Here is a 219,712-nt window from a genome sequence, read left to right on the forward strand (position 1 = left end):
CCCTATAACACAGCTGCTCCCTGGGCAGCTGCTAAACGTCTCCAGTCTTCCATCCCTCTGTGTGCCCCCAGAGGCACTGAGTGGCCGCCCGGGATGGCCACGATCCTCCCGCGCTCTTTCTTCCTGAGTGGTGGAGCGCTCCAGCCCCAACTCTTGTGCGGGCACCACTGGCATTTGTGGTTCCGAAACTGGGAGCCCCTGTGAGCCGTCCTCAGGAGCCTGTGTGGGGTTTCCACACACATCATCACTGTTCGCCAGGGGTTCCTTACACACCTGAAGCTGTGTAGAATTGCACTTACAGGGTTCTAGGCAGAGGTCAAACCCTGCAGCTCCTCAGCCCCGCTGAGTGTCCGTCCACACAGGTACCGCTCCCAGTCTTGGTCGCTCAGTTTCTCTCTGTTGTCTGAGACAGGCTTTCCTGTAACCCCAGATCTTCCTCCTCAAGTTCCCTCTTGATGCCAGGGTGACATAACACCTCACAGCTAGCCATCCCCTGCCTCAACGCCAACCCAGGAGGACAGCGCTTGTCCACACACAGTGACCCAAACACAGACGGGCTGGTATTGTGCCCACGCTGGCAGCGGCCCAGGCCTATCAGCAGGCATGCTGAGCAAGCCACACATGTCAGCCTGGAGCTGGACAGGACCAGTGCCCGCCCAGCAGGAGCCCTGTGCCTTGTCCTGCAGAAGGCGGCCCCGACTTCTCAGAATTGGCACAGGCTGCAGCAAGACCTGAAAGGTTCATCAGAACAAGATGTGCCTCTGCTTCCCCTCCGCCGTGTGGCCGCTGTGGTCCTGTGTGGAGGTGTCACCATGCTCACATCAGCACGGTCTGGAAGTCCCTGCAGCCCTGTCCCCATTGTCCTGCTCAGGCTGTCCCTCAGCTGGGAAGAGGGCAAGCTGCCCTGTAGGTTTCTCTTAGATTTTTGAGACAAAATCTCACTATATTGCCCTGGCCGTCCTGGAACTAACCATGTGTCCCAGGCTGGCCTCAAACTCAGAGAGCCACCTGCTTCTGCCTCCTGAGTGCTGAGATTAAAGGTGTGCACCGCCCTGCGGCTCAGCTATGGCTGTTCTAGTCGGCTGTTCTGTCTGTCATTTGTAAGTAAATGTCTTCAGCTTGAGATTGCCATGGGCACACTCAGCCTCTCCACCCCTCACTCCCTGTCGGCCTGACAGTCGGGGCTAGAATGGGGGCGAGGGCTGCTGTGGGCTCCGCCCTGCACGGAGCACTGCAGAAAGAACCAGTGGAGGATCTGGTGTGGTCACTGCAGGCTCCTCCTGTTCCCTGGCTGCTTCCTTGCGGTGTCCCTGTCCCAGAACAGAAGCCCCGGGCTATTTTTACCATTCTGACTCCAGGCGCCACTTGCTGTGACCATGAGGAGGCCTGTGCTACTCCTGGGACTCCCCTGAGAGCCGGTGTCTAGCCACGGGGACGGGACAGCTGGACGTCTGTGGGAAGGGCCTTGAGGCGGTCTAGGCTGTTCTGATGTGCTGTCACGGTGGCCCCTCCAGCCCGGTCTTGTACCCCATTCTCTCTGTGGGAAGGAAGCTCAGACCGGCATCTGCCCTACCCTTCACCTTTCCCATCAGGACCTGCACCCTGAGGACGGCCCGGCCCCTGGGGGCACCCGAGGCTCTGGTCCAGGCCTGATTGCTTTGTTAAGTGGCTGCCCTGTGCAGGGGAGCTCTCGCTGTGTGTGGCTTCAGAGTGAGGCCAAGGCAGGCTGGCGTCCTGGCTCCCCCAGGCCACCCTCAGCTGCAGTTGGCGAGTTTGTTTGTTTGGTGTCGGTATCGGTGTGGGGTGCACACACAGAGAACCCGGGGACAAAGTGTGGTGTCCCCGTCCTGTCACTTTCCTCCTGTGTGCTCCCCACCGCGCTGGCCGTGCGGGCCGAGGCTGCCGCACTGCGGCTGGTACGGGTCCTGGAACTGGGCGCGGGCCCCCGGGCCTCGCAGCAGGTGCTCTTCCTGCGTGCTCTCCGCCCCGTCTGGCCGTAGACGGTCCCACGGCAGCCCCAGGCTCAGCGCTTCCACCTCAGCCTCCAAGTGCCCGGCAGCAGGCCTGGCCCACACCTGCGGGGTTGCTTTCCTGCCTGGAGCTGGTCACTGAGGCCGCCCACCAACCCCCCTTCATTGTCTTTGGGATCCGGGGTGCCTGGCCGGGGCCTCACCTCCCCTGTCTCCCCAGGAAGCAGGTCCTGGGGACCAAGGTGGACGCGGAGCGTGATGGCGTGAAGGTGCCCACCACGCTGGCTGAGTACTGCGTGAAGACCAAGGCGCCGGCGCCCGACGAGGGCTCGGACCTCTTCTACGATGACTACTATGAGGATGGCGAGGTGGAGGAGGCCGACAGCTGCTTTGGGGACGAGGAGGACGACTCTGGCACCGAGGAGTCCTGACCGCGCCCCGAAATAAACTTACAGATTTTACCTCAGCAGGACCGTGTGGGCCTCGGGCGACAGACTACCTCACTGAGGTTCCCTGTGGGCTCCCGTCCTGCAACCCTTAGGTCCTCTTACCCCGTGGTGCCTGGCAGACACCCCACCCGGCTCACAGATGGTGACAAGTCTGGGAGGCTGGGGACCGCCTGGTGGGAGGCAGAGACTCCATCCCAGTCCGCCCGCAGGGCATTGGTGTGTGTGAAATCCAAATAAAATGGCTTTCGGAGAAGCTGGGAGACGCAGCCAGGACGGTAGGATGGGCAGGAAACACTGCTAACGTTCTGTTCATCGTGCTCAGTGGTCGGCAGGGGCCCCAGGCCCAGGAGCAGCCCCCTGCTGCCTGCAGATCATGCTGGCCTGCATCCGGCAGTGCGGCTGCACCTTCGGCCTGCGCCCACCTCAAGCCTGCAGTCAGGAGGCCTGGGCCTGGGGTCTGTGTCTCTGGAAAGTCCTGGATGCTGAGGCGTGTGGAGGCCCGTATCCCAGCAGTTCTTGGGGTCCAGGTACTTCCTCGGCTCTGGAAACTCCAGTGCCTGCCTGAGGAGCCCCTGTGGCCGGGCACTGCGATGCAGCCTCGTGACTCCCCAGAGAAGGGCCAGCGGGGTGAGTCTCACTCTAACAGACTGAAGTAATCCTGTGCTGAGATGACAGACCTGCCCTGCCGCTTACCATGTGCTGGGGTCGAACCCAGGACTTTAAACCACTGATGGTGTGTGTGTGCCATGTAAAGAAGGGAAAAGACGCCAGGCAGAGGCAGGCGCGTCTCTGAGTTCTACAGATTGAGTTCCAGGACAGCCAGGGTGGTTACACAGAAACCAAAAGTGAAACACTGTCACTTCCCCAGAAGTGGGCCTGTTACTCCAGAGTTGAGTCTCTGGAACATAGCCATACTCTATTGAACTGGACTTCAAGGGACCTCTGCCAGTCGTCGCCGGTCACAGGAGGAGGTTAGGGAGTGGGGACAGCACGGGCCTGGTGCCCGGCCATGGCATTGCACTTCCTGCCGCTGTTACCAGTTAAGATGGTAAGAAAGCAAGGCACAAGGGGTGGTGGCGCACGACTCCAGTGCCAGCACTCTGGGGCAGAGGCAGGCTAATAATCTTGATGAGTTCAAACCCAGCCTGGTATACAAAGTGAGTTCCAGGACAACCAGAGCTATGTAGACCTGCCTCAAAAAAAAAAGCACCCTCAGGCTATCCTGTGCTGCATACAATTTGAAGCCAGCCTGGTAACCTGGTCTACACAGAGTTCAGGCCAGCAACAGGGCTCTGGGTGAAGGCTTGCCACCACTGGGCACAGTGCCAGTCCAGGGCCTGCGTGGTGGAAGGAGAGGACGCACCCCTGCAAGTTGTCTTCTGTTGGGGTTGGGTTGTCAGCCAGCCAGGCCGGGGGTTCACCCCAGTGCTCAAGGAAGCAAAAATTCCTAAAAACACCAGGAAAACGGTCACTGGGGACCGATCACTGGACTCCACTGCAGCCCCAGAGACGGTGGCTTTGTCTGACTTCAAAGACACTTTCTAAAACCACCCAGAGCAGGGTGTGAAGGAGGAGCTGGCACTTGTGCTGGGTGGGCGGGTCTCAGAAGGCCACCCCTCCTCACAGGAAGAGAGTGGGGAGCCACCCCCCCACACACCCCGGGTCCACAAGTCCTGAAACAGCATGGCGGTCCACCAGTCCCTGCTGCTCTTGCTGGCCCTGGAGACACTGTGGGCAGGTGAGCATGAAGGGGAAACAGGCCTAGAACCCGGTTCTCGGGGGTCTGGATGGGAGAGGTGGGTTTGTGTACTGGGAAATTAGATAATCCAGATCTCTGAGGATTGGTGTCTGTGAAAGAGCATACACTGAGTAAACCTAAACCCTGAGCTCAGAAGTGAGTGAGGCAAGATCACCATGGTTCAGTTAGAGTGAGACTTTATCTCAAAAAACAAAAGTGGGTTCAGGGTATATCTAAGTTGGTGGGCCATGTGCCTGGTATACGCCAAGCCTGGGTTCCATCCTGCAAAACCCAGGCATGGTGGAGCATGCCTGTCATCCCAGCGCAGGAGGTGGAGACCAGAGGACCAGACGCTTAAAGCCAACCTCCGCTCTGCTGGGTAGAGGCCAGCTGGGTCTCATGCCCTGCTTTGGAAAAGAAGGGAAGGGGTACACAGCATGGTGGTACATGCCTTTAATCCCAGAACTCGGAGACAGGTGAATCCCTTGTGAGTTCAGGCCAATCAGGGCTACATGATGAGACCTTGAAAGCTGGGCAGTGGTGGCGCACGCCTTCAATCCCAGCACTCGGGAGGCAGAGGCAGGTGGATCTCTGAGTTTGAGGACAGCCTGCCTGGTCTGTAGATCGAGTTCAGGACAGCCAGGGCTGTCTATCTCCAGGGGAAAAAACAAAACAATAGGTATGCCTCGAGCCCAGCACTAGGGCAGGAGACAGGATCCCTGGGGCTCAAGCTGAATCATTGCACTCCAAGCTTGAGACCTTGTCTCAAACAGTTAAAGTATAGAGTGATGTGGAAGACACAAGACTTGATGTCTGGCCGCCATACACACACACACACACACACACACACACACACACACACACACACACACATTTATTTTTGAGACAAGGTCTCAAGATTTTAGTCCTGGCTGACCTGGAACTCACAGAGGTCTGTTTGCCTCTGCCTCCTAAGTGCTAGGATTAGAGGTGTGTGCCACCACCCTCCTAATTTTTTTGGTTTTTTGAGACAGGGTTTCTCTGTGTAGCTTTGACGCCTTTCCTGGAACTCATTCTGTAGCCCAGGCTGGCCTCGAACTCACAGAGATCCTGCCTGCCTCTGCCTCCGAGTGCTGGGATTAAATGTGTACGCCACCACTGCCAGCTTCACCCTCTAAGTTTTTAACACTCACAATTGGTTAGAACCTTCTCAAAAGATCAAGGAGGAGAGAGGAAATTGACATTTTGCAACTATAACAACTCTCTAACTTAAGTTGTGGACTGCCCACTCTCAGACAACACAGTAACTTTTTGTCTTGAGAGTTGGTGGAGACACAATGTAGCCAAGGCTGAGGTTAGACTCCTTGAGATCTTGCCTTGGTCTCCCAATGTGATTTTAAAGTACGGAGAGGGGCTGGGTCTGCGCCTCAGTGGGCCGAGCACTCTCTCGCCTAGCATGTTCCACCAGGCATAGTGGCACATTCCTGGCCTTGCAGTCCTGGGGAGGTGGAAGCAGGAGGATTGGGAGTTCGGGGCCATCCTCAGCTACATGGGTCCAGGCCAGCCTGGGCTACATGAGACACTGTCTGAAAATAAAGTTTTTTGGTTTTTGTGGTTTTTTTTTTTTGTTTTTTGGTTTTTTGAGACAGGGTTTCTCTGTGTAGCTTTGCGCCTCTCCTGGGACTCACTTGGTAGTCCAGGTTGGCCTCGAACTCACAGAGATCTACCTGGCTCTGCCTCCCGAGTGCTGGGATTAAAGGCGGGCGCCGCCGCCGCCGCCGCCGCCGCCCCGGCTAATAAAGTTTTTTTTTACAGGGGAAGAAAAGCACACACGGGTGAGAAACTTCCTTGGGTGGTGGAAAGCTACTGAGTTATGGGTGCTGGCTGCTGCACAGCTCTGCAGATACAGGTTAGCCTGGGAGTGTGTGAGCTGACTCCCATGGAGCCACAGAGCTTTCTCTTTCATTTACACTTGGTTTAGGTTTCTTCATTTTTTTTTTAAGCTTCAAGGATTGAGCTGGGTGGTAGTGTGCACACCCAGGTGGATCTCTGAGTTCCAGGCCAGCCTGGTCTACAGAGTGAGTTCCAGGGCTACACAGACACCTTGTGTCAAAGTAAAGCTTCAAGAATCATACAGAGCAGAGAACTCAACTCGGCCATGTATTAAAGCCCTTGGATGGGAACCAGCCCAAGGAAGCAGTGGTTGGGTGTCCCGGGGCTGGTCATGGAGCACCGCCATGGTGGAGGTGCGCCCGTGGCGGTCACCGGCAGCGGGTGGGGGTGGATGGGGTCCCTTACCCAAATTCGCCACAGCTCCCCTGAATGCAGCAAAGTTCAAACAAGTGGCCCTGCGGCTCATCTCAGCCACAGAGGCACTTCCACTCAGCTTTCCCTTCCAGGTCTGGGAGGAAACCCAGCCTCAGCCAGTCACAGCTGCTGCACCCCTGGCTGTTAGGTTATGGGGAACATTGGAAATCCTTGCACCTCCTCCCTTCCGCTAGGTGCTTCTCTAACACTAGCTTGAAGGAGAGCCGAAGGAGGTTTTTGCATCAGGGCAATTATGGGCGACTGTCACTCTGATAAAGAACCCCCCAGGTGAATCTTAATTCTGCCCCTATAGAAGGAAGATGCCCCTGAGAAGGAGAGACCTGAAGAGCCTCCAGGTTTTGTATACAGTGTTCTGTCTGCACATAGGGCACCAGATCTCATTACAGATGGTTGGGAGCCACCATGTGGTTGCTGGGAATTGAACTCCGGATCTTTGGAAGAGCAAACAGTGCTCTTAACCACTGAGTCATCTCTCCAGTTTTTAAGAAAGAGAAATTACTAAGTCTCTCAAGCCCTTCAGTTCCTCCCTTGACTCATCCCAAGGCTTTTGTTCCTTAAACTCCGGCAGAGCAGAGTGGAGGGCTTTGTTTTTTGAAGATTCCCTACACCACCACCACCCCCCACCCCCCCCACCCCCCCCCCCCCCCCCCCCACCCCGCCGCCGCCACTCAGTATTCAGATGTAAACTGTCCCAAATTAGTGCCCACAGGCCAAAAGCTTCCACTGGAATCTTCGGCCCATGTTCCTCATGATATTGTTGGATTGACTCTAATTCTCCCCCATGAATCTTCGTCCAGAGTCCCACAGTCGGAAAAGCAAGGACACAGCTCGTCTACAAACTCCAAGAGCCCCTGTACTTGTTGGTGTTCTACCTTAACTCCCTAGTTTCCAAACTCTCACAAGCGAGTATACAAACACCAGCGTACTGTCTCCCTGCCCATAGCGGCTTCTCTCTGACTGCTAAGGCCGCAGGGGCTGCTCATTCCCGGATGCTGTTTCCTGTGTGCCAGGTCCAGCACTAGGGAAATTCTCTTACCCTAAGTTCCTTCCTATTAAACCTGCACAATATCCATATACTTAACCCTATATGTTTACCTAATTTTATAGATAGAAATTGAGAGAGAGAGAGAGAGAAGAGAAACCTAGACAGAGATATACTTGCTGCAGCCTAACTTTTATTACTTGCTTCATCTATATACAGTTTTTGCTCCAGAAGAATAAAATGCCACCGCCTTAACCATAATACAAGACCAGACATGTCCAGCTGCTCCGCGGTGGCCCTCCCCACTCACTTCCTCTGCACCCAAGCCCCGAGTTCTGGCGCCATCTGTGGGGGCCAGCCCCCACCTTTTAAAAGGGTTTTTATGAGGAGAGAGAAATAAGAAACTTCTGGATAGAAAGATAGCGAAGAGGAGAGAGTCAGAAACACAGGATAGCTTTGGGAAGACCTGGATCAAAACCCAATGTCCCTTCTGGCTCTTCAAAAGGGCTTTTATAACAATGCCAAAGGACGGGGCCAAGACCTCTCCCTTGCTAGATCAAAGCACACGGCACAGCCAAGGGTAGACCCTTCCAAACACCTGGTAACCACGCCCGCCCTGGTCAAATCATCCCTTTATGCAGTCCTGCTGGATCAAGAAGCTCATATTCTCGGACCCTGGGTACGTTCTCACTAGGAAACCTTGTGGGTCTCTGCAGTATGGCCTCAAAGGCTGCCTGGGGTAGGTGTAGACTGGCCATGTGGCCCAGAGTGAGGCAGGATCTTTAAGGAATGATGGGAAATCAAGATATTTTGAGTTGGTTCACATTAAATTCATTTATTTTAAATTTTGGATTTTTTTTTTTTAATGACAGGGTTTCTCTGTAGCCCTGGCTGTCCTGGAACTCACTCTGTGGACCAAGCTGGCCTATTTTAAAATTTTAATCCTGATCCTGATTCCACCTTTCCAGGGCTGGGATGACAGGCATGCACAACTAGACATTGTTTCTGTGGTGTGTGTGTGGTGGGGGGTGTTTCTGTGGTGTGGGTGGGGACGACGGACGGACATGGGACTGGAACCCAGGGCTTTGTGTGCAGTGGACAAGTGCTCTACTTATCAATATGGCAGTGAAGTTTACAGAGAAATAATTCACACACTGCTCAGCTCACTGAAGTTCAGAAGCCACACAAAAATATAGGCACAAGCCAGACGGTGGTGGCGCACGTCTTTAATCCCAGCACTCAGGAGGCAGAGGCAGGCGGATCTCTGTGAGTTCGAGCCAGCCTGGTCTACAGAGCGAGATCCAGGACAGCCAGGGCTATACAGAGAAACCCTGTCTGGAAAATCAAAAAAAAAAAAAAAAAAAAGAAAAAGAAAGAAAGAAAGAAAAGAAAAAAGGAGTGTAGGCACCCCCACAGCCCCAAGAACACTCACCCCACACCCTGGTGCCCACAAATCCACTTCCTGTTGTGGAGTTTCACACTGTGTGGCCTTTTGTGTGTGATTTCCCCCCAGCACCATTTCCTGGAGGCCTGTCCATTGTTACAGCGTCAGAACCTACTCCTGGCTAGTGTGTGCGCAGAGCCACAGTCACGCATACATGCGCACCCTCCCCTGTGGCTGCCACAGGGGAGACTTCCTCTCATTCTACGTTTTATTTTGTAATTACCTTTTTGAAGTTTGGGATGGTGGTGAGTGTAGTGCCCTCAGAGGCTTCAGAAGGGAGCGTCAGCTCCCCTAGAGCTGAGTCACCTGCAGTGCATGCTGGAAACTGAACTCAGGTACCGGTACCGGTACCGTGTGAGATCAGCCCGAGGTTCCCTTACCCTCTGAGCCGTCTCCACCCTTCACTCACATTTTAGGCCTGGCTCTGACAGCTGAGAGCATCTGATCAGTTGGGCCTAGTGGGATCTGGGACAGCTCAGTAGGGATTTCAGACAGCAGATCTGCCCGATTCAGGGCTTCCAGGCTTAGAGGAAGGTTGGGTGCAGCCCCCCTAACCTGCTTCTCTGTCTCACTTTTCAGCAGGCAACACATTTGAGACCCACATCATTGGGGGTCGAGAGGCTGCCCCACACTCTCGCCCATACATGGCCTCTCTACAGAAAGCTGGGTCTCATGTGTGGGGGGAGTCCTTGTGCATCCGAAGTGGGTGTTGACGGCTGCCCACTGCCTGTCTGAGCCGTGAGTACCCCACTCGCTCCCTACACCCCCAGAAAGACTCCCTGGCTTAAGGCACTGAAAGACTCAGGCCTACCAGTTCAGGCCAACCCTGTCAGGGCTATATAGGCTGTTGGTTCTGGTCCAGTGGGTCACATGGTACAGGAAAGAATGCCTCCATCTGACACCCAGCAATCTGTGAAAACCAGCCTGCTAGTGAGACAGAGCCTGAGTAGCAAGAACTGTCCTCAAGACACCACTAAATAGATCCATCCTGGTAGGGACATCGTTAATGGTAGAGTGCCCGCCTAATGCCTTCTCTCATCCTCAACACTGAAGAAAAAATCCTGAGCCCTGAACAACAGGAAGCAGCTCTTGAGTGTGCTGGCTCGAGCCTTTAATCCTCAAGGAGGCAGAAGCAGTGGATCGCTACATGATCGAGATAGTTCTAGGCCAGCCAGGGTCAGATAGCAAGATCTTATCTTAAAAACAAACAAAATTAAAAAAAAAAAAAAAAAAAAAAAAACAAAGTTAGCTCATGTATTCCAGAAGACTAGGCTTCAGGTATGGCTTGATCCAGGTGTTGACTTGAGGACCTCTCACATGGCTGCAATGTGGACCCCTGAGTCCTATGGAAAGAAGTTATTTCTCTGTAGTTTGGACAGATGCAGGAAGTCAACACAAGCCCACCCCAGAGCAAATCACAGAAGAAAGGCTGTAGTTGGGGGGTGGGGGTGTTGAGCTCTTCAAGAATCCCCCAATCTGGCGCTGAGCACCCGGGGGAGGAGGTTTGTGAAGATGGAAGATGATCTGTCAGGAGTGGGCTGGGAGGATCTGTGGGTGCTGGGAAGGGAGGATTGGCAGTTCCCCGGCTGTGGGCAGCTGTGGGCGGCTGTGGCGAGCGGGTTCTGCATTGCAGCCTGGAGCAGCTGAAGCTGGTGCTGGGCCTGCACCACCTCCACGACTTCCAAGATCCCGGCCTCACCTTCTACATCGCAAGAGCCATCAAGCACCCTGGCTACAATCGCAACTACGGGAAGGACCTGGCGCTGCTGAAGGTGCAGGACTGAGGGGCAGAGGGCCGCCCCGGCCCCGCTCCCCTCACCCGCTCACTGGGCCCTCCTGTCTCCGCAGCTGGATGGGCGGGTGCAGCCCAGCAGGAATGTCCGACCGCTGGCCTTGCCAAGGAAGAGCCGAGCCAGGCCCGCAGAAGGCGCTTGGTGCAGCATCGCTGGCTGGGGAGTAACCGACCGCGGCAGGCACCTGGCTCCGGCCCTGCGGGAGTTGGATCTGCGTGTGATGGACACCCGCATGTGTAACAACAGCCGCTTCTGGAACGGTGCCCTCGAGGACGACATGCTGTGCTTGCAGGCGGCGGAGTCCAAGAGCCAGGCACCCTGCAAGGTGAAAGGGATGGCCTGGAGGCCAGGTCTGGGCCGCAACCCAAGCTGGCTTCTGACACCTATTGGGAGAGGGGGAGACTAAGATTCATCTCATTTCTCAGATGCAGAAACCCAGGCCCCCGGAGAGTAAGCAGGCTGTCTAGGTTGGAAGTCAGGAAGGCAGAGAGTTGTGGTTTGAAATCCAGCATCACAGACTCGTCATCTGGGCCCAGAGCAAAGGCCCTGGGGTAGAAAGGAGAGAGAGAACAGGGGAAGGAAGACAGGACAGGGATGCACATGTGGCTTGTAAGCAGCCCCAGAGCCCCCCAGGCCCCTGGTCCCCTGATGCAGATGCAGAAGCTGACCTGTGTCCCTCACCTCCGGCAGGGTGACTCTGGAGGGCCTCTGGTGTGTGGCAAAGGCCAGGTGGATGGCATCCTGTCTTTCAGCTCCAAACACTGCACAGGCATCTTCAAGCCCCCTGTGGCCATCGCCGTGGCCCCCTACAGCCCTTGGATCAGGAAGATCATCCGTAGGTGGCCACATCAGCCTCTGGCCTGATGTTCCAGATGAGCTGGATACTCACTGGCCCGGGGGTGGGAAGGGACTTGCTGTACCTCTAAATAAATACGGGACCAGTAAATCATGATGCATCTGTTGAACCCACCGCTGTCTGCCTGTGGCCTCTGGGAGCCTCCATTTCCCCTATAATACGAAGGCAGTCCTTCCCAGTGACTGTCAGGAGAGTTCTAGGACGCAGGAGGGGCAGGGAGGTGGCACTCGCCTGCTTGGAGCCAAGGCAAGAGCAAATAGCAACAGCTTGGCCAGCAGGGGGCGCCAACTGCCCTCTGTGGCTGTCACATTAGGTGGGGCGATGGGAAGGCTCCACAAGGAGCACCCCGACTTCTGTTTTACTGACACCTCAACACAAGCAGCTAAAGTATCGTTCCAGTGGATGTCAGCATCAGTTCAGAACATCCCATCACTGGGTTTTCAACCCAGAACGAAGCCCCTTCCCCATGAGGGGTCATTCCAACGCCTCCCCAGACTCTTCTTCCCTCTGTGGGTTCTCCTGGACATTTCCTGTCACGTGATCTCACACTGTGTGGCCTTTGTGTCCTTTCATATGGTGGCAGGTGTAGGATCCTCCTTCATCTAACTACCTGGGTTCTTTGGGCTCTAAATTAAATCAACAGAAAATAGATCAGCAGGAAAGAAACCATCACCACGGTGTGTTAGATAAGTTCACATCAAGGTGCCTGGAAAACATGGCACTCAGCCCTTACCTGACATCTCTGCATTGGGGAGGCTGAGGCAGGAGGATTGCCTCAATTTCAAAGTCAATCCGAGCTATGTGACACCCTGGCCCAAAAGCGGGGGTGACTTATCCCTACAGCCTCCACCCAGAATATTCTTTTTTCCCCTTGAGATAGAGTCCCGTCAGCCCAGGCTGGCCTCAAACTCCATGTCTACGGTAGCTGAGGATGACCTTAAAATCTTGGTCCCCCCCACTGCCACCTCCTGGGTGCTGGGGTGACAGGCATGCTGTATACACCCTCTTGAAGCCACTGCTCGGGGAGCCTGCTCTGCTTAGCTGTTCTCCTTGTTTCTTTCACAAAAACAGCTTTGCAAGAACAGGAAGTCTGAGAAAGGCCAGCCAGAAGTCAGAGGGTAGAGGGTGGAATTTCAGCGATGAAGCTTCAGAGCCTTTGGTGGCTGATTTCCCACCCTGCCCTTTGTCCCAGATCGCTGGGCTGGCTCAGCCTTGTTCTCTGCCCCAGGGAACATCCCCTGCCTCACCCGGCTTCTGGACTGGGTGGCCCTGGCTCTATAAAATAGGTTTCAAAGGTATCAGTGGATTAACTTGGTTTTATAGACAGAGAAAGGCCTCGGAAAAACAAAATTGGGAGTGGTGGGTGGGCCTGGGATTCCAGCCCTCGGAGGCCAGAGTGGTCAAGGCAAGACTTCCAGGGAGGCCTGGGCTACAGAGCCAGATGGAAGTGAAAAAAGAAAAAAAAAAGGGGGGGGCTGGAAAGACCGCTCAGAGGTTAAGAGCACTGGCTGCTTTTGCAGAGGACTTGGGTTTGAAACCCAGCACCCACATGGCAGGTCAGAGACCATCTGTGACTTAGGTTCCAGGGGCTCAGACACCTCCTTCTGGCCTCTGGAGCCCCCTCCCCAAAATAAAAATAAACCTTAGAAGAAGAGTGAGGTGGAGGCATGAGGCTCAGAAGTTCAAGGTCAGCCTCTGCTAGGGATTTAAGGCCAGCCTGGGCTACTTGAGACCCTGTCATCCTGCCCCACCTCCCCAGTGAAAGGCATGTGCCAGCTGTTTCTGCACTGTGGAAGCCCAGGGGAGGCCAACACTCGACTAATCAACTCCCACCCCAACACTGTCTTTCTCCTTTTATTTTTCTTTTTATTTGTTTGTTTTGATTTTTTGCAACAGGATCTCAGTAACCCTGGCTGTCCTGTAACTCCCTATGGAGACCAGGCTGGACTCAAACTCACAGAAATGGCTCCTGCCTCTGGCTCCCCAGTGCCTGGACTAAGGGAGCACACCACCACACCCCACTCTTGGTCATTTGGAGACAATGTCTTACTCTATCCCAGGCTGGCCTTGAAAACTCTTGGTAATCCTGTGCCTCGGCCTTCAGGGCGTAGGGAGTCACAAGTGTGAGCCACCTTGGCTGGCTGGCCTCATCTTCCATGGGCATTTATGCCACTTCTGACCCTTGCACAAACAGCCCTGAAACCCTGGGCTGTGTATGTGCAAGTTAACCTTAGGCATCAACAAAAATTGTTTCAGTTTTGTTGTTTGTTGTTGTGTGTGGCGTCTTACTGCCTCTGTTAATTCCCAGGCACTCTGGGACGGCAGGAGGCAGAGCCGAGATCTCTGTTGAACTTCGAGAGGCCAGCCTGGGCTGGCTACCAAAGTGGAGTTTCCAGGAAAGGTGAAAAGCTACACAGAGAGACCCTGTCTCGAAAAACAAACAAACAAACAAACAAATCATTGAAGCTTTTACCCATAAACCCCCAAACACTCACCCATGGCCCCTTCCCATGGATGTGGTGGCCTCTGTCCCTGACTGTCCCTCTAGCAAGATTGGTACAGCCTAAAGAAGGAAGTGGCCAGCTGGGCCTCAGCCACCAGCATGAATGCTCACGGCCGGCTGGACTTCCTCTCTGCTCTCAGTGTCCTGGCGGGGTTCTGGGGCAGCTCCAACTGGACACAGATCAGAGGGGCCCGGCCTGTGTGTGGCAGGCCAGATGTTGACTGATGCTGTCCAAGCCTTCTCAGCTGTCCCCAGATGCCACGAAGAGCAGGAGTCCCGGGGCTTACAAAGAGCGGGACCCCCTCTGTGAACAACATGCAGACTGGAGTGCTCACGCCACCTGGGAGTGGAGACCCACGTGGTTTTCTCTCCTTGTTCTCTCTCCTTCCCCAACCTCTTGAGGCAAGACTGACTGTACTCTGTTGCCTAGTCTGCTCTCGAGCTCGCAGTGATCCTCCTGCTTCAGCTTCCCGAGTGCTAGGATGACAAACCTGTACCAGCACACCCAGTTTCCCCCAGGACAGCACTGGCTGGCCTATGCTGGACACCAGACCCAGCTCCTCAGCAGATCCCTACATACAGCAGGGTGGGAACCGCCAGGCTGAGTGCCCTGGGGTGGCTAAGGCCGGACCTGGGAAGGACGACAGGGTTCCAGAAACATCACACCGTGAAGAGCCAAGTGGGAGACCACCATACCACAGCTAGCCGCGTCCCAGAGCCACCCACAGGCCACCGTGAGCAGCGAGCACGGGACACAGAAGACCTGGCCTCAGGATCCGCAGCTCGCCTGCAGGCCTGTGCACCGTGCGCATGCATGCCGTGTGCGCATGCCTGCCGTGTTGGCTGCTGTTCTGTTGCCCTGATAAATAAAACACCGAGACCAGGGCTGGAGAGATTGCTCAGAGGTTAAGAGCACTGACTGCTCTTCTAGAGGTCTGATAATTCAGCAACACATGGTGGCTCACCCCTCCTGGCTGCAGCATATATAAAAAAAAAAAAAAAAAAAAAAAAAAAAAAAAAAAAATAAATAAATAAATAAAAAACAGAATTTCAGAGTGCACGTTTTTAAAAAAAAAAAAAAAAAAACAAAAAAAAAAAACACCAGACCAAGTCCACGTATGGAAGAAAGTTTATTTGGGCTTACGGTTCCGAAGGTGGGGCGGCGTGGACTAGGTGGCGAACAGACGCGGAAGAGCTCACATAGGGAACCACAAGCACAGAGCAGAGAGAGCGAACTGAAAACGGGGTGAGACTTTTCATCCCAACGCCCACCGACCCGCGGTGACATACTTCCTCCAGCAAGGCTGCACCTCCTCCACCTCCCCAAGCCAGGCCAAGCATTCCAATGCCTGAGAGCGCACAGGGGGTGGGGTGGGGGTGTCACCTCAGCCAGACCTCCCCACATCCTCTCTGCATTTGAGAGGAGCCTGAGACAGAAGGAAAAGAAGAGAGGTCTGGAGAGGTGGCTCAGCGGTTAAGAGCTCTTGTTGCTCTCAGAGAGGACTTGGGTTCAATTCCCAGGACCCACAGGCAGCTCACAACCCGCTGTAACTTCGGTTCCACGGAATCCAGTGCCCTCTTCTGGCAGGGCTGGAACCTGTACCCATGCGGGGCACAGATTATGCGGACAAACGCACATACACATGAAATAAAACGAAATAAACCTCATTTATACATGAATACACACTAATACAAATAATTAAAAATAAAAGTTAGAATAAATTGTGTGATGTGGTGGCACACGCCTTTAACCCCAGCACTTGGGAGGCAGAGGCAGGCAGGTCTCTGTGAGTTTGAGGCCAGCCTGGTCTACAGAGCGAGATCCAGGACAGTCAGGGATGCACAGAGAAACCCTGTCTCAAAAAAACACCACCAACAACAACAACAAACCCTAAAAAAAATTTAAACAGTCTTTTTTTGTTTTGTTTGTTTTTTGTTTTTTGTTTTTGTTTTTTGAGACAGGGTTTCTCTGTGTAGTTTTGGAGCTTGTCCTTGATCTCACTCTGTAGACCAGGCTGGCCTCGAACTCACAGAGATCCACCTGGCTCTGCCTCCTGAGTGCTGGAATTGAAGGCGTGCGTCACCACCACCCCGGCTTAAACAGTCTTATAAAAGTTAAGAATAAAAGCAGCCAAATGAATGTGTATTTTACAGCTGTATCTCAGTAGATCGAGGGAACTGGGAGAGCCGAGAGCTGCCACACCCAGAGCACACTCAAGCGGAAAGCCTTCCCATGGGCTGGGCTGGCTCCACAGAAGAGTCCTCCCCAGGTGGGCCAGTCCAAAAAGAACTGGCGTGCTCTCATCTGCAGCCAGAGTCCCAGACCCTGGTCGCAGGTGGCGCCTGGGAGGGTCCTTCCTTCCTGTCCCAGACTCAGGGACTCTGGCTCTGCAGGGCTTGAGGCCTTACCCCCCTCCCCGCCCCAGCCTCTTCCTGTGGCTTTACCTGGTTCTGCTGTGACTCTTTTGTCAGTTACAGAGACCTAGTTAGGGACTGGGGTGTGTGGGACTGGCACTGAGTGTGTGGATTCCATATCCAGTGCAGAAAAAAAAAGAAATAAAAAAAAAAAAATTCTGAGTTTTAGCCAGGTGGTGGTGGTGCATACTTTTAATCCCAGCACTCGGGAGGCAGAGCCAGGTGGATCTCTGTGAGTTCGAGGCCAGCCTGGGCTACAGAGCGAGATCTAGGACAGGCACCAAAAGTACACAGAGAAACCCTGTCTTGAAACCACCCCCCCAAAAAAAAAATCTAAATTTTAAAATTATGGCATTGAAATTTATGGATTGGTTTGTGGTTAGTTATTTTCTTCTTTTTTTAAATTTCATTTCAGTTCAGGTGTACAGGTACTTGCCTATATGAATGTTTGTGCACCACTTGCGGGCCTGGCGTCTGAGGAGGCCAGAAGCAGGCATCAGATCCCCTGAACTGGAGCTACAGATAGATGTCTGTAGGCCGCCATGTGGGTGCGGGAGATAAAGCCTGGGTCTTCTGGAAGCGCAATCCTACTCTTAAACAACTGAGTCATCTCCCCACCCCCTCCCTTTTCTTCAGCGTGTTTTTTGGTTTTGGTTTTGGGGCTCCTATAGCCCAGGATGGCTCAAACTGACTGTGTAGCCTAAGAGCCCTGAACTCCCGATTCCCTGGCTTCTCTCCGGGTGCCGGCATGACAGGAATGTACCACCATTCCTGACGGCTTTCCATTTTTATCTGCTAATCTAGGCAGGTCTAGAAACTGGTTTTGGGAGGTCAGGTGGCCAGGGCGGTCAGGCGAAAGGACTTCTCAGAAGGCTACAGGCCATGTAGGGTCAGCTGGGCCTGGACCCTGGGAGGGGCTGGGTCAGATGAAAGGACCTGAGGAGGCTGCAGGCAATGCCGGGTCAAGGAGGACTCTAGAAAGCCTGGGAGGGGGTTGGGCTTCACTGTGTAAACAGGCCCCGGCTTCCTGGCCAACCTGAAGTTTCCCAGAGGCCCGAACATGCAGGGGGTAGGAATTCCCCGCGGCCCAGCCTTGTTTGTTTTGACCCTAAGGCCCTTTGATGCCAGCTGGCAACTCCCCTGCCCTGGCCCTCGTTCTGCACGTAGCTTGGAAGGCCCTCTCCAGGAGGGCTTTGGGGATTCTGGGCAGTTCAGAGGCCCCCAAGCCTGAGAGGCCGCTGCGGCTGTGTGTAAGTGGGTCACGAGGCCCATAGCGATTTACCGTGGAGCCCGGGCACCTCGGACACAGGCTCTGTCCGTCCTATCACCCCTGCCCATGGCTGTCCTTCCTGGCCATTCCCGAAGCTCCTGGCAGGGTGTGCGTACCCTCCAAGGCGCTGCTGAGGCTGCTGCCAACCCCCTGGTTACTCCCTCCCCCCACTTTATTTTGATGGGGAGCTGGGTCTGGGTTGCCTAGCTGATCTTGAACTCCCAGTAAGCAGGTGATCCTCTGGCCTCAGACTTCAGAGCAAGTAAGACTCACAGTAGGTTTTTGTTTTGTTTTTTAAATTTTGTTTTGTTTTTGAGATGGGGTGTGGTGGTATTGTGTTCCCCGAAATATTGTGCACCCTAATAAACTTATCTGGGGTCAGAGACAGAACAGCCACAATATTAAATAGAGGATAGGCAGTGGTAGCACACGCCTTTAATCCCAGCACTTGGGAGGCAGAGCTAGGCAGAAATCCATGTGTTCAAGGATACAGCCAAGCATGGTGACTCACGCCTTTAATCCCAGGGAGTGATGGTAGAAAGGAAAGATATATAAGGCGTGAGGACCAGGAACAAGAAGCATTTGGCCTGGTTAAGCATTTTCCTGGTTAAGCTTTTAGGTTTTGAGCAGCACAGTTCAGCTGAGAACCATTCGGATATGAGGACACAGAGGCTTCCAGTCTGAGGAAACAGGATCAGCTGAGAAGTTGGCCAGGTGAGGTTAGCTGTGGCTTGTTCTGTCTCTCTGACCATCCAGCATTTCACCCCAATAACCGGCCCCGGGTTTATTTTATTAATAAAGACCCTTTAAGATTCATGCTTCAATGGGGTTTCTCTGCGTAACCGCCCCGGCTGTCCTGGGACACTGTAGACCAGGCTGGTCTCCACTCACAGAGATCCACCTGCTTCTGCCTCCCATGTGCTGGGATTGAAGCCACCACCGCCCGGCTCAAATATGATTTTTTTTTTTAAATGCAAAGGAGATCGGAGCGCGGTGGCGCACGCCTTCCCTCCCAGCACTGGGGAGGCAGAGGCGGGCGGATCTCTGCGAGTTCTGGAACAGCCAAGGCCACGTGGAGAGATCCCGTCTCAAAAAAACCAACCAACCAAAGAAACAAACAAGAAAACCTGAGTCCACCCGGGACGTCCAGGATGCAGGCCCCACCCCGCAGTGGGTGTGGCTGGCGTGGTCACGTGCCAGCGCCCCCTCCGCGCTGCCCCGCGCCGGGTGCAGGGTACGTGCCTGCTCGCTGCAGCGCCGGGCGCCCCGCCCCTCGACGCCGCGTGCGTGCGTGCGTGCGTGCGGGCGTGCCTGCGTGCCTGCGTGCGTGCGGCCTTACGCGCGTGCGCGCGCCCCGCCCTCCCGTCCTTCTTATAGAGCCGCCGCGGGGCCGCGCTCGGTCGAGGCGACATGGCGGCGGCGCTGCTGCTGGCTCTGGGCCTCGCGCTCCTGGGCGGCCAGGGCGCCTGCGCGGCGGGTAAGACCCGGGGCGCGGGGCACGGGCCTCGGGTGAGCCCCAGGTTTGCGGGATCCGGGAATCTGGGGAGCCACAGCTTGGGTTCCATACCTCGGGGAGGAATAACTGGCTGTGGGTGACCCTGGAGTTGACCCCCGACCTGGGCTGGGCCACAGGGTGGAGGGAGGGGACCCCGGGGACGCGGCCCTGCAGAGGCACAGCTACGCGAGGCGTTCTGAGGCTGGGGGGCCCGGGGTGGAGGGAGCCGCCACCTTGCAGCCGTCCCCACCTGGGCATGGGCTGCGAGGCAACCCAGAGGATTTGGAGTGCAGACGCGAGTGGAGATGACCCCAGATTTGGGACCGCTGGAGATGGGGGGAGCCGCTGCCCTACTGTCCCCGCTCCCGGAACCGGGCTGGGAGCTGACCCTGGGGGCTTGAGGATACAGTAGCGACTATAATTGGCCTCGGTTTGGGGGAGTTGGGGAAGGCGTGGGTGGAGGTGACCCTGAGGCTGGGAGGCACAGTAAGGCCCTGGGACAACACCTCTACGTTTGAGTGGTCGTGGACGGAGCTACCCTCTCGGTGTTAGCACCTGGGTAACCGGGCTGGGAGGCGACCCTGGATGGAGATTGACCTCCTCTCGGTTTAGGGACCCGGGGGGCACGAGGATGAAAGGAGTCACCACGCTGATAGTTCCCCACCTGAAAGATGGGGCTGGGCAGTGATCTCGGGCAGGAGGGATTATTGCCCGACATCTGGGAGAGGTTTGGGACGTGGTGTGGGGACGGCGTGCTGCCGGTGGCTTCCTCCAGATTTGGGGAGACCTGGAGGCTGAGGAAGCGGCTACGGTGGGGAGGACCCCATCTAGGGAACGTGTCAGGAGATGACCCCAAGTTTGGGAGACCTGGGAGTGGAAGGAACTGCAATCTTGGTGTCCACACCTGGGGAGGATGAGGATGGGTGAGAGGCAGCCTTGCCTGAAAGGTTTGGGGAAATTGGGGTGGAAGAAGCTACCATTTCAGTGCGTCCAAACTTGGGAACCAGGCAGGGAGGTAATCCAGGGGATTTGGGGTACAGAAGTGCCTGGAGGTGAAGTCTCCAAGTTTGGGCATGTGAGTGGCAGTGAGGTGACTCTGGGAACTTGGGGGGCAGGGTCATTGAAGTTGTGGTCATGTGAGGGTAATGGAAACCAAATCACCAATAACTTGGTATCTCCACCCCGGGGGAGAGGTTGGGAAACAACTGGGTGGGGCGTGTGTCTTGGGCACAGTGGTCCTGATGTAGGGGATGGGGTGGAGGAAGGTGCTACGTTGATGTTTCTACTTAGTGAGTGGAGGAAAACAGCAGCACTGTTTGGGGACCTGGGAGAAGGAGAGCTGTTGGCCATGGGGTGGGGGCGGCATTGCCTGTAAGTAATGTCCTTGAGTATTGGAAGATGTGGATTAGAAAGGGGGTGAGAAGCCGGGCGGTGGTGGCGCTTGCCTTTAACCCCAGCCCTCGGGAGGCAGAGGCAGGTGGATCTCTGTGAGTTCGAGGCCAGCCTGGTCTACAGAGTGAGATCCAGGACATCCAGGGCTGCACAGAGAAACCCTGTCTCGAGGGGGGGAGGGAGGAAGGAGACCCTGTGGATTCTTGGGGTACAGAAGTGCCTGGGGATAATGTATCCTGGGCTTGGAGGACTGGGGCTGGGTAGAATCTGTTGCCCTGGTATCATTATATGGAGGTTGGGTGGGGAGTTCCTGTCCCTAAGTTTGGAAGAGTCCCAATTAGGTAGCTCTTCAGGTGTCCCCAGCTGTCCCTGTCCTCGTTGGAGTGAGCTGCCAGGCTTGCCGTTGCCCACAGGGGCTGTATCAGTCTTCCCTGCTCCTTGGCAGTGGCCAGTGCTCTTGCCTCTGGAGAAGGAGATGGCGGAGCCCCCCGGTCTGGAATCAAAGCTGTAGGGCTGCTCACCTGACCTAGGGTTCCCCTGGGAGTGAGTGCCTGTGAATGGCCCTGGTTCACAGGCTCCGGGACTTGTGGGATTATCATTCTTGATGAGATTTCCGGTGGCTGAGGCCCAACACCCCGCTTGCCCCCACCCTGGAGCCTGGCACATTCTAGCCTTGGGTTTTTGCCTGATTGGGGCTCAAAGGGGAAACTGAGGTCCAGGTGGGGAAGGCTGGTGTTCAAGGTCATGGCAAGGTTGAGTGTAGGGGGCAGTGAAGCAGGCCTGGAGCGCATGGGCTGCTCTCCTACCTACTCCAGACAGCAGGCGCAGGGCAGGACCTGAGCTCTACTGGAGAAGCAGTCGATTGGGGAGCGGCTGTGCCTGGTGGCAGTGCCCCCGGGTTAACCCTGACCCACTTCACCGGTCCCTCTTCCTCACCATCAAAACATCTTGAGGTGCCCCCACGAGGCTGGCTCTCGGGTGCAGACAGCTGCCCCTGGCAAGGTGGATGCAGCCGATAAAGTGCCCTGTCCCAGATGGGGAGCCTGGCAGGAGTCTTCCCACTCTGCCTGGGCGCAGGCCCAGTGGCTTCCTGCCTGGGTTAAGCAGACCTTTGCAATGCCCGGGGGCCAAGCACAAAATGTAGCTTGCGGGCAGGTCTCAGCCCTTCCTGGGAACAGCCGAACAGCCTGGGCAGGGCTAAGTTCAGTCTACAGTGTGTTCACTGTCCACCGCGGAGGGGAGGGAGGTGCCCCAGGCGGGCCCTGCTCAGAGGGCTGTGTGGCCCGGGCATTCATTCCTGTTTTGTTTTCCTGGTTGTGTGAGGCTGGGGTTTGACACTGGGGCCTCTTAGAGGCTGGTGTGAGCCCTCCACACTCCAGTTTGACACAGCCTGAAGAGCTCCTGCTTTTCCAGCGGCCACCCGGGTCTGATTTAACCCTAATACCTCGGGTGACAGGCCGCTAGCTGGGTCAGCGCTGGGTCGCAGGAGGCTGGGTGTGGGCTGCCCTCCAGAGCAGTGCCCCCTCCCTGCACCCTGTGGCGCTGGCTTGTTTACCCATGGCCCAGTCTGGCCCTGCTCCCGCCGGCTGTGAGTGGGCAGGGAGGAGGGCGCTGTTTTTAGACCGAGGTGACGGCTGGAAGCTGTGGGCTGCAGGTCACGTGGCCAGACTCCCAGCTTGGCTTTTCAGAGGCTCCTGAGGTTGGGATCTTGGTTATTGGTCACCCCTAAGTAGTGTAGATGGTACCTTCCCAGACACCTATACCCCAGCTGTACTTAGGGAGGTGTGGGGAGGTCCGTGACAGATGCCAGGGAGTCCCACAGAGCACCCTGGTTCCTGAGACTCATCCTGGCCCACCCAGCGGGTCCTAACGGCCTGGCATGTGACCATTCGGCTCCTGATCCCTGGAACATGGCATCCATGTCCCAGATGAATGATACCATAGTGTCTCTTCAGAAACCCAGCTGGGGTCCTGGGGGCATCTGTCTTTCTGTCCTTCCTGACGTCAGTTCTAGATGAAGTGTTGATGCAGGCATCCTGGAGCGGTGGGCAGAGAAGGGAACCGAGGGAGCCAGGCTGCGCCCTCTCCTGCCCTGACTTGCCACACCCACTGGCCTGGAGCTGCAGGTCTGGGAGATCTCCACTCTGGAATGTAGGTTATTAGGAAGCCATCTCTCCACCAAAGCTGCTAACTGTGTCGTCTCTTCCCCGGGGGCCTTGGGGCCACCTAGGTGCAGGTCCAGTCTTGGTCCCTACCGCCCAACACAGGGCCTCAGGGCCCAAACCCATACACTTGTGCCTTCAGACACATCCATGCCTTGTGTGGGCATGCAAGGGCCTGCCTTCCCCGGGACGTGTGTTTGAGGCAGGCGCACAGGCCTCTGTGTAGTGCTGAGAAGCCTGGCTGTCTTTCTCACTCTTTCATTTTGGAGACGACTCTTACCTGGCCTGCAGCTCCCAAGTCAGGGAATTACAGGTGAGCCACAGCACCTGGCTCCCGTTCTGTCTTTTTTAAATTACATTTATAGTGTGTGTGTGTGTGTGTGTGTGTGTGTGTGTGTGTGTGTGTGTGTTGGTTGCCCGCCCACAGGTCCCTGGGTCTGGAGGATCAAACTCAGGACTTCAGACTTGCTTGGTGGCGACCACCTTTCCTCAGCCCCTGGGGTTCTGTCTTTCCACCTAACCTCCCGCTTCTCCCCACAAGCAGAAAGGAGATGGAGTTGGTTGAGTTTGCCTCCGACCAGGCCCCGTGGCAGGCAGGCCCCGTGGCAGGCAGGCCCTGTGGCAGGCAGGCCCCGTGGCAGGCAGGCCCTGTGGCAGGCAGGCCCCGTGGCAGGCAGGCCCCGTGGCAGGCAGGCCCCGTGGTTGGCCGTCTTCCTGTCTAGGTAGTAACGGGTGCTGTGCCCCTCTCCCCTAGCTGGCTTCCTCAAGGCGCCGCTGTCCCAGGAGCAGTGGGCGGGGGGCAGCGTGGTGCTGCACTGTGAGGCGGTGGGCAGCCCCGTCCCTGAGATCCAGTGGTGGTTTGAAGGGAACAACCCCAACGACAGCTGCTCCCAGCTCTGGGACGGCGCCTGGCTGGACCGAGTCCACATCCATGCCACCTACCGCCAGCATGCGGCCAGCACACTGTCTGTGGACGGGCTCGCCGCAGAGGACACGGGCACCTACGAGTGCCGGGCCAGCAGTGACCCTGACCGCAACCACCTGACCCGGCCACCCAGGGTCAAGTGGGTCCGTGCCCAAGCAAGCGTGGTGGTCCTTGAACGTGAGTGGCCAGGGCACCTGTCCTCTGTTCTCCTCTTGTGCCACCCACCCTGGCTCCCACTCGTAGAACCAGATGCCGCTCTGTCCACCACCAGTTGAGGCCTCCCTGGGGACATGGGTGGGCTGGACAGCCATCCATGTCACCTTGCTGGGTGCTGGCTGGCCCTGCCCTCCTGCAGGTGGGTCCTTGGCTCCCATCCCATCCTGTTCTCTGACCTGCCCTCCCGGCTCGCAGCCCCCCTGTGTGTTCGTCTGGTTGGGGTGGGGGCTGCTGCCCAAGTGTTCGCTCTGACTGCCCACTGCAAGCTCTCCAGAACCTTCTGGGGGCCTTAGTGTCCAGTTCTGAGTGAGGGAAATGAGAGGCACCCACACGGCTTTGTTACGTGGGGAGTTGGGCCTGGTGCTCCCCCCGAAGCACGTAGCTGTGGGAGCAGCAGACGGAACTTGGGCAGCCGAGTGTCTTACTTTGGAAATGGCTTTCTACTCGGACATTAGCTTGCCTTGGAAGGAGTCCGGGGCTGCAGTGTCAGCCACTGTGATTCCAAAAGCGGCCCTTGTCGGGGGCACGAGGCAGGCTGTGGGGTCGAGCCCCTTGGACGCTGCGCTGACTCTTTGTCCCTGTGGCCTCCTAGCGGGTACCATCTCAACCTCCATCCGCGAAAAAGACTCCAAGACATACTTCACATGCACTCTGAACAGCAGTGCCGTCGACATCCTTGGCCACCGCTGGATGAGAGGCGGCAAGGTACTGCAGGAAGACACGCTGCCTGACCTGCAGATGCAGTACTCGTGAGTCCGTGGTTCTCGGGGCGCCACCATGATGCCACCCCACCCCCCAAAGCGTGTGGTTGTGCTAGGGCTCCCCACAGCTCTAGATGGGTCACGTGGCCTCGCTGTGTAGCATGAGGAGCGGAGACCCTGTGGTCTCCACAGCCTGCATGGGGAGGTGGCCGCCGCCACGCCCTGCGGGCTCCTTACGCCATCGTTCTGCCCCCGCAGGGTGGACACACATGACAGCGCTGGGGAGTATTCCTGCATCTTCCTTCCCGAGCCCGTGGGGAGGGGCAGCATCTTTGTGGAAGGTAAGCTGGGTGGCCAGGAGGTGGCGCTGTGGGGCCGGGGCAGTCCAAGCTTGGGTACCAGGCTGTCACCTCCCTCTCACAGGACCACCCCGGATCAAGGTCGGGAAGAAGTCAGAGCATGCCAGTGAGGGGGAGACGGTGAGACTGGTCTGCAAGTCTGACTCTTCCCATCCTCCTGTCATTCAGTGGACCTGGTTCAAGACCTCTGACTCTGGGGACCAGGTGCGGGCTGCGTGGGGACATGGGGTCTGGACAGGCAGCAGAGGGGCCTGGGGCCCTAGGACTGGGGGGGGCTGTAGTGGAGACCAGACTTCAGGGATGGGGAGTGTCACAGAAGGGCGTGGGGGACTTGGGGGACATGAGGCTTCAGGGATGGCAGGGACAACCCGGGCCTGTAGAGGGATGTTGTGGGGCTCCTGGAACGGGAGGAAAGGCTGTGGCAGAACGTGACGAGCCCCTCTTCCCCAGGTGATCACCAATGGCTCTGAGAGCAAGTACCTCGTGATATCCACACCGGAGAGATCTGAGCTGACCATCAGCAACCTGGACATGAATAGCGACCCTGGCACCTACCTGTGTAACGCCACCAACTCCCAGGGCACCGCCCAGGAGAGGATCACACTGCGTGTGCGAAGCCGCCTGGCCGCCCTCTGGCCCTTCCTGGGCATCGTGGCCGAGGTCCTGGTGTTGGTCACCATCATCTTCATTTATGAGAAGCGGCGGAAGCCCGACCAGTCCCTGGACGGTGAGCATCCCTGGGTCTGGGTGAGCGGGTGGGGCGCCCCTCAGTGTCAGCCCGAGGGAGAAGGCAGTCTGCTCATAGCTCACCTTCCTCTCTTCTCCTTCACGTGGCCACAAGCTGGTGTCCTCTGTGTGAGCTCCCCTGTGGCTCAGGCAGCTGTGGGGGGCTTGGGGCTGTGGGGTGTGTTGGCCTCACCATGTGCTGATCACTGCATGACACCTGTGCGGCACCTTGAGGGTGGCATTGTGGGGCGGGGTTCCAGCCAGCCACACTGAGGGGGACCGTGGCTGGAAGAGCTTAGTGGACGCTGACCCCTGTCCTCTCTCTTTCATGTGGCTGCTCATCACAGAGGATGATCCCGGTGCTGCTCCACTGTAAGTCCAGCCCGCTGTGCGCCCTGGGAAGCTGCTGTTGTCCTGTAGAAATGGGGGGGGGGGGTGCACGTCCATCCTTCACAGGCCTTGGTGGGGGCTGCTGTTGGAGCAGTGGCCGGATGGCAGACCCTTCCTGGTGGGAGTGAGGCCAGCCCTGTGCCCCTCAGTGCCGAGTCCTTTCTCTGTCCTCAGGAAGGGCAGCAGCCATCACCTGAACGACAAGGACAAGAACGTACGCCAGAGGAACGCCACCTGAATGGTGGAGCAGGCGGGGCCCGGGGGACGCCTGACCCCAGCCCAGTGTCCACCTCCACGCCCATTCCCATCTGCCCAACCTCCTGTCCCAACCCGGGTGAAGACAGAGCCTCACCGTGCAGAAAGCCCACCTGGAAGAAGAAGCCGCCCACAGCACCCCTGATTCTAGTTTAAACTAAACGAGGTTTCTATGTAGAGAATCCGTTCCTTAGGGGGTTCTGTTTGATTTTTTCCCTTCCCTTTTTTAAGCTGGTCACTACAACCCTGTGGAGTGGGAGAATGGGGTCTTGTCCTTGGTCAGGAGGGAGAGGCCAGGACAGGCGCTGACTTCTGGTGGAGGGGGGCCCCCACCTGCTCCCCTGTTTGGGTCTGCCCATGCTCACCATGGGCAGCATGGCTGGGCCTGCTGGGACCCCACAAATAAAGACCTACCCCGCCATGTGTGTGTCCGCTGTTTGTGTTCCGAGAGCCCATCTTAGCGGGAGAGGGAGTGCTGAGACCACAGACTGGGGAGGGTGGTGACTAAGAGGGCTTGGCATGGAGCCAGTGAAGAGTGTGAGCCCTGGGGCAGTGGTCCTCAACCTTCCCAAAGCTGGGACCCTTCAGTACAGTTCTCATCTTGTGGGGACCTCCAGCCATAAAATGACTATCGTTGCTGCTTCATTACTGACTTTGTTACTGTTAGGAATCGTAATGTGGATATCTAATATGCCACCCTGTGAAAAGGTCCTTAACACCCAAGGGGGTTGAGAACCACACTGCTCTAGGGTGTCCGAGAAAAGCTGGCCTCTTGAGGGCACTGTTGACCGTCACTGGTGTTCTAAACTGCCCTTTGGCCTAGTACTAGTCTAACTATTGGACACCCGCCCTCCAGGAAGTGTGCTGGGTTATGGGAGACGGACAGGCAGCTTCGTGCGTGAAGTATGGGGCTGGGGCGGGTGTGTGTGGGGTGTTGTTATTGCATGGTTTGGCTCCAGAGAGATGGGATTCTACAGTCAGCTTTGGTTCCAGCATAGTACATCCCCGAGTGGTGGTGGAGGCAGAGTCTCTCACGCACTGGCGGGAGAGGACCACAGGTAAAATGGGAAAGAGATCCTGCCTTCAGGAGCCACCAGAGGGCGTAGCACTTGAGTCCCCTGGTAAGACCTGTGCCCCCAGAACCAAGCAAATGGCTGGGATAGCTGTGGTGCTCACCTGAACTGGCTATACCTAGGTGCCTCATTCTCCTTGTGGATCCCTTAGAAAAACAGGGTATGACCTCGCCAAGGCAGTCAGCCCTGCCTACACAAATGTGCACATGGTCCTGGTAGGGGGAAGCCCAGGATATCCACTCCCAGCACAGCCTGCCTATGGTGTACTTGGGGTTCTGTCCATAAAAGAACCCACCACCACCCCAAAACTGCAGGTGAAACCCCAGTCCTCACGCTCTTTGCCTCTGGGGCCCCAAGATGGTCTCTGGGGCTCTAAGCCTGTGGGTCTTACATCCAGAAAAGAGGGCACAGTGAGAGTTTAGGAGGTGGAGCCCACTGAGGGCTCACCTCCAGAGCAGTGCTCCAGGGGGTGTACCTCCCATCATGCAGGTTCTTGTCCATACAACCAAAGGTTGGTGAGTGTTGGCTGCATGCCCTTCAGCCCAGGACGTTCAGGAGTAAATGCTTACCCCTGTCCTGAAAGCCTGCTCAGTTCCAGAGGTGAGATGGGCACAGGGTCACCTTTGTCAAAACATTTAGAACGATCTGGAACTGGCCTTTGGGGTCCCCCCCTGGGAACCACAGGGTCTCAGGAATCCCAGCCCCCAGCTGGCAGGCAGAGACGAGGCCCAGGGCCTTGGTACAAACAAAGGCGCATTGATGGAGCTGGACCCCACAGGGACCCAGCAGCTGGCTGCTCACTTCTGCTTTGGGCAGACAGGGCTGCCCATCCCTCTCCAGTCCCTGGTCCAGCTCATCTACCCAACCCTAACCCTTATGTAAGGATGGTACCCTGGTGATACCCACAGCATGAGGACCAGGATCCGGAGGCCCAGGGACCCCGGGCAAGGCAGCAGAGCTGAGGTTTGTAAAGACTGTAGTCCATCAGACCGGCTCACCGTGAACCAGCTTCTCCACCTCCCCACCGGGCCTGTGGGAGGAGCACCTACCTAGGCAAGCCTGAAGTGAACCACAGGTTGGTGTGGTGTGCACGCTTGTCTCTCAGCACCCCGGAAGTGGAGTCGCGAGGATTGGGAGTTCCAGGTCACCCTCAGCCACATACTGAGTAAAGTATGTAGACAGAAGTAAGACACTCCTCCCTGCTTAATGTGCAGACGCTAGGGAAACAGACCCCAGGGAGATGTGTGGTGGACACACAAGCTGTGTGTGTGGATCAGAACCTGGAGAGCCACCCCCTTTCCTGAGCCTTACCCTTCGGGCCAGGAAACCCACAGAGCGGATCCTGTCAGCCCAGGGGTCCAGCTTGAGTTTGCCAAAGGCTGCTAGGGCCAGCTTCCCTACAGGCCCACCCCTTCCCTGGCCTAGTTCTGTCTCCGCTCAAACCCAGGAATCCTGAATAGGAAATGACCAGTTAGTGCTGGGAGGATGGGCAGAGGGATTGGGGATGAGGGAGACCTGAGAAGACTGAAGGAGACCCTTGGAACAAATGATTTGATTCCTAGGTCATTAGTTATCCAAAGGCGATGAGATTGTGTGTGTGTGGAGGGTGGATTATAGGGCCGAGCCGAAAATAAAGGTGCACAACTACCCTCAGCGTTTGATTGGTTGCCTGTCAGGGTCTTACCAAGTGGTACCAGTTGGTCTGCAGTTCACTGTGTAGACCAGGTTGGCCTCAAATTCAGAGATGTACTCGCCTCTGACTCTCCAGGGCTGGGAGTGAGGGCAGGGCCACTATACCCGGCATAAAATAAACTAAACTAAAAAAAAAAAAAAAAAAAAAAAACTAGAGAAGCAGGCTGCGTGTTCTAAGAGCATTCATCGCTCTTGCAGGGGACCCTGGGTTTGGTTCCCAGGATCCACATGGTGACAAGCAATACATAGTTCCAAATAACACCAGCTCCAGGGGATCCAACACCCTCTTCTGGCTTCGTTCAGGACCATTCCAGCATGGTGGCACATACATGTATGTACCACATGTATGTACCATGGTGGTGCAAATACATACATACATGTACATAAAAAGATAAACATAGCCGGGCGGTGGTGGCGCACCAGGTGGATCTCTGTGAGTTTGAGGCCAGCCTGGTCTACAGAGCAAGATCCAGGAAAGGTGCAAAGCTACACAGAGAAACTCTGTCTCAAAAAACAAAACAAACAAACAAAAAAGATAAATATATCTAAAAGGACAAAAAGTAGCTAGATAGTTAAAGTGGACAGCTCCTGAGGTATGGCACCCAAGATTGACCTCTGGCTTACACACACACACACACACACACACAGCCCCATCTGAGACTGCAGCCCTGAGCCAGGTACTTATGGAATATTGCAAGCCCACTGGGGCAGGTGTGAGAATGGGTATGGGGAGAGCCTGCAGCCAGGTCGGTCGTCCTAGCATCCTCTGTGACCCCTGGGCTGGCAGAGCCGTCTCCTAGCATGGCGGGTCCTCTGACAGCCTGCCACCGCCGCCGCCGGGCTGCCTCCTCCCCTGCATTCAGCCACAAGCCCTGGGGCTCTGGCGACCTGCCCGGCTGACATCTTCCCAGGGCGAACATAAAAGATCCCCCTTCATCTGGAACAGGCATGTGCCCTGGGGCGGGCCACAGCCTGGCACTGTCAACTCTGATGTTCAAAAGTGGATGCCAAAGGGGCGGCAGGGGCGTCTTTGGAGTCCCCAGGGTCGGGGCAGCCCATCTGTGTCACATGAGGACATGCAGCTGGCAGGGCATACCCCTGACGCCACTGAACACCTACTGTGAGCAGGTACAAGTCCTGTCAGCATCCTGTGAACTCAGGCCAGAAATGGTGCATGCTGGAGGGACCCTGAGGACCCATGAAGGGCCAGAGGGTTCAGGAGAACCTAGGAAGGACCCGGAAGATCTAAGGGGCTCTGGAGGGGACCCAGAAGCATCCAGGAGAGTCTAAGAGGGGCCAGGGGATTTACTGATGAACTTAGGTGGGTCAGGAGGGGGCAGGAGAAGCTAAGGTGCCCAGAGGGGACACACGAAGATTGCCAAGAGTCCGGTGCGTGAGCACTGTCTTCTCACCAACTCCCAGCTATCCTTCCCCTCTACTGCCGCCCCTCCCTCACCCTCCTGTCATAAAATCCTCCCCACTCTGTGAAGCTGGGTGGGCATCTAGAGTCAGATCTGGTGTCACCTGGCACATAGGCTCAGGCCGCAGCTTGGGACCCCCTAGGAGCCGATGTCTCCCCAGAGCTGGGGTGGGTAGAATGTAGCTGAGGCCTGAGTCCAAGGGGATAGAGAAGGGCTCCGTGGGGGTCGGGGGAGGTGCCGAGGCAGAAGCTGAGCTTGGATACCCTGGAGACCTCTAAGGATTGCCATACCTGGAAGCCCTCACTACGCTGAAGGGCACCTTTTGGGGATGAGGTCGCCAGAAGCCACAAGAGATTCTATCGACTACGCTTTTGTTGCTCGACTGTGCCTCGGTTTCCCCACAAGCAGGGCTTGGAGAGGTACTAAGCCTAGATCCCAGAATGATCTCAGCTTTCCCCACACATATCAGTAGGTTTCTGTAGCGAAGGCTTGGTGAAAGGGACAGACCCAGGGATCCGGTGGCCTCCGGGAGCACACTTTTATTATGGAATCTGGCACCTTGAGCAACCCAGAAAGAGGTTGGCACCCGCGGGCTTAGCGTCAGCGGTTGCCCCGCTCGCGCAGTCCTCGGGAACGCGGAGGGAGCCCCAGAGAGGACCAGGGCCTGGTCTGCATCGCGCGCGCAGAGGCAGGGGCCGGCGGGCTGTGCTCGGTGACCTTGGGTGCGTCCTTGGCCTCAGTTTCCCCTGGGGAACTAAGCCTGAGCTCACTTCCAAGGTGTCGAGGGGGCTGACTGACTTTGAGCCTGCCTGAGGACCCTAGCCTCAGTTTCCCCCATCCATCCCCGTGTGGGGGTGGGGGTAGCGCAGGTGGAGGCGGGGCTCCCGCCCCCGCCCCTCCCCCGCGCGAAGAGGCTCCGCCCCCGACTCCGCCCTCCCTCGGGCTCGGCCGGCGGCGGCGGCGGCCGCTCCGCTCCGCACTGCCCGGCGCCGCCTCGCCATGGATGCGCGCGGGGCGGCGGGCGGTCCGGCGATAGTCCGGGCGCGACCCCCGCGCCGGGGCCGCCGCCACCGCCGCCGCCGCCCGCGCCCCCTCAGCCTCAGCCACCGCCCGCGCCACCCCCGAACCCTCGACCCCCTCACACCCGGAGCCGGTGGACGAGCCCGGCCCGCGCGCCCGGCTCTGCAGCCGCGACAGCTCCTGCACTCCCAGCTCGGCCAAGGGCGGCGCGAATGGCGAGTGCGGGCGCGGGGAGCCGCAGTGCAGCCCGAGGGCCCCGCGCGCGGCCCCAAGGTGTCGTTCTCATGCCGCGGGGCGGCCTCGGGGCCCGCGGCGGCCGAGGAGGCGGGCAGCGAGGAGGCGGGCCCGGCGGGCGAGCCGCGCGGCAGCCAGGCCAGCTTCTTGCAGCGCCAATTCGGGGCGCTCCTGCAGCCCGGCGTCAACAAGTTCTCCCTGCGGATGTTCGGCAGCCAGAAGGCCGTGGAGCGCGAGCAGGAGCGCGTGAAGTCGGCGGGGGCCTGGATCATCCACCCCTACAGCGACTTCAGGTGCCGCCTCCGGGAGGGGCCCGTCCTTGGCGCGCCCGGGAGGGGGCGGGGCGCCGCGTCCCGGATGGTGACCTCGGGGTGGTGGCAGTTCGGGGCACAGGGCCGGGGGTGGCGGCAGTCCCCTCGCGGTGACCTCGGGCGCGCCCCGGACCCGCCCCCGAGGGACTCTGATGTGCCGAGGCTCCGCCCTTTTAGAGGCCTGGGGTGAGGGGGTCCCCGGCGCGCCCCCTCCCGCGCGCCCTCGTTGCGGTGGGCGCGCGCCGCGGTCGCAGGGCCAGGGTCTAAGCGCAGAGGAGCGGAGAGGACGAATAGAGGGGAACGTGGGCGCCCAGAGGCCGCGGAGCAGGAGCAAGGATGGAAGGATGGATAGAAAGGAAGAGAAAGAAGAGAAGGAAGGAAAGAAGGAGAAGGAAGGAAGGAAGGAAGGAAGGAGGAAGGAAGGAAGGAAGGAAGGAAGGGCGCATGGGAAGGACGCGCCCCGGAGGCCGCGGGGAGGGGGTTAATCAAGCGGGCGCCGCGCGTTCCCACGGTCTCCGCTTGCGCCTGAGGCGGGTGCGTCCCGAGTCCCCACACATCCTGAGTGTTTGGATATGGACGTGGCCTGAGTTGGCTGCTGCGTGCAGCGGTAGGCGCTGGCGCAGGGCCACGACCCGAGTGTTTGCGTCCATCTGTTTCTCCTTTCCCCGGGAGCTTGCGATGTGATGCCTGCAGGGGTCCTGGGGGGCGTGTGCCCGCCGATCAAGAGGAGGCGTGTCCCTAGGGGTGTGGCTGGTGGGTCTCTAGAAGTACCTGTTGGGATGCTAGCTGTGTGCGCGCGCGTGTGTCCCGGGTGGGTGTCCACCCGCGGGCCGTAGGGAGAGCTGCGTGCAGGGAATGCAGGAGAATGTCCCTGTCTTCGGTGACAGTTGGGATGCAGATTTGTGGACGGGGCGCTCCGCTATCCTGGAAAACTGTAGTCTGAAGTTTCAGGACCACGGACAGCTCTGGGACCTGGTGAGGCTCCTGCTAGTCTGGAGTCCTGGTCCCTTGTTCCCCAGGCCTGAGTCTCCTGAGACACTGACTCTTGAACAAGGATGTTTCAGTGGTGATGCTCCCGTTCTGTCCTTCCTCTTTATCTCCAGTGCTTGATAATTGAGCAAACAGAGGCCCAGGAACAACCTCCCTGAGACCAGAATGCCACCTTTACCACGAACCTGGTTTTGGGAAAGAGGCTCAGGGGTTGGGGCGGGCTGGCAGGCGGGCGGGGTGGGGGGAGCACATTCTGGGCCAACAGGAGCTATTCCTGCATGGCCTGAGTGCCAGATTCAGTCTTGCTCCACAAACGTCCAGGCTTGAGAATTGGACCCTGGGCATTTGCTGGATCCCACCTGTGAGATGGCAGAAGACAGAGCTTCGCCAGGCCTTCCTGGTTGGCCAATATGAACGCAGTCTGGTTCCAGCCAGCCAGGCTGGAAAGGCTGTGGGGACTGCTCGCTCCCCTCCCACCCCAGCATCTCCCTTATGTCCAGGTTACAGGTGGGGAACATGAGGCCAGCCCTAGGCTTGGGTTCTTAGCCACAGTGGTGACATGTGGCGGTTTTGGGGTGCATGGGAAGGGAAGGCTGGGAGAAGAAACTGAGCTCCTGTCCTTGAGGCCCTGTGGTACAGATGCCTGGGGGACCTGTACATGCCGTGGCTGCTTTAAGCCCTGGTGGGTTCAAAGGCCACCGGTCTTGCCTGGACAGCCAGATTGTAAAATAGGGGGTGAGCAAACAGAAGGGACAGAGGCTGTAGTTGGGGTTAAAGGAGTCAGTGTGGCCATCAAACTTCAAGGCTGGTTCAGGGGGCCACCCACCTTTCATGTCTGGGGACTTGTGTCCCATCTAGGACCTTCCGTGTTGACCAAGACAGGTCTTCAGAGCCTCTAGGGGCGATTGGAAACACCACACAAGTGCTGACTAGTGATGAATAGGGGATTGATTGATTGATTTCGGTCTTCCCTGGGTGGTTCCTACTGATGAAACATGCACACCCTCAGCTCAGTTTCCACCTTTTGTCCTGAGACAGGATTTCATTAAGTTGTTCGGTAGCCTTGAACTTATCGTCCTCTTGCCTCAGTTTCCCAGGATGACAGGTGTGCACTACTAGGCCCAGCTGTATTGATTTAACAACAAAAAAAGGAAGATCCCACCCCAAGGCTGGGAGAGGAAGAGACATTCAGACATAGTTGTCTCAGGAGGTTGGTGGGCTGATGGAAATATGTGTGTGTGTGTGTGTGTGTGTGTGTGTGTGTGTACATATATATGGTGTATATCTTTAAAATATTTATGCAGAGTAGTGGGCGGGGCCTCCCGTCTTTCCAGGGGCTGAGCACCTCCCTCTGTTGGCTGTGACCTGGTTCCCCAGTGGCTCAGTCCTGTGACTTGGCAGGCAGGCCTGACATCCGAATGGGACTTTATTGGTTGGTGACTAGGAACCTGTTCTCCCCGCCCAGGCAGGAGGGGCAGGAGAAGTCACTGAAGGCATGGAGGGAGGCAGGCAGGCTGGGATGGCAGAGCCCTTGGGCACCAGTTGCCTGCACCATGCAGTCCACAGGGACCTAGGGGTGCCAAGTTCTTAGCAGAATTCTGTCCCAGAGTCCCCTAGGACTGCAGGGCGCCTAGGGACCACTTTAGGCTTCTCTGCATCCATCTCAAAGATGTGAGGAGGTTGTGCTGTGGGGGAAGGGGCAGGTGTCTGATGCTGTCTGAAAGGATCTTCTAAACACCCCCCTCCTTTTTGGATAGAATTTTGTCCAAGCTGTGCCCAGACATCTAAAAATTATCATTATTTCAATTCTTCTTACATTTGTGCGCTGTGTGTGTGGGCACCACGGCGCCCATGTGTTCTTCAGAGGGAGGGCAACTTGTGGGAGGGACTTCTCTCCTTCTGCCCCGTGGGTCCCAGGGACTGAACGCAGTTTGTCAGGTTTTGGTAACTGTGACTTTTACCAGTGAGTTTTCTCACTGCCTCCACTTTTTTTCTTAAAATGTAGCTGAGGATGGCCTTGAACTTCTGATCCTCCTGAGTGCTGGATGACTGGAGTGTGCCCCCAAGCCCGGCTTCTGCGCTGCTGGAACTGTGAGCAGCGGGCTGTGTGCATGCTCGGAGAGTATGCTACCCACTGACCTCCCATTTGAGCTCTTACTCTGTAGGCCAGGCCGACCTCCCACTTACAGTAATCCTCCTGCTTCATCCTCCCAGGTGCTAGGATCACAGGCAATTGCCACCCCACCCAGTTTTACCTGGTTCTTCTGAGAATCAGCCCTGGCCCTGAGAAGGTTCTGGAAGCTTCTATGGAGAAGCAGGGTCGAGGGGGCTTGGGGAAAGTGTACCAGGTCTGGATTCACATGCTCAAGTTGGGTGTGATACCTGGAGAAGAGGAGAGAGCCGAGCAGTCCTCCTCGGGAGCTGTTAGACCCACTCCAGACCTGTAGGCGCCGGTTCTGAGCCTGCCACACCCTCCCACGAGATGGCCAGGGGTCAGTGTGAGGTCAGGATGTTGCTTCCTGCATGCAAATCCCTGGAAATGGGCCCTGTATCAAGGCCCTAGAATAAATCGCATTATCATCGGGGATGTGGTGTTTGGGCATGCACCGGCCTCCCGGATGGGGTTGGGACCCGGAAACTCTCAGTGTTGTGAAAGAAGTCTTTGGGGAGGGGTGAGGCCCCCTCTTCCTGTGCCCCAAGGCTATCCTTTCAGTGTTCAGGGGACCCCTTTCCTTGGCATGGCCTCGTCAGCCTCCAACACACACTCAAGCACAGTGTCGGATGACCCCCATCCCCTGTTAGCCACCCTGACGTTATTCCTGAGTTGAGTGACAGATTGTAGTCTCCTTGACCAGGTGGGGATCTCTCAGCCCTCTGCAGATTCCGTTGTTTCCAGGTCCCTCTGCCTCCGCCTGGGAAGCCCCACACTGGCATCAGAGTCTCTGTATTGCTATTCTGACTGCCCGGGAACCACCTCTCCCCCACACCATCAGCTCTTGAATGCCAGCTCCTCCGAGACAACACAACCCAGGTCCATCTCTCACACCTTGGCATTGAGCACAATCCTTCCTGGTGGACATTTCCTCCTTAACCCACCCCCACAGGAGCTGGGAGTTAGGGAGCATGCAGCCTGTGTGTGGCTATCTACTGCCCCTGGTCACTGTGTCCCTGGCGCTTGGCATATAATGGGCCTCTACAAATCCTGCACCTGGGACTCCAGCTGTCTTCCCACCGGGTTTCCAGCCCTAATCCTGACACCTGCTCTGGGGACTCAGTGGGCTCAGACCCTGATCCTCTGTCCAAGCCTGGCCCGTAATCCCTGATCTCCGGCCTCTAATCCCTCCAGCTTTGCTGGGATCTGTGATCCCAGACGGCTTCTGGCTCCATCTCGGGTCTGCCTGGAGAGATGTGGCTGCCCTGGTTGGTCCACGGAAGTCTGACCTTGGCTTGGAGGGCGCAGTGAGCAGCTCTTTGGACCCTGACTGTCCCAGTGGGACTGTGACCCACCCCAGCAGTGCCCAGCTGTGAATGGGAGGGGCTTTTCTCTATTACGCCATCATCTATGGGCCTCAGTTTCCCTTCTGGAGCTGAGAATGGCTGGGCAGCTGAGGGGGAATAGAGTTCATTTGGTGTCCGCCATCCAGAATCCACCTATGGATATGAGAGGGCTCAGGCTGAGGGTCAGCGAGAGAGACTCCTTCTCTTGTTTCCCAACGGATCTGACCCCTGAGCCGGGGGCTTGAGAGTCCCCACAGAATTGGGCCATCACCAGGACTCATTGTTTATTAGGGAATTTGTTTTGTTTTATTTGAGAAGGTCTCATGTAGCCCAGGCTGGCCTCAAGCTCATTATGTAGTTAAAGATGTCTTTGAACTCTCTGGCCTCAACTTCCCAAGTGTTCCCAGCTGGGGATGGCGTAGAGAATCCCTGGAGTCTTAGAGAAGGTGGGGATGATGCTTCTCAAGGACGCACAGCCTGAGAGGGAAGTTTGAGCTGAGTCTGGACGACCCGCCATGCCAGGTCCTGTCTCCTCAAACTAGATGTCATGGCGAGGGGCTTTGAGACTGGTGGGGGAGGGGACCTCCGGGGTCCTGGGGCTCTCGATGTGCCGTCCTGATCCCCTCGGTGTGGGACTTCAGACCCATTCGGACTGTATCTGTGGGGACCAGGTTGACTAGGGAGGGTGAAGGCTAGGAACACTTGGGTTAGAGCAGGTGGGCTCCACCCTACCAGGGCCACAAGGACAGCCACCACTGTTCTGTCTCCTCTGTCCCTGGGAGAAAGCAGGCCACACCATGTGGCCTGGAGATGCAGTCGCTGAGGGAGGTTCCTGGACAGAGTGACTGGGGACAGAGGACAGCCTCAGTCCCGGGCCTCATTTCCCACCTGGCAATCCCTGGGCCTCAGTGGGCAGTGTGCCTGGCCCTGACCCCCCCCCCCAAAGAGAAGTGTGTGCGTGACTGCGGCCTAGAAAGAGGTGCCTCCTGTGCTCTGCAGACTGTGTCAGGACCCACCCTCTAATCGTTTCTGAGCCTCCTTCCCATCGCCCTTGAAAGTGCCCCCCCAGTGGTTCCTAGGTCCTCCTGGTGGTTTCTTGGCCCACCCTTAGTTGTTGCCAGCTCCCCACCACCAAAGACGGTTACTGTGCCCACCAATGGTGGTTTCTAGGTTGCCCTGGTGGTTTCTAGTTCCTGTTGACTTTTGGTTGTTTTACTCTGGCTCTTCCCCCAAAGAGAAGGCATCCTCAATCCAGAAAGGAGAGGTTGAGGCCGAGCTTTATGACGGAGAGCAGCAGTTCAGAGCGTCTGTTGATGAACAGGACCTCTCATCATGGTCTGAGCCACCAATGCTGTCCAGACTCGTGGCCAAATTTAAAGCAGTTATTTATGGCTGGGAAGAGAAGTAGGTTTTGGTTCCTTTCACTCGGTGGGCTGACTCACAACCTCCTGTAACTCCAGCTCCTGGGGCATCAGACACCCTCTTCTGGCCTCTGCACTCACATGCGCAGGACAGTCCCCACCCTAGACCTGCAAACATACACATAATTTAAAATGAAAAGTTTTAGCCGGGTGGTGGTGGCACACACCTTTAATCCCAGCCCTTGGGAGGCAGAGACAGGCGGATCTCTGTGAATTCGAGGCCAGCCAGGGCTACACAGAGAAAAACCCTATCTCAAAGGAAAAAAAACAAAAAAAAACCTTGAAATCTGTTATTTGCTTTTGCTCTTGAGGTCTGAGAGACCCTTGCCTACCTCCAGGAGTGTTAGCCCTCAGCTCCAGAGGTCTTTTTCCCACCAAGAGGGTTTGTGAGGGACATCGTACATGGGTAGAATCCCCAAATCCTCCCCCAAAGGGCTTCGCCCTATACGGGCTGAGGAGAGAAAAGACTAAGGTCCTCAGGGAACGGAGACTCTTGCCCAAGGTCACTCATGCCTGGCAGGTGCGGGCACAAGGCTGGGCTGGGAGACTCTGGGTGTTGTCCGGCCGTTGGCTCTCACAGTCTGAGCTGCTGAGAATGCCCCAGTACAAATCACTTTTTAATTTCTCTCTCTCTCTCTTTTTTTGGACTGTTTCCTTGAGCTCAGTTCTCTGACGTGGAGTGCTGGTCGCCCGCTGGGCATGGTGTTTATAACTGTACCCCTGAGGTGCAGGCCAGCAGAAGGAGCCAGCTCACAGGCGGGCCCTGAGACAGCAGCTCCAGACACCGCACCCCTGATGCACGTCACTCCTTCGAGCTGATTCGGGCGAGTGCCCAGCCTGTGTGCTCTAGAAACAGTGGGCTCTGTGCTTCCTGTGGGAAGCCCCGAATTCCGGGGCTGGCGACACATGGGGCTGACACTGTCTAGGTGTGAGGAGACCCTCTCCTGTTTTTGTTTGTTTGGAGACAGGCTCTCTCTCTGTCTGGCCTGTCTCCCTGGCCGGCCTGGAAGTCACAGAGGCCCCCTGCATCTCCCTCCTGATGCTGAGATTGTAAGGGTCCCCCACCATGCCTGGCCTAGTTCTAGAACTCTGAATCCTCCTGCCTCCTCTCCAGCACTAGGATGGCACCTGTGCCCACCGTGCCTAGCTCTCCAGGGTGTTTCTTGAGGTGACCAGCTGAGCCCTACAAGAGCTGTGGTCTCGCCGTGGTGCGGGCCCCGCAGCTCTTAGTGGAGAAGAGAAGCTGCTAGAAGCCCCGGCCATGTACCCTACCTGGCTCTTAGCCTCCCACCCATGCCCGGCGGTGTGCCACCCACTGGCTCCCATCCCTTTTGAAGGCCAGATTTGTACCTGGCACATGGTCCCTCTCTGGTCATGTGAAGTGTTTAATCTATTTTGAGTCTTCTCTGCGGTCTGGAGGTACCTTCAAGGCAAGGTCAGAGTGGGCCAGAGAGAGGGACCCTGGCTGCCTGGGGTCAGGAGGCTCCTTTGAGGAAGTCCAGTCCTTGCCACACAGCAAGACCTGGAGTCCCGGAGACCACCTTAGGATTGTGGTCTGGAGACCCACCTTAGAGTCCCAGAGGGAGAGAGACCACCTTGGATTGGGATCCCAGAAACTACATTAGTTTTGCTGTAGACCTACCTCAGGGTTGGGGTCCCAGAGACCACCTCAGGCTTGGGGTCCCAGAGACCACCTCAGGCTTGGGGTCCCAGAGACCACATTAAGGTTGGGGTCCCAGAGACCACCTCAGGATTGGGGTCCCGGAGACCACCTCAGGCTTGGGGTCCCGGAGACCACCTCAGGCTTGGGGTCCCAGAGACCACCCAGAGAACATTAGGGTTGGGTCCCAGAGACCACCTCAGGATTGGGGTCCCGAGACCATAGGTGGGTCCGAGACCACCTCAGGCTTGGGGTCCCAGAGACCACATTAGGGTTGCGGTTCCAGAGACCACCTCAGGATTGGGGTCCCGGAGGAGACCACCTCAGGCTTGGGGTCCCAGAGACCACATTAGGGTTGTGGTTCCAGAGACCACCTCAGGTTGGCCAAGACCACCTCAGGGTTGGGGTCCCGGAGACCACCTCAGGCTTGGGGTCCCAGAGACCACCTCAGGCTTGGGGTCCCAGAGACCACCTCAGGCTTGGGGTCCCGGAGACCACCTCAGGGTTGGGGTCCCGGAGACCACATTAGGGTGGAGACCTCAGTTGGGTCCGAGACACTAGGGTGGGTCCGGAGACCACCTCAGGCTTGGGGTCCGGAGACCACCTTAGGGATGGGGTTTTGGAGACCACCTCAGGATTGGGGTCCCGGAGATCACCTCAGGCTTGGGGTCCGGAGACCACCTCAGGTTGGGGTCCGGAGACACTCAGGTCCCGGAGACCACCTCAGGATTGGGGTCCCGGAGACCACCTCAGGGTTGGGGTCCCGGAGACCACCTCAGGCTTGGGGTCCCGGAGACCACCTCAGGGTTGGGGTCCCGGAGACCACCTCAGGGTTGGGGTTCCGGAGACCACCTCAGGGTTGGGGTTCCGGAGACCACATTAAGGTTGCAGTTCTGGAGACCACCTTAGGGTTTTGCGGTATCCGAAACACCCTGGGCTGGGGAGGAGGGAGCGCCTGCCGAGGCCAAGGCCGGGAGGTGTGAGCATCCTGCCTGTCCCCAGGTTCTACTGGGACTTCACCATGCTGCTGTTCATGGTGGGAAATCTCATCATCATCCCAGTGGGCATCACGTTCTTCAAGGACGAGACCACCGCGCCGTGGATCGTCTTCAATGTGGTCTCGGACACTTTCTTTCTCATGGACCTGGTGCTGAACTTCCGTACTGGCATTGTGATTGAGGACAACACGGAGATCATCCTGGACCCCGAGAAGATAAAGAAAAAGTACCTGCGCACGTGGTTTGTGGTAGACTTCGTGTCGTCCATCCCGGTGGACTACATCTTCCTCATCGTGGAGAAAGGCATTGACTCTGAGGTCTACAAGACGGCGCGCGCGCTGCGCATCGTGCGCTTCACCAAGATCCTCAGCCTGCTGCGGCTGCTGCGTCTATCGCGGCTCATTCGCTACATCCACCAGTGGGAGGAGGTGAGGGGCAGGCAGTGGACCAGTTGTGGGCGGGACCCCAGCGACGTGGTCTTGGGCAGGACTAGGGCTATAATTGAAGTCGGGGCCACCAGCGATAGAGAGTCCAGGGATGCTGGGCTTGGGGTGTGGGTGGGGCTTCGACTGTGGACCAGGCAAAGGATGCAGGGGCGTGGTTCACGAGGGATGTTGGAGACTAAGTCTAGGGCTTGGAGATGGGGTCCTTAGGTGTGCGATCGTGGGGGTGGGGGTGGGGTGGAACCTTGGGCTTGGGTGGGGCCAAAGTCTATTCTGTGAGTCTGGCCGATCATCTGAGGGTGGGACCTAGGTATAGGTGTGACCATGGCTTTAGGGCCAGGGCTTTGACTTGGGGTGCGCATGAGAGACATGGACACCGGTACTGTGGGTAAGAGGTCTTGGCAGGGGCAGGGATCACAAGAAACAGACTAGGGCTGCAGGGCTACGGCTTTGGGGTTTAGCTGGGTCAAAGCTGCAGGGAGAGAACCTCACGCTTGGGCAGGGCCAGAGCTGCGGATGTGGGGCCCACCTGGATACCAGTTCCGGGAGTACAGGGCCTTCGGCTGTGGGTGTGGCCAAGGCTGAGGATCATAAGAGGAAGCAGGCAGGGCTAAGGCCTCTACAGGGAACAAAGATGGCATCTTAGGGCAGAGTCAAAGCTGGGGGGGGCGGGGCTTGCGGGACCAAGGCTGCAGGGGGGAGCTGCCAAGGGCAGCGGATGAGACCCTTACTCTGGGAGCCTTCAGGGAAGCGAGGTTTGCCTGCGATGGAAGGCCCAGAGCTGGGCCACACCCAGGGAGATGAGGAGCGAGGTTTGCAGAGGGACGGCGTAAGTGGTGCATTGCACATTGTCAGGCGTCTCACATTGTGGTTGTAGGCTCAGGAGCAGGCCTGAGGACAGTCTTGGGGACCTCCATGGATCCCCTCCTCCCTCACGGACCTTCAGGACACTGGACTTTGGGGAGTCCTTCAGACAGCCTCGTGGTGTTAACATGCCCCTTCCTGTAAGATGTAGGGGAAGGAGGCTCAGACTTCTCCAGCTACCCAACTCCCAAATTCAGAGCTCTGACTCTGGCCCGTTCCCGCCTCCCTGGCCACTGGGAGGATCTTAGAGGGGCTGGCAGGTGGAGACAGAACTTGGGCAGGCTGGGGCCGGACGTTCCAGAGGGGTCTCGGGTGAGGTAGGCTAGGCGGAATTCGGAACAGAAGTGGCTGGGGGAGGGTACAGAGGATTTCACTAACCTTGGACAAGAAGGTCACAGGACTCCGCAAGCAGGGTGTGGGGCGGGGACAGAAGGAGAGGAGGGTCTGGGGCTCTCATGGTCATGCCCGCTCTCAGATTTTCCACATGACCTACGACCTGGCAAGTGCGGTGATGCGCATCTGTAACCTGATCAGCATGATGCTCCTGCTGTGCCACTGGGACGGCTGCCTGCAGTTCCTGGTGCCCATGCTGCAAGACTTCCCCAGCGACTGCTGGGTGTCCATCAACAACATGGTGGTGAGTGCTCCCGGGCCCGACAGCGCCCCCTGGGGGCCCCCAGCACAGCGCGGCTCCCACTTGCCCTTTTGCCCTGTGCCCAACAGCGCCATCTAGGGTCCTCTGTGGGCAGAGCGGCTCCCGCGTGCTGTGACGCCTGTGCCCACTAGTGCCCCTCAGCTACCCCCAGAGGGCACACTTGCCCCGTGCCCGAAGCCGACAGCGCCCCTGGGGCCCTTCAGCCCGCCTGTCCAGGTGTCTGACGCCTGCCAGTGTCCCCAGGAGCCAGTTTTCAGTGTCACACAGTCACGCTACTCTGCGCTCTTCTTACTTTAAAGAAATGTTTTACTTAGCTGGCAGTGGTGGCGATGCCTTTAATCCCAGCACTCGGGAGGCAGAGGCAGGCGGATCTCTGTGAGTTCGAGGCCAGCCTGGGCTACAGAGACAGCCAGGGCAACACAGAGAAACCCTGTCTTGAAATCCTCCCCCACACACACCCCAAAAATTTTTTAGACTTTTTTGGGGGGGATTTTTGTTTGCTTGTTTGTTTGGTTGGTTGGTTTTTTCAAGACAGGGTTTCCCTGTGTAAGGTTTTGTTTTGTTTTTTCTGTGTAAGTTTTGATGCCTGTCCTGGATCTTGCTTTGTAGACCAGGCTGACAGAGATCTGCCTGGCTCTGCCTCCCGAGTGCTGGGATTAAAGACGCGCGCCACCACCGCCCGGCTGACTTATTTCATTTTATGTGTATGTTTGCCTGCATGTGTATATGTGCACCCATGGAGGTCAGAAGAAGGCATTAGGTACCCCAGGAACTAGAGTTATGGATGTGGGTGCTGAGAACTAAGCTAGGGTCCTCTTCAAGAGCAACAAGTGCTCTCAACAGCTGAGCCTTCTCTCCAGCCCCCCTTACTTGTTTGTTTAAAAGAGTTCATATTAGGTTTATTTTATTGTTATGTTTTAAATTATGTTTATGTGTGTGGGTATATGCACATGAGTGCAGTGCCCTCAGAGGCCAGAAGAGGGCATCAAATAAATCCCCTGGAGTTAGAGTCACATGTGGTTGTGAGCTGCCATGTGAGTTCTGAGAACTGGACCCGGGTCCTCTGGAAGAGCAGCCAGTGCTCTTAACTGCAGAGCCATCAATCCAGGCCCTCTACATTTTGTAATCAGCATCTCATGTAGCCCAGGTTAGCCTCAAATGCATTAGGTAGCTGAGGATCACCTTGAACTTGTGATCACCTTGCCTCTACCTCCAGAGTACTGGGTGGCAGATGCGTACCACCACACCAGCTTCCCTTTTTGTCTTTTTTTTCTTTTAAATAATGCATCTAACTTTCTTATGTGCATTGGTGTGAAGATGTCAGATCCCAGGGAACTGGAGTTACAGACAGTTGTTAGCTGCCGTGTGGGTGCTGGGAATTGAACCTGGGTCCTCTGGAAGAGCAGCCAGTGCTCTTAACCACTGAGCCATCTCTCCAGACCCCCTTTTTGTCTTTATGTAAATGTATTTAAAACAAAACAACCTTCAAATGGGAAAGTTGTTACCATCAGCTCTAAGAAGTAACAACCCCAAGTAGGTGTCCCAGGGTCTGCATCCAGACAATTAAAAAGACTCTGTACAGCTCAGGCAGGAGTCTCTACCAGCTGCTAAGAGAGGCAGATGTAGGATGGTAGTTCATGGGTAGCAAGACAGAATAAAAAGAGGGTTGGGGGTGACTCAACAGTGGAGCTCCACCTTGAACCTCCCCCCACAGTGAGGGGCTGGGGGCGTGGTCAGTGTGGAGCCCCGCCTAGAATCCCCCAGTGAGGGGTTGGGGGCGTGGTCAGGGTGGAGCCCGCCTAGAATCCCCCAGTGAGGGGCTGGGGGCGTGGTCAGGGTGGAGCCCCGCCTAGAATCCCCAGTGAGGGTAGAGGATACCGCTCAGTGATGAGCACCTGCATAGCATCCCTGAAGCCTTGGTTTGCACGCCTGGAATTGTGAAGTGTGAGTGTGGTCTACAGCGAGGGTCGCACCGCAGGACAGGGACACACACAGCAGACAGGCATCAATGGAGTCAGAAGCCGGGTAGGGAGAACCCACAGGCGCCCCTCCCGAGAGCCGGGCACAGCTGCCCCTGCTGAGGAGCCTATTGTCCGCTGCCGCCTGCACAAGCGGTTCCATTTCCTGGACGGGCCCGCTGCCCCCCCTTTTCTGGCCGGGTCAACTGAGGACATCCAGGGGCGGACCTCTCCCCTCCTTGCCCCTCGGGTGTTATTCCAGTGTCCCAGGGCTCTGCAGCTGGCACCCTTGACCTTGAGGCTGCTTTGGCGAGCGCAGCCCTTTTGTGGCTTCGTTTCTCCAGACGTGCGGTGGGGGGAGGTGAAGTGGGGTGCGACCCTCAGGCCCGTCCCTGCAAGTGCCCCGCTGGTTCTCTCTGGTCGCGGGGAGCTCACCCCCGTCGCGTGCCAGCGGGAGGGTGGGCAGGAGGGTCCAGGGACCCCCCTCAGCCATCCCCGCTGACCTTGCAGAATCACTCGTGGAGCGAACTCTACTCCTTCGCGCTCTTCAAGGCCATGAGCCACATGCTGTGCATCGGCTACGGGCGGCAGGCGCCCGAGAGCATGACGGACATCTGGCTGACCATGCTCAGCATGATCGTGGGGGCCACCTGCTACGCCATGTTCATCGGCCACGCCACGGCCCTCATCCAGTCCCTGGACTCCTCCCGGCGCCAGTACCAGGAGAAGGTCAGAGGGGGCGCTTGCCCTGAGTCTGGGGTGGGGAAGGGTGCTGGTGCTGAGGGCTCCCGTCAGCGCTCAGGACACAGTCAAGAAAGGACCCGGCTGGCGTAAGTGAGGTGAGGGGACAGGAGCCCGTGGGGTTCGGAGCCGATCAGACCAGTCCCTGGGGCCCGGTTCTGAGCATTCTGGGGTGTCAGTGACATGGGGGTGGCTGGGCAGCAGGGTGAGCCTTCGCAGAGAGTAGCGTTACCAGCCATTTCCGTCTGTCCTCTGCACAGAGTGAGTCCTCCAGGCTGGCGCTGGGGACATGCGGCAGCCGAAAGGGCAGGGGCCGCGCCTTCCGCCGCCTGCACCCCCGTCCTCTGCAGTGGGTCTCAATTCCCCACCCCCTAGAGTGCCAGCCGGGTCACCCGGGCTCTGTGCCAGGCACCCGCGTCCGGAAGCCTCCGTCTTACACCCAAACATGAGCGGGTGCTGCCACCACCCGCCGTCACGGGGTCTGCTGAGATAAGGGCAGCTGTGGCTTAGAAATGGGGCCGGGGACAGCCTGGCACCCACACCCCAGCCCTGCAGGGGAGGGGCTGACTCTGTGTGGTTCCCCGGGTCCCAGGGGCAGGCTTTGGATGGAAGTCAGCATGCATGCTGATGTTGACTCCACAGATAACCAAGCCTCAGATCTGAGCCAGACACCCTAAGGTGCCCGCCCAGTAGACATTTTGAGAGACGTGGTGTCGTGTACCCCATGCTGGCCTCGAGCGCACTCTATGACAAGGACGACCTTGAACTCCTGACCCTCCTGCCTAGTGATGAGGTTAGAGGTTAAATACTGGTCCAGACTCAGGTTTAAACATAACTGTATCTGCTAACTGGGCATGGCGTCTCAGGCTGTCATCTCACCGCTCAGGAGGCTGAGCTCAAATTCCGGGCCAGCCTGGGCTACAGAGTGAGACCCTACTGCACACAACAGAACGAAGCAGGAGGGCCTGGGGAAGGTGTGACTACAGTGCTGGCCGGTCTAGTGTCTGTGAAGACCTGAGTCCCACCCCAGCGTCATAAACCTATCATGGTGGTACACGTCTGTCATGAGAGAGAGGTAGAGGCGGGACAGTCAGTTCAAGGTTAGCCTCGGCTAGCTAGCAACTTCGAGGCCAGCCTGGGCTACATGAAACCCTGTCTCAAAACAAAACATATTTGTCTTTGGTGTTGCTGGCCTTGCCATCTCCCTGGGCCGGGCCGGGCTGGACTGGGTGGTGTGTCCCCGAGCTGGGTGGCGCCGGTCTGGGCCAGTCTCGGGGGCAAACACTGACCCTGCTCTCCTCCCCACAGTACAAGCAAGTCGAGCAGTACATGTCCTTCCACAAGCTGCCCGCGGACTTCCGCCAAAAAATCCACGACTACTATGAACACCGGTACCAGGGGAAGATGTTTGACGAGGACAGCATCCTTGGGGAGCTCAACGGGCCGCTGCGTGAGGTGAGGTGGCCGTGGCCACAGGACCTGGGGAGTCTCGGCCACACCCCGACATCGCACACACCCACCTGTACCCAGGGTCCCACGGATCGGGTCTGACCAGCTGTGGGTGCCCCTGGGCAAGTCTCCCAGGGCTGCCCTGGCCAACACCTGCCCGCCTGCCAGCTTCAGACACCAAGCTACAGTCTCCCAGGTGCAGGACAGACATACACATCTGTGCAGGATGCTCCCTCCAAGACCCAGGGGAGGTCCTTCTGCCCCTCCTGTCATCCACTTGTTTCACGTGTGTGGATGCTTTGCTTGCATGTGGTGCCTGTGGAGGCCAGAGGAGAACATCGGATCCCTTGGAAGTGGAGTCACAGACAGTTGTGAGCTGCCATGTGGGTGCTGGGGATGGAACCCAGGTTCCCTGGAAGAACAGCCAGTGCTCTAACCACTGAGCAGTCTCTCCAGCCCCCCCCCTTTAAGATTCTACTTTACATGTGTGTGTGTGTGCATGTGTGCCCACAGGTGTGTTCAGGTACTTATGCAGGCCAGAAAAGGGTGTCTGACCCATTAGAGCTGGAGTTACAGGTGTTTGTGAGCTACCAGATGTGGGTGCTGGCCAGGATCAAACTCAGGGCCCTCATGATTGAGCAACTTTTTTCTTGTTTTTTTTTTTTAACATGTATTGGTGTTTTGCCTGCACGTATGTCTGTGTGAGGGTGTGGGATCCCCTGGAACTGGAGTCACAGATAGTTGTCAACTGCCATGCAGGTGCTGGGAATTGAACCCGGGTCCTCTGAAGAGCAGTCGGTGCTCCTAACCCACAGCCCCTGAGCAGCAAACGCTCCTGACCACTGAGGAACCTCTTGCACCCCATCTCCTTTTTAAATGCACACGTGTATGCGTCTGGTGTACCAGATGCACAGGGGCCGGAAGGCAGCGTGGGTGTTGCCCTGGAGAACACCAGCCGCCACCTTTTGAGACACGGTCTCCCACTAGCCTGGAGTTCAGTGATTTGGCTAGGCTGGCCCCGAGGATCCTGGCCCTGCCTCCCCAGGCCCGGGATACCAAGCGTACACCAGGAGCTCAGCGTTTCACCCGTGTCTTGAAGACGAACTCCAATCCCCACGCTTGCGTGGCTAGCGCCTTTCTCCCTACCCCTTTACCGGTGCTCACAAAGCCCCCCCCCCCCCCCGAAGCTTGGCTTCATCTGTACGGTTCTTCAAAGGCCCCATTTCCAAGGAAAGTCCCATTCATAGGCTCTGGGACTGCAGCCCTCAGCCCCGGTCTCAGCCGGTGAGGTCGGGGCAGTGGATGCGAAGAGCAACGATAGTGTTCGTGGGTGAGCGTGGCGGGGTGGGCTGAAGCAAGGGCATGATGTCTAGATCCCAGGTGAGGGCACGGCCAGGCCCCCCGGAGGGAATTACAGGAGGAGGCTGCCAAGGCTGGGAGGCCAGGTACCTGTGCAGAGCCTTGGGGCCCAGGGCTGTGTGGGGACATCCCGGGAAGCAGCCTGTGGTAAATGACCTTGGAGATGTTCAACAGGATTCAGTTATTATTCTCACTTATTCCTTCGTAGTGAGTGGAGCTCACAGGCCGCGAAGTACATGGTTGTAGGCATCCATCTCCAGTTCCACAACTTTACTAGCAGCCCAAAGGAAAGCTTTTTGGGGGGAGGAGAGGAGGGCGGTTCGAGAGAGAGTTTCTCTGTGTAGCTTTGGAGCCTGTCCTGGAACTCGCTCTGTAGACCAGGCTGGCCTCGAACTCACAAGAGATCCACCTGCCTCTGCCTCCCGAGTGCTGGGATTAAAGGCGGGCACCACCACCGCCCGGCCCTCTTTTCTATTTTTTAGACAAGGTTTCACTCTACAGCACAGGGTGACCTTAAATTCGTGGCAATCCTCCTGCCTCAGTCTCCCGAGTCTGTGGGATGACAGACGGCCTGGGCCACCCTGTCTGGCTTCGTGGTTGCTTTCTCGTGTGCTCCTCTGACTCCCTCCTTGGCAGGGCCTCAGCTCACAACCCCAGCCCTGTAGTGAATCATGGAGTCTGGTCTTCTTTTCCATGAGTTTCTTGCTGGGTCCTTGGCAGTGACCTTGACTAGATCCAGCTGTATAAAGCACAAGCCTGGAGCGTCCTGGCCAGGATTACATTTCGTGTGTAACTAAGAGAGAATGGATGCCCTAAGAGGCCCAAGGACGCACGTGGTGCGGCCTCCTTCAGAAGTTTGGTTTTTGAGACAGTAGCCCAGTAACCCAGACTGTCCTAGAACTCACTGTGTAGGTGAGGCTGGCCTTGAACTCCTGATCCTCCTGCCTCCAGTGTGCTGTGATGACAGGCCTTCACAACCTGATTTATGCCATGCTGGGGGTGGAAGCCAGGGACTCGTGCATGCCAGGAGAGAGCTCTGTCCACCGAGCCCCTCCTTTGATCCTTTTGGGTATTTGTTTGTTGTTGGTTGGTTGTGGTCCTGTTAGCTACAAAGAGGCCACGTTTTCCTTGCCCAGTCCAGCGTCAGCCATTCCGTGGTGGTGTGGGGACTCGGGCCTCCCTGTGTGTCGTAAGCCAGGCCTCCAGCATCGGCCTAGGGAGTTGGAGAGAGCTGAGGGGCCAGGTCTGGCACAGAGGAGCCCATCACTCAGCCACCCTCCTCCCGTCCACAGGAGATCGTGAACTTCAACTGCCGGAAGCTGGTGGCCTCCATGCCGCTGTTTGCCAACGCAGACCCCAACTTCGTCACGGCCATGCTGACAAAGCTCAAGTTCGAGGTCTTCCAGCCCGGCGATTACATCATCCGAGAGGGCACCATCGGCAAGAAGATGTACTTCATCCAGCACGGGGTGGTGAGCGTGCTCACCAAGGGGAACAAGGAGATGAAGCTGTCCGACGGCTCCTATTTCGGGGGTGAGCACCCCACGTCAAGGGGGAGATCTGGACAGCTGCAGCCTGGGGAGGCCCCAGGAGGCTCTGAGCCGGCAGTGGTGGGGGGTGGGGGTTGTGTGCGGTGCAGCCGCTGAGGCCCCATTCTTGGTTTTGCAGAGATCTGCTTGCTCACAAGGGGCCGGCGCACAGCCAGTGTGCGGGCCGACACCTACTGCCGCCTCTACTCCCTGAGTGTCGATAATTTCAACGAGGTGCTGGAGGAGTACCCCATGATGCGGCGTGCCTTCGAGACCGTGGCCATTGACCGCCTGGACCGCATCGGTGAGCTGCCAGACTGCCTGAGAGGCACCCGGGGAGGTGGAGGCATGGCATACAGAAGGGGTGGGGAGCTGAGGAGTGTCCAGGTGACACAGGGCAAGATGTCCTCCTGGGGTGAAGAGGAGGCCTGGAGGGCAGAGGCAGGAAGGGCCTGGTGGGAACGGCTCCGGCTCAATAAACCAGGCACGTTAGGGGCGTGGAATAGTCTAGGTTTGGTGGCAACATCTGGAAGGAGGCTGGTGGCCTGTGTCAGGCATGTGGGGCAGGGAGAGGTGGAGTCCTTGATGATGAAGGGGAATCGGATGGTAAGACAATGACTTGTAGCCAGGCGGTGGTGGCGTACGCCTTTAATCCCAGCACTGGGGAGGCAGAGGCAGGCGGATCTCTGTGAGTTCGAGGCCAGCCTGGGCTACAGAGTGAGTTCCAGGACAGGCTCCAAAGCTACACAGAGAAACCCTGTCTGGAAAAAAAGACAGTGGCTAGAATCAAGTGTGCCAGGGTGGGTCAGAGGGCACGCAGCAGGGGCTCACACACGCCTGCACACGACAGGGACTCGTTCAGAATGTGCTGGATACACTTGCTTCACCTGCAGTACACAGCAGGCGATTAACATGCACCTGCCACAAGGCAGGCACTCAGTACCTGTGGGTGCCGAGAACATGCCTGCTGCGCGCCGCGCGGCTGGCTGTATACAGTAGGTGCTGTGCTCACACTGGCTGCATAGGCAGGTGCCCAGGCTAGCGCTGACACCCATCCCCCAACTCCCGCTTCGCCCGCAGGCAAGAAGAACTCCATCTTGCTGCACAAGGTTCAGCACGACCTCAGCTCGGGCGTGTTCAACAACCAGGAGAACGCCATCATTCAGGAGATCGTCAAGTACGACCGGCAGATGGTGCAGCAGGCAGAGCTGGGTCAGCGCGTGGGGCTCTTCCCACCGCCGCCGCCGCCGCAGGTCACCTCAGCCATCGCCACGCTGCAGCAAGCCGTGGCCATGAGCTTCTGCCCACAGGTGGCGCGCCCGCTCGTGGGGCCCCTGGCACTCGGCTCCCCACGCCTCGTGCGCCGCGCACCCCCAGGGCCTCCGCCTCCGGCAGCCTCGCCAGGGCCACCCGCCGCCAGCCCCCCGGCCGCGCCCTCCAGTCCTCGGGCACTGCGGACCTCGCCCTACGGTGCACCCAGCTCCCCAGCCACGCGTGTGGGGCCCGCACTGCCGCGCGCCGTCTGAGCCGCGCCTCACGCCCGCTGTCCGCCTCGCAGCCCTCGCTGCCCCACGGCGCGCCCGCGCCCAGCCCCGCGGCCTCCACGCGCCCGGCCAGCAGCTCCACGCCGCGCCTGGGACCCGCGCCCGCGCCCACCGCCCGGACCGCCGCGCCCAGCCCGGACCGCAGGGACTCAGCCTCGCCCGGCGCTGCCGGTGGCCTGGACCCCCTGGACTCTGCGCGCTCGCGCCTCTCTTCCAACTTGTGACCCTTGCGCGCCGCCCCGCGGGCCGGGCGGGGCCGTCATCCACACCAAAGCCATGCCTCGCGCCGCCCGCCCGCCCGTGCCCGTGCAGAAGCCATAGAGGGACGTAGGTAGCTTAGGCGGCGGGCGGCCCTGCGCCCGGCTGTCCCCTCATCGCCCTGCGCCCACCCCCATCGCCCCTGCCCCAGCGGCGGCCGCGCACGGGAGAGGGAGGGGCGCGATCACCTCGGTGCCTCAGCCCCAATTGGGGACGGGGACGGGGCGGCCCTGGCCGAGGAGGAATATGGATCAAGTGCAATACTCGGCCCGCCGGCTTCCCGCTGCCCCAGCCCGGCAAGCTCACGCAATAACCAGCCTGGCCCCTGCCCACGCGTCCGAGTGACCTTCCTCGGGCACCCAGGGGTGGGCTTCACGGCCAAGCCGGCGTGGGGGCGAGGCTGGGTCCCCGCCGTCGCCATGAATGTACTGACGAGCCGAGGCAGCAGCGGCCCCCATGCCCCATTAACCCACACCCCATTCCGCGCAATAAACGACAGCATTGGCGCCCAGCGCCGTGTCTGGTTGCTTTGGTGGGTTTGCGCGACGCCAGGAAGTGGCAGCCGGAGTAAGTGACACAGACATTAATTTATTTACACTATGCACAGGGCTAGGGACAGCACAGGGTGGGTCAGCTGAAGAAGTAGGTGGATCTCATCACCTGCTCCAGATCGAAGGTACCTGCGGGCCCGAAGAGCATGAAGCTGAGGCCAGGCCCCAGACGTGCCCTCAGGGCCAGCGCGCGCGCGCGCGCGCGCGCGCACACACACACACACACACACGCGCGCGCGCGCGCACACACACACACACACACACACACACACACACACACACACACACACGCCCCTTTTAACCCTTACCCGTCTCTGGCAATGACCGTAGCGTCTCCTGCAGCTTGGCGACCAGGACGCGTTCCGAGGGCTTCAGGGACCTGGTAGAGCAAAGGGGATGGGCAGACATGAGTGGGGGGCAGGCGGCAGGCGGGGACCAGGCCGCCAGAGGGGCAGCTCACCTGGAGGCAGAGCAGAAGCGCTTCTCCAGGAACTTCGCCAGGTCCTCCAGGATGGGCTGGCTATGCAGACGCACGAACTGCTCGCGACACACCTGAGGGGTGGCAACCCTGAGTCAGCCATGGCACAGACCCTGGGACTAAGGGGCGTCAACCCTGAGTCAGCCACGGCGCAGACTCCTGGGACTGAGGGGCGTCAACCCTGGTCAGCCGCGGCGCAGACCCCTGGGGCCGAGGCCCCATCTTCTACCCGCGGGGTGACCGGGAGCCGGGACTGGAAATACCTCGTTCATCACCGGGATGTCCGCGGCGTGCGTCCAGAAGCAGTCATGCACAGAGACGAAGGTCAGGCCCCTCCTGGCCAGGGAGACCCCAAGTGAGGCAGGTGCTGTCGGGCCACCGCCCTGAGCCTCAGCTGACAGGTGCCTGGCTGTCCGCCCAGCACGGGCGCGCTCCGCGGGGCCCCAGTGCACACACCCGGGGTCCCCAGCGCTCTAAGCAGCACGCGTTCGGGGAGACACTCGCTTCACACACTCAAACAGCTGCTGGGTCTTAGGTAGTAAACTGACCCCAGTCCGAATCGCAGCTCAGTCCAGTGGCGGGTCTGTGCCAAGGACCTGCTGCTGGACCACCTGGGCACAAGGTAGGGACCCCTGCAACTTCACAGCAGCACCCCCATCCTGCCCTGCCCTTCAGGGCAGTGTCTGTCTACCCACCAGACTCCACCTCACCATCCCTGTCCCGCCACGTCGCCATATCCCTAGAAAGCAGACAAGGGTGGCACGCCCCAGGCAGCTAACCACCACGGACTGAGCGCCCATGCAGCCGAGGTACTGCACGTCCCCGGGACACACCCGCAGCGAGTGCACGCCTGCCCCCCCCCGGGACACACCTGCAGGGAGTGCACGCCTGCCCCCCCACCTGTCGGGAGTGCACGCCTGCCCCCCCACCTGTCGGGAGTGCACGCCTGCCCCCCCACCTGTCGGGAGTGCACGCCTGCCCCCCCCACCTGTCGGGAGTGCACGCCTGCCCCCCGGGACACACCTGTAGCAGTACAGGGCAGTCAGCATCATGTGGGAGGAGTCCAGCGAGTGGATGAAGTTGGGAGGGAAGCCATTCTTCTGCTTCAGAGTGTTGGGTTTCCTGTGGACCCAGAAGGGCTAGGCCTCGCCCTCTACCCCACCCTCCTTCCTGTCCCTCCCCCTCTCTCCCTCCCCCTCCCTGGAGTCTGGGACTCACTGGCTGATGTCCACCGAGCTGGTGAAGGTGAGGCTCTGGATGCCACCTTTTACCTAAAGCGGGGTGGGGGTAGGTGAGCCCGGCCCTGGGCAGGGAGGATGGAGGGGAGGGGAGGGGAGGGGAGGGGAGGGGCCTTTCCAAGTACCTGGATCTTGGCCTCACGGTGATACGGCTGTATGATGGGGATGCCCAGGGGTGTGACCCACTCCACGGGCCAGCCCGCGTGAGAGATGAGGTTGGCGCTCTCGGTCAGCCAGTGCTGCGGGGATGACGGGACCCCGGGTCGGATGGGCAAGCCGCGGCGTGGAGGAGGCCCCGGATGAGGGGTGGGCTGCCACTCACCTGGATGGCCCGGGTGCTGGAGAACATCTCCTGTAGACTTTTGAAGACCAGGCGCACGAGGTAGTGTGAGGCTTCCCAGACAAACTCCTGTGGGCACGGCGGCTGTGAACGGCGGTGGGCGGGGCCGGCAGGCCGCCCCTCCCCTTGCCCCAGCGCCGGAACCCAGGCTTCCTAGGACTGGCACCAGGACTAGCACCCAGGACTAGCACCCAGGACTAGCACCCAGGACTAGCACCTAGGACTAGCACCGGACAGGAGAGCCAGGCTCGGCCCGTGTTGAGGGGCCACACTCGGCGGGGACCCGCAGGCTGCACACCTGGGGGAAGTCGCTGACTTCGCGCAGGCGCTTCTCTATCTGCAGGCGCCCGCCGTAGCGCGTGACCCCGTACACCACGGTCATCACCGTCTGCTTCACCACCTTGCGAGTGATGAAGCCCTTCAGCACCTGGGCCACCCGCAGGCCCTCCTTGGCGTCCTCCCGGCGGAACTCCTCCACCTGGATGGGGCGGGGGGCAGGCAGGGATCCATCTGGACGTTCGCGAGAAAGCGACGCCCACGGGGACAGGAAGGGGCCCCGGCACGCACCTGCGCTGCCACCTCCCTGTACACATCCTGAGGCAGGTCCGAGGGCGTGAGGTTGACCGAGGCGGCGCCCACGCTGTCCCGGCCCAGGGCGGCGTAATGCTGCAGGCCATTGCAGGAGCCATCCTGGCCACAAGGGGCGCCCGTGAGCTGAGCCCAAGGGACCCAAAACTGACACACAGCCGTCACCCCACCTCCCTCACAAAGCAAAGCCCCAGTTCAAGGTGAGACCCACTGCAAGTGCCCGCTTCTGGGGCACCCTGGGCCCCGCCCCCGTGGGCAGTCCGTTCGAGTGCTCACCTGGTGAATCGGCAGGTGAGAGACGTAGGCAGTGGGGTCTGGGGACCGCACAGCGCGTGCCACCTCCATGCAGCAGGCCAGGGTCTGCCAGGGCTCATCAGCCTCCATCCACCACTTCCGGCCCTGTGGAGTGTAAGACCCATGGGGCTCAGAGTCAGCAGAAGCTGCCAGGGCGGCTCAGGTGACATGGGGACACAGGGGGATGAGGAGGGACACTCGGGGATGGAGACAGCTGGGGGCGGGGGTTGAGAGCATCCGAGGGAGGCGGCCCAGGCCAGAGTGGACCGAGAAAGGGAGGAGACGGGAGAAGAGGTGGCGACTCCCCACCGTCATGGGGTTGTCTGCAGAGTCCAAGATCTCCTCCATGACCTCGTCTGCGAAGGCCAGGCGCATGCTCAGTGAGTCACACTTCCTGAGGCCAGTCATGTTGACCAGGTGGATCTTGAGCCAGTCGAGGCCATGCGGCCCCAGGGGCCGGCCCTCAGCGAACTCCAACAGCGCACGCGCCAGGTCGCTGCCCAAGTGGTTGAAGTAAGGCGGGCAGGGGTAGGTGCGGCCGCGGAAGTCCATGTTGTGCGGCAGCCAGAAGACGCGGTTGCGCAGGTGCTGCGCCAGCGACAGGCGGTACAGGGAATCGATGCGCAGGCTGTGCATCTCCCGAGCCGCTTTGAGGCAGCGCGCCAGCTCCTTCCGCAGCTCCGCCTTTTGCAGAGGTGAGGAGCCGGGCGGCAGCTGTGGCTGAGCTGGCCGTGGCGCCTCTGAGGGTGGAGGAGGAACGCCCAGGCGCGCACAGCCCTTGTCCCTGAAGATCTGCAGCACCAGGTCCAGCAGGCGCCCATTGACACGCCAGGCGCAGTTCCCCAGCTGCGTGAGTGCGTCCAGGGCACCGTGCAGCTGGGTGGGAGCGCAGCGCTTCAGGAGGTGCTGGTGCTGCGTGGTCCCCTCCATGGCACGCATCAGCTTGGTGGAGCTCAGCAGATAGGCGCCGGCGTGCGGTGACGTCCAGGGCAACGGCGGGCACAGCATAGGCACTTCTGTGGTCTCAAAGATCAGCGTGGGCTCCGCTGCCGTCTCCAGCAGCTGCGTAAAGGCAGGGTGAGGCTTGAGGATGCCGATCTGCGGAGACAGCGGACACAAGAGGCATGTACAAGGGGGACTCTGCCACCACACAGGGCGAAGAGAAAACCCAGAGCCCAGGACCAAAGCAACAGCCCCCACCTCCCGGCTCTCACACATCCCAGCACCGATGGGGATGGCCGAAGGGTGCTGCCCTGAGTAGCAGAGCCCCACGGAACGGCAGTCCTGTTGCTGTGTCCTCCCCCTCACCTGGCGGTAGCTTCGGAAGGAGTACACGTGGTAGAGCACCGGGATGAGGTGGCTCGAGCCCTGCGGGGTGGCCGGGGTGGCCAGGCTGCGCGGCATCTGCACCGCCTGCACCAGCAACTCGGCCAGCTGCTTGCCCAGATGCAGCAGCACCGCCAGGGACCAGGGCTGCTGCAGCGGGGCCTCCAGGGGGCCCAGCGATTCCCAGTACTCCCGAGGAAGGCAGGGCGTCTCCACCTGTGGGGGGGGGCGGTCAGGAGGCCCGGGACGGCACACGTGTTCTAGATAGGGGAACTGAGGCTCAGTGGACCGATGTATTTGGGGAGGGGGTGCCTGAGGAGTGTGATGGGGAGGAGTGTGATGGGGAGGAGTGTGATGGGGGAGGAGTGTGATGGGGAGGAGTGTGATGGGGAGGAGTGTGATGGGGGGTGTGATGGGGGAGGAGTGTGATGGGGAGGAGTGTGATGGGGAGGAGTGTGATGGGGAGGAGTGTGATGGGGAGGAGTGCGTGGGGGGGGGGGGGGGGGGGGGGGGGGGGGGGGGAGGAGTGTGATGGGGAGGAGTGTGATGGGGAGGAGTGTGATGGGGAGGAGTGTGATGGGGAGGAGTGTGATGGGGAGGAGTGTGATGGGGAGGAGTGTGATGGGGAGGAGTGTGATGGGGAGGAGTGTGATGGGGAGGAGTGTGATGGGGAGGAGTGTGATGGGGAGGAGTGTGATGGGGAGGAGTGTGCTGGGGAGGAGTGTGATGGGGTGATGGGGAGGAGTGTGATGGGGAGGAGTGTGATGGGGAGGAGTGTGATGGGGGGGGGGGAGGAGTGTGATGGGGAGGAGTGTGATGGGGAGGTGTGATGGGTGTGATGGGGAGGAGTGTGATGGGGAGGAGTGTGATGGGGAGGAGTGTGATGGGGGAGTGTGATGGGGAGGAGTGTGATGGGGGGGGGAGGAGTGTGATGGGGATGGAGTGTGATGGGGAGGAGTGTGATGGGGGGGGGGGGGGGGGGGGGGGGGGGGGGGGGGGGGGGGGGGGGGGGGGGGGGATGGGGAGGAGTGTGATGGGGAGGAGTGTGTGATGGGGAGGAGTGTGATGGGGAGGAGTGTGATGGGGAGGAGTGTGATGGGGAGGAGTGTGATGGGGAGGAGTGTGATGGGGAGGAGTGTGATGGGGAGGAGTGTGATGGGGAGGAGTGTGATGGGGGAGGAGTGTGATGGGGAGGAGTGTGATGGGGAGGAGTGGTGATGGGAGGAGTGTGATGGGGAGGAGTGTGATGGGGGAGGGAGGAGTGTGATGGGGAGGATGTGGTGATGGGGAGGAGTGTGATGGGGAGGAGTGTGATGGGGAGGAGTGTGATGGGGAGGAGTGTGATGGGGAGGAGTGTGATGGGGAGGAGTGTGATGGGGAGGAGTGTGATGAGGGTGATGGGGAGGAGTGTGATGGGGAGGAGTGTGATGGGGAGGAGTGTGATGGGGAGGAGTGTGATGGGGAGGAGTGTGATGGGGGAGGAGTGTGATGGGGAGGAGTGTGATGGGGAGGAGTGTGATGGGGAGGAGTGTGATGGGGGAGGAGTGTGATGGGGGGGGGGGGGAGGAGTGTGATGGGGAGGAGTGTGATGGGGAGGAGTGTGATGGGGGGGGGTGTGGGGAGGAGTGTGATGGGGGAGGAGTGTGATGGGGAGGAGTGTGATGGGGAGGAGTGTGATGGGGAGGAGTGTGATGGGGGAGGAGTGTGATGGGGAGGAGTGTGATGGGGGAGGAGTGTGTGGGGGGGGGGGGGGGGGGGGGGGGGATGGGGGATGGGGAGGAGTGTGATGGGGAGGAGTGTGATGGGGGAGGAGTGTGATGGGGAGGAGTGTGATGGGGAGGAGTGTGATGGGGAGGAGTGTGATGGGGGAGGAGTGTGATGGGGAGGAGTGTGATGGGGAGGAGTGTGATGGGGAGGAGTGTGATGGGGGAGGAGTGTGAGGGGGATGGGGAGGAGTGTGATGGGGGAGGAGTGTGATGGGGGAGGAGTGTGATGGGGTGAGGAGGAGTGTGATGGGAGGAGTGTGATGGGGAGGAGTGTGATGGGGGGGGGGGGAGGGTGTGGGGGGGGGGGGAGGGGTGGGGGAGGAGTGTGATGGGGGAGGAGTGTGATGGGGAGGAGGGTGGGGGAGGAGTGTGATGGGGGAGGAGTGGATGGGGGAGGTGTGGGGGGAGTGTGATGGGGTGATGGGGAGGAGTGTGATGGGGGGAGGGGGGGGGAGTGTGGGGGGGGGGGAGGAGTGTGATGGGGAGGAGTGTGATGGGGGAGGAGTGTGATGGGGTGATGGGGAGGAGTGTGATGGGGAGGAGTGTGATAGGATGGAGAGGATGGGGAGGGTGTGATGGGGGAGGAGTGTGATGGGGTGATGGGGAGGAGTGTGATGGGGTGATGGGGAGGAGTGTGATGGGGGAGGAGTGTGGGCGGAGCACATAGCGAGCAGAGGAAATCCCACAGAGAAGGGGTGTCTCCAAGGAAGGCTGCCCCTCACCTGCGTGTCAGAAGCCAGCAGCCGCAGGTACTTCGAGTACTGCTGTCCCAGCTTCTGCACGTGGTTGGTGACCTGCTTCTGCTTCACCAAATGCCGATTTAAGACCCGAAGGCCCAGGTCTTGGGCCAGGTGGAGGAGGGGCTCGCCCTGGGCCGGCAGCACCCGCAGAACCTGGGGCGGGCGAGCGACAAGAGCTCAAGCTGCGGCCGTCTGAGCCCGGCCCTCGGCCCTCCTCCGCCCGGGGCCTCCAGACCCGGCCCACCTGCATCAGCATGCCCACAAACTCCTCCTCACTGAGCAGGCACAGGAAGGGGTAGAGGGTGGGCTGGCCCTCGTGGGCCTGGCAGGCCATGGTGGCCTTGGTCTGCTGCAGCACTCGGAGCAGCTCCCTTTCCCACTGCTCCCGCAGCGTCTTCAGGGTCTTCCGCTGTGGAGAGCGGCTGTCACAGCCCAGCACTGAGAGCTCCCCGCCGAGACCTCCCAGGCCCCGGGCTGGGCTCACGGCTCCAACCCACCGGCCAGGATGAGGCCCTTACCGCCTCAGTGACCTCCTTGGTCATTACTGGGGCCTTCTCCACCGACGGGATGCAGACGCAAGGGCTCAGCTCCACACGCAGCTGCTCGTCAAACAGGTCCCGCAGGGTCTCCAGGGGCAGGTGCAGCTTCGGGTAGGACTTGGGACCCTTCTGTTGGGCACAGGAGACAATGCCAGGCAAGAGGCCACCTCACTGCCTCTGCCCACTCAGAGCAAAATCCTGGAGGACTAGGAACTGAACACACGTGTACCCAACAGCCAGGAGGAACAGCCCAGGGTGCGCGGACAGATGGACACACAGGATGCCCTACAACACATTGGAATACTACTGAGCCATGAATGGGAGCAAGGCTCCAACATATACCACAGCATGTAGGGACCTTGAGGACACTGTCATCAGTGAGCCAGACACAAAAGGCCACACAGTACAAGGCTCCATGACAGGAAGTACCCAGGACAGGAATCCCGAGGAAGCAGATTTGTGGGTGCTCGTCTGGGAAGGCGCCAGTCTAGCCTGTGCCTGCAGGTCAGTCTTCCTGAGGTGGTGGCAGCTTCCCGCGTGGGGCTCACCTTGGCGTAGATCTCCTTGAGCAGTGTGGACGTGTTGACCGGATCTGGGGCCTGTGGCGGAAGACTGAAGGCAGGCTCAGCCTTGAGCACGGCTCTCAGCACTGCGGCCCGCTCATCCCCGGCCAGGTCCAGGTCGGTGAAGATCTGCTGAGGCTGGAAGCCTGCCTCCACCATCTCCTTCAGACACCTGAGGCAACGTGGGACGGGACGGTGCAAGGTCAGCACCGGGGGACTGGCTTGCCCCAGGGGCACGGGCCACACCAGCACACTCCAGACCCACCTCTGGATGATGTGGACATCCTGGTCCCTGCGTCCCATGCACTGGAGTGCGGCTGCGTAGGAACACAGGTCGGGAGAGAGGCCAGCATCCTTCAACATGACGAACACGTACACCAGCTCCTTGAAGGAGCCCTAGGGGCATGGGTGAGGCAATGAGGTCCAAGGACAGCACCTGGACCCCTTCTCCGAGTCCCCTAGGGACCCAGCCTTTGTATCCGTGATCTGGCAGGGGATCTGGACACCTCGGGGTGTCCTTCTGAGGGACAATGCGTTAGTGGGGATTGAACCTTGGGCCTCATGCAGGCCAGGCATGCGCTCTACCACTGAGCTCCAGCTCCAGGACCTGTGTTTGTTTGCAGGCTGGCCTTGACCGGAGCCTCTGCCTCCCGTCTGTCTTATGTTTCTTTTCTCATTTTGTTTTGTTTTCTATCTTTGAAATAGGCTCTTTCAGAGTTGGAGAGACGGCTCAGCAGCTAAGAGTGGGGGCTCTTCCAGTGGACCCAGGTTCGATTCCCAGCACCCACACGGCAGCTCACATCAGTCTGTAACTCAGTTCCAGGGATCTGACGCCCTCACAGAGGCATACATGCAGGCAAAACACCAATGAACATAAAATAAATAAAATAAATAAATATATATATATATATAAAAGGTCAGGTGTATAGGTGCATGACTTTAATTCCAGCACTTGGGAGGCAGAAGCAGGTGGACTGATGTGAGTTCAAGGCCAGCCTGGTCTACAGAGGGATTTCCAGGACAGCACAGCGCACAGCCAGGGCTGCACAGAGAAACCCTGTCTTGGGGGCGGGGGGGGGGGGGGGGGGGGGGGGGGGGGGTGGGGGAGGAAGGAGGAAGGAAGGAAGGAAGGAGAGAAAAGAAAAGAAGCCAGGCGGTGGTGGCACACGCCTTTAATCCCAGCACACGGGAGGCAGAGGCAGGCGGATCTCTGTGAGTTCAAGGCCAGCCTGGTCTACAAAGCGAGATCCAGGAAAGGCACCAAAACTACACAGAGAAATCTTGCCTCGAAAAACCAAAAAAAAAAGAAAAGAAAAGAAAAAGGTCTTGCCGTATTTCTCAGGCTAGCTTTGTTTTGTTTTTGTTTTTACGACAGGGTTTCTCTGTGTAACAGCCGTGGCTGTCCTGGAACTCTGAGATCCACCTGCCTCTGCCTCCCAAGTGCTGGGATTAAAGGCGTGGGCCACCACTCCCCACAGAGAACTACACCCAGGCCTTCTTAGTCTCTTATCTTTAGTGGGGAAGGGGAACAGAGTTTTTACTCTGTAGACCAGGCTGGCCTCGAACTCAGAGATCACCTGCCTCTGCCTCCCAAGTGCTGAAACTAAAGGTGTGCGCCACCACTGCCCAGCTCGTTTTTTTTTTTTTGTTTGTTTGTTTGTTTGTTTTGTTATTGGTAGCAGTGGTGGTTTGTTCTGTTTTTAAGATGTACTTACTATGTATACAGTGTTCTGCCTGCACATGCGCCTGCAGGCCAGAAGAGGGCGCCAGATCTCATTATAGATGGCTGTGAGCCACCATGTGGGTGCTGGGAATTGAACTCAGGACCTCTGGAAGAGCAGTCACTGATCTTAATTGCTGAGCCACCTCTCCAGTTCCTGGTAGTGGTTTTTAAGGGAAGAGTGTTTTCTATCGGAAAAGCCTAAGGAACTTGGACCGGGGCTCACCTGTCGGGCCCAGCCCAGCATCACGGTGTTATACATGTCCAGTGTGAGCAGCGGCTGCTTGTCACACTTGTGCTGAGTGACCAGCACGTGATGGGCGAGGGCCATGTTGCTGGTGCAGGCGCAGCACTCAAAGAAGGCCAGAAACTTCTGCTGGAGGAACAAGGTGTTCGGCTCTACCACCACGGCCTTGGCACTGGCTGGGGTGCAGGAACTGAGCTTCGGCAGGGCGGCCTGCAGAGCCCGGGCCAGCCGCCGCTCCTCCTCCTCTGAGCTCCTGGCTGCCCCCTTCTTGCTTGGCTGCAGGCAGTCAGCCAGATCCTTCCTGCTCCAGATCCAGGGCTCTGTGTGCAGGGTGTGGGTTTGCTTCTGCTGCATGTCAAGAAATTCCTGGCGCTTCCGCTTCATCTCCTTCTCGGCCTCCAGCTTCTGGGACCAGCGGCTGCTGCGGCCCTTCGCGGGCCGGTCCATCTGCACCTTCTTCCCCTTCCCCTTGGATCTGCTCTCTGCCTGCAGCTGCCGCACCCGAGCCTCCAGCACTGCGGAGAGAGGGGGACTGGGGACCCACTCCTGCACCTCGCACGCTCTGAGCCTGGGCTCCAGGCTCTACCTGCCACACCGCTTCCTGCTCACCACAGCCTGCTCACCGCTTCCTGCTCACCACGGCCTGCTTCTCTCCCTCCTTCCCTCCTCCCAGGCTTAGGGCTCCTACCTCAGGGTCTTCGCACATGCTGGCACTGGCCAACATATCGGGACCTCTGTGTGAGGTCGCAAGTATTCAGGCACATACTTGATGCACATGGGTAGTGACAGAGCAAACATTCCTAGGTCAATGCCCCAAGTGAGTGTTCCAAATGCTCACATTTTCTCCAAAAGGCAATTAGTGGCACTATACAGAGGGCCCCAGCCACACAGCTACTATGTGCTCAAGCTAGTGCACAAGCAGGTCAAAGCCTGGCTGGGAACACGGCATACAGCAACAGGCGCGGTGAGCGCTGAGCACAGACAGACAGCACAGACATCGCCAGGACCAGCTGACTGTCTGCCATTCCCACAGCTCCACCACAGACATCCCCAGGACCAGCTGACTGTCTGCCATTCCCACAGCTCCACACACAGACATCCCCAGGACCAGCTGACTGCCTGCCATTCCCACAGCTCCAGTCCCTGGTTCGTGGCCCATTGGCCAGTGTGAGGCAGGGACCTGGCTCAGGTCTTCACAAAAAGAAACAAAGTTGGGTTTGAAGGGTGGACGGAGAGGATCAGAGTTCTGGGTGAGACCCTGTCTCAACACACATGCTCTTGGCTCTCAGGGGACCTCACAAGGCAGGTGGCACATCTGTGTGAGGCCTCCTGAAAAAGGAAACAGATGGGGAGCAGGGACACTGACTGCCCCTGCAGGGACCCAAGAGCCAAGAGGGTGCGAAGGCCCTGGGGCAGGAGTATTTGATGTGGCAGGAGAGAAGTCAGCGTGACTGAAGCTCTGCGGCCCAAGAAACAGGGCATTTGTGCTCTTGACAGAAAGAGGCCTCATGAGAGGAGACATGGACCGTGCACTAAGTCTTTAATACCCTCTCTGGCCAGATGACAGATTCCATCTTAAGGTTGCCAGGATCTCCGTGTGTGTGTGTGTGTGTGTGTGTGTGTGTGTGTGTGTGTGTGTGTCCCCATCCCAGGAATCAGCTGTTGCTGATGGAGGAGCAGGACCATGGCTGTGCACAGTCACTATCTACGTGTCTGTCTGTCTGTCCCTGTCCCTTCTGCAGCTACCATGCAGACATGACATGGTGTCAGGAGGGAAACCTGGATGATGGCCTGGGACATCCTGTCCACTAGACTTGGTCCCCTAACCCTTAAAATTGGGTTCCAAAGCCAGGTGGAAGTACGCATACCTTTAATCCCAGCACTAGGGAAGCAGAGGCAGGAATTTGAGACCAGCCTGGAATACAGAGGACAGCCAGAGCTACATAGAGAAACCTTGATTTGGAAACACCAATAAATAAATGAAGTAAAAATTGGATTTTTCACAGGGCAGTGGTGGCACACGCCTTTAATCTCAGCACTTAGGAGGCAAAGGCAGGTGGATCTCTGAGTTTGAGGCCAGCCTGGTCTACAGAGAGAGTTCCAGGACAGCCAGGGCTACACAGAGAAACTTTGTCTGAGAAAAACAAACAAACAAAACAATTGGGTTCCAGCTCCACCCTGACTGTTTAGGACTCGAGCTGGAGACTCTCTACCTCAGCAGAAGACCACTCCAATGACAAATGTACCTTGGGCATTTGTTCAGGTTTAATCTGGGGCCCCAATTGTCTTCCTGGAAGTGAGAGTCCTGGGGATGGAATTACAACAGCTCCCAGAACCAGCCCAGCACACAAGAGGACCCCACAGGCCACGTACAGGACACAGGACGTTCAGGCAACACTGCTCGGTGGACTCCGGACCACACTGACACACTGTCTTGGTGTGGTCAGGGCCAGTGAGGAGCCCATTCCCTCAAGGCCTTCAGTGTAAGGAGCCAAGGCCGTGAGCCCTGCGAGGGGTGCGGAAGGGCGTGGGGTGCCAGCTTACCTTCCAGCAGCTCAGCATGGCCCCACTCCTTTTGGGCATCTTGCTCACGGGGGCTGGCAGCAGAGCTCCTTCTTGAGCTGCAGAGGCCACTGAGGGTCCCTGAAAGAGACAGGAAGGGTGAGACTAGAGAAACCACCGCCTCAAGTGGGCACCCCAACACTCTGGAGGCTGAGTGGAGTGTAGCCTGAGACACATCGTGAGTTCCAGGTCAGCCTAGGCTAGTGTGAGGGCCTGCCTCAAACTTAACTCACGCATGCCCAGAAAGAAACGACATCAGAAGACAAGGACAGCCAGGCATGGTGGTACAGGCTTGTGATCTCAACACTCAGGAGGCATGAGTTCGAATCCAACATCTCGCATGAGCCACATGGAAGAACCATGCCTCAAAAAATAACACCCACCCCCACCCCAAATAAATCAAGACCCAGGAGAATGTAAGCTCAAGGGCAGAGCAGGCCAAAGCTACCGGAGTCGCGGTGCAGGATCCAGCAAGGACTCATAACTAAAAGTGGCCATAAAGGTCAAAGTCAGAATCCAAAAGTTCCCAACAATGGGTTAAGAGGGCTACAAACGCGAGCAAGAGTCAAAAGTCAAAGTGCCCTGCGGATTCCCCTGGAAACGGAGTGCCAGCTAGTGCCCGAGCGGGTTCCCGGGGACTCCTCCATAGGGCAAAGCGCAAAGGCTGGAGGCGACTGGACCCCAAGGAGGCGAAAAATCACAGCCTTGGGTCCGACGCTGCTTTACCTTCCTCCGAAGTCGGGCGGCGGCGTCCAGAGGAGCTCAACGCCCTGCCGAGTCCCGCTGCGCCTCTGGTCCAGCGTAGCGCCGACATGCCGCCCGCTACCCACACAGCGCACGCGCGCGCGCGCGCACCGCCAACCGGGAGTTGTAGTTCCGAGACTGCCGGAAGGCTAGTTACGCTCGGCTCCGCGAGAGGCGCCAGAGTAGAACTACAACTCCCAGGAGGAAGCGCGCAGTGTGGCTGCAAGAGAGCAGGCGCAGAAATACTCTGCGCATTTCATTGGCTCTTTTCATAATCCAAGTTTCCTCTGATTCGATTTTTTCCTTGCTTTTTTTTATATTTTTTTTAATTTTGGTTTTTCAAGACAAGGTTTTGAAAATCTGTTTATATGTGTGTGTATCTATATATAACAGAATATATATATGAATGTATATGAATGACACAGAGTCTCACTATGTAATCATGACTGTCCTGGAGTTCATTATATTTGGACCAGGCTGGCCTCAAACTCACAGAGATTTGCTTGTTCTGCCTCCCCAGTGCTGGAATTATAGCTTGCACACCCATGCACAATCCCCTATTTTGTTTTTTCTTTGTGTGTGTGTGTGTGTGTGTGTGTGTGTGTGTGTGTGTGTGCGCGCGCGCGCAAATGGAATCAGCAGCCTTACAGATGCAAAAGAAATGTAAACAGGAGAGATGGCTCAGAGCTTAAGAGCACTGGCTGCCCTTCCAGAAGTCCTGAGTTCAATTCCCAGCACCCACATGGTGGCTCACAACCATCTATGATGAGATCTGGTGCCCTCTTCTGGCCTGCAGGGATACGTGCAGACAGAACACTACACATAATAAATAAATAAATGCATACATACACAAACAAATGAATAAATGAAATGTAAATAGTACACATCCCTATTCATTCATTCACTCACAGAGTCCCATATAGCTCTGGCTGGCCTCCAGTTTACATGTATGGGAGCTGACCTTGAACACCTCACCCTCACGTCTCCACCTCCCCAGCGCTGGGACAACGGAGGAGCTGCAGTACCAGGCCTGATGTGTCTGGTGCTGGCAATGCTTTCTGTATGCTAGGCAAGCATTCTGCCCTGACCCCAATTCCCCTGCACCCCCACCCTGCCTTCCAACCCTCCTGCCTCTAATTCAGGAGTGTTGGGATGACAGGTATGCACCATCATACACAAGCATTTTATTCTTGAGACAGTCTTGCTAAGATTTCTAGGCTGTTCTTGAAGTAATTCTGTAGCCCAGACAGTATCCTCCTGAGATGAGAGGAGGCCTGGACTGCCAAAACTGGCTTATCTTCCCGCTTCCCAGTTCTAAGACTACTACTGTCTGGAGGTCCTCAGTGAGCGTAGGACATGGTGTGTGTAGTGGATTTATAATCCCAGCCCTCTGGAGGTGGAGGCAGGAGGATTAAAATTCAAAGCAATAGCCTGGGGCGCATAAAACTGTCTTAATGAGACAGACAGACCCACAGAGAGGTGGGGGTGACCCATGCCCTCAGCACTCGGGAGACAGAGGCAGGGGGATCTCTGCAGATTCAAGGCCAGCTTGGTCTACAGAGTGAGTTCCAGGGCACCCAGAGCTATACAGAAAAACTCTGTCTTGAAAAAATCAAAAGAGAGAAAGAAAAAAAAAGTCTCTTTAGGGCTGGAGAGGTAGGTCAGTGGTTAGAGTATTGGCTGCTCTTCTAAAGGACCAAGGTTCAATTCCCAGCACCCACATGGCAGTTTGCAACTGTAACTCCAGTTCCAGGAGACCTCACATTCTCACACAGACATATATGAAGGCAAAACACCAATGCACATAAAATAAAAATAAATTATTCAGAGACAGGGATGGAGGAAAAGAGATTGATTCCAACAAGTGGCCCAAATGTGCAGAGCATGGATCTTAGAAAGATGTGTAGAAAGCCCAGGTCTGCTTAAGCTTCAACTAAAAATCCAGCTACAGTCCAGGATCATGTTTCCCCTTATCCTAGCCTCAGTTTACCTCCACAGACAAGCGGACAGGAACAGAGCAAGAAGAGTGAGCTAAACCGGGTGTGGCAGCCCACGCCTTCATTTATTTACTTTTAATGTTTATTTATTTGTTTATTTTATGGATATGAGTGCTATGTTTTCATCCACACCAGAAGAGGGAATCAGATCCCATTGTTTGGGTGGGAGCTCCACCTCACACAGCTCCTCCCCCCAGAGAGGCTCAAGACAACTCCCACAGGGGATATATAAGCGGCATTCCCAAAAACAGACTCATGGTCCTTGGTTCCTCAGGTCTCATGTCACTGTCTCCTCTCTGCAGGGCCAGGGAATCGCCCAAGAGTACTTTATCCATTAAACCTGGGCTTTCCAAATTGGTCTGATTCGGTTTGTTGCAACCAGGAGGAGAGGCGCCTTCAGGAGGCCTAAAACTTATCACCCATTACAGATGGTTGGAAGCCACCATGTAGTTGAACTCAGGACCTCTGGAAGAACAGCCAGAGCTCTTAACCTCTGTGCCATCTCGCCTGCCCCAGCCCATGCCTTTAATCCCAGCATTTGGGAGGCAGACGCAAGCTGATCTCTGAGTTCAAGGCCAGCCACGGTGGTTACACAGAGAAACCCTGAAGGAAAGAGAGAGAGAGAGGAGTGAGCTAGACACAGGAGTGCCGTAATCCCAGCTCCTCCAGCATTCGTTTGCAGCCCCCAGGCACTCCGCTTAGTTGTGGGCCGTCAAACCTCGAAGCATGCCCGCTTGAGGCTCCGCGAGGATCACCAGGCTAGGACCAGCTTTCATGTGGAAGACCTACTGCAACAACAGGGGTGGAGGGAGAATGCCAGCCAGTGCAAAGGCCCTGAGGTGAGTGGCTGAACCACTGGAGAGGCCTCAGCACAGGAACTCAACAGATTTCCTCTCCTTAAACTGAAGACCCGTGGCCCCTCAACTACACATTCCAAGGTGCCCAAGCAGGCCTGGCCTTGCTGATGTCACAGGGTGAGAATAATTTCAACACTGAGCATTGCCCTCCCCAACCGGCTCGGCTCATTCCCTAGGGTACCTGGGGCATGGTGACCTCTTCCTGGGGTCAGCCTCCTGTTCCCCAGGGATGAAGTAGCAGGACCTATAACTCCAAGACATCAACAGCTCCTCAGATCTTTGAGGGCTGGAAGAACCATGGGCTCGAGTTCTTCTCCTGTCCCTTATTATTCAAGTTCCTCTTTGATTTGCTAAAGCACCAGACTTTCCACCTCAGAGTTTAAATACTTTGCTCCTAGTCAACAGATTCTAGACAAGGATGCTACTCCTGAGCCCACCCAAGCCCCTCACTGGGGATTCTGGTATCTAGAGCTAAGGTAAACATGGTGTGGGGTAGGAGGAGTGTGGAGGGGACCTGAGGCTGTGACTCAACTCTTGCGTAGACTCCCCAGTGAGGGGCTGTGGGCGTGGTCGGGGTGAGCCACCTAGAATCCCCCAGTGAGGGGCTGGGGGCGTGGTCGGGGTGGAGCCCCGCCCAGAATCCCCCAGTGAGGGCCTGGGGGCGTGGTCAGGAGTGGAGCCCCGCCTAGAATCGCCCAGTGAGGGCCTGGGGCGTGGTCAGGGTGGAGCCCCGGCCAGGATCCCCCAGTGAGGGGCTGGGGGCGTGGTCAAGGTGGAGCCCCGCCCAGAATCCCCAGTGAGGGGGCCGGGGGCGTGGTCAGGGTGGAGCCCCGCCTAGAATCCCCAGTGAGGGGCCGGGGGCGTGGTCAAGGTGGAGCCCTGAAGCCCAATCCTGATTCGTCTTCACAATAAAAACCTGGAGTCAGATATTGAGGGTGAACGCTGAAAGATCAGAGAAGCAGAGCAGCAGCCACCAGGGACCTCTAACGTCTTCGAAGTCTCAGACTAAATGGGCAGCAGATCCTGTCTCCACCTCCCTAGTGCTGGGAGAATCCAGAGACGGGAAGTGGACTTGAGTACTGGAAGCAGGTAAGATAGGATGACTCTCATGGGGATGATGGAACGCTCTGGAGTTTGACAGGTAAGGGTTGCCCAACGCTTGTGCACTAATAACTCAGTTTATACTTTAAATGAGTGATTTATGTGGTATGCAAATTACATTTCAATGAGCTGTTATTAAATTAAACCAAGTCAGACACCTCCCAGGCGTGCGTCCTGGCCTCTCATACAGGGAATCTAAAAATGTCCAGGGGCGGGTCCAGGGGCTGCAAGGTGTTCACCGCGGAATGCGAGCTTCCAGTTTCAGCCACGGAACAAAAGTGGCTGGGTGGCATTGGTACTGTGTGCTACATTGTTTGCCCAGCATTTCTCAGTGTAGCCTTCCAGACAGACACCTCCTTGTCAACCTTCCTCACAGAGGAAGCACTCAAGTGTGGACCATCAGGAAGGGTCACGGGGCCTTGTGCCATATGTATGTGGTGCGAGCAGCAGATGGACCCAGGCACGGACATGCTGGTCCACCTTATCCTGGACAACCCCCCACCCCCGGCGTGACCTGCCCAGGGCCAGGAAGACGGGATCTACTGAGCCACCAGGAAGGAATCCTGGCATCCTGAAGGACTGGTTGTCTTTCCAGAGGGCTCCCCAAAAGGTAAACTTGTCAGCAAACCTCACCCTAGTGCTATTTAAAGGTGCCCCTGGGCCAGGGGGAGGGAACTGGCGTGGAGGGCCAAGGTTCCCCAGCACCAGTGACTCTAGGCTGCACCTGAAGGTCATTGCACCCATCCTCAGAGCCACTGGCTGCCATGGATGTCTCCTGGGGATGGGTGTGGCTGCGACGAGGAGCAGGTGTGGGGGTGGACACACCGCCCTAATTCTGCTGCCCAGACGCCGTCCTCTTGTCCTCAATGCCCCTAAGCTGGTGGTGACATACCTGTCTGTCCCTCCCGCCCAAACACAGGTCCCTGCATCTGTCACGCTGCCCACCATTCACCCCATCCCTTCCCTGTCCGTCTTCCATGGCAGAGCCCCTCCCGAGGGGTGGCTTCAGAATCTCTAAGACAAGGGAGGCCACACTGTCCTGACACCTTCTGAAGTCTTGTTTACTTCATTGTCACGTGCCCATCTCTTCCACAGTCTTCTCTCGCTGTCTGTTTCTTCTCGATCCCTTTCTCCTGTCTCTCTGGTTTCTGTCTCTCTCCATCTCCGGTCTTTCCGTCTTCAATTTCTGTTCCTCTGCGATCTCGTCCTTGTGTCTCCCTCTCCACTCCCGCACCCTCACCCCCGGGGTGACGGCGACCCTCCTGTGGGACAACGGCGTGCAGAACCCCCGCGTGTGATGCCCCGGCCGGCGGCCCCGCCCCCGGCGCCCATTGGACAGCCGCGGCCCTAGCCCCGCCCCCGACCGTGCAGCTGGGCCACCGCGCGCTGGCGGGCACAGGTCGGGATGCGCCGCCGCCTCTGGCTGGGCCTGGCCTGGCTGCTGCTGGCGCGGGCACCGGGTGCCCCGGGCGGGTACCCGCATCTGGAGGGCGACGTGCGCTGGCGCCGCCTCTTCTCCTCCACCCACTTCTTCCTGCGAGTGGACCCCGGTGGCCGGGTGCAGGGGACGCGCTGGCGGCACGGCCAGGACAGTGAGTGCTGGGGCAGGGAGATGGGCACACCTCCTGTGGGCTCCCGGGCGGGCAGGGGCCTCCGGGTGGGGTCCCCGGCCTATGTACAAGGTCAAACTGTGCATGCCCAGTGGGACTGAGGCAGGAATCCTGCTCCTGGGATTGCGACCTGCCTGAACTGGGGTTCGCTCTGTTCCCAGACACCCCTATTTGGCAAATGAGGTAAGAGGGATGCCCTGATCTCAGGGTCCTGCTAAGAGACCAGGAATGTAGCTGGGTCCAGACAGAACCCTGCTTTGCATACAGGAGACCTTCCATAAGTGCTTGTGGTGTGTATGTGGCGAGGAAAGGTCACGGTGTGGAGGAAGCTGGGGGTGGTGGAGAGGCCACAGCCAGCTCCCCTGGTACTAAAGTCTGACAAGAGTTCCTGGGAGGGTTTGAGCTCAGCCCTGGGCAGGTGACAGGGCACTGCCCATCCCAGTGGCTTTCATCTGGGTTCCAAGGCCCTCATTAGGCCACACAGGACGAGGGCTGTGACAGGGGACTGGCTGGGCAGGTCCATCCGTGGTAGCACAGCCAGGCGGAGCGGCCCCAGGCTGGGGAAGAGGCCCAGCTGAGTGACCTGGGCCCTTCACTACTTCTGAGATTTAGATCCCACCTCGATAGGGATGGGGGTGACAGATGGGCTCCCTCCTTAATGTGGTAGTTACTGTGTGGTGCTGGCCAGGAGGATGCAATGCTAAGCAGGATGGCCCACGGTCATGGGCCTCCCCTGGGGTGGGGCAGATGCACTCATTCCGTAGGTGATAGGGACTGTGGCACAGTGGTGTGACTATGTCCCAGAGTGGGGCCTCGAGCTTCTGGAGAGGGCCTAGATGCCTGTGGTGGGATTTACCTCCCGGAACCGGTTCCTGGAGGGAAGCTGAGACCCAGGCAGGTAGGGCTTGCCAGGGCAGACGAGCCCAAAGCTGGCTTCTCCAATCCTGGGCCTCAGTTTCCCTTCTGGAAATGTGTACAGTTGGCACCCTCCACCCAGGGTTGTGTAAGCGCTATGAAGCAGAGGGCATCAGCCGGTGCCCAAGCACGTCAGCGCTAGCCATGGCCTGGCTCCCCGGGTCTTTTCTGGCTGGCGCCTGGCGGCTGTAGACAGACCCCTCTTCATGCAGGGAAGCTCCGTGTTTGTTGTGGAGTCCTAGTCTCCAGGGTCCATGCCAGCGGGGGTTGGAGACAGTCCGGTGTGGCTGCTGCCTGACTGTCCTCTTCCATCCCCTCTCAGGCATTGTTGAGATCCGCTCTGTCCGTGTGGGCACTGTGGTCATCAAGGCTGTGTACTCAGGCTTCTACGTGGCCATGAATCGCAGGGGCCGCCTCTACGGGTCGGTGAGTGATGGGCAGTGGGCGGCCACCGGGAGGCGGTGGTTGGCGGGGCAGCCAGCCAGCCTCACATACCCGCACTGTAGCGGGTCTACTCTGTGGACTGCAGGTTCCGGGAGCGCATCGAGGAGAACGGCTATAATACATACGCCTCACGACGATGGCGGCACCGCGGCCGACCCATGTTCCTGGCGCTGGACGGCCAGGGCGTTCCTCGGCAAGGCGGGCGGACACGGCGGCACCAACTGTCCACACACTTCCTGCCAGTGCTGGTCTCGTCTTGAAGGGCTTGCTGATGGCTGAGGAGGCATGGGCAGCGGAGAAGGCCTGGAAGATCTGGGGTTGGGCAGCCAGGTGCCCAGGCCAGAGACCCTGGGCCCACACATGCCTTTCCTTAGGTCACAGGCTGTGTGTCTTCTGGCTGCCAGGCAGGGAAGTATGGAGGGTCCCTCAGGCGAGGCCACTCTCAGGGGGTACACAAAACTGGCAGTTTCCATCCATCTAGTTTGGAGGTGAGGACATGGCTGGGCTCAGCCTGACCTGTGCTCTGGGAACAGCATGGAGAGGTTTGGAGGTGGGGACGCCCCAGGTGGATGAGGAAAGTCCAGACAGGGTCAGGGAGGGTGGACACGTTGTGGAGGGCATGGCCCAGGTTGGCGGTAATAGCGACATAGACCTGTGCCATGTGGCCAGAGTAGGGTTGGAGCCCAGAGCACTTCTTGCTCTTCCAGGGGGAGTGAGTTTATTTCTCCCACGAGGTCATTAGTCATGTGTATGTCCCACTCCGGAGGATCCAACTTCCGTTTCTGGCCTCTACCAGCACCTGTACTCAAGTGCACAGAACTTGCTCCCCATACACATAAAAAAGATACACACACACTTTTTTTTTTTTTTTTTGAGACAGCCTCTGCATATTCTTGGCTGTCCTGGATCTTGCTCTGTAGACCAGGCTGGTCTCAAACTCAGAGATCCTCCTGCCTCTGCCTCTACTCGATTAAAGGTGTATGCCACCACTCGGGGCTGATGTGGGGCGTCTGGACACTAGATGGGTTCACCATGTTCCCAGGAGTCACTGGGAGAGACCAACCTAGTCTCACCTAGATCACATCCTGGGGACGCCAGTGTCAGCTTCTGTCCCAGAACCATCAACAATAAATGTCGTAAGCTTTGGTGAGCATGGTTGCTCGTCACAGAGGCAGGACAGAGACACTGCTGACAGCTTTCAGAAGGGACACTCTGGTCCTCGGCAGGGACAGCATCTCCAGAGAATGGCGGTCTGCATGGTACCTGTGGGTGGCATCCTCTCTGCTATCAGGCTGTCAGGGTGGGATGTGGCTGGCAGCTTCATTTAAGCACCCCAACCCGAGGAGGCCAAGACTCGTGCCCCAGACCATGGCAGAGTAGAGGGCAACCAAAGGTTAGTTGGCTGACACCACGGCATGGCCAGGCCTGAAGTAACACATGGTCCTCTGGGCTCTTCAGGTCCTACACTTGAGGACAGGTGGGCAGGTCCCACGGTTGCTGAAAGCGTGACTGCTCTGGGCCGTGGGGGTGCTCTGGGTCTCCTCCACAGACTCAGGAACGGGAAGGCTGGGGACCTGCTCACCCACGGCAATGCTGGTGTGGCGCTGGGTGAGCCAGCCCTCATAGAGGTTGCAAGTCGGTCCCCCCATGAAGGCAGGGAAGTGGTATGTGGATGAGACGGCAGCGTGCCTGGTCACAGGCCCCACCGCGTGGTCACCCACACGCGGGCTTGCAACAGACGGCTTCCCACCCGAGCAGCCCTGAGGTTCAAATTGCCTACTGTGGAACACTGCCAAGGCCCGGGTAGCTTCAGGCCTTTGCCAGAAGCATAAACCCACCCTGTGGGCTGCCCCACCGGGCAGTCATGGACACCCTGGCTGAAGGAAGACGCCAAGCCATGGGCTCTGCTTTTTGAGTAGGTGTATTTTAAATAGCTTTCCAGATAACACACATTTCCCTTTAAAAAAAAAAAAGTCTGCTGGAGCAGTTTGTTCCTGGGTCTGCTGGTCACCCTCATGGTCCCGAGGCCGGCGCTGGCGGGTGCTGGGCCTGGCAACAGTTCCGCTGACTCTCCACAGATCATGCATGGCCGCACGTGGCTCAAACGTCCATTTATTTCAAAGCAGTAATAATTTAAAATCATAAAAACCCTTCTGCCGCAGTTGAACATTTGGAGGGTGAGATTGGAGACGACGAGGACGCCGGCTGGGGACACGGGGCCCACGTACGCGCCTCCAACAGGAGGCCAAGTCCGAGCCTGTCGCAGCCTGGGGCCCGGCCCGCCAGGTGCTGCTGGCCACCACGGGGCAGCACCTCTAGTCCGCGGCCACGGCGGTGCTGGGGCACCTGGGGCGGGTGGGAGGGCCGAGCCCCGGAGGGTGGGTGGCCAGGTGGGACTCAGGAGTTGCTTGTGGCATTCTCGTTGCTGGGCGAGCTGGACGAGGATGAGGACGAGGATGACGAGAAGCCCACTCCGGTTAGGCCTGGGGGATTGGTGGCCGTGTTCTGTCCGGTGAGGCTCTTGCGGCAGACCGGGCAGCTGTCGTGCTTGAGAGGACAGAGGAGGAGTTAGGAGGGAGGGGCAGGGCCAGGGCGTCGGGGCCCGGGTCTGGGTGAGACGGCGACAGGCAGGGCAGGAAGTCAGGGACAGCACCCAGGGCAACGCCAACATGCTCTGACCCAGGGGTTCTTTCTGGATCTGGGCAGCGTGAGGTCAGCCTCAGGGTCCAGGTGTGAGCCGAGGTCACAGCTGGAGCCAGGCATGGCAAAGGCAGCTCAGAGCTAAGGGGGAAGGAATGGTCTGGGAGTTTGGCTGGTGTTAGGGCTGCAGTTAGGATGAGCACAAGGTTTCTGGGTGGCAGGCAAGCAGGTCAGGGGTAAGGTCAGAGGTGGTCTGGGTGTGCGGGCTGCCTCCGCGTGTAGGGCGGTCACCTGCTCTAGCCAGGGCACGATGCAGCTGTCGTGGAACAGGTGGTTACAGGGCAGCTGCCGCACGCTCTCGCCCAGAGCGTAGTCGTCTTTGCACACAGGGCACTCCAGCCCCGAGCCTGCAGAGGAAGAGGTCGGTGAGAGGCAGGCCGGAGCAGGGGAGGACCCGGGACTGAACACCGCCCTGTGAGCATACCCACGTGTTCCTCTGTGACGGGGACTGTGGGGAGGGCTTGAATCTTCTCCTTGTCTGCGGGTGGGGGGCCCGTGTTCTCAAACTGATTGAGGAGCTGAAAGACAAAAAGGAGCAGTGGCCTGAGGGGCATGGTTCCCAATGGGGAGGTGCGGCGTGGGGGTCTCCACCTGCCCAGCTCTGCAAGGCTGCAGACCAGCAAGACACACCAGGCCACTAAATCTCTGGGCTGTCTGGGGCGTACAGCTCTGGTACAGGCCACTGTCCTTCTAGAACAACAGGCATCCTTCACGAGGCGGGGGAGGAGGACCGGCCACTGAGATGCCCGACACCAGAGGGCAGGATGCCGCAGTGGCCTTCAGTGCTGCCGAGCCTCATCGGGCTGGCTTCCCACCCCCTCCCCGAGATGCTGAGTGGCCGGCTGTACCTGTGTGATGATGGCGTCCAGGCCGTTGGCCCCCCAGGCGTAGTCCATTGGGTTCGAGTGCAGGACGCCCCTGGGGGGGAGAGGCCGGGTCAGGGGACGCAGGGTGGGAGGGGCCGGGCACCCGTCCCCTACTCACCAGGGACCAAGGCCCAGGCTGGGTACAGCGGCCGGGGAGATGATACCGTTCACGAGCTGCTGGATGATCCTGTGGGAGAGACGGTGTCACAGGGGCCTGCGGCGGCCAGCCCACCAGCTCACCGCCAAGAGGCTTGCTCTGCAGCCCCCGCCTGCAGGCAGCTAGACTTGACTGTCTCCATCACCACTCAAGTGCTGGGATGACAGGCATGTGCCCTCCTACCCAATGGGAGGAAGCCATTGGTACAAACTGTTTCATAGGGAATCCCGGGAGCCAGAGGCCGCGGGGCACGGCCTCAAGGTCGTGGACCCCAGCCTTATTCCACTTCCGCAGGGGCATGGGGATGTAGTGCTCAGCTCCTGTGGGGGACCCAGGCTCCTTGGGTCCTGTCTAAGGAGAGAGGTGGCCAGATGGCTCCCACGGGAGCCAGGTGAGGCCCTTAAGGAAGCCTGGAGCCTCAGGGTCAGTGGCGTGTGCTTGCCTCCATGTCTCTATGTCTCACTGTGGCAGGGAGGCCCTCACCAGCCACCCCAGCCCACTCACCCTTCCAGTGTGGGGACACCTTCATGCCGGCCAGTGGCTCGCCGGGCGGTAAGGCGAGCACGGGGCTGCCGGGCCCCATACCGATGCCGAGACTGGTGCTCTCTCTCCCGCCGGCTCTCAGGGTCCCTGCCGTCATCGGCCTGTGCCCCGGGAGGGAACGTGGGAATCTCAAAGCTATCATCGAAGATGCCGAAAGCAAACTGGCTGTATCCCTGCGGCAGCGTGAACAGGTGCTGGTCCACACTCTGTGGAGAGGACGTGGTGAGGCCGCCATGTACCACAGACAGCGAAGGGGGGGGGGTGCACTGACCATCCCACAGATGGGGACAACTGTCAGGGCTAGGAAGAGCACCAAGCATGGGGTGGGTGTGTGCCCTCCTGTAGGACAGGGGATCTGGGGACCAGGGACCCTGACTCACCTCAAATGGCTGCCGGTTCTGGTCGGTGGGGGCTGTGGAGGGGGCAGAGCCGTTTTCTGTGTTCCTGGGGAGGGAGAGAGCCTGTCAACTGTGGCTGAAGCCCCTCCTAGGTCCTCAGGGCAAAAAATGCCAACGTATGGCAGCCCCCCACCCTCATCACTACCTGGTCTCTTCTGGAAGCTCCTCGATGAAGCCAGACTCGCACCTTGGGCAGATGTAATCCTGTGGGAGAGGCAAGGGTCAGGACGGCATCTATCCCAAGCCATGTACGGCAGTCTGTCTAGCCTGCGCCTGAGGCACACAGGGCAGAGAGGACAGTAATGGCCTCCTCCTACAGCCTGGTGACTCCAGCACCCTGCTAGGTCTCCCCAAGCCTGGATTCCTCCAGTGACTCCCAGTCCCAGTGAAGACCCAGACAGTGTGCACCCCACAATGAGAGGACCCCAGTCCTTTCTTCAGACACCCTGAAAACCAGGTAATGCCTTCCTGAGGCCAAGTGACAGCCACATTTGTGCTTCTGGGGCCAGAACCCCTGGACCCAGAGGCCGGGTCACCTCTGGGGCCACCACCACACACAGAAAACCCCACCAGGTGCAGGGCACGCTTCCCACAAGGCCACGCTGCTGAGTGTTAAGGCGGTGGTACAGGCGGTCAGCCAAGACCACAGGCCTCTCATGGACAGAATGGATCCTAAATCGAGAGTGGCCACGAGCCTGACCACTGGGCTCCACACGGCACATCACACACTATGTCCTGCTCCAGCCACAGGCAGCTTCAAGCTGTTGGACAGGAGTAGAGCGGGCAGGGAGGGGGGCGGCCCAACCAGCAACGTGACATCCGAGGCCCGCTCACCACCCTGCAGACACACCTCCAGAGCTGGACACACTGCCACGAACATGGGAAGGGCACGCCATTAGTCACCAGGGCAATGCCAGCGTGACTTGGCTGACCCGAGACAGTCAGCAAACCGGGGTCAGGCCTCACCAGAGCTGGGTGGTCGCACTCTTGGCAGGGCCAGAGTCTGACCAGTACCACCTCCTTGGCATAGCACAACAGTAGCACACACATGGTCTGGTGCACTCTGCCTCAACCTCCACACCCAGCCACCCCTCACTGGCTGCAGCAGGGACACAGTTAGGGTCAGCTCGTATCCACTGCCACATGTCTGTCTCTCAGGCAGGCATCTGCCCACCCTCACAGCAGCTGGCGCCAAGGGTCACCCAGCAGAGGCCATTCTGCCCTGATGGTCCCAGTGACATCCTACCCAGAGAAGAGCCCTGATAGAGACCCGAGACTGTAGGATATCCACAGGACATGGGGTGCCCTATGCTCAGGTGACCCCTAGAACATATCCCAAAGGACCACCCGGAGTGCCACAGGGAAGGCAAGGGGACGGAGTCTAGGCATCTCTGGCCAGTGTCACCGGTCTGCAGCCCCTGGTCTCCAGAGGACAGGCGGCTTCCAGAACTGACACAGTGTGAGGCATGGGCAGCCACAGAGCCAGCTCCCTGCCCATGGCTGCGCATGCAGAATCGCCATCCTTGGGCACGTGTGTCCTACATCCCTAGAAGACGCAGCAGCCACCGCCTGTCTCACAAGTCCATGCAGCACCTTCCTCAGCACATGGCCGTGCCGTGCCCTCTGGTCTCCCACCAGGAGGACTTAAGGCCTTCACCTTGCCTGGCGCTCTGTCTGTAGGAGTGGTTCTGCCCAGGCCCCAGGCCAGGCCCCTCACGCTCTGTCCACGCTAGGCACCGTGTTCACACACGCAGCAGACACTGGTCCTCTCATCTACGCCCCTTGACCCACGAGGCAGTGCGCAGGAAAAACGAGGAGCCAGGCTGCAGGTGTCTGCCCACGGACAGACACCCCATGTCCACACCTGTGTGTCACATGGCCTCCACCAACACACCCTGCAGAGGATCAAGTCTGGGCGTGCACTGCCCACGGCCTCTAGCCAACTCATCTGCTTCCTACTGACGTTCCCAGGCAAGCAAGCTATTCTTCCCAGCACCCTGAAGCTCGGCCACTGCCTGGCAGCCCCAGCCCCACAGGCACGACACAGACTACCCATCAGCGCAGCAGTTCTCAACCTGTGGGGCGTGATCCCTTTGGGAGTCAAACAACTTCTTCTCAGGGTTGCCTATCAGCATCCTGAATATCAGATATTTACATTATGGTTCATAACAGTAGCCAACAGTTATGAAGTAGCAACGAAAGTCACTTTATGGTTGGGGTCCCCACAGCAGGAGGAGCTGCACTACAGGTCCCTGTGTCAGGAAGGCTGACCCACCGTGTGAGAAACCAGCGTGCTGCTCACGTGTCTGGCATGGGCAGCACACTGGACAGCTGACGACAGAGTGCCTGGCTCAGGGCACCCTGAGAAGTGGCTCTGTCTGACTCCAGAGCCGCAGCAGGGCAGCCCAGGTGCCACCACTGGAAGTGGTGTCTCTAGCAACCAGCTCAGGGTCTGGAGTGGCCGCCGTCACTACAACTGCACACAGGGCAGGGTCCCCTCCTCCCGAGGGGCCTGTCCTGGACTCTAGACCACGACGCGTCCCACTGAACCCCAGACCTGCTCACACAGAAGCCACCGCGCCACTGTCCAAACGCTTGTCACTCCCCGGCCGGCCTACCAACCCTGGAAGAACAAGGACCGTGTTGGGTCACGGGACTTACAGGAGGGCCCCTGCCAGGCACAGCAGCGGTCAGAGGTCAGGGTCCTCCTTGTTCAAAGCCACAGGGCCAGCACCTGGTGCTGTGTTGGCCCCAGCCAAGAAGAGCAACAGCTAGGATCAGGCCATCTCCTGGCAGAGAGCCGGGCTTCTGACCCCAGGGCTCACACGGACCCTGGGGGCCGCAGTCCCCAGTCCAGGCTCCTCCCTGACTCTGAGGACAGCAAAGAGCACGGAAGCTGGGGAGACATGGATGAGGCGCAGCAAACCGAGAAGCAGAAATAACCATCAGGGAGATTCCCACACCCTAGGTTGGCATGGCACCCCAGATTCCACTCTCCCTCCAACCTGTGTTTTCGTTGTCATTTGTTTTTGTTTGTTCTAGACAGGGTTTGCTGGTGTCACCCCGACTGTCCTAGAACTCATTGTGTTGCCCCTGCCTCCTGAGTGCTGGGATTGAAAGCATGAGCCACCAAACCTAGCCAAACTGAATTCTTAGACCTAAAATCGCCCTGAAGACCACCACCATGTCACCACCCAGGGGTAGTGTGCACAGACCCGAAGAAACTACACCAACTCTGGCCACCCGCCCTTCACCCGGACAGGCTCTGCATGATTCAGATGCGACCCCATCCATCACCTTCTCTGCAACGGCAGTGTGGCGTACACCAGACCAGGTACCACTTCAAAGGACCCACCCAGGCTTCCTTTCCTCAAAATACAGGGGCAGACTCCATGCCCAGCCTGGGAAGGCGGCAGCTGGCTGCAAGTACGGGGAGATGAACCCTCCCTAGAGTGAGCCTCAAACCTGGTATGCGACAACGGATGCCCGAGGGGTAGGAGGATGCTGCCCTGGGAACCTAGAAGCTACCCACCAGAGGTTAGCCTGATGGACCTGGGAAAAGAAAGGGGAGGTCGGGGACACCAGACACAGAACTCGTCAGTCACTCTCAACAGGCTTGCAGGAACCCTGGGAGGCACCTGGCCAAAATCACCTTGAACTGAATGCAGGAGGCCCCAGGACACCCAAGCAGGGTCCTCGGGGTACACATGCCCAGAGCCACCGTGAAGCGGCAGGAGGCCTGCGGACGCCCAGGTGGGGGCCCGGGGACGCCCAGGTGGGGGCCCGGGGACGCCCAGGTGGGAGCCCGGGGACGCCCAGGTGGGAGCCCGGGGGCGCCCAGGTGGGGAACTGGGGGTGCAGCTGGCCAAAGCCACACCGAGGCACTAGCCTAAGGCCTGTAACGACCTGGTGGGGCTCCAGCGCGGCAGGCCCCGACCCCCGGGCTGCGCCGTCGGATTCGCAGCTCCTCTGGGCGCAGCTGCGAGGCCCGGGGCGGCGCTCGAGGCCGCGCTGCGCGCCCCCGCGTCCTGGCCACGCGCTCGGCGATCGTCCCCGGCGCGGAGCTCGGCTTCCGATCCCCCAGGGGTCCGACCGACGCCACGTCCCTGCGGGGGAGCCCCGCCGCCGCCCTGGGCTCTCGGGCCTGCCCGCCACGCTGCTCGCACCCCGCCGGGCCTCAGTTTCCCCTGTCGCCCGCCTCGCGCGCCCAGCCCCGCCGCCCTCCCGTCCGGACCTCACCGGCAGGCGAGGCACGATCTCCACCGAGCAGCAGTGGCAGAAGTACCGTCCGGGCTGCGGCGACGCCTCGGCCATGGCCACCGCCGCCTCCGCGTCGCCCGCCCCCCGCGCGGCGCCCGCCGCCGGCCGTTTGCTGCTCCCTCGCCGGCCGACGCGCCCGCGCACGCTCACGCATAGCACGCACGGCACGCACGGCGAGCGCCGAGCTCGCGGAGAAACGCGGGCGCCGCGCCGCGGAGGGCCGGGTCGTGGAGGACGGTGGCCGCACGAGGACAAACTGGAGACAGCCGGAAGCCGGGGGCCTGGGCCGGGCTGAGGGGCGGGGCCCGCAGATCAGGCGGCGGAGCCTAGTCTCCTTGGCAACCGGGAGGAGTTTTTTGGGGGCGGGGTGTTCAGGACGGCGGAGCCCCTTGGGGGCGGGGCCTCCCTGGAGTGGGCGGAGCCGAGAGGCCTTGGCACCCGAACAGGGGCAGAGGCGTGCTTGGAGAACGCGGAAACGTGGGGACGGCGAGAGGACGGGTCTCCTTGACAACGGCTTGCAGAGGTGAAGCCAGGCTTGGATGCGGGGAGAAGTCAGGGATGGAGACCAGCGAGCCATGCGGGGAGGAGACTCTTCCTGGTAACCTGGGCGGGGCGGGGCCTCGTGGAAGCTCCGGCGAGCCAGGGTCTGCCCGGCTGTCTCCCGGGCAACCTGGGATACGGTTCTAGCCCTGTAAGCAACTGGAAAGCTGTGGGGTCTCCAGACTGAGCCTGCGCGCGCGGCAGGGTCGGGTTTCCTTGGTAACGAGGACCAGATCCCTGGACCAATCCTGGGAACAGCCTAGGAGCTTGGAGCGGAGCCTTGAGGCAAAGCGTCAAGCCTGCCGGCCCGTCTCCTTGGCAACCGGGCTAGCCAGCCGTGCTGGCTGGAGGCGGGCTCAGGCGCTCGGGGCGTGGTCTGCGTCGGGCAGGGCCGTCTCCTTGGCAACCGGGATGGGCGGTTGGGGCGCAGCCTGAAAGCGGGTGCCTAGCTGGGGAGACGGGCTGGAGGCCGCGGGGCTGAGTTTCTTTGGCAATCAGGGTTGGATGGAGAGCCCTCGCAAAGCCAGGTACCGCCGCGAAGCAGAGTCGCTCGAGGGGCGGGGCTTGGTCGCCTTGGCAACCGCTCAGGTGGTTAGGGCGATCCCCGGACCCCCTGGAGGAGGCTGATGGGTGGGGCCTAGGTGGCTCCTCCTCTTCTCCAACCAAGCCAAGCCCCCATTTCCCTCTGTCCTTCCCCTCATCTGGCGCACCAGGCAAGCTCGCCTCTGGGTATTTACGCGCAGTCTGTGCCTCTCCAAGTGCATGGTCCTTCTTTCCCATGTCCAAGTCTTCTCGTGTGGTCTCCACAGCTCTACCCCATACCCTATGTGCACCTCATAAACTGTAAAGACAACGCCAGGCAGGAGGGAGTGTTATGTCCGGGCGGTACACATCAAGCGTCACACGAACACTCGAGATAGGGACGCGAAGGGACCCATTCTTTGGTGGAAGGAAGAACCTCTAGCTTGCAGGCAGCCCATGTCTCTGTGTGACCCTTGAGGAAAGGATGAAGCCTGCGTCATCTTTTAGGCTGGGTCCGGAATGTTCCTGAAGTTAGTTCCTGTATGATTTTCTTATTCACTCTACATTCATCGAGCACCTATGGAATGCATACCAACACCCAGCCCCATGAGGTCAGGGGAAGGATGGAATTCCAGACTGACCTTGGATGTGTCTGACGGCACAAGAGGGGCTTCCTGGGGGCAGGGAGGGTGCAATGGAACCAGACTTTTGAGGAAAGAATAGGAGTTGCTCGAGCTGGGCTCCTTGCAACAAGTAGACATTCTTTCTGTCCAGGAGTCCCATTCATTTTGGCGTTGACCACCAGAGGGCGTAGGACACCCATCAATGGGACCTAGTCTGGTGGTATGCAGAGACTTCAAAGCAGCCCCGGGGTTGTTGAAACACAAGGACATTCATTGGAGATACCCTTCACGGGGCAGCTTAGGGAAGCTGATAAAAGTTATTGGGCAGTGCACGTGAGTTGACCTCCCACCAGGCCATTGCTGTCTGGCTTTGGGCGAATATTTAACCTTTCTCAGAACCATGGCAGAACTTGCCTCCTGGGAACCTCATCCCTTGCTTGCATTTGCTGCTTGCCACTGGCCACCCAGGTCCACCTCCAGTCTTGCGCTGCAGGGTGAGAGTCAGTGATCAGGCGCATGGGACCCAGCAGCCCTGGAAGCTGTGGCCTGCAGGCCTCCATTGGTAACCAGGTGGTTGTGTGACTTTTATGGTTGTTGATATAGATTAGGGAGGAGGGCACCATCCATATCCAGGGCTCATGAGGCGTCCAGTGTCCCCCAGGGTCCAGTTCTACTGGTCAACAAGAGACACAGGCACCTGCCCAAGTCCTTGACGCCTGCCTGCAGGGGAAGATTTCCAAAATTCTACAGTGGGGACCAGAGCCTGGGCCTGTGACGCTCAGTGCCGCAGTCTCTTCCTTCTTCAGACCAAGGGCTTGGCAGCCTCCCCATCCATCAGCCCAAGATGCAAGCTGTACTTTCCAGAGCAGTCACGTGCAGAGGGACACTTCCTGCCTAAGCTTGTCTTACCTATGTGATGAGTGTCCCGCTCCTGGAAAGACTAGAGTCTCTCTGAGAGAAGCCTTGTCTGTGGTACTACAGCAGCTCTGACTCCTCACCCAGCTCTCCCTAACCTCTGGCCTCCGTCTCTGCACACTGAGCCCAGCTGCTCAACACTCCACCCCATTAAGCAGGCAAGCGTCTTCCAGGTGAACTCTGGAGGTTCCTGTTTAGTTACTGTATTTGGGGAACAAGTCATCCCAGCTACGGGAGACACTGACCCAGGAGCATCTCAAGTTCAAAGCCAGTCTGGGCTACAGAGTGAGCTCAAGTCCAACCTGGCAACTTAATGAAACCATGTGTTAAAAAGCCAAGAACCCAGGGCATGACTCAGAGGATGCCATTCCCCATAACCCCCAGTGAGGATCTGGGGACCGCTGTTTAGGGGTGGAGCACCTGCCTGGAATCCCCCACCCCCACCCCATGAAGGGCTTGGGGAGTGGCTAGGTGGAGCCCGCCCTGAATTCCCCAGTGAGGGGCTGGGGGCGTAGTCAAGGTGGATCCCCGCCTAGTATCCCCAGTGAGGGGTGGAGGCGTGGTCAGGGTGGAGCCCCGCCTAGAATCCCCAGTGAGGGGCTGGGGGCGTGGTCAGGGTGGAGCCCCGCCTAGAATCCCCAGTGAGGGCTGGGGCGTGGTGGGGTGGAGCCCGCTAGAATCTCCCAGTGAGGGGCTGAGGGCGTAGCTCAGAGGTAAGGCACATGCATTACATGGGCTCAATTCTCAGTACTAGAAAAACAGATGCCAACATTGAGGTCAGTAAATGGTTCTGTGAGTTAAGTGCTGCGAACCTGATCACCTGAGTTCATTATCCAGGCCCGTCTTGGTGAAAAGAGGGCTCCACTCCTGCAAGTTGTTCTCTGACCCCTGAGACACATGCACTTTGACATACGCGCCCCTGTACACACGTACACAGTGAATGTGGTAAAAGTTCGCTCGGAGCCCCAACAAACTGGGTCTCAGTGCAGCACGACTCTGGGATTAGTCTCCGGAACTCTCTGGGTAAAATGGAAAATAAAGCCTGCAACTTTGTTACTGTAGCGAACAGAAGGCCGCGCTTGTGCAGCTGCTGCGGGCTGGACACTCCATCCGCTGGGAGTCATCCATCCTGTCCTTGGCCAGAGCTGGGCCACAGGGTCGAGCTGCCCGGGGGCTAGAAAGAGGGGTGGTGAAGGCACCGGCAGGCCCATTTCAACTAGCGAGGACTCACTGTCGTCACCAAGGACAGGACCTGCTCTCTGTAATAGACGCGGCTGCCTGAGTCCCTTGGGCTGGAGAGACGGCTCAGTGGATAACAATACATAGAGCTTTTGAAGAGGACCTGAATTCAATTCCCAGCACTCACATCAAGTGACTCCCAGCTGCCTGTAACTTCCGCTCCAGGAGCTCTGGCGCCCTCTTCTGGCCCCTGGGTATCTGCACACCCATGTAAATACCACCCACAGATACACACATACAGATAATTTAAAATAAACCTGTTTTTGTTTTAAGATCGGCATCCTTATCAGACAGGGGAGAGTTTCTGTGGAAGGGGGCTGACGTGAGAGTGTGAACAGGAGGGGCCTGGAACTTAGGTGGGTAGACCTGGAGTTGACTATGGCTTTAGCGAGTCATGGTGGCGTGGAGCTAGGGAGAGCCACTGTGGAGTCTTCAGGCTGTGCCTTGGTTCTGACATCACTTATCCTTCTTACTTGGAGAGGGAAGCCGTCACATACTCATCTCCAGAGTGTGAGGCCTGGAACGTCCAGCAGAGAGCCACAACCCACATCCTAGAAGCAGAAGCACCAGGACACGGCTCCCCAAGAGCCCTAAGAAGCCGCCACTTTGTGCCCTCAAGACTCCATTTGAATGAAATGCAACCCTCTGGAAATGCTGTAGAAACTTACTATATACTGACTTCGGCTTACAGGGAAGGACTTCGGGCATGGCTGAATCCAGGACTTCTGATGCCATAGCAGGTACCTATGGCCCCTACCGGCTCTGCGTCTTGCCTGGCTGGCTTCCTTCTGGCCATTGGCAGGGGCAGCCTGCAGCTGTGGGACCCGCCTTCCAACTCAGCAAGTTAGACAGGAGTGAGAGCAGGTCTCCTGTAGCCCAGGCTGGCCTTGAAATGCAGTGCTGGGTGACCTTGGACTCCCAGAGTCTTCCCAGGGTGGGGTGGGAGAGCAGTTGGCTCCCAGTCCTGAGTGCTAGTCTAGCAGGTCTGCGGGGTGGACCCCAGGGCTTCCTGCCACTCTGACATCTGAGCTGTGCCTGTGGCTCTGTTTGGTTTCTGGATTTTGTTGTTGTTGATGTCTGGCTGGCCCCAACCACTCTGTAGATCAAGTTGGCCTTGAAATCACAGAGATCAAAGGTGTCTGCCACCACACCTGACTGGCCCTGTTTGATTTTTGAGTCAGGGTCTTTCCATGCAGCCCAGGCTAAAACTTGTCATCCTCCTGCCTCAGCCTGGGATGGATTCACACCCAAGGCTTTGAAGGTCCTTAGCTGGATAGTTTCTTGTAACTAGAGAAAGAGACAGCTCCCCAGGCTCTGGGTTAGAGACCTGGATAACTAGAGGCCATTGTCCTGTCTGTCCCACTTAAATTGTCTATGTCTGCCTCGAGGCACAAACATTCAGACCGTCAAGCCTCAACAGATCCTTTCTTTGTGCCTAGTAGCAGAATGATCTGGAGTCCCAGACCAGCTTGAGCTACAGAACAAGACTTTCTGTCAAAAATAAGTGAGGGCTGGGATGTGGCGGAACAGTGGAGCGCTGGGCAAAGAACCCCGGGCTTCTGAGTTGAGACCCTTGGCACCCCCGGACAAAGCTGGGTGTGTGGAAATAACCCGGCGCTGGGGAGGCAGACACGGGAGGATCCCCGGGGCTCTCCCGCCAACCAGTCTAGCTGAATCAGTGACTCCCAGCGTCACCGAGAGACCCCATTTCGAAATATGAGGTGGAGAGCAGTCAGGTGTGGGCCGTGGGCCCCTGTCTCTGGCCGCCGCTCACACAGACACGTACACGCAGACCCCTCCTCAGGCAGCCATGACCTCTCCCGTCGGTCTAGAGCGTGGCTTCACCCTCCAGGCTCTTGTAGCTGTCAGGGGTCGAGGGGTCTCGAGACTGTCATTTCCTCTGTGCTCCCGGGTCTGGGTGAGAGAGAAGTCTGCGAAGTTGAGCAGAGATCATGGGCGTGAGCCGAGAACAACTGACTCTCAGAGCTTGGCGGTAGGAAGTGGGCAGCGGGGAGGGAAGGCTGAGTGGGGAGAGCTGTGCCAAGGGTGTCCCTGGGGAACCCATGGGTTCCCAGTATGTGGGAGCAGGACAGAGAGGGGCCCTGGACCCTCGCCAACCACACAATGGTCCTTTGATTCACCCAGCCCAGGCCACGGTGGCCCAACAGGAGGGGTCAGGCCTCGGCCAAGGTCAGTGCTGTCCACCCCCACTCCCTCCTGCCAGCTCTTGGTGAGAACACAGGGTCCCATGCCCCGCCCAACCTAGGAGCATCCTCGGGGAACTGCCAGAGGCCAGGGCCAGGTCAGTCCCCCCATCATTGGCACTGGACAGCTACAGTGAGGAAAAGAACGGCTTCTGTGGCCTGTGATCTGCCGGGGCCTCACTGTGTGAGGCCAAGAAGTGGAAAGATGTCACCTGAAGGGGTCTGGAGTAGATGTAAGGACGGGGGTGATCTCAGGAGACCTAGTGTCCCTTATAGCACCCCCATATTTTCTAGCTATAGACTAATTTATCTGTGTATTTTTAAATATATTTTATGAGTGGGTGTTCCACCTGCCGTATCTGTGTACCATGTGTGTGCAGTACCCAAAGAGGCCAGAAGAGGGCGTCAGATCCTCTGCAACTGGAGTTACAGACAGGTGTGAGCTCCCTGTGGGTGCTGGGAACTGAACCCCGGTTCTCTGGAAGAGCAGCCAGTGCTCTTAACTGCTGAGCCGTCTCTCCAGACCCTTATTTGTGTATTTTGTTGTCTAAACCATGAGCTGGTTTAGGTGAGGACAAACTAGATCATCCTTGGTCACTGGGATCCCCCACACCAAGCTTGTCCACTAATTCCCCCAAATCCGCAAGGGACTCCATGGGACCCAAGGGCCTTTCAAGGAGGAGTGAGGTAGCTACTTTGGAGGCCCCCAGATGGGAGGTTCTAGGTTCAAGAGAGAAGACCCCAGACCCTCTGGCCTAAGACCCCAGAGCACAAAACACCCCAGACCCATGCCAGTATTACCCTCGTGGACTGTGGAAATCTCATGGCAGCTGTGGCCCATCTACGCCAGAAGCTGGGTGTTTACCCGGGAGGGAGAGGAGAAAAGTCCCCCCGTCTTTTGGACACATGTTTGTGTATGTGCCGCAGCTAGTGTAGGATCAACTTGCAGGAGTCAGGTCTCCTTCTACTGCGTCTCTGCGGCGTCCTGGGGATGGAGGCTGGCAGGTGTGGCTGCAGACACCTTCACTCTTTGAACCAGCTTTTTGTGATGGTTATTTTGAGGCAGGGTCTCACCATGTAGCCCTGGGTGTCCTGGAACTCACTTGGTAGCCCAGGCTGGCCTCGAACTCACAGAGATCTGCCTGGCTCTGCCTCCCAGTGCTGGGATTACAGGCCAGGCCACTGAGCCATCCTGACTGTTTTGAGACTCCCTAGGCAAACCAGTTTGGATTTGAACTTGTGACCCTCCCAAATGCTGGGATTCTAGGGTGTGTTCCTCCTGATTTCTTCCGTGGGTGAGTGTGTCCGTCCGTCCGTGTGCACACCTGCACCTACCGGGGCCAGAGGACACCGGTGTTCCGTTTCAGCACTCTGGGCCTTTGACACCGACTCTCTCTAAAGTTGGAGCATGGCTCTCGGCCAGCAAACCCAGCGACCCCCCGGTCTCCACTCCCCGCAGCTCCGGGGTCACAGGCCCTCTGGCCCTGCACGCTCAGCTCACACTTCACGGGTGCTGGAGTTTTGAACCCAGGTCCTCCTCTGTATACAGTAATCAGTCTTAACTCCTGAGCCGTCTTCTAACTCCAGGGTTTTGTTTTTCCCTTTTGAGACAGGATCTCAGGTTTGCCCAGGCTAGCCTGAAGTTCCCTCTGTGGCTGAGAATGACCTTGACCTCCTTGACCCGCCCGAAAGGTGGAGTGGCAGGTGTGCTCCAACATGCCTTCTGCTTGCCGACCGAGCTACTGATGATGTCGACTCTAGTCTGACTCACTCTGAACTCACAGCAATCCTCCTGCTTCAGCTAGAATGAGAGGTATGAGCCTGTAAACAGCTTTGCAGCTCGGGGACACCCTTTGCCACCTTGGGGCTGGTGAGTGTGAAGGTCAAGGCAGAGGCTGAAGAGACCAGATGGCAACCTCGTTGTCATGCCGCCCAGACTTTCAGACACACTCCAGGTGGAGACCCCAGAGGAACGCGGACACCTGGCGGTGTCCAGCTCAGTCACCCCACACAGACGACACCTGGCGGTGTCCACCTCAGTCACCCCACACAGACGACACCTGGAGGTGTCCACCTCAGTCACCTCCAGAACACGCCCCCCGGGCCGCAGCTTGTGACCTGACCCCGCTGTGGGCTGTTCTTCCTAGACAACTGTCTGGTTCCCAGATGGGACAGGGCCTGCCCCCGGCGGCCACCCCCGCGCAGGCCCGGGCCCTGCGCCTAGGGGACACGTCCGTCCCGCCGCGCCCCGCCCCGCCCGCCGCCGGCCCCGCCCGCCTGGGGCTTTTATAGGCCGAGGCGCCCGCACTCCCCAGTCCCGCGGCTGCCCCACACTCGCCATGCGTCCTGGGGCACTGTGGCCGCTGCTTTGGGGAGCCCTGGTCTGGGCGGTGGGATCCGTGGGCGCCGTGATGGGCTCGGGGGATTCCGCGCCCGGTGAGTGGGGCTGGGCGGAAGGGGCGGGCAGGCGGGCCACCCACGTGGCCTGCGGAATGCGGCAGGGGGATGTCTGGGGTGCGCTCTGGCTGGGTAGGCGAGTGGGGTGCTCCACGCCTCCAGCCTCAAGAGAGGACTGACATTTATTTATTAAGCTCTTATTGTTTACCTGCTTTCCCATGAGTCCACAGAACCCAAAGTTGTGGGTACTTTTTCCATCCCCGTTTTCATGATGGGTAAACTGAGGCTCGGGGTCATGAACCTCGTAAGTGACACTGTGGGTGGCCCCTTTAGAGAGACATCTCTTCTAGAGAGACATCTCTGGGTGGCCAGACCTGCTAATGCCATCTGGGTAGAGGGTTTCAGGATTCCTTGGAATGTCTCTGTTGGAATGGTGTACCTGCATCTATCTGGCTTGGAGAGCTCTGGCCTCAGTTTCCCGTTTTGAAGTGTTTGCTGAGGCGGGGGGCCCAGTTCGCGGAAGGCGCTGAGCAGTGTCTCCTGAGCACGGAGGAGTCCTGGTACAGGGGATGCGGCTGTCCCCATTTAAGGGTGAAGAAGGCTGGGCTCTGCGTTCCGGCCTCTACCCCGCCCGCCCGCCCGCCCCGCAGGGCTGCTGGCCTCCAGGGGCGCCGAGCCCCCTCCCCTAGGGCCGCGTCCCCCGTCCCGTCCCGTCCCGGGGGAGTGAGCTCACGCAGAGGGAATGTTCCCCAGTTGGAGTGAGTAAGAGGCGGCTCAGGCGAGGGGGGGCTGCAGGCCGGGGCTCGGCCCTGGGCACTGTCTAGACGGAGGGCAGAGGCGGGCACCAGTGCAGGCCCACAGACCCTCACATGCCGAGTGCCTGGCATTTGAAGGGGCCGGGCAGGGTGCCAGCTCGCAGGCCCGGAGGCCGGGCAGGAGCTGGTGGTGGAGCACTGGGGTGCGGCTCAGAGGAGGAGGGCTCCCCGCAGAGCAGAGTCAGGACCCAAACTGTGGCTGTCTGCCGCGTCTTCCCGAGCAGGGGCACAGGATACCCAGGATGGCTATGGACAGCTCTGGCCGGAGGGGGCATTAGGCCTGGGGCGTTGGGGGTTGGTTAGGAGTTTGCGACACAGGGAACAGTCCGTAGGTAGCGCGGGGGTCTGGAGTCACCCTCCACCCCTCCCGTGGCACAGGCGGCGTGTGCTGGCTGCAGCAGGGCGGAGAGGCCACCTGCAGCCTGGTGTTGAAGACGGACGTCAGCCGCGAGGAGTGCTGTGCCTCCAGCGACATCCACACCGCCTGGTCCAACTTCACTCACCCGGGCAACAAAATCAGCCTGCTGGGCTTCCTGGGCCTCGTCCACTGCCTCCCCTGCAAAGGTGAGGAGTCGGGTCCTGGTGGCGGGTGGACGGGAGCCGCGGGGAGCCCCAGCCTGCACCCCGCCCCGCCTGACACCCAGGGTGCTGTCTCCATCGTCGCCCACACGCCGCGGCCCTGAGTCCGCCAGTCTAACATGGTTAATATGCCTGAGAATTCCCCCCCAGTCCCTGCTGAGAACAGAGTGAGTGGCATCCAGACACCCTCTGCCTTGGAGGGAGCACTGGTCGGAGGGTACCCCGTCTCTCTGTGACCAGGGCTGAACCAGCAAGGACCTGGAGGACGTGCTGGGGAAGGACGTGGGGAATGTGGGCATTAGATGTAGGGTATTGGGGGATGATTAGGAGTTTGCTGGGTGGACCCCACAAGGAAGAGTGCACCGGGGCTAGGGTCGGTCTCTAGGAGGGTGGGTGCTGATATCAGGCAGCTTACCCAGGAGGCTAGGCTGCAGACTGAAGGGCAACCCCCCCACCCCCCGGGCTCGGGCTGGCCTGTGGGACAGGATTAATGTCGGGTCAGCCTGGCTGCGTCCACTGCCACACGCCCTCCTCCAGACCCCGCCCCAGGCTTCTGGGAAGAGGACAGATACCCAGGAACAGGCGCCTGGCCTGGGTGTGAGGGCCAGGACTGCCCTCCCGGCCTCCTGTGCCCCTCCCTTTAGTTCTTAGATTTCCTGAAGTTGGCTGGAGGGCCGGTTCCAGATGTGGTTCCAGATGTGTGGGTGGGTGGTCCCGGGGGGGGGTGTGCCAGGCCTAACCCCGTAATGTGGGTCTCTCCAGCCCTTTTCACACGGGAAACGGAGGCCAGAGTTTAGGGTCTGTTCGTCTGTTCTCCAGACCCACAACGCAGCTGAACTGGAGAGGAGGGTGTCCATTCTGACTCTGGCGTGAAGGGCTCAAGCTAGGATATTTTGGGGTCCTCTTGTACTCAGCTGTAACAGCCTCAGTTTCCCCATCTGTAAAACGGTGGCTGAACCACATATTAAAAGGGACACGAGGCCAGGAGTGGTGGTGCAGGCCCAGATTCCCAGCACTCGGGAAGCAGAGGATCAGGAGTTCAAGGCCAGCCTGGGCTAACCCTGTCTCAAAAGAACAAGACAAGGAGTGTGGGGCATCCCAACGCAAGACTGTGCAGGCGAGCCTCTCAGGGCAGGCTGGTGGGTGGGAACCGCCAGGCACCCGCACTCAGTTGTGCCCTGGGGTGAGCCCGGGCCCAGGGGCACGCGGGGAGCCCACCTGCGCGTCCTGTGTCCCAGATTCCTGCGACGGAGTGGAGTGCGGCCCCGGCAAGGCGTGCCGCATGGTGGGGGGCCGTCCACACTGCGAGTGCGCCCCCGACTGCGAGGGCCTTCCCGCGGGCTCGCAGGTCTGCGGCTCGGACGGCGCCACCTACCGGGACGAGTGCGAGCTGCGCGCCGCGCGCTGCCGCGGACACCCTGACCTGCGCGTCATGTACCGAGGCCGCTGCCAAAGTAAGGGAGGCGGCGCGGAGAGGCGGGGCCGCGGAGGGGCGGGGCCGCGGAGGGGCGGGGCCGCAGAAGGTGAAAGCAGGGCCTGGGGCGGGGCTAGGGAGATGAGGGCGGGCCGCGGAGGGGCGGGGCCGCAGAAGGTGAAAGCAGGGCCTGGGGCGGGGCTAGGGAGATGAGGGCGGGGCCGCGGAGGGGCGGGGCCGCAGAAGGTGAAAGCAGGGCCTGGGGCGGGGCTAGGGAGATGAGGGCGGGGCCGCAGGTGAAAGCAGGGCCTGCGGCGGGGCTAGGGAGATGAGGGCGGGGCGGGGCCTGCAGGACAGAGAGAGGCGGGGCCGGGAAAAGGTAGCGCAGGAGAGGGGTGGAGTCTCTGGAGGAGGCGGGGCCTGATGGAGGTGTGACTAAGCTGGGGCGGAGCCTGGGGTAGAGGGGCCCGGGGAGAGATAGGCCCACAAAGGGGCGTGGCCTGGGAGGGGAGGGGCTTAGTGTACTCCGGGGGCGGAGCCTTTGGGGGCGTGACCTGTACGAAGTCCCGGCCAAATGTTGGTAAACAGGCTCTGCAGTGGCGTGGCCACGTCCGCCGCTTTCTACGGACACTGGGGATTGGCACCGCTAGGGGCGGGGCCTGAGGGAGGGCAGGTCTATGCAAGACTGGGTCAGGTCAGGTGGGTGCCAAAGTCGTCGGCTGCGACCTTGAGCCCGGGCCCCGGGATAGCTACACGCGCGGGCGTGTCTGGGGACGGCTGTGCGCGGCAGCACGTCGCGTTCCGCAGCCCCAGCGCGCCCTCACGAGTGCTGACGCGCGGGAGAAGCTGCAGCCACGGGAGGAGGCGCGTGACGGGCAGCGGGGGACGTGGGTGTGGCCACGGAGGCCACCAGATGGGTGGGGCTTGGTGGAACGGGGCGGGGCTTAGAAGAGCCGGGGCGGGATTGGTTCTAGCGCCTCGATGGTAGGCGGGAGCTGTGCTTCGGGGCGGGGCTCGGGCGGGGCGGCGCGGGTTTTAGCCCCAGGAATGGGGCTTTCAGGTGGAGCCCTGGTGAGGTAGCGGGACGCCCGGCGCCTGACCCGCCCTCTCTCGGGCCCACAGAGTCCTGCGCTCACGTAGTCTGCCCGCGCCCGCAGTCGTGCCTGGTGGACCAGACTGGCAGCGCGCACTGCGTGGTGTGTCGCGCTGCGCCCTGTCCGGTGCCTTCCAGCCCCGGCCAGGAACTCTGCGGCAACAACAACGTTACCTATGTCTCCTCCTGTCACCTGCGCCAGGCCACCTGCTTCCTGGGCCGCTCCATTGGGGTGCGACACCCGGGCGTCTGCACAGGTGAGGCTCGGTGGGCCCGGGCATCGGTCCACCAAGGGGTGGTGCGTGCGCTCACTGTTGCCTTTCCCTCCCTCCCTGCAGGTTCCCCCAAAGTCCCGCCAGAGGAGGAAGAGAACTTCCTGTGAGCTGCAGCAGCTGGTGTTTGAGGCCGTCCCAATTTTATTTATTGTCGCAGAAAAGATTCTAATTTATGTCACGTGGACGTACCCCAAACCTGGCCGGGAACCACTGTGGGTCCCCTAGGATCCTGAGCACGTATCACAAAGGACCGAAGGAAGATTTTGTAAGAGTTGGTATGTGCCATCACCAGGTACTGGGGTCAAGTCAGGACCCCAGACACCTGCTGCCCAGGGAGGGCAGCTTCGTGGAGACCCCTGCCTTGAACTCTCCGCCTGCTTTCTACGCTGGAGCTGAGTCTCAGGGCACAGTCGATGGTAGCTGTGGCCTCAACTGCTGTTCACGCGGGGCCTCCCGGCCTCAGATGTGGGGGGAGGGAGGCAGTCAGCATCAGCCCAGAAACACTGGGTTCCTCCCTGTTTACTCCACTTAGAGTGGGACCCGTGGGAACCTGGCTGACTGGGTAGTCTGTGGTCACCCGAGTGCCTACTGTCCTGTTCTGGGGACACCAGAATCAGGTCCCAGCCAGCCGCATTCATCACCAAGCCCGGCAACAGGCGGTGACATCAGCCTGGTGCTGTTTGGGGCATGACCCTTCACTCTGACAGCTGCCACTCAAAATTACCCACATGTGCCTTGAAGGAGACCAAAAAGAATGGGGAGCTGTGGCTCAGTGGTTAGAGTGCTTTCCCAGCATGCACAAAGCCCTGGGCTCCATCTCCAGCCCCACATGAACAGACATGTCGGCATACATCTGCCATCCCAGCACACAGGAGATGGAGACAGGAGGAGGGTCAGGAGTTCAAGGCCAGCCTGGGTTACCTGAGACCTTATCTCTAAAAAACTTAAAAAGGAAGACAAAATGTCAGCTCACAAACAGAGGGCCATAGGAGGGTGCACAGCCCCCCTTTGGGGGCAAAGAGTTCCCAGGTCTTCTCTACTGCCCCCCATCCTCGGCTGTGCCTTTCCTGCGGTGTCCCCAAAAAGTGTCCTTAGCAGGCAGCCTGGGCAGCCTCTCCCACCCTGGGGTTCTGCCTCACCAAAGAAATAAAGACGGTAAAAACCACCATGGTGACCAGGCTCAGCCTCCACCTGCCTCTTCTCTCCCAACCTGGGGGCTGGGGTGGAGCGTGGAACAACCATGAGAGCCTCCAGAGAGACGCGGCACGTGTTCACGGGTCCCTGGGAAGCGTGGAGGCGAGCAGAGGGACGGAAGTGGGCCTGGGGTCTGAGGTAGGGGGACAAGATGGCTCGGAAGGGGAGGCTAGCCCTCAGGAGCCCTCAGGAGCGGTGGCTGACGGGGTGATTACGGAGCTGAGGCAGGCTAATCTGCAACTCCAGGAGTGGAGTGACCATTTTGTTTTATTTTATTTTTTGTCCTCACTGTGCATGTTGGTCCCTGCCTGTGTGTTAGCAGGGTTAGTCTGCAATCCATAAGGGGACAGAGCAGGTACAAAGGCCGGGAGCCAGCTGGAATGGGGACCTGTGGTGTGGGAGTGGGTGATCTCGGCTGTGGAAGGGTCTTGGCCTAGAGGGTGAGTGCAGGGTTGAGGGCCCCTCAGTGACACTGGCCACACATGGAGCCATAAGCCCTGTGTCTTGTGAGCCTTCAGTACAGCTCTTCATTTTGTATGGATGCCAGGTGCTCCGCGGTCTCCAGCCAAGCCGTGGAATATTCCAGATCCTAGCCAATGGATGCAAGTTGCCATCCATCTCAGCCCCAGTAGGGGGCCGAGATTCAAACATCCCTCACAGAGCAAGGGGAGGAACTTCTCCGAACCACGTCCCAGATCCAGGCCACAAAAGCCGACACTTGGGTGTAGACATCCGGGGTCTTGGGGTCACCACACCAGAGGCCTGAGAAGGAGACAAGGCCGTGGGCCCGGCTCCCACAGACCAAGGGCCCCCCAGAGTCTGCCTGGAGTGAAAAAAGAGTTGAAGTCAGGTGTTGCAAAGGCGTCTTCTATACAGACAGGTCTGTGGTCTTTGAGCAGCACACAGCCCAAAAGCGTGGCGGTGTGCCCCGGTCTTCTGACGTGTCTCTCACAAAAGCTGAGGTTTCCTCAAGTCTCAGCCCCCAGGCTCTCTTTTCTGTGTCCTATCTACCCTAAAATCCCCAAGTCACTTTCCGCCCCCTACCGGACCTGCCCCAGGGCATTTCGTGCAGGGCGCAGCCTGTCCAACCGCCCTCACCTTCCTGGGCCTCATTTCTCCATCTAGTCACACATCAGTGGGACCCAGTTCTCAGGGGTAGCCTATGTCCAACCCTGACCCCTCTGGGCCTCGGTTTCTCCAGCACCAGGCCACCGTACCGAGCAGAAGCCACGCCGCCGGCGGTCCCCGCTGCGGGTGCAGAGCATGGCAGGACTCAGCTGGCCCTGCCAGGAGCGGTTGCAGACGCTCAGGTCCAGCACGCGCACCTCGGCTTCCATCAGCGCCCGTGGAGGCTCCTCAAAGTCAGACGTGAAGCCCCAGCCGGACACCACGGCACCGCGTCCCCACAAGGGTGGCCTGGCCCCTCTCCGTGGCAAGCGCAGTAGGCGGACAGCCGGGCCGAGGAAGGCCGAGCCGTTCAGCTGCGGGAGGAATCTGGAATCAGAGCCGCCGCCCCTCTCCCCCAGGGCTCCCCAGCTGGGGTACCTTCCCTTTCAGCCTCAGGCCTCAGATTAGACATCACTCTTCAGGAACCTCCCAAAGCCGTCAGTGCAAAAGGCCCTCGGGCCGCTGGGTGCTGGTCAGCGTGGGCACCTGGGGTGCCTGCCTGGGGCCTCTGCAAGTCTCCGGCTACTCAGCTGAAGGGGAGGACGGAATGACCAAACCTCCAGGGAGGGACTAGTCCGTCTAGCTGCACCTTAGCCTCAGTTTCCCCATTCTCCCCAGCCTGTTTCCCCACCTGTACCAGATGTCAGCTGACTGGCAGTGGGAACCCTCATTGCCTCCTCTGTTCTGCGAAACTGCCGTGCCCTGAAGCCGCGGTACACAGGGAGCTTGCCGTTGTGTCTGTAGGCCAGCTCTGAGACACTCCCTTGAGAAACAGGGCCGCCTGGCTCTTGGCTTTGCTTTTTATTCCCAGAGCTGGGAGTCATGAGGGTTCTGGGCAGCGGAGGTGTAGGACAGGATTCAGGAGTCTGAGGTGCTACCAGACATCTTCAAACAGAATTCCAGAACCCTTCCCCCCACCCCACCCCCCACAGGGTTCTCTGTGTAGTTTTAGAGCCTGTCCTGGATCTCGCTCTGGAGACCAGGCTGGCCTTGAACTCACAAAGATCCGCCTGCCTCTGCCTCCCGAGTGCTGGGATTAAAGGTGTGCGCCACTGCCGCCCAGCCAGAAATCTTTCTTAGCATGCAAAAAAAAAAAGGGGGGGTTCAGGCTAGGTGTGGCGGCGCATGCCTTTAACCCCAGCATTCAGGAGGCAGAGGCAGGCAATCTCTGAGTTCGAGGCCAGCCTGGTCAATAGTGAGTTCCAGGACAGCCAGGGCTACACAGAGGAACCCTGTCTTGAAAAGAGTTCATCCCCAGCCCCACAAAAAACTAAATAAGCAAACTCAGAAGTCAGGTGGCCCCGGGTCTGCCAGCCACCCTCCTGCAGCTCACCCTTAGCAGGCAGATGTGGTTGGCCTGTGTGGCTGGCTGGTAACTGGGATGCTGGACAAGAGCTGCAATGCTAAAAACCTGTCGTGTGGGCTCCACTTTGAGCAGTGCGTGGGTCCCGAGCACCACCAGGCCAGTGGACAGGTCCCTGCAGGGAGATGAGAGGGGTAAGATCGCCAACTCCTGAGCTCAGGCCGCCCCTCACCGTCCCCGGGTTTACAGCCCTCCCCCACTACAGCAGTGCCTCAGTCCTGGCAGTATTAAAGAGTTATAAAAACACACTTAAACTGAACACAACACAACCTTAGTTGTTATAATTCTTCCTTCCATAATACTATTTTGTAGTGCTGAGTATGAAACCAAAAGCCTCAAGCTTCTTGCTAGACAAGTATTCTACCCATGGCCACGCCCCATCCCTCACTGGGGATTCTGGGCGGGGCTCCACCCTGACCACGCCCCATCCCTCACTGGGGGATCCTGGGCGGGGCTCCACCCTGACCACGCCCCCAGCCCTCACTGGGGATTCTGGGCGGGGCTCCACCCTGACCACGCCCCCAGCCCCTCACTAGGAGATTCTAGGCGGGGCTCCACCCTGACCACGCCCCCAGCCCCTCACTGGGGGATTCTAGGCGGGGCTCCACCCTGACCACGCCCCCAGCCCCTCACTGGGGATTCTTGGCAGGGGCTCTATTATTCAGCTACAACTCTACAACCATTTACTTATTTATTTTTGAGACAAGTTCCCAGTCTAGAGCTAAAACTTAGCTTCCATTTTCCATCCTCCTAGCCTTCTGGCTAATTGAAATTCCCAGACCAGGCTGCCATTCCCAGCAGTAATGTGAGTGCTAACAGTAACACACTTTGTGTTGAAGGTGACCATAGTTATTATATTCGATTGTTATCACCAGAAGTGCCCTAGGGGGAAGGTTGGTCCTGTCTGGGTCACATCCTAGTGATGGCCTTAAGTTCATCCCTCAGTGGCCCCAGCACATCACCTGTCTCTGAAGCAGTGGGCAGCTGACACTACCCAGCAGACGTGGAGCAGAAAGCCTCCGCAGTGGTGACGGCCCTCGAAGCTCACAGAGACCATGTAGGGCCGGGAATGTGGTGTCACTTCATGGCCCCCGATAATCCGGGATCCACAGCAACCTGGGATAAGTGTGGCTATGTGAAAGACCAGGACAGGAAGACGGGCCAATGGAGGCCAGCCCTGGCAGGGAGCAGGAGTGGAGGCTGGGCTGAGAGGACAAGGGTAAAGACAGAGGCACTCGGGAGGCAGAGGCAGGCGATCTCTGTGGGTTCAAGGCCAGCCTGGTCTACATGGGAAAGTTCCAGGACAGCTGGGCTACATAGTGAGACCTTCCCTAAATAAGGGGGGGGGACAAGAACAGGAGAAACCCCGTACCACTGTCGGGGCTCAGTAGCCAAAGGTACTGGCTCCAACCTTGACAACCCGACCTCACTCCCAGGGACTCCTGCGATAGAAGGGCAGAACCAACCCTGCAGGTTTACCACTGGTTGCCACAAGCACCAGAGACACATGATCCATGAAATAAATAAACATAATTTTAAAAAGAGGAGATTTGGAAATGGCCCATCATTTAAAACCCCTGGCTGGTCTTGGGACTCAGCTTCGATTCCCAGCACCGGCGTGGTAGTGCCAACTCCAGTTCTAGGGGATCCGGCGCCCTCTGTTGGCCTCCTCAGACACCGCATGCATGCAGACATGCAGACAAAACACTCATACACGGAAAAATAAAAATAAAAAAGAAAGTATGAGGGAATCCAGAGCCCACAGTCCTGTACCTGAGATGGCCAAGATCACTGCCTGGCACCTCACGCTCCAACCCACAGCCACCGTTCCCTGTTCAGCAGTTAGACTAGATGTGGGTCCTCTTTGGGAGCCTAGAGTCAGCGGGAGTCACCTCGGGTAGGGTGTAAGGGCAGTTTGAGTTCTCACCAGGGGGCCTCGTGAGCTGTGTCAGGGCAGCGGCCACCTCCAACACCAGGCAGCCCCAGCGTCCAGTCCCTGGCGCCATGGCAGCAGCAGGACGGCAGCTCCCTGGCAAGGTCTGCGGATGACGGAGGCACCCTCACCAACCGTCCAGCCCCAAAGTAGGAACAAGGCTGTGGTCTGTGGTCAGGAGGTGGAGCTGGCATTTCTAGGAAACAGGGAAGGCAATTCGACTGTCCCCTGTCCCCAATATCGTGGCTGGTGAAAGCCCAGAAGATCGTTTTGTCAGCCCAGACTCGCCCAACACCTTCCTAATTCACCTGGCCCCGGCCGGGCTGAACACAGACATCATGTGTGACTGCCCCCCAGACCATCTCAGGGGACACAGTCACCTGGAAGTGCCAGCCTTGCCTACCCATCTGCCCCTGGCCAGGTAACCTCGGGCAAGCACCTTGACCCTTGACCTCAGTTTCCCCATCATGAAATGAGGAAGGCTGATCCTTTGGAGAGCTCTGGGTTTGGCTGACTTTGTTGCATTTATTGAGCTCCTACTGTGTACTAGACTTGGCTGGAAGAATCGGGAACAGCAGAGAGTGACCCTGAGTTCTGGGGTCTGGCAGGATCTGTGCTAGGCTTGGGTTTCTTCATGGTGGGGACCTTTGGAAGAGGAAGTTCAGATAGGTTCTCATGTAGCCCAGGCTGGCCTCACATTCAATATGTAGCTGAGGCTGACCTTGAACTCCTGACCCTCCAGCCTCCACCTTCCAAGTGCGGGATGGGATGACAGGCATGAGCTACCACAGCCCCACTTAGGTGGGAACTTAGGCCCCCTGCGCTGTGCAGTGAAGTCTAGAGCACACGCTAGCTGGCCTTGCACCTCCACGTTTGGTGGCCAACGTCTTAGCTTCAGCTTAGGTGAACACAGCAGGCTGGCCCCCACGTCGGCCTGTAGGACCTGCCCCCACGGCTGATAGGGAGGAGGAAGGGACAGAAGGACCCGGATGGACTCAGGCCGCACAGTGGTGCTCAGCCAGCAATGTCCCTGTGCAGCTCAGGGAGGGGGCACAGGGCCAGCACGGTCACCCTGCAGGGACAGGGCACCTTGTCTTGGCTTCCTTTCCCCCAAGAGGCTCATCCCAGCCGCCCTGAGGATGAAGGATGGAGTTCTGCACCGGGGGCTCTGGAGGGAGCTAGGCTGGCGGGGGGGGGTGGGGATGGGGTGGGGGTGGGGGGGTGGGGATGGGGGGGGGGGGGGTGGGGGGGTGATGGCAACAGACAGCACAGCATGGTGGGGGTCGGGGGAGAGATCTCAGATAGAGAAAGGGAGAGACACAAACAGAGACAGCCACAAGGAGGGAGGGAGGGAGAGAGAACTGGAGACGGAATGAGGCAGAGATGGGGGGGGGAGGGCAGAGACAAAGACAAGGACAGAAAGAAAGCCAGGCTGGACGGACGGTGCTCAGCTCTAAACCCAGCACTCTGGAGACACTGGCAGGTGGGTCTCGGTCAGTTTAAGGCCAGCCTGGTTTACACAGTAAGACCTTGCCAAAAATCACACAGAGGAGCTGGAGAGGTGGCTCAGCGGTTAGGGCACTGGCTGCTCTTCCAGAGTACCTGGTTCCGCTCGCATCCCACACGGTGGCTCACAGTAGTTCCTGACTCTAGTTGCAGGGGATCTGATGCCCTCTTCTGGCCTCTGTGGGTACTGCATGCGTGTGGTCCACAGGCCCAGGAACACATCCAGACCGTGAAAAGGAAACATTAGCCCGTGGTGATGGCCCACACCTTTAATCCCAGCACTCAGGAAGCAGAGGAAGGCAGGTCCTTCTGAGTTCGAGGCCAGCCTGGGCTACATAATGAGACCCTGTCTTGACGAAACAAAAGAAAAAACACACAGCCAGTGAGGGGAAGGTGCGGGCGGCGACTCGGGGAGCCCTTTCTGCTCCCCCACTTCCTTCCGCTTTGGTGATCAGTTGTGAAACGTAGAACCACCTTGTGCTGACCTCAATGGCGGAGCCCGCAGCAGCCCCCGGGGGAACTGCACAGCCTTGAGAAAGCCAGGGAGCTTTTCCGTCAGGGAGCCTTGAGAAAGTCTGGGGACCCTGCGAGGATCAGGGCTGGAGCGGGAGATAAATGTTCCCCGAGATCTCAGCCCTCCCATATGCCCTCGTTATGTAACCGATGAGAACCCTGAACCATGAGCCTCTGCTTCCCGAGAGCTGGGTGACAGGCTCACGTCCGGTTTTTTCTTTTCTTTTTCAATTAAAACTTTTTTTTTTTTTTTTTTTAAATCTCACGATATGGTGACCTTCCTACCTCAGTGCGGGGAGGAAGGGTGTGCGTCTCACGCCTAGCCCCTGAATCCCTTACTTTTCTAATATTGTATTTTGCATGGGTGCATGCTTCTGTGGGGGAGGGGAGAATGTGTGAGGGCCTGAGAACAACGTCCGTCTGTTCCTTAAGTGCCACCCACCCAGTGTCTTGAGACAGGATCTCTTCCTGGCCTGGAACTTTGGCTAGGATGGACGGCCAGGGAGCCCTAGGGCTCCTCCCATCTCCACTTTCCCGGTGCTGGGGTTACAGGCAGGTGCCTTCACGCTCGCACAGAAAGAACTTCAAACCTTAACTCGCTCTTTCAGGAGACGAAGAGCATTGCCTCTCTGAAGACACTGTTCTGAATCACCAAAGCTTACAGTAAGAGCTCAATAATTCTCTTAGGCAGAAAAGACAGAGGCCCGGGAACAGCAAAGACACCAGCTATCTGTCAGTTTGAGCACCTAATGCAGGCTCAGCAAAATACGGCACTCAGCCTGTCTTTGTCAATGAAGTTTTGTTGTTGTTGTTTTGTATTTTTGGTTTTTTGAGACAGGGTTTCTCTATGTAACAGCCCTGGCTGTCCTGGATCTCTCTCTGTAGACCAGGCTGGCCTCAAACTCACAGAGATCCGCCTGCCTCTGCCTCCTGAGTGCTGGGATTAAGGGCGTGCGCCACTGCCCAGCTGTCAATAAAGTTTTATTGGCACACAGTGTACAGCCTATCAATGCTGATAAAGTTTTATTGGCACACAACCACCTCCACATATGTTCTCCTGCTCCTTTGGTGTCCACAACAGAGTACAGTTCTTGAAGCACAGACGGGCTGGCCCACAGCTCTGACCATGTTTACTATCTGGCTTTTTATCTGCAAAGTTCGCCGAACCCTGGGTGCGTCCTGGGCCCTGTTCTAAGAGCTGCGAGAAGAGGATGATGCTGTTAACCCTCCAGCAGTCTACGGAGGTGGAATGGACAGAAAGACACAGGGGCCGCGAAACACATCCTCAGGAAAGATAAACAGGTGTGGAGGCGTAGGCCTGGCTGAGGCAGGGGGATCTCTCTGAGTTTCAGGACATCCTAGTCTACATAGTGGGACCCCGTCAAAAGAAAACAAAACCAAGGTGCACGGCTCCTGGAAAGGAGCTGCGGGTGTCCCTGGGCCTCCACACGCACACAGGGTGAACACACATGCTCATTAAAACAAATGACAACTATTCTATCCTAAAGGCGCGTTTCCTGGCACCCTCCCTGCTCTACCCCAAGGCCCAATCTGTCTAGGGCCACAGGGCTGCAGTCCGGGAAGCCACGTGGGGCACCCTCTAGGGGAGACAAGCCCGTGTCTGTCTTACTGTGGCTCCCAGGGTCCTGGGAACAAAGTCTGAGTTAACCTGCTGCCCCTTCACTCACTCTGGCAGCATCACGGGGCTGACTAAACTCTTGAGTTCAAGAGACCAGATCCAACCGTTAGCCCAGGCTGGGCCTCCTGCGGAAGCTGAGTCTCCCCGAAACTGCTGCTGCCGTGGCTGTCCCGCGGCTCGGGGCTCCACTTCAGGCCCTGGGCTAAACACCTGGGCTCTTTTCCTCCCGTCTAGAGCTCCGGGCGACGCTCTGGGGTGCAGCTGCGCCAGTGCGGGGCGTCTGCGGCCGGCAGGAGGCGCGCGCGGGCGCGCGGGGCGCAGGGAGCGCGCGGAGGCGGCGCGCGCACGAGCCCACCCGGCCGCGCCCGGACAATACCCGGCGCGCTGGGGACGATGCCCGCGCCGGTGCCGCCCCCGCGCCGCGCAGCCCTGGCCGCCAGGCCCTAGAGTCGGCCCTGCCCCGCGCCGCACCGCCCACGGACCTCGCGGGAGATGGAGTGAGTACCCGGCCACGCGCCCTCCGCCGCCCCAGGCCCCCAACGGGGGACCCGGAGGCGACGCGGGGAGACCGTCCCCAGCTGCAAAGGGGAGGGATCGAGCTGGGCCTCGCGCTCCAGGCCCGGTCCTCAATCAAGCTGCGGGGGGACGGGGACGGGACGGGGACGGACCCGGATTGCACCCACACATCGCTTGCAGGATGCGAAGGAGAGGGGCCCACGCGTGCGCGACCCTTCATCCAAGCTGGGCCACCTGTGGGTGGGCGCCCCCCGAGAGCCTACGGGACCTCGGGAGTAGTGGGGACCCTTCCTCAAAAGCCAGGGTGCTCCCTGCCTCCCCTCCCCCAGCTTCGGCTAGCCGCTCCTGGAGCTTCGGTCGGTCCCTCCTGCGCGCTGCCCTCCTCGTGGCCTCACCGGGGTCCGCAGACTCCTGGCAAAACCGATTCCGGCCCATCAGATGTGGTCCCGAGTGGCCACGGGCTGGAGAGGTGGATTTCCGCGGAGAACTAGGCGGGCGGTTCCCTGTCAGGGGCTCTAATCTCATTTCCCCCTTTCCCTCTAAGAATGCTCCCCCGCCCCCCGGCAGGAGAAAGGGGGGGACCTGGTGGTGTGACTCAAAGGGGTGACTGGACCAGGTTGAAGACGGTGGTGGTACTCAGTCCCCAGCCCCGGCTGGTGTGAGCTGGGGTCTGTTTGTGTGGGTCTGTGAGAGAGGCGGATGCAGTGGGAGACTTTGGACAGAGCCCGAGGCCCAGAGAGCACGGACAGCCCGTCATTCAGGCACGCGGCCCCTCCAAGCCATGTGAGGTGTCCCCCAAGCCCCTTTCCACAGGTGGGAAGGGTAGGTGGTCGAGGGGTGTTTGGCAGGCCTGGGGGTGGGGAAACATTTCCTAGGTCACAACCCTGCCTGCCTGGTGACTGGGGTAGTGGTACTGCCCGCAGGGCCCCTGTCCTCACCTCGGCCAGCGCTCGCTCGGGACATAGGAGCCCGGCCAAGCTGGCTGGGCTGGTGGCCGCTCCCCCTACCCTTCCCTCTCTGGGTGTGTTTCGGACGAGACAACTTTCCTCTGGGGATTAACCCGTGACCCACCACACCCACCGATGGGGTGGAAGCTGTCACATCCCTCCCTGGCCAAGAAGGCTGGCTCCCAGTGCTTCCCTTCAGAAAGCCCAGACAAAGGCCCGGCTGCTCCCCCACCCCGCCCCGGGAGCCCCGCCAGGGGCTCAGGGGAGCCAGCGCCCGGACTTGCCTGCCCCACATCCCTTGGCTTGTTTATCTGTTCGGCTGGCCTGGCCCAAGGGAGCAGGGACAGGCCTGGGTGTGGCGGAGGCCGGGGCTGCGCTGACAGGTGAGAAAACCTCCCATCCAGAACAGCAGGCTTTCTCTGCTTAGGCCTCCATTGTTTCCCGGTCTTGTAGCCCTTCCTTTCCCACCGGGGATCCAGAGGCTCCGAGGGGACCAGGTGATGCCCCAGAGCCACACAGCACACCCAGAGTCCCGAAGCACCTGCTGCAAGGCTCTTGTGGATTCCTGAAGCACTGTGTGGCTCACGAGCCTCTCCCCGGGTGGGCGGTCCAGCGGTTACTGAGTTGGGGGGGGGGTGCGGTTCAGCGTGAGGTTGGCCCCATGTGGCTGTGAATGAGAGAAACCTCTATTTGGTTTCCAGTTGACTCAGGGTGGGGTGAAGTTTCCAACTGGCCCTGGCCAGTCCTGTGCGCCTGACCCTCCATTTTCCTGGTCCCTTTCCACAAGGGCTGAACTCATTCCCTGGATGGCCCAAAACATGGGAGATGGAAGGCTGGGGAGAGAGGATCTTCACGATGCCTTTTAAAAGTCAGGCATGGTGGCCCAGGCTTTTAATCCCAGGTCTCAGGTGGAGGCAGGTGGATCTCTGTGAGTTCCAGGCCAGCCTGAGCAACAACAACAAAAATACTTTGAAAACTAAGAAAAAGAGTGGGGTGTGGTGGTGCCCGCCTTCAGTCCCAGCACTCGGGAGGCAGAGGCAGGCAGAGTTTGAGGCCAGCCTGGGCTACACAGAGAAACTGCGTCTCAAAAAACAAACAAACAAAAGAGGTGTGCATTAAAGAATTAAGGGAGGGGACTGCAGAGATGGCCCAGTCTTAAGGGCACTTACTGCGTGTGCAGAGGACCCCGGTTTGGTTCCCAGCACCCACACGAAGGCCCCCAACTCCAGGGGACCCAGCGCCCCCTTCTGGCCTCCACAGACATTGCATGCGTATGCACGAATCCACACAGAGACTAAAAATTAAATTAATCTTTAAAAAATTTAAAGACCTAATAAAATTACTTTCAGAGATATGTGGCAGATACGGGTGGCCAGGAAGCTGTAGTAATCCTCCTGCCTCAGCCTCCTGGAGTGCTGGGGTGACAAGTATGGGCTACCAGAACGGAGATGTTGAAAAGGGTTGGTGTTCCTGGATCCTGACCCCCGACCTCACCCCAGCCTGTGGGCCTGTAAGTGTCCTGGTGTCGCACCAGGTCTACACTGATCATTGAATTTCAAGGCAAGCTCTGGTTTTCTCTGTGTCTACTTGGTTGTTGTACTTGCAAACTCTGGCTTCCCATGTCTGCGTAACTCCGTAATGCTCTTCTCCAGTACAAGGGAATTTGGTTTGAAATGTGAGAGGTTTATTTTTTGTTGTTTTTGTTTTTCGAGACGGGGTTTCTCGGTGTAGTTTTGGAGCCTGTCCTGGATCTCGCTCTGTAGCCCAGGCTGGCCTCGAACTCACAGAGATCCGCCTGCCTCTGCCTCCTGAGTGCTGGGATTAAAGGTGTGCACCACCACCTGGCTTATAATTTTTTTGAAGATTTATTTGTTACATATACAGTGTTCTCCTGCATGTGTCCCTGCAGGCCAGAAGAGGGCACCAGATCTCATCACAGACAGTTGTGAGCCACCATGTGGTTGCTGGGAATTGAACTCAGGACCTCTGGAAGAGCAGTCAGTGCTCTTAACCACTGAGCCATCTCTCCAGCCCTGCAGAGTTTTTTTTAAATTTGGTTGTGTTTTTCATTTTTTGTTTTTGTTTTTAATTATTTGTGGGAGTTGGTCCTCTCCTTCTACCCTGTGGGTTCTGGGGCTCGAACTCAGGTCGTCAGGCTTGGCAGCAAGCCCTTTGCCCACTGAGCCCTTCTGCTGGTCCCTGAAATTTATCTCTTCATCTAGAGACTTTTGTTGCTGTGTCTGAGTTTGTTATTACATTGTTACTTTTGTGGGCGGGGCATGGCACGTGTCTGGAGGTCAAAGGACAACTTGCAGGCCATTCTGTCTGGCTGCCATGTGGGTCCTGGGGATCGAACTCAGGGCCTCAGGTTTCTCAGCAAGTGCATTTACCTGCTGAGCCATCCGGCCAGCCCTCTCCTTGCAGTTTTAATGCTGTTTGTTTGTTTGTTTGAGACATGCAGCCCAGAGTGGCCTCAAACTCACGACACAGCCGAGGAAGACCTCAGCTTCCTAAGCCTCTGGCCTCAGCTTTCTGACTGGTGGCACCACTGACAGATTTTTTTTTAAAGGTTCTTTTCCCCCTAAGGCAGGCTTTCACTGTAGCACAGGCTGACTTCCCATCCGCCACCCCCTGCCTCAGTCTCGAGTCTACGAAAGGTTTCCTGTTTTGTTTTTGCCCTTTCTACCCTGGGCCTTTTCTGTCAAGGATTCTCGAGGACCTGCTAGGCAGGGAACCCCTGCCAGCCAGACCGGTGGTGCAAACAGGCACTGGGAGACAGCCTTCTGCGACCTGTGCTCGGGTCCCGGTCCCTGCAGGCTGAAGAGCCACAGTGTCTGCCCTAAAGGACCAAGGGCATGGTGGGGTGAGGCCCAGGAGGGCAGGCCGGGCTGAGAGGCTGCCGCTCAGGAGCCAGAGGAGCCAGGGCTTGTGTCTGGAGCGCACGTCAGGCTGCAGAGGCCATCTGTCTCCTGGAGGATGGTGATGGAGGCCTGGCCTGGCCCCGGATGACTGAGAAAGCGGCCCTCGTGGAGCCAGCTGCACATGAACAGCTGTGGAGGGTGTGGCCTGGCCCGGGCACCCAGCAAAGAGGCAGAGACACGGTGGAGATGGGGCTGGCGGTGGGCACAGAGGCTGGGGTTTTGTGATACCAGAGGGAGATGAGATCGTGTCTTTTGTCTTCTCTCTATCTCTCTCTGTCTCTGTCTCTTTGTTTCTCTCTGTCTCTTATTTGTTTGGTGTGTTTGTTTTTGTTTTGAGAGAAGGTCCCTCTATGTCCTGGCTGTCTTGGAACTCACTCTGTAGCCCAGGCTGACCTCGAACTCACAGAGATGTGCCTGCCTCTGTTTCCCGAGTGCTGGGATTAAATGTGTGCGCCACCATCACCACCACCACCACCACGAGGCTCTAAATAAGTCTTTTAAAAATCTGGAATATAGCCGGGCGGTGGTGGCACACACCTTTAATCCCAGCACTCAGGAGGCAGAGGCAGGCGGATCTCTGTGAGTTCGAGGCCAGCCTGGTCTACAGAGTGAGTTCCGGGAAAGGCACCAAAAATACACAGCGAAACTCTATTTTGAAAAAAAAAAACAAAAAAAATCTGGACTATTTTGAGGCTGATAGTGGAGGATTTTGCACCTGGCCCTGTACCGGTCCACCCGAGGCCGGAGTGTTGAGTGTGTGATCTGAAGTGCTCTGGGGCTGGGGCTCCGTGGGTACGCCACACTCCTGGCATCACATGACCCTGGGCCCCATCACCAGCATCGCAGAAATCGGGTGTAGCGGCACACACTGCCATCCGAGCACTGGGAGACAGAGGCGGAAGGGACGAGCAGGAGTTCAAGGCCGTCCTTGGCTCCTAGTAGGAGGTCCAAGGGTGTCCTAAGTTACCTGAACCCCATCACAAAGAAAAAGTGGCCCTCTGAATGGGTACGAAACACGCCGTTTTGTGTTTAGACTTGATCCCATTTCCCTTAAGGGGACATTCATCCTACATATTGATGCCAAGTTGTTCAATCATCTTCTCTATCTAGCTCTGGAGCAGCGGTTCTCAACCTGTGGGCAGTGACCCCTGAGGGGGGTCAAGCAACCGTTTCACAGGGGTCCCATATCGGATATCCTGCATATCGGATATTTACATTAGGATTCATAACAGTAGCAAAATTACAGTTATGAAGGAGCAATGAAATAATTCTATGGTTGGGGGTCAGCACACGTGAAGAACTGTATTGAAGGGTCATAGCATTAGGAAGGCGAGAACCACTGCTCTAGAACATTCCATCACCCCAAATTGAAGCCCACACCCAGCAGCAGTCACCCCGTCCCCTTTCAAATCCCCAGCACCCCTGAATCCACTTCCCATCTCTGGATTTTCTGGGGACATTTTCTGTTATTGAGTCCCACATACTATGTGGCATTTGTTTGTTGGTTTGTTTGTTTTCAGAAACAAGGTTTCTCTGTGCAGCCCTGGCTGTCCTGGAACTCGCTCTGTAGACCGGGCTGGCCTCGAACTCACAGAGCTCCCCCTGGCTCTGCCTCCCGAGTGCTGGGATTAAAGACGTGCACCACTGCCGCCCGGCTACTGTGTGGCCTTTTGTGTCCCCGGAGTCTCTCTGTGCTGTGACATGTGTGGGAGCCTTGCTCCTCTTTATGGCTGAGTACTGCTCCTCTGTGGGTGGTCAGGGTGTGTACCCCTCATCCACCTATGGACAGTAATGGTTTATGTGTTAGTTTGCTCAGGGTGTTAGGCATCCAGGCCCCATTGTGGATAAATGTGGGTCCCTGAAGTCACTTGAAGTGCTCACAGTACAGGTATCCTGAGGGTGACGTCCCCTGACTATGCGTCACCGGTCCTGCAATCATTGAGTACCTGCTGTGTACACCGTGCTGGAGACAGAGCTGGGAGGAAAAAGATGCAGCATCGTTCTTGTAGGATAGGAAACATAGGGGAGTGTCCCCGCGGTGGAGGCTAGCAAGTGTCGGAGGTTGAAAATCAGGATGGTCAGGGGACGCCTGCGTGAGGAGCCCGGCCTGTGGAGATCTGGGGGATACTGCACCCAGTGGGCAGAATGGCAAGTACCAAGGTCCTGGGGTCACAGCAGGCCCCAAGTCTTTGAAGATCACTCCTGGAAGTGTTATGGGGGTCGAGGGGGGGAGCGCCTGTGGAAACTGGTCTCTACATTAGAATATGCCAGAGGGGGCTGGGGATTTAGCTCAGTGGTAGAGTGCTCGCCTAGCAAGCGCAAGGCCCTGGGTTCGGTCCTCAGCTCCGGAAAAAAAAAAAAAGAATATGCCAGAGTTCCTGTTCACCTGCGAGGACCAGGGCAGGGTCCAGCCTCTTCTCCAGCGGCAGGTTAATAATCAGTGTGTCTATTGCACTGGTCTGTGCTTTGTCCTCTGCACTGCTCAGGGCGGGTGGAGTCTCTACGCCGTGCCTGAGGCTGCATGTAATCCTGGGGTTGGAGATTAGGAGACTCGCTGGAGGGCTACCTGGAGGAAGAGGCTGTGCCCAGTTTAGCTTGGAGGTGGAAAGGCTGGTGTTCAGGGCAGGGAAGGCCGGTTGACGGCTAAGGTTAGGTTAGGGCTTGGAGCAGGCTGGGAAATGCCTGGGGTTTCGGGTCTGCAGGTGTCAAATACTGAGAGCCCGGGAGACACAGAGTACCCCGAGAGAGGGGGCAGCAGACAGGTGGATTGGGTAGCCCCACGCCGGAGGCCTCAGTGGGGGAAGGGCTGCCGGCCAGTCTCCTCACCCGCCCTGGTGACCGCCCCTCCTCTCTTGGCCAAGGTCACCATCAGCATTTTCCTTTCATTCAGCCGCAGGAATGTTCTGGGCGCTGGGCTCCACGCCTGACCAGCTTGATCCCTCGAATTTCTGTCTGGCTGGACACTGGAGCTGCCCAGGCTGTGGAGGGATAAGCATGAACAACAGCCCCCCCCCGCCCCCCCTTCTCCTATCCCTGCCAGATCCACCCTGTCCGCTGGGTGACCTTGGGCCTGTTGCATAACCTCTCTGGGCCTTGCAAAAACAAAACTGGAAGCCAAGGCTTGGGCTCGGCTGTCACTGGATTCCCATTATCTCATCTGGAGCTGAATTATCTCAGGAGCTAGGAGACGACGCCCTCCCTGGTCCTCAGCCACCCACACACACCAATGAAGGAGCCGATCCCCCCCAAGTGCTTTAAAATTATCCCCAGGAGGTGCGGCTCCTTGAGCTGCGGGGTGAGTGGGCATAGGGTGCTCAGTAAACAGCTCTGAGCTGGTGCCCGCTGTCCCCAGAGACACCAAGAGAGGCTTGAGACCACAAGTCACCTGTCTGGGGACACACAGCCCACAGTGCAGCGGCCTGCGTCTCTCTGAAGTCAGCGTCTCGGTGCATGTAAGACCTTTGGAGAGACGGCCTCTGTTTGGCATTTCCCAGCCCCCACCAGAAGCCGAGGGTCATTCCGTGGGGGCTTCTCTCTGTCTTACTGTGTCTCCTCATTCTGTAGCCCGGGCTGGCCTTGAGCTTACTGAAGACCTCCTGCCTTGGCCTCCCAAGCACAGGGATGATGGGCATCGGCCACTGTGCCCAGCTCCTTTTGCAGGCACACACACACAAGAGATCAATATTTCTCTTTTTCTTCAAGACAGGGTTTCTCTGTGTAGCCCTGGCTGTCCTGGATCTCACTCTGTAGACCAGGCTGGCCTCGAACTCAGAGGCCCACCTGCCTCTACCTCCCGAGTGCTGGGATTAAAGGCTTTTTGCGTACGTTCCAGCTTATTTTTAGTTTTTGAGATAGGGTCCCACATAGCCCAGGCTGACCCCAAACTCACTGTGTAACTAGGGATGACCTTGAACTGATTCCCCACACCCAGCCTCCGGCATGCTAGGGGAACATCCACCCTCTCAGCCTCGGCCACGATCACTCTTTACTCTGTATTTTGAGACCAGGTGTCACCGAGTTTTCCAGGCTGGCTTTTAACTCACTGTGCTCCTGTCTAAGTCTCTCTATTGCTGAAGTCACAGGCATGGGCCCTTAGATATGACTTGGGTTTAATGATTTGCATATTTCTCCCCTCTTAACCTTCACTGCCTGGTCCAGACCCTTCCAGAGACACGCGTGGGCACGCCAGAAACCAAAATGGGAGAAAAGGCAAGCGCCCTCCCACCCTCCAGCACCGCCCCCCAAAAGCTAGGGGAAGCCTCGCAGCCCCCTAGCTCTGGGCCGGGGGTGGATGCTCAGCACAGGCCCCGCCTCCACACTCAGGGCCTCGCGTTGCCATGGGGACAGGGAGGTTGCCAGGGCGACCGCCTCCCGCGGGCCGCCATCCATCACCGCAGCGGCGCCCGGGGGTGGGGAGGGGCGCGGGAGGGGCTCAGCTGTGCTTGTGACCACGCGACGACAATCTGGGGACGGCAGGGACAGAGGGACGGAAGCTGTCTTCTTGGGACGACTGAGAACATTGTTTCTGTGTCGGCTGGCTGTGTCCGCCTGACTTTGGTCGGCTCTGGCCGGGGACAGGCCGCCCAGCCGAGGACACTGACTGCCTTGTCTCTGCCCACCCGCCAGCCACACAGCTGCCCCTGGGCCCGGCCTGAAGGGCCATCTGACTCTTTGGTGGGGGGAATAACACACTGGGTGGGTAGCTCCGCACGGCCCCCTTTCCCCCGGAGGGTCTTTATTTAATCTTTTCGATTTTATTTTTAAACAGAGCCTCAGTACGTGGCTCTGGCTGTCTGGGAACTCACTATGCAGCCTCCCGGGCGGGCGCTGGGGTTAGAGATGTGCGCCACCACTCCCGGGGCCCTGGGTGTCTTGGCTGCCGAAAGGAACCCCTCACCTCTGCTGTCTTCCTAGAATGGAGGAGGCAATGTGGGGTGCACTCCTGGTGCACAGGGGCAGCTCAGGAGTGTAGGCTCAGAGCCCTAGATGTTAGCATTCAGCCTTGGAGAAAGCTCACCAGACTGGAAATGCAAAGGGTCTGGGTAGGCGTCTCAGTGGCTGCAGCAGACTGAGCGAGGGGGAGCCTGCAGGGGCGAGAGCAAGCAGGTAGATGTGGGCGAGGCTGCACCAGGTGGGGGTCTCTGGGAGGATGGTGTGAGTGAAGGAGAGAGAGGAGTCCGATCATTGCAGTGAGGAGGTCGTTTGGGTTTTTGGGTGGAGAGGGGGCTGCTGGGAGGCAGAGAGGAGGGAGGGGGCAGTGGCGGCCTGCGCGGGGCTGTAAGGAAATGGGAGATGGAAGAAGGCAGCCGAGGAGGAGCTCCCGAGGGTGCTGTGCAAGGTCCTCCCAGCCAAGCTGGACGGAGCCTCACCGAGGACAAACGGAAGAGAGGAAAAGCCAGGCCCAAAGCTAACCCAGGTGACTCCCGGACTCAGAAGGCTGAGGCAGGAGGATGGTCCAGGCCTGCATGGGCAATTTAGTGAGGCAGTGTCTCAGTAAGAAGTAAGGGGCGCCGGGCGGGGGGGGGGGGGGAGCGCGCACATCTTTGATCCCAGCACTCAGGAGGCAGAGGCAGGCGGATATCGGATCTCTTAGTTCGAGGCCAGCCTGGGCTACAGAGTGAGATCCAGGACAGCCGGGGCTGCACAGAGAAACTGTCTCAAAAAACAACCAACAACAAAACAAAACAAAAAAGCCAAGCTGGGTGGTGACTGAGGAATGACACCCAAGATTGGCTTCTGGCACCCACACCTATACATATACATGTGTACACACACACACACACACACACACACACAAAATGAAATAGCTGAGGGCGTGGTCAGGGTGGAGCCCCGCCCAGAATCCCCAGTGAGGGGGATGGGGGCGTGGTCAGGGTGGAGCCCCGCCTAGAATCCCCAGTGAGGGGCTGGGGGCGTGGTCAGGGTGGAGCCCCGCCTAGAATCCCCAGTGAGGGGCTGGGGGCGTGGTCAGGGTGGAGCCCCGCCTAGAATCCCCCAGTGAAGAGCTGGGGGCGTGGTCAGGGTGGAGCCCCTGTTTGTCACAGGTTCTGGATTCCATCCCCAGGCCTGTGAAAATAGATAAATCAGTGTGTGCTCCCTCCGCCGGGTCCCTGGGAGGCACCGAGAGGGGAAGGTGCTTCCTGCCAGGAAGGGAGCAGCTGAACAGGGTCACCTGTTGGGGCGTGGGAGCCAGGTCACCTCACAGGCCTCAGTGAGGTCAGGAAACTGAACCCAAAAGTGGGGGTGGGGAGGTGCCGCTGGCTCCAGGTTGTCTGGACGGACTTGGGTGGAGGCAGTTCACTGGTGGGGGATGCAGGACCGGTCCCAGGCAGACGTCTCTCCTGCTCCCGAGTTGCAGAGAGAAGCTGAGGCCCAGAGAGGTGCCGGGAAGCCTGATCTCAGCCAAGGGTGTTGACCATGGCTGTAATTTCAGTCTCTGGAGATTAGGCATCAGCAAAGTGGGGGTGGGTGCGGGGGGTGACGGAGGCTAACCTTTCGGCCATCTGCCTCCAGAACGAGGGGGAGACGAGCACTGGCCTTGCCGACGCTTTGCTGTGGTCTCTGGGATCTTGGGCTGCTTAGAGACGCTACCATTCTGTCATTCAGTGTGCAGGGTTGGGGGGGGGCTGGGGCATCCTTGATCCTCCCTGTGTCTGGCTTGGTGGGGAGGAGGGTCCTGGGGATCATCTTGACAAGTCTAGTCCGTCTTTAATTCTGCCGCCTGGTGACCGCCTGGATATCCTTCCTGGCCCCTCTCCTCCGCCCATCCCAGGTGCCTAGGCAGAGCCCCTGAGGGGACCAGGGGTCCCACCCGATGGGGGATCGCGGGTTACGGGTGGTCCTGGCTGGCTGGACGCTAAAGGATCTAACTTTGCCTCCTGTGTGCAGGGTCCTGGCGACAGACACTGCGTTCCAGCAGGAGCGACTCCAGGCCATCGCAGTGAGTTCCTCCCACTGTGGACCGGGGTCGTGAGTGGGTCAGGCAGGGTGGAGTTCCGGGATTCTTGATGCACTGTCTGGGGCTCAGAACTGGTTGGGTATCGCAGGCAGAGAGTTACCTCGGGGTCCCCAGAAATGAAGCAGGTGGGGAAGACTGAGGCTGGCATTCGTCACAACTTAGCCCCACAGTCTGCTAGTGCTCCCATGTCCGGGTCCCCTGGCTGTCTTGGGTACAGTTCCCAGGGGTGCTGGGTCTCCTGGATCTCGTCGGGGTGGGTGTGGTCCTGACCTGGTCTATGCTCGCAGGAGAAGCGCAGAAAGCAGGCAGAGATCGAGAGCAAGCGGAGACAGCTAGAGGATGACCGGAGACAGCTGCAGTACCTCAAGGTGTGGCGGGGCGGGTGCGGGGGTCTGTGGGCACACTTCGGGCTCTGTTTGGGCCTGGTCTTTGGGACGGACGCAGGCCTGTGTGGGCTGTTTCTCTGAAGTGGGTCTGTGTAGTTCTATCCGGGGCCTGCATGTACTACTGGCCTGTGTGACCCTTGGAACGGCTGGGACTAAGGTCACTGTAACTCCAGTTACGACCTCCAGTGACCCTGGCTGACCGCGGCCCCGACACTGACCCCATTCATGACCTAACCTTCATACGCATCCTACCGCGACCCTACCTGGATTCTGAACTGCTCCCCCCCCACCCACCCAGTCCAAGACCCTGCGGGAACGCTGGCTGCTGGAGGGGACGCCGTCCTCAGCCTCTGAGGGCGATGAGGATATGAAGAAGCAGATGCAGGAGGATGAACAAAAGACTCGGGTCCTGGAGGAGTCCATCGCCAGGTGGGCAGCCCGGGAGGGGGCCCTGTCCGGTGACACAGGGCAGCCCAGGTGGATGGGCCTGGGGACACTTCTGGGGACCCCCACCAGGGATGGGCAGGTGTCACAGAGGACGGAGGTCAGACCCTGCCTGGGGTTCCTCCTGTATCACATCCTGACACCTGGAGCAGTCGTGTGAGGCCTGAAAACGCAGGAGTCCCTGAGGAAGGGAGGTCCCGCCACCAGCCTCCCTGAGGGCTTCCTGGCGCCAGCCCAGCTGGCCCTTGCAGCCCTAATGGAGACCACAGAGGCAGCTGGGCCTGCAGGAAGCCGGGAAGGGGTCGGGACCGGGAGAGTAGCCGTGCCTGCGGGGCTGGAACAAAACACAAGTGTTTCCGGCAGGCAGGCGGCTGATGAGGGTCTGGCCTGGGGAGGAGAGGTCGGGGTAGAAGGAAATGGCTAACTTCTGCATTGTCTGCAAGCAAGGAAGACCCCCAAGTGACTTCAGCCTGGCCATGGGAGCCCCTGTGTGGGGTTAGCTGGGGTTTCCCGGTCCACTTGGGGAGCATTTTAAAGACGGCATGAGACTCTCCTGCCGGCTAAGGGGCTAAGTGCGTCAGCGGTGTTCCCGGGCTTCTGTTTTCCTTCCTGAGAACCAGTCAGGGATCCCGCTGAGCGTTTTCTGAGGTTTTGTTTATGTTTTTGCCTGGCTGGTGGAATCCAGGACTTTACCCTGGGACTAGGCTCCACCCCTGACCACGCCCCCAGCCCCTGTCTGGGGATTCTGGGCGGGGCTATGCCCTGACCACGCCCCCAGCCCCTCACTGGGAATTCTGGGCGGGGCTCCACCTTGACCACGCCCCCAATCCCTCACTGGGGATTCTAGGCGGGGCTCCACCCTGACCACGCCCCCAGCCCCTCACTGGGGATTCTGGGCGGGGCTCCACCCTGACCACGCCCCAGCCCTCATGGGGATTCTAGCGGGGCTCACCTGACCACGCCCATCCTCACTGGAGGGTCTGGCGGGTCACCGTGACCACGCCCCAGACCTGACTGCCCCGTCCTACCTCTTTTTTAAAATTCTTTGTTATTTTTGCTCTTTTGAACCTGGATCTCTGTAGCTCAGACTGACCTGAAACCGGCAGCAATCCTCCTGCAGCGGCCTAGGTAGTACTGGGATGACAGCGGTGTACTACCATCGCCTGGCTCTGCCCTAATTGTTTTTTTTGGGACTCGTTTGTACTGAAGTCTTCTGATGCTTGTGACGGTGACATATTTTTTCCATTGTCCCTACAAAGCTAACCCTTCCGGTCAGTTGTGAGCGGGAAAACGGGGAAGCCGGTTTGTTTGAAGCAGCTTAGCACACGGCGGACTCGGCCTGCTGCTGCTTGCTGGCCGAGAGACTCTCAGGCTGACCAAAACGCAGGCCCGGTGAGATGGTTCAGTGGTAAAGGAGCTTGCTGCCACGCCGGACGACCTGAGTTCGATCCGCAGAGCTCACAAGGTGACGGCCACACTGCACTGTGGCCTATGCACACACGCAGACACTGCGTCATGATAAATAAATGTAAAAGGAGAGAGAGAAAAGTTAAATTCAAGCGCGGCATTTTGGGGCACGCCTTTAGTCCCAGCCCTCGGGAGGCAGAGGCAGGTGGACCTCTGAGTTCGAGGCCAGCCTGGTCTACAGAGTGAGTTCTGGGACAGCCAGGGCTGCACAGAGAAACCTTGTCTTGAAAAAACAAAAACCTAAATCTGAGGAGCCGCTTTATGACTTTTCTCCCTCTAAAGGCTCGAGAAAGAAATTGATGTCCTGGAGTTTGGAGAGTCAGCCCCAGCCGCCCCAAAGGAGAACGCCACAGCCCCCAGCCCGGCCCGGCCCCCCTCTGCAAGCCCAGCCAAGGAAGAGCAAAAGTCGGATGCCGTGGTCAACTCTCAGCAGGTGAGAGGCTCCTGGGGCAGCCAGTCCTGTGTTGCTCAGCCTCTTTGGGCTTCGATTTCCACTGTGTAGAGACAACTTCCACGCCTGTCTGTGGACAATTTCGTAGGAGTCTGATGGATTAGTGGACAGTCAGGCCCCCAGATGGACCCACCCTCGAGTTTTCCTTTCTGCTGTTTTTTTTTTTTTTTTTTTTTTTTTTTTTTTTTTTTTTTTCCAGTTTTCTTTCTTTTTTGTGAGGGGGTGGGTGTTGTGCATTGAACCCAGGACCTGAGTGGTGTTTGACAAGTACCCACCACTGGTCCACATCTCAGCCTAGTGTTCATTTTTTTGTTTGTTTTTTTGCTTTTGGTTTTTTGAGGCAGGGTTTCTCTCTGTAGTTTTGGAGCCTGTCCTGGATCTCGCTCTGTAGACCAGGCTGACCTCGAACTCACAGAGATCCGCCTGCCTCTGCTTCCCAAGTGCTGGGATTAAAGGCGTGTGCCACCACCGCCCGGCTAGTATTCGTATTTTTAATTACTTTTTTTTTTTAATTTCTTTTTTTAAAGAGATTTATTTATTTATTATGTATACAGCATTTATGAGTGCGGGCCAGAAGAGGGCACCAGATCTCATTTCAGATGGTTGGGAGCCACCATGTGGTTGCTGGGAATTGAACTCAGGACCTCTGGAAGAACAGCCAGTGCTCTTAACCTCTGAGCCATCTCTCCAGCCCTAAAGGAGTTTTTTGGCTTTTTTTGTTTTTTTGTTTTTGTTTTTGTTTTGTTTTTTGAGACAGGGTTTCTCTGTGTAGCTTTGCACCTGTCCTGGAACTCACTCTGTAGCCCAGGCTGGCCTCGAACTCACAGAGATCCTCCTGCCTCTGCCTCCCGAGTGCTGGGATTAAAGGCATGCGCCACCTCCCCCCAGCTTAATTACTTATTTATTATAGTATCCTGGAGTACATGAATGTGCCGCAGAGGCCAGAGGACCCTCTGTGGAGTCAGTTTTATCCTTTCAACCTTTATGTGGGTCCCAGGGATCGAACTGGTTGTATTGACGGCAGGTGCCTTTGCCCCGAGAACCGCCATCTTGCTGACCCGAGTTTTGTATCTTTTGAGACCATATCTCACTATGTATCTCGGGCCGGTGTGGAACTGTTCTTCCTGCGTCTGCCTCGGCAAGCCTGTGCCGCCACTCGTAGCTGTCCACGTTGTTTTTTATTTATTTGTTGTGTGAGTGTGGTGTCTGCGTACACGTGGGTGCGTGTGCACACAGAGGCCAGTACGGATGTCATGTTGGTTGATCTCCACGTTGTTATTATTATTCTTTAAAGATGGGTGGATTGATTTTAGAGCCAGGGTCTCACTGTGTATCCCTGGCTGTCGTAGAACCCACAGAGACCCTCCTGAGTGTTGAGATTAAAGGCATGAGAAACCACACTTGCCCATGTGATGGAGGGAGGACCAGAGTTAAGGGTCTGACTTCGGGGCACACAGCTGACCGGAGGGGCGGGGCAGGAGATGAACTCACAGCCTTGTGCATGCTGGGAAAGTGTCCTGCTCTGCCATGGAGTCTACCCCAGCCCTTGTCTCTTGTATGTTCTCCTGGATTTCGGGGAGACCGAAATGATGTAGGTCTGAGTGCTGGCCCCTGCCTGTTGGGCACATGTACATCATCAGGGACCATGGCTCAGAAGGGAGGGCAGACCAACCATCAGACAATCCCTGGGCAATGGGAGACACATCCTTCCCCCGAAGCATTCTAGGTTCCTGAGGAGGGTGGGCAGGCTTCCCAGAGGGTGTGGGTTTTGAAGGTTGAACAGGAGCACTCAGGCACAAATTGACAGGTTTTGCTGGAGACCCCATTATGGGCTGAGCCTGTCTCCCCACAGCTCCCAGCCCCGCAGGCCCATTCTTCAGCTGGGGATGGAGCTTAGGTCAGTGGAGGCTCTAATCCTTCTCCTCTCTCTTGCAGACACCACTGGGCACCCCGAAAGGTAAGCTTCCAACTGGGACATGCGGCCTCTGGTGCCCTCTGGTGGCCAGAGGCGGGATGGCGGGTGAGTGTGGAGGGGATCAGGAAGCTGGTCGGGCGGAGGTCAGGGCCAACCGGTCCACATCCACTCTCTGTGACATTGTCCCCAGCTAGGCAGCCTCTGGCTAACACCTGTAAAATGTCACGCCTGTCATCCCAGTGCTGAGGACACCAAGGCGAGAGGATCTGGGCTTGCTGGATGGCTGCCTCCGCCTAATCAGTGCTGGGAGGTGGCTCCGTGGTCAGGTGTGCACACTGCTCTTCAGAGGACCTGAGTTCGGATCCCTGCACCCACGTCAGGCAGCTCACAACTGCCTGTAACTCCAGCCCAGGGACCTGACTCTGTGAGCACCTGCGTACACACGCATAGACAGACACATGGGCACCTATTAAAATACAATAAACTGAAAAAATACGCTGCAAGGCAGACACCGACTGCAGAAGACACGGGGTGCCAACCTTGGACTTCTGCATGCACATGCACACTCATGTACACACCCTCCTGATAAGTACATATAACACACACTCACACACACACATAGGCGGTGGCACACAACGTTAATCCCAGCACTCGGGAGGCAGAGGCAAGCAGATCTCTGAGTTCAAGGCCAGCCTGGACTACAGAGGGAGTTCCAAAAATGGAGATATATAAATATCATATATGTATATATGTATGTCTTATGTATAAGTACACTTTTTAAAAACAGAGTCTCATGTGGCCAGGCTGGCTTAGGCTCAGTGTGTAGCCCAGGATGACCCTGAACTCCGGATTCTCGGTACTGGGGATGACAGTGCCAGGGATGGGACCAGTGATGTTCTGGGTTAGAGCCCCATGCTGGGCCCGTCTTCTCGGAGAAGCGTGGGCCGGTGGGTTCCCGCATGTCAGTGAGCACTGACCCCCAACACAGGCCTATTTATTCATTTGTTTTTGAGAAAAGTCTCCATCTACATAGCCCAGGCAGTCCTGGAACTCACTATGTAGACCAGGCTGGCTTTGAACTTAGATCCATCCCCCTGCCTCTGGCGCGCAGCACCAGACCAGCCTGGGTCTACATTTTCTGAGATCTCCATTGAGCATGTGTTTCCTGCCCAGCGCTGCCGGCATGGCTGCTGATGCGGCCTTAGGACTCTCTGGCCCGATTTGCTGTTAATTATTCATAGGGAGAGTGTCTCCCAGTCTTGCTGTAGAATTAAAAATTAATAATTAAAAGGAAATCCACGCAGGCCTCTCAGGGATTTTGTGAAAGTCATTTAGGTCTGAACAATGAGAGGTCTGTGGGGCTCAGCTGGGCTAGCTATGGAGTGAGGGGCCCTGGGCATGCCTAGAGCTGGGGATGCAGGTGTGGTATTTGCAGACTCATGTGTTGGGGTCTGGGGTGCAGGTGCATATGTTGGGGTCTGGGGTGCAGGTGCGGGTGTTGGGTCTGGGGTGCAGGTGCATGTGTTGCGGTCTGGGGTGCAGGTGCATGTGTTGGGGTCTGGGGTGCAGGTGCGTGTGTTGGGGTCTGGGGTGCAGGTGCGTGTGTTGGGGTCTGGGGTGCAGGTGCGTGTGTTGGGGTCTGGGGTGCAGGTGCGTGTGTTGGGGTCTGGGGTGCAGGTGCGTGTGTTGGGGTCTGGGTGCAGGTGCGTGTGTTGGGGTCTGGGGTGCAGGTGCGTGTGTTGGGGTCTGGGGTGCAGGTGCGTGTGTTGGGGTCTGGGCTGCAGGTGCGTGCGTTGGGGTCTGGGCTGCAGGTGCGTGCGTTGGGGTCTGGGGTGCAGGTGCGTGTGTTGGGGTCTGGGGTGCAGGTGCGTGTGTTGGGGTCTGGGGTGCAGGTGCGTGTGCTGGGGTCTGGGGTGCAGGTGCGTGTGTTGGGGTCTGGGGTGCAGGTGTGTGTGCTGGGGTCTGGGGTGCAGGTGCGTGCGTTGGGGTCTGGGGTGCAGGTGCATGTGTTGGGGTCTCGGGTGCAGGTGCGGGTGTTGGGGTCTGGGGTGCAGGTGCATGTGTTGGGGTCTGGGGTACAGGTGCATATATTGGGGTCTGGGGTTCAAGTGCATGTGTTGGGGTCTGGGGTGCAGGTGCATGTGTTGGGGTCTGGGGTGCAGGTGCATGTGTTGGGGTTCTGCTGTTGCAAGTGAGTTAGGGAGTCTAGGGTTCCAGTACATATTCTGGGGAGTCTGGAGTGTTTAGGCCATATGTGGGTCTGGCCATGCCTGTGCACCAGGTATTTTGGGGGTCTGGACTCATGCTCATGGAGGGATATTTTGAGGGGATCCTGCGATTCTGTCTCTGACTCCATCTTTTTCTCCACCCCTTGCCTGGTGTAGAAAACCGCATGACCTCCACGCCGGTGCGGACTCCGGGGGGATCCACCATGATGAAGGCAGGTGGGTCAGACCCCACTCCCCACCCTGGTCTGGCTGCCATCTGAGACTCTGTCTGGGTCCTGGAGGGTGGGGCTGACAGGGTGGCATTCACGCCGACCTCGATACCCATCTGCTTTGCTGTGGCGCACCCACCGGCCCACGCTTCTCCGAGAAGACGGGCCCAGCATGGGGCTCTCACCCAGTGCCCGGCAGCTTCCATTCCTAACCTCAGCCTGGGGACCCGGCTGGGCTGGCATACAGGCTGACCATGTTCCCTCACGCCTGAACACGCTTGTCACATCCTGCCTGCTCCAGGGGTCCTGGCATCACACTGACCTCACGTGGGACCCGATGAGTTCCGTACCCAAGACCCAGAAAGACAGAGTCCTGGGGGAGGTTGGACCACAGGAGAGCTGGGATTTCTTGCACAGGGTTCAGGTTCGGGAGGCTAGGGACGTTTCTTAATTCAGAAGGTGCCTTCAGAACCGCCGCTGTATTAATGCCAGATGTGGCCCCTCCCCTCCCCCATATCTCCAGCCAGTGGCTTTGTGCAGTTCACATCTTGCCCAAGCGAGTGGGGCCGCCTCCCAAGTAGGGGTGTAGGGATAGGGACAAATGATTAACCAACCATCGGTTGTTCAGTCAACAGATGCTCGTGGAGCCGGGCATGGAAGAGGGGGAGTTGGTATTCTGGTGGGTGAAGGGACCGTTCAGTTAACCGGGTGAGGAAAAGGAGGAAGTGATCCTCAGGGCCCTGGGGCTGCAGGAAGGATCTCCCCGGGACAGCGGGGCTTCCCACCCAGCCGCGTGCTTACCGGTGCGCTCTGGTGGCCGCATGCAGCGCAGACCCAGGCCGAGGCCGCCTCTGGACCAGGGAGACCATGCCGGGTCGCAGCCTGGGTGGGTGGAGTGCTGTGTAGGGCAGCCAGGGAAAGTTCTAGATGTTTCCGAAGGTGACTTCGAGAGGGCCCCAAACTGCAGTGGAGCCCTGGGGACCCCGTCTGGCTCAGTGTGAGGTCGGCTGGGCTTGGCCCCTTTCACGGCGCCCCGAGGAGGCTGGTCGGTGGGGGGCATGGTCAGTGCCTGGCAGCCGCTGTTAAGACTCATCTCATGGGGCCTGGCGGCGGCGGCGCGCGCCTCTAACCCCAGCACTCGGGAGGCAGAGGCGGGCGGATCTGAGTTCGAGGCCAGGGAGAGTCTGGTGGCTCAGCCGCGCACCGGGGGCGGAGATGGAAGGACCTTAGCGTGGGCTGCGGGTTCCGAGCAGAGCGCGGACTTGAACTCTTGGCGCTGGGAGCTGCGGCAGGGTGTGCAGTGGGGAAGGCCGCGTCCGGCGCCGGTGCACCGCCCTCCCCTGCGTGACTACCATCACTGCTCGGCTCTGCTGCTACCCTTCTTCCTCGGCTTGGCCACAGCCCGGCGGGAGGCGCCTGAGGGGGGACGGGCCGTGGGGTAACCCCGTGCCTCTCGTGCCAGCCATGTACTCGGTGGAGATCACGGTGGAGAAGGACAAGGTGACCGGGGAGACCAGGGTGCTCTCCAGCACCACACTGCTCCCCCGGGACCCACTCCCTCAGGGCGTGAAAGTCTACGAGGACGAAACGAAAGGTATGCGAAGCCGAGCCCGCTGCAGGGGCACCCGGCAGGGCCCAGGGCCCCGGCCAGCCCTGCCTCCCGGCCAGGTCAGCCGTCCAGAGCCCGGGCGGTGCGCTGAGCCCCGAGGTGGAGTCCAGAGGCAGGTTCAGCCACCGCAGAGCTCCTGCCTGCCTCTCGGACCCGCAGCTGCGCAGCCAGGGAAGCGGGCAGTGCCCGGGTAGGAGCCACGGCTCGTGCAGAGGCCCTGAGGTTCGCAGAAGCAGGAGGCTGACAGAGGAAGGACTGAGAGCCACAGGGGAGAAGAGACCGCCCCGAAGGCTGCTGGGTGGCCCGGCTGGAGGGGCGCTGGGAGGCTCGGGAGAGATCGGGTGTCTGTGTCTGTGGTGCTGGAGATAGAAATCAGGGCTCCAGAATGCTAGGGAAGGGGAACAACTGAGGCAGCGCCAAACCCTCCCGGGATTCTGGGCGGTTCCACCCCGACCACGCCCCCAGCCCCCTCACTGGGGATTCTGGGCGGGGCTCCACCCTGACCACGCCCCCAGCCCCTCACTGGGGATTCTGGGCGGGGCTCCACCCTGACCACGCCCCCAGCCCTCACTGGGGATTCCGGGCGGGGCTCCACCCTGACCACGCCCCCAGCCCCTCACTGGGGGATTCTGGGCGGGGCTCCACCCTGACCACGCCCCCAGCCCTCATTGGGGGATTCTAGACGGGGCTCCACCCTGACCACGCCCCCAGCCCTCATTGGGGGATTCTGGGCGTGGCTCCACCCTGACCACGCCCCAAGGCCTCACTGGGGGATTCTAGACGGGGCTACCCCCCTCCCTAAACACCCCCACCCCCAGCCTTCACTGTGGATTCTAGGCTGTTATTTCCAGTTTTTCTGGATGGTTTTAGAGGTGTTTTCCAGGACTATGCTGTGGGGAAGTCGTCTTGAGGAAGCTAGGGCACATCTAATCAGAGAGGACTTACTTCAGCAGGACCCATAAAGCCAAACTGGTCCCCACCCCATCCTCTTTTTAAGAAACAAATACATATCCTGTAATTCTCCTTTTTACCGTTTGTGGTTTATGAGGTTTGGCCCTTGGTGTACGATAATTTTGCCTACTTTCAGAGCATTCCATTATCCCCAAGGAAGCCTCCCATCACCCACGCATCTACTTCCTGTCTCAGGGTGGGACGATTTTGAGCATTTCCCATCATGGAGTCCCACGCTGTGTGACCTTTTGTGTCTGGGTTTCTCTCTGAGCAGTGTCCTGAGGGTCCCTCCACGCTGTGATGTGTCAGAGCCTCGCTCCTTTTCACGGCTGCATGATACTCCAGCACGTGGATGGACCGTGCTGTGTGTGTTTGGTACCGGGCTTGTCTTTGTGTGAGCGCACGCCCACGTCTCGGGTGTGACTGGAGCAGGGCTTGCTGGCCCTGATGGATGTGACTCTATTTATGGAGGACACGGAGCCTGGTATCTCTTGCTCTGTTCCACTCCCAAAGTGGCTGCACACATCTCTCCCTCTGCCGTTCCACGGTCCCCGCAGTCTCTCTGGGGACCCAGAACCAGCCCGACTGGACCCCGGTTGCTTAGCAACAGCAGGGGATCTGTTTCTTTGGAGACGGGTGGAGTCTCATCTCAAGAGCCCAGGCCCATGGGAGAAATCTGACCCCACCCTCTTCACCCCAACATCACCAGGAGGCCAGACACAGGGGGAGCTCCTCTTCCCGGGGCGGGAAGCTGACATCTGGGGGTGGTAGCCCTGACCCTCCCCTGGATCCCTGGGGCCACTCTGTCTCCTCCCCTGCCGTCTAGGATTCCGGAGGCGTTTGCCAGGTTGAAGCCCGGGTGTGTTTTGGGGGCCGTAGACAGCCGATCCCCTCCGTGAGGAGACACTATCTTACGTAGCTCACTGTAACTCAGAAAGTGACCGCCAGGCTAGTGCACACCTATCATCCCAGCACCCAGGAAGCTGAGGCCAGGAGAATTGCTACCTGACGCTTGAGCTCATGGCAATCCTCCTGCCTCAGTCTCCTTGAGCTCTGGGACGACGGGCGTGCACCACCAGAGCTGACCGTCACAGTGGGCGTCTTCCACAGCCTCCCCGCTCTGCCCTTGCGCCCCCCGGCTAACTCTCTCTGTGTCCCCACGCAGTGGTGCATGCCGTGGACGGCATCGCTGAGAACGGGATCCAGCCGCTAAGCTCCTCCGAGGTGGACGAACTCATTCACAAGGCCGATGAGGTCACACTGAGCGAGGCAGGGTCCACAGCTGGGCCAGCAGAGCCTCGGGGACTCACAGAGGAGGCCACCAGGACCACGCCTTCAAGGAGGGAGATCACGGGAGTTGAGGCTCAACCAGGAGAGGCCACGTCAGGCCCGCCAGGCATCCAGCCCGGTCAGGAGCCCCCGGTAACCATGGTCTTCATGGGTTACCAGAATGTGGAAGACGAAGCCGAGACCAAGAAGGTGCTGGGCCTCCAGGACACCATCAAGGCCGAGCTGGTGGTGATCGAAGACGCCGCCACCCCCAGAGAGCCCGCGCCCCTCAACGGCAGCGCGGCTGAACTCCCAGACGCCAAGGAAGAGAACCAGACGGGGCCCTCGGCCACCCCCAGCGACGCCCAGGATCTTGACATGAAGAAGCCTCGCTGTAGATGCTGCTCTGTCATGTGAGCCGTCGGGGCGCCCAAGTCCCTGATCCCCGTCCTCCGCTCCACACTCCGCCCAGCAGCCCGGCCCTCCCCGGCGCCTGCCCACCCTCACCCTCCGCCTCACAGGCCCCAGACACGTGTGTGGTCCCTATGCACCTCGAGTCGAGGGTGGGGGGTGCTCTGCCCGTCACCACACTCCACACTCACCCCCGAACCTCTGAGCCGTGCATCTTCCCTTGGTGAGAGACAGGCCGACCCATCTCAGATCCCCTAAGAATGGGGACGCCCCCACTCCAGGTCACAGCAGGTTTACACAGGCGCTCACGCCCGTCGTGGTCTCAGCCTGGTGTCCCCTCGCCACCCCAGGCCAGCCTGTCTGTGCCTTATTGCTACTTTTGGGGAGTCTCCGAGGGGACCAACAGAGAGGGTCTCCCTGGCCAGTGCGCCAGTGGCCTCGCGCGGGCAGGCGGGGTGAGGCCACACCGCTTTGGAGGCTCAAAGTCTCCAAGTCCTAGGGTGGAGGACGGGCACCTGTGGATTCCCCCCAGTAAGCAGCGGAGCTCACAGTGGGGGGAGCCCTTCCCTGGGGATGGAAACATCACCCCACGATGGGGTCATTTGTTGGCAAGGCCCCAAGTCAGCCACCCCCTGTCCTGGGTCCCCCCTACCATGCACACACTGGGCCCTTCTTCCTGGTGCTAATTTTGGGACCCTTGGAGTCACCTCTGCCCTCTTCTCTAGTTGGCTTGGACCAGGGTCCTGGGTTTCCCACATACCCTATACCCCGGAAGTCGGGGTGCGTCTGCCCGCACTTCTAGGCAGGTTTAGGTTGCCCCACACACGCCTTGGGTGGGAGTGAGGGAATCCCCCATCTGCCGCCTGGCTGGACAGGAACCATGGCAGGGGGACACCCACCCGTGGGCAGGCGGCAGCAGCCACTTTGGTCCCAGAGGCGCTGCCCTGCACCCAGGCGCAGGTTCAGCCCGCTCCGCCCTCGCTGGCTTCGGAGGACCACGCCCAGCCCACGTCCCTTCCCTGGGACTCCAGCCTGGCGCGTAGGGTGCAGGACCACCTGTGGGGCCCTGTCACTGCCCGCAGCTGCAGTAGGGCTCACAGAGGCCACGGAGTCTGTGTCCTGTCCTTCCTGTGGCCTGGAGGAGAGGCGCTCTTCCCTGAGGGGTGACCCGTGGCCGCGGCCATGGTCACGGCACCCCTTCCTCTTCCTCCTCTGAGCCTGCCTGAGTCCCTGGAGCCCTGAGCCTCAGCTGAAGTGCCCTTGCTGCCCCCTTCTGCTTTTGAAGTGTGACGAGGCCCCACCCCTCACTCCCATGTTCTTGACTTTCCCAGAGAAACAAATTAAAAAGAAAAAGTGTGCAAATGTGCAGAGCCAGGTCGACGTAGTTCTTGGGTTTCATCTGGGCGGGAAGGGGTGCGGCCATCGGGCGAGGAGGGCGGCCTCCCAGTGGTGGAGCCATAAAAAGCCAGGCCCAGCAGGACACAGGAGAACGCCTCTCCTCCGTGGCCACTGCACCCCTCAGGGTGAACCCCTCACTGTGGATCTTCCCCAGGACTCTGCGGCACCCGGACAGGTGAGGGGCAGCTGTGGGCAGCCACCCCGAGGGCTTCGGTCTTCCCATCCGCCACACCCATGTCCTTGGTCTGCGGGGTCGGGGATAGAGAGGTCCCTTGTAGACACTCCCAGCTCTGAGCTAGGGCCCCAGGCACAGTGGAGACCCCATTTCTTTCTGTGGTATTTGGGAAATTTTTCTCCTTTGGCCTCGGTTTCCCTGTCTGTATAGAAGAGCTGGCTGAGAGCCCTGTGTCCCCTAGAATACTGGGTATTCCAGGCTTGAGTAAAGTCTAACCCAAGCTGGCCTCAGACTCGCAGCAATCCTCCTGCTTCGGTTTCCTGAGTGCCGAGATGTCAGGTGTGTGGGTTCAAGCTGGGGCCCCTTTGAGACTCAGTTTCCCTGTGGAAGGTGGTTTGTGCCTAAGTTGTGGGGAGAGGGTTACTGCTTCAGATCCCACCTGACCTGTGGGATTGGGTGTGCCCCCCATTACAACGTCCACTTCTGCCAGATGGGGGTGAAGGGGTCCGAAGGGGCACCCCACACCCTGGCTTTGACCCTCTCCACAGTAGTGTGGTAAATGGGCTCTGTTACCCCGCCCACCAAGTCCCCTTGGAGTCACAGCTGGGACCACTGACTGGCAGGAAGAAAAGCCAGCCCTGAGGGTGGGGGCAGGTCGGGAATCCCAGCACTGTGTCCTCCGGTCCCTGCCAGAGCCCCTTGGACCCCGAGGGGGGGGTGCCTTGGCCATCGCCAGCTTCTCATTGGGACTGGGTGTAAGCCTCACCTGTGGCCAGTGCTCCTGAGCATTTATCTTATTTGTTTATTTTTGAGTTTTGGAGATAATGTCTCACTCTGTAGCCAAGACTGGCCTCAGACTAATAGCAATCCCACGGCCTCAGCCTCCTGAGTGAGAGCTGGGATGACAGGCCTGTTTCTCTGTACCGGGTTTCGCTGGGTATTTCAGAAGGCTTCATATTTCATGGGAACTTTTGTGTGACTATGACCTGGAGAATTCCCATTTCCTGGATGAGAAAACAAGGTTCAGAGGGTTGGGCTGGATCCAGCTCGACGCCCCGCTGACCCCTCCCAGAGAACAGCGACCCGAGACCTTCACCCTGAGTTTCACAATTCCAGCCACGGCGCATTGGAGGCTGGAAACAGCCACATGTGTCCTTCACTCTCGCCAGATCGGAGGGGGCGTCCACTGGAAGAGACGAACATTCAAAGGGGTCCCACAAGCCAGCCCAGGCTTGGGATTCAGTCTCCTCATTCCACGGGAGCAGCAGGCTTTTGTGCGGCCCTGGGCCGGGGTAGCCCTCCATCAGCAGGGCTGAGAAAGGTGGGGAGTGCCAGGCAGAGGCTCAGTTCCGGCTCTGTGGGGCCAAGGCCTGCAGCGGGCATGGTGCCCGCCCTTGTCGGCCTGAGTATCGTTTTTCTGTCTTCTCTGGACTTTGTTTCCCATGTCTGGGTGGGGACAGGAGGAGGGACACACCTGCTCCCGGGTGAGGCTTCTGTCCCCTTGGCAACATGTGGCCAGGGCGGAGCCCAGGGGGCCTCCCTGCAGAGGACAGAGCCTGGGGCTGGGAGGCAGCCTGGGCACCTGGAGCTGGCAGGTGAGGCTGGGGAAGCAGGGAGGCCGGAGTGGGGAGAGGGGAGGAGCTGTGTGCCGTGTGCCGACGCACAGAGCTGGCTCATCTACAGGGAGCCCCAGGGAAACCCCCCCCCAGTCTATACCTCACCACCCTTGGTCCTGGCTGGGGCCCATGTTGTCCTCCTGGATCTGAGAACATGCTGTCTCCCGCTAACCCAAACTAACTCCTGGGCCTATGCGGATAGGACTTTCATCTGCACCCCAAACGCCAGAACCCTGAACCCCAGGTCACTGAGAAAGAGACTAGAGCCACAGACACCCTCATAGCCAGAGTCTGTGAGACTCCATGGATTCAGGGCCTGATGTGAAGAAAATACAGGTAGCCATGGTCTGTCTCCTGCTCAGGCCCAGGCCGGTCTAGGTTATAGGATCAGAGGTCAGTCTTGGACTGGTTTCTCCAGAGCCAGCTCTCGGGCAACAAGAAGGGCCATAGCTGGCCCTGAGGGACAGGACAGAGGACTCCTAAGGACACCGTTCTACTGGGTGACCCACTGCCCCACCAAGGGGCCTTTGCCCTGTGGGTAGGAGGCCAGAGCCTGCAGGTGTGCCTGCAGGGACCATAAAGCCAGTTTCTATAGCGAGTCACAGTTCCAGGGTGCGGCCGGGTGGAGCGGGCTTCCTGGAAGAGGAGGTCAGAGTTGGGAAAGAACAGGCTTTGGAAAGGCCTCCATCATCTGTGTGTGCGAACTTCCAGCTTCACCTCTGTTCCCTCCGGGGCAGAGACAAAACTGACCCCCTTGTCCTCGTCCTCTGGGCCCTGAATAGAACATTGATGTGTGAGGTAATTGATGGACAAGGACTAACAACAGACCCCTGTGGGGAGCTGAAGGTCTTCAAGGGGCCCTTTGTCCCCACCAGGGCTTCTGCAGACTGGCCGCCAGCTCCCCTCTCCCCAGCTCTACGCACTGGCCCCTTAGGAGACCCTAACCCCTGCTGGATTTGGGATTTTTGTTGATCAGATCTACAGCCACTATGAATCAGCTATTGAGTGCTTACTGAATGCCAGGCACCGAGAGCCAAATTAGGTTTTGTTGTTGCTGCTGATATTGTTTTTGTTTTTTTGAGACAGGGTCTCTCTATGTAGCCCTGGCTGGCCTAGAACTCACAGAGATCCTCCAGCCTCTGTAGCCCAAGTGCTGGGGTTAAAGAAGCAGACCACTACACCCAGCTGAACTCAGATTTATAGCCCCTTGGCAAGGTTGTCCTACCAGCCCAGCCCATAACAGAAAGGGTTGAATCCCGACCCAGAGCTCACCCTCTGACCTGAATCACTGGGAAAGAATGAGGCCCCCACCCTAGGGAGGGATGACATCCCTTCTCTAGAGGTCATGTCTGTCTGTCCATGACGAGGGCCATAAAATACTGTGTACTCATGGGTCAGCGCACAAAGGTGGGTGCACAGCAGCTCTGGGCTAGAGGAGGGGAGACAGCACCCAGGGACAGCGGGGTCATTGACAGTCTATTTTATTTTATCTTATTTGTTTATTTAGTTATTTACTTACTTATTTTTGGTTTTACAAGACAGGGTTTCTCTGTGTAGCTTTATGCCTGTCCTGGATCTCACTCGGTAGCCCAGGCTGGCCTCGAACTCACAGAGATCCGCCTGCCTCTGCCTCCCGAGTGCTGGGATCAAAGGCGTGCGCCACCACCGCCCGGCAAGCCAGTCTTTATTAAATGCTTACTGTATGAACTAGAAATATCCACCCACACAGAATGGAATCACCCCATTCTCCGAGGCACTGTGAAGGAGAGCAGCACAGGGACTGCCCTCCACAGGAGGATTGCTAGGAGTACTAGAAAAGCCTGGCTAAGGACAGCGCTCCGGGGTAGAGCCCCGCCCAGAATCCCCAGTGAGGGCTGGGGGCGTGGTCAGGTGGAGCCCCGCCTAGAATCCCCAGTGAGGGGCTGGGGGCGTGGTCAGGATGGAGCTCCGCCCAGAATCCCCAGTGAGGGGCTGGGGGCGTGGTCAGGTGGGGCCCCGCCTAGAATCCCCAGTGAGGGGCTGGGGGCGTGGTCAGAGTGGAGCCCCGCCTAGGATCCCCCAGAGAGGGGCTGGGGGCGTGGTCAGGGTAGAGCTCCGCCTAGGATCCCCCAGAGAGGGCCTGGGGGCGTGGTCAGGGTGGAGCCCCGCCCAGAATCCCCAGTGAGGGGCTGGGGGCGTGGTCAGGGTGGAGCCCCGCCCAGAATCCCCCAGTGAGGGGCTGGGGGCGTGGTCAGGGTGGAGCCCCGCCTAGAATCCCCAGGGAGGGGCTGGGGCGCAGTTCACCTGTGCACACTGACTGAGCTTGGTGACCCTCTGGACTGAGCTCTGAGTGCAGCTGCCGACTCCAGGAGACTGAAGAAACAAAAGTGAGCAGGTGTGAGTGCCAGGGAAGGAGCTGGGGAAAGGTTGAAGCCCAGATACCAGGTCAGGGTGGTCTGCGGCTCTGAGCAGAGCCCAGGTCCGGGGACAAGGTCCAAGGCACTCCCAATTCTTCTTGGTTTTGTGGTGCTGAGGCAGGTGCTGTGGAGATGGTACCAGGTGCTCTTTGGGGCAGAGATCCCAGGTGTGTAAGTTGGGAAATGGACTTTGCCACATTCCCCGTGCCTCAGTTTCCCCACATGTCATCATCAGTCTCCAAGAACCAGAGCCCAACGGCTGTCTGTGAAGGTCAGGTGCAAAGACAGCAAGTAAGTTTCCATCTGGGAATGAGTGTGAGGGGTGAGGGATGTGCCCTAGAGAGGGAGAAGGTGGCCGTGGTGGGAAACCTGCGCAGTCTCAGAGGTGAGGCCGACCTTGATTCGGGTTGCTGAAGACAGGGTAAGGTCAGGCAGGATGGAGCAGCCGCTCAGCCCTCGGGATGTTTAGATGCGTGCGTGGCTGGAATCAGCAGGTAGCTGGGTGTGGTGGCACATGCCTATTAGCCCTGCAGTCGGGTGGCTGAGGCAGGAGGATTGTTACGAGTTCTGACACAGCCTGGGCTACAGAGTGAGGGCGTGTCCAGGAAGAAAGAGAGGGAATAAAGACATCAGGCAGGAGAATATAAATGTGTTGTATGAGGCACACATACTCAGGAATTCAGGTCCAGTTTGATCTAGGAGCTCAGAGATTTTGGGGCGATGCTGGGCTTGGGATTGCTTTCAAGACGCGTTGCCTGTCAGGGGTCTCCTGCAGCCCCTGAGGCTGTCCCTGTCCCCAGGTGGACTGACCTGGTGTCCCTCTCCTCCCAAGGTGAGCCTGGAGATCTCCAACCCGCAGAAGGGAGGTCACGCCCACACCCCTTGAGATGGATCGCGTGACCAGATACCCCCTCTTCAGCAACCCCCACTCGGCACGTGCCACCAGCTTGGTGCTGGACGAAAACACCAGCTACACCGTCGAGCTGGTGGGCGTCGGGCCCGAGGCCAGCTGGAGCCAGGATGACCTGCAGGCCTGGTCCGATGAGCACCAGGCCAGGCCAGACGTGAAGAGAACAAGTGTGAGCTCCACCAGACGAGTCTTCCGCAGCCAGCCGCCCCCGAGGTCGCTGTACCTGGAGGATGAGGATGAAGAGATGAAGGCATACTACCTGGACGAAACCAGCGCTGCCCTCTGCAGCCAGCCCAGGGACCTGAAGGCCGAGCGCTCGGCAGTCATCCACAGCCAGGCAATCAGGAAGGGCAGCACAGAGCCCAGGCCGGCTGGCCAGCCCCGGCCCACGTCCACTGAGGAGATCTTGGTGGACACAGAGCAAATTGATTTCCTGGCCGCTCGACAGCAATTCCTGAGTTTGGAGAAGGCGAACACGAACCCAGTCACTTGGAGTCCCACCGTCAGGGAGACCTTTGCGGGGGCCCCACCAGGGGTCAGCCAGGTCCCCAAAGCCTCCACCAGGCCCCGCCTAGCCAACGGCTACGTCATTCCTGTGACCACGTCACCAGTGAAGGAGGTGACTTTGGAGAAGACTGTCCGAGTTTCCCCAGCTGGGTCCATCCGTGCAGCCAATGACCCTGGCCACTGGACCCGAGCAGAGTCCCCTGAGACCCCCAAAGAGACGCCCATCGAAAGAGAGATCAGACTGGCCCAGGAACGCGAGGCAGAGCTGAGGGAGCAGAGGGGGCTTGGGCGGGCGGCCGGGCATCAAGACCTGGTCCAGATTCCCAGCAGGCCACTGCTCAGCAAGGTAAGCCTAACGGAGCCGCCAGCGCGCAGGGACCGGGGCCGCCCGTCCCTCTACGTGCAGAGGGACATGGTGCAGGAGACACAGCGCGAAGAAGACCATCGTCGGGAGGGTCTGCAGGTGGGCAGGGCGTCCACACCCGACTGGCTCTCCCAGGACCCTCAGCCTGGGCTCCAGAGAAGCCTGAGCTCCGACTGCATCCTCAGCCCAGACGCCCGAGCCACAGACCCACCTCCAGAGGCAAGAAAGGTCAACCGAATCCCACTGGATGCCTATCAGCCATATCTGGGCCCTGGGACTCCCAAACTAGAATTCTCAGCCTTTGGAGTATACAGCAAGCCAAATGGTGTCTCCACAGAGGACACCAAAGCCATGGCCTTCCAGAAGGCCACAGAGTCTCCAAAGCATGTCTCAGAATGCTCTAAAAGGTCTCCGAGCTCAAAACAAGAGCGCTCAAAGCCCCCTGAGAAGCCCCTGCGTGCCAATGTGGGTACCGTGCGATTAGAGAATTTCCGCCTGCGCCCTCTGCGGTTCGGCGTCCCAGATGTCCCCCAGAAGGCTGAGACCTCCCATAGCTGGGGCTGGGAGGTGGCCGGAGGCCCAGCGCTGAGGCTGCAGAAGTCCCAGTCTTCTGACCTGCTGGAAAGGGAGGTGGAGAGCGTCCTGCGGAGGGAGCGAGAGGTGGCCGAGGAGCGGAGGAACGCCTTCTTCCCAGAGGTGTTCTCCCCAGTGCAGGACCAGGATGAGCAAGACTCCCGGAGCTCCTCCAGGGCATCTGGTGAGCAGGGATTCGGGGGACGGCCATTCCGTCTGAGGTCTCGGGGTTGGAGGAGGTGGCTGGAGAGGCAGTGGCGAAGTTTCTCCCAGGAGGTAGATTTTGGAGAGAAAATGCCAACTTTGCTTTAGAGATTTTTTGAATGATGCTGTTGGGAACATAGGATTTTACTTTATGGTTTTGAGTGCTGTGATTGGGCCCATACAAGTTTGCAACTGTTTATCTTGATGGCTTGTTCCTCTGTGCTAATGACATGTTCTCCAGCTCACTACGTGGTATCTTTGGTCCACTGTTTATCTAAAATCTCTTCTGATTATTTCAGCCAGTCTGTCACAAAGAGTTAGTTGCCTGTCTGTCCGCCTGTCTGTCCGCCTGTCTGTCTGCCTGTCTCTGTGAGCATTCCACTCTTGCCCAGAGACCCCGAGTCTCTTGGCCTGGGTACCGACAACCAGACCACCCTCCCTGATGACATCTCCTCCGCCCGCCACAGGCATCACCGGCAGCTATTCGGTGTCGGAATCACCGTTATTCACCCCCATCCAGCTGCATTCTGGCCTGGTGTGGAAGGTGCAGGCGCCTGAGGATGGTGCTCCGGGACAGAAGACAAAAAGGGAGGCGTGGGTGAGTAGACGGCTGGAACTGCCCACCCCCCATGGGGTCGGGCCAGGGCAGCAGAGGGACTGCGTGCTTCTTCTAGACCCTGAGTCCCTAGTATGAGAGGACACACAAGCGGGACATTGTGCTTATTGTGGGGTCACCCTCAGGGTCAAAGGCCAAAAGTTGCTGAGGAAGAAAACAGATATTGACTAGTCATTATCACCATTTTTTGTTTGTTTGATTGTTTTTATTTTTTGAGACAGAATCTCACTCTGTAGCCCAGGCTGTCCTCAAACTCACAGAGCTCCACCTGCCTCTGCCTCCCGAGTGCTGGGATCATGTGGGAGGCATGAGCCACTACTGCCCAGCACCATTATTTTCATAAATCCTGTGTGTGTGTGTGTATGTGTGTTTGTGTGTGTTTGTGTGCGCGCGTGCGTGTGTGTGTGTGTGTTTGTGTGCGTGTGTGCGTGCGTGCGTGCGTGCGTGCGTGCGTGTGTGTGTGTGTGTGTGTGTGAACCCGAGTGCCGCTGTGCATGTGTGAAGATCACATGGCAACCTCCGGTTTGGTTCTCGCCTTCCTTCTTAGAGACCGCGTCTCTGCTGCTGTGTGGCCGGGCTCACTGGCCCACCACTTTTGGGAACTTTCCTGTCTCCACCTCCCACCCCCACAGAACAATAGACACTGTCCCTTTCAACTTCACGTGGATTGCCAGGGTTCGAACTCAGGTCCTCGCACTTTCAAGGCAGGCACCTCATCCACTAGGCCATCTTCCTGGCCCCGGCCATCATAGGATGTGCCACACCCTGCCGGCGGGCTCACAAAGCCAGCCCAGTGTCAAGTGCCCAGGCCGTGCCGGGAGGGACCACAGAGGAGACCGGCACACATCCCAGCCTACCCGCCTGGTCTCACAGCCCGACCCCCATGGCGAGTGGACACAGATGGCCCAGTGACCCAGACTCAAGTACAGACAAGTAGTGGCCCTACTGTTACCCCCAGTCTCCTCCGGACCATCGGCACGACGACGACACCCTTGAGTGTGTGGCCCTGCGGATGGAATGCTGTCTGTGTGCTGGGGGTAGGGCCTGTCACAGGCGGGGCCTGGTATGGACCTGCGGTCCTCACTGGGATACACTGAGACTACCCGTGGACACTGTTGGCCAGAGGCCGCAATGAGTGGAACAGTGTGTCAGGACGGCATGGTGGACGGCCTGGAGTTTGGTGACCCTGAGACTCTGGGAGAGCGCCATCAGCTGGGCATCTCCTCCCATCCCGCCTTAGCGGGTGATCCGGCCGTGTGAGGACTTTCAGGTGGGCACAGGGCCTGGACAGAAAGGGTGAACACTGATTCTTGTTCTTTCCACGCAGTATGCAGGTATCAACCCTTCAGACAGCGTCAACTCAGAGGTGAGTGAGCTCCAGAGGGAAAGGGCTCCGTCTGTCTCTTCCTGTCAATACCTCGACCACAGCACTGGTCACTGAGGGCCTTTCTTCTGGATATGGGACTGCACTGGGTATCTGCTCTGTTGGTAGAGTCTTCCTGGGGTAGATTGTGCTGTCATCTGCTTGTGATGCCTGCTATGGGCACAGATTATGGCAAAAAGGTCTGTGTGAGGCTTTCTTTTTTCCCCAAAAGACAATGATTTCAACAGGTAGAGCCATAAATAAGAACTTTATTATTATTATTATTATTATTATTATTATTATCATCAACAGTCTCACTGTGTAGCCCTGGCCTGGAACTTGTTATGTAAATTAAGCTGGCCTAAAACTCACAATCTTCCTGCCTCAGCCTCTAGAATGCTGAGACTATAGATGTGACCTTTCTGGGCTGAGGCGGGGCCTGGTCTCCTTGCTGTGGAGCTCAACAGAAGTCAGCAGGTTCCTAGGTCCTGTTGTTGGAAGGAGAGATTGTGAAAGGAGGGGAGGGTCCTCACTTCAGCTCTGTGCCAGACCCTCCTGCACATCGGCAATGGGGAGGCAGTCGGGGGTGGTCCGTATGTCCGTGGGGACTCCACACCTGTTCATGCGCAGGTCCTGGGAGCCACGCGGGTAACGAGGCACAAGAACGTCTTGGCGGAACGCTGGGAGGCACGCATCTACGCCAGCGAGGACGAAGACTGAAGCTGGAAATGAAGGACCTCCATCCCCTCCACCCACCCCAGCCCTGTGGAGGCTGCCGGACCTGCCCAAACCTCTGCCGTCAGTCCCAAACTAGCCCCCCTCATTTCCAGGTGGCCTGGAAATGGGTTCTGTTTTCCCGGGGTGGGGAGTATTTTCTGCTTGGGGATGGTTCTCAGCTGGGGCTGAAATGATAATTCTGCCAGGTCTCTGTGTATCTAAGACGTTGCCAAATGCTCTGGGATCCAAGGAGGGGATTAGGCTGCCCACCACAGGATGTAATGTCCTGGGAGCTGTGGGTCCAGGGATCCCCCTTATGCCCCTCAGCCCCTCTGCAGGGGGCACCAGTGGGTGCAGAGCCCAGATCTGTCACCTGTCAGAAAGAGGGCTCTCTAGGGACCGGCCACTCCAGCCTTGCCAACCCCAGATGTGTCCATGTTGCTATGAAATAAACTTGCCATGAGCTGCCTGTCTGGAGTGGAGAATGTGCCACCAGCAGCCACTGTCCTCCCTCCTGGTGACATCAGCCCTGTCCCCCCAGACATGAATTCCGGCTGGGCTGAGGTCCTGGGAGGCTACTGTCACGACGGTGACAGGGACCTTGAACAGAGAAGAAAGGGCTTGAGTGAGATGATGGGGTGGACATGGACATCTGCAAAACATGGGGCGCTGTACTAGTCGGGGTTCCCTAGAGTAACAGACCTCACAGAATGCACAGACATATGTATGCACACATGGGATTTATTAGAATGACTTACAGGCTGCGGTCCGGCTAATCCAACAAAGGCTGTGAACAGAAGGTCCAGGAATCCAGCAGTTGCTCAGTCCACGAGGCTGGGTGTCTCAGCTGGTCTTCAGCATACACTGGAATCCCCAAGTAGACTCTAATTCCAGTGAAGGAATGGATGTGTCAGCAAGACAGGGCAGGCAGGCCAAGGGCGAGAGCGTCCTTCTGCCGTGTCCTTATATGGGCTTCCAGCAGGAGGTGTGGCTCAGAGTAAAGGTGTGCCTACTTCAAAGGTCAACCAGAATGGATTCACCCAGTTCAAACCAAGCCAAAAAAACCTCCATTTCTGGACTATAGTTCATTTCAGATGTAGTCAAGTTGACAGCCAAGAACAGCCATGACAGGCGCCTCGGCCAAGCACCCTCTGCCGTGGACAACCTGTGCGACTGTCCCAGGTGGCCCTAAGAGAAACCACAGATGAACACTAAGGCCGGGTGCTCCCCAAGGCCTGCTGGGAGCAGCTGGAGACAGTTCAACTCTGCCAGTCCCTCTGGGTCCCGAGCCCTGCTGCTGGTAGCTGTCCACGGCAGACATTTGAAGATCTGTATCTCTAAGGTTCCCACATGAGGTGCATGGCAGATGTGGGCTGAGACTGGAGTGGGGGTGGGGGGAGGCTGGGAGTCGGGTGAGTGACAGGGTACAACATCTGAGCAGAGGTGAACCCGAGGGAGCAGGTCAGCCTCTTCCCTCAGGAGCAGTGTGGGGAGGTCCTGTATCCCTTGGCTTGTGGCCCCTTCTCCAGATTTCACAGCATGGTGTCTCCCTGTCTCTTTGCCTCTGACCATCACGCCTCCCTCTGGGGACCCTGTGGTGATACTGCACTGAGGATGATCCAGGATGATCCCACCATCAGGGTCTTCAATTTGAGCCCGTCTGCAGGGTCCCGTCTACCAACCACAGAAGGTGACAGGACCCCAGCACCCGGGACTTCTGTGGTGGGAGTCTCTGGAGCCGTCGGTAGGGTGTCTGGACACCCCCCTTTCCATCAAACAACAGCCACTTTCACTTAGACTCCCTGAGATGGGCTGGGGGGTGGGTAAAGGTCTCACCACACACGTGTGGATGCCCAGATCTGTGTAAATGCCAGGCACGCACGGCGACTCACCTGTCATCCTAACACAAAGGAGCCGGGCCAGCTAGACTAATCAGGTCTGTGAACTTTGGGTTCAAGTGAGGGACTGTGTGTCTGTATACAAGGTGAAGAGCCACCGAGGAAGACAACCTGGCTTCTGTCTCTAGCTTCCTCATGCACATGCACCTGCACACACACGTGTGCTCCCACACGCATGAGAGATGCACATACACTCAGGTGCACACATAAAAAGAGAAAAACCCCATCTGGGATTAGTGCGCACGTTGTCCCCGCACAGGGCACGTAGCCAAGGCTGTGGTGTCGGCTCCACGTGTGGCCGGCGTGTCCTGAAAAGCATCAGATGACTTTTTACAGACGCTCTCTCTCCACGTGCCACAGCGAGATCTGCCCAGCACTCCAGGGCTCAGCAGCAGGCCCTAGAAGCCTTAGGGGCACAGAGGCTCCTGAGTGCCACTTCCGGTCTGGAGCCGTCGCAAACCTGGCACAGGCCACAGCTTCATCCCCCTCGGCAACCGCAGGGCACACAGGACTGGGCCGCCCGCCACCTTACAGCCCGGGGGAGATTGTGTCCCCTGCCTGTGTCCTCTCCCTCTGCCTCTCCGTCTCTCACCTCAGTCTGTCTCTCCCAATTCTGTGCTCTCTGTCTCCACTTTGATCTCCACCGCAGCCCCCAGACATTATCTTCCTCCCCTCCTGCCCCCTGTGGCTCGGGCCTGAAGCTGCCTCCATCTAGGGTGGCCCAGGGCCTTGGGGGCAGGGTCAGTGTCAGCACGTGCCTGGCCCACGGCCCCCACACTGCCACCCACACCTGACTGAAGCCCTCCTCCCAGGTTTCTCCCTGCAGGGCCACCACGACCCAGTCACTCTGACAAGGTCAAGCACAAACATGTCTCCTCAGAGCTGGAGCATTTTCTCTCCTCCAATTATGAGCAAAGCCCATGTGACGCCATGTCATATCTACTAATTCTGGAACAATCCACCGATGCTAAAAGGAAACCCCAGCCCATGAGCATCAACCTTGATGAGTGCCCCAAGTGTATAGTTTGCCTTCTGTACCAGGCTTTTTCTTTTGGGCCACCAACCAGGTCACGAATCATGACATGGAGACTCATTATTAGTGATGAACGCTCGGCCTACCTTAGGCACATTTCTGGCTAGCTCTTATAGCTTAAATTAACCTGTTTCTCTTCATCTTCTTTTGCCTCGGGGCTTCTTACCTTTCATTCTGTGTGTCCTACTCTGTGCCTGCGGGCTGGCGGCTGCCTGGCTGGCCGTGGGCATCTCCTCTGTTTTGTAGCTGGTTATTTTTACTCTTTGGGGGCCTGCCACCCAGCTCCCAAATAAATACACAGGGTCTCATTCTTACTTAAGAATGCCTGGCCTTAGCTTGGCTTGTTTCTATCCAGCTTTTCTAACTTAAATTAAATTAACTCATTTTTCTTCTTCTATGTTTTGCCTTTGGGCTTTTTACCTCTCTTTATTCTATATATCTTTCTTCCCTTCTTACTCTGTGACTGGCTGTGTGGCTGGGTGGCTGAGTGGCTGAGTGGCTGTGGTGGCTGGGTGGCTGGGTGGCTGGGTGGCTGGGTGGCTGTGTGGCTGGGTGGCTGTGTGGCTGGGTGGCTGGGTGGCTGAGTGGCTGGGTGGCTGAGTGACTGGGTGGCTGGGTGGCTGGGTGGCTGTGTGGCTGGGTGGCTGGCCCCTGGTGTCCTCCTCTCCTCCTTTTCTCACTCTCCCTCTTCTCCGGAGCCCAGATTTCTCCTCGTGTTTATTCTCTGCCTGCCAGCCCTGCTCATCCTTTCTCCTGCCTTGCTATTGGCCGTTCAGCTCTGTATTAGATCATCAGGTGTTTTAGACAGGCACAGTAACACAGCTTCACAGAGTCAAACAGATGCAACAGAAAAGAATGCAGCACATCTCTGCATCATTAAACAAATGTTCCACATCGAAAAACAAATGTAACACATCTTAATATTCCACAACACTCTCTCCCTCCTTCTCCTCTCTGTCTCTTTGGTTGGTTTGTTTTTGTTATTGTTGTTGTTTCGAGACAGGGTTTCTCCGAGTAGTTTTGGTTCCTGTCCTGGAACTCACTCTGTAGCCCAGGCTGGCCTTGAACTCACAGAGATCCGCCTGCCTCTGCCTCCCGAGTGCTGGGGTTAAAGGCATCGCCACCACCTCCACGCCAGCATAAACAAATGTAACACACCTCTACACAGTTAAAGTAATATTCTAGGACATAAACAAATGTAACATCTTTGCCTAGTTAAAATAACATTGCACCACAGCCTTAGGTGAAACCCTGGCTGTGTGAAGTATGTCCCAAGTGGGCTCAGGAGGTCAGAGAGGTTGTGAAATTCCCTCAGGGTCACAGAGCCCATCAGTGGCTGGACCAGACGCGTGAGGACTTACGTTGGTTGTGGGAACAAACAGCCAAAGGTCTTTTGAAAGAAAAAGACGACACAACCAAGACAACTCAAAACTGGCTTTGGCGGAACCAGGATTTACTGGTTCTTGTGACCAAAAAGTTACAGTAAGCTCGGCTTCAGGCTGAGCTGGATACGGCCCTCCCACTTCCTGTCCCCGATCTGCGAGCGCGGGCCAAGGCCAGGACAAAGCGCCAACCCTGCCACCCAGAACTGACTGCTTCCTCCCAGACTCAGTTTCCTTCTCTGCGAGGAGCGGTGACTGCGCTCCACCCTCGGGGTGTGTTGGGGAGGGGGGTGACCCTGCACCGCGCACCCAGTCGGCGCAGAATTAATGCGGGGCCCCTGGGGTAGGGAAGTCCAGGACCTCCGGGTTCGCAGCAGCGTTTGCACACGGCCACTAGAGGGAGGCAGAGCACCAGCAGCGGCCCGGCCGTCGGGGAGGGGGAGCCCGGAGCAGCCCCGGGCTGCACGGACGCCTCCGCAGTGCTGACGAGGGAGTGCGTGCGTGCGTGCGTGCGTGCGTGCCTGCGTGCCTGCGTGCAGGGTGTGCACGGAGATGTCTTTGGGTCGGTTGAGTTCTATGTGCGCGGCGGATCGACGTGGCGGTCAGAGGATACTTCTGTGGAGTGTGCCTTCTGCCTCTGCCCTGACGCGGGTCCTCCGGGTGGGACTCAGGTCGGGCTTGCGCAGCAGGATCCACGCCTGCTCCGCCCCGCGCCAGCCTGATTTTTGTTGTTCTTAAATTTTAGTTTTCTTCTCGTCCTGTGGGGAATTGAAGCCAGAGCAGCCAGTGCTGGGAACTGCCGAGCCATCTCCCCTGACCCGTTTTTCCGTTTTGTTTTGTTTTGTTTCGGGGGAGGGGGGTGAGACAGGGTTTCCCTGTGCAGCCCTGGCTGCCCTGGATCTCACTCTGTAGCCCAGGCTGGCCTGGAACTCACAGAGATCCTCCTGCCTCTGTCTCCCGAGTGCTGGGGTTAAAGGCGCGCGCCACCAGGCCCAGCAACAGTTAAAAAAAAAGTCAGATGCAGTGGCATACATCTCTAAAGCCAACACAGAGGCTGAGGTAGGATTGCAGTGAATTCAAGACTAGCCTCAGCTACAGCTACACAGTGAAAACTTGCCTCAATACACACACACGCACGCACGCACACACACACACGCGCGCGCGCGCGCGCACGCACACGCACGCACACACACCACACACACACACACACACACACACACACACACACACACACGCACACGCACGCATGTGCGCATGCGCACACACGCACACGCACAGGCGCACACACTGCATTAATGCCTTAGCTGGGTGAGCTCAGCTCTCCCCTGCCATGCAGGAGGCCCTAGCCTCCATCCCCCACACCACACAAACCAGACTGTCACCACAGCCCTTGGGAGGTGGAGGAGGCCTGAGGATAAGCAATCCAAGGTCATCCACAGCACGAATAGCTAAATCCCCAACCCCAGTTTTAAAGTCTCTCAACAACTACCCCAAAGACAGCCAATTACAGTCTAACTCCATGGTTTACCTGCATGAGTTTCCTGCAACAAAGGGACCCAAAAAAAACGAACACCAGAGACCTCGGAGCTGGAGGAGTGCCGTTCAGCAATGGGACAGAAGGTCATCAGGACGGACACACAGACACACCGGTGGTCAGGATTCAGAGGAGACAGAGAGAGCTGAGGTCTAAGAGAGGGCAGGTCTTCATCATGCCCACCATCCCCCACCATCCTCATCATCCTCCTCCATCCCTCACCATCCCTCACCATCCTCACCATCCTCCACCATCCTCCACCATCCCCACCATCCCCACCATCCCCCACCATCCCCACCATCCTCCACAATCCTCCACCATCCCCACCATCCCCACCATCCTCCACAATCCTCCACCATCCCCCACCATCCCCACCATCCCCACCATCCTCCACCATCCCCACCATCCTCACCATCCTCCACCATCCCCCTCCCCACCATCCTCCACCATCCCCCCTCCCCACCATCCCCCACCATCCCCACCATCCCCACCATCCCCACCATCCTCCACCATCCTCCACCATCCCCACCATCCTCCACCATCCTCCACCATCCTCACCATCCTCCACCATCCTCCACCATCCTCCACCATCCCCACCATCCCTCACCATCCCCACCATCCCCACCATCCTCCACCATCCCCACCATCCCCCACCATCCCCACCATCCCCACCATCCCCACCATCCTCCACCATCCCCCACCATCCTCCACCATCCCCACCATCCTCCATCATCCTCCACCATCCCCACCATCCCCCACCATCCTCCACCATCCTCCACCATCCCCACCATCCTCCACCATCCCCACCATCCTCCACCATCCCCACCATCCTCCACCATCCCCACCATCCTCCACCATCCCCACCATCTCCATCATCCTCCACCATCCCCACCATCCCCACCATCCTCCACCATCCCCACCATCCTCCACCATCCCCACCATCCTCCACCATCCTCCACCATCCCACCATCCTCCACCATCCCCACCATCCCCACCATCCTCCACCATCCCCACCATCCCCACCATCCCCACCATCCCCACCATCCCCCCATCCCCACCATCCCCCACCATCCTCCACCATCCCCCACCATCCTCCACCATCCCCATCATCCCCACCATCCCCCACCATCCTCCACCATCCCCCACCATCCCCACCATCCTCCACCATCCCCCACCATCCTCCACCATCCCCACCATCCCCACTCCCCACCATCCCCCCCTCACCATCCCCATCATCCTCCACCATTCCCATCATCCTCCACATCCCCACCATCCTCCACCATCCCCCACCATCCCCACCATCCTCCACCATCCCCCACCATCCTCACCATCCCCATCATCCTCCACCATCCCCATCATCCTCCACCATCCCCCACCATCTCTCACCATCCTCCACCATCCACCGTCCCTGAGAGCTGAGTTTTATATCTTGATATTCAGGCAACAGGAAGTGGTCTGAGACACTGGGCATGGCTTGAGCATATATGAGATCTCAAAGCCACCCCCACAGTGACACACTTCCTCCAACAAGGCCACAGCTCCTAATAGTGCCACTCTCTATGAGCTTGTGGGGGCCAGTTACATTCAGACCACCTCAGGGATCACCACTTCTGAGGCACAGGCTTTCTGTGGAGTGATGGAAAATCCCAAACAAAAAGAAGCCATGGCTACATCAGCCTGTGGACATTGGTGGGTGGGAGTGCCCTTTGCTCTGGATCATCCACAGCTTTTATTTTGAGACAGAGTTACACAGAAATTAGAACAGGCTTTAAACTAACTCTGTAGCCCAGGATAGCCCTTCTGAGGCTGCTGAGTGACAGGCATGAGCCTCTGTCCCTGTCTTTCTGAGGATAGTCACACCACTGATTTCTCAGTGGTTTCTGTATACTCCGTACCTGAGTTTTGTTGATCATGCTCTGCCAAGAGCCTTCCGCCCGAGTGCTGTTTGCAACTTGTTTAAAATAAAATAGTAAATGTTTTAATTAGAAATAAATTGCATACGCAAAGGCTGAGTGCCTGAGTCATCTGTGGGAACTGGCCACCAACCACAGTATCAACTTCTCCACATGGATGACAAAGACAATTCTGAGGCATCCACCGAGGAAGAGGCAACGGTTGCCAGATGCCCTGTGACACAGCAGCATCCGAGCCAAAATTAGACCCCTGCTCTCGGACGATTGCTCTTGGCTCAGTGACCACATGGTCAGGATGATTCTGGAAGGTTCAGCCCCTGGGCCATATTTGGACCTTTCTGAGGAAGTCTACTGGTCTGGCATGAAACCCATAATTGCAAGTCCCCAAATCCCCTTTCCTGCCCGGAAGCTGCCATCTGTGTGCTGACCATTCCGGCTTGCAGCCTCACCAAGCCGGTGGCTTGCAACAGAGCGTGGAAAAAGGCTCTTTGTAGCAGGAATCTTAGCAATTCTTATTAATAAAATCAAACCCGGGCCAGTTATTGGGGTGAAATGCTGGATGGTCAGAGAGACAGAACAAGCCACAGCTAACCTCACCTGGCCAACTTCTCGGCTGGTCCTGTTTCCTCAGACTGAAAGCCTCTGTGTCCTCATATCCGATTGGTTCTCAGCTGAACTGTGCTGCTCAAAACCTAAAAGCTTAACCAGGAAAATGCTTAACCAGGAAAATGCTTAACCAGGCCAAATGCTTCTAGTTCCTGGTCCTCACGCCTTATATACCTTTCTGCTTTCTACTATCACTCCCTGGGATTAAAGGCGTGAGTCACCATGCCTGGCTGTTTCCAATGTGGCCTTGAACTCACAGAGATCCAGAGGGATTTCTGCCTCTGGAGTGCTAGGATTAAAGGCGTGAGTGCCACCATTTTCTAGCCTTTGTATCTAGTGGCTGTTCTGTTCTCTGACCCCAGATAAGTTTATTAGGGTGCACAATATTTTGGGGAACACAATACCACCACAGTTCTTTCCCTACCCCCAGCTGTGTGACATCCTTGGCTCAGGGACCCTCCCCTGCCCCCATCATCCCAGGTAATTTCTGAGCAGTTGGTGGTAAATGGTCTGGCAGGAACTGCCCACACCGGGAGGTCAGAGCCTGGCTAAGCTGGGTTTCAGCACTGTGTCCTTCAAGCTGGGCGTGGCAGGTGCATAGCCCTCCAGTACTCAGGAGGCTGAGGCAGGAGGACTGTCATGAGTTCAAGGCCAGCCTGTAGTACATTACTTCCAGTCTCAAGAAAGAAAGAGACAAAGTGTGTGTTATTCTCAGCACTCAGGAGGCAGAGGCAGGCGGATCTCTGTGAGTTTGAGGCCAGCCTGGGCTACAAGTGAGTTCCAGGAAAGGCACAAAGCTACACAGAGAAACCCTGTCTCGAAAAAAACATAAACAAACAAATAAATAACAATACAAATAAAAATAAATTGAAGGCCAGGGGCTGGAGAGATGGCTCATGGGATAAGAACAACTGACGGCTCTTCCAGAGGACTCCTTAGATTCCCAGCACCCACAGGCAGTTCACAACTGTTTGTAACTCCAGTTCCAGGGACTCCAACACCTTCTTCTGGCCCTCACAGACACCAGGCGTGCACATGGTACACGACCACACATGCAGGAAAACACCCCTGATGAATAAAAATAAATAAATAAAAATGAAAATAAATAAATAGACGCAATCCTTTAAAAAAGATGGAAAAAGTGAAATGAAGTTAGACTTTCAGTTTCTTTGTTGATAATGATGAGGTTTCTGGTCTTGAGCCAAGGTTTCCCTCTGTAACCCAGGAAAATAGAGGCAGGAGGATCAGAGGCTCGAGGCCATCCTCAGCTACACGTCCATGAGCCAGCCTTTGCTACCTGAGACCCTGTCCAGGAAGAAGAAGCAAATGCAGGCAGCCGGCACCCTGCCTCGTCCATCCCTGCCCTAGAGCTCAAGGTAGAAAATGCCTAAGGACAGTGACAGATGGAGATCACATTCAAACCTCCGAACTCGGAAAATTGGGCCGCAAACATCCCCAGCAGGTTTTTCCAGCCCTCAGAGTCCAAAGCAGCGACGTGCGTCTGCGTTGCTTGGACTTGCTGGAATTTCTTCCGTGGTCCAACAAGCAGATCCATTGCTGTGCTGAGGCGGGTGGGTAGTGAAGGGATATCATAGTGCAGGGATACTGGGTTCCAACTTGGCCTGAAGGTGACAGGAATCACTTCGGAGCCACCTTGTCCCCTGGTTTGATTCCCAGCATCCACATGCAAGTTTCCAACTGTAACTCCAGTTTCAGGTGATCCGACACCTTTTTCTGGCCTCTGAGGAACCAGGCATGCACAGGGTACACAGCCATACATGCCCACAATCCATCTCTCAGTGAGGGGGCCGTGGGCGTGGTCAGGTGGAGCCCCGCCCACAATCCATCCCCTCAGTGAGGGGGCCTGGGGCGTGGTCAGAGCGCAGCCCCGCCCAGAATCCCCCAGTGAGGGCTGGGGGCGTGGTCAAGGTGGAGCCCCGCCCAGAATCCCCCAGTGAGGGGCTGGGGGCGTGGTCAGGGTGGAGCCCCGCCTAGAATCCCCAGTGAGGGGCTGGGGGCGTGGTCAGGAGTGGAGCCCCGCCCAGAATCCCCAGTGAGGGGCTGGGGGCGTGGTCAGGGTGGAGCCCCGCCCAGAATCTCCCAGTGAGGGCTGGGGGCGTGGTCAGGGTGGAGCCCCGCCCAGAATCTCCCAGTGAGGGGCTGGGGGCGTGGTCAGGAGTGGAGATCCGCCCAGAATCCCCAGTGAGGGCCTGGGGTGAAGCTCAGAGTGGGAACCTTGGGTTTATGAAGAGAGAGGAGCGCAGGAAAAGCACCACCGCGTGAGTCTGAGGAAGTGGGAGGGATCTGCCGCTGGAATGTCTGCGCCCCTGCCCGGCTGCCGCTGTCTACCCCTTCACACCCCATCCCCCAGGCTCCTGCCAAGTCCAGACAGAGAAAGGAATTCCTGCCTGAGTCTAATTTAAAACAAACAAATAAACAATGTTCAGAGGGAGGGGAATGAGAGGAATGCAGGCGTGGTTCCTCCCTGCCGGAGGACTGGGGCCTCGGACCTGCAGGACGGAGGTCACCGTGACCCCAGCAACCCCGCACCCCGTCTCTGCAGGGAGCTGGAAAACACCACCAAGCCCACCCCAGCCCGGCCTTCAGGACTACTCTGGTTTGAGGCCTTTTGCTCAGCTGGCTGCAAATTGGGGGAGACAAAACACACACATCACACAGACAGACAGACAGACAGACACCCCACACACCCACACCACACAGACACACACCACACAGACAGACAGACACACCACACACACCAGACAGACAGACACACACACCACACACACCACACAGACACACACCACACAGACAGACGCCAGACAGACACACACACACAAACACACCACACAGACAGACACACACACACACATAAACACACCACACAGACAGACAGACACACACACCACACACACACAAACACACCACACAGGCCACACAGACACACACCACACAGACAGACGCAGACAGACAGACACACACACACAAACACACCACACAGACAGACAGACACACACACCACACACACACAAACACACCACACAGGCCACACAGACACACACCACACAGACAGACACACACACACACACACCACAGACACACACCACACAGACAGACGCCAGAAAGACAGACAGACACACACAAACACACCACACAGACAGACAGACACAAACATACCACACAGACAGACAGACAGACAGACACACACAAACACACACACACACCACACAGACACACACACACACACACAGACACACACACAGACACACACACACACACACACACACACACACACACACACACACACACACACGGCAGGAATATTAACAGATTCCGGATCTGGAAAACCTCTGTTTCTTGAGGCGGGTCGGCTGCTCCTCGGGACAGTCCGGGCTCTGACCTGGGGTACTGGATGGGGTTTTTCTTCAGGAAAAGCTCTGCCGAGAACAGGAGCCCAGAGCTTTGCAAGTCCTTTGAAAACAGTGACTTTTTAAAGTACATTTCTGCAGCCTGGGTGGCCCCCGTTTGTCACCTCACGACTTGAGAGATTAGGGCAGGAGGATTGCTGAGATCTTGATGCCAGCTGGGCTACATGAGACCTTTTCTCAAAACACTGTGGGTGCACACCGATCATTCCAGAACTCAGGAGGCGGAGGCCGAGGATCAGGAGTTCAAGGCTATCCTGGGCTACTTGAGATCCTTCTCAAACTCTCTCTCCTAAATACAAAGTATTCTAGGCCTGAGGGGTGCTTTGGGGGTGAGACCTAGCTCTTTCCTGATGCCTCTCTGGATTCCACAAACGTCTCAGAGGCCCAGGTTTGCAGGTGATAAGAAAGGTCCCCCTGCTCAGAAAACAGCAGCAGCAGATCGCCCAACAGGCCGATTCTAGAATTCTCCAAGAGGAAGTCTGGGGAATTTAACCCTGTTGGGACCACAGAGAAGTCTGGGGAGCAGGCAGGATTTTCTCAACACAGTTCTCTCTCTTTTATGTTTTTATTATTTTACGTGTATGGATGTTTTGCCTGCAGGAATGTCTGTGCACTGCCGGCATACCTGGTACTGGAAGAGGCCGGACAAGGGTACTGATCCCCTGACTCCACTTACAGACAGCTGTGAGCTGCCATGTTGGTGCTGGGCATCAAACTACGTCCTCTGGAGGAGCAGCCAGTGCTCTTAACCCTCATCGGCCACAGCATGGATCTGTTCAACACAATACTCTGTGTTGTTCTGAGAGTCGCTTGGATGACCCTGACTGAGTACTGAAAGGTGGCTTCTTGGTGACCAGTCCTGGATTTGGTTAATTTTGTGGGGAGCATTGTCAGCCCAAGGGGCTTAACTTCCTTTAAGATGGATGGATGGATGTACTGTGTATAATTTTAGGTAAATGTAAAAAAAAAATTGAATTCACTGCGACTTCATCCAGCAACCTTGGTGTTGTTTGTCCGTCATCCCTCAGACTCCCGAGCTGACCTTCCCCCAGTTGGAGCCATCTCCCCATGATTTTGCTCCCCACATTTCCCCTTTCATGGCGTCTGAATCCTGCCATCCCAAGACCCACCCCCCAATCATGGCCCCTGTTCCATTTTCCCAGTTTCCGTCATTATTACAGGCTGTGTACTCACATCTGAATATTTGAATATTTGAGCCACCAATAAGAGAGGACATTGGATGTTTGTCTTTCTGGGTCTGAGTGACCTCACTCAATGTGATCGTTTTGCATTCCATCCATTTTCCTGCAAGTCTCAAGATTTTGTTTTTCTTTACAGCTAGACAGTATCCCAGAGTGTAGAGGTACCACATTTTCATTATCATTTTCTTTCTTTCTTTCTTTCTTTCTTTTTTTTTGTTTTTTGGTTTTTTTTCGAGACAGGGTTTCTCTGTGTAGCTTTGCGCCTTTCCTGGAACTCACTTTGGAAGAGACCAGGCTGGCCTCGAACTCACAGAGATCCACCTGCCTCTGCCTCCGAGTGCTGGGATTAAAGTTCATTATCATTTTCATTGGTTGAAGGACATTTAGGTTGTTTCCATTTCTTAGCGATTGTGGACACAGCAATGATGGCTGAGCAAGTATCTGTGGAGTGGGATGTTGAGTCCTTTGAGCACACGCCAGGCATGGTAGAGCTGGGTGGGTCCTGTGGGAGATCTATTTTTAGCTTTTTGAGACTTCTCTGTGCTGATTTCTGTCTTAGCTACAGCAGTTTGCAATCCCACCAACAGAGGACGAGGATCCTTTTCCTCCCGGGTCTCCTCAAGCATGTGTGGTCCGGGGTTCTGTTGATCTTTGCCTCTGACTGGGGGTCAGAGGTTAAAAGTGAGTCCCATATTGCTGAAGACACTCCACATTCAAGACAAAGGATTAGGGCGGTTTGAACTGGATCTGCCCTGGAGGCTTTGTTCCAGCAACCTAGCTTCCATGGTTCCAGAAAATGCTGTGTCAGTTGTCAAATTCGGGAAGCAATTACACAGTCCCACCTGGCTGAGACAGACAGGAACCTCGGCAGTGACCAACATGGCGTGATGTCCTGAAAGGTGCGGTAAGTGGCACCCACCTGTCGGTGGCAACCGACAGCTGTCTAATTGTACCTAAGGGCCACTCCACAGGAGGGGAGCCGGGCGTGGTCCTGGAATCCTAGACCGCTTCCCAAGGCCAGTGAGATCATGCATCTTAGAAGAGAATCCACTGCCAGCGCTTTGCTAACTGCCGTCTAAATCTTATCCTTGTACCTATAGATGAGTGTAGCCAGCGCCCCTCATCAAAGAAGACTCTCTCAGCACGGTGGCGCACGCCTTTAATTCCAGCGCTGGAGAGGCACAGGCAGGGATCTCTGTGAGTTCCAGGCCAGCCTGGTCTACAGAGTGAGATCCAGGACAGCCAGGGCTACACAGAGAAACCCTGTCTGGGGGAGGAGGGACACTCATTACAGCAAATGGAGACCATCAAAGAAAATGACAGCTGAGCACAGTGTTGAGGGTATCCCAGCTCCAACATCACGGCAGACACAGCGGAAGATGGGGTACAAAGATAGTGGGAGCCAGAATACCAGGAAGTCCGCTGCGAAACAGTCTGTCCTAGAAAAGGCTGCATAAACAAGGCGGGAACAATGGCAATAGCAACGGACATGTTAACACAGTAAAACTTGGTGAGGTTCCCACCCCCGGGACAAGGAGCTGCAGGCAAGGAGTGACTGCCGGGGGTGGGGGGTGGGGTAGCCTTTCCCAGGGTGTCCAGGACAGAGTACTCAGCTCGGAATCCACTGAACACAACAAATGGACTGAGCAGGTTGGGTTTATATATACATATGTATTGTTTGTTTGTTTGCAACAGGGTTTCTCTGTGTAGTTTTGGTGCCTGTCCTGGATCTCGCTCTGTAGCCCAGGCTGGCCTCGAACTCACAGAGATCTGCCTGGCTCTGCCTCTCGAGTGCTGGGATTAAAGGCGTGCGCCACCACTTGATACTTGACATAAAGTTGGGTGTTTAGGGAAGTGCAGAGGACCTAGGAGGAGTTGGGAGATGGGAAAAACATGATCAAAATACAGTGTATGAAAAAATATTAAAAGTAGCCAGGCGGTGATGCACGCCTTTAATCCTAGCACTTGGGAGACAGAGGCAGGCAGATCTCTGAGTTTAAGGCCAGCCTGGTCACCAAAGCAAGTTCCAGGACAGCCAGGACTGTTACACAGAGAAACCCTGTCTGGAAAACCCCCCTAAAAGAATTAATAATTTAAAAAAAAGAGGGAGGGGGAGAACAGGGGAACCCGTGGCTGATATGTAGAACTGAATGGTATTGTAAAATAAAATAAAATAAAAAAAAAGAATAAAAAATCCAGCCTTAGCTGCAGGGTGAGACACTGTCCCAGAGAAACAGGGTCAGGCCAGCGGCGTCTCTGGGTGAGGTGTTGCTGCCCCTGAGGCTGATGACCGGAGAAACTGACACCGTGGAAGGGGAGAACCAACCAACTGCCGTACGCTGTCCTCAGATGTCCGAGTGTGCCCACTGCCTGTGCACCCAGACACACACCAAATAAACCAACAATTGTGCATTTAAAACGCCCTTTGGAAGAAAAAGTAACAAACTGGCCTGCTAGCTAAACCTTGTCCCAGCACTCTGGAGGGGGAGGCAGGAGAGTTAAGATTCAAGGTCGTCCTTTGCCACATAGTGAGTTTGAGACCAGCCTGGGCTACATGACATGACACCCTGTCCAAAAAATAAAAAAAGAAAGAAAGAAAGAAAGAAAAAGAAAGTGCGGGCTCTTCACAGTGGTGTGATTCTTCTTCTCCATATGAGGCCATGTGGTGCTCACCAAGCAGTTCTGATTGGTCCCACACGGCTTGTCTCCTGGGCTGGCTGCAGCAGTGTCCATCACCGGGCAGAAAGCCACCTGAGCTGGGACGAAGATCGAGTGTTGGGTGCCCGCTGTGAATTATTGATGCTGCAAAGATCATCCCACACACTGTGAGATTTCCATCTCCAGTTTCCTGCCTCACCCTGGATAAAACCCTGGGGAGGGGGTGACCAGTGTTGGGACAGGGACAGCCAACAGCCAGGTCTGCCTGCTGACTCTTTGGTCCCAGAGCCCCGTGGGACCCACCTGTACCTCCCAGAGGTAATGACATTCCAAGTCTGTGACACAGGGGAACTACCGGGGCTCAGTATCAGGGAGCAGTTTGGCTTTGCCTCAGTTTTTCAGAGATAGGGTCTCCCTGTGTAGGCCAGGCTGATCTGAAATTATAACCAGCCCTTCCTTCCCAGTGCTGGGGTGACAGACATCACACCCCAGCTACTCACCGTAGGTTTGCTGGGGGTTTTTGTTTTGCTTTGTTTTGTTTTTGCTTTTTGTTTCTTTCGAGACAAGGTTTATCTGTGTAGCCCAGGCTGGCCTGGAACTCAGAGATCCGCCTGCCTCTGTCTCCCAGTGCAGACGACTAAAGGCGTGCGCCCCCACCGCCCGGCACCGACACTGTAGTATTAAGTACACTATTGTGCAGGGTCTCCCACTGGGGTTGTGGACACAGGGCCAGATCATGTTCTATAGTTTTTGTTTGTTTGTTTTTGGATACAGAGTCTCTCTAGGTAGCTCTGCTACTCCTGGCCCAGTTGTGAACATTCGTATCTCCAGACATCAGCCACCATCCCTGGGGACGGCTCACCTTTGGATGAGAAGCCTTCCCTGTGCTGCTGGGATTGCTGCACTGCATGCTTTGCTCCTGTTTCCTCTCAGTTTTGGTGCCAGAGATGAAACCCGGGTCTTCCTAGGGAAGGCCATCCTCAGTGCCTTGCTTTTATTCTCTTTACATTAAGATGATGTCTTAAAGCCGGGCGGTGGTGGCGCACGCCTTTAATCCCAGCACTTGGGGAGGCAGAGGCAGGAGGCTCTCTGTGAGTTCAAGGCCAGCCTGGGCTACCAAATGAGTTCCAGGAAAGGCACAAAGCTACACAGAGAAACCCTGCCTCAAAAAAAAAAAAAAAAAAAAAAAAAAAAAGATGTCTTAGAAATGCTCAACATCCTTAATCATCAGAGAAATGCAAGTCAAGACGACCCTGAGATACCACCTTACACCAATGTCAATGTTGCAGAGGATGTGGAGCTAAGGGAACACTCCTCCTCCTCCACCGCCACCAGTGGGGATGCAAACTTGTACAACCACCGTGGAAATCAGTATGGCAGTTTCTCAGAAAATTGGGAATAGGTCTACCTCAAGATCCAGCCATACCACTCTTGGGCATATACCCAAGGAATGCTCAATCATACATAACACAAAGATACATGCTCAACTATGTTCAGAGCAGCACTATCTGTCATAGGCAGAACCTGGAAACAACTTAGATGCCGGTCAACTGAAGAATGGATTAAGAAAATGTGGTACATATATACAATGGAGTACTACTCAACAGAGAAAAACAATGACAGCATGAAATTTGCAGGCAAATGGATGGAACTAGAAAATATCATTCTGAGTGAGGTCACCCAAACCCAGAAGGACAAACATGGTATGTACTCACTCATAAGTGGATACTAGATATAAAGCAAAGAACAATCAGACTGCAACCCACAGAACCAGGGAGGCTACATAGCAGGGGGGACCCTAGGATGACTGTGGCTTATAAGTTTTGGTTTTACTCAATTACTGGGCAAGCCTCAATCAAACATCTCAATATTAGGATAAAAATTTATACTGTATCAAGCTGATAATAGAAAATAAATAAATAAATAAAAATGGGGGGAAAAAAAGAAGATGTCTTAGAGCTGGGCGGTGGTGGTGCACACCTTTAATCCCAGCACTGGGGAGGCAGATCCACGTGGATCTCTGTGAGTTTGAGGACAGGTTGGTCTACAGAGTGGGTTCCAGGAAAGGCGCAAAGCTACACAGAGAAACCCTGTCTCTAAAAACAAACAAACAAAAACCCTCAAAAAACAAAAAACAAAACAAAACAAGATGTCTTAGGCTAGGACTGGGGATGGGCTCAGTGGGTTGGGAGCTCATTGGCATTCATGAAGCCCCGAGGTCCACCCCCAGCACCGTAGAGACCTGCACTGCGGTGTACACCTGTCACTCTGGTACCTGGGATGTGGAGGCAGGGGGATCAGGAGATTGAGCTCATCCCGGACTATACCGTGAACTTGAGACCAGCCTGGACTATTGGGGACCTTTCCTCAAAACCAAAACAGAAGACAAGAAAAGCACATCCTTTACACTTGGTGATTATAAAAGCGAAGGTCTAAAAGCCACAGAGGCCCACATGGGGGGTGGTCCCCAAAAATTCACCCTGGAACTATCAGCTGGAGGGCTCTCCAGGTCCCCTGATGTTCCCTACCCTGATCCTACAACCAGGAGGGAAGAGGCAGGCTGGATCATTTCCAGCCTGGCTCAGGTTCACTGTCTTATCTAGACATCTCCCTTTTAATAAATTTTGCAAGGCCTCAGAGGCAAGCCTGTGGACAGGGCCGTTGCTACCCCGTCTCCATGGCTGCACGGGGCCCAGGAACGCTTGGCCCTGCTCCACCCGCCGTCCTGGATGCTCAGCAGCCTGCACTGTGGCCATCTGAACAGCCTGGGCCGCTCAGAAAAACACGCTGTGTCTCAATAGTGGAGTTACAAGGATGGGAGCCGCCGCCGCCGCCGCACAAGCGCAGGGCTGCAGCATGCCCAGGGTCCAGGAGGAGTCCTTTCTGTCCATTCCCTCTCCAGGACCTCCAGACGGGCCCTCGAGGGGCCTTCCTCACCAACCTGGTTTCTATGGCAGTCGGTACAAGGCAGTGTGCCTGTGTGCCTGTGTCTGAATGTCTTCCTCTCTCTGGAGTCAGAGTCTTGTGTAGCCCAGGCTGGCTGTAAATGTAGCTGAGGATGACTTTGAACTCCTGATCCTCCATCTCCCCAGTTTGGGAGTGACAGGTTGTACCACCCAGCCGGTTCACCGGAGGGGATAGAAGCCAGGGCTCCCAGCAAGCCAGGTGAGCACTCTCCACCCCGAGCGCCAGCCCGAACTGACCCTCTTCTATGAATCTGTTGCTGCTCTACGCCCTACATTCATGGCCTCCACCTGCGACTGCTGAGACCCCGTTTCCCACAGAACCACCCATTCCCAGACAGACAAAACTAAACTCGCCCAGGCAAATCGAGGTACTTCAGTGAGTAAAGACACTTGCCATGAAGCCTGACGTCACGAGTTCGATTCCCGTGATGCACATGGCGGAAGGAGAGAAATGACCCTGTAAGCTGTCCTGTGACCCCCACATACGCATCATGGCACACGTGTCCTTACCACAAGATGAGTAAATATAATTTAAAAAAGACAGCCTGGGCTGGGGGGCGGAGGTGGCAGCAGCGGTGACCGCAAGCACGCTTTTAATCCCAGCACTCAGAGGCAGAGGCAGGGGGATTCCTGTGAGTTCAAGGCCAGCCTGATCGAGGGCTAGGTAGAGATATACTGTCTCAAAACACAAACAACAAAAATCCAAAACTTTTTTTTTCCAGAGGGGCTGGAAAGATGTTTGTTGATGTGCATGTGTGATGTGTAAGGGTGACATTCCATGGTGCTCACGGTGGTCGGGGAGAAAGGCAGGAGTGAGTTCTCCTCTTCCACCCTCCCCGGGATTCCAGGACCAGACTCAGGTCATCTGGCTTGTGCGGCAAGCAGTTTTGCCTGTTCAGCCATCTTGGTGGTTGTAAATATTAAACAAGTTTTAGCAGATAGAACTCAACCAGTCAGTCAGCTGTTAGAAATGTAAGATATTCTCTTCTTGAGAACGGAGGTGCGTCAGACGGAGAGAGACCAGTGTTGGGACAGCCATCCCTACACAGAACACTCTTCTCTGCAAAGGAAACTGTTGCCTTGAGCAGTCCCCCATCCCCACCCCCACCAGCCTCCGTGAATCCACTTCCTTCTCCGGGTCCCACTGTCTGGACATTTCCTGTCATGGAGTCCCACACTGTGTGGTCTTTTGTGTCTGGGTCTCTCACTCGGCCCACTGTCGTCCAGGTCCTTCGATGCTGTGGTGTGAGAGCCTCGCTCCAGCTCGGGACTGTGTGCACTCCTGGGGGGAGGGCTGAACTGTGGGTCCACCGTCCATCTTCGTGGTTCTGCTGACTCCTGGACACACGTGTCCAGTTACCTAGGGGACCACACTGGGAAGCCTGCTCGTCCCTGCAAAGGTAACCACCACGGCTGCTTCAGATCCTGTGTGCCAGGGATGGCCAAGCTGCCGGAGGGTTGGTTGCAGTCTCTGGATGTCCCTGGTGAAGCCGACCAGTTTCTCCTGCTTCGATGGTTGGCTGTGGTTCTAGAGTCTGGGAGATACTATCTTGAATCTTACCGGGAGGGGCAGGGGCAGGGTGGCCTTTCCTGCTGGCCTGGGGGTGGGGTGGGGTGGGGGGACACAAGGGTGGAGAATTCTAAACGTGGAGTTTCCTCTAGGTCATGGACAGTTAGGAAAGGACTCTCTGCTGTCACTGGTGGACAGCAGGGGTTGGCAGAGGTGCAGAGGAGGCCTGGAAGTTCTGAGAAGCCCCTTGTCGCTTCCTGAATCTTCTCCTAAAGGAAAAAAGTACTTTTTTTACAAGCATCTATTTTGTGTTTCTCTTGGGCCAGTGCTGGGCAGAGTTAGCCTGTGGGAGCAGGTTCCTCCCTCCACCCCTGTGACCCAGGGACTGAACTCAGACTTGGCTTGGTCACTGGCACCCTTTCCTGGAGCCCTGAGGTAACTCCCCTTCAGTGGCTCTCCCCAGACCCAGACCCCCGCCCTGTACTAAACTGGTCAATAGAAATCTGGGAAACAGCCTGTGGCGGCGGCAGTGGCGCACGCCTTTAATCCCAGCACTCGGGCGGCAGAGGCAGGCGGATCTCTGAGTTCGAGGCCAGCCTGGTCTACAGAGTGAGTTCCAGGACAGCCAGGGCTGCAGAGAAACCCTATCTTGGGGTGAGGGAGAAAGAAATCTGGGAAATGGGGCATGAGTTCCTGCTTTATTGATTTTTATTGAGGTAATAGATTAAAAAACTATTTACAAGGGCTGGAGGGATGGCCCTGTGGTTAGAACACTGGCTGCTCTTGCAGAAGACTCACATGGTGACTCAAAACCATCTGTAACTACAGTCCAGGGGATCCAGCGTTCTCTCTGGCCTCCTCTGGCAACAGACACACATGTTACAGAGACATCTATGTGGGTGAAACACACATGTACATATAATTTAAAAAAAATTTTTTTTTTTTGAGAGTCTCTCTGAGTAGTCCAGGCTGATCTGGCGCTCCTCATGCAGACCAGACTAGTCTAGAAGTCACAGAGATCTCTGCCACCATGCCCAGCTAAACAAATTGTGTTTAAAAAGAAAAGAAATACTTATAATTCACACACCAGCGGCTGGGAATGGTGGCCCAGGCTAGTCACATCAGGTTTCTGAGAGGCTGAGACAGGAGGGTCTCAGTCTCCAAGGCTCTCCCTAGAAACCTCAGTGACAGGCAGGGGTGTGGCTCAGGGGTGGAGCCTGCCTAGCAGGGTTAAAGCCCTGGGCTCCAACCCCAACAAGGCAAACAAACAGGAAACAAGAAATAACAAGCACAAAAATGTCCTCTGGTGGAGACGCTGGCCTTGCTTTCTTTTGATCAGAGGAGTAAACTGAGGCTCGTCCCTGTCCTCCTTGTGTTGTTCTGAGTTTCACTTGGCACTGGCTCTGAGGGCCCCTCACCCTGGCCTCCACCTCCTCCTGCAGGGGAGTATCACTTTCCCTGGTAACAAGCAGGCTAGTGTGCCTCTCAGACAAAGGCCAGGTGAGCGTCTCTCCTCGCCTCAATCATTCATGAAGACAGCAGCTGGCAAGGCTGGGGTGGGCGCTGGGCTGGCCGGGCACCAAGTCAGGATAAATAAATAATACAGAAGCCTGGGGCATCTTCCCTAACGGATGTTCTGCACAAGGCCAGAGACACTGTAAAATGGCCGGTCACTGAGCCAGCCCAACCTGAGGAGGACATCTAAGGCTCTGGTGACCTGGGGTGTAGGTTCCCCAAGCCAGGTTCTTATGCAAGAATGAAAGGCCATTCACAACCTTCAGCAGCTTAAGATGGCTTATCGTGACCAGAGGTGGCCTCCGCAAACATATTTCCATGTCTTGATCCCCGAGCCCATGAGTGTGGCCTGGGGCTGAGGATGTGAATCAGTAGTAGACGCTGGTCTGGATGGGTGGGGGTGTTCATACAATTCAGGTCCTGAGACAGTCTGAAACTATCCAGGTGGATAAGTACAGAACAGACTTAGGAGGAAGCAGTGTGAGCAGACACAGGGATGAGGCGACTCCAGAGTCCAGCAGAGGCAGGAAAGACATTTCCTGCAGAGCCCGATCTCACACTTCTGGGCTCCAGATGCAGGACTCACATCTGTGACGTTAGAAGCAGGCCGGTGTGGGGACTGCATTATAACAATATGAAACTATTAATTTTTAAAAATGATTTGACAGCAATGGGAATGAAACCCAAGGCCTCCTGTATGCCAGGCCAAGGTCCTACTGCTGAGCCACGCCCCCAGCCCTCACTGGGGATTCTGGGCGGGGCTCCACCCCGACCACGCCCCCAGCCCCTCACTGGGGGATTCTGGGCGGGGCTCCACCCTGACCACGCCCCCAGCCCCTCACTGGGGGATTCTAGGCTGGGCTGCACCTCTGAACCAGGCCTCCTGGCCTCTTCACTAAGTTGTTAGACCTGGTCTTGAACTCACTCTGGCTGTGTGTACCGGCCTAGACCTGTCACTCAGGAACCTGAAACAGGAGGATCACTGCAAGCTTGAGGCCAGCCTGAGATAGCACTCGGGAGGCAAAAGCATGGAGATCTCAGTGAGTTTGACGCCAGCCTAGTCTACAGAAAGCATGGAAATCTCAGTGAGTTTGAGGCCAGCCTGGTCTACAGAATGAGTTCCAGGACATCCAGGGCTACACAGAGAAACCCTGTCTCGGAAAACACAACCACTCTGTACTACAGACGGGTCTTCAATTAGCAGTGTTTCCCCAGGGTCCCCCCCCCCAGACAGGGTTTCTCTGTGTATCCCTGGCTGTCCTGGATCTCGCTCTGTAGACCAGGCTGGCCTCGAACTCACAGAGATCCGCCTGCCTCTGCCTCCCTAGTGCTGGGATTAAAGGCGTGCGCCTCCTCTGCCCGGCAGTGTTCCTTACTCTATTCCTAGTTTGGTGAGGGTCTTGCTGGACTGTGGCTCTGTTCCTCTCTGCTCTGCAGGCCTCCTACTTGGGGCCAGCCCAGCCCACCCTCAACTCTCCTGACCTGGCTTGCTGGCCACTGCCGGCAGTTAAGGAAGACCTGCACTGGATATCATTCACACATAGGCTCCCCAGGACCAGCCTCCTCCGGTCTCTGGCTCACTCTCTACCTAAGGCTGATCTCTGCAGTGGGGGTTCTGCCTGTTTCAGAGGTCAGGGGACACTGTTTTCCTGAATACGGGTACCCAGGCCCTGAGGAAAGATTTGAGGGAGGGAGTCAGCTGGGGTTTCAGTCAACCTGGCCCAGGGAACTGCTGTGCAAAGGCCCCGAGGCCGGGCTTGAAAGGCAGTCAGGCAGGTTAGAGAATCTTTGTTGAATAGTTAGAGGTCTGGTCAGAAACCAGACAGGAAGGTGAACAAGGCCATTTCAGGAGTTCTGGGAGGGCTCCGAAGTAGCTTTCCACACACTCTGCCAGTGCAGACCTGTGCTCGGAGACCAGCAGTCTCCACCTTTGCCCATCCACTCATGGGCAGCCACCCATGCAGGTTGGCTTCTGAGGGTGGGGCCCACGCTTGGCACCAGCCACCCAGAGAACAAAGCCTGGCGGCCAACCTCGGTCCTGATGGGAGTCCCAGAGGGCTCAAATCCTCCGCCTTGTCGTGAGGCTTCTAAATCCGCGGGACGGTCCTGATTAGTGATTCCGGGCCCTCACTGCTCTGCGGGCTGGCTGGGGCCTGAAGGGCCTCTCCCGGCGGGGCCTCCGTGGAATCGGCAGCCGCCCCTAATCCATGCTGGAATCCTCTGGCACCGGGCCCGCGTTGGGGCTCCAAGGCTGTTGGGCCCTGGGCCAGGCCTGCAAGAAACCAGCCTGGCCGCCAGGCCTCCCCCCCCTCACCCTGGGCGCCCGGGACTGCAGAAGGGGAGCCGGGGGCCGGGCTCCCCTCTGTGAGAGGCGAAGGACAGCCTCTCCCCTTCCCTGGGCTCTTTTAGCTGACAACTAGGCCGGCGGGAATGCGAGGAGTTTGCGTCTTTGGGAGCCACATCCAGGCATTGCCCGATCTTTGCACCCCGCGCTGGGCTCCGGGGAAGCCGTGCCCGCTCCCGCACCTGCCCCGGGACCCCTGCTCCTGGGGTATCCGCTCTGCGGGTCGGGCCGGGGCCTAACTGCAGGGCAGGTCACCGGACACCGCGGCCTCGGCTTCCCCAGCTGTCGGCAGAGCCGGCGACACTACGGCCCGCTCTATGGCTGCTTGGGGGACAAAAGGCGGAAAGGCAGGACGCGGGGTCCCGTCGGGGCCGCGTCGGCGAGGCACGTGGCCTCCACCTCCCCGCTCGCCAGCCGCGGAGAAACCCGGCTTCCAGGCCAAGTTTGGGTCACGTGACGGCGAGCAAGCCGGGGCGGCCAAGCGATCCCTGCCCGCTTTCAAGATGGCGACGCACCTCGCTTTGCCCTCAACGTTGAAGGCCGACGGCTCCCATTGCCCGCTTGCAACATGGCGGGCAGCCCCCCGCTAGCACGCTTCCTCGCGTCGGACCCGCCACGTACCCACTCTCAAGATGGCTCCGCTCGGGCCGGCCGGAGGCTCATTTATTGGCTCCGATGCCGTCACGTTCGCCTCCGCACTCACGCCCTCCCCCTTCCCCACAGGCGGCTTCCGCCTTCCGCCTTGACTGACGGAAGCGCCAACCAATAGACGTCTGCGGTCTGTCCGGGTTCCGCCCTCCAGGTCGCCCCCTAGCCAATGGGAGGCGTTGGCGGGGGCAGGCAGGGCCGGCCACGCCCACAGGCCGCGGCGGGAGCCAATGAGCAGCGCGCGCGGGGGACGTGTGCGGGCGTCTCCGCCATCTTGTGAGTCTATAACTCGGAGCCGTTGGGTCGGTTCCTGCTATTCCTGCGCCTCCGCTCCGTCCCCCGCGGGTCTGCTCCGTGTGCCATGGACGGGTGAGTAGAGCCGCGCCCCTCGCCCGCCGCTCCCCGCTCCGCACCCCGGGCTGCGCCGCCGCGCGCGGGGGTCCCGCCGGCCCTCGCCGGCCCCCGCCGGCCCCGCCGCGCGCGCGTGCGCGGCCTCCGTCCGCATGGCGCGCTCGGAACCCCGGGCGCCGCAGGCCAGCGAGGAGCCCGGCCGGGTAGGTGGCCGCACCCACGCCCCGGCTCCCCTGCACCCCTCTCGCCCCGCGCACTTCCGGCGCCCGCGCGCTCCGCCCGCCGCGGCCCGGCGCCCGCTCCCTTCCTCCCCGCCCGCCGCGCGCGTGCGCGCTCCCCGGGGACACGCGCTCCCCCGAAGGGGGCGGCGGGCGCGGTGGCCCTGCCCGGCCTCCGGCCTCCCGTCCGGGCCGCCGCTCCGCGTGCCCGGGGAGTGTGGGCCTCCGCGCTCCCGCCGCGGCGCCTCGTGCGCGTGCGTCGCGGGGGCGCGCGCCTCCGCCGCGGGGCGCGCGCGCGGGGGGGGCTCTGGAGGAGGGCGCGCGTCCAGCCCGCCTTGTGGGAGGGCAGGGCCGGGAGGGGGGGTGGGACGCCTGCGGAGACCCCCGGCCGAGGGCCGACGGGCTGGAGTCGGGTGCAGGGCGGGCGCCAAGGCGGGCGCCGGCCTGGCCTCCCGGCCTCCTGCTCGCTTCCGGGAGGTGCCACTCCACCCGGCCACTTTTTGTTTGCACTTTGGGGTTTGTTTTGGAGACGGGGTCTCCCCGTAGCCCGGGCTGGCCTCAGACCCAAAGATCCGCCCGCCTCTGCCTCCCGAGTGCTGGGACGGAAGGCGTGCGCCAGCACTGCCCGGCTTTTTTCTTGAAACTCGTCTGGGGTTTTGGAGACAGACTGACTTCTTATCCTGATCTCCCGCCCTGGCCTTCCTCGCGCTGTGAATCCTCTTTGAAGGATCAGCCCTATAAAATAAGCAGGCCTGGCCTCCAGCCGCGATCGGGAACCTGTTGCGGTCCTCCCGCAGCAGCCTCCTGAGTGCTGAAATGACGGGAGAGCCTTCCGATGCAGGCTTTCAGCAACTTACTCGGGATCTTTGAGCCGGGCGTGGTGGTCACACCTTTAATCCTGGCAGAGACAGGCAGGTCGCTGTGAGTTCCAGGTCAGCCAGGGCTTTGTAGAGAAACTGTCCCAGAAATTTGGAAGACCGAAATTAAGCAGAGAGGCGCCCACCAAGGGTCAGTGTCGCACAACCCGGCCACCACTTCCTGGCCCGGGAACCCGGCCAGCCGTGGCGGGCTTGCTGCTGCCTGGGAGCAGGCTAGGTGCAGCAGGTGAGGCCGAGCGCAGTTACGAGGGGCTGGGGTTGATCAGTAACCCAGGGTGGATCCGGGCAGCTCTGTTGGTTTGTAAATGGTAACAAGGCCACTTTGACTGCCACTGGCAGCCTGGCCCTGAGCTCCCTGCCCCCACTCAGGAAGCACTGTCCTTGGGTTCTGCCTCTACCTGCTTGCCCGGCTGCCCGGGAGTTGAGTAGTGGGCCCAGATCAATCACTGTAGACTTGGTAGAAAGGGGACCTCTAGATATGTTGGAAGACGACCAGGGTCCTGCATGGAAGGAGGGAGGGCCCGAGGACAATGGTGGCCACCTTTCAATTGAGAGTCAATGGGTGGTTCACTCCCCTGCCCTTCCTTCCGAGCCGGACTGGCAGCGGGCCCTGCAGCCCCAGTGCTGACGTCTCTTTTCTCTCCACAGCATCGTCCCAGACATAGCAGTCGGTACAAAGGTAGGTGTCTCTTGCTTGGCACTGCACCCAGCCCTGCTGTAGTCAAGGCTGGATGGTGCCTGCTGCAGGGTGGCGGACGCTGGTCCAGCCACCTGGACCAGTAGGCAGAGGATGGCAGAGCTGCACACAGTTGCCACCCGAGTGACCGGGGCCCAGGACCCTTTCCTGTGACTGGTGGCTCTTCTGCCTGCATCTAAGAAGTGTTCCGGACACGTGGGCACTTAGTTGACGTTGCCCACGAGGGTTTGGTTTGGAAGTCTACGGCATGTTCTGAGGTGAAGATGGGCAGTTGAGCCTCTACTGGCCAGGCAGGCCTCAACCCCGGGCTTGACTGCCCCCGCCTCAGCTCACCTAGCTGCCCTGGCAGGCACTGGAGGGCGGGGCCTGGAGCAAGAAGGGCTTCGCGGGTCCTGCCCTTGCAGTGACAGCGACGGTCCGTGTCGGGACCAGTCTTGCTTCTGTGGACGGGCAATAGACTGCCTGTTAAGCTGTGTTAGGCAGTCGTTTCCTCCCCTCAAAAGGCCCTGCAGGTGAGTCCCCGAGGGCCACCTCAGCCACGGCCCCTGATTTGCTACCAGGCTGCTGTCTGGACGAGTTTCATTCTTTCCTGGGTGGACGCTGTCTCCACCTGCCTGCTGATCTTCCCTCAGATAACCCGTGTGTTCAGAGGTGGGGGAGGGAGGCCCTCGTAAGGTACAGGCCTGCAGGTGAGAGCGTATGTCTGGGTGAAGGTGCTGTTAACCTGGATTGCCTTGGCTACTTGTCTGCACAATACTCAATTCCAGCTAGCCACAGAGGGCATGCTGGACGAGTTAGGAGCAGGGCGCTCTGGGTGGAGAAAGAGACCAGGCCTGCCTTGTTTTGGTCTGTCACCATGGCAAGCCTTCGGGAAGGCTAGGCTAACCAGTGGCTTCCCTGTGCTGGGTTCTCACGTGCCTTCGTCTGCCTAGCGGCCTGGGGCTATTGGCCCAGGTGGCTGGAGTTTCCTCTGACAGTCGTGGGCTCCTGAGCCTCTGTGGGGAGACTTCGGGCCCGGCAGCCTGCCAGGAGCAGAGCTGCAGGAAGTACTGCTCCCCCCGCCCAGGCCAGACGGAAGCCACCCTCCCACTAGGGTCAGCCGGAGGGACCTCATGGGAGACTGGCTGCCAACAGGAAGTGACTTCCTGCCGCTCAGATGTGGATATGAGGTTCTGGGCTTGGCATGTCAGGTTCTTGCCTCCCAGGCTGGGCAGGGCCAAGTCCCGCTGCAGCCCTTGCTCCTAAGACGTTAGTTAGTGTGGCCACGCTTTCTGATGCAGGCTTCAGGTGGGTGCAGGTCATGAGGGGCTTGAGAGGGGTGAGCCTGGCAGGTGCTGGCCTCTGGTCTCTAGACCTGTTTGCTCAGTGCCCTGGGCCTTCATTATCAGGGTCAGTGCAAGTGTTGATGGAAGAGGAAGGACAGTGCCCTTGATGCTGGCTTGGGCAGTGGGGACGTCTCCTGGGGAGGGAGTTAGGCTGTTCCTTGTTGATGAAGATGAAACAAGACATGGACAAAGTGGTGGTCCCCAGAGACCCTGGGTGGTCAGCTTCAGGGGGCTCTACCCTACGGTGGGAGCTCTGGTCTGAGGCTCGCTTTGGATAGCAGGCGGGTTCTCGCTGTCCTGGGTCTAGGTCTCCTGTGCTTCTTGGGATGGCTCAGCCAAACTAATCAGCAAACAAATTTGCTTCTTTCTTGCTTCTGGCGAGAAGGGATCCCCCACTGTGGGTCAGCTTGGGGGTTCCCCAGTGAGTGGCTTCCATCACTCGATGGTCCTCCTCACCAGGTACAGCCACGGTCCCTTGTCCTGGAGTGTAGCCAGGACAGTGGGGCTCGGGCAGCAGCAAGGCTGGCTTTGTTTCTCCGGAAGCTGCTGACAGCGCTGCCAGGAGGGTACCGCGAGGCTGGCAGCTGTGCACTCTGGGCAGACGACCCGCCAGGCGGGGCCTCCCACATGGCTGCTGGCACAGGCCCCGGTGACCAGTGAAGGCTGCTGCTAGTAGTGAGCAGAGCCGTGCAGGCAGGCGTGGGCAGTGTGACGTCCCTGGGGCTGCTGTGGTGGGATGGAGAGGTAGGGAAGGGGGTGGATCAGCTGGAGCTGAGGGTCCATCCATGCTCTCTTCCCAGCGGGGATCCGACGAGCTCTTCTCCACCTGTGTCAGCAACGGCCCCTTCATCATGAGCAGCTCGGCCTCGGCAGGTGAGGTGGATGCCGGGGGTGCTCGTCTCTCTCCATCAAGGAGTGCTTGTGCCCAGGGAAGCCTGGCTCGGAACGGGACGGATGGGGAGCAAGACCCTGCCAGAGGCAGGAGCGGGGCTTGCAGTCTCCCAGATGTGCCCTGTCCCTTTTTCAGCTAATGGAAATGACAGCAAGAAGTTCAAAGGGGACAACAGGAGCACGGGGGTCCCTTCCCGAGTCATCCACGTGCGCAAGCTGCCCAGTGACGTCACTGAGGGGCGAGGTCATCTCCCTGGGGCTGCCCTTTGGGAAGGTCACCAACCTCCTTATGCTGAAGGGGAAGAACCAGGCCTTCATTGAAATGAACACAGAAGAGGCTGCCAACACCATGGTCAACTACTACACGTCGGTGGCCCCTGTGCTGCGTGGCCAGCCCATCTACATCCAGTTTTCTAACCACAAGGAGCTCAAAACTGACAGTTCACCCAACCAGGCAGTGCGTCTGCAGGGCCGGCGGGCGGGCGGGCGGCCGGCCTGGCTCCTTGCCTCAGCCCTGGGTACATGGCTCATGATGGATGGTTCCTCCACAGCGTGCCCAGGCAGCCCTGCAGGCCGTAAACTCTGTGCAGTCCGGAAACCTGGCCTTGGCAGCCTCTGCTGCTGCTGTGGATGCGGGAATGGCAATGGCGGGCCAGAGCCCGGTGCTCAGGATCATCGTGGAGAACCTCTTCTACCCAGTGACCCTGGACGTGCTGCACCAGGTGGGTGGGTGCATGCCCTGCCCCGCTGGGTGGGTCCCCGTCTGCCCACACACGGCTGGGGCTCACGCACACCTCTCTGCTGCAGATCTTCTCTAAGTTTGGCACAGTCCTGAAGATCATCACATTTACCAAGAATAACCAGTTCCAGGCGCTGCTGCAGTATGCTGACCCTGTGAGCGCCCAGCATGCCAAGCTGGTGAGTAGGACTCCGGGGGTGGGCAGTCCCGGGGGTGGGCAGTCCCAGGCCTGGCCGGCGCTCACCTTTGTCTCCCCACAGTCGCTGGACGGCCAGAACATCTACAACGCCTGCTGCACGCTGCGCATCGACTTCTCGAAGCTCACCAGTCTGAACGTCAAGTACAACAACGACAAGAGCAGAGACTACACGCGGCCCGACCTGCCCTCCGGGGACAGCCAGCCCTCGCTGGACCAGACCATGGCCGCAGCCTTCGGTGAGACGCTGTGTGTGCTGATCGTACCAAGTCAGCGGGGTGGGACAGGCCACCTAGCTCTGTCAGGCTCCCCGGCGCCCTGGCACTGCCCAGCCCGGCCCCTCAGCAGTCGTGCCCGTGCCCGGCCAGCCGTGAGGTGAGGTGCAGTGATTAGTGTCTGTTTGTTTCTAGGTGCGCCCGGCATTATGTCGGCCTCTCCGTATGCAGGAGCCGGGTTCCCTCCCACCTTTGCCATCCCGCAGGCCGCAGGTATTCACGCTCATCCTGACCCCGGCGCCTGCATGCCCACACAGCCCCAGAGAGGCCCCAAGTGTCAGGTCCGGGCCCCCTTCCGGGGAGAGGGGAAGGGGCCTCTGGCAGCATCCACAGGCAGCTAGGGCAGGGTAGTCTCAGGCGAGGCTGGGCCAGGCGCCCTGTGTCGGCGATAGCAACAAGCCACTAATCACTCAGTCTTTGGTCTGGTTCCCTTCAAGCACCTTGGGCGAGGACGAGGACGCAGTGTCCCTAGTAGATTGAATTTAATGGCCTGGTAAGCAAGTGGCCTCCAGGGCTGAGGAGCATGGGCCTCGGCCTCCGCGTGCCGCCCGGGCCTGCATGGAGGAATGGGCGCCGCATGCGTGCACAGCGGGCGTGTCTGGCAGGCCCTGCTTGCAGAGGGCCCGTGTCAATCAGAGCTTTTGTGCTGTCGGGCGCATGCAGTCTGAACACACCCAGACTGGCCGCGGTGTCGAGCGGTGTGTGTGGCCTCTGTGCAGGCCACAGCCAGGTGACACCTTGTGGCTGTGTGCGGGACGAGGCTGCGTGCCTGCCCCCTCTTGGTACAGCCCTCCAGGCTCACATCCACACTCCCTTCCCTTGCAGGCCTCTCTGTCCCTAACGTCCACGGAGCGCTGGCCCCGCTGGCCATACCTTCTGCCGCTGCGGCGGCTGCAGCTGGCCGCATTGCCATCCCAGGCCTGGCGGGTACCGGGAATTCCGTCCTTCTGGTCAGCAACCTGAACCCTGAGGTATGTAGGTGTTGATCTGCTCTGCCTGTCCCTGGAGTAGTGGTGGGGTGCTGACTGACCAGACAGGTCCTGGGGGGCGCACTGGACTGCAGGCAGGGGCTGGGGTGTCCCAGGCGCCGCGGGCACAGGCGAGCTGCCGCCCTCTGTCTGCTGCTGTTGGCCTCTGCTACTTCCCGGCCGCTCTGAGCAGGTTTCTGTTTCCTCTCAGCTCCACTCGCGCCCCGGCCCTCAGGCCCTCAGCGCTCAGCCGGGGTGCTTTCCTTCTGCACAAGGCCGTCTGAGTTAATTTGGGGCCTGCGAGAGCCTGCTGGAAGGGAGGTGGCTCAGGCCAGGGCCGGCCGGCTTGTCTCTGCGGCTGGAGCCCGGTACCTGGAGCCCAGGTGGCCCTCGGGGCTCAGGGCCGCTTCTCCAGGCCCGGGGCTGCGGGGCCGGGCCTCAGGCCGCTCTCGGGCCCTGTGCCTGCCTCTCAGGCCGGCCTGCTCCAGCCAGTTCCCGCTCTGAGCTCCAGCCGCCGCCCGGGCACTGCCAGGCTCCGCTCCTTGCCTTGGTCTCGGCCGGCCGCAGTGCCCGCCCACGTCCTCGGGCCTGCGGGCAGTGCCTCTCTCACATGCGTGACCGTGTGCAAGTGTGTGCGTGGGCGAGAGTGCGCGTGGAAGGAACACTGCCTCGTTTCCTACGTATTTACTGACCTGTGTTTTGCTACTTTTTTCTTTCCTCCCCTCCCCTCCCAATTTTTTTTCTTGCCTGATCCGGAATTTCTTTGCCAACTGACTGCACGGTTCTTCTGCTTCCTGTTGTTGCTTGAAACAAACAAAACATAAATCAATAAAAACAAACTCCCCTCTCAAACCCGCTCTCCGGAAACCAACCTGCCCTTGAATATTAACATCCTGACAACTTCATCATCATGAACCTGCTCGCCTGCGGGGACTGTCTTCCTCGTGGACGATTGGCACTCGCCCCCTTGACCTCTCCCTCTCCCTGTCCCCTGCTGCCTTCCTCTGCTGTCTCTAAAGAGAGTCACACCCCAAAGCCTCTTTATTCTCTTCGGTATGTTATTCTCACTTTTATTACCTTGGTTTCATTTATTTGGTTATTGACGCCCTGCGATGTACTATTGAGTTTGTGTTTGGCCTTCTGCCTCGGTCCGTGGTTTGTTTCCGGTTTGCGGATTGTACTGAGTAGACACGCATGGTTACACCCTGCATGCTTCCAGAGCTAAGCGTGTCAGTAGCATGTGTACGTGGCTGTCCCGACAGCTGTCTGGAGTCCGAGGCTGCCGAGCGCAGCGCCCGTTAGCAGGCCTTGGGCTGTGAGACACGGCCTCCCGGCGCCCACTAAACAAACCTGGCCTGCCGGGAGCGCGGGTGCGCGGGGTGGGCAGGGGTGGGCGGGAGAGGTGAGGAGGCCCGGTGTCTCAGACTCTGTCCCTGGGTTTCAAAGGCGTCTACGGTGATGTGCAGCGGGTGAAGATTCTGTTCAACAAGAAGGAGAACGCACTGGTACAGATGGCGGATGGCAGCCAGGCCCAGCTGGGTGAGCGTCACTGGAGGGCACGAGAGGGCACGGGCTTGGACTCTACCTGGGGGGAGGCCAGTGAGCATGGGGCCCGCTGCTCATGTGCTTCACACCCTTTGCCCAGCCATGAGCCACCTGAATGGGCACAAGCTGCACGGGAAGTCGGTGCGCATCACACTGTCAAAGCACCAGAGTGTGCAGCTGCCTCGCGAGGGCCAGGAGGACCAGGGCCTGACCAAGGACTACGGGAGCTCGCCGCTGCATCGCTTCAAGAAGCCGGGATCCAAGAACTTCCAGAACATCTTCCCGCCCTCGGCCACTCTCCACCTTTCTAATATCCCGTGAGTTCGTCTCCCGGTCCCTGTGTCTGCTGGGTCGTCGTCCCCCTACCCCGGGGCCCAGGATGTGTGGGCCCCAGCCAGATAGATGTCTCCTGTCTCCGTAGGCCCTCGGTGTCAGAGGACGACCTCAAGAGCCTCTTCTCCAGCAATGGTGGTGTGGTCAAAGGCTTCAAGTTCTTCCAGTAAGTACAGCCCTGCCTGCCCTCTGCCCTTGCCCTTGCCCTGCCCCAGCCCCTCTGACCACCCCGCACCCACCCCTGCAGGAAGGACCGCAAGATGGCACTGATCCAGATGGGCTCTGTGGAGGAGGCGGTGCAGGCGCTGATTGAGCTGCACAACCATGACCTGGGCGAGAACCACCACCTGCGTGTGTCCTTCTCAAAGTCCACCATCTAGATGCCTGAGGGCCGGCGACAGCTTCCACCATTCCAGAAAAAAAGCCACTTTAAGAAGCAGCTGAAGTGACCTTACAGACCAGAGATTTTATTTTTTTAAAGAGAGATCAGTTTACCTGTTTTTAAAAAAATTAAATCTAGTCCACCTTGGTGTGGCAGGAAATGGCTTGGGCCACAGAGGCTCAGTCAGGCCCAGCACCATGCCTTGAGGGGCCCAGGCGTGAGGCCACAGCTGTGCCCGAACACAGCCGCTTTCTCGTGCCTTACAAAACCAGCCCGCCTTGTGGCCGCACACCCACCCTCTCAGGCCACCAGTCTGTCTCTAGACTGCAGGGGAGCCAGCGGCCTGCACCACAGACTCCCTATGCTGTGCAGGAGCTGGGGCCACCGCCCCCACCCTTATAATCAAGTGACATGATTCTCCCATGTCCCTGGCCAGCCCAGGGGGCCCAGGCCATCCTTAGCTGCCGAGCCTCATGTGACCTTTGTATTCTATTCTGTGTGGTCGCAGACACCTGTGCCTAGCAATATTTCCACTTGACCAAATACCCGAATCTTTTTCCATTTATATGCAAGAGATATAGTTTTAAGTAACTTTTTATAGCAATGATACAATGGTATGTGTGTACTCAGCTTCTGTGTCCCTGCGCTCCTCCCCTCCTTCCCGGTGACCAACTTGCAGGGGGAGCCCAAGCCAGTGCCGCCTCTGCCTCTGCCTGGGGCAAACGCTCTGAGACCAGTGGGCTCCTACCTTCAAATTTTGGACCAAAGTTTTCTTTTCTGCCCGCCTCTGACTAGGCCCGGGTGAGGGGCTGACCTCTAGGCCTTAACGCCCCTCCCAAGTGCCCCCATTGTGCCTAGCCCGTCTCTGTGGGAGGGGTTCCCTGGACCTTGGTTCTGTGAAGGAGCGTCAAGAGTGTAAATATTTATGATTTTTATACCTGTATGGGGCTGAGGCGGTGCAGCAGGTTTTTTTTATGGTGACAGATGTATATTTTGGTAACAACTACAGGCTCAGTATTGTCCCAGGGCCAACCCTGGCCACATTCCACCCCGCCCAAGATGGTGTGTTGGGGGAGTTTCCATTAAAGCAATTTTCTAACCTGTGCCTTCCCTGAGCCCTTCATTCTAAGCTGTAGAGAGGTAGGGCCAGGCTGGGCCTGGACTCAATAAATGCCTGTCTCTTGCGCCTCTGCCTGTCATTGGGCGCTGGGCACTGGAGGGCTTGGCATGGGGTCTTGGGGGTCAATTCACAGAGAGCAGACAGGACGGGGCTCCTATGAGGGCCCGACCTCAGCATGTGTCTTCCCACTGGGTTAAGGACCATGCAGACCACAGGATATTGTCACCACCTTTTTATTGGTGCTTAGATGCTCCCAGCCCTCTCCACCCCATCAGGCCTGCCAGGCTTAGTCCTGGTACCTGCGGGCCTGCATCCTCCTGTAGTAGCTCTCGGCCTCGGCCTCCACTTCCCGTTCCCCCAGCCCACCCACCTGGCGCCTTAGGGTGGACTCTCGGCTGCCTGCGCCCATGGCCCCGTCACCTGCACCTGGTGGGGGCAGACCCTCCCCAGTGGCCAGGTTGACAGTGGCCACACCTCCAAACCGGGGCTCCTCCTGGTCCACGTCACTGACTGGGGACCCCGGGCCTATGCCAGGCTGTTTGCAGCCGCTTCGGAAGCCCGGGGCGCCAGGTCCCCCAGCTCGTAGGAGCCATCGCCCTCCACCACCTTGGCTTTCCACTCCCAGGGCGTGCTGCCGGCAGACAGGTGCACAACAGGGTGGTGGGGCGCGTGAGCATCGATGGTGACGATGCTGGCAGAGTCCCGGTCTGATGGGGAGCGGTACTGTGAGGAGTCGGAGCTGGCACTGGATGACGAGGCCGTCTCAGCCTTGGGGGCCCCTGCTGCCTTGGACATGGCGATGACCTGCAGTAGCCTAGGCGGGTTGGCCACTCGGGGCTGTGACGGAGCCACAGCCACGGGGGCCCCGCCCTTCTCCGCCATGGACAGCCACTTGGCCCGCACCGATGAGCCGCTCTTGGGAGACAGGCCAGCTCCAGCCTGCGCCCCTTCCTCGGGGATGTGCACAAGGCCTTGGGGCCCTGGCCTGGGAGGCAGGATAACTCGGGGCCCGAGCCCTGGCCGAGCCTGGACAGTGGGGTAGAGCGAAGGTGGCACTGGCCCTTCCTCCTCCTCCTCCTCTTCCTCTTCTTCCTCCTCCTCTTCCTCCTCCTCCTCTTCCTCTGCCATGGGCTCTGCCGGGGCCCGCAGGTGCACAGGGCTACCCTCATCGGCAGTCCTAGGCCGCGGCCTTCCAGTGATTTCTGCTTCCACTCACTGATGAGCTGCTTGGAACGGGAGGCATCGAGGGGCACGTGGATGGTCATGTGACGCCGCGCGGGGTCATCCAGCGAGGGCGTGTTGACCCGGGGCAGCGTGTTGCTGAAGGTGACCATACCCTCCTTGCCCATGGGGCTGCGTGGGGCCAGCAGGTCCACATCCACACTGGCTCGCTTCAGGCTGCCGAGAGACGTCTTCTCCCGGGCCACAGGCCGCGGCACACCCTCCAGCCTGCCCGGAGGGCCCAGCTCGTCCGTGCTGACAGCCTTGTTCTGCTGATACATGGACTCATGGCCCCGCTGCGTCAGCGCCCGCAGGCCGTCCTTGGCAGGAGCTGGCGTGGGCACCTTCTCTGCACTTGGTGCCTGGAAGTTGCCCACCGCGTGGCAGGCCTAGGGATGGTAGGGACTGGTGAGGCCTGCTATCCAGCAGCGGCGGTGCCTGCCGGCCACAGGGGGGCACCGGCGATCTACCGCTGATGGGAGCGTGCAGAATCAGTGGGAGAGAGAAGCCTTCTTCCCTCAGACCCCAGGCCGCCTCGGGGAACCCTCGCCACTCAGCCTCCCTGCTCAAATCCCACTGGTGACCGGGCAGCCTCCTCCCCCAGACCTCCTTCCCGGGAGCCCCCACCCACCAGGTAGGCAGCGATCCCAGCTCCAATAAGAAAGCCGGCGTAGACATCCACGGGGTGGCTTCGGTACTGGGTGATCTGCGTGAGGCCGCAGACGCCGGCGGCAATGGCAAAAGCGAACACGAGGATGGGCTTCAGCAGCTTCGTGGTATCCGAGATGACCGAATTGAAGTACATCTGGGCCAACAGGGAGGCAGGGTCAGGTCTAGGCCACCGCCCACAGATGGGCACAGGGAACAGCACTGGGGGCCGTCACTCACCGAGACGTAGACAGCGGCAAAGGCAGACAGGGTGGCGTGCTGAGACGGGAAGGTCTTCCTGCAAGAGGCATGGTGTCAGCCCCGCTGCTCTGGGGCGGGCGGGCGGCCTGCTGCCCCAAGGTCACTGCAGCAGGCAGAGTGACCGTCCCCCTGCAGGGCTTGGGGTCCAGCTCACCGTGCCGACAGGATGGCGTGAGTGTCATGGCCAGAACAGATGTCCTGCGTGATGTAAGGGTTGGCCTCACAGGAGGTGCCCAGCAGAGTGTAATTGGGTTTGCAGACGGTTAGGAAGAAAGGCGTGTGGTAGCCGGTGGCCAGCTGGATGACGTCCGTCACCAGAGCCGTGGCACACAGGCCAAACACGTGCACACCTGAGGGCGAGAGGCAGGCCAGGGGAAGGGAGCGGGGGGGGGGGGGGGGGTCCCCCGAAAGCCTGTCCACTCCGTCACGCCCCCCAGGAGTGGACATTAAGGCAGGACCAGGGAGCCCACAGTCACTCACCTACAAAGCGCACCGTGCGCCTGAGGAAGGAATTGAAGTTGCAGCCGCCGGCGTTGATGGTGCCCTCTGCGCCCCCCGGGCTGCGGCCCCACAGCCGGGACTGCAGGCAGTAGACCATGCCTTCGCCGACCATGATCTGTGTGTGCACCCCCCCAGGAACAGGCAGGTCAGGCGGGGTCACAGCGAGGGACCCAGCACCTGGGGCCCTGGCGCAGGCTACTCACGGAGGCCGCAGGTGCGGCGAAGGCCAGACTCAGGAGCATGAGCAGCGGGATCAGCTCCTCATTGGTCTCCACGTAGGGCATGGACAGCGAGCGGTCGTAGCACTGGAAGCCCACCTTGGCCGGCTTGAACAGGTCGGTCAGCTCCAGGAAATACAGGGACACAATGGAGGAGGCCACAATAGGCAGCTTTGGGGACAGGGGCAGATGGTGGTCTGGGTCACTGACCATCCCACCATAGCCTGAGCATGGCACACAGATTCACACACCCACTTCTGCAGCCCAGGCTCACAGCAGGAGGAAAGAGCCATTTCACACCCAGGAAATGGTTCAGCCACACAGGCCTTCCTCAACAGTCAGATCCATCTGTCACCCACCCATCTGTCCACCCACCCATCCACCCACCCACCCATCCATCCCCCCATCTGTCCATCCACTCACCCATCCATTCCCCCATCACCCACTCATCTGTCTCCCATCTATCCACCCATCTATTCATGCATCCATCACACACACACACACACACACACACACACACACACACACACACATCTCTGCTTCTCTCTCTAGGCTCCCCTGGCTTCTCCTCGAAGCCCTCTCCTTTCTGGTCCTCCTTAACCAGGCTTACTTAATCAGTCCTTTTTGTTGTTGTTTTTTTTCGAGACAGGGTCTCTCTGTGCAGCCCTGGCTGTCCTGAAACTCACTCTGCAGACCAGGCTGGCCTCGAACTCACAGAAATCCCCCTGCCTCTGCCTCCCAAGGGTTGGGGTTAAAGGCGTGCGCCGCCGCCGCCCGCCGCCGCCGCCGCCGCCGGCCGGCTTTAATCAGTCCTTGCCAGCCTCCCCAGAGCGGCTTCCCTAGCGGCAGCTCCTGTCCCTTCCTCCATCACCCGTTCACTGTGTAGTCTCCAAGGGCACCCAGTGTGTGGCTGGTGCGGAGGCTCCTCCTTCACGCCTGAGTCCTCTGTACTAACCGGGGGGATGTCCTCACCCCCTGGAGTACGACACCAGGGTCATCCTCCCTTCCAAAGAACAGAGAGCCCTGGGGGCTCAGGCAGGGGAATAACTGTCATTGAAGGTACCCTGGAAAGGTGGATGGAGGGAGCGGGGTTAACAAAAGGGACATCCGTGCCGTGCGGTGGCGGCGGCACACGCACTCGGGAGGCAGAGGCAGGCGGATCTCTGTGAGTTCGAGGCCAGCCTGGGCTACCAAGTGAGTCCCAGGACAGGCACAAAGCTACACAGTGAAACCCTGTCTCGAAAAAACAAAAAAACAAAAACAAAAAAACAAAAGGGGACATCCAGTTTATTCATTTATGTAGCATCTCATGTCCCAGGCTGACCTCAGACTCACCATGTAGCTGAGGATGGCCCTGAACTCCTGATCCCTGCCTTCACCTCCGGAGCGCTGGGTGACAGGGGTGGGCAGTTACTCTCAAGAGGTCTGAGGCAGGTGAATGAAATGAGTGACAACATCTGCCTGGGGCACTTGTGTACCTCAGTTTCCCTAGCTGTAAAAAAGGAAGGAATAGGGCGGGGCGGTGGTGGTGTCCGCCTTCAATCCCAGCCCTCGGGAGGCAGAGGCAGGGGGGATCTCTGTGAGTTCGAGGCCAGCCTGGCCTGCAGAGTGAGATCCAGGACAGCCAGGGCTGCACAGAGAAACCTTTCAAAAGAAACAAATAAATAACAACAAATGTGTGTGTGTGTGTGAGAAAGCCAAGGGCTGGAGAGATGGGGCAATGGTTAAGAGGGCTGCCTCCTTTTCCAGAGGATCGGGGTTCAATTCCCAGCACCCACAGGGCAGCTCACAGCGTTCTGTAACTCCAGTTCCAGGGAGGGGCTCCTGTGTCCTCTTCCGGCCTCCACAGGCTTCCGCACGCACATAGCACTCGTGGCAAACAGCCATAAACATAAATAAAAATTACATCGGCAGGCCGGGGCGGTGGAGGCACACAGAGGAAACCTCCGTCAGGGCTACATACTGAAACCCTGCTTCAGTAAATAAACAAATATTGGACTTGGTCTTGGTGGCAAAGTGCTAGGTAGGTTGGCACGTAGGAAGTCCCAGCCCTGAGGGGTGGGAAGCAGGAGCACCAGGGGTCCAAGGCTAGCTTCAGCTGCATAGAGAAGCCAGGGCCAGCCTGGGCTACCTGAGACCATGATGTCTCAGTGTACATATGTGTTGTATTTGTTGAAGGCTGCATTTCTCTAACTTGGTAAAGATGTGTTGCTGTTTCCCCTTGCCTGCCTGAGACACCTGATTGGTCTGATACAAAGCTGAGAGCCCGAGGCAAAGCATGACGAAGAGGAACACTCAGATTAAGTCATGAGAGCTGGTGGGACAAGCCCAAGCTGAGGCCGAGCACTCCCAACCAACACAAGGTCTCCATGCCATCACTGGGGAGCTGGCCACATCGCGGTGTCTAATGGCGCTGGCCACACACAGGACTGTTCAGGACTGCGCCGCCTTTCAGTGCTCAGCGAGTTACACGAAGCGCGTGCCCCTTTGATTTAAAACAGCTCATGCGGGTGATACCCCAGCTAGGCTGGGGGGCCGGCTGTGGCCAGCCTGTGTCAGGTGAGGGAATAAATCCCCTCTCCCTTCCTCTCTTTCCTTCTGAGACCCAGGACTCGCTCTGTAGCCCAGGCTGGCCTGGAACTCACAGATCCCCCTGCCTCTGCCTCCCGAGGGCTGGGATGAAAGGCGGGCGCCACCACGTCCAGCCTCTCCTTCAGTTACTCATCTTTACTTGTGGGTGAGGAAATGCCGTCCTGGCTCTGCACTGTGCCGGTCCCGGGGACAGAACTCAGGTTGCAGCCTCACCAGAGCTGCCCCGCCAGGCCCTCCGCGCCCTCTCCATGTTGGATTTTCCATTTATAGGGGTTTGTTGGAGCCGCGGCCCCAACAGAAGGCGACGAGCGCCTGCACTGGAAATACAGCAGCCGCCGAGCGAAGACAGCCTCAGTCAGGCCCACGCTTGGGTAAGATCTGCTGCTCACACGGGGTGCCGGTGCCAATGTGGGCAAACACAGCAGGGGGTGTGAAACGCTGCACTTCCCTCTGCCTGGACTGCTGGCGCACACCTGCCGCCCTGGCACTTGGGAGGCTGCGGCAGGAGAATGGCTCTGAGTTCTGAATCAACCCGGGCTATTTAAAGAAAACCAGTCCCCAAAGAAACAAAACCAAACTACCCTTCTCCCAAGGTCTGTTCTCCTAGGCTTCCTCAACCTGTCCCCGCCACCGGGGTGAACAAGGCAGCTCTGTGTGAAAAACGAAGGTTCAGAAACGAGGTAGTGTCCTGCTGTGGGCGGTGGAGTACTACACTGTAGGGAAAAGGGCCCGGGCACCTTGTGGGCATTGCTCAGTCAAGTCCTCCTGGATAAAGAAGGACTTGGATAGGCCCTCAAGATGGCTCAGCATGGAAAGGTGCTTGCTGCTAAGTATAAGCACTTGAGTGTGATCGAAATCCTGGACCCACACGGTGGAAGTGAATAACTGAATGCTGTCCTCCGACCTCCCACTCTAGCCACAGCACACACGCGCGCGAGCGCACACTAAATATTTTTAAACAAACAAACAAAAAAGACCTTATGTTGAAGAGGAAAACCTTAAAATAATAAATTAAGAGGAAATGTGAGCCGGGCGGCGGCGGCGCACACCTTTAATCCCAGCACTCAGGAGGCAGAGGCAGGCGGATCTCTGTGAGTTCGAGGCCAGCCTGGGCTACAGAGGGAGATCCAGGACAGCCAGGGCTGCACAGAGGAACCCTGTCTCGAACCGCCCCCCCAAAAAAAAGAGGAAATCGAATTCAAGTTCCCAGCACCACAGAGCAAGGCGGGCACAGCTGGGTGCGCGTGCGGCTCGGGTATGGCAGGGCGAGGACAGGGATAACCCAGCAAGCCTCCCGCCAGTGGCCCTGGAGGAAGACACAGGCGTCCGTCCATCGTGCTGCCGGGGAGCTCCGAGGCCCGACAGGCTCGCACCACACAACCTCAGCTCGGTGTGGCGGCCTGTGCTCCTCACCCCAGCATCGGGGAGGCAGAGCAGAAGACGGGAGCCTAACCTGGAACACAATCCCAGTCCAGCCTGGGCTACAAAGTCAAAGCCTGAACTGGAGCTGAAGCGGGGCTTACGGGTGGAGGAGACCCAGAATCCCCCAGTGAGGGGCTGGGGGCGTGGTCAGCGTGGAGCCCCGCCTAGAATCCCCAGTGAGGGGCTGGGGGCGTGGCCAGGGTGGAGCCCCGCCTAGAATCCCCTGTGAGGGGCTGGGGGCGTGGTCAGGGAGGAGCCCCGCCCAGGATCCCCAGTGAGGGGCTGGGGGCGTGGTCAGGGTGGAGCCAGGTCCTATAAGGTCCAGGCCCTGGATTCTATTGCTGACGCTAAACACGTTCATGACAATAATTCCAAATAAGTGAGACAAAAATGGCTGTAAGCAATGTCTGGCAGGATTTCAGGGGTTCTGGTGAGTCCGCCGGAGGGGCTGGGCAGAGCCTTGGACCGGGCTAACTATCGTCACAGTTCAGTGCCATCTCGGGACTTAAGCACCCCCAACTGCTCTGCGGCCCACACTGGGTCACCCCCGGGGAGGGATCCTCTCCGGGGACGTGGGCTCCAGTGGGACCCGGGCCTGTGGGACTCGGCCTGGCTTACAGCTCCCGTACCCACCGGAATCCCGTCATTCCGAGGAGAACGCCGCCCTCCACACTTAGTATGCACCAAGTGAATGCATTTATTGTCTTCTATTTTTAGACCCCCTCAGTTCTCCACCACAGCTGGCTAGCCTTGGGGAGCTGCGGCCCGGGGGTGGGGGTGGGGGGAACACAGCCGTGCCATTAGCAAAAGGGGGCTCAGATGCACCCACGGTGCTGTAGGGCCAAGCGCCCAGCACCCACCCTCACTAGCTGGGGCTTGTGCACCACCAATGCCCCAATTTCCAGCCCCTCCGGTCCAGCTTCTCACCCACGTCCTTGAAAGGAAACCCCACCGTCCTAGCATTCCCCTGGTCTGTTCCCACAGTCTAGAGAACCCTTCTGGGTCTCTGGAACTCCTACTCGACCTGCAGAGCCCCGGTCCTTGCTCCCCATCCCAGCTCCAGGTGCCCTGGTTCCGCGGTGCAGGCTCCCGTCACCGCAGCGTGGAGGGGATTGTCTGGGAAGCTCCACGCCATGAAGACCTCTCTGCCTGCCCCCCACTCACCTCCACGAAATAAAAGCAAGGCAAGAGCGTCATGCTGTCCTTCGGCGTTTTATTCTTCTCCTTCATAGCAATCATGATGACGCGGGCGCTGTAGGCCGAGGCTGCAGGGGGACAAAGGCGCGCTGGAGACCAGGAGGTGCGCAGATCGAGTCCGCAGGTGGGGAGCCAGGGGCTGGACAAGGTGGTTCTGGAAACTGAGGCTGGAGCGGAGGAGGGGTGCTGGGGAAGGGGGATGCGGGAGCCCCCGCGCGCGCACGCGGCTCGCTCACCTGGCGACTGCAGGGAGGGCGGAGTCCGCTGCAGAGCGCGGACACAAAGCCGGGGCCCCCGCGTGGGAGGGACGCGAGGCCCGGGCGCGGGGCGCGGGGCGCGGGCTCTTTGTCTGCTCGCCGGGCAAACCGCTCGGGCCCCGCCCCGGCCCCGCCCCCGGCTCGGGCGCCTCCGCCTCCGGTTCTGCGGGTCCCAGGGTCTCCGGCCCCGCCGGAGGACGGCGATCCGGGTCCCTACCTTGCCCCTTGCGCGCGCCCTCTGTGCGCCTGGAGCGCGCACGGTCAGTCTCGGGGACCTAGGGATGTGCGGCGGGCTGTGGGGAAGGCGAGGTCCCGCGGCCCCCAGTCGTCTCCCCGCTTCTCACGGCCGCCGAGTCCTTGGCCCCCACGTCTTCCGTGCCCGCGGCTCGCTGGAGTCGGTTTCCATGGTGAGGTCCCTGGGCGCCTGAGCGAAAAGAGACAAAGACACCGGGGTGGAGGGGCTGCCCTCCCCCCCCCCCTCTGCCCTCGTCCCCGCCCCTCCTCTCCTCTGTCCGACCTCCAGGCCCGCCTCACCCTCCAGACCCCTCACAGCCAGTGCCTTGAGGATAATGATTGCAATGTGCACTTACGCAGCGCTTGCTGTTTGCAAACGTTTCCCGCTCTGCCGAGACAGCCCTGTAAGGTGGCCACTGGCTGACCCCACCCCATCCCCGATGGGCAAACTGAGGCCCAGAGAAGCTAGGAAATCCTCTGTCGGTATAGTGAGTAAGCTATCTACTGAGTGCTTACTGTATACGAGGCCTTTCACAGACACTTGTGACCCCCTGGCTACACAGTAAGACCTTGTCTTAAAAGAAGAATTGAAAAGAGGAGGGGTGGGGGTGGGGCGGCTGGGGAGACGGCTCAGTCTGTAAAGTGGGTGTGGTACACACGAGGACCCGGGTTTGAATCCCCAGCGCCCACACAAAAAGCCAGCCATGGTGTCATATCTAACCCCAGTGCAGCGTGGACGATCCCCGATTCTCCCCTCCTCAGCAAGCCTAAGAGGCTGTCTCCAAACACAAGGTAAAACTTGTGGGACAGAGGCAGAGGGATTCCCTGAGTTCCGGGCCAGCCAGCGCTACATCTTCAGACTCTGTTTCAAAAATCAAAACTCACGTGGACAGACAGCTCAAAGGACTCGTGAGCGTACAGCACCCCACAGGCACCCATGCACAACATAAGACAAGGATATAAGCCCAAGGCTCGTTTGCATGGGGCATGGAGGGCTGCATCCACTGAGCACCTACTGTATGCACCCTGCTCCGCTCCCACACAGCCCTCCCCGCTCCTGCTCCTGCACGCCCCTGCCAGACTGACTCCTGTTTTCTCAGACTCAACCTGGACCCACGTTCTCAGAGTTTCCCTGTGGAAACGGCAAGCTCTCCAGGCCTGGCGGCCACACACAGCAAATGCTCCTGCCCCACAGAGATGCCCTGTACGAAGCCCGGCATGCCAGCGTGGTGGTGTGCCACTCTTGGGCAGATGAGGCAGGAGAATTGCTGTGAGCTTCAGTATATCCTGGGCTGCAGAACTAGACCCTATCTCAAAAATAAAAAATGGTGTGGTGGTCCAAGCCTGTCGTTCCCACACTCGGGAAGACGAAGCAGGATTACTGTGAGTTCCAGGCTAGCCTGGGCTACATAGTCTCAGGTCAGCCTGGACTGCCGAGTCAGACTTTGTCTCAAAAACAAACAAATGAAGTAACTAACACACACCTTTAATCCCAGCTCTCCGGAGGCAGCGGCAGGCAGATCTCTGAGTTCAAGGCCAGCCTGGGCTACAGAGTGAGTTCCAGGTCAGTTCTTTTTTCAAAAAAGGCAAACAAGTAAAGACAGAGATGATGGTAAAAGTGGTCCACGCAGGGTCAAGGGCATCACCGCCCACCCATGTCCAGGGAGAGGGGTGGACAAATGCCCTGGGGGCAGCCCTTGGCCACAGTTCCGTGGTCACAGGGCACAGGTAAGTCCCAGTCAGTTGTGACGCTGTCCCAGCTTCAGGGGCCGAGGGGGGAGAAGCCCAAAGAGGGGCACAGAGACCTAGACAAGCCCTGGGCCTCAGTTTCCCCGGCAGTAGGGGAGGAGCTGGGGTGACCTTTGCGGAATTCTAGTGTTGAAAGGAGGCCCCTAACTGACGGTCTGGGGAGAAGGAGGAAAGTGTGGCAACCACTGTGGCCTGCAGGGCATGAGCTGAGGAGGGGTACGTCGGGTCTTCCAGAGTGGGATCTCCACGTGGAGATGGGGAAGGCGGCCCCCGGTGGACCTATGGCCTAGCTGAGGAGTCAGTCAGAATGTCAGCAGGAACTGGGGAGCCATGGGTGGCTTAAGATCAGGGGCAGGCGGCTGGGTGTGACACCTTAGACCTCTGCTGTGATTCCTACATCCGGGAGGCGGAAACCGGAGGACCCAAGTCCATAAGTCCTAACCCCAGCACTCAGGAGACAGAGGCAAGCCTCTCTCTGTGAGTTCGGGGCCAGCCTGGTCTACATGAGACCCCGTCTCAAAATGGTCAGAGAATGGAATGGACAGATCTCAGAGGTCCACTCAGCCCTCCCCAGGACATGACACTTCGTGGCTCCTGAGCCTGGCATGGGACAGAACCAGATGGAGGGTCACCAGGCGCGCCCCCTGAAGAGCAGAGGATGCTGGTGGCGGCTCCGGGTCCTGAGCCCAAGCGGGCCGAGACCCCGGAGGAGCTGCAGAGGGGGCCATTGCTCTGAGCGGCGCTGGGCCTGGCGTCACCCCAGCCTCTGTGTTGTGTAAGAGGTCTGGGAACAGAGAGGCAAGTCCCGGAAGCCTGCCGACCTCTGCCACGAGGCTGCGTTTCAAAATGAAACCACACAACCTTCCCTTTTTTTTTTTTTTTACCCCTAGTCTGCCAGGTCTGTGGTTTCTTTCTCTCCGTGTGGTTTATTCTTTTAACTTAATTTAATTAATTCACTTCTTTATGTATGGGCCGTCGAGATGGCTCAGTGGCAAAGGCGCTTGCCGCCAAACCTGTGACCTCCGTTCACTCCCGGGGACTCACATGGTGGGAGGAGAGAACTGACTTCTGAGAGATGTCCTCTGACCTGCACACACAGACAGACACACACTCACACTTACACTCACACACACTCACACTCTCACACACACTTACACACACGAACTCACTCACACACATTCACTGACACACACACTCACTCTCACACACACACACACACTCTCACACACACTTACACACACGAACTCACTCTCACACACTGACACACACACACACTGACACACACACACTGACACACACTTACACACACTCACACACACACGAGCTCACACTCACACACACACTCACTGACACACACACTCACTCTCACACACTTACACACACTCACTGACACACACACTCACTCTCACACACACTTACACACACACACTCACACACACACACTCAGAGAAATGCATGAGGGAAGTATGAATGTTGGTGGTACTGGGGTGGAACCCAGGGCCTCTCACATGATAGGCAAACACACCATCATCTACATCCCGTGTCCTATGGGTTTGGACTATCTTATAATAAATAAATAGATTGGGCCTGCGATCCTAGCACATGGGAAGTGGAGACAGGAGGATTGCTATGAGTTCTGGGTTTTAATAAAGGGAAGTGGATGGGAAGAGGGTTAGGAGATGGCTGGGGGGGCGTGAAGTGCTTGTGGCCAAGGCTGGAGTTCTGGTCCCCAGAACCTGCCCCCCCCTCCCCGCACACACCGGATGCAAAGCCCTACAGTGAGGCCGTCTGCTTGTATTCCCAAGTGTGTGTGGGAGGAGGGCCAGGCAAAGACAGGGACCCCTACCCCCCACAACCAGCAAGCTGGTGAGCTGTGTGACTGGAACCAAGGGAGAGCCCTGCCTCGGGATATAAGGTGAGGAAAATAGCTTGTGTCGACCTCAGGCGTCTATATGCATGCCTGTGCAAAAAATAAAAATAAATTTATATATAGAAGCAAAGAGGAAAAAGTTAAACTTATTTAAATAAAGAAAGAATAGGAAATTATTCCAGTACGAAAGCACACACCTGCCATCCCAGCACACAGGAGGCGGAGGCAGGAGGATCAGGAGTTCAAGGTCAGCCTTGGCTATGTGGTGAGTTCAGGGCAACCTGGGATGCATGAGAGACTGCTTCAAGACACACACACACACACACACACACACACACACACACACACACACACACACACTAAGGAGAAATAATAAACTCCCAAGAGAAAACCCTGGCAGGAAATAATGGATCGGGCCACAGCCTGGGGGTGTCACTCAGGCCTCTTCCAGGACCCTCAGCATGCGGTGGGTGGCAGCTGGCCTCCCATTCCTCCAGAGACACCCCTGCATCCTGCCTCACTGCAGACTCTCCTGGGCCCCCACACTGGAAGGAGGAAGTGGGGCACCCAGCCTGGCCTTCAGTCACCGTTCAACGGCTCCCCACAGAGCTGGCCTATAAGAGGGACCCAGCAAGCAGGGGGCCAGGAGCCTGGCCATGGCCGGAAGGCACCGATCCCCACGCCGGGTCCATCCCTTCCTCCTGCTCGCCCTGGTCTTCGGCGGTGAGTGGGACCCTGTTCCTCAACCAGCATCTTCCTGGCACAGCTGGGAAGACCAAGGCACCCCCTGGATAAATGCTTGGGAGGGGAAAGATGAAGAAGGAGAACCCTAGGCATTCTGACTCAGTTTCCCTTCCATTCTATGGTTCTTTTCCAGACAGGGCCTCATGCAGCCCAGACTGGCCTTAAGCTCACTTTACAGCCTATCGATGATGACTTTGAACTGCCCATTCTCATGTCTCGCCTCCCCAGTACTAGGGTGGCAGGCTTCCGCCACTAGGCTGGGTTTCTGTGGTGCTGGAGATGGATCCCACAGCTTTGTGCACGCTGAGAGCAGAGCGCTGCCCACTGAGCCGCACCCAGCGTCAGCTCCTTGACCGTTTTTTCTTAGAAATCTCTATTGCTGTGCCACCCAGAGGCCCTCACTGTAGGGGAGGGATTTCTAGGGAATGCAGAATTACAGAAGCCGGGTTTAGTGGCGCACACCTTTGATCCCAGCACTCGGGAGGCGAGTTCGAGGCCAGCCTGGGCTACAGAGCGAGACACTGTCTCAGTACAAAATGATAGCCATAGATTCAAGCCAGGCCCCCCAACTCCTCAGACTGCGGCTCCCAGGAACCTCCAGGCTGTGGTCCTGACTCTTTCCTCCCCCAGGCCCAGTCCAGGCCTCCAAGATCGTGGGTGGGCGCGAGGCTCAGCCCCATTCTCGGCCTTATGTGGCGTCCCTGCAGCTGAGCAGGTCCCCTGGGAGCCACTTCTGTGGGGGCACGCTGATCCACCCGAGATTCGTGCTGACGGCTGCGCACTGCCTGCAAGACATGTGAGTACACAGCGGCCAGTGGCCAGTGAGGGGCTTTAGGTCTGCCGGGACCGGGCTGGGTGCTTCCCCTTCCAACCCCCTCCTTCTATACCAGCCTCAGCTCTTCCCCAATTTCTTCTCTAGGAGACCACAACAATGCATTCCTCTCACCTAGACTCCCAGTGAGGGGCTGGGGGCGTGGTCAGGGTGGAGCCCCGCCCAGAATCCCCAGTGAGGGGCTGGGGGCGTGGTCAGGGTGGAGCCCCGCCCAGAATCCCCAGTGAGGGGCTGGGGGCGTGGTCAGGGTGGAGCCCCGCCTAGAATCCCCAGTGAGGGGCTGGGGGCGTGGTCAGGGTGAAGCCCCGCCCAGAATCCCCAGAGGGGCTGGAGGCGTGGTCAGGGTGGAGCCCCGCCTAGAATCCCCAGTGAGGGGCTGGGGGCGTGGTCAGGGTGGAGCCCCGCCCAGAATCCCCGGTGAGGGGTGGGCGTGGCCAGGGCGGAGCAGCGGTAGTGTGTATGAGGGCCTGGGTCCCTGCCACAAACACAATCCCACGACCCGGCCCGCAGCCCCTGGCAGCTGGTGACGGTGGTGCTCGGTGCCCACGACCTGCAAAGCCAGGAGCCTGAGCAGCAGAAATTCACCATCACTCAGGTCTTCCAGAACAACTACAACCCTGAGGAGAGTCTCAATGACGTGCTGCTCGTTCAGGTAGGCCTGGGGAGTCGTTCCTGCGGAAGACACGGAAGGTGCGCCTCCCGCGTGCCACGCTGGGGCCATGCAGCTGTCTGTCATAGTGTGGGGCTGGGGTCGGTCCCTCAGCTCCTGCCCGAGCTGTGCTTCCGGCCTGGTGCGCTGGGTGGCGGGCGGGGGTTAGGGTTGGGGCTGAGTTTTGGTTACTGTCACGGGCCACGGGTAGGGCTAATGTCAGGGTCAGGGTTATGGCCAGGCTTTTCATGAAAGGGGAAACTGAGGCCGAGGTAGGGCCTGGGTCAGGGTCACCGCCCGGTACCTTCCCTGTCCCCGTGCTGTACAAATCGACAACTCTCCCCGGAGAGTTTGGCCAAGCTCGCTTTGAAGTTCCGCCCAGAGTGGGGTGTTGCGTTTGTTGCTGCCTGTGCGCTCGGCCGGAAGTGGCGGCTCTCCAAGTGCCAAGGCCCGACGGAGCTGTCAGGTTCCCTCTTCTTTTCCGCAGCTGAACCGGCCAGCCTCCCTGGGCGAGGCGGTGGCGGTGGCCTCTCTGCCCCAGCAGGGCCAGTCGCTGTCCCAGGGCACCCAGTGCCTGGCCATGGGCTGGGGCCGCCTGGGCACCCGCGCGCCCACGCCACGCGTGCTGCAGGAGCTGAACGTCACGGTGGTCACCTTCCTGTGCCGGGATCACAACGTGTGCACGCTGGTGCCGCGGCGGGCCGCGGGCATTTGCTTCGTGAGTGCGGGCGGGGCTGGCTCGTGGGGGCGGGGCCAGGGGAGGGGAGGGGCATGGGGCGGAGTCTATGGTGGGGCGGAGTCTATGGTGGGGCGGGGCGGGGCCTGGGGGCGGAGTCTATGGTGGGGCGGGGCGGGGCTGCGGTGGTATCTATGGTGGGGCGGGGCCTGAGGCGGAGTCTATGGTGGGGCGGGGCCGGGGGCAGGGCGGAGCCGGGGGCGGAGTCTATGGTGAGGCGGGGCGGGGCCTGTGGGTCCGTGATGGGGCGGGGCCTGGGGCGGGGTCTGTGGTGGGGCGGGGCCTGGGGGCGGGGTCTCTGATAGAGCTTCTCTGGTTCCCTGGACCTCTGGCGCTGGGGACGGGGGCTCCGGGAAGGACATGGCTGTCCCGGAGATGGGGATGCCTGGGCTATGGGAGGGCTTTGTTCCCAGGCGGGTGAGCTGGAGGGGGAGCCGGGGTCTGGAGGATAGGCGGGTGAGGGAGGAAGTTGGGGGTCTGAATGTGGCCCCGCTGCCGGCCTGTTCGTTCTGACCCTCGGTCTCTACCCCCTGCAAGCACGGTTGTGGCAAGCCCAGGCCCCCTGCGACGGAGCAGACGCTGTTTTGTACTTGGCACCTGTGTGTCTCCTCTCTTTTGGACCCAGGCAGACTGAATCCAACCGGAAGCTACTAAATGCCCGCTGGTCATCCCCTGGCACTCTTCCCCACGTCACCTGATCCCGGCTGACTCCTGTCAGCTTGGGGATTGATCCCTTTTCTACCGCAGGGAGACTCGGGCGGCCCCCTGATCTGCGATGGCATTCTTCATGGAGTCGACTCCTTCGTGATCCGGGAATGCGCCTCCCTCCAGTTCCCCGACTTCTTCGCCCGGGTGTCCACGTACGTGGATTGGATTCACACGGTGCTGCGGGGCGCAGACCCCTGAGCTGCCCTTCTGCGCCCCAGAAGCCTACACTGGGGCGACCTGCAAGCTCTAGCAGGAAAATCTGGAGTGCGTGGTCCTTTCTGGGTTTTTCCTCCAGCTAGACCGCCCACGCACCCCCTGGAGTGGAGACAGCTCCGTCCCCTCTTCCATGTGACCTTAATAAATCTGAGAAGTCTTTAAAAGCTGCCTCCTGTCTGTCTTACCTGTGTGGACCTGGGGTGTGGTCAGAGCCTCCGTGTCGGAGGTGGGGGGATCCACTATGCAGGAAAGAAAGGCGTGGAGGGCCAGGCTCATTCCTGAACCACAGGGGCTGGAATCAGCACCCCCCTTTTGCTTCTCACCTCTTTGCCTCGGTTTCCCCAACTGGAACTGGGATGAGGAGGCGTGGCTTGTGGGGTTTGGTGAAGGTGTCCCCAGCTCCAGGCGCCCACTGGGCTTCTCGGGGCCTGATGGTTGTGGCCCAGTCAAAGCAGACAAGAGGGCTTCCTGGTGGAGGAGGCAGGGTGGACAGCGTTGGGAAATCCAGGAGCAAGGAGGAGGGACCCGGGGGCAGGGCACAGCGAGGCCAGAAGAGCAAGGGGCAGACCTGGAAGCATGTGGTTTTCCCCATCGACAGAGAAGTGAGCCTGGGCCAGCACAGGGAGAGGGGAAGCCGGTCACGAGCCAGCCCTGGAGGGGCGAGAGGTGGGCGGTGTCCCCACGGGGCTTCAGGAGTGGGAGGTGGCTGCTCTTTGACTTATTTTGGTGTCCGGTCCACAGGATTATTCCGTCTCTAATGTTGCTTTAGTTTTGGGAGACAGTCTCACGTAGCCCAGGCTAGCCTCTAGCTCCCTATGTAGCTGAAGACGACCTCGAACTCTCCAGAGTGCTGGGCTGACAGGTGTGCACCCCAGGGGAGCTGCTGCCCACTGAACCCCAGACTCCGCCTCGTTCCTTTTCCCTTTTTTGTTTTTTGAGACAGGGTTTCTCTGTGTAGTTTTGGAGCCTGTCCTGGATCTCACTGTGTAGACCAGGCTGGCCTCGAACTCACAGAGATCCGCCTGTCTCTACCTCCCGAGTGCTGAGTGCCACCACCGCCCGGCCAGCCTCTTTTCAATGCCCCCTCAACACCTGCAGAGTGGTCCCCCCCCCCCGATGTCTCAGCACTGTATAGGGACTGTTTCTTGTGGAGATGCTGCTGGGCATCTGGGGACCCGAGGACACTAAACGGGGGCCAGGGAAGAACCTTCAGGGCCCCGCGTTCCACAGCAGGGGACTGGGGCTATGAACTCGAAAGGCAAACTTAACCCGCACAGCATGGGTGAGCGTGTATACAGGTGGTGCTCAATAAGGGTAGCCGTGGTGAAGTCTGGTCTCCTAATCTGAGATTGTTTGCCCTGCACCCGCTGCCATGTGACGAGGGACGGTGTATACAGTAGGTGCTCACTGTGCGGAAGGAAGGGAGTTCAGTTAGCGTGTGTCTGAGTGAGTCAGGGAGTGCCCAGCTGGTGTGGGGTCCCCACTGGGGTCCCAGGGACAGAGGTCTCCAGCCTAGCGGGTGTTGAGCCCCGGCACCCTGGCCACCTGCCCGTGTCCGTTGGGTTGCACCCCTATGCCCTGTCCTGGAGTTGAGACGTTGGTTTTGCAACAAACAGCCTTGGCTCTGGCTCCGGGAAGAGATGGGAGGGGAGCTGGCCACAGAGGGTGTGGGGGCTGCCCCCGAGCCTGTCTCCACTGTGGGAGAAGAGCGCTCCCCCTGTGTGGTTCCAGACGGGAACTCACACTCTGGCCACTGTGGGTGCCCATGCAGGGGTGGGGTCGGGTGGGACCGAGCTCCCCACTGTGAGGAGCACCCAGCACACTAGGGCCGAGCTGCTGCAGCGTGAACCCCAGGCTAGAATGGCCTGTTGTAGCCTGGTGGCTCTGACACACGCCTTTAATCCCAGCACTCGGGAGGCAGAGCCAGGCGGATCTCCGTGAGTTCCAGGCCAGCCTGGGCTACCAAGTGAGTTCCAGGACAGGCTCCAAAACTACACAGAGAAACCCTGTCTCCAACCCCCCCCCAAAAAAAATATGACCTGTTGTGCCAGGCATGGCGGCACCCACCTTTAGTCCCAGAGCTGAGGAGGCAGAGGCAGGCGGAGCTCTGTGAATTCCAGCCAGCCTGGGCTACAGAGTGAAACCCTGTCTCAAACACACACACGCTCACCTGTCACTGGGTGGGCAGAGCATCCATGTCCCTCAATTTCTCTGACTTAAGTAAGGATCCAGCCAGCCATTTTCTGTCACCCCAGGAAAAAGTCAGGCTGGTACCAGACCCTTTGACAACTCAATACATTATGTGTTGTTGTTATTACTATGCCTGAGGTAAACTGAGGCAGATGGATCGGCCCTCAGATATAAGTGGCTGGATACAGGGCAGCAAGCTGGGCCTGGCTGTGCATACCTGTCCTCCAAGCCCTCGGGAGGTACAGTCAGAGGAATTAAGGGTTTGAGGCCAGCCCAGGCTACCTGAGACTCTATTTTACTTTATTTTTGGCGTTTTAGAGACAGGGTTTCTCTGTGCAGCCCTGGCTGTCATGGAACTCGCTCTGTAGACCAGGCTGACCTCGAACTCACGGAGATCCCCCTGCCTCTGCCTCCCGAGTGCTGGGATTAAAGGCGTGCGCCGCCACTCAGCCCTGAGGTCCTATTTTTAAGAAAGGAAAGAAGGATGGCGTGCTGAGTTTTCACTGGTATGGAGCAGCATGAGAGGCATTGAAGTGGGGGGCACACACCTCTCCATGCCACCCCCATCGTCCCGTCCCCAGGGAGGAAGTGGGGCTGTGGCTGGCATGGGGCAATACAACGGCCTCTGCCGTTATATGTATATAAGTATGACTGTTAGGTAGGGGCGCGGGGAGCCACCAGAGCTGAGCCCACCATGACCCTCCGCCCGTCACCCAGCCCGACTCTGGCTCCTCTGCTGCTGGCCGTGCTCCTGGGTGGTGAGTGCGGACGGACACACACCCACCCCACTGACCACCTGTCCATCCCCAGTGTCCTCCCCCGCTTCCACCAGGACCTTAGAAAAAGACACAGAGGTTTCTGGCGGCGAGGCCACTACCAGGAAACGGGATTCCCAGCCTGGAGGAGGCGCTTGGGTCTCACGTCCAGGAGCACCCTGGGCGGGCCCCTTGTCCTCTCAGCCTCAGTTTCCCTCACTGAGGATTCGAACAGCTTGGTGGCTGGGGCTCACTCTTCCTCCCCGTGTGTCCCTAGGCCCAGTGCTGGCCTCCGAGATTGTGGGTGGCCGGCCAGCCCAGGCCCACGCGTGGCCCTTCATGGTGTCCCTGCAGCGGCGTGGAGGTCACTTCTGTGGTGCCTCACTCATCGCCAGGAACTTCGTCATGTCCGCAGCCCACTGCGTGAACGGCCTGTGAGTCCCCTCCCTGTCCTTCCCCTCCCAGCCCTGAGCGTCCACGTGGGCCAGAGTGGGCGGCCGGGTGGGGACTCCCACCCATGACCCTTGCCTCTCGGCTGTCCGTAGGAACTTCCAGTCCGTGCAGGTGGTGCTGGGGGCCCACAACCTGCGGCAACGGGAGCCCACAAGACAGACCTTCTCTGTGCAGCGCATCTTCGAGAAAGGCTTCGACCCCACGCGTCTGCTGAACGACATCGTGATCCTCCAGGTGGGCTTGGGAGTCCGGGAGCCGGGAGGTCGGGGCTGGAGGAAGATGCCGTGCGGAAGGGTCTGGGGGTGGGGGAGACAGGGACACCCTGGGGCGGCTGCGGTGATCACCTGAGCCCGTTTCCCGCTCGGCACAGTGGAGAACAGCCGTCCTGGGGGCCCCATGGCGAGGGCTGTGAGCTAATGTACGGACCGACCGCTCCGGGCAGTATTCAGTCAACAAACTCCTCTTGTCTGTGCTCTCCCCGCACCGACCCTGCCGCTCTGCGGAACCCAGGGAAATACTCATTTCTTCCTCCGGGTCCTCAGCTTTCCCACCGCTTGGTGGCGGGGTATTCAGGACGTGGTGACGGTCCTTGTGGAACGCGCCCTGTGACTCCTTCGTGTTCTAAGTCTCCCCCTCACCCGCCGTCCCTCCCCGCAGCTCAATGGCTCAGCCACCATTAACGCCAACGTGCAGGTGGCCCAGCTGCCTGCCCAGGGCCGTGGCGTGGGCAACGGAACTTCATGCCTGGCCATGGGCTGGGGCAGGCTGGGCACGAACCAACGGTCACCGAATGTGCTCCAAGAGCTCAACGTGACCGTGGTGACGAACTTCTGCCGCCGCCGTGTGAATGTGTGCACGCTGGTGCCCAGGCGGAGAGCGGGCATCTGTTTCGTAAGTACCCGTTTGCAGCAGAGGTGGTCAGACCCGAGGGAGGACTTCCCAGTGCTGGAACACGGGTAAGGGGGAGCCTAGAGGTCCCGTCTCTGACCTTGACACCTTCACAGGGGGACTCTGGAGGACCCTTGGTCTGTAACGGGCTTGTCCAAGGCATCGACTCCTTCATCCGCGGAGGCTGCGGGTCTGGACTGTACCCAGATGCCTTCGCGCCTGTGGCTGAGTTCGCAGACTGGATCAATTCCATTATCCGCAGGCAAGACGACCGCCCCCATACCCACCCCAGAGACCCTGACAGCAGGACTGTCTAGGACCCGCCTGCCCCCCTGAGGCCGCCAGCCTGAGCTGCTTGTGGCAGCCTCCAATAAAAGCAACATTTCCTTCGTACACTGGGTCTGGTGTTTGTGGACTGTGCCAAGGATGTAGAATGCTAATGCTACCACTGCCTTGTGTGAGGGGCACCTGCGGACTTGGCCACTGCCGAGTGGGTGTCACAGCAGGAGACATGCTCCCCACTTTGTACAAAAGGACGTCAGTGAGGTGGCCCTTTTTGGTTTCTGTTCCCCAAAACCCACGTTCAGCTGGGTCTCAGCCCTCAGGAGACTGAGGCAGCGGGATTGCCATGAGTTTGACGACAGCCTGGCCTAGGAGCGAGCGTCTGCTGCTTCTGTAGGGGACCTGGGTTCCCACATGGCGGCTCACAACTACCTATAGCTCCCATATTCAAGGAGACTCGACGTCCTCCTCTGGACTCTGGGCACCAGGCATGCACATGAACCCCCCCCCACACACACACACGCCTGCACACATAATTAAGAATAATTTGCAGGAGTCCTTCCCATGCTCTGTATCTTACAATCTGTCTGATTTTAAGATTGAGTACTCTGCCGGGCAGTGGTGGCGCACGCCTTTAATCCCAGCCCTCAGGAGGCAGAGGCAGGCGGATCTCTGTGAGTTCGAGGCCAGCCTGGGCTACAGAGCGAGATCCAGGACAGCCAGGGCTTTAAATCTAATGAACTAACAACCCAGGGCTCATGAGGCGGCACCATGGGGAAGGTGCTTGCCCCGAAGCCTGAGGAGCTGTGTTCAATCCCTGGAACCGCACAGTGGAAGGACAAGGAGGAGACGCGGGAATGTTCCCCAGCAAGCCACCACATAGGACACAGACACAAGGAAATAAATAAAGCATGCAGATAAATGATAAAAACCAGAAATGGTCCGCTTTCCCGTTGGATTGGAGCAGTAGACGCCATAGCTCTGTCCCAGGCGGCCCCTACATGGCCTCCTCTGTCTCAGTCACCCCACCCTCTCCCTGTCCACCCTCCTCCAGCCATACCCCCCCCCCCGCCTGGACAGGGTTCCAAGTCTGTGGAAGTTCAAAGTTGTTTGTTGAAGTGTCCTGACCCTGGGTGGTCACCAAATTTTTATTTTTATTTTTTACAAGTTCTCGGGTTCCTTTTTGCACAATCTGGATTCTGTCCTAAAGGGCTTCTGATTTTTGTTTTGTTTTGTTTTTGAGACAGGGCCTCACTCTGTAGCCCAGGCTGGTCTTGAACTCACAGAGATTCTTCTTCTGCCTCTGCCTCCTGAGTGCTGGGGTTGAAAGCCTCAGCTGCCCAGGTGGCTTCTGATTTTCATAAGGAGACTCCTGGGGTTCTGACATCACATCTGCAACGTCAGGTCGTCCCCAAAGAGAGAACCTAATGCTCCAACAGGGAATGGGTGTGCTGAGTCCCCCACTCACCCCCCTCCTTGTCCCAACCCCTCCCCTCCAGAACCCACCCTATGGATTAGCTTGGGGGAGCCTCTGACCTAGGCTCAGTCAGTCAAGGCATTGATTAACATGAGGGTCAGATTTTACTGTGAGGGTCCCTGAACCACAACAGGGAACAGCCTGCGGAAGACAAGGCTGCGCCTGGATCGAGCCACACCTGAAGGCAAAATCCACAGGCTTTCCTTTTCAGTTCCTCATGGCCACACTCTGAAGGGTGTCAGACCCCCACAGCCACAGGAGTGAGGTCGAGGATTCTCTCCTCCTAGCAAACAACCTTTGCTCCATAAGGGAGGAGGAAGTGTGAGGAGTCGAGTTACCTCCCTCCACTGGCAAACAACCTCTGCAAGTTGGAGGAGGAAGTATGGGAGGGTAAAAAGATGGGGGGATGTTTGCCCGTGGGCCTCCTGCTGAAGTGATTGCGACAGACATCACTTGGAAGGACACTTACTGGGCCAGGGCGCTGGGCGGTCCAGCCTCTCACCCAGGCCACGTGCTGTGACCTTCAGAGTGGGCACTGGCCAGGGTCCAGGTGGGAGGGAGAGGAAGGGTCCCGGTGGACCTGGCAGGTTTACATAATCCGTCCCAGAAGGGCCGACACACTCAAATCTGAAAGCACAGATCCCCAGGTCCCTAGTTGGGTCTCTGCCCACGAGAAAGGGAGGGGGCGGGAGGCACCTGCCCCATAAAAAGAGCTCCGAGGACTCGCCTGGGTCAGTGTCTGGACTCATCGGCGTCAAAATGCGCGGCTGTGTGTACCCCGTGGCTCTGGTGCTCCTGGGGGCGGCTGTATGTGGTGAGTGGGCCGGGAGGGGCAGCTGGATACCGCAGCCGGCGCCGGGGGGTCTCCAAACTCGGAATCTGCGATCTGAGGCTCCCGGACTCCCAGCTTTTACCAACAGCAAGACTCTGGATTTGAAACCTGTAGACTATAGAATTCGCACCAGGGCCAGCAAGAAGGGCTAACTGGTGAAGGGGCTGTTGGCCAAGCCTGAAGACCCGAGTCTGATCCCCTGGACCCGTGTGGTGAAGGAAGAGAAGTTTTTCGCTGCAGGATGTCTTCCGGCTGCTGCGGCAGGCTCACTGTGGTCTTGAGAAGCATGCACCACCCACCAGGCTTCTGAGATTGCAGCCCCTCAGAAGCGCATTTTACAGTGATGGGGGTCTGGGTCTCGAGCAAACGGGGGGGGGCGGGGCAGGGAGGTGTCTGGGGCCTCTCTGGGTGCAGCCCACCCTGATGCTCACAGTGCACCCACCCTCCTCAGCTGCGCAGCCCCGAGGCCGGATCCTGGGTGGCCAGGAGGCCACGGCTCATTCTTACCCCTACATGGCTTCGGTGCAAGTGAACGGCACACACGTGTGCGGTGGCGCCCTGGTGGATGAGCGGTGGGTGCTGAGCGCCGCGCACTGCGTGGACGGACTGTGAGTGGCGGGGCGGCGGGGTGGGGAGCGGAGGGAGTGGGGCCCCGGGGGTGGGCGGGACGTGGATGTGAGGTGGGCCCTCGCCCTGTCCCCAGGACCGCGGATGACGCTGTGCAAGTGCTCCTGGGTGCCCACTCCCTGTCGAAGCCCGAACCCTCCAAGCAGCTGCTCGACGTGCAAAGGGCAGTGCCTCACCCGGGCAGTGGGCCCGACCGCATTGCGCACGACATCGCCCTCTTGAAGGTAAGGAGGCTGGGTCCTTCCTACCCGCTGGGTTCCACTCGGGGTCTAGCCTCGCCACTTCCTTCGGCACCGCCACCCCAGTGTCCCAGCGCTGCCCCCTTCTGTGACTTTACCCTCCTCTCGCTGCTAGCTGACCCAGAATGCCTCGCTGGGCCCCTACGTGCAACCCCTGCCCTTGCAAGAGGAAGACCGAGAGCTGGCCCCCGGAACGCTCTGCGACGTGGCCGGCTGGGGTGTGGTCAGCCACGCGGGGCGCAGGCCCGACGTCCTGCAGAGGCTGACAGTGCCCATCATGGACCGGAACACCTGCAATCTGCGGGTGCATCACGACGGGGCGGTCACCCAGGACATGATCTGTACAGAGAGCCACCGCAGGGACAGCTGCAGGGTGAGTGACGCGGCCAGGTCAAGTGGCGTGGGGTGGGTGGGTGGGTGGGGCCCGCAGAGGCCAGCGAGGGGCGTGGCTTGCAGGAAGAGTGGGCACGTCACTCGCGGCCCCGCCCCACAGGGCGACTCCGGAGGTCCTCTGGTGTGCGGGAACGTGGTCAAGGGCATTGTCGCGTGGGGCTCGCGGGTCTGCGGAAACCGCAGGAAGCCGGGCGTCTATACCAGCGTGACGTCTTACTTAGCCTGGATCAGAAATGTCACCAATGAAGACTTGATGGGCTGAGGGGATTCCCGGAGACACGTGACTCACAATAAATGCATGCATCTGAGCCCTGTGCGTCTTTATTGAGCGCCTGCTGCACACACACCCGGGAGGCTGAGGGCAGGTAGTTCCGCGCTCGGCCACACGGGGCGCGCGTGCTCTTTCGGGGAACCGTGGGGCGGGGCCCACTCCTACCCCACAGAGGTCCTGCTGCACCCAGGACCATCGTCTGGGCTCAGACAGCATTGCCAAGACGCTCCGAAGCTGACATAAATACTAAAAGGGGAAACTGAGGCACAGAGAGGCCATGAACAAAGGCTGGTTCACTGAGGAGGGAGTCGGTGATGTCTCCAGCGCCATATGGGTTGGAGAGCTGTGGAGTCAACACCCCAGGTCCCCTCCTGGTGACAACGGGCAGAACCTACACCCAAACCCTGTGCCTTTCTAGCCAGAGGGCAGGGGTACTGAGGGTCTGAGAAGGGACACCCCTATGTCAACGCCATCTGTGCCCAGTCCCAGGGTGCGTCACATGTAAACATCTGAACAAACTGGAGACATCATCCAGCGGCTCCTCGCACCTCCCCCAGGTGGCCTGGCATTCACTAACACACGTGGTCAGCACTCTGCAGAGAGTGGGTGGGAGCAGCCCTGCAGGGCCAGGAAGGGGAAGGGAGCCTGTGCAGGGGGCGGCCCCGTCACCCCAGGGGCCATGCTCCGGCCACAGGAAGTCAAGATGGCTTGAGAAGGCCAGGATGCCCCACACCGCACTGGTGGCTTCTGCTGGCGGAGGCAGTACCTAGTGCCGGCAGAGGGCATCACGGGGAAGTCACAAAACCCTGAAGGGCACACGCCAGTCCCCCAGGCTCCTCGGATGTGCAGAATGTTCCAGAAGGGAACTGGGAACAGGCACACGCGCCTGCCATGCCAGCACTCAGGAAGTAGACAGGAGAATCACGAGTTCAAAGTCATCCCCAGCTACACACCAAAACGTGGGGGAGTAGAGGGGGGTCCGAGTCGGGGGACCCCGCCCGGCCCCGGTACCTTCCTTCCCTGGCTACACCCCCCTCACAGGCTGCGTCAGTCAGAGCACGGTCTGTCCTCTGCAGCGAGCCCTCCCCAGGCTGGGTCATGTGTGGCCACTGCCCTGTCCTCTGCTCCACAGGGTTCCAGGGAGAAAATAACAAAGCCAATTACTGTGATCCTGGGCCTGGCGGCCTGTGACTGCAGGGGGCAGAGGAGGAAAGCTTGAAGGCAGGACCCCTGGGGACCACAGCAAAGGCTGCTAGAAACCGGGGTGTGGGAGGCAGGGGGAGGGCCGAGGCCGCTGTGCCGCACACGGGCAACCTCAGCAGGGCCTGACCTGGCGGGCAGCATTGCGGGGGCCGTGGGGACCGCACGGGCCTGGAGGCAGGGTTAGAGCTTTACTGGGCCCGCCCTCCACGCCCACAGTCCTCAAAGGGACACTGAGGGAGACAACCCCAGCCTGGACAGGGGCATATGGACTGCGGCCCTTGAAGGATGGACGCACAGCCCAGCTCCTTCAAGATGGCCTGGGTGTGACCATGGGACTTCAGGCCCTGGAGGTGGCACATGCCTTGTGTCCCGAGGGACAGACCCGGGGTGGCTGGCTGAGGACACAAGGTTCCATCACAGAAGGCCCCCTGCGTCTGCTCAGAGCAAGGCTGTCATCTCGGGGACAGGCGAGGGGCGCTGTCGTCTCAGGGAAGGTCGAGGGGCGCCGTGTCTCAGGGTCGGGCGAGGGGCACCCTCCGCCACAGCCCCCCACAGAGGCAGTTCTTGATCCACCGCTGCTCCCACTGCTTCACGGCCGTGGTCTTGTTGGGAGACTTGAGCATGGTGACACAGCCACACCTGGGGAGCAGCGACACTCACTGACCCTCCCACGACCCCACCTGCCTCTGCCCCGCACGCGCCGGCCTCCAGAAATACTGCTGCCTGCCGCGGTGCCAGCGGCAAGACGGTACACCCCAAACCCTGGGCACCCCACACCACACCCAGGGCTCCGGAAGCAGAGGCCACCCTGGGCCTGGCCGGCAGCGCTCACCTGGTGCAGGCTTTGCACTCCTCCGTCGGGTAGGCACCCAGGTGCAGCCTCCGCAGGTGGTCGATCTTGGGCTGGCCAGGGGCCCTGGGGGGAGAGGGAGTGAGGGGATGTGGGGGGCTGTGTCCACAGCACCACGTTAGCCACAGCAAAGCGTGGCTTCTGGTGTGTGACCCCAGGGCTCAACCATAAAAAACAACAGCCGATGGCGAGATAGGACCAGAGTTTCTAGAACCTTCTTCCAAACATGGCTGAATATGGGTCAAGGGGACGGCGTACACACAGGAGGGGGTGGAGGCCTCACCGTGAGACCAGGGCATTGCTCACTGTGGGGGCGAGGGCTGGCCTGGCCTGGCCTGGCCACAAATCCTACACCCAAAGCTGTGCACTCAGAGCCGGGGGCAGGAGAATCAGAGTCCAAGGCCACCCTCCTCCCACACAGGGAGTCTGGGGCAAGCCTGGGCTACATGAGACAAAACCCAAACATCTCTATGCACACTGCCGTGGCTGGAATGCCACCCAGTTCCCTCACGGCAGAGACCTGGTGACACAGAACTTGGTCCTCGGACACACAGGCTGCAGAAGGTGCTGGACCCCCCCCCCCCCCAGAACCTGTGGTGTGGAGACGGCAGGGCTGCGGGGCTTGAGGGAGGGATGGGCGACGCGCACACCTGGCGAGGCCGTCCAGCTGCAGGGTGGAGGCGCTGCTTGGCAGAGTGGGCGCCCTGCCGAAGCGCAGGCGCAGGGGCTGCTTGGGCTGCAGGCGGCTGACCAGGCCGTCGCTGGCAGGAAGCCAGTCCAGGTTGGGGACCAGCAGCTGGCTGGGCAGCAGGCAGCACTCATCCACCAGGCCCTCGTCAGGTTCACTGGCGGGGCCCTCGTCACGGCCTGGGGAGGGGATGGAGGTCACTGCACCCACAGCCTTCCTCACCCACACGGCACCCACACGGCACCCGCTGAGCCCCCTGGGGCTCTGCCCTCTGACATCTCAAGTGGCCAGTGAGGGCCCACGCCGCGATGCTGGGGAGGTGGTGAGAAGCCTCAACTCTGGCGATGTGCTGGGCCTACCACTGTATTTTGTTGGGAAGGTGTAAGCAGAGGGCACAGTGTCTCACAGCAGATCCACAGCTTGGTGAGCAGCCGGAAGAGCAGGGACATGCTGTCCTGGGTGTCCGAGGTGGCTGTGTAGACCGGCAGGCAGCTGGGCTTCAGCAGGCCCCAGATGCGGATGACAACCATCAACTCGCGCAGCATGCCCAGGGAGGTGCCGTCTCGCAGGAAGCTGTGCCCTGGCCTCAGCGGGGAGCCCTGTGGTGGGGACACGGAGTGAGCGGCCGCAGAGCTGCTGTGGGTGGGGGGTGCCGGTCCCCAGCTAACCCTAGGAGCCTGGGTGAGGTCTGGGGACAGTGCGGCCTTCACCACAGGGCACAGTTGGCGCGGAGAGGACAGAACTGTGCCCAGTGCCCTACAGACCAGAGTGGTCACAATCGACCAGTCCAGTGTCTGCGGTGCTGCCAGGGCCTGGAGGACGCCAACCCAGGCCAGCGTGGCTGTCTTAGCCTCCCACAGAACCCAGGAAGCCAGGCTCGACCTGTGACCCTGAGGCCTGGAGGCCCTGGAAGGCTACAAGCCTCAGATAGCCTGGGATAGGCGGGGAGGCGGAGTCACCGCTTGGAGGGGCCAGGAGCACGCCCTGGGCAGACAGGAGCCAAGGAGCGCGCCTCAGCAGAAGCAAGGACGCACCAGCGCCCACCACGACCGAGACCGGGGCTGGAAGACCCAGGGAAAGTGAAGGGGCGGGGCCGACGCGGGGGCGGGACCGAGGCCGGGGCGGGGCCGAGGCCGGGGCTCACCTGGTTGGGCAGGCTGGCCGGGGGCGGGGCGATGCGGGGGCGGGCCGATGCCGGGCTCACCTGGTTGGCAGGCTGGCGGGGGGCGGGGCCGATGCCGGGCTCACCTGGTTGGGCAGGCTGGCCGGGGGCGGGGCGAGGCGGGGCTCACCTGGTTGGGCAGGCTGGCCGGGGGGCGGGGCCGAGGCCGGGGCTCACCTGGTTGGGCAGGCTGGCGGGGGCGGGGCCGAGGCCGGGGCTCACCTGGTTGGGCAGGCCGGCCGGGGGGCGGGGCCGAGGCCGGGGCTCACCTGGTTGGGCAGGCTGGCCGGGGGCGGGGCGGGGCTCACCTGGTTGGGCAGGCTGGCCAGGAGGTAGAGCACGAAGTCCCCCACCCACTGGAGCAGCTGCTGCAGCGCCTGCAGAGTGTTCATGTCCAGGACAAACTCCTCTGTCTTCAGGTTGATCATGACCTTGTCAATGTCTGTGGGGACAGGGGAGGGCGGTCAGGGGACATGGGGAACCTGGCTCTGAAACCCCCCAGGTCCCAGGGCGTGGAAGCGGACCTCGACCACCTGCATTCACAACAGCTGGCGCCGCTACCACAGCTGTGCTGGAAGGAATCGCGTGAAAAGCAGGTGACCTACCACGAGGTCGCGCCCTGCCGGCCCCGAGGGCTGTGTGAGACTGCGTGGCACAGCCACGGCCCTCAACCTGCTATGTGGCCCAGGATGGCGCTGGACCCTCCTGTTTAGGCAGCACCACATCTGGTTTACCCCGATAGGTGATCTGCCACCTGGCCACACCTCAAACCCAACCAACATCAAGGCTACGAAGGCTGCACAGTTCTCGGGCTCGGGCACAGGCCGGGCAGCCCCCCAGCACCCACCCCAAGGGCTGGTGCTGGACTCAACGGTCCCCACGAGCCTCGCCCTTTACGGATGGGGAAGGCCCCACACCCACCAACGTCAGTGATCTTGGCGCAGATCTCAGCCAGGCGGTCCCCGGGGCTCTTGTCAGGGGTGTTGAGGAAGTGTGGGCGCAGCAGGGACTTGAGCGTGGACGTGATGGCCATGAGGAACAGCTTGGTGTGGTAGTCGCACACGCGGGCCACCGTGCAGGGCGACAGCTTGCACAGTGAGGCCTTCATGGCCAGGATCCGGGTGGAGAGGACCTGGGGGGCACAGACGTGAGCGGAAGGCCTGGCAGGTTTGGGCTCACACCCAGTGCCCAGAGCAGGGGAATGATGGGAAGGAGCCACTTGGCTGGGACACTTGCCAGGCCACCAGAGGCCGGCGGGTCACCTCTTTGGGCTTCCCTCTTTGTGACTCAATGGGCAGTGAGGACGCCCACTAGCAAGGGTGACAGTGGCCAGTGGTGAGTCCCCACACTTGGCTGTGCGCCCCAGCCCTCCCTGGCTGCTTTGTTCTGAGGCAATGTCTTGCTCTGCAGCCCAGACTGACCCCACAATTGTGATCCTCCTGCCTCAGCTTCTGGAACGCAGGGCCACAAGCTTGCACTGCTCCCCCCCCCCCAGATTCTTGCAGGCGAGTCAGGATCGGGGTCACCCTCTGTGAAGAGCAGTCCCTACTCCCCTCGGCCCTGGCAGCCCATGTGGGCCACATGACGCACCCCTCGGGCCGGTTCTCTTCTAGAAGAGTCTAGAGAGCCTCTGAGCTCTGGGGCCCTGGGCTCCACCCACACCAGAGGGGAGGGGCGTGTGTGAGCCCCGCCCACCTGCTGCAGGGCGGGCTTCTGCCGCGTGTACTCCTCATGCAGCCGCTCCACCAGGCTCTGCACCATGCCGGGCTGCACGTGCAGCAGGATGTCCCACCAGTCGTAGCCGGTCACCATGCAGTACTCCAGCAGAAACAACAGGTGCTGCAGGGCCAGCTTGGGCTCCAGCGGGTGGCCCAGGGACGGAGAGATGCGCAGCATGCTGAGCTGCGGGGAGGCTGGGCTGAGCGTGGCGCCGACCCAAACCTCCCTCCGCTCCCCAACGTCCGCCCGCCCGCCTCCCGGTCTGGTCTGAGCACTCACCTTCCCATGGTTGTCGATGCCCACCAGGGCCAGGGACGTCCAGGACAGCTGCATGGCTTTGAAGTGGACGGCCGGGCCTGCGGTGCGCGGGCGCTTCAGGGCGGGCTCGTCCAGGGAGCGCGGGGCTGAGCTGTAGAGGACGGCCATGGTCTGCAGTGATAGCCGGTGTACCATGTGCACGCTGCCGTCCTGGAAGGCCAGCGCCAGGCCTGGGGGTAGGGAGTGCGGTCGGGGCAGGGTGGGCAGCGGCTGCCTTCCCTGGCTCCCTTCCCGACCTCAGGAACGAGAACCCAAGCTCCGTCCCTGGGTCCTCTGGCTTGGCTACGGCCCCCACCCTGAATGCATTCTCCCCATCATAGGGAGAGCCAGGAAAATAAGGACCCAGAAACACTGAGGCAAGGCCACCTCGCCGCCACCTCGCTGCTGATCCCTGGCTGACGTACAGGCAGGGACCTGAGGGCTCGAACCCTGGACCATACATACACTTTCAAAAGGATTTCTCCCCGTGTTCCCAACTCACCGCCACTTAGCCATAGCCCCTTACATGGTAAGGAGCACAGCTTCCTACTGATGGGTTACAGGTGTGCACACCTTAGAAACTAACTTTTCGTTAACCAGCTACAACTCTTTACATATTAAGGGATGCAGCTTTGTGTTAACCAGCCATAGCACTTTATATATTAAGGAGCACAGCTCCTCGGCAGCTTTCAGGACCCCTGGTTCTGGGGGACAGTCCACACTCGTCACATGAGATCGGGAACCCACAGCTCTCAGAACCCACTTCCCACCCCACAGGTCCAGGCGCTGTGCTGGCCGCTCCCGGGCTGAACGTACCGAGGCCGGGGTAGAACTGGGTGTCACTGGCCACCTTGAGGTCAGTGTTGGTGAGGGAGATGGGCAGTTTAGGCAGTGCCACCGCCGAGACACGGTCCAGGTCGTTGGTGGCTGACAGGATCCGCCACTTGAGAATCATGGGCTGTTTGTCACCAACTGGAGAGTTGGGGACAGGAAAAGGAAGGATGTGGGAGGGCACAGAAAGCTGAGCTCCACCTCAGGGCGGCAGGGCCCCTCTGGTCCCAACTCAGGGAGAGGACTCAGCATGGCCAATCAGAGCACCTCTCCTCCAGCCTGCTGGCCTGAGGGTCACATGACCTGAGGACCAGCAGGATCCAGTCCAAGGACTTTTCTCGTATTTTTGAAACGGGGTCTCACGGACCCTGCCCTGGCCTTGAACTCTTACCCTCCTCCTCCACTGGTGCTGGGATGACCTTAGGCCTAGGGAGGGAGCCCCGCCCCTCTGAGCTCTGGTCCCCATCTTTGAAACCAGTCCTGACCCCAGAGAGCAAGTCTCCCTCCCGAGGGGAAACTGAGGCCGGAGTGGCTGTAGCCCTCTGTCTGGAGCAGTCAGGGCTCCCTACACTGAAGGCTGTGTTCTCACAGGGGACGCAAAAAGCAGAGGTGGAGGCGGGCAAGCAGCCGGTCATCCCAGCTCCAGAGGCAGAGGCAGGAGGATGGAGCTACAGAGTCCAGGACTTTTCTCAAAATTCAAACCAACAAAACCCGGAAGTCAGTGGCCAATGGTAGCCAGCGCTGGTTGGCCATATCCCTGCCTTGACCACAGCCAGCTTCTGTCACCATGGTTACCGCGCCTCAGCCTCACGGCCAGGCACCACCCACGGGGCAGGAGAACTAGGCCCATCCGCCCTGGGCCAGGCGGGGATGCGCACAGAAGGGCCAGTGGGCATGTGTGGCAGGCGCAGGCCTGGTGAGCCAGCCCCACTGCCCGGTGACTCAGAGCCATCTATCTGCAGGAAGCCCAGCGGGGACCCTATTCACATTTAATTACTCGCTGGCCACAAAGGGCAGCTTGCTGTAACTGCAGGGAGAGGCCTCTTGACACAGCTCCATTATGCCGCCAATTAGGTCTGCTGGCCACCTCCACAGCCACCGGGTCCATTAGCGCTCCCGCCTCGTCTCCCTCTCCTCTCTGTGTTGGGGAAGGTCATGCCAGGGCTGAGCCGGGCTGAGCCAGGCTGCGGCAGCGGCGGGGCAGCCTTAGGGAAGCAAGGTCCCCACTGGTAAGCGAGAGTGGTGGGGGTCTGGGAGACCCAGGAGGGCCACAGGGACACTCTGCAGAGGTGAGCTGCGAAGGCCAGTGCACTGCACTCAGCTCCAGCCTCCGCTCTGAACGGGGATTTCTAGAGGATCCCGTGGCTTTAGAAGTAAAATGCCTCCCGTGGCTGTTCGAGCCTCGACAGCTCAGCCTGTTCACTGGCCCCCGCCCCAGGACCTTTGCATAGGTCACTTCTTCAATCCTGGGGTTTCCAGGCATTCCTGCCTAGGGAGCCTTAGCATCCCACTCTAGCCAGGAAGACGACAGCCTCCTGGGACTGTGGAAGAAGTTAATCTGAGTAAATCAACAGGCCACACCTTTAAACTCAGGGCTCAGGAGGCAGAGAGGACGGAGTTCTGTGCATTCAAGGCCAACCAGGGACACACAGTGACCCCGTCTCAAAACAAACCCCCAAATCCCACAAGCTAACGGACCCCTGGCGGCTCCCGAACCCTGGCCGACTCACCCACAGGCGAGATCTGCTGGAAGATGTTGTTCACAGGCAGACCCTCCTTCCGCAGAGACCAACACTCCACCAGGCTGCTGCTCTGGCTGGATGCACACAGGAGCACCTGGGGGCGGGGCTCGGTGAGGACGGGGTGGAAGGGCGGGGTGGGAGGACGGGGTGGAAGGGCTGTGCCGGGCACCTGTCCCCCACGCCTCAGCTGCATCCTCCAGCGCTATCAGCACAGGATGCCAGGGCCTTCAGGAAGCGCGGGGCCTCGGGAATTCACGAGTGCAGTAGGAACCCAGGTGAACCCTAACCAGGGGGACGAGAGTCCCAAAGACATGTCAGGATGTATCCCCAGACAGGCAGAAGGGACCCAGGACAGGGACTCGAGCTAAGGACCCTGAGCTGGGGAATTGCCTGGACCATCCCGAGCCTGGTTTCACCGTGGGATTGTGAGGTAGGACGGTGAGAAAGGATGGGAGACACCGTGCCAGCTCTGAAGGCAGAGGAAGAGGCCACAAGCCAAGGGATGCAGGGCCTCTGGATGCCGGCACCGGTGGGCCACCAGGAGGGACCTTCCCTGGCCCACCAGGCCGTCAGATTCTGCCCAGGACAAGCCATGGCTGGCTGAGCTAGGGACGCGGCCCCACTGACCTGCTCAGACATGTCTCGGGCCAGGAACTTGAGGTGTGTGATGGCGGGGAACCTGTCCTTGCGGTTGGGGTCGGTGGTACAGCGCATGAACAAGGAGGGCAGGATCTCGGTGTCGATGCGGCACTTCTCGCTCACCACGCTCACGCACACCTTGTAGAACTTGATGGGCGACGCGCTGCTGCCGTCCGCCGCAGCTACCACGATGTTCCCGCCGCCCGTGAAGGCGATGTCGGCCAGCGCCACCCGGCCACGCAGCCGACACAGGCTCTCGGTGGACGTCAGCACCTGCCCGCTCGGCTTCAGCAGGGACACAGTCACCAGGCCGCTGACCGTCACCGCAATCCAACCCTCCATGGGCTTGCCGCCAAACAGCGTGAGCGAAGGCGAGAACTTCACTCGGGAGAACTTCTCCCCGAAGCTGGAGGCACCCGACTGCAGGAAGGGGGGTGGGAGGAGGGGCTTGCTCAGCTCCGGGGGTCCCCCTCCTAGGCCCCCAGGAGCGCAGCACCAGCGTGGCAGAACTGCAGACGGCCCTGACGCTCAGTCTCCTCTTCTGTGATGCGCAAGCGGTGACATTTTTCTCAGGGGATCGAGCTTGGTACTCCACTCTCTGTCTGACCTCACGGTCCCTGCCTTGGCAGCAGAGGCCGCGGGATGCAGATGGCGCTAGGCTGTGGCGCCACCGGAACTTCACTGAGGAGCGGGTGGGGCGGCATGCATCTCCTGTGGAGTGCCCTCAGCACCGGCCACTCTGGGCCTTGTAGTCTGTGTTCCCAACCGGTGTAATTACATACAAAACACACCTTGTCTCAGACAGGGTACGTGGCCCAGGCTGGACTCAAAGTTACGATCCTCCTGCCTCAGCCTTCCAAGTGCTGAGAGGACAAGCATGCACTACCATGACTAGCTCAATAAAACTATTTTTTTGTTTGTTTGTTTGTTTTTGGTTTTTCAAGACAGGGTTTCTCTCTGTAGCTTTACACCTGTCCTGGATCTCACTCTGTAGCCCAGGCTGGCCTCGAACTCACAGAGATCCGCCTGCCTCTGCCTCCCGAGTGCTGGGATTAAAGGCGTGCGCCACCACTGCCCGGCATCTGCCTTTTTTTAAAGAGTTGTATTGGGTGGGTGCTGTGGAATATTACCTTAACTATGTAAAGATGTGTTACTGTTTCGCCTCGCCTGCCTAAGACACCTGATTGGTCTGATAAAAAGCTGAATGGCCAACAGCTCGGCAGAGGAGGGACAGGTGGGGCTGGTGGGCAGAGAGAATAAGTAGTAGGAGGAATCTAGGCAAGAAGAATGAGAGAGCCGGCAGTGGTGGCACACGCCTTTAATCCCAGCACTCGGGAGGCAGAGGCAGGCGGATCTCTGTGAGTTCGAGGCCAGCCTGGGCTACAGAGCGAGATCCAGGACAGCCGGGGCTGCACAGAGAAACCTTGTCTCGAAAAACCAAAAAAAAAAAAAAAAAAAAAGAGAGAGAACAAGGGAAAAGAGGGAGAGGAGACGATGCCCAGGGCCAGGCAGCCGCCAGCCATGCAGAGCAGGACACACAGAATGAAAGAAAGGCAAAAAGCCCCGAGGCAAAGCGTAGATGAGGAGAAGCAGGGTAAACTGAGTCATAAGAGCCAGTGGGACAAGCAGAAGCTAAGGCCGAGCATCAGTAACTAATAACAAGCCCCTTGTCATGATTTGGGGGCTGGTTGGTGGCCCAGGAAAGCCTGCTCCAGGTGGGAGAGGCCTCAGCAGGCAAGTGGAAGCTGCTGGGCCCCAAAGACCTGAACAATCATGGAACCGAGGCCTGGCCATGAACCCTTCCTCCCAGGCTGCCAGCTCCCCTCCGTTATCGAGGAAATGGACTCTCAGATGCCCTGAGTCTAACTCAGGGTACTCACTCCTCACTGGCTGAGCTCTAGAATATACATAGATGGGAATTCTGGGTTGTCATTAAATCAAAGTGGACTGGGGTCCGAGGACCACAGGGCAGCCATCTGTGAAACAGGATGCCACTAGATGCTGGCGTCTGTGAAACAGGGTCACTGTAGGGGACCACCAGCAAAAGGGGAGGCTGGGGGACAACAGCCGCCGTAGCTAAGTATGTTTATGGGGACAGGAGCTCAGGGATGGCAGTTACTGACAGGAACTGCAAACAGGCGCAACGTGAGCTGGGCCCGCAGCAGACAGAGAGGGCTGGCTGAGGGCCGTGAGAAGAGCAGGCTAGCCACCCAGCTCCACCCCAGCAGCCCCTCAGCACCGGGGCACTCACCTTCTCCACGTGCAGGGCCAGCTTTACACCGTTGTGCAGCCAGGACAGAGCCACGATGGGGTCCCCCTCCACCTGGCTGCCCACGGAGCTCTCCCAGCTGTTGGCCAGGTGGTCAGCCATGCTCCAGCACTTGATCTGCCCATCAGCGTCGGCCGACAGCAGCCGGGAGCCTGTGGTGGCAGGGGCGCATCAGGAGCCCTCCGAATGGACAGGAGCGGCACCCCGCCCCCCTGGACTTAGTACTGCTCAGGGACTGAGAGTCAACCTCGCGGCCTCACCTGACTGGTCCCATTCCAGGCAGGTGATGGCCTCGCTGTGGCCAGAGCTGACGGAGTGCACTTCCCAGGGATGTTCCGTGTCCAGGATATGGATCATATGTGTCATGTCTACAACGGAGGGGAGCGGGGAGGGCGGTGTGGCTCACAGCGCCCCAGATTCCCGTCTCACCCCTCCCTGCTCCTGCTCCTCCCAGAGGCACTGACTGGAGGGCAGTGACTGCCTTTCCCGGCTTCTCTAAATCTCTAACTGGCCACAGCGCCTGCTCCGCCACCAGGAGCCTTTCCAGCGGGGACTCGCTGTGTGTGGGAATCTGAGGCACGGTGGAGCCACCCCGGGCACAGCCACGGTGTGGGTCCCCGGTCCCGGCCCGGTGAGGGCCGGACGCTCACCCTGGTCATCGTTGCGGAGGTCTGTGGTGAAGGCAATGAGGTTCCTGCAGGACCAGGCACAGGCCAGGGGCAGCGACGGGCAGTACGTGCTCTTGGTCCATTTCTCCCACTCGCACACGTAGGCCAGGTCCATCATGCCCACTGCGCCCAGCACGGTCCCGGGCTCCTGGGGAACAGGGAGACCCCAGCTACAGCGGGCCTAGACTGTTCTCCAGGCCCGAAGCCCGAGCCCTGCTGTAAGTTCCCTGAGCCCTCAAGTCCCCTCCCGACCCACCTACCACTCACCCAGACCTCAGCCTGAGCTCAGCCCCACAGCCGGCCCCACCCGACCCCTCCAAGTCTGGGCCTCGGGCCACGCTGCAAGTTCAATCCCCACGCCACGCTCCCAATATGTCAGCCTCCCAGGTCCCAGGACCCAAACGCTGAGCCTGATACACCCGCGCCTCCACCCACGCTCCGCCCAATCGTTAAGCTCCACCCACACCTCCTAAGACCCTGTGCAAACCCGCTACCAGCTTCCGCCCCTTCTCGGCTCGTGATTGGCAGGCCCCAGACCCTCAGGCCACGCCCCCACCCCGCTTAGACGCCGCTCCTTAGGCCACGCCCCTCTCTGGCGGGCTCGTTTCCTCAGGCCACGCCCCTCCAGCAAGGCTGAGTCCCGGCCACGCCCCTCCGGCCAGGCTGAGCCCCTCAGGCCACGCCCCTCAGGCCAGGCTGAGCCCCTCCGGCCACGCCCCCTCCTCAGCCTAGCAGCCGCAGGCTTCACCTCAAGCACCGGTGCTGACCACGCCCCTTCCACACCGTCTCCTACCCAGCAAGCTTTGCTCCAGGCCCGCCCTCTGACCCCGCAGGCTCCGCCCCCAGCCTTGCGCTCCAGGGCCTCGCCCTGATGGCGCCGGTCCCGCGTCCCGCACTGACCTGTGCTCCCCGGACGCCCAGTCGGCCGGGCGGCCGCGGCCCACACTCGCCCCAACGCCCGGAATCCGGCGCCGCCATCTCTCGGCCCGCGCTGGCCCCTCGCACAGACTTCTGGGAGGACCGCGGCTCCGCCCCTACCCGGTTTAATTTGCATACGATAGTTCCTAGTAACAATTTGCGGCTCTATGTGCGATAAAAGAAAAATAATTTCTCATTTCTGATCACGGGCTACATCTTACACGATAGAGTTAGTTTTATATCAGAGGAAAGCTTTAAAAAGTTCTAGACCTTTTCCGAACTATTCTCACCCTAGGTTAGAAGAGACTTAGTTTCGAGCCTTTAAATACTGACTGAACAAACCTGACGACCGTGCTCGCTTCGGCAGCACATATACTAAAATTGGAACGATACAGAGAAGATTAGCATGGCCCCTGCGCAAGGATGACACGCAAATTCGTGAAGCGTTCCATATTTTGCTCCTTTTGCGCCCGCCCGCCCTCCCCCCGACAGAGAAACTGAGGCACGCCCCTGCATCTCTTCCTCAAACCCGACAGGTGTTACATATTATCTTCCGCACCTTCACTGTTGGGGAAATTCGGGCCCACGTGAGTGGAGTAACTGTGTTTTTCCCCTTTTTTGTTTTTCTCAACAGGGCTTCTCTGTGCAGCCCTGGACTGCCTGGCTCTCTAGCCCAGGCTGGCCTTGAACTCACAGAGATCCCCCTGCCTCTGCCTCCCGAGGGCTGGGATGAAAGGACCAACATCAGACCTCTGCATCTCATATAGCCCAGGCTGGCCCCAAACTCTCGCGTAGCTGAGGACGACCACGTGGCTTACATGGTGCTGGGGAGGGGTCCAGGCGATCGCTCTGTGCAGAGCCTCAGCCTGGCGCCCCACCTTGAAGCAGTTTACACATTTTAAAATGAACTACAGCATCCAGGCCGGAGATCTCCCGTGTCCCGACTTCCGCCTGCGGGCTTCCGTGACCTGCTCCCCCACCCCCGCCAAACCCAAAGACGCACACAGCCGCCGAGCACCAAGGCTTTATTAAAAGTGTCCCTTTCCCACAAGCACGAAGAACCACACGAAGGCGGGCGGGGCGGGCCTGGGGTCATGTCAGGCCTCTGCGGGGAGCACAGCTCTGCTGGGCGCAGAGGGGGCAGGAGGGCAGGGCACGCAAGGTCAGAGGCTTCTGGCTGGAAGTTCTGCACCCTCGGTGTAAGGAGAGACAGGAGGGGCGGAGCCCAGGGAGTCGGGGCAGGATACACACATCACCAAAACAAAAAAAAGCGTAAAATCAGCCCTTGAGACAAAGCTTGTCCAGACTCACCGGGCGCATGGCGTGCACACGTACACACACGTACACACGTACACACGTACACACGTACACACACACACACACACACACACACACACACACACACACACGACAAGGTGCCCTGGGAAGCGAGCGGACCAGACACCCCATCAGAGCTGAAACCTGGAGGGGTCAGGCAGGGGTCACAACAGAACCCACTACCGGCTGGCGCTAGGTGTTTTGGTTGCGTCTCTGCATTTCAAAAGAGAAATTAAAACAGACCCATCCCAAACGTGCCAAATTCATAAAAACTGATCAGTGGGGAAATAAAAGAGTCTGGTCTCCTCGCCTGAGCCGCAGACTGCACCAAAGAAAAGCCAAACAGGAAAGAGCACGAAAAGGCCAGCTCAGGTCTCCCCACCCAGATACCAGTACCAGAGCGGGGAGCTCGCCGAGCTGGGCCATGGAGGGGCGGGCGGGGCACGGGGGACTCCCCAAGGGAAGGGGGTGTTCTGATTCTGAAAGTATGCAAGACATTAGCAGACGCCGGAGGTCTGGGCCGGGCGAGTCGGCCCGCGGGGCTCCGCCATCATTGCTGGTCCAGGTAGGCGGACAGCAGCAGCTCCGGGGGCAGGAAGTCCAGGTGGCGGTTGCTGACCTTCATCTGCCTCCGGCCCTCCAGGTCAGCACCTGCGGACAAACACGGGAGGGCTGGAGCAGCTGGGCCAGAGGGCTCCCCTAGCACAAAGGAAACCCTGCAGGCTGGAGGTGTGCACATGGCTAGACACATAATGCACTGGAGGCTAGCCTGGGCTACACCCAAGACCCTATCTCCATAAACAACAAAAGAAACTGGGTGGTTGGAGGGGGGTATGTGGCCAGCCAGGAGCTGCGACTCTATCCACTCCGTCTAGAGGCGTCCCTCTTCATCCAGGGCACAGCTCAATCCCCACAGAGAAACCCCCCCAGCCCCTGCCTCAGTCTCAGTCTGTGAGAAGAGGCAGGTGTGGAGGCCGCAGCATCCTCCTACAGAGAGAGACCAGGGGAACCAAGTCCCAGGGTTGCCATAGCAACTGTCACCACAGCAACTCCAGGCAGGAGGCAGGGACAGGTAGGAGGAAAGGGAAGGACCAGAAGGCACCTGGAACCACCACCCAGGCTCTTGACAGCCGTCCTTGGAAGGGGCAGCATCGTGCACAGGAGAAAACGGAGGACAAAGGCTGTGTCCTGGGATCCTCCGTCTCTTCTCCAGGTCTGGGATAGACCTCAGCTCCAGGCTTTAACAACCCCACCTCGGTCCCTCTTCCCTGGAGCTGTGGAGGGACGGTGTCTGCCCACTGGACCCCGGAATGCACTATTCATGAGTTAAATAACGACCAGGCTCCACGGCCACAGTTGTGCTATAAACCTGCACGGCACGCCCCGGGGTCCCCAGCTGGGGGAGGGGGCAGGGGGAGCGGGCACTCACTGGCTGAGATGAGGTCCATGTACTGGCAGACGGCGTGGAGCAGGAGCCTCTCGAAGCTGGGGAGGAAGGGAGTGAGCGGCTGAGGGGCGTGGGGGGAGCAGAGCACACTGCCCCCTCTCCCCAGCCCCGTACCTGTTGTCCAGCATGGCGGTGTACACAGCCTGGGGAGACACCGAGAAGAAGGCCAGCAGCCGCTCCTCCCAACTCTCCAGGGTTTCCTGGGGGGGGGGGGGAGCTGAGCATCACCTAGCTGGCCCTCCCTGACGTGTGTCCGTCAAACTCCTATACGCTCTGCAGCACCCCCCTGCACTGGACCACTCTCCTCCTCCTGACCACACCACCACCGGGAGGGCTCCTGTCACCTCCTCAAGTCAGAAGGCGACATGGTGGTGGTGATGGACTCTGCACCCTAGTCAACTTGCCCGAGGATCAGCCAGCCACGAGATTAGACTTAAGGTCAGGCGGTGGTGGCGCACACCCGTAATCCTGTCACTCGGGATCTGTGCCTTTGCTCGGGAAGCGCACGCGCCTGTAATCCCGGGAGCGATGTCTGCGCAGAGCAAGGCGCAGGAGGAGACAGGAGCCCGCTCTCTTCAGCTGAGCATGGCGTAAACACTGGTGGATGCTGTTCTGCTTCCCTGACCTTTCAGCTTCCCCCTGTACCTGCTCGGGGTTTCTATTAAAACACCATCTAGATTCCAACGCGGAAAGGCCGAGGACGGGGCCACTCACCATCGGGATGCGGCTGCGCTTGAGCACAGACCGCAGGCGACGGCTGATGCGCTGGAAACACTCGTGAGGGGTGAAGGCGGGGTCCTCTGTGAAGAGCAAGGGGCGGGGCCAGGTGAGATAGGCGCCGCCCCGCCTGGCCACACCCTGGGCCGACCCCGCCCCATGCGACACACCCGAGCCTGGCCACACCCACCAGGGAACCTGGGCCCACCCAGGTGACCAAAGAGCCTCACAGACACAAGGCCCCGCCCCTCTGTAGCTTGGCACGCCCACACCACACCCCGAGCCATAACTCCGCCTTTGGGACCCAACCCCGCCCACACGGCACACCCTGACCTCGCCCCCAGCCGGGACCCTGCTCCCAGACTGGTCCTCCTCCACGGCCAGGCCCCGCCCCTCCAACAGGCCCCGCCCCACCGGGCCCCACCCCTCCGCCGGTCCTCCCCTCGGTCAGGCCCCGCCCTCAGCCAGGCCCCGCCCCACCGGGCCCCACCTCTCCGCTGGTCCTCCCCAGGCCAGGCCCCGCCCCTCCACCATGCCCCGCCCCCAGCCAGGGCCCCACCTCTCCGCCGGTCCGCCCCAGGCCAGGCCCCGCCCCTCCCGCAGGCCCCCGCCCCCAGCCGGGCCCCGCCCCTCCACCAGGCCCCTGCCCCCACCGGGCCCCACCTCTCCGCCGGTCCGCCCCAGGCCAGGCCCCGCCCCTCCACCAGGGCCCCGCCCCTCCACCAGGCCGCACGGCCCCACCTCTCCGCCGGTCCTCCCACGGCCAGGCCCCGCCCCTCCACCAGGCCCCCCCCAGTCAGGCCCCGCCCCACCGGGCCCACCTCTCCGCCGGTCCGCCCCAGCCAGGCCCGCCCCACCAGGCCCCGCCCCCACCGGGCCGCACCTCTCCGCCGGTCCGCCCCAGGCCAGGCCCCGCCCCCAGCCCAGGCCCCGCCCCCACCGGGCCCCACCTCTCCGCCGGTCCTCCCCCCACGGCCAGGCCCCGCCCCATCCACCAGGCCCCCGCCGCCCCTCCAACCAGCCGGGCCCCACCTCTCCGCCGGTCCTCCCCACGGCCAGGCCCGCGCCCCCCACCCCCCCGCCCCTCCACCAGGCCCCGCCCCCAGCCGGGCCCCACCTCTCCGCCGGTCCTCCCCACGGCCAGGCGCGCGCCTCCGCTTGCCCTGACCCTCATCCTCCAGGTAGCGGAGCACTCGCTCTTGCTCCTCTCCGGAGCGGTTCATGAAATCATTCCAGACCTGGAAGACAGGGACGCAGGCCGGCCCTGAGGCCCGGGTCTGCTTCCGCCTTGACAAACGCACACACAGGCCCCGGGGCACACAGGAGCCCATCTGCCCACGTCCTGCATGTGTGGGGCCCGAGGCGGATTCTGGAGCTGGGGTGTCAAGGGATGCACCGGAGCTCAGCAGGCACGGCCACTAACTCCGGGGAGGCCAGGGTGGGACGCACCACCAGCGACGCGCGCTCATGCGCACCACACAGTCTCCAGCCGGGTCCCCTGGTCCAAGAGCGGCGGACGACCCCGGGGGAGGCGCGGGCGACCCCGACGGGGAGGGCGGGCGACCCCGGGGAGGGGCGGGCGACCCCGGGGAGGGGCGGGCGACCCCCGGGGGAGGGGGCGGGCGACCCCGGGGAGAGGCAGATGACCCCGGGGAAGGGCGGACGACCCCGGGCTGCGCGCACCCCGGTCTCACCTCCACGTAGGTGGCATTGCTGCAGGCCTCTGCGAAGATGCCAGGTGCCGCGGGCGGAGTCCCGTCCCCGTCTTCCGGGCCTGGCGGACCCCCGGCCGTCTCCAGCAGCGTGAGGAGGTACCGGGCTGAACGGAACCAAGGTCCGTGGGCTGAGGCGGGGTCTGGGGTCCCCACTCACTCCCACTGTCCCAAGAAGTTCTGCTGTTTCCTGTTTTACCCAGCCTCTCTCCAGCACCCCATCTTGCTCTCCTTGCCTTACCGAACTCCTAGGCAACCCTCTGAAGCCCTTGTTCTAATGCTTGGCCAGTGGGCGATGCCCGGCAAGGGAAGCCTCAGGCCGACACACACACACACACCCCCGCTTACTGTTCTCCAGGCGCTGCAGACTCTTCCGTCCCTTGGCCTTGGGCACCAGGTCCGAGTTCCGCACAGCCTGGTTGATAAAATGTTGCTTGCGCCTGGAGGCCGAGACCCTCTTCACCTGTGAGCCGCCGAGCGTGGGCAGGCAGCCGGGGAGGGGCCTGCGGGCCGGGGAGGGGGCGTCAGGGCCCAGGCGGGCCTGCTCCGTGTCCCCTCCCACCCCAGGCCCCTGTGCGTAGGGACCCGGGGCCCACGGAATCCAGGACACGGGTCATTATTACACAAGAGGGGTAAACTGAGGCTCCGAGAAGGCAAGGCCCGAGCCCGCGGCACCCAGAGCAGAGGTGGCCCCTTCCACCTTCCCCCTGGAAGTGGACGCTCTCCCCCACGCCCTGTAAACCAGAAAGAGCCGCAGGGTCTCCAGGGGCCATGACGCCCCCGCTGCCCCCAGCCCACCGCAGGCCCCCCCCCCAGAGCTAACTCTTGAAGATGGTGCTAATCCTGTGAAGGGATTAGCCTGGCACTCAGCAGCCGAGGCTCTGCTCAGCAGGGCAGGGCCAGAGCCACCGGGAGACAGGCGGGGCGGGAGGACCAGCGGGGAGGACCAGCGGGGAGGACCAGCCGGGAGGACCGCGCAGAGAGAGTGGCAGGCTCAGCCTGGGGCGCATGCATCCCGGGGGCCTTGCAGGGAGGGAGCCTGCAACTTCAGCTCTGGTGGGGACCCCATCGCCAGGCCACCAGCGGCTGCACTGCAGGGGTCCCCGTGGACCTGGGGGCTGGGGGGGGGACGCCCTCCCGCCTGCTTGGGTCGCCCCTGAGCAGGGTGAGCCCACCCTCCGGAGGAGGGTCCGCCAGCCCAGCTACCAACTTCCTGCTGGCCCCTGAGGTCAACTCTGAGGTCTGAGGCTGGGCCACTTCAGCCCTGGCTGCACCCCCAGGCCTTTAAAGCCGCACCCCGGCAGCTGGCGCAGGCTGATAACAAACCGCTGCAGGAAGGAGGGACTGACTGATGCGGCGGCGCACGGACAGGACAGACTGATGCGGCGCACGGACAGAAGGACGGACGTGAGCCTGGGTCCCGCTATGGCAAGCCCCCCATGCTCTCGGCCTGCAGCTCGGGTCAGTGCTCAGTTCTAAGGGCCGTGGGGACGTCACCACCTCCTGTGGGCCCCAAGGGCTCCCGGGGACAGGATTGTCCCCCGGATTCAAACTTGCGAAGCCTGCAAGCCTTGGCCTCTCCTGGTCCTGCCTGACTCTGGTTTCTGTCCAGATGCCACCTCCCAGACGGCGGCCAGGCCGGACCAATGAGCACTTCTTCCTGCTAGGTCAAGCAGACACCCCTCACCCGTGTCCAGCAGGCAGCCCACAAGCCACAGGGCAGACAGAACGAACCAACTGAACTCCTGCAAGTTTGTGGAGTGAATATTCCTTTCCCCATAACCAGGCCACTTCACAGAGACTGAAGCTGGGAACCCAGAGGTGTCGGACGCCTCAGAGTGTGACCAGTACCTGGGAGGGTGGCCAGAGCACAGGGCAGAGGCGCTAGGTCAGCGGGGTTTGGGGAACAGCCTTTTTTGCATCCTGCTGGTTGGGCAATGGCACTGGCTGGCCAAGACACACCCCGGGTACAGCACACCTCCTCTGGCAAATGCTCCCGGAACGAATGGCAGAGAACCCAGTTCCCCAACAGGAAGCAGGGCGGAGGTGACTCAGCGCCTGCCCCCAACACCCAGCAGGCAGGTGGACACCTGGGTGAGGCCCTGATGGGAAGTAATTCACCAAAACATAGACTTATTTACACCAGAGCCACAGCAAGGTAGCTAGGCGCGGTCGCAGAAGGCTGAGGCAGGGAGGATCAGGAGCTGAAGATCATCCTCTGCGGCACAGAGGGCCTGAGGCCAGCCTGGGCTACCTGGGACCCTGAGTCAAACAAACAAAACAGAACAAGGCCTGGAGAGACGCTGCTCAGCAGTGAGCTCAGCGGTTAGCGCACCGGATGGCCCTGTGGAGGACCCACACGGGGCTCACAATCACCCAGGACTCCAGTTCTGGATACCCGATGCCCCTTACGGCCTCCGCGGGTACTGCACACATGGCGCACATATATACATACTCAGTGTGCACACAAAATGCCCACACATGTAAAAACATTTTTAAAAAATTAAAATAAATCCAACAGGCAACGGTGGGACCAAACAGGACCCCAGATTGCTGGGCTCCACGGGAGCAGAGCTTTTTAGATTATGGATTAGCCTATAGAAAAACGTCTGCTGTAAATCAAACCGTGAAGGGGAAGATGAATAGGAATCTCACCTACACAACGTAATAAAACACAGCTCTCTGAACAGATGAAGACAGGTCTCTTCTGTATCCCGGGATCTAATCAATATTTATATCTATAATTCAGCTATCATTTGGCTCAAAAGGGCTTATTGGGAAATGTTATCATTTATACTATTTTCTACAGAGAAAATATTTTACTGTTTAAAATAACCCTGGACTTTTGAATTATAACCTGTTTTTATGTTCAAGCTGTTTGTGTATTATTTTCCCTGCAGTTGTACATAAACTGTTTTTACATTAAAAAAAGGGGAGACAAATACTATAGAATTGTATTACATGAAATATATAGAATACACAAATTCATAGAGACAGAAAGATTAGACCTTATCTCAAGCTGGAGAAGAAAGGAATATAGAGCAATGATTTCCTGAGAACAGAATCTGTCTCCTGGGATGGAAAAGCCCCACAAATGGAAAGCAGTATCAAGACATGATATCATGAATGTAAATCAATACATTTAATGTAATTAATGAATATCATAAATATAGCTATTGAATGAGTTAAAAATTAAATCCAACAGGCAACGGTGGAACCAAACAGGACCCCAGACTGCTGGACTCCACGGGAGCAGAGCTTTGTGGGTCCCAACCCGACCTGTGTGCCCCCTCTCCTTCCCCACGACTCAGAAGAGACCTCTGTCCACAATTCACAGACAGGGGAAACCAAGGCACGAAAGGCTCAGCAGCCGAGCGGGAGGCCAAGCCCCCTCTCTCACACAGGGCCCGGGGTCACAGGACCCGGATTCCTGAGTACCCACATAAGCCAGGGTGCCACACCCGCTGCTCCAGGCTAGACCACTTCCCAGAGACACAGTGATCACTGCCAGCGCAGCGGAGGGGACGGGGACCCTCAGAGGGTGGCGGGCAGCGGTGGCTCTCCAGGGCCATTCCACCTCAGCCACCGGGCAGGGAGGGAGGGACCGGGAAAATGCCCAGACGCCTGTGGGCCATAGAGCGGGGTCCCCACAGAGCGGGGTCCCCACAGAGCGGGGTCCCATAGAGCGGGTCCCCACAGAGCGGGGTCCCCACAGAGCGGGGTCCCCACAGAGCGGGGGTCCCCATAGAGCGGGGTCCCCACAGAAGCGGGTCCCCATAGAACGGGGTCCCCATCCTAGAAACGGGGTCCCCACTCCTAGAGCGGTCAAGGGGTCCCACAGAGCGGGTCCCCATAGAGCGAGGGTCCCCATCGCCATAAGCCGGGTGGTCCCCACAGAGCGGGTCCCATAGAGCGGGTCCCCATAGAACGGCGGTGTCCCATAGAGCGGGGTCCCCATAGAAGCGGGGTCCCCATAGAGCAGGGTCCCCATAGAGCGGGGTCCCCATAGAGCGGCGTCCCATAGAGCGGGGTCCCCATAGAGCAGGGTCCCCATAGAGCGGGGTCCCACAGAGCGGGGTCCCATAGAAGCGGGTTCCCCATAGAAGGGTGGCGGGTCTCCCACAGAGCGGGGTCCCCATAGAGCGGGGTCCCCATAGAACGGGGTCCCCATCAGAGCGGGGTCCCATAGAGCGGGGTCCCCATAGAGCAGGGTCCGCTACCCCACCAGAACGGGAGTGCGGCTCCCCACTAGAGCGGGGATCCCACAGAAGTGGTGAGGTCTCCATAGATCAGGGGTGGGGAGGGTGTGGTCTGTGGTGAGCAGCCAGAGAAGGGGTGTGGGTGGAGAGTCTGCAGCGGGGAGAGGAGGAAGAGAGGGTGGGGGAGAGGAGGAGAGACCCCAGCCTGGGGGGAGGAGGATGCAGAGGAGGAGGAGGAGGAGAGACCCCAGCCCGGGAGGAGGAGGAGGAGGAGACCCCAGCCTGGAGGAGGGAGGAGGAGGAGGAGACCCCAGCCTGGGAGGAGGAGGAGGAGGAGGGGAGGAGAGGAGAGACCCCAGCCGGGAGGCAGGAGGAGGAGGAGGGGGGGGAGGAGGAGGAGACCCCAGCCTGGGGGGGGGGAGGAGGAGGAGAAGGGAGGAGGAGACCCCAGCCCGGGGAGGAGGAGAGGAGGAGGAGGAGGAGACCCCAGCCTGGGGGGGGGGAGGAGGAGGAGGAGGAGGGAGGAGCGAGGAGGAGGAGACCCAGCTGGGAGGGGAGGCAGGAGGAGACCCCAGCCTGGGGAGGAGGAAGGAGGAGGAGGAGGAGGGGAGGAGGGACCCCAGCCAGGGAGGAGGAGGAGGAGGTAGGAGAGGAAGGAGGAGGAGGGAGGAGGAGGGACCCCAGCCCCGTGAGGGAGCCCAGAAGAGCCCAGCCCCCGGCGCCCGCTCACAGGCCTGCTACTCCGCCGCCGGGGGTCGCCTCCGGGCCCGCAGCCCGGGGTTCGTCCAGAGGCCACCACTGGCGCCTGCCAGCCGCAGCCGCAGCCCGCGCCGAGGCCGCGGAGGAAGTTGAACGCGCGGGCGGGAGGTCTTTGCCGCTGGCTCGGGGCGGGACCGGCCCGCGAGCAAGCCTCGGCGGCCCGGGCGCCCTGCCTCTCGTATTACCCCCTCGCAGACGCCGCCGAGCGGCTGTCAGCCGGCCGGGCCTGCAGGGGACGCAGTCCGTGGCCGCCCGAAGGGCAGATGGGGCTGGCGTGGGCGGCACGCGGCCGGGAAGGCGACTGCGGAGCGCGGCGGCTCCACGGGCGGGCGTGCGGGAAGGGCGCACGGCCCGCGGTGACGGTGCTTCGGCGGACCGAGGTGGAGAAGGAAGCCGACCCCAGCCGGTCTGAGCCAGCCTGGTGGAGGAGCGCCGGTGCACGCCCCAGCACTCCGGGAGCCGAGGCGGCGAGAATCAGGAGAGTTCCGGGCCAGCCTGGGCTACGGGATTGGCCGGGGCATGGGCAGGCAGGTGCGGCGCACACCTGACCTCCCCGGCACTGGTTAGCAGGGGCAGGAGGCGCAGATGTTGAAAGTCATCGGCTGACAGCAAGTTTCCGGGCCAGCCTGGGCTAGGGGAGAGCGCGCGCGCCTTTGGTCCCCCAAAAATAAACGACTCAGTGAATTAAAGCCAAAGTCGGCCGTCCGCCCCAGGCTTCGGGGAAGCGAGCCTGTGCGCGGGAAGCCGTGCAGAGGAAGGGGCGCGGGGCTGCGGGCGGCTTGAGTCCGGGGCGGTGGGACAGAGAAGGGGTGCATTCTGGAACCCCGGCCTGCAGCTGCTCGCTCGGGGATTGTTCGGGTCTCCAGGGCTGCTTCCTGTTTGCTCCCCCCCCCCGCCTCCTTTGAGCCCACCCCTCAGTGGGGGGGGACCCTATACACACGCGGTAGACACACCGCCACCGAGTCACACCTTTCGCGTCCCCTCTTTCAAACCCGTTTTATTTTTCCCTGCTGCATAGTATTCCGGTGGCTTGCCAGGGACGCCATCTCAGGGCCCGAGGGAGCTTCTGAGAATTCCTTGGGCAGGGGGTGTCACG

The 219,712-nt window shown here is 59.0% G+C and overlaps 18 protein-coding genes, 1 long non-coding RNA gene and 1 other non-coding gene across 37 annotated transcripts in view; 13 read left to right on the forward strand and 7 right to left on the reverse strand.

The window, feature by feature from the left end:
• The window catches only part of Cdc34 (cell division cycle 34, ubiqiutin conjugating enzyme), a 6,230-nt gene extending 3,558 nt beyond the window's left edge, over nt 1–2,672 (forward strand). The window contains exon 5 of one of the 2 annotated variants that reach the window (XM_028858586.1): nt 2,191–2,672. In XM_028858586.1, the coding sequence (XP_028714419.1) occupies nt 2,191–2,401 (211 nt within the window). In that variant the 3' untranslated portion in view covers nt 2,402–2,672. The remainder of the gene's footprint in view (nt 1–2,190) is intronic. The other variant, XM_028858587.1, reaches the window with a different exon arrangement.
• Nucleotides 2,673–3,630: 958 nt separating this feature from the next.
• Nucleotides 3,631–11,648, forward strand: Gzmm (granzyme M). Its single transcript, XM_028858608.2, is given in 6 exon segments — nt 3,631–4,157; nt 9,470–9,565; nt 9,568–9,628; nt 10,524–10,662; nt 10,739–11,008; nt 11,374–11,648. Coding segments are annotated over 6 exon segments (795 nt in total). The 5' UTR covers nt 3,631–4,102; the 3' UTR covers nt 11,548–11,648.
• Nucleotides 11,649–19,094: 7,446 nt separating this feature from the next.
• Bsg (basigin (Ok blood group)) lies at nt 19,095–26,769 on the forward strand. Of its 2 annotated transcripts, XM_028858547.2 has the most exons (8): nt 19,123–19,204; nt 23,531–23,878; nt 24,510–24,666; nt 24,877–24,959; nt 25,042–25,181; nt 25,428–25,704; nt 26,051–26,075; nt 26,268–26,769. In XM_028858547.2, exons 1-8 carry the CDS (start codon nt 19,138–19,140, stop codon nt 26,329–26,331), a joined length of 1,161 nt encoding a protein of 386 aa, XP_028714380.1. In that variant the 5' UTR covers nt 19,123–19,137; the 3' UTR covers nt 26,332–26,769. The 2 variants fall into 2 exon arrangements, with proteins under 2 accessions (XP_028714381.1, XP_028714380.1); XM_028858548.2 differs by lacking the exon at nt 23,531–23,878 and having other exon boundaries at nt 19,095–19,204.
• Nucleotides 26,770–28,180: 1,411 nt separating this feature from the next.
• Hcn2 (hyperpolarization activated cyclic nucleotide gated potassium and sodium channel 2) lies at nt 28,181–51,977 on the forward strand. Its single transcript, XM_028858612.1, is given in 13 exon segments — nt 28,181–28,299; nt 31,159–31,256; nt 31,357–31,662; nt 31,665–31,796; nt 31,799–32,081; nt 40,671–41,094; nt 42,449–42,610; nt 45,097–45,315; nt 46,636–46,782; nt 49,428–49,668; nt 49,804–49,968; nt 50,745–51,176; nt 51,179–51,977. Coding segments are annotated over 13 exon segments (2,982 nt in total). The 3' UTR covers nt 51,433–51,977.
• Nucleotides 51,978–52,033: 56 nt separating this feature from the next.
• Polrmt (RNA polymerase mitochondrial) lies at nt 52,034–65,252 on the reverse strand. 3 transcript variants are annotated; one of them, XM_028858541.2, is made up of 21 exons: nt 65,145–65,252; nt 64,401–64,499; nt 61,836–62,371; nt 60,155–60,285; nt 59,875–60,061; nt 59,306–59,455; nt 59,032–59,196; nt 58,770–58,940; nt 56,264–56,497; nt 55,265–56,053; nt 54,938–55,060; nt 54,641–54,763; nt 54,372–54,551; nt 54,056–54,142; nt 53,859–53,972; nt 53,714–53,766; nt 53,519–53,617; nt 52,759–52,831; nt 52,478–52,569; nt 52,326–52,396; nt 52,034–52,146 (listed from the first exon to the last, which is right to left on the reverse strand). In XM_028858541.2, the coding sequence occupies exons 1-21, from the start codon at nt 65,230–65,232 to the stop codon at nt 52,097–52,099; spliced, it is 3,615 nt and encodes a 1,204-aa protein (XP_028714374.1). In that variant the 5' UTR covers nt 65,233–65,252; the 3' UTR covers nt 52,034–52,096. The 3 variants fall into 3 exon arrangements, with proteins under 3 accessions (XP_028714374.1, XP_037053709.1, XP_037053710.1); XM_037197814.1 differs by having other exon boundaries at nt 54,641–54,787; XM_037197815.1 differs by lacking the exons at nt 52,034–52,146; nt 52,326–52,396; nt 52,478–52,569; nt 52,759–52,831 and having other exon boundaries at nt 53,519–53,634; nt 54,641–54,787.
• Nucleotides 65,253–70,496: 5,244 nt separating this feature from the next.
• Fgf22 (fibroblast growth factor 22) lies at nt 70,497–72,964 on the forward strand. 2 transcript variants are annotated; one of them, XM_028858561.2, is made up of 3 exons: nt 70,497–70,709; nt 71,965–72,068; nt 72,149–72,964. In XM_028858561.2, exons 1-3 carry the CDS (start codon nt 70,523–70,525, stop codon nt 72,344–72,346), a joined length of 489 nt encoding a protein of 162 aa, XP_028714394.1. In that variant the 5' UTR covers nt 70,497–70,522; the 3' UTR covers nt 72,347–72,964. The 2 variants fall into 2 exon arrangements, with proteins under 2 accessions (XP_028714394.1, XP_028714396.1); XM_028858563.2 differs by having other exon boundaries at nt 72,172–72,299.
• A 1,025-nt stretch (nt 72,965–73,989) lies between these two features.
• Nucleotides 73,990–81,602, reverse strand: Rnf126 (ring finger protein 126). 2 transcript variants are annotated; one of them, XM_037197816.1, is made up of 9 exons: nt 80,990–81,602; nt 76,896–76,954; nt 76,733–76,813; nt 76,314–76,558; nt 75,771–75,839; nt 75,635–75,704; nt 75,211–75,304; nt 75,018–75,133; nt 73,990–74,633 (listed from the first exon to the last, which is right to left on the reverse strand). In XM_037197816.1, exons 1-9 carry the CDS (start codon nt 81,585–81,587, stop codon nt 74,484–74,486), a joined length of 1,482 nt encoding a protein of 493 aa, XP_037053711.1. In that variant the 5' UTR covers nt 81,588–81,602; the 3' UTR covers nt 73,990–74,483. The 2 variants fall into 2 exon arrangements, with proteins under 2 accessions (XP_037053711.1, XP_028714417.1); XM_028858584.2 differs by having other exon boundaries at nt 76,733–76,796; nt 80,990–81,135.
• Fstl3 (follistatin like 3) lies at nt 81,436–94,805 on the forward strand. Of its 5 annotated transcripts, none has more exons than XM_037197819.1 (7): nt 81,445–81,533; nt 85,329–85,589; nt 88,667–88,866; nt 90,644–90,829; nt 92,083–92,298; nt 93,381–93,608; nt 93,690–94,805. In XM_037197819.1, exons 3-7 carry the CDS (start codon nt 88,860–88,862, stop codon nt 93,731–93,733), a joined length of 681 nt encoding a protein of 226 aa, XP_037053714.1. In that variant the 5' UTR covers nt 81,445–81,533; nt 85,329–85,589; nt 88,667–88,859; the 3' UTR covers nt 93,734–94,805. The 5 variants fall into 5 exon arrangements, with proteins under 5 accessions (XP_037053715.1, XP_037053714.1, XP_037053712.1 ...); XM_037197817.1 differs by lacking the exon at nt 81,445–81,533 and adding an exon at nt 81,534–81,608; XM_037197818.1 differs by lacking the exon at nt 81,445–81,533 and adding an exon at nt 81,629–82,077.
• Nucleotides 94,806–95,069: 264 nt separating this feature from the next.
• On the reverse strand, nt 95,070–100,428 carry Prss57 (serine protease 57). The gene is made up of 5 exons (XM_028858535.2): nt 99,278–100,428; nt 98,313–98,466; nt 97,321–97,465; nt 96,038–96,301; nt 95,070–95,643 (listed from the first exon to the last, which is right to left on the reverse strand). Exons 1-5 carry the CDS (start codon nt 99,354–99,356, stop codon nt 95,464–95,466), a joined length of 822 nt encoding a protein of 273 aa, XP_028714368.1. The 5' UTR covers nt 99,357–100,428; the 3' UTR covers nt 95,070–95,463.
• Nucleotides 100,429–103,274: 2,846 nt separating this feature from the next.
• Nucleotides 103,275–126,989, forward strand: Palm (paralemmin). 5 transcript variants are annotated; one of them, XM_028858531.2, is made up of 9 exons: nt 103,275–103,438; nt 114,214–114,265; nt 114,571–114,651; nt 114,968–115,098; nt 116,863–117,013; nt 118,967–118,988; nt 121,331–121,390; nt 122,846–122,977; nt 125,109–126,989. In XM_028858531.2, exons 1-9 carry the CDS (start codon nt 103,434–103,436, stop codon nt 125,627–125,629), a joined length of 1,155 nt encoding a protein of 384 aa, XP_028714364.1. In that variant the 5' UTR covers nt 103,275–103,433; the 3' UTR covers nt 125,630–126,989. The 5 variants fall into 5 exon arrangements, with proteins under 5 accessions (XP_028714364.1, XP_028714367.1, XP_028714365.1 ...); XM_028858532.2 differs by lacking the exon at nt 103,275–103,438 and adding an exon at nt 103,637–104,240; XM_028858529.2 differs by lacking the exon at nt 103,275–103,438 and adding an exon at nt 104,414–104,787.
• Nucleotides 126,990–127,086: 97 nt separating this feature from the next.
• LOC114684120 (mitotic spindle positioning) lies at nt 127,087–136,931 on the forward strand. Its single transcript, XM_028858591.2, has 5 exons — nt 127,087–127,196; nt 132,041–133,746; nt 134,234–134,364; nt 135,710–135,748; nt 136,376–136,931. Exons 2-5 carry the CDS (start codon nt 132,096–132,098, stop codon nt 136,463–136,465), a joined length of 1,911 nt encoding a protein of 636 aa, XP_028714424.1. The 5' UTR covers nt 127,087–127,196; nt 132,041–132,095; the 3' UTR covers nt 136,466–136,931.
• A 3,898-nt stretch (nt 136,932–140,829) lies between these two features.
• Nucleotides 140,830–143,782, reverse strand: LOC119086490. Its single transcript, XR_005089788.1, has 3 exons — nt 143,696–143,782; nt 142,304–142,362; nt 140,830–141,533 (listed from the first exon to the last, which is right to left on the reverse strand). It is a non-coding gene; the product is annotated as an uncharacterized LOC119086490 (long non-coding RNA).
• A 17,580-nt stretch (nt 143,783–161,362) lies between these two features.
• Ptbp1 (polypyrimidine tract binding protein 1) lies at nt 161,363–171,083 on the forward strand. The gene is given in 15 exon segments (XM_028858537.1): nt 161,363–161,468; nt 163,195–163,225; nt 165,369–165,441; nt 165,596–165,696; nt 165,698–165,916; nt 166,011–166,181; nt 166,267–166,377; nt 166,459–166,633; nt 166,805–166,882; nt 167,495–167,640; nt 168,657–168,690; nt 169,084–169,176; nt 169,283–169,499; nt 169,604–169,681; nt 169,763–171,083. Coding segments are annotated over 15 exon segments (1,668 nt in total). The 5' UTR covers nt 161,363–161,460; the 3' UTR covers nt 169,896–171,083.
• Nucleotides 171,084–171,234: 151 nt separating this feature from the next.
• Nucleotides 171,235–179,457, reverse strand: Plppr3 (phospholipid phosphatase related 3). The gene is given in 10 exon segments (XM_028858536.2): nt 171,235–171,582; nt 171,585–172,186; nt 172,189–172,627; nt 172,870–173,054; nt 173,057–173,184; nt 173,302–173,497; nt 173,628–173,763; nt 173,852–174,037; nt 179,045–179,145; nt 179,314–179,457. Coding segments are annotated over 9 exon segments (2,226 nt in total). The 5' UTR covers nt 179,120–179,145; nt 179,314–179,457; the 3' UTR covers nt 171,235–171,303.
• Nucleotides 179,458–183,681: 4,224 nt separating this feature from the next.
• LOC114684111 (myeloblastin) lies at nt 183,682–187,236 on the forward strand. 2 transcript variants are annotated; one of them, XM_037197821.1, is made up of 5 exons: nt 183,682–183,910; nt 184,562–184,727; nt 185,274–185,415; nt 185,900–186,130; nt 186,774–186,889. In XM_037197821.1, the coding sequence occupies exons 1-5, from the start codon at nt 183,844–183,846 to the stop codon at nt 186,780–186,782; spliced, it is 615 nt and encodes a 204-aa protein (XP_037053716.1). In that variant the 5' UTR covers nt 183,682–183,843; the 3' UTR covers nt 186,783–186,889. The 2 variants fall into 2 exon arrangements, with proteins under 2 accessions (XP_037053716.1, XP_028714411.1); XM_028858578.2 differs by lacking the exon at nt 186,774–186,889 and adding an exon at nt 186,896–187,236 and having other exon boundaries at nt 183,713–183,910.
• Nucleotides 187,237–189,915: 2,679 nt separating this feature from the next.
• Elane (elastase, neutrophil expressed) lies at nt 189,916–191,751 on the forward strand. The gene is made up of 5 exons (XM_028858614.2): nt 189,916–190,020; nt 190,295–190,451; nt 190,563–190,704; nt 191,128–191,361; nt 191,475–191,751. Exons 1-5 carry the CDS (start codon nt 189,957–189,959, stop codon nt 191,673–191,675), a joined length of 798 nt encoding a protein of 265 aa, XP_028714447.1. The 5' UTR covers nt 189,916–189,956; the 3' UTR covers nt 191,676–191,751.
• Nucleotides 191,752–193,754: 2,003 nt separating this feature from the next.
• Cfd (complement factor D) lies at nt 193,755–195,516 on the forward strand. Its single transcript, XM_028858556.2, has 5 exons — nt 193,755–193,931; nt 194,401–194,557; nt 194,653–194,800; nt 194,931–195,188; nt 195,309–195,516. The coding sequence occupies exons 1-5, from the start codon at nt 193,877–193,879 to the stop codon at nt 195,468–195,470; spliced, it is 780 nt and encodes a 259-aa protein (XP_028714389.1). The 5' UTR covers nt 193,755–193,876; the 3' UTR covers nt 195,471–195,516.
• Nucleotides 195,514–208,560, reverse strand: Med16 (mediator complex subunit 16). Of its 3 annotated transcripts, none has more exons than XM_028858555.2 (15): nt 208,448–208,560; nt 207,530–207,695; nt 207,140–207,247; nt 206,862–207,031; nt 204,599–205,030; nt 203,960–204,065; nt 202,215–202,370; nt 201,381–201,589; nt 201,078–201,284; nt 200,304–200,514; nt 199,691–199,824; nt 198,624–198,819; nt 198,183–198,401; nt 197,515–197,598; nt 195,514–197,321 (listed from the first exon to the last, which is right to left on the reverse strand). In XM_028858555.2, the coding sequence occupies exons 1-15, from the start codon at nt 208,523–208,525 to the stop codon at nt 197,272–197,274; spliced, it is 2,526 nt and encodes an 841-aa protein (XP_028714388.1). In that variant the 5' UTR covers nt 208,526–208,560; the 3' UTR covers nt 195,514–197,271. The 3 variants fall into 3 exon arrangements, with proteins under 3 accessions (XP_028714388.1, XP_028714383.1, XP_028714384.1); XM_028858550.2 differs by having other exon boundaries at nt 198,183–198,399; nt 198,627–198,819; nt 208,448–208,559; XM_028858551.2 differs by lacking the exon at nt 208,448–208,560 and adding an exon at nt 207,815–207,968 and having other exon boundaries at nt 198,183–198,399; nt 198,627–198,819.
• Nucleotides 208,561–208,816: 256 nt separating this feature from the next.
• Nucleotides 208,817–208,923, forward strand: LOC114684146. Its single transcript, XR_003733236.1, has one exon. It is a non-coding gene; the product is annotated as a U6 spliceosomal RNA (small nuclear RNA).
• A 550-nt stretch (nt 208,924–209,473) lies between these two features.
• Nucleotides 209,474–214,942, reverse strand: R3hdm4 (R3H domain containing 4; the record flags this gene model as incomplete). Its single annotated transcript, XM_037197822.1, has 8 exons — nt 209,474–210,433; nt 211,212–211,267; nt 211,344–211,429; nt 211,944–212,029; nt 213,064–213,184; nt 213,641–213,765; nt 214,007–214,161; nt 214,869–214,942. Coding segments are annotated over 8 exons (804 nt in total), but the record flags the coding sequence as incomplete, so codon positions are not given.
• Between the last annotated feature and the right edge of the window lie 4,770 nt (nt 214,943–219,712).

Source organism: Peromyscus leucopus, chromosome 22 (assembly GCF_004664715.2).
Source record: "Peromyscus leucopus breed LL Stock chromosome 22, UCI_PerLeu_2.1, whole genome shotgun sequence".
Lineage (NCBI taxonomy): Eukaryota > Metazoa > Chordata > Mammalia > Rodentia > Cricetidae > Peromyscus > Peromyscus leucopus.

Excerpts from the sequence above, each read along its gene's own strand:
- Bsg (XM_028858547.2), top strand. The coding sequence starts at position 19,138 with ATGGCGGCGGCGCTGCTGCTGGCTCTGGGCCTCGCGCTCCTGGGCGGC. Across the intron at positions 24,667-24,876 it reads GACCTGCAGATGCAGTACTC|GGTGGACACACATGACAGCG; the intron begins GTGAGTCCGTGG and ends CTGCCCCCGCAG. Across the intron at positions 24,960-25,041 it reads GGGCAGCATCTTTGTGGAAG|GACCACCCCGGATCAAGGTC; the intron begins GTAAGCTGGGTG and ends TCCCTCTCACAG.
- Polrmt (XM_037197814.1), bottom strand. The coding sequence starts at position 65,232 with ATGTCGGCGCTACGCTGGACCAGAGGCGCAGCGGGACTCGGCAGGGCG. Across the intron at positions 62,372-64,400 it reads CCATGCTGAGCTGCTGGAAG|TGCTGGAGGCTCGGGTGCGG; the intron begins GTAAGCTGGCAC and ends CTCTCTCCGCAG. Across the intron at positions 56,498-58,769 it reads TGCTGGCTTCTGACACGCAG|GTGGAGACGCCCTGCCTTCC; the intron begins GTGAGGGGCAGC and ends CCCCCCCCACAG.
- Fgf22 (XM_028858561.2), top strand. The coding sequence starts at position 70,523 with ATGCGCCGCCGCCTCTGGCTGGGCCTGGCCTGGCTGCTGCTGGCGCGG. Across the intron at positions 70,710-71,964 it reads CTGGCGGCACGGCCAGGACA|GCATTGTTGAGATCCGCTCT; the intron begins GTGAGTGCTGGG and ends ATCCCCTCTCAG. Across the intron at positions 72,069-72,148 it reads GGGGCCGCCTCTACGGGTCG|CGGGTCTACTCTGTGGACTG; the intron begins GTGAGTGATGGG and ends CCCGCACTGTAG.
- Rnf126 (XM_037197816.1), bottom strand. The coding sequence starts at position 81,587 with ATGGCTCGCTGGTCTCCATCCCTGACTTCTCCCCGCATCCAAGCCTGG. Across the intron at positions 76,955-80,989 it reads AGATCGTGCCTCGCCTGCCG|GATTACATCTGCCCAAGGTG; the intron begins GTGAGGTCCGGA and ends CCTCTCCCACAG. Across the intron at positions 74,634-75,017 it reads TCGTGCCCTGGCTAGAGCAG|CACGACAGCTGCCCGGTCTG; the intron begins GTGACCGCCCTA and ends TGTCCTCTCAAG.
- Fstl3 (XM_028858590.2), top strand. The coding sequence starts at position 89,393 with ATGCGTCCTGGGGCACTGTGGCCGCTGCTTTGGGGAGCCCTGGTCTGG. Across the intron at positions 92,299-93,380 it reads GTACCGAGGCCGCTGCCAAA|AGTCCTGCGCTCACGTAGTC; the intron begins GTAAGGGAGGCG and ends TCGGGCCCACAG. Across the intron at positions 93,609-93,689 it reads ACACCCGGGCGTCTGCACAG|GTTCCCCCAAAGTCCCGCCA; the intron begins GTGAGGCTCGGT and ends CCCTCCCTGCAG.
- Prss57 (XM_028858535.2), bottom strand. The coding sequence starts at position 99,356 with ATGGCGCCAGGGACTGGACGCTGGGGCTGCCTGGTGTTGGAGGTGGCC. Across the intron at positions 98,467-99,277 it reads ACAGCTCACGAGGCCCCCTG|GTTGCTGTGGATCCCGGATT; the intron begins GTGAGAACTCAA and ends CACTTATCCCAG. Across the intron at positions 96,302-97,320 it reads ACCACATCTGCCTGCTAAGG|CTGAACGGCTCGGCCTTCCT; the intron begins GTGAGCTGCAGG and ends TTCCTCCCGCAG.
- Palm (XM_028858529.2), top strand. The coding sequence starts at position 104,540 with ATGGGGTGGAAGCTGTCACATCCCTCCCTGGCCAAGAAGGCTGGCTCC. Across the intron at positions 114,652-114,967 it reads GACAGCTGCAGTACCTCAAG|TCCAAGACCCTGCGGGAACG; the intron begins GTGTGGCGGGGC and ends CCACCCACCCAG. Across the intron at positions 115,099-116,862 it reads CTGGAGGAGTCCATCGCCAG|GCTCGAGAAAGAAATTGATG; the intron begins GTGGGCAGCCCG and ends CTCCCTCTAAAG.
- LOC114684120 (XM_028858591.2), top strand. The coding sequence starts at position 132,096 with ATGGATCGCGTGACCAGATACCCCCTCTTCAGCAACCCCCACTCGGCA. Across the intron at positions 133,747-134,233 it reads GAGCTCCTCCAGGGCATCTG|GCATCACCGGCAGCTATTCG; the intron begins GTGAGCAGGGAT and ends CGCCCGCCACAG. Across the intron at positions 135,749-136,375 it reads CAGACAGCGTCAACTCAGAG|GTCCTGGGAGCCACGCGGGT; the intron begins GTGAGTGAGCTC and ends GTTCATGCGCAG.
- LOC114684111 (XM_028858578.2), top strand. The coding sequence starts at position 183,844 with ATGGCCGGAAGGCACCGATCCCCACGCCGGGTCCATCCCTTCCTCCTG. Across the intron at positions 183,911-184,561 it reads GCTCGCCCTGGTCTTCGGCG|GCCCAGTCCAGGCCTCCAAG; the intron begins GTGAGTGGGACC and ends TTCCTCCCCCAG. Across the intron at positions 185,416-185,899 it reads ATGACGTGCTGCTCGTTCAG|CTGAACCGGCCAGCCTCCCT; the intron begins GTAGGCCTGGGG and ends TCTTTTCCGCAG.
- Elane (XM_028858614.2), top strand. The coding sequence starts at position 189,957 with ATGACCCTCCGCCCGTCACCCAGCCCGACTCTGGCTCCTCTGCTGCTG. Across the intron at positions 190,021-190,294 it reads GCTGGCCGTGCTCCTGGGTG|GCCCAGTGCTGGCCTCCGAG; the intron begins GTGAGTGCGGAC and ends GTGTGTCCCTAG. Across the intron at positions 190,452-190,562 it reads GCCCACTGCGTGAACGGCCT|GAACTTCCAGTCCGTGCAGG; the intron begins GTGAGTCCCCTC and ends GGCTGTCCGTAG.
- Cfd (XM_028858556.2), top strand. The coding sequence starts at position 193,877 with ATGCGCGGCTGTGTGTACCCCGTGGCTCTGGTGCTCCTGGGGGCGGCT. Across the intron at positions 193,932-194,400 it reads CCTGGGGGCGGCTGTATGTG|CTGCGCAGCCCCGAGGCCGG; the intron begins GTGAGTGGGCCG and ends CACCCTCCTCAG. Across the intron at positions 195,189-195,308 it reads ACCGCAGGGACAGCTGCAGG|GGCGACTCCGGAGGTCCTCT; the intron begins GTGAGTGACGCG and ends CCCGCCCCACAG.
- Med16 (XM_028858550.2), bottom strand. The coding sequence starts at position 208,525 with ATGGCGGCGCCGGATTCCGGGCGTTGGGGCGAGTGTGGGCCGCGGCCG. Across the intron at positions 197,599-198,182 it reads CAGCTGGACGGCCTCGCCAG|GGCCCCTGGCCAGCCCAAGA; the intron begins GTGTGCGCGTCG and ends CTCTCCCCCCAG. Across the intron at positions 197,322-197,514 it reads GAGTGCAAAGCCTGCACCAG|GTGTGGCTGTGTCACCATGC; the intron begins GTGAGCGCTGCC and ends GCTGCTCCCCAG.